Genomic DNA, 284694 nt, shown 5'->3' with positions numbered 1-284694 from the left:
TGATCCTGGTGTGATTCCTGCTGTGCCCTTGGTGGGCAGGCTGCAGGCAGGTGACCCTGGGGTCCCTGGCCTGGCCATGGCTCAGGTGGTCTTCATCCCAGAGGTTGTGTCCCTCCAGGATGATGCTCCAGCTCAGGCATTGCAGTGGCACAGCGTGAAGGTCCTCGCTGAGGCACCGCTGCTGCTCTGCTGAGGGACTGGGCAGATGTGAGCTGCAGCTGGCTCTGAGGGCTGTGCCAGAGGCTTCCGACAGGAGGGGACAGGACCCAGGAGGGGACAGGGATGCTTGAGCTGTGCGTGGCCCTGGGGCCGGGTGCCCCTTGCCCTGTCCCCACAGGCAGGGATGGACAGGAGGGCTGAGGGAGCTGTGGCACCTGGGGACAAGCGGTGTGGGAGGGACAGGATGCACCAGGGGCATCCTCCCGCCTCTGCTCTTCCTGCGCCCCAGATGATGCCGCTGCCCTGGGGGAGGTGGGATGAGTCTTCCTGGGATGAGTCTTCCTGGGATGAGTCTCCCTGGGATGAGTCTCTCTGGATGAGTCTTCTCTGGTAACGTTGCTGTCAGTTTCTGTCTCCCAGAGTTAATCTTTGGGGAGAGCATCTGCTCACCTGACCACAAACCATGCACGCAGGGCTTGAGCCCATGGCTCTGCTAGCGTTTGGTGATGCTCCAGTTTGTGCCACCATTCTGGGCTTGGACAAATCCTCTGGCTCTGTGTCTCTTGCTACAGTGTGGCCCTGTTCCCATGCCCATCCCTGTCCCTGCTAGGCAGGTGGCAGGAGTCCTGTGGAGCCCCTTTCCTAGGGCTCTTAGGGCCCTCACCGCCCTGCGAGCTCAGTGAGCTAAATCCTGTGTTGTGTTTGAGCTGTTATTTGCACTGCTGATGGTCGGGGCAGATTTCTTGCAGGCATTTCTCTCCCCGTTGCTGCGTCCCTGGCAGTGGTGGTCCCTCAGTGTCAGCTCTGTGGGGTGGCAGTGGGTGCTGGTGCTGGCCCCAGCCCTGTCTGTGCTGGCTGCAGCAGTGCCGCAGACGGGAGTTGGCCGAGAGCCGCAGGCACAGCGGCAGTGCTGCTGCTGCTGCTGCTGCTGCTGCTGCTGCTGCAGGCTGTGCAGCCCCGTGCCCGGCTGTGCTGAGCCTCAGCCTCTCTGCAGGTTCTGCTCATGGCATGGCCCTGCAGGGACAGGGACAGGGACAGGGGCATCAGCCTCTGCCTGTGCTGCTGCCACGGCCCCCGCGCCTTTCAGCAAACCCTGTCCGGCTCCCTGGGCACTGCTGCCAGCCTGGGGGTCCTGCCCGCTCCTCAGGAGATGCCTGGGTGTCTCCCCAGAGCCCAGCTGATGTGTGACGGGGATGTGTGACCTTTTCTGGGTGGTGCCTCAGTTTCCCCTGGCCGTGCTGTGCTCCCCTGGCTGGGGTTGGAGCGGGGAGCGGCGATCACCACGTGCCATTAGCTCCGTGTGCCTGCCCCTCGCCTGATACTGCTCAGCAAGTACCACTGTTTACATAGCACATTGTTCAAAGTAATTCAATTTACAGGAATGATCTTTATTTCTAAATAAAAAATTAATACAGTTCTTTTGTTTGTGCGTTTATATAAACGAGCTGGCACAAAGTCAGTTTACAATGTTCCCATCTGAAGTAAATTAGTGAAGTCTCTTAGCTAAGTCTCTGTATAATTTCAGCACAGAAATGTCCTCTTTTTTTTTTCTTCTTTTTGGTCAGCTATGGTCAGGCTGAAAAATTTAGACCCTTCTTTTCCTCCCAAATAGTTTTGCTATTAGTAATCCCAGCACAGGACAGTATTTCCACATCTTGCTGGGCCCATGGTGGGCAGCAGTTCCTCGGTGTGGGGTCGGGCAGGGGCAGCACACTGGCCCTGGTGGCCTGGGCTCTGTCTCTGCCTGTGTGCAGAGCTTGGGGCTGCTCTGGCCACTGAACTGAAGGGTTTGTGCTCTGAGGTCTCTCCTGTCGCTTGCTGTGGTCGTTCCTTGTCAGTGTTTTGTGCCTGCACTGAGAGATGCTGGAGCTGCCCGGGCAGGGCTGCCTGTGGCTCTGCTTCCCACTGTGGTGAGGGGCTGGCAGGAGCCCTCGGGAGCCTGAGGTGACAGTGGCAGTGCTGGAGCTGTGTGGGGAAGTGCATCGACTGTGTTGGAGCCAGTGCCACTTTGGGGTGGCAGAGGAGATTCTCCCTTCTCTCCTGATGCTCCTGCTGCTGTTCATTGCATTTATTATTTTAAGCAGCAGTAGAACTGAAAATGCAGATATCGAACCTGGCTGGCACCTCGTGTCAGACACTGTCTTGGGGGTTCAGGGCCATGGGGGCCACATCTGCTGCTCCCTGTGAATCACCTGCCCTCCTGTCAGCATCCTGACAGGAATGGGGGTTTTCACACAATCACCTGGTGAGAGGATCCTGGCTGTCTTGTTGCCTCTTGACTGTGCTGAGCTACCTTCCAGCATAGCTCACTCCAGCACAGTCATCATCCTCTCACAGTGAGGAGACCTCCTCCACGGGGGAAAAAGCAGATGTGTGCGCCTGTACGTGTGAGGAGAACACACATGGTTTGATTTATGGCAGCGGGAGAGAACCAGCTCTGACACAGTTTCCATCCCAGTGTCACACTGGCTGTTATCAAAATAAAAAACCCGCGGGCTGGGAAGCTGATTCACAGGGCTGCAGTGAGTTACACCCACTGCTGCCCACACTGCTGCCACTGCCAGGGCACGGGCACTGCTGGGGCGGCCCCACTGCATCTCTGCATGCACGGGTGCTGTGGGACTTGGGGTGTCGGGGTGAGCAATGGGGTCGGCAGCAGCACCTGCACCCTGGTCTGATGCTGCTGCCCTCACCTGCCTGCCCTCCCTTGCCTGCCTTCCCCTGCTTGTCCTCCCCTTCCTGCCCTCCCTGCCTTTCCTCCCCTGCCCTCACCCATCTCTTCTCCCCGCAGCCGGTTCGGTACCAAGTGTGCCCGCTGTGGCCGGCAGATCTACGCCAGCGACTGGGTGCGGCGGGCGCGGGGCAATGCCTACCACCTGGCCTGCTTCGCCTGCTTCTCCTGCAAGAGGCAGCTCTCCACGGGCGAGGAGTTCGGCCTGGTGGAGGAGAAGGTGCTGTGCCGGATCCACTACGACACCATGATCGAGAACCTGAAGCGCGCGGCGGAGAACGGTACGGAGCCTCGCCCGGGGAGCGCCACGGTGTCGCCGTGCCCCAGGCTCACCCTCAGCACAGGGGGTTGGGGAGGGTTCTAGCGTTCCAAAAAGGGTGAGGGGTGGTCCTGGGGGGCTTGAGCACAAAGGCCCTGTGCTGGCAGAGGGCTCGTGGGGTGGCCAATGTGCTGGCAGCACCTGCGGCTTGTGGCAGACCTGTGTGCCCTGGGCAATGCCAGGGACCAGTGCCTGGTCCTGCACAGCCTGGAGTGCAGAGTGTAAGGAACCCACTGGGATTTGAGGCTGTGAGTCATTAATGGAGAAGGTGGGATTGGTGGTTGGACAAAACCTTCCCATCATTTTCCACCCGCCCTGCCCATGTGGGGTTGTGCCACTCCCCTCTGGACAGCACTGTGCCACAGCCAGCTGAGCTGGGGACACTGGGTCACAGCACTGCAGCTCCTGTCCCTTCCCCAGCCTCCTGCATGGCAGTGCCCAGAGAGATGCTCAGAGGAACGGATTTGTGGGCTTAGTCCAGAGAGGTGCTCACGGAGGCCAGGCAGTGCCAGGGCCTGTGCTGTGGTGGGAAGTGCTTCAGCACATGGTGGGCACAGGGAGTGACACACCATGTCCCAGCCCATGCAGCATGTGGAAACCATTAACAACCTGACAGGAAAATAATATGGTTCAGTTTACTGTGTTTGAGAAAGAGAAAGAGGATGGAAACAGAGTGCCCAGTTGGGCTGGGAGGGTCCTGGCTCAGGATGTGGCTTGTGACGTGTTGGTCCATCTGGTCAGCTGCTGCGGGGCGTGAGGGAGGTGATGGGGAGCAAGGATGGAGGGGGAGAAGCCACGTGTCCTGGGGGAGCAGAATGCTGTGAGGACAGCAGGGCCTGGCACTGGGGAGTCCTGCAGAGCTGCTGCCCTGGCTGAGGGCTGGGATGGTGGGTTTGCTGCTGCTGCTGCTGCTCAGAACCACCTGCTGGTGTGGGCTGAGCACCAGTGTTGGGAAGTGCTGGGGCACCTGGTGAGTGTCAGGTGTCACTACCTGTGTCCAAGGGGTCTTGAGAAGGGGGTGGGATCACTTTGGAGAGCTGTAGTTGCTGTGGAGTTGCAGGGCCACACTCCCCCCTCCAGTAATTACCCAGCAATTTCTTCTGCACATGAGGTTTTACATACAAGAAAAATAAACAGATGTTGCTGAAGTCAGAGTCCCATTCATCATCCGAAAAGAACAAGTCAAACTATATGAGAAAGTCCTTCAACTCAAGCCAAGACAATCACAGCCTGGTCCAGCTCGTGCAGGCGCATCCTGGGAGTGGGGTGAGCCCAGCCCTGCTCGCTGCCCTCCCTCAGAGGGGCTTCACCCACCCTGCCCGAGCAGCCAGGCTGGCACGGGATGCAGCAGGGCCCCGGCAGGAGCCAGGCTCTGGGCTCCTCTCTGAGGCTGCACAGCAGCAAGAGCACGGCTGGGCTCACCCCAACACGGGGCTGGGCAAGCGGGAGGTCAGTGTCCCCTGGAGGGTCCCCTGGAGTGTCCCCCTTAGTGTGGCTGCTGCTCATGCATGGCCACCACAAGGCCCTGGGGATGGTGCTGCTCCTGCTGCTGCTCTGGGACCCAGGAGGAAGAGGAAGGCGAGGGTGCTGGGACAGTTTGGGGCTGGGGAAAGGAGCAAAGAGCCCGTTGAAATGCTCTGAGCAAATGAAAGGACTGATGGAGGCAGCGCCCACGAGGGAAAACGGCGTCACAGGGGGCAGCAAGGGGCAGCAGTGATGGATGTGGGTGAGCCTGGCAGAGACAGGGTCCCTTCCCAGCCACTCCTGGAGAATGTGGCCAAGTGGTGACCAGGAGTCAGGGCCAGAGGGACATCAGTGCTTCCCTCACACACCACCTTGACCTCTTCCTGCTGCTGTCTCCCCTTATTCCCTGTGGCTTCCAGCACTTGCTGCATTTTTCTTAATTCCACAGTAAACTCTTGGGGAATGGTTGTTTCTCCTTCCCTGTGTGTGGAGGGGCTCAGCAGCCCAGGGCAGCTCCTGGGTGGCCGTGCTGGCTCCACTCCTTCAGCTCCCACTGCAGCAGGAGGTGCTTTGGTTGTGCCAGGCTGTGATGCCAGGGCTGTTGTCCCCCTGTTGAGGGGATGCTCTGGGTGTCCCAGGCTGTGGTGCCAGGGCTGTTGTCCCCCTGTTGAGGGGATGCTCTGGGTGTCCCACGCTGTGGTGCCAGGGCTGTTGTCCCCCTGTTGAGGGGGTGCTCTGGGTGTTCCACGCTGTGGTGCCACCAGGTGTGGAGTCGCCCAGAGCAGCAGCTGCTGCACGTGGTGGGGCAGGCAGGCTTCTGCCCTGTGCCTCAGAGGGTTCTCTCCTGCAGGCAATGGGATCACGCTGGAGGGGGCTGTGCCCTCGGAGCAGGACAGCCAGCCCAAGCCAGCCAAGAGAGCCCGCACCTCCTTCACGGCCGAGCAGCTGCAGGTAGGGCGGGAGGGCCAGGGGGCTGCGGGGGCCGGGGCTCCCCAGCCTCACCCGAGCCCCTCTCTGCTCTGCTCTCCTCTCCTCTCCTCTCCCCACAGGTGATGCAGGCACAGTTTGCTCAGGACAACAACCCCGACGCACAAACGCTGCAGAAGCTGGCGGACATGACGGGGCTGAGCCGCAGAGTCATTCAGGTGAGGCAGGGACGGGCAGGGGTGGCCACCATGGGCCGAGCAGGGCAGGCAGGGGCACCTGGAGGCTGGCACCAGCCAGGGCTCACACTCACAGCCCGAGGCTCCTCAGCATCCATCCAGCAGCTCCGAGCTGCCTCCCTGGTGCCGGCTCCTCTGCCCCCGCAGCGAGGCCAGCGCCGGTTCCTTCTCTGTCTCGCTCGTGGGGTTTCTATTTGTTTTCCCCTCTTATGATGCAATGAATCAAAACCCCAAGAGCCCCAGCCATCCACAGTAAATCACTGGGTGGGAAAGCTGCTGTTAGCAGCAGGTCCTGGAGCTGTGCTCTGTCCCAGCCGCTGCCGGAGTGTGGGAGCTCCCCCTGCCACAGAGGCAGAGTCAGGAGACATTGGCATGGAGCAGTTTAAAGAAAAAGGGGTTTTGCAGCTCCAGGGGACACTGAGGCAGGGAAATCCCCACCCCTGGTGTGGGAGGGGAGGGCGGGTGGTGCCTGGGGACTGAGAAGTGTCCCCTCTGCAGCTCCCAGCTCCCACACAGCCCAGCTCTGCCTCTTGGTGACGTTGTACTCATCACTGTACCGTTCTGCTCACATACATTCTGCATACAATAAAAACACGAGTGGTTAAAATAAATTTGGAGCTTTCATCCGAGATGGTTTTGCCAATGACACTTTTAAATTTTGTATGTGAAAATCTGTCTTGAGCCTCTGTTATTGAGATTTTTCATTCAGCTAAAGATCAAGCAGGCTGCACACCGGGTGATTTTTTATGTGGATGTTTTTTAAAGGCACTTTGAACAGGAAACAATTTGTCAAATGCTTAGACTGTTTCCTTCTCTATGGTCCAGTGTGCTCTGCCTTGGAGACCTGATCTTCACTGAGTCTTGGAGAAGGTTTTTACTCACAGCTATCTTTAAGAAATTAAAGCATAAGAAACAGATCACCTCTTTAGCACAAAAAATCCCTTTCTATACATGTTTTAACTCTAGGATGGAATTCCTAAACTACTCCTTTAATTAGAAGCAGTGAGATATGATCAGAGATCTCATACCTGCTGCTTTTCATTCCTTTGGTAAAAACTTGGAGGAAACACCCATCCAAGGATCCTGGTGAAGGGACCACATTTTAACCCAATTGTCTCTCAGCTGTTACAGCGCTCGCTGCTTTCTTTTCAGGTTTGGTTTCAAAACTGCAGAGCTCGCCATAAAAAACACACCCCGCAGCACACGGTGCCGCCCTCGGGAGCGCCCCCGTCCCGCATCCCCTCCTCGCTGTCCGATGACATCCACTACTCGCCCTTCAGCAGCCCTGAGCGGGCCCGGATGGTGACGCTGCACGGATACATCGAAAGTAAGAGATGGCAGGGCTGGGGCAGGGCTGGGACAGGGCTGGGACACGGCTGGGACACGGCTGGGGCAGGGCTGGGACAGGGCTGGGGCAGGGGCAAAACCCTCCCGGTGCTGCGGGTGCGGGGATGGTGCCCCTGCTGCTGCTGCTCCTCCTCCTCGTGTCTGATCAGCTTTGCCCTTGGGATTAACTCGTCCCCAGCAAAGTCAGAGCCTGGGTTTCACTGCCTGCTCCTCGGCCCTCCTGTGCTCTGTGTCATGGAGAAGAGCTGTGAGTGTGCCCCATGGGGCTCGGTGGTCAGTGGTCTCCTTCCTGCTCAGAGTTGCTTTCTCTGTTCCCAGTGAATGATTTGTGAGTGATGGGCAGCTTTGGTCATGCCTGGACAGAGGTTTTGGCTCTGTGGCTCTTGAGAGGTTTCTCCCCCCGAGGTCAGGGCTGTGCCCCAGCCCTGCCTGCTCCCTGCTGGTCCTGCAGGAGGGCTGTGGTGCTGTGGTGCTGTGGGCTGTGGGCTGTGGTGCTGTGGGCTGTGTTGTTTGCAGTAACAGAGGCTGAAGCCCCTTCTCATCCACAGGTCAGGTACAGTGTGGACAAGTGCACTGTAGACTTCCCTACACTGCTCCACCAGTGCACCTCAAAGCAGACATGGAAGGACCACTGTCTAATAGGGGTGAGAAGGTAAATGTAGTCCCTGCTTCAGGCTCTGGGGCCAACCCTCACTGTAGCAAAGATTTGTGTGTAACATCATTGCCACCTCCTGTCAGCGTCACTGCTTCTCCATGACCTCCACAGCTGCCACCCACCCACGTGTCTTCCCTTAGTTTTGGGGGCCCTAAGGTTGATGTACCCACTGTTGGTCAAAATGGCATCACTGTGTTTTCCCTCACTGTTGTGACCTGCTGGGACTCTGTGCCTGCATCCACTGAGGGCTCTCACATCCTCCTGCCTGGATCCTCCCTGGTTTCCCCTGCTCTGTCTGTTCCATTCCTCAGGCACCTGCACATGTGGTCAGTGTGAGCAGCACCTGGCTGTGAACAACAGAGCAGGGAGGACCTCTGGCATGTGCTAAGTTCCCAGTTTTCCACGAGTTAACAAAAAAGATTCATTTCTTGTGGGTTGCAGTATTGCTTAAAAATAATAACAACTGGCTGTTACAATATCTGAAGTAGGAATGTTATTTCACAATGTCTGGCCAGGAGACAATATTGCTTGTTGATATTTTTCTGTTCAGCTCTTAGAGTATCTGTTCTAACACACAGCTTATTGGGGCAAGACTTCTCAGACATGCTTAGGTTTGGAAGATTTTATTTAGGACTCCAGTTTCAGTGAGTTCCTTCTGAGGGAACACTGAGCCTTTGGCAACTCAGAGTGGTTTTAGCTTTTGTCTTTACTGTTAGAAGTTCTCAGCACCTCTCTTTTCAGATCTCTCTCTTCTCAGTGCAGCAGCTTATTGAGCTCTGTTTCTGTGGGCAGAAGCAGGGACATAGCAAAGATACCTTTTCAGTCTAAATTCTACCATTTTGTCATATGTGCCCAGCAAGCTGCAGAGTTTTCAGACAATATTATACAGTCCTGGTGCTGTTGTTAGGGAGGCTTCACTGCAGCAAGCAGCTCCTGATTTAAATGCAATTACTGGCTCACAGCTGTTGCAGCACAGGGTTCTCAGGACACGGAGCTGCCCCCCAACCAGCTCCTTTTCTAAACAATCTCTTGCATGTTGAATTCCTGAAAACTGAAGTAGCTTTTTTTTTTTTTTTTTTTCCCCACATCCAAAAATTTTTAAAAGCAGAGATAGCTGAGATCCTGGGAAAACACATTTCAATGCTGAGTGTGTGTTTCCCTCTGCTTGTGGGGCAGCCCCCCCCTCCTCTGGCGGTGCCCAGAGCAGTGGCTGGTGAGAGGTGAGAGGTGAGCAGCCCAGCAGCTGCTTCCCCTGGACAGTGCAGTGTTTGAGGGCAGCCTGTGCTGGCCACTGAGTGAGGTGGGCACTCAGGATTGCTGGGCATGGCCTTTGTCCTTCTTGGTAGCTGCTGTATCAGGGAACAGATGAATGAAGTGCCGTTTTTGGGGTGCTGCCCGGTTGCGTTTGGTTCCACAGCCCAAGGTGTGGTGCATTTCTCCTGTCACCTCCCACCTGGGCTCCTCAGTGGTGGCTCCTTCCCTGGGCAGGGCTGGCAGCTCCTGGGCAGAGAACATTTCCAGAGAGGGTTTTCCTGCCAGGAGGTGGCTGCCCTGGCAGAGCCCGTTCTGCTGCTCCCTGCAGCACAGGGCCATGGCCAGGGCTGTGCCTCTGACGCTCCCCTTTCCCCCCCAGGTCATCCTCTTCCAGTACTGACTGCGAGGACTCTTCCTCAGCTGCCCGTGGCCCTGCCAGCCCCGCTGCCGCCCCTGAGCCGCTGACAGCGCCCGGCCCTGCGGGAGCAGCTCAGCCCCAGCACTCTCAGCTCCTCCCATTGAGCAGCACCTCACGCCCGCTCCGACTCCTCCAGCGACACTCTGTGTATGTGTGTGTTGAGTGCACAGTCACATTTTACACTTGTTTCTTGTGGACTTGTAGAATGACCGTGAGTCTCTCCAAGGCAGTGCCAGACACAGTCAAAACTGGTGACTCTGCTGTGCTTGCAAGTCTTGCTCCCAAACCCACGGGAATATGAACAGCCCAGAACACGCCGAGTCTCAGGGGGGTCGATGATCGCCTCTGGACACAAAGGAAGGAGGAATTTTCGTGGTTTGGCCTGATTCTCTTCTTGCACCAGTGAAGCAGTTCCTGGACATCCCTCCTTCTTTCCACTCGCTTGTGCGAAATCTGAAATTGGCTTTTTGGCTCAGCAACTCAATGTATAGACAGACCTTCCTGAGCCAAACTCACAGGTAGATGAGACTCCACTGAGTGGAAAACATGATGCCAGCTGGAAATAGGCAGTTTTTCTTCCTCCTCAAAGTGCTTTAGAATCACATGTCCTTTGATCACTCAAAGGTAAGTAAATCTTAGTGTTTTTCCCCCCGTTTTATAGGAGGGGAAGCAGAGATGTCCTAAACTGAGAGGAACCATGAGGGTTGGTGGCAGAGCCAGGTTTAGCACCCTGAAGTTTTTGATTGCTGACTTGTTCTTAGAACACTGAGTATCTCTCTCCTCTCACAGCCATCTGCCAAATCTTTTTTTTTTTTTTTAAAGTTTTTTACTCTCGTTCTTTATTAACAAGCTACTTTATTTCCTTGGAGTCATATTGGATCACAAATGGGTGATTTCAGAATGTACCTACAGAAAACTCTCAGACAATCCATACTCTGGGACTGGGAAATGCTCGATGGAAGGTGGCCATAAAGGTGTAGAAATGTTCTGCCCAGCTGTGGACTCAAGTTCAGTCAGTGGGAAGAGTTGGGTAGAAACTGGAGCCCAGTTAAAAAGGTGAAAGCCACAGTAAGGCCAGCAGAAACCATCACTAGCCAAATGGACAGCAAGGGGATAGCATCTTCCTTAGTCTGGCAGCCTGGCTCTGATCCCCTCTGCCCTCCTGGTCTCCTTTGCTGGGGTTGGGCTGTCCCAGGCCCTGGGTGCATCCCAGGAGAATGGCTGGGCTCACAGGAAGTGCTCAGCAGTCTGGCCCCAAGTCAGGAAAAGGACTCCAAAACCATCCCATCCTTCGATGATGGTAATAACGAAAAAAAACAAGAGACCTCTGCCAGCCCTTCTCAGTTTGCACCGAGCCAGGAGCAGGTCTGTGACAAAACCTCTCTCCACGCAAGCACATGGGTCTGTCCTGCTGTGAAGTGTCTGTGAGGCCGCTCTTCCAAGAATGTGAAAGCCTCCCCTGAGCCACAGCCAGTGAGGGATGTGACTGAGCCGTGCCCCAGGAGCAGGAGATGGGAATCCATCTGTTACATAACTTGTTTTTAATGGGAACTGTAGATCCACGTGTTCTCCTCTCCGGGGGATCCTGGATCAATCCAGGTGGGAACCATCCCACAGCTCTGGCCAGCCCACACTGCACACGTGGGGAGCCTTCTCCTGCCTGTGTCCCTGAACTCTGTGTGACACCAGCAGCCAGACACGGCTGCACTGAGCCATGAGGAACACCCTGAGAGCAGCGTGGGGAGATGGGGATGCCTGCTGAGGGGGCCACTGGCATCTCTTGGCTTGAGAAGCAGCTGAGTACAACACACTTTGATATTGGTTGGAGCAACTCCACACACACACAGAGCCACGCACACCCTCCTGTGTGTCTGTGTACTGAGAGTGATGGCACTACCTCGGACAGCTGGGCCAGTACCTGTCAAACTGCAGCCAGCAGCTCTAGTCCCAGTTCAAAGTAACATTAGAAAGGAGAGAGGGGAATTAAGTCCAAAAAATGTTATTGTCACCTCCAGATGCGTGAGTGACCATTTCCAGAGTGTGACCAGTGACAAGGTGCTGCCACATGCCTGACCTGACTGGAGCCACCTCTGCAGAGGTGTCCCCTGAGGAGGGGACAGTCAGCAGGTGCACCACGTGCATCCTTTTTGTCCTTTTCAGAGAATGAGGGAAGGATGAGTGCTCCCTTGGCTGGCTGTTGGTGAGTGTTTGTCATCAAGGGTTGAGGTGGTTGCTGTGTCAGCCTTGAGATGCTCGTGGGGGCCGGGGGGGGTCACCAGGGCCTGACTTTGTTCTCCATTTGTGCTTGCACATCCTAATGACCATTTAGTTGTGGAATTAGTGCCATAAAGGAATGGGTAGTTATTCCATTTGACACAGAAGGAGAGATTCAGGCTGTAACTTGCCCTGACATCCCACAGTCTCTGAGATTGCCACAACTGTTCTGTTGAGGGAGAAAAGGGTTTGATGTGTTTCTCCCTTCTGTCTTGGCAATGCAGTGAAAGGGAAACTATGAAATATGTATTTGCTAAATACCAACTCGATCAGAAAAACCCCACTTGGGAAATGTCCTGGGTATCCAAGGGTCTGTAAGCAATGCCATGGCAGGGCCGAGGGAATGTTGGTGTTTCTCTCCAGGGACGTGGGCTCACCACAGACTGTGCTTGGGGCACTTCCCCCCATAAGTAGCCAGGAGCAGCTTTGCTAATTCAGAAATCAGGCTCTGTTTATATTAAGCCCAAATTGTTTGCAAAAACTGGAAGCAATTCAGCTTGTGCAGTTTTAGAGCTAATTATGTGTATGGAAAATACTCAACTGTACCAAGAATGTAAGAAATCTTCTAATTTATTCAATACATTGTTTCACAACATATTTCACACTGACTGTTGCCACTGAACCAAACCTTATCTCAGGTCATTTGCATTCATCTCCTGTCTGTGGATTTAAAAAAAATAAAATTAAAGTCATTCTCATTTTCTTAGTTTATTCAGTAATTGCCAGATGGGTTCTGGTGCAGCAATGCAGACTCCACGCACTAAACTTTTCCAGTTGCTATTTACAAACCCTTTTGCAGACAGAATCCACTGAAGACAGCCAGTGAAAGGCTCTTCACTCCAGTTTAATAAGGTGACTAACAGAGCTTGGCTCTGGGAGTGGGATGGTTTCAGCTTTTATCACCAGTGGTTTTTCCTGGCTCATGCTGGTTAGCCCAATGCCCGAGCTAAAGGTGCTTACAGAACTCACTCGTTGGGACAGGGAGTGGGAACCAATCCTGCACTACTATCAGTGATTTATCTGTAGGATGCCAACTAAACACCAGTTTTATTTCATCTGCCAATCATTTTGTTGTAGCATGTTGCAATTCTGCATGTCTTGGCTACAATGGTTAAAAAATTTTTTCTCTGAATGAGTGGACAGTCAAGACTAATATTTATTTTAAAAAAGTAAAACAAAATTGTAAGCACTTTTTGTAAAACCAATGTCTGTTTTGTTACATACTTTTAATGTTGTGCTTTGTAAATGTCTTATTTGTGTAATAAATAAAGTTAATGCAAGTAGAAGTGCTGGCACTTACATCCAGAAAATGATGTAATTCCATTTTATTTTATTTTTAAATACTTTCTGGCTTACTAATCAAGCAGCAACCCACCCAGTTTTCCTCTTTTATTATTTTGTTAAACTCTGGCTTCAGGAGAGTTCAACAAACGTTCGTAGTAAATGGATATAATTTCCTAGTTAGCAAACCCGTCATTAAAGAATACCTCTGGTGTACATTATTACAATGATCAATCAATATCAAAGTACTGAGCAAAAAGAGAGGAAAGGAATTCACCAGGACAGCTAACTAAAATCTGGGAAAATAATGTTGATTAAGATGGATTTGAATGACTTCAACACCGAATCCGAGGCACTCTTTTTAACAAATTGTTTTCAGGCTTAATAATGTTTATACATACTACACTGCACACCTCTCAGGAATATTATTGTGAGTACAGTCGGCTTTTTTGCCGTGGCTTTTGCTCAGCATGACTGATTAAATGATTATTTCCATTTTTCTTTGAGCTGACAAAGATGACAGAAAGATTATATTCCTGTCGAGGGAAAGGGTGAGACAAATCCACGAGGACAAATTGCATTTATTGTGAATCAGATTACCTGCTTTGCTGGAATATTGTCTAGGAGAGGCTGTGTGATGGTTTTGGTTCCTCCTCAGCTGTTAAATCCCAGGCTTTCCGGCAGGTCCGAAGGATCCATTCATGCTCATCATCGTCTGAAAGGGAGAGAAAGGAACCTTAAATATCCCTGTGCCACACTGCTCCTTGCACCCCTGGGCTCCAGTCAAACAAGCCATTTTTCCTTGAAAAATAAATCCATTTTTTAGCCATGGGCGTATCTTAGAACACTTTTTTTTTTGGTGTTTGTTTGAAGGATCGTGTGCTGTTGTGTGGGAATTTGTCAAGGCAGGAGGTACTGGCTCTGTGGCAAGGACTGATTATTCATCTGTTTGATAAGCTTAGCTTGGGTGAGCCACGAGATTTACATGTATAGATTTTATATTTTGTCTTTTTGGGCAAAACACGCAGGAGAAATGTTGAAACTATCAGAAATGAAGACAGGCATTTTTAAAATACTCTGGCTGTGTTGCTTGTTGGTTTATAAAACGTGAAGGTAAAGAAAAATTGTCAGTAAAATCCCAGGTTCTTGTCTTGGAGCTTTTCTTTCCGTGCTGTGCCTGGGGTGTATGTTGTGGCAGGTATTGATAAGCTGATGTAGTGGCTGAGATATTTTAGACCAACTCCTGTGTCCCTTGTTAGTATTCATGTCTGTCGTATTTATTCTGAGAGCATAATGACAGTGTGGAAAGAAAATAAAAGCAAAGACAATGTAGGAAAAAACAACTGACCAGCAAAGTTTGAATAGTAATTTTCTGCGTGATTTACAAAAAAATAGCTTGGTGAATGTTAAGTTGTGGCTTCTTAATTTCAGGGATTTAAATTGTCTTGTCTCCAAAAACTGTTCTGCAGCCTTTTCCTTTGTGTTTGTGTAGGAGAAAAGAGATCTGTGTATTAAACCAGGAAAAACAAACTTCAAAAAGCCTTGGGAAAAAAAAAATCAAAGTATTACTTACAACAATACCTGTATTTATTTTTATACAAATGAAATATATTCGAGTTGCTTCTTGTGTTTACCACTGTCTTAACAAATTCATATTAGCTGCTTGTGATGTGTGTAAAAATCTGAATTTTGAGGGTTCGTGGCAGCCCTTGTTACGTACAGGAGCAGATGACTGGGAGGAGGATGGAGCCGAGGGGCTGTGACCCCTGGGACCATCACGGTCCCATTTTTTTCCCCCTGCTGAGCACCCTGCCTAGGCAGGTCAAACAAAATGGAGAAAGAAGCATGTTGCTTCTCTAGGAGTCAGATTTTCGTGGAGATTTTTGATTGTGGAGTTGTACCTTTATGCTGAAGTGACAGAGGAGCATTTGAAATGCAAAGGGTAGGAAGGTGCTGGGAATGAAGTGTTAGGTTAAGAAGTTTCCAGAGGGGTATGTGACAAATTCAGATGCACAAGTTTGGGGGTTAATCCTGACTGTGATGGCTTGTGAATCAAGCTTTGTCTTTTCTTTTTTATTCCCTTTTTTTTTTTTTTTTTTTTTCCATGCTGCTCTCCCTTTTCTCTCATTGCTGGCTGCGAGTTGGGTGCACACCTGAGGGGCTGCTCACACCCAGCTCTGCTGGCACCCTGGTGCAGGCAGGAATGGTGCCAAGGTGCTTGCTTTAATGACTGCAAAATAGTCATCATTTGGATGAAATAGCTAAGTTCAGCTCTTTCTGTGTTTCACTGATTTTTTCTTTTATTCCTTAGAGATCCACAGATCCATAACAAAATATCCTGTTAATGGCACATTTCTAATTTGGGTGTAAAGTAGGTGAAAATAGATGCTGAAAAAAATATGCTAAAAGGGAAATTAAAAACATGAGCACAGAATCTTGCTTAAAGACCATGCAATTCTCACAGGCAGATTCCACCGAGGGCTGCAACAGGAATGCAAATGTGGTCCTTCAGCTTTCTTAAAAACAACATCCAAGCCATAATCAATGTGCTGGCTTTTGTTCTATGCACGAGGTGGTTGAGATGTATCACGTGAGCCTTGCCTGTGACAGATATTGTCCACTCTGTGTGGCTCCCTGGTTTTAGCTGGAATTGCCTTAACTAAAAAAGAGATAGTTTAACTGAGCTTGTAATAATTGCATGTAAAGGAAACTTTTGTCTGTTTCTGTCATGGTGAAGGAATAAGAAAACTTAGAGATGCTGTGCATCACCATGTCTGGCTGGCAGCTGGGCACACCTGGCTCACCTGAGTGCTGGAAATAACCAGCCTGAGTCTGACTGAGCCCTTGGCAGTGCTCACTCAGCTGAGCATCAAGGGCTTAAGCACAAAGAATGGCAGACGCTAACTTGGCTTCACAGGTTTCCAGCATGCCCCTGGTTTGCCCAGATTGTCTCGTTCTGCACTCTGGGATTTCCTGGTTTCCTAGGAAAGCACCCAGGACAAGTCACTCCAAGGATCTTGGCCTGCCAGACTGATTCCAAAATGTCTTGGTTTGTGATCCAATCCTGTGCAAATTAAATACATGTTCATAAGCCCTGCTTAACCTGCATGGAGTTTAACCAGATGTAAAAACTGAACGAGAGATGTGAATTTCAACTTTGTGCATGAAAAGGAAAAATGGATGGGATGACTCAACATGAAGTAAATCCCTAGAACTGCCACCCAGCCCAGTGTGATGTACAGCTGCTCCTCAGTCTAGGTAAGGGGAAATGAAAGAATTGCTCCAGGCTAGGAAGAAGAACCACAGCCCAGGGATGAGAATGGCTCCAGGGCTGGCTATGGGAGAGGAGGCAGGGAAATATTAGAATGTAAAGAGTTAAGCTATGGTAAAACATACTTTTGCTACACTAAAGAAGACTGGTTGATAATTACTGTAGTTTTAGGGCTATTTGAATCAGTGCAGCTGCAACCTCTTCAGTAGTAACCCCTGAAACAAGACAAACTGGGTTTATTGTACTGAACAAGTCTTAAAGCTCCTCCCTGATTGTTAGTAATTGGCAGCAATGGACTTAACAGCCTCTTGACTACCCTTTTTACACTCTACCTGACTGTGCAGCTAACAATTTAAATCACAGATGCCGATCCTTCTTTGTGGCAGCTGCTTGTTAACTACACGTTCCTCTTTTTCTGCCACTGGCTGCTTCCATAACCCTGCAACACCAGGGTTAGATTGGAGAATCACATTTCATCAATATTTAAAATGGAATTAAACCTTGAAGTTTGATTAATGCTACCAGATAGTGAGTTGTAATTACTATTTTGCAAATTACAATTGTTTGAATATGTTAATATGATTGTCTAAGCACATCTTCACCTTCAGAAGTAATTTTCCTTTTAAAAAGATTTGAAAAAAATACAAACTCTTTAATCAGTGCTAAATTATCACCCTGTGCACAATTAGGTAGAATGGGGTTCTTCGTGTGGTGTGCTGAATTTTGTGTATTTATCTTTAAAGTTTATCCATTTTTTTAGATTTTCCTCAGTAGAATAAACACTGATGGAACAGACTTTGCTGAAAGAGGACTAACCATGCTGGTGTTTGAAGGTAAAGGGGAAAAGCTTTGTCTGAGCATTTCACTGCAATCTGGTGTATCCCTGTGCAGTTAGTAAATGTTACCCATTTTATTTCTTCCAAAGTCAGTGAATTATCATTATTATAATGACATATTATTGGAATCTTGAAACTGAAACAGCAAAAGATTGTAATGGATGAGCTCTTGAATTATTTCCTTGTGTCTCAATCAAAAATGAGATCAGTTTCTAGCACCCACTAAATATATCTTGAATATTGTGGGTGAGCTCCTCAGCCAGCCCACGCTGGGACAGCTCTCTGTCATTTTGGTGATTAATTCAGGCTGTTTTCATCGAGCAGGCAGAGGCACAGGGAGCCAGCCCTGGCAGCCACCTGCACCACTGGTGCCCAGAAACAGCATCAGCCCACAAAAGGTGATTAAGCAGGGGGGAAGTGTCCCGATCTCACTGTCCCCACACCCAACAGGTCACTCTGGGGAGCCTCTTTAGGTAAACAAGACCCAGCTAAAGCTGAGGCTGTAATGGGTTCCTCTAAGCAGCCCATTTCAAAATTTTATCTTCTCACCAAATACTGCCTGGCAAGTTTCTGCCTTGTTTTGGGGGGCTTGAGGGGAAGTTCCAAATGCTGGCAAAGTCCAAACAGGTGTCACAGCCACTGTTAGGTGTGTTCCACAGTGAGCTCAAAGCTCAGCCCATGTAAATCAGTGGATTTCTGCTCTCTGCAAAATGAAACCACTTGCCTCCTTTCCAACGTTCAGGCTAAAAGTAGTGGCAGAAGAGATTTCCCCAAATACCACACTCCAGATTTATCTCTCAGCTGGGATTAGAAACAGCTGAAAATTCAGGGTGGCCTTGCTTCAGGGTGCTTCCAAGGGATGACATGAGAACACACTGTAATTTAGGTGCGTTTAATCTTGCTATATTAAATGCATATTGCAAAGTTTAGAATTATTTGCTTTTAACTATCATGTTTCTGGGTTGCTTATGGAAACCTCAGCTGTGAGAGGCTTCTGAGGACTCTGCATGCTTAGGTGCCTGCCATGGCACAGAGCTGAGACTGACAGCACTGGCAGAATTGTCATGGAGGCTTCTCTTAACTATTGCTTTCCCAGGAAACCACCTAGAAGTTTGCTAAAATTAGAATCCCCAGTGGTTTGAACAGGGGAAAAAACGACATTGTTCACCTTAAAAACCTTGTCTGACTGTGTTAGGTCTTGGCAGTGGATGTGTTCCTCATGTCTCAGAGGCTGTGCACTCTGAAACTCAGATCCGTGGCTCCCTCCCCTGCCCAAGGGCAGGTTGGGACCTGACGTGAGTGGGGGTCACCCCTGTGTGAGCTCTCTGAGAGCCCAGGAGGGGAGGCAGAGAGTGAGATGAGAGTGGGGTCACCCCTGTGTGAGCTCTGTGAGAGCCCAGGAGGGGAGGCAGAGAGTGAGATGAGAGTGGGGTCACCCCTGTGTGAGCTCTCTGAGAGCCCAGGAGCGGAGCTGGTGTCCCTGGGATGTGCCACCAGCGGGACAGGGAGCACTGGGAGCCCTGGCACTGCTGAGCCCAGCCCTGCCCAGAGCTGCCCACGGCCTGAGGGGTGTGTTTGGATGGTCTGTGTTTACAGCACACCATCCTCCAGCAGCAGCTGAGCTTCCTCCCCGCTTTTCAGAGGGCTAAGCACACGCAGCCCATTGTAAACAACAATATCACGGAATTCTTTCACATCCCTGACTCCTCCCAGCACCCGCAGAGCAGTTCATCATGTTCTTCCACTGCACAATCACTGTGAGCTGTGATAGCATCTCAGCCATGGGCTCTGCCTGGCACAGCCCTCCCATTTCCACTGCCCCCTCCGGGTCCCTAGCACCCCTTTCCTTACTGCACCTGACCCCACCAACATCAAGGCTGGCAAGAAAATGGAAAATATGTTTTCAATTAACCTTTGCTTCCACCCACAAATTCTCACCCTTCCATTCTCTTTTAATTACTGTCATTCCAAAATGGCCCCCAAATGAACTTTCCATCTCTTGTAAAAGTTGTTTTCACATGAGCTGTATATTGAATGTAAGTGCCTATAAGGTTGTGTGTAACCTATTTAATGGATTCACAATAGGATGGTTAGCACCCAAACAAAGGTGTTATTCTTGGCATGCCACTCTTTGGAACTGAAACTTCCACAATTTTCAAAAAGATAAGGCCAGGAAACCAGAAGGAACAATATATCTGCAAAAGCTATAGCTACTGAAATTACTGTAGTAACTTCCACCATGATGCAAATGTTAATATTATCTCTGCTGGCTAGAACCTGGAATATAAATTATGTTGGTTCATAATCTATTTTGCTGAATGAAGGATGTTTCAGATTAAAACATGTAAGCCAAATTTAATCTAAGAATGTGCTTGATTGCTCAGATGAGAAGGTTCCAAGTGTCTCTGTCTGTCACCTGAGCAGATTTTGACACTGTGAAAGACATATATAGTAATTTTGCAATGGCATCCAAATGTGCTTGATCTTCACACATTTCTATATAAAAAGATACAAAAAGAGCATATGATAGGTAGGAAAATTGGCCTAACATTTTAAAAAGTGTTTAGGGTAGAGTAAGCTAAAAAAAAAGGGTAAGAAAACCCCCTCAACTTCTCGTAGGAGTCTGGGAGTGTCATTTGAAATGAAGTGGATTCGATTCCTCTCTGCCATCTTCACTGCCCAGCCATTTGCCTTGCCCACTCAGCAGTCCCACTGTGACACTTGCCAGGGTTGTGCCTCTCCTCCTGCTGAGATCTGGCTCCTCAATTAATTTATTTGTTAAGCTTTGGGGATTATTTAGATCCAGAGCTCTGACATTGGAACAAAAGCTATCTAACTAACAAAGTAGGAAGAGGTAGATAAGTGACACTTTGAAGATCCAGATCAAAGAGTTATAAAACAATTTCTGAACTGCTTCTGGATGTAATATTTTCCAAAGCTTTTGGGTACCACAGAGTCTGGAAAGCAAGTACCAAAAAACTGGAATTGTATAAATGTGGCTAAAAACCTATGTCCTGGAACTAGATCCAAGGGAAAAAAGGTATGTGGGAGATGGAGGAGACAAGACCAGAAGGTGAATTTGAGGGTGAATTTGTAGGTAGCTCTGTAGAGCCTTGTGGGCAAAGAGAAAAAGCTGAATGCCATGGCAGAGAGAAAAAATATTTTTTTGCAGTGGTATTTTGGAGGAATATGAATCAAAGAGGCCAGAAGGAGGAACTAGCAGTAAAAAGGACAAACACTGCAGCTGTTGCAAGAAAAGCAAAGGGCTACTCACATTCGTATGCTCTGCTTGTGTAAAGGGAGAGCAGCATTGGCTCTCTGCTTTACAACCCTGCTTTCAGAAATAAGTTTGTCAGCCAAAGTAAAGAGAAAAAGATCAATGGATTGCAATAAACGGCATTTAACATAAAAATGAGTAAAATTTACAATCCAGTTAACTTGTTAAATGTTACAAAATCAGCAAACAATAGACACAATTTGTTTTGTTCAGAGCCCAGAGGTAGAGACCAAATCCTCTAAATTAATTTCTGCAAAAGCTGGGGTTTTTTTCCAAACAGGTCTGGATCCTATTCGTTGTAGAATATACTGATTACCAACTATTTTTAAGAGCTTTACACAAACATTATTTCTTTTGTTGTGTGAAATGCAGAATCAGCCATCTGGCAAATGCCCCAGAGCTAAAATCTTTTACATGACATATAATTCAAAATGATTAAATATACAACAGAAAATAGCTATAGCATTGCACTTAAAATAGCATGAACTTTTACTGCCGATCAAAACTGATTTCTTTAGCCTAACAAGTATCCAAAGAACAATTATTTGAAGAGCTTTTAAGAGTTTCAATATGTAGGAACTAAAACCTCATCTAAATTCAGTATCTTAAGTCAAATAAAAAAGAAACAAATGTACAAAAGATTAAATGGTCTTGCCTTATAAGTAGACATTTAAATCTATGGGAAGCTAAATTCATTCGAACAAAAATACTATATTCCCTCTGTATGTGTATTGCTGGGGCTTTCCTCTCCCTGCACAGGGCATCTGCCAAAACAACTCTACATTCTTAGGCAATGACTGGGGGACTAGCCTGGGATCAGGCTGTTCATCCCCTCCCTCCATCATCAGAATGGGCAATTTCAAAGAAGAACAGGGAATAAAGCTCCGTGCATGATCCCTTAGTGCAGTCAATCTTTTTTCCTGCACTGCAGTTGACTCGAAGTTAAATTTGCTGTCTTTTTTCCAGAAATACTCCAGGCCTGAAAAATTGCCAGGTCCTCATCCCACACCCAATTCTCCAGTAGTTTCTGAGAAAGAGCACGCAAACATCTGCATGTATTTGGGGTACATGAGGGTAGGTATAGAAATATTACCCTGAGCGATTATTGAGTGGTTATGGCTGTTTCTCAACTGCATTTTTCAGACAAGTCAAAGTCTACATTTCCCAAAAAGCACTTGGTGCAAGTCAGATCTGAGTCGTGAGGGAAAAAAAGTCCAAATGTAGAGATTTCTCTCATGGATTTGTGTATTTGGATAAATCTGAAATGGTTGAACACATCATTGCCAACTGTCCAAAATATTTGTGCCTCTCAGATCTTTCAGACCAAGCATGAGTTCTCCATCCCAAGGTAACAACATAAGGAATCTGTAAGTCTGTGATTAATAAGGCTTAGAATTCAAATGGCTTTGTCCCCTTGCCTGGGGAGTTGGGCCAGCCTCACAACCTCAGACGTTCTAACCCCAGACTTCTCTAAACTACACGAAAATAATGTTCTTGAATCTTGACCTTTTCAGCTCATAATGATTCCTGGAGCAGCAGGATTTTTCCTGCTGCTTTTCACGAGACTTTCAGGCTTGTAGAAATGCTGATTGCTGGCTGGCTTGGGACTGCAGCAACACCAAGCCCCCTCCCAATAAGACACTTGTCCTGGTCTTCTAGGCCTAATCCTGCTCTTAATTCAGTTCCCTGCCTGAGCTCTGAGTGAAAAGGCAGATTTTGTGTCTTTCTGCTCTTGATTTATAGGAAGAGGTCCAAATATATTTCAGGTAATACTGACTGCACTACAGGAAGCTCCCCTATGCACCATACTAATTAAACCTCAAGAAGAAATATGAAAATAGTAGAATAAATATTCTCATATTAGAATGAAGAAAAGCATATTTTATATTATTTAACCCATCCCTGTGAAAACCACAGGAGAAACAAGGCAATTTTCATCAGAAATATCTTTGCTTTTCATCAAGACAGGTGACCTAGGCAATCTGCTGAGATCTTTTCCATCTCAGTATAAAAAAATTCCTTTTTTTGTTGGTATTTTCCGATATTTAGAGGGCCTAAAATCTGACTGTCACAGCTCTTCTTGTACCTCTCTGCTTTGCATTAAAAATAATGTCTTGTAGTTTCTACTTTTCACTGAAAAACTGGGAAATCTTCCGATCTTTCTATTGACTAAACTCTGTTACAAAGTGCCAGGAGTCCTATTTCTGGGGGAAAAAAAACCAAGAGGAATACTCCTGGTGAAACAGGAGCCTGGTCCCTGTATCTATTAAAAATAAACAAGGTATCTTCTTACAAATGAGCCTTCCCATTCTTATTTATGCGCTCAATTTCACGTACTTCGCAATACTGGCAAAAAGAAAAGCTTGAAGAACACATGGAGAACCAAGAGAAATTTGAGCATCCCCAAGGAAACAGAGGTTTAGGGACGGAGTAATAACTGCGAGGCTGTAATGAGAATTTGGAAAAGTTTGCTAGATAAAAACTATAACAAAGCTGCTGCTGTCATTTCATTCCCCGGGCCTGCTGATGTTTTCAGGAGGGGCCTTTGCTGCTCCAGCAGCGAGAGCTCTGCGAGCAAATGAGGATCAGACCTCGGAGCTGGGGAAAGCAGGGCTGGCCAGGCTCCTCAGGAGCCTCCCTGGGGCTCCCCATCCTCTCATCTCCCTGGAGCAGAGCTGCCAGCGAGCTCAGGAGTTTCCAGAGGAATGCTCTGCCCTGCTCTGGAGCTGTACCTGGCTGTGCCAGGCTGGGCCAAGGCCGTGCCAGGCTCAGGGATCCCTCAAACAGCCCAGGAACAATCAGCAATCACTTCAGAATAGGGCCGGGGTGAAAGGTGAGCACTGGAGTATTCTGAAGCCTGCTGCCAGGGCTGAGGCAGATAGTGTCATTTTGGTAAACCTGTCAAGCTGTTGTAAGAACTTCCTGAATGCTTCCTACCATCTGCTTTTGATGCTTTCAAGACTTGGCTGGAAGCCTGGAGGTTTTCCTGCTCTTTCCTGCCCAACCTATAATGGAGTAATTCTGGATCTGTTCCCTGTCATCTCAGCCTCTTCCTCAGTTTCTTCTGCTTACAGCTGGGGTTTTTTTTTTCATTTTTTTCATTTCTCTTTGCTTCAGTGGCCTTGTGCCCTGAATCATCTCTCCTGGGGCGGCAGGAGTTCCTCTGATGTTGAACAAGTGCCGGGCTTTTCAATTGTGTTCATGTTCTTGAGAGGAAGGGTCTGGCCTACATGACACATTCCTTCTTCACCCTCACATCAACAACTTGAACTTTGTGTGCAGGCCTGGCTGGAAGGGCCACACCAAGCCCATCTCCAGCGCTCTGGCAGGCCGCACGCTGCGCTGCTGGGCCAGTATTGATTGGTATAATTTGTAGGGCTTGAGATAAATGTCATAAAGGACAATGAGTTCAAAGAACAGATTAAAAAACAATAAATTGAATTCCAAGGCGTTCCCTCCTGTACTAATCTGTGTAGGTTCCTGTGTTTTTGGAAAGCATGTTGCTTATCTTCCTCATCAGTAGGCCCACTGCATTCCAGTATTTTGGATCAATGCCATTTGTAATAATCTAGATCAGTTTTTATTCAACGTTTATAAAACAGGCCATGTATCACAGGGTATATTTTATAGCAGATGGTATCTCCAATTCATTTAACCCCTCCCCACTTCCCTCCTCCAATATCACAGTGCACACTCACAAAAGCTCTTGAAAGTAGAGCGGAGCAGAATTCTTTTACAACAAATAGTAAATTTGCTGAAAAATGGAGTTTCCAAGCAACAAAACTGTTAAACTGTAGCACACTGAAAATGAAATGTTCTGGTTTTTAGAAAAAAAAAAAAAAGAGGTTTTGCAATTTGGACATTTGAGGAAAAAAAAAAGAAAAAGCGTGGTGGGTGGCTGTTTTCAGAAATCAGTTTCATTTTAAAACCCTCTGCACTGAAAAGGTGATAAAAACAAAGATTAAATAGCCAGAACACAAGGCAGGGTTTTTTTCAGGTCAGATTACATTTTTTCAGTTATCTCAGTGTCAACTGTTTGGGAATCTTCTGTGGCTTTTAATTTGAAAAGTTTCTCTTTTGGCTTGGTAAGAACTCATTTTCCCCAAGGTTTATTAATTTGAGGACCTATCTGTGTATTTGCCAGACTCTACTCCAAACACAGCTCTCCAAGGTGAAGGCTTCCTTTCAGGAAGGTAAGACCCAGACTCGTTTTAATAAACTGGACTATTCCAGCATGTAGAGATGAGCACATGCTTAGCACTTTGCTGCTTGACAACATGGAGCTTTTCAGCTTTCAGGATCAGCGATGTGCCCCTCACAACCACTCCCTTGCTTGAGATCATAACAGGAGAGACTGAAGATTTTTCTGAGATTAACATACCAAATGGTAATAAAACATATTTATTCATATATGCTTGGGAATACTTCATTGTAATTTTGCAAAATATGATTTGTACAGCTCTGGGGATACATAAATCACTGATAAAATAAATAAGTTAAAGATATTTTAGCTCAGTGATAATAGAACCAAGTCATAGAGTTGTTTATATTTTGGCTTTAATCAGGCAGCCTAGAAGATATAATAAACCCTTCTTAGTTTACCTGGCAGAAGAAGTTAAATCATACCTGCATTTCTCAGAAACTTGCGTTTGTAGTCAACAACTATTCTGGTTTTGGGGTTATAGAATCCATCACCACAGTCATAACAACCTTTTGGGATTATTTTGGGAGGATCCAGATTTGTAAGCTGAGCAATGCCTGAAGGGGAAAAACATGGTTTGATTTTTTTTTTTTTAATTTATGCCTTTGATCAAGATAACTAATATACATCTCCATGGTGTTTGCTATAAAAATAACAGAGTTACCTCACAATAAATTTTGTAAAACATTTCATCAATTTTGCAGATGGAGAAAATGAAAATGGAAAAATGCACACGCAAAGATTGTGTGATAAAAAACAATCACTTTGATTTCCTCATTCACAGCCCTGTGATTCAGCCCACCAAGTTAACATTACAAGTCCAACCCTAAAATCCAAAATGGGGCCAGGAGAGAATCGCTGGCTTCACAGAACTCTATGTCATCACTAAAATATTCTATGTATTGTGTGTATTAAATTACAGACTTTACTCACTTTTTTCCTTTATAAACCCACCTTTTGACTAAAATAAATAACATTATAAAAGTGTTTAGCAAAAATATAGACTGAACACAAACATCTGTTTTGGTGTCTTCTAAAAAGCTACGTGGGCCAGATGCTTGAAACTTCATTTGCCCTGGATGCAAACGAATTGCTTTTGCTGGACTTCTCTGTATCAAAAGCACCCTGCTGAGGCAGTGAGGGTGAATGGTATGAAGGGGTTAATCAGGATGTCAAAAGCTGCAGATGATAAAGGCCTGTCTTGCCCCAGGAGAGCGCGGTGGGTGCAGAGCTGCACCCCAGGCTGTGCTGGTGGAAGGTGCTGTCCACATTCTCCTGGCAGCATCTCAGGCTTGGATGAAATTAGCCAGAGCATTTCTGCTCCATGTTACTCATGTAGCTGAATTAATCTTTCTTAAGCAAAGTTGTTAGTTTAATTCCTTCCAGACTCTCAGGATCGCAAATGCAATTTAGTACCTGGTGGTTTAAAACCAGAGCTGATTTCTGTATAGAATCTTCTGTCGTAGCCGTCGCAGTAAAGCCATTTTTCCACCTCGAATTCGAGACCATCTGTAAAAGTGTATTTCCCCTGCAAAACACGTTTGAGTGCAGACTTAATAAACATGATGGATGGACGGAACCAAGGCCAGGTCGCACCGGCAGAGCCGCAGCAGGGCCAGCGCGGCTCCGCTCGCCCTTTGTCGGGAATCCCGTCTGCGGTGCCAGCAGCCTCTCCCCACCCACCCCGAGGGGTCAAACGCGGCCTTGGCTCGGAAATCCGCGGGTTTCACCCCCGGCCTGTGCCAGCGGAGGCCCCTCGGGGTGCAGGCCCCCGGCCGTACCTGCGTGGGCAGCCCGCGGTCCCAGAGCGCCCGGTACGCGCCGCCTGTGGGGCGCCGCAGCTCGCCCTGCCCGTGGAACATCCCGTCCCACAGCGAGCCCCGGTACTCGGTGCCCATCGGCAGCGTGTAGTAGCCGAATCCTTCCATCCTGGAAGAGATGGCGAGGGTGGACGGTGGCAATTCCAGGCGCCCGGGTCCCAGCAGCCCCCTGCGATCCTCCCTTGTCCCCATGGCCCATCTGCGATGCCCGCGACGCCCCTGCCTCCCTGTCGGACCCCCGATCCCACGTGTTCCCTGCGAACCCCGCTGTGCCCTCCATCTTCCCGTGCCCCCCCCCCCCGCCCCTTCCCGGATCCCCGCAGCCCCTGTGCCCCTTCCCGGTCCCCCGGTCCCCCCGGTGTCCCCCGTTGTGCCCGGCCCCACCTGCCGCGCATGACTCCCCCCAGGTACCGATGCCCCACCAGCTCCATGGCGGCCCCGACGGCGCGTCCCGGTCACCATGGCAACGGCCACGGCCCGCCCCCGGCCCTGCCCTGGCCCCGCCTCCGCGGCCGCGCGTGCGCGGTGCGGGGCGGGTGCTGAGGGCGCTCAAGGAGAGCCGCCATGCCCGGGGTGCTGCGGGTGCCCCCGCTCGAGGAGCTCGATGTGCAGGAGGTGAGTGCGTGAGGGCCGGCGGGACCTTCCCCGCCCTGCCCTGCCTTCCCCGCCCGCCCTCACGGCAGCTGTGCCCCGCCGCAGGTGGCGGTGAGCTCGGCCGTGCTGAAGGCCGCGGCGCACCACTACGGCTCGCAGTGCGACCGGCCCAACAAGGAGTTCATGCTGTGCCGCTGGGAGGAGAAGGACCCGCGCAAGTGCCTGAGGGAGGGCCGGCAGGTGAACCAGTGCGCCATCGACTTCTTCAGGTGAGCGGCCCCCGGCCGGGAGGCGCCGCCGCAGCCCCCCGGGCCTGGAGGTGACGGAGCTGCGGGGCCGTGCCCGGCAGTGTCATTCGAGCGCTGGCGGTCACTCGTTCCAGCGGAGCGCCCCTGCTGTGGGGACAGGCTGGGAGAGCTCTTCGGCCTGGGGAAGAGAAGGCTCCGGGGTGACCTCAGTGCAACTTTCAGTACGAGCAGGGGCTACAAGGGAGATGGAGAGGGACTTGTGACAGTGTCACAGAACAAGGGGGGATGGCTTCACACTGACAGAGGGCAGGTTTAGATCAGGTGTTAGGAAGGAATCTTGCCCTGTGAGGGTGGTGAGGCCCTGGTACATGTTGCGCAGAGAAGCTGTGGCTGCCCCATCCCTGGAAGTGTCCAAGGCCAGGTTGGATGGGGCTTGGAGCAGCCTGGCACAGTGGAAGGTGTCCCCTGCCCACGGCAGAGAGTGGAATGAGATGAACTTTAAGGTTCCTGCCAACCCAAACTATTTTGTAATTCCATTATTCTAATTAAAAATGCTGCTGCCATCACTGCCTTCAAAACTTTTCTACCTTCTTCTTTAACTTCTGGGAATAGAGGCCATGTGTTTTGTCTTGCTTATTTCTACATGGATTAATCCTGTTACTTGAAGATCTTGTGCCTTTGTTCCAGAGCAAGCGGCCTGGGTTTTTATTGGGAACTCAGGGCAGTGGTGTGAGGCTGCTGCACCTTGCAGCTGTGTGATGAACTCCAGGAAACCAACCTGAGCATTGCATTGTCTGTCCTCCCTGTCCCACACGTGAAGCACTGAGAAAGCTTGAGCAGGTGCAGCACCTGCCTCTCCTGACCAAACATGTAACTCCAAGGCACGTGCCAGTACTGTTTGTAAAGGATGTAATTTAATTACCTCCACCTCCAGTGCAGCAGCTGAAACCTCTGCTCTAAGCACGGCTTTTTGAGCTTTAGACACAAAATTATTTGGAAGCATTCGAGCGCCATGTAATGTAACTAAATTATTTGGCAAAACAAAGATGTCCCCTTGTGGTGTTCACCACATCCCATGGAGGAGCTGTGAACATCCACCCACAAAAATCTCCTCCATATACCAGTGAAGTCATTGCTGTCATTAATTGTAGCTGCAGCGATGGAAATTTCACAGGTTCCTGTACCAGATACTGACTTGAGCGAAGCTTTAGCTGTTCCTGAGAACTGAAAGCTGCAGAACCCACTTGACCCCTGAGCTGAGGTTGGGATGAGAGGAGCCCGAGTGGGGGTGCTGAGGGGTCTGTGTGTGGTGTCCCCAGGAGCATCCGGACGCACTGCGCCGAGCCCTTCACGGCCTACTGGACGTGCGTCGACTACAGCAGCCAGCAGGAGCTGCGCCGCTGCCGCAAGCAGCAGGCAGCCTTCGACTCCTGCGTGCTGGACAAGCTGGGCTGGGTCAGGCCCGACCTGGGAGACCTCTCCAAGGTAACTCCTTACCCCTCGGGGCGCACAGGCAGATCCTGCTCTCCTCCCTTTGTGAGTGTTTTGTCCAGAGCAGGTCTCCAGCATCTCTTGGCCCGATGGTGTTTTGTGAGCTCGGTGCTGGAATTTGTGGGATAGTAGAAGTCAAGACTGGCAGCATTTTTCATAGTTGCTTTTCCAGAAGATTTGTGCTTTTCTTAGTGAAATTCTTGCTTTTTGCTTTTCCTGTTAGAGGCTTTTCCTTTAGGAATGAAGCTCATGCTCACGTGGAGCTATTCTGTAGTTGTGATGAAACACCCCTCCCTTCCCTTTTCTTAGAAGTATTGAGGAGCTCTCATCAGCTGAACAATGTGTCCTTGCTATTGTTTGGTTCTTCTTGGTAGTTCTTCCTTGAAGTTCTGACTCAACCTGGCTATTAAATGCTGTGAGAAGCTGTATCACTTCTTTGCATTTCTTTCCAGGTTACGAAGGTGAAGACAGACCGTCCTCTGCCTGAGAATGCCTATCACTCTAGGCCCAGACCACAGCCAAACCCACCCATAGAAGGGGAACTGAAGCCCTCTCCCTTTGGCAGCAGGCTCTTTTTCTGGTCCTGGTGAAGTGGGCAGGCTGTGACTCAAGTGCAGAGATGTGGCACTTGCACATGTAAATTGTGTGGTGTGTGCTGGGTATTACTAATAATTAAAGAGCCCAAAACCATTACATGACTGAGCAGACTTCTTTAAACTCATAGCAACGAGAACAATGCATTTCCCTGTTTTGCTCAGAGCTCTCTGCAGTCACACAGCCCTGGGGACCCTCTGGGCACCAGTAACGTCAGCGGGTTATCATGACTACCAGGATTGTCTGGGATGTGTGCAAACGTAGTTCCAGTCTTTGACTGCTGGCCCATCAATCACAGACTGGCGTGAGACTTGATTTACGTACTGAGAACATTGCCTCATGGATCAAGGAAACTCTGGGAACAAACAAGTCATTAATGTCTTCCCTTAGTCTTGCAACTGATAATTGTGCATTCTTTCCAAGGGACTCCTGTAGAGGTTTAACCTAAAATCTGTCTTGGAGCAAGAGGTTAGTGGAATCTGGTATTTGCTAGGTATGGAGGCAATGCTTTTTCTGCCATGAAGATCTCTGTTGTGCTTCCCAGCTGCTCATACAACATTGGTTAGGGACTTCCACTTTTTGGACTGTTCTACTGGGAGAACACAAGCTACATTATCAGAAAAATCATATGACATTTTCAACACCTTTCAGGAAAAAATTTATCCTAAAGGATCTTGTGCCCCATTAAGCAGGGTAGGAAAGGAGATTCTGTTCTGTCTCAAGGCCCTGAGTTAAAGGGTTTGGGGCAAATCCTTCCCAATTTTTCACTGTGGTGGTCTTTTTGATGGAGGAGTTAGTGAGCTTTTTAAAATTTGTCTTTTCTACAGTATCTGAAAGTCAAGTTTTTCACAGGAGTTGGATCTAGTCTTTCATCACCTCCATCTAATAGCAAGGTCAAAAAAAGCCAATGAATTTGTTTTTCCAAAGCAATATGCAGTTTAACTTGCTCTGGGTGAGATTGTCTCACTTGAACCATGGCAAAGTGGAACTATGCTCCTTGAGTAGCCTGCTGGTAGTAGGATCTGAAGATTTACCATCTCCTTGTTTGAGGTGGGATTAAACTGTAATGGTTCTATAGCTGCAGCATGTGTTTCTGATCCATGGAGCTAGAGGGAAAATTGTATAACATTTATCTAAAAACAGCTTGTGCACTGTGAGGCTTCTGGGTTCTTGCCACTTTCTGCTGGGGTGCATTGACTGAAACTCAAGGCAGGTGCTGTGTTCTTATTTTAATGCACATACCAGGCTGTCTTAGCTGTCCTTGCCTAAATCTGTGAGCTGGTGCTGCACCTATGCAGTTCCTCATTGGCCATCACTGCCACCATCTCAGAGCAGCCTTGCTGAAGAGAACCTTTCTCTGCAGAGACTGAAATTGGGACCAGCTTGGGGTCTAATTGCATTCAGCTGAGTGAGTGCAGTGAGGTTTGGCTGAGGGGAGGATGAATTGTTCTGGGATGTTAACATGTATCACATCAGATCTTTGCTGACCACTCCCAACAGTTATCAGGAGTTTTTAGATCTTACCATGTTCTGATAATAACTTACTATTGTCAGCATATTGCACTGCTGAACATCTGCTTTGGAATTAACAGCCATGGGCATTCCAGTAGTCAGTCCCTAATCACAATTAAAGACTATTTTTTCCTATTAGATTGCTTCTGAAAAGAGGCATTCATAAGTAGGAGGGCAGGTTTTTTCAACAGCCTGATAAGAACCCCACCCTTAAGTTGGCCAGTACTGTAAGCAAAAAAAAAAAAAAAAAGTTATTTTGATTTATGCTGAACCTCAAAGGTTTAAGATTATCTTCTGTTTCTTGACAGCTGAATCTACAGCCTCTTGGGTCAGAGCTGTGGGATCCACTAATGATACACTGATCATGGTTTAAAATGTCAGAATTAACTGTCTGCTGGCCTAGATTGCCTCTTCAGTTTCAAGAAGGAGTGGGCAGGTGAAAGTACAAAAGAGATCAGCAGAGGAGGACAATGAAATGATAAAGTCAAGTAGAATTCAGCTGTACCCTGAGCATTTCCTTCATTAACCTCTCTGAGATAATTGTTTCTTGTCTTTATCTCTTGGCTAAACCTCTGGAAAAGTGTTACCAGAGGCTTTTCATGGTGCTTTGGGCAGTGCCTGAAGGCAGCTATTTCTGCTCAAAATCCTGTGGCTTTTCTTAAACCTGGGTGCCCCTTTGGAGCTCTAATGGAAACTAGAACAAGTGGATGTCGAGATTCAGTAAAGACCATAAAAGTATTTTTGAGGAATGTGTCTTGACAATTTTTTGGCAGATGGAGAGCAGACACAGATTCAACACAGATATTTCCCTGGCCCTGTGAGAAGTGTTATTTGTTGTGCTGTGGGATCTCAGCTTTGCCAGAGTTTCTAATCACATGTTAAAATAACAGAATGTTAAGCCAGTGTTGTAGCTTGTTGCACTGTGGGTCAGATTCGGCAGAACCTGCTCCATTCTTTCAGACTGTGGGTGGGAAGAGTAAAATCTGAGCGTAATTTCAAATCTCAGCAAGGTGGAACTGTGCGTTTCTGGTGCAGCAGACTTGCATGGCAGTAGCACAACAGCACACTTCTGAGAATGTCTCTCTCCAACACATCTGGCAGTTGGAGATGCCCTGGTTTCAAATGGTTCTGCTCAATTCAGGACTGTACAATCCTTTTGGAGCTCTCTGTGTGCTCTTGTACTGAAGAGTTGAGACGCCAGAATCCATCTGGGCAGTAACAGATTTCAGACTCCCTCTTGTGGCTGCATTAAGCTGATTTTGGGCATCTCTGTGAAGATTCTGCCATTGTGAAAATCCAAAGGCTACTTAAATACAGAAACTTGATTAGATCTTTTATCTTTGCTATAAAATTTGCATTGTCTCAATTTTTCCTACATATAAAAACTCTTGAGTATGAAGGGAGAAGAGGAGGAAAAATGATTTGAAAACTATTGCCTCAGTCAGATTTGGTGTGGTCTAAGGAAGCTAAGGTAGAGTTGAAGTAAATGGAGGTAGCTGGGAAGTCGCAGTGTACATTGTAATTCCGTCTCTGAATCCAGAAAGGAGATGACCCTGGTGCTGCAGAAAGCATGGTGGTTCTGCACCTGGAGCTGGTGTGAAATGAGTGGGACAGGCAAGGATGGGAGCAGGTTAATTGCAATATTTACCTTTGTATGAAAGCACATTATTTCTCTTTGTTAGGAACAGACATGGCCTCACCAAATGGTCTTACTAATGTTAATAACTCTGTTAATAATTTTCTGGTTTTTCGTATGAGCCCTCCTACCTGGGGACTTGATCTGAATCCAAGGCGCCTTCTGCGTGGCTGAGTGTGGTGCAAAGAGTGCTCTGGCAAAGGGAGGAGCTCTGAGAAAACACAGCACAGCAAACTAGAAGCAAGTAGTCTGTGGTGTGAATTTGGCTTTAAAGCAGTAAATCAGCACTGCAAGCAGAAGCAGATGCTGGAGGACAGGTGGCTCCCAGACCCCCAAGGCAGGTTAGCAACAGCTCACTCACTGGTGCAGGAGTTATTCCTGGGCTTGGTTTCTGCTTCAACAAATTTCTCCACTCCCACGTGCTGCCAGAGCCTTGGCAAGCCCCACACAGGCACGGTGCAGGTTCCTCTGGGCCTGGCAAGGGCAGGCAGTGAGGGAGGAGAGCCCCATGGCCCTGTGCCCAGGCTGTGCCTGCCTGTGAGAGCTGCTCCAGGCTGTCCCAGGCTGGGACACAAGCAGAAGCTGCTGGGACATGAAGAGTTTTGCTATACCTCATACATCCAGGAATAGGGGTTCAAAGAAGAGAGTGTTTAATGGGGTAAAAGCTCTTATTTTGTATCCCAAGCATATCCCCATTGCTGCTGCCTGAGAAATATCTTAGATCACATTTGTCTGTTGCTGGTGCCTGAACAAAAGGATTCCAATCTGCAAGTTCCTGTGCTCTTGGCTGGGCTTGGCAAGTGCAGGTGGTTCAAGGGAGTGTTTGGTTCACACTGTGTTCTGCAGCGCAAAATGGCAAACAGCTTTTGCACTTTTGATAGGGTTTAAATTAATTTTTCCCTTCCCACCAGGGTAAATGAGGGCTGGGAAGAATGGCCATGCCTGTTGCTTTGTTAAGCTCGGCTTTGGCTCCAATTCTGGCACCCAGAAAGGAAATAAAATACAGGGAAAGGGAGCTCTATAAAAGAGCTATGGGTCTGCTCCCGAGGTGATAGGTTAAACCACACAAAACCCTGAATCTGAGGCATTGCTCTAATATTTGTAAAATCAGCATGGCAGCTCTGTTAAGGGCTATGAGTCAGCCTGAGGGTGGTTCAGCTCTTTATAAGTAGTAGCACAGCCTTCTGCTTCCATGCAAACAGGAGTGAGGATTTTAATGGAGCCAGAATTACCCCTTTGGTTAGAGCACTGTCTGACCTCTGCTTTGTTCTCACTGCCTCCCGTGTGCAGCTGTGCCGCGACAGAACCTGACCCAGCTTCGGGAGAAAAGGGCTGGATGGAGCCCCTGAATGTGGGATCAGTACAGCCCTCCCTCAGCTTTGGGAGAAAAGGGCTGGATGGAGCCCCTGCATGTGGGATCAGTGCAGCCCTCCCTCGGCTGTGGGAGAAAAGGGCTGGATGGAGCCCCTGAATGTGGGATCAGTGCAGCCCTCCCTCGGCTTTGGGAGAAAAGGGCTGGATGGAGCCCCTGAATGTGGGATCAGTGCAGCCCTCCCTCGGCTTTGGGAGAAAAGGGCTGGAGGGAGCCCCTGCATGTGGGATCAGTGCAGCCCTCCCTCGGCTGTGGGAGAAAAGGGCTGGATGGAGCCCCTGAATGTGGGATCAGTGCAGCCCTCCCTCGGCTGTGGGAGAAAAGGGCTGGATGGAGCCCCTGCATGTGGGATCAGTGCAGCCCTCCCTCCCTGCCGCCCTCCCTGCCCAGCCCGGGCTCTGTCTGGGCTCTGCCTCTCGGCTCCCTGCGCTGCCCCTCGGGCCCAGCGTGTGCCTGAGTGCTCAGGTGTGGCCGCCCGGGCTGTGGCTCTCGGGAAGCAGCAGCAGCAGCAGCGGGGCTGACCCGGCCTGTGCGCACAGGGGAGGCTCTGCCCGGCCCCTGGCGCGGCCCCAGGCGCTCGTGGCCAGCCTGAGCTCCAGGCTAAACAGAGGAAGGTGAGGGTCAGCTGCCGAGAGCTCTGCCCAAGGCTCAAGAAGCACATTTTGGCAGAGGAAAGAAATACAATACAAGCAGGGAGGGAAACTCGACTTCCATCCAATCCCCTCCAAGAAGCTCTTGGCTCCCTACAGCTGCTGGAGTCTTTACTACCAGTTACTGGGCTCTTTATTTTTACAGGCTTTCATGTGTTTGTTTTCTGTCTCTTAGACCAGTGTTTCAGAGGGGACAGAGCAGGGCAGGAGCAGTGGGGACTGGAGGGTACAGCCCTGCACAGGGGGACAGGCAACCCAGCTTCCCTTTCCTGCCTGTCACTATCTCATTGTGTGGCCTTGGGGCACTGTCACTTCCCTCTCTGCCCTGGCTCCTCTGCGATGGGGTGGTTCCACCCAACACAGCTTTCTGCTTGTTTACTGTCTTTGTCCTTGTGAAGTGCCTTAGAGGAGTCTTGGGGGAAACTGCCTGGGCAGGGCAGGCACAGCCACGGCCCAGTGCTGTTCTCCTTGCCCAGAGCAGCAGGAGCCAGGTCACAGGGCGTGGGTGGGCAGAGAAGTGGCTGTCACCTGCCCTGAGCCTCTGCCCTCTGTGGCTCTGTGATCAGAGAGGCAGCTGGAGACCTCACTGCAGGGGTGAGGAAGAGGAGAAATGTCTCTCTCAGCACTCTTGGAGGGGTATTTCCCAGTTCTGAATTGCTCCTGCCTGTCAGAGATGACAGTGGCAGCACCCTGCCTTCTCCTGGGAATGGCTGTGTGCAGGGAGCAGGGGAGGAGGTTACAGCAGAGACAGTCCCCAGAACATGGGTAGCATCCAGCCCTTGCACACCCCTCTCTGCTCTCCATCACTGCGTGCTCAGAGCCTTTGTTTCTGTAACCATGAGTGAAACCAGTTGTGGGAGGTTGTGCTCAGCCATGACATAATCTGAGTCTGGGACTCCACTGGAGGAATCCTTTTGAAGATTTACTAGTCTGGCTAATTACAATAAAACTATGAAGGTGCTGTGCTCTAAATCATCAGAAATTAATAACTGGAGGTCTCTGCTTTCTTGTGCTTTTTGCTAGGACACAAACCAGAGCAATTCTGGCTACATCAGCAGTGTTTTTCTTTCAGGAAGATTTGTCAGAGGCACATTAATGTGTTCACAGAGCCATTGTCCATCTTTGGTTTTGGTAGCAGATAATTTGATTAAAAAGATGTCACTTCCCTGCTCCTTTCTCTGCGTTGCCTTTCTGTGTTTGTTTCAGCTTGAGCAGCAACAAAGGCCTGCAGGATTTATCTGCTGTTTATTGACATTTTCCCTTTCTGAAGCGCATCCTTACGTTACCCCACAGAGTTCAGCTTGTGTCAACCACAGATGGGTGATTTGAGGAAAGGCAGCAGTAGCTGGAAATGCCCCTTCCGTTCTCATTCCATCACAAAATACCCCCATTAGCAATGCACTTAAAAACTCTCAGTTTGAATACCTACTTCCCTTTTAGCTGTTGTTGACCTTAAAATACGTATTTGCTATTTTCATCTGTATTTTACATTTTCATTTGTATCCTACTTTTGAGAGGGTGTGTAATTCCTTGTCATCTGCAGTAAGCCTGTGGTGTCTCATTCTCTGCTGGGACTGAGTCTGCTCCCTCTCGGTGTCCCTGCCAGGCTGTTCCTGCCTGGTCACTGCTATTTCCTCTCCTTTTTTGCCCTGGGGTTGTAGCTGGGCTCACACAGGTTGGTGTCTCACCTGCAGCTTTCATATCCACGTTCACAGGTGAAATCCTGTGTTAAACCAGGACGCTGGAGCTGTGGAGAACCTCAGGGACTTCAAGCCCCATTTGGTGTTTCTTTCTGCCACCACAGGTCACCTGCCCCATGGATCTGGGGGAAGAGAGGCTGAGCCCCACAAGCCCTGCTGGAGCTCTGTGTCCACCTGTCTGCAGTGTTTCCAGAGCACCTGGAGCAGCCCAAGCTCCTGGGTCCTGGCTCTGGGCCTCGCTGGGCTGTGGGTGGCTGGGCCCTGGTGGGCAGGCAAAGTGCTGTCGGAACAAAACTGAATTGAAGTGATTCTTTTCCTCTCCCCTTGGCCTGCGAGGAAATCTTTTTCCATTTACTATAAAACATGGTCCTTAATAGTGCTGAAGTGTTCTACATATTTTAAATAAACATGAGTGGATTTGAGCCCAGGAGGACATGAAAGAATGCAGCATTTGCGGGGTACCGGCCCGGCACACATGTCAGCAATTTGGCTGCCTTGTGTACTTTGGCTTTTAAAAAAGCATTTAAAAGTAAACAAATGAAGGAAAATCTGGCAGCTGGATTTCAAAGTAAATTGCTTTCAGCTGATATACCCTGTTTCCAGCTTGCTTGGGTAGTATCAAGCCATACACATCCAGCAAGAAGAGCGAGCGGCCAAGGAGAAGAGCGGGGGCGGGAGAGAGAACAAAAGCAGGGAAGTTCTGTGGATTTAATTCTTCCATTTCCTTCCTTTGCACCAAACCCTCCCTGCCTGTCAGTGCCCTCTCATCAGCAAGGCAGGTTCATGCTGTTCAGACAGCAAACTGTGCTCCATCTTCCCCTGGGCCCTGTTCTGCCAGGTTCTACCTCCCTTCCATCACATCTGGAGCAGGAATGGGATGGGAGTAGCATCCATAGGATGCTGCTCAGCTGTGGCCTGTAGTGCTGCTTGAGCTGCTCTATCAAACCTTCATCCCAGCCACTGCCCCACCAAGCTTGGGGTCAGCCCCATCCCACAGCCCAGACCAGCGGGATGAATCCATCCATGAGGGGTTTGGGAAGTGTGGGCTGGGATGCTGCTCCTTTGGGACTGCCAGGCTGGGGGGGCATCACCGCTCTGACAGTGGAGGGAAGCAGAGGTGGAAGTGACAGAGATAACAAGAGATAACAGAGTCATTAGAGGAGCAGGGCTGTGGGGAGGCCCCGCTCCTGCGGAAGGGCCTGGAGTGTCCCCGAAGGAGGAGACTCAGCAGATGCTGACAGATGACAGTGAGGTCCCGGGCTGGACAAAGGGGAGGTCGCTGAGGTCACACTTCAGCTCAGCTTTGGGCTCCTTCTGCTTTGACTTTCGTTTCCTCAAGTTTATAAAACTTTCCACGGGTTGGTTCAGTGGAAAGGGCAGAGGAAACTGGTGGGTCTGGAATCCCGGTGGTGCGGGGCCAGGGCAGGGCTGCTCCAAGCCCTCCAGCAGCCCCGTATGCACAGCACTCATTGCTGGGGCTGTGAGCTGGGCAAGCCAGCAAGTGTCCCCAGGGGCTCCCAGAGGTGACACAAGGAGGGTGCAATGCTGTGGGCAGGTGTCCTGGCTCAGCACCCCTGCAGAGCCCCACAGGCCCAAGCAGAGCACAGACACCTCGGGTGACTGTGGTGCAGGTGTGGTGGCCCTATGGACAGTGTGGGACCTGCTGTGCCTGCACAAGGAGCTGTGGCATTTGTCCAGTCCCTTGGGGACTGCAGCCATGCCACAGGCGATGCCAGGCTGGCAGGTGACGCCAGGGTCACAGGTGATGCCACGCTGGCAGTGTGCCCCTGGTGCTGCAGTTCCCCTGGAGCACCCAGGAGCCTGTATGATGCTCTGTGCAAGCAGTGATTATTTAGTGTGTGCCTCTCTAATGGTTTTTCTCCTCCCTGGAGCTCAGCACATGGGCTCCCTTTCCCAGTCTAGGACTAACTCCAGGCTCCTGGCAGTGCAGAGGTGCTGCCAGCTGGAACCTGCAGGGCAGAGCCCCGGGGTGGGCAGTGTGGGAGCTGGAGGCAGCCGGGGCTCAGCCTCTGTCCTTGGCCTGTGCTGCCAGCAGGGCTGACAGTGCCTGTGTTCCAGCATGGCTCCCATTATCCCTTGGCACCTCTGCTGGGAGCTGGCAGTGCCCACATGCACCTGCCAGCACCAATGAGCTCACCGGCATTTTCTTGTCCCTCATTAACATGATGGAAAGGCATTTTTTAGGTCCTCTCCCCACTGCCACCCCCTGGATGAGGATGGGCATGGGAATCCCCAGTGTGCCCATGACCCTCCCACCCCAGGTGCACAAACCCCCAGCCCACCTCCCACCAGGCCAAGGAGAAGGAGGCCCTTCCCAGCACCTCGTTTATGGCTGATTCCATTAAGCTGGGAGGGAAAAGGGCCTTCCCCTGTGTGGAGCACGTGGAGCCTCCCTGCCTGCAGCTCTGGTGAGTGCTGTGGGTACTGGGTTTTGGTGGGATAGGTTGTGCTGTGGGTCAGGCTGTGTCACACAACAGTGTGGCTGTCACAAGTCCTGCCAGGAGCCCTTGCTGGGCATCTCAGGTGCTGTTGGGAAGTGCTTGTGCCTGTGCATGAGCTCTGTCCCGGGGATGTGCCAGGTTTCTGCAGCTGGAGTGGGAGGGTGAAACCTACTGGTGTCCAAGTGCTCATAACCCAGAATTTCCTGGTGAGCCGTCGTGTGCCCATCTCCTCCCCTGCGGGATGGGCAAAGAGCTTTAAGGCTCTGTGGAAGAGACAAGTTGCTCCTATAAACCAAGCAATGAGGGAAGGAGAACTGAGCCTGCTGCTGGTGTCCCTGGCTGTGGACAGCACTGCCAGACCCTGCCCTTCTGGGTCCCCAAGCTCTGGGGCACAGGGACCCCTGGTCCCACAGCCTCTCCCTGCCCATTCCTGGGTCTCTCCACAGGCCACGGGCTCGGCGTGCGAGGCCAGGCTCTGTCTGCTGTTTCCTTATAATTTAAAAGCCTTCCTCACATTAATCTTTTTATTTTTATTTTGACAAATGTATGTTTCCAGGAAGTTGCTGAGGTCAAAGCAGCATCTGTTGCTCGTTATTTTGGGGGATGCAGAGGGTCTTTGTGAGGGTTTCCAAAGCAACAAGGAATTAAGTGGTTTGTAAAGTGGAGAGGAGGAATGAGGAGCAGGCTGGGGCTTCCCGAAAGGCGGCTGAAGATGCTGATGAAAATCAGATCAACTCGGCTCTATTTTCTTGGAAACTTGATCTATTTTTCTTGTACAACTGTCAGCCTGACTCCCGTATTCCAAGTGCTTGGCCACTGCCAGCTCCATGTTTCAGCACTGGGATTAGCGTGGCCCCGGTCAGACTCACTTTCCCCGGCTCGTGCCGGGTGCTGTGGGAAGGGAGTGGAGCTTTTGGGAGTGGCAGTGCGTGTCCCCTGGGGTGGCCCTGACTGGGGACACAGGGCAGAGACCTCTGGGATGGGCACCAGGCCACTGTCCCCTGCCCCAGGGCTGTCCCTCAACCCCCAAACTCACACCATGAATTGCCCAGTGCACCCCACAGGGGGCCTGTAGCCAAAAGTGCTTTTTCTTTCAAAACAAGCTGAGGAGAGTCTGGTGCCAAGGCGAGGGCTGCAAGGAGCCCAGGAGATTTATCGCTGAGGAAATACTTTCTCCAGCGAGGGCTGACGGCCGCAGCAGGAACAATGGGAGATTCGCAACGTGAACAAAGCTGATTTCGTTCTTCTTTTTATCAATGCTTTTTCCTTGCGGATCCTCCCTTCCTGGAAGTGGGAGATGCAGCTTCCCCCGCGCGCCGGCCGTGTAATCAGCAGAAATGGCCATATCCTGGCTGGGAAGCGAGCTGTGAAACGCTGTCGCCCGCAGTGATTTATGAGCCCGTGGCAGCGGCCAGCGGCGGGGCTGGCCCGGGGACAAGGTGCCAGGGCGCGTGCAATATCCACGTATTCTTTCTGCTCCTCGCCGCGTCCCCGGGGAGCCGCCGGAGGAAGTTAATGGATTAGACACACACGTTCCACTTGATTTTTATTTTTTATTGCCGTGTCTTTCCAAATGCCTTTAGCAGATGTACGAGCACAATGGAGTCGGGCGATGAGCATCCCGGCCGGGCGGGCAGCGGGGCAGCAGCCAGGCTGGAAAGGTCAATGGGGAGAGTGCTTGCGTGGGGACACCGGGACAACCTGTCCTGCCGGGTACCGTCCTGCCCCAGCGGGGCCTTGCTGCTGCTGCGGAGAGCAGGGATGAGGGGATTGCAGCTCCTCTGCAGCCGGTGCTGACCAAGCCTGAGGCCGCACAGCCCCTTGCCCACAGGGCCATGGCCACAGCGGAGGCAGCCGGAGCCTGGAGCCGGGATGCCCTTCCCTGGGGGCTCACGTCTGTGGAAGTGGATCATTCCACCGCCAGGCTCACACTTCTGCCACATTATGCAATCTTCACCCGATACTGGGAATATGAAATAATTATTCCAAGTGATCAGATTTTAATTATGCAACACAGAGGATGATTATTGTACACCAAATTGGTGCTGAGTGCTTAGTTATGTATATGCCAAATTTAGTCTATACTATTATACCCAGTGGGTGGCCGTAGACAATCAGGAAGTAATTAGTTTTGCTGGAGGTTGTTCGCCTGCCTGGTTCGCTGTGCTGTCTGGGGAGCGTCTTGCTGCGCTCCGTGAATACCGTGGGCTCCGGGTTCAATACCGTCTTTTTGTGACAAGCTAATAAGCTGTCTGCATGGCGGCCTGTAATTAGCGCTGTCGATATTCATTTGGAAACCGAGACCGCGCTGAGCGGCTCCGCCGACGGCGCTTCCCTTTGTCGTGGCTCTGGGCTGGTCCCCCCGCACCGCCTGGGAGGGGATGGGGATGGGGATGGGGACAGGGATGGGGATGGGGATGGGGATGCAGGCAGGGGCCGGAGGTGCTCGTGTGTGCGTGGCACCCTCGTGTCCCCGCTGAGGAGAGCACCGGCCATGAGGGTGCTGAGCCCCAGAGATCAACACCTGCCCCTCACCCACTCCTGTGTCACCTCAGCCCTGTCCTCCCATGAGGGAGCTGCCACTGGCCCCAGGTGTGGGATGTCCCCAGGGCTCTGTCCTGGAAGGCTGAGCTGGTGTGCAGTGTCAGGGGGATGGGGACATGGAGGGGGCTTGGCCACCCCCTCCCCAGAGCCGTGGGCACTCAGGGAGCCCTGAGCATCACTAGGGTGTGCTGAGGTGCTGCATGTTTGCACCTTTCCAGGAAGCCTGGTCCTGTGGATCTGGGCTCTTCCGCCAAGGTCTCACATGCAGAATTCCTGAAGGGCCTGGGGCTACATGAGCTGGGAGATGACTGGAGCATCACTCCCCTGAGTAGGGTTTGCAGCTGGTCAGTGTTGTTGGGGCACGAAGAACCGTCCACTTCTGTTGGAATGGTCTGGATCTGCTGGGTGGGAATTGTCTGAAGTATGGAGCAACTTTTACCTCTGTTACACAAAGGAAACTTTCCTCCTCTTTCTGTCGGAGATGCTCACTCCATTGAGATGATTGGCATACTGGAGAGCTGAGAAACTAAATTGTTTATACACTAATGAATAGAAGCTTGATTGCAAGATCCTGTTTGGAAAATTATAGTGCTGAATTGAAGCTGTACAATTACATCCAAAATGCTGCATATTCATTTCATCTGCTTTGCATAGAGATTAACAAGCGAGCCCTAAAGCAGACTCTGAAATTAAAGCTAACACCAGATTTAGTCACAGGTTACAAACTAAATGGCATTGTTTGATGGATATGAATCTTTACCACCTGCCTGCCTGATGATTGCTAGCAGCTTAGCAGACAGCAAAGGAAAAAGTTTCTTCCCATGAAGGAAGCATAATAAGGCTCTGGGCTGGAAGTGCCCCCTCCCCACGCAGGCAGCCCCCCGGCAGATGTCTGCAGTGGGCCTGGGGAAGGGGCTCCCTGCTCCCCACTCTGCCATGCTGGAGGCTGCACCCACTCCATGGAGGGATGGAGAGGTGGCCCTGAGACCCCACAGAGGTCCTGGGTGCTGGGTCCCTCTGTTTGGGCCTCCTGTCCTGCACAGAGGAACAATCTCACAGGGTCCTTGTCCTTTCTGGAGTCTCTGTGCTGAATTGCACCTGGATTTCCTTCCTCACCTTGCAAGGGTCAGGGGTCTGCAGAGGGCAGGGGTCTCTTGCCCATTCTGGCTGCAGGCATCCCTTGGGATCCCAGTGCTCTGGCAAGCCACTGATCCCATCCCATCCAGCTTTGCCATCTGCATTCTACCGCCCTCCATCCTCTGTGCTGTGGCCAGGATTTATTTCAGCAGTAGAAATGGAACCAGAAAAGAGCAAAAGGAGTGTATGGGAAGCAGGGCCCTGCCTGGTGGTGCCCATCCTGGCAGGGACTGCTCAGGGAGAAGCTCAGGGGCTCAGCAGTCATTTCCAGCAGGAATCTTTCCTCTTTGGGAATACCTGGGAGTTCCCAGTCCACCCCACAGGCTCAGGACCCCTTTGCACGGGCCCCACGGGGCAGAGACACAGCACTGGCTCTGTAAATCCGTTTATTTTTTTCTTTAAAAGTCCATTACCAAACCGCAGTGTCCTATGGAGGGGCTGGGCTGTCACTACTGCACTACAGGACAGCCCAGCTAAGCTTTACAACCCCCAGCCCAGTCCCCAGCCCCGTCCTGGCTCTGTCACTGCCATGGCTGGCTCTGGGTGCATGTCCTGTCACCCTCCTCTCCCTGTAGGAGCAGCACCATGCCAGGGACAGGCAGCATGGCTGCTCCAAGTCTCCATTTCTGCTTGACACTTCCCAACGCGACTCTCTGACACTTTCCCAACACCCTCTGACAAACAACCAAGGTGGATGAGCATCACTCCACTTCTTCCTTAAACCTTAACTCCTCCCAGGACACTCACATTTCTGAGACCAAACCAAACCCACACCATAACACCCTAAAATCAGCACAAGGAGCAGCCTCCTGCCTGCAGCCACCAGCAGCTCGGGGGGCACGGGAGGGCTCTCTGCCCTGACCCCAAGACATGGGGTGCACCCTTCCTTAGGGGGTCACCCCCCCTGCTGCAGGTTCCCATGGCCAGCCCTGCACCCATCCGTGGCCTCAGAGGGGTGGCCCAGCCTGTGTGGGCAGTGGGTGCTGGGGAGTGGGAAAAGGCACCTATGGAGGCAGTGGTGGCTTCACTGCATGGGGACACAGTGGTGGGGCTGCTGTCCCCAAAGCAGGGCTGGGCACAGTGTGGGGCTGGTGGACACTGGCAGCTCTGGAGAGACGCAGCGTGGTGGCAGTCTGGGACACGCCCTGGGGAGCTGGGCAGGGCAGTGACACCAGGGCTGTGCTGCGTGGCCCTGCTCAGGCTGCCACGGGTGGCAATGATGAACAGAACAGTCTCTTGTCCCACAGCCCTGCCCAGGGCTTCCAGCCTGCAGCTCCCTGGGGATTCTCTGCTGTGAGCATCCCTGGCTGTGAGCAGGGACAGGATGGCAGTGTGACAGCAGTGTGAGCTGGTGCCAACTGAGGCAGGGCTGGCCAGTCCCATCCTGTGGGGTGGCCTCTAGGTGATGAGGGAAGTCATCCACTGGGACCCCCAGTCCCATCCACTGGGACCCCCAGTCCCAGCTCAGGGTTGTGGATGGAGCTGCTGGGGCTGCCAGCCACCAGCTACCACCTACTGTAGCCCCATTAAGAGGGGACTCTGCTGGGCCCCACAGCAGTGTCCAGCTCATCTTCAGAGAAGCTGATGTGCAAGCAGGTGTCATCTGCAGGGGAGAAGGGCAGTGAGCTGTCCGTGGGGCTGCCCAGGGCCACTAACTCCTTGGCCAGAGTCTCGCTGGCTGCTGGGTCATGGATGCTGGCCAAGGGGGACATTGGCCCACTCTCTCCAGTCCTGTCCTTGCCCAGAGTGCGCTGGCAGGTCCCGGCAGGGCCGAGCTCCGTGCTGGAGGCACCACTCCGTGCAGGAGTCCTTGCCTCAGGGTCCAAGAGGGTGAGGGAGCTGGCAGTGATGCTGGTGAGGCTGGAGATGCTGGCACTGGGTAGGCTCAGGTGGGCAGTGCTCTCGGGCTTCACCTCCACTTCCAGGCTTGGGGAGGTCTTGCTGGACCTTTTGCGTAGGATGGGGGGTGGCGGGTTGAGCTTGGGAATGGGCGGCTGCCGCCTGTGGGGGGAAAGCAGAGAGAGGAGGTGATGGGCAAGGACCTCCCTGCAGCACTCAGGGTGTTCCTGCTGCAGCTGGCAGGAGACACAGGTGGCAGAGGTGGCACACTCTACCTGTCCTCGTCCCCTCTGGCCGTGTCGTCTGCCTTCTGCCGGCTGCCCCCGTTGGGCAGAGCGAAGTCGCCGACCTCGGAGCCCTCCACGCGCCGGCTGAGCCCCTCCTGCCCCTCCAGGCACTCGTCCCCCTCCTTGCTGCCATAGCCGTGGCTGCCCCTGTCCAGGCTGACGAGGTTGAGGTAGGAGTCCCTGGGGCCCAGGGAAGGCAGCGAGCCGGGGGCCACCGGGCTGCCCAGGATGCTGGCAGGGGTGGAGGTGGATGGCAGGTGGACATCCAGGCTGTAGTGGTTCTTCAGGTTCAGGGAGAGAGACTGGGCCAGGGACAGGTTTTGCAAGGAGTGGTCAACTGTGAGAGATGGACAAGGGGCATGTGAAAAACTGTGCATCTCCAAAGCAGATGCTCTCCTGCACGGTGAGGGGTGCAGAAATGCCCCAGACCCCCAGAGCCTGCTGGGATGGTACTGGGAGCACTCCAGTTGTTTCCTGTGACTTCAAGGAATGCAGTGATTGTCCACAGGGATGGAGCTGGGTGCGTGCCAGCACCCAAACAACCCCAGTGAGTGTGTCACTATCCTCACCCGGCTGCCGATGCTCCTCCCGGTGCTCCTCCCGGGCCCCCAGCACTGTGAGCTGCCGCACCAGCAGCGAGACGTGCTGCAGCAGGTCGCGGTTGGTCAGCAGGAGCTGCCGCACCCGGGCCTGCGCCTCGATCCGCGCCGCTGTCTCGGCAGCCAGTTGGTCCTTCAGCAGCTGCACCTGCGAGACGGGACGGGGAGATGCGAACGGGGTCGTGCGGCCGGGATGATTCGGACCGGGCGAAGCGGGACGGGAGCAGCAGCCCCGGGAGCGCCCGGTACCGGCGGCGCCACAGCGCCCCCTGCCGGCCCCGCCGCGCCACCCCCGAACGGTCCCCCCGAGCCGGTCCAGCCGCGGGCGGGGACGCGGCAGCATCCCGGGGCTGTGTGGGGTGTCCTGCTGTCCCCCCGGTAACGAGAAACGCGGAGGGGATGTGCCCAGACGGGAGGCACCGGGCTCCCCGCTCTGATGCTGGATTGGGGGTGGGATGGTTTCCAAAAACGGGATGAGATGGGGTGAAACGGGAGTTGGGGGCTCTACCGGGCCCTGCAACACTCCCAGAGCAGCCCGGGGCAGTGTGAGCAGCCAGCTCCGTGTCTGGGGGAGCTCAGCTGTGCTGCAAGCGATGCTGCACACGGCGCTAAAAGCAATGCTGCGAGCTGGGCTGCAAGCGATGCTGCTGAGAGCTGCGCGACCGGGAACGCTGCCAGCACTGCTGCGAGGGCCCAGCCCGCTCCCACCTGCCCCACCAGCCTGGCCCAGGGGGAGGAGAAGGGCTGGTGCCGCCTGAGGGGAGGGCAGGACGTGTACCTGGGCCACAGCCACCTGCGTCTGCTGCTGCTGCTGGAGGAGCTGCTGCTGGAGCAGCTGGAGGCAGTGCTGGGAGGCCAGCGGGGTGATGGAGGCCGAGGAGCAGGGGCTGCCCGGACTGAGCAGCTGCTGGGAGCTGGCCAGGTGGAGGGAGCAGTTTTCGGCATCCTGGGCACAAAGAAATGGGCAGGTGAGCGGATTGATTGGCTCAGGCTGGCATTTGGATTTTGGTTCCCCATGGCACTGACCCAGTGCAGCAGAGGAGCCCCTGTGCTCGGGACAGCCAGGGGGTGTTGAGGGGCAGCCCTGGGCTGTCAGCTCTGCACATCTGTGGGATCCCCAGTGTTCCAGAGAGGCTCCTTCCTGAAAGCTGGCAGAGCTGCCTTGGCTGTGTCTGGGGAGGGCGTGTCCCCAGGGCTCCCAGGAAGGAGACAGCAGGGAGTGACCCAAACACTCCACACCTTTCCGTGCTGTGGCTGCCCAGGCTGGGTGGTGTCCTGGTGCCTGGAGCATTTGGCAGTGCCAGCAGCCACTGCCCTTCCTGCTGCTGCCCTCCCCTGCTTGGGCAGTGCCAGAAGGAATGCACAGGAAAGCCCAGCCTTTCCAGGCACGCAGACGAATCCCATGGATTCGGGGAGTGCCTGTCACTGCAGCTGTTTCCAGGCAGCCCTGTGAGTGTTACTGTTGTGTGAGCTGAAGCAATGCCATTCAGGCCCCCGGGAAGGGCTCCCAGAGCTCTGTGGAGCACCCATTCATTAAGGTGGAACTGCTGCTGGAGCTGAATGTGCCGCGGGTGCCTGCACTGCCAGGGCTGGGCCTCCTGGGGACGTTGCTCCCTGGGCCTGGAGCACGAGGGCAGCCAGGGATCGCTGCCAGGGCAGTCGAACGAGCAACTGCTGCAGAGCAGCACTGAGAGCACAGAAATCCAGCCTGGGTGGGGTGAGAAGCCTGCTCAGCCATGCACTGCAGCCCCCACCCTGCCTCTCAACCCCCAGCCCAGCCCTGGACACGGCCTGGCTGCAGGGGAACTGGGAGCTGAACAGCCTGTCCTGAGCAGGGAGCCAGGAGGGAGGGCTGCAATGGGGTCTCCATGAAAGCACCTCCAAATGAAGCCATGATACAGTGACCCGGAGCAGAGGGCCCTCAGCAGCAGCAGAGCACATGAACCGTTCTCCAGCCCACCCCCATTACCTGGCCGTTCTTTTCCTTTGAGGCTTGCCCAGGTTTCAGCATGCCAAGCTCCCCCCTGGCACCTGGCAGCTCTCTGGGTCCCCTCTCGGACACACAGATGCCCCCAGCATCGATGCCAACCTCGTCCACATCCGTGATCTTGGAGCCCTTTATCTGGTGAACTTCAAACAAGATGGACACGTGAATGTGAGCCTCCCTTCCCTGCCAGGGCTGGAGGAAGAGCCGGGGCCCCACGCAGGGCTGGGATTTGGGGGAAGCTCAGGGACAAGGGCCAGGACCTGCTCCAAGTCTCAGCATGCTGTGAAGGGGCAGGAGGGAGGGATGGGTTGGCAGAGGGGCTGCAGACCCTCAGCTTGCTGAATCAGGGGGCCCAGCCTTCCCCTCCCCAGCTCTCAGTAGGAGTGGGCAGGCAGGGCAGATTCCCCGGGCTCCCCATCCCAAGGGGCCCAAAGCTCTCGCCCATGAAGGAGGTGCCACCTGCCCACCTGCGTGTCCCCACCCCAAAGCATCCCCGCACCGCTGCTTTAGGGAGGGGCATGCCCAGTCCCCTCGGGAGCCGTGAGTCACCTTCCAGCGGCTGCTCCTCGGCCGATTTGTCGCTGGCGCCATCGGCCTGCCCGTCGGCGTTCTGCAGGGCGTGCTGCAGGCTCAGCTTGTGGCACACCTCGAAGGCCTGTCCCACGGTGCGCACCACGCGCATGGCCTGGCTCTGCGGACAGCCCGGAGCCGTGCGCTGCCACCGCCGCCCCACGAGAACCGCCAGCCTCCCCTGCCTCCCACCCGTGCTTTCCTCCCGGGCTGGGTGCTCCAGCAGCGCCCCCGTTCCCCATTCTGGGGCTGGGGGCTCCTGTCCCTGTGTGGGATGTGCCGCTGGCCGGGCTGGGCAGGAGGGGACAAGCACCAGGCACCGGCACTGCCTCGGTCACTCCCCAGGGCCCTGCACCCTGTGAGATGTGGGTGCAGAGATGTGGGTGCATCCCCAGGAGAGGGAAGGTGCATCCCCAGGAGAGGGAGGGTGCATCCCCTGCAGCATCCTTACCTTCTTCTTGGATTTGAAGACGTTGCACCTGAAGGAGTTGTTGGCGCCGTCCCGTGCGATGTAACTGAATATTTTCAGGTCCTGCGAGTCATGAGAGACGTAGAAAATTCTGGGTGGGAGAGAGACAAAGGGGATTAATTGAACACCACAGGGAGTCTCTGCCCTCCAGACCACCTCTGCTCCCATGAGTCCCAAGGATGGGCTGGTTTGCAGCCCCCAGGGCTGGAGGAACAAGGCAGTGCTGGTGCACGGCCCCTCCTGCAATTCTCAAGGCAGGAGGCGATGGATTTAGAGAGTTTCAGGCTTGATGGAAAACCTTCTGGTTTCTGAAGCAGGCAAAAGCTTTTTAAAGATCCTGTGGGAAAGCGAAAAATCCATAGTCTTGGAAAGCGAGTGGCTATTTTTAGCCTCAGCAATTAACCCCTGCCCAGGCTGCAGCGAGGCAGAACTGCCTGCAGGGTGGTGGCTGTCCTGCCCCTGGGGACACAGACGGTCCCTCCTCGGCAGTGGGCAGGTGGCACAGCACAAAAGCCTCTCCCAGGGATGCTGAGTGCACTCTCAGGATTTCTCTCTCTGCTGCTCAGGCTGACTCTCCTCCTTGTACTGCAAAACATTTTGAAGATTTTTATATATGTTTGATTTAATTAGGTGAAAATGTGACAAGTGAGCTCAGCTCTGAATAGAGAAGAAACCAAAGGGATTCTTGAAATGTTTTTTTTCTTCTGCTCTTTCTGTCACTGGAATTTTTTGGGTGTTGAACTTGCAGTTAGAGCAATTACTGCCAATGTACCACATCTCTGTAGTAATCTTTAAAGAAAGCCAGAGGTGAGAAGTGGGCACAGATGATGCATCAGCATATCCTCTGTTCCTTATCTCCTCACTAAGAGCTCTGATCCCAAAAACCAGCGTTGAGGATCCCAGTTCTTGGGGCTGTGGGCTCAGTGCTTGTGTACAAGAATTCACTTTGCAGATGCCACAGCCTGGAGCACCCTGTGCTCTAAGCCCATCCTCAGGCCATGCACCATCACTGGGCTCACCTCCCATCCCCAGGGGCTCCTGAGGCACCAGGTTTATGTTCAGGGTAAACCTCTGGGTGGGGCTTGTGGCCTGTGGAATACCTCTGTATCCCATGGAAAGTCAGTGCTTTCTTGCCATGTCTGTAAGGGTTAATTCCCAGTGAGCACTTACACCTTAGAGTAAGGCCCTGCTTCAGAAGCACAGGGAGAGCCATGCTCTGAAGGAAAACCATGGGAAGCCTGTCTTCAGAGGCAGAATCAGAGAGAAATGCAGGTTGGAGCATCTCCAGGGTCACCCAGTCTAACCCTGCTCAAAGCAGAGCCAGCTTCAAAGCCAGATCAGCCCATCTCACTCTCCAAAATGTATGAAAAGGATTCTCCAGCAGCAGTAACTCTGTACCCTGGTTAATTTTAGATGCTCCTTTGGAAAGCCTTGGTGGAGGGGTCTCAGCAGGTGGGAGGAGGGCACAGATCCCCCAGGGCACAGTGGCCCTCCCTGGTTGAATCCCCTGCCATGTACCTGTACACGGGATCATGCATCACCACCATCTTACTCTCGTCCCAGGTCCACTCCTTTCTCTGTAAGCAGAGACAAAATTACAGTAAATCAGGTGAAACTCCACCGCACTGAAGGGCAGGAAAACTGGGGAACAGTGCTTTTGTCCCAAGCCACAATCCAGGCTGCAGTGTGATTAGATGAGCCACGGCTGTTTCAACAATATCTCAGATAAAAATAGATTTTTTTTGGATCGTTTATCATATCTGATCACAGCCTTCAGGGCTGAAAATGGTCCCTAAGATTAATTTATAGCATCAAATATGCAGAAGAACTACATGCTTTGGGGAAGAAGGCTTGGAGCTGGGGCTGAGGAGATCTGGATTCAGTGACTTGGTGGAAAGGGCAAAGAGCTGAGGGGGGCTCAGACCAGGCAGCCTGGAAAAAGCTTCCTGGTATTAGCAAGAGAAAGAAAAAATGTATCCCATGAGAGATACATTTTTTGGATAGAAAAAAAAAATCCTCTTCCGCAGAGAATTTCCATTCTCTCTCCAGCAAGGTGTTGTTATTAGTAGGATGGAAACTGGAGTGTTCTCTTGTGCAAATCCTGGGTGTTTTTAGGAGAAGGCCAGTTTGGGTGAGCAGTGTGAGTACCCTGGGCTGGAGCAGCCTCACCTTCTGCTTCTTGCGCAGGATCACCTTCACCCCGTCCACGGACACGATGATGCTCACCTTCTTCTTCTTAATGTTCTTGGCCTTGAATTCGTACTGGGGGAACAGAAACCTGAGTTTGAGAGAGTCCTGGGGGTACCTGGCACAGTGTGTGGTGGTCAGTGTCTGACAGGAAAGTGTCAGGTGTTGGTTTCATCCCAGCTGCTGAGGGAGGTGGGAATTTGTTTTATTCTGCTGAGAAAAAGTTTTGGGAAGGACTTGGTGGAGTAGCTGGGATGCCAGGCAGGATCCTGGCTCTGTCAGGAGCATCCCTTTGGAGAGGACAAGTGGAGTTCAATCCTCTGGACCACACCCAGGCTGTTAATTTGGATCTAGGAAGAGTTTTCCTGGTGCATTGGCCATGCCTGGTCCAGCAGGACTCTGCTCCAGAGGTCTGATGGGGAGGTGGCACCTGCAGCAAACCCCAAGCAGTGACAGTGACATCTCTGATGCCCTTGTGTGTCAGCCCTGCGCTGCACAGGGAATACAAAATCACTCAGGAGCTGCAGGGAGGGCCAGATGGGCGGCAGTAACGCAATTATACCTCAGTCATTTGCATAATCACATTAACCTCTGTGGGATCAGGATCTCTGGAGAAAAACTCTGCAGGTGTCTGCAGCCTGAGCTCACCTCCATTTGTGTTAAAAATTAAACACTGACTTTTAAAGGTTGCTTTAGCTGATAGTTAGAAGCATGGCAGAGCCCTTGTACTCTGGAGACCTTTGTTTACAGCACTCATCCTTCCTGCCCCCATTTTAAGCACCATTTTTAGCTTCCAAACACAGCATTTTGATACTCCATATTTCTTGCAGTCCCTGTTTGAAATCCACCACTTTGTCACGTTGCTTTGGCAAATCAATGCAGATTCTGATTCGTGGATGTGGAGGAAAAGGCAATGCCAAGCAGCCTGAAATCTACCTAGGCCTTGTAATTAGACATTTAATTAGAACTCTGATTTCTTTATACAGCTGGGGATATACAGGGAGCAAGTGAGATGTTAATGGAGTCCAGGCTCCTCTTTTGGGATGCTGAAGTTGGAGGAATGTGTGTGGCTCTGTCACCCAAGCTCTGCAGAGAAGATAAACATCTTCCCCACTCCTCAGCACCCATTGTGAGCCACGCCAGCTTTACAGACAGAAAATTGGGTGGCTTTCATGTTGATCAGGCTTTTGATGCTGCTCATTGAATTCTTAGCACTCTGCAAGGTTTATGGTATCAGACAGACCCCGGATTAAACCACAGCCTTTTGATCTCCCCATGAATTATTACTTTCAGACAAGCTCTTTAAAAATCTATCTCTGGCGCTCTTGCGTGTGAAGCTGGAACTAAATTAGCTGTACCCGTTTTTTATTTATGGGGAGGAGTGAGAGGAAGGGTGAGGTGCTGAGTGCATCCTGCAGGCTGCCGGGGGCCCAGGGGATGCAGCAGGGTCTGGGCTCAGGCAGATGGACTCGCCAGGCTCAGCACCTGAGAGGGCTTCCCCACCCTCTGCCCCTCTGCCCAGGCCCCCCAGCCCAGCTGCTCCCCCTCCCCTGTGCTCACCAAACTGTTTGTCCTTGTCTGCTCCATGAATGTCAATAAACCCGGGATAGACTGTTCTGCCCGCTAAAGAGCTGTTTATCTTTCTTTATACACAAATGGCTGGGAAAATACTAGCTGTGCTTTCCAAGAAAGAGCAATACAGTGTATTTTCCCATTGTAGCAACAGGGGTGCAATTACATTCAAACAAGGCTCTTTACTCAAAGGCTTTAAGCAAAGTCCAAGCCTGGATTTTGCAGAGATGCTTTTTCTTTCTCTCTTGGACAGAAAGGAACAATTGGGAGCAGCAGCAGTGAATCTGTGGGTGCTGCCAGGAGTGATGGCAAGACTCTAAACCCAGGGAACTCCAGCCAGCTCCCACCCCAGCCTGGCTCTGTGCAGGGCCTCAGCCCCAGCCAGAGCTGTGCAGCACCCCAGGCTGGATGTGGCCTCCGTGAGGAAGGAGTTTGTTGGCCCTTCTCTCCATGGAGCCAGTGCCACTGCTGCATCCCTGCTGGAGCACACAGCCAAGGCGCAGCCCAGCCATGGCCAGACCCAGCTTGGCCTGAAAATAGTTAAAACTCATTAGTGCCTCTAATCTCTTCTGAAGGGTGAAACCCCTCAAGCAGCAGAAGCTGCAGGATGTCCCATGTCCCAGCAGAGGAGGCAGGAGCACAACTGGGTGAGAGCACCCAGAGGAGGGCAGAGCCCCATGCTCACAGCACACCAGCTCACCTTGGACTCTCTCTGCATTTCTCCACAGAAGAGGCAGGTGGAACACAGCTTCAGTCATTTAATTGCTTCCTATCAAGCAGGAATCAGTATTTTAATGAACTGATTTATATAAGGACAGGAAAGCACATGGGAAAAGGCACTCTGAGACAGCTGACTTTCTCCTGTAGAATGCTCAGGCATAACCCAACCTTTATCCTGGCACAAGGCTCCAGGCTGACCTGTCGCTGCTGTCACAGCACAGACTAGTCACTGATTTTCTTCTTACTATTGAATTGATGGGATTTTCCCCCCAGATTCATCAAGGTCACTGACAAATCCAAACCCACACAGCAACATTTCTCTCTGCTGCCTTCCACAATTCAATCTTTATTCTCCTGTTGTTTGTGCTGTCCTGTGGGGCAAAGCTTTCTGGATGCTAAAGGATCTGGAGATGCCCCTACAAGTGGCAATACAGCAGCCTGGCAGCTTTCTTAACTATGGAGACAAGATGGGACATTTTATAAAAAAAATGCAGGTCAAACAAGGGTAATTAATTTCATTTATTTTAGCAGTGTCATTAATTCTATATCTGCTGTGTTTGACCTGGAATACTTTCCTCTTCTGCTCTTAAATACCTGTGTTCAAGACTTTGCCTTTCCTACAGTCCCACACACTGCTGGCATGAAATATTAACTTACCCATGAGCTAAAGACTGTATGACTAGAAATGTTAATGGCACCGTGTGATGCATATTTCATTGGATAATTCCACCCAAGCAGATATAAATTACACATGCAGTTACCAGCTTCCATCTGCTGATGAAACTTGGGCTAATGCACATTGGAAATCATGTGCAGTTTCCAGCACTAGGAACAACCTGCATGAATACAGTTATTCAAGGAAGCAATTCTTAATGTGATTAATTACTGAAGGTATCAGGGCCTTCATTATGCAAATGAAAACTGTCATAAAATAGAGAGTTTGCAGGTCTTGGAGGCAGTCTCTGCTTCCAAAAAATGCATCTTCTTCATTAACAAGGAGCAGCAAGGCTAGAACATGCTCCTGGCCATGGCTCAAATGGTGTTTTAAGCTGTATTAAGGGAAGTCAAAGCAGAGGCTCTGCAGGTTTTTGAAGATGGAGAATGTCAATGCCCCCAGTCACAGCTGGGTATGGACTTATTTGCATGCCCACAGGAAGATGCCTCAGGCTTGGAAACCAGCGACTTCTCCCTGTGGCTGTAAATTCCCCAGCCAGCCCTCAGGCTGCTGTCCTGCCCTGGCCTCCCTCAGCCCATGCCGGCCTGGCAGGCTGCAGGATCGATGTGTCCATAAACAACCCCAACAATAGCCTGTCCCAGCCCCTTCCCCAGGCTTCCCTTCCAGACAGACACAGGGAGCATGGCAATGAGGAGCGGGAATGAGCTCAGCTCTGCCCCCCGACTGACCGGCTCCAGGCAGGGACCCCCAGCCCCTGCTCCCTTCCCTTCCCTTCCCTTCCCTTCCCTTCCCTTCCCTTCCCTTCCCTTCCCTTCCCTTCCCTTCCCTTCCCTTCCCTTCCCTTCCCTTCCCTTCCCTTCCCTTCCCTTCCCTTCCCTTCCCTTCCCTTCCCTTCCCTTCCCTTCCCTTCCCTTCCCTTCCCTTCCCTTCCCTTCCCTTCCCTTCCCTTCCCTTCCTTCCCCTGGTTCTATACGAGTCCCATTTCAGGATTTAAAGCCATGATGAATCCAAGTATTTCCAGCTCAGGAATGTAATTAATTTCAAACCAGCTGACCTACACGGGGTGAGGACAGGGTGTTATCTGGGCTGCTGTTTAAAGTACCCATGCTTGGAGAGCTGCCCTCGGAGCTGATGCTCCGGAGCTCTCCGAGCCAGCGGGGCTGCCCTGGAGCTGCCAGACCGGCGGTGTCCATCCCCACAGCTCACAGGCTGCCGTCTGTCCATGCCGATCCCCCCTCAGCATCGCATCCCACCTTCCCGAGGTCACTGCCGGCCCGGGCAGCGCCGCCCTCCCCGTGGCTCTGTCTGGAAGCCTTTCCCCGTGTGTCCCTCGGGAATCAGGGGCCGGTGGAGCGCTGCGAGCCCCCGTGGCCCGGGGCTGCTCTGAATGGGCCGGGCATAGCCCGGGCTGTGCTGCAGTAGCTCGGCAACACGGACACAAAAGCCACGCAGGAAGCAGCGGAGACCAGGAGTGCACCTCCTGCCCAGTGGAAAAATGAGAATTTATGATCCTTGGAAACATAAAACTGCTCACTGGAAAGCAGAAACCGAAAGGGGAGTAAAATAGGCAAGGAGAATGCTGGCAATGTACTCAAGTCTTTTTTTCTCATTTAAATGAGCTCCTTCCACCATCCAGCAAGCTCTCTGTAGATGCTGCAGACTGCTCCCCAAGCTATCACGGGCCTGCTGGGTTTCTGGGAGTCCCTGGGAGGGCAGCAAGGAAATGTGGCCCCAGTCCATCCCAAAGGATCCCTGGCTGACCTAGGGCAGGGGCAGTGAGGATGCTGCCCTGGCTGCAGCAGTGGAGGCTGATCACATCAGGGGGAGAAGGAGAAGAGCTGCATTTTGTCCAGGTCTCCTTTGACACCTGAGGAATCCAGAGCATTCTGATGGACATGGCAATACAGCCCTTCCTCTTCATCCCCCTTCTCCTCATTTCCAACAGATCTTATCCTTGGGAAGCCCCAGAGTGCTGAAGTCTCAGACAGCCCTAAAGGATAACTCAATCTTTCCACCCTAAGGTGACACAGCAAAGGACCTGGCTGGAGTTCAGACATTTCTCTGTGCCAGTCAAAAGGATGTGGAGGAAAAAGCAGAGTTACACCCACGGGTTGAGTGGGGCTCCTGCAGGTCCTGGGAGCTGGTGGGAGCCCTGGGCTAGCAGTGGCTCTTTAATTAGTCTTTTCCACCTCTGAAAAACCACAAACTGTCCCAGAACAAAGCTTCTTCGCCTGCTTTTAAGAAAGGGTGAGACAAAAGCAGCCTTTTCATTGCCTCCTCCCAGTGGAAGAGATAGTGCAATACTGCTGAGCTCCATCCTGAGAGGCGCAAGCAGCCTCACAGCCCAGCACAAGGTGACATCATCTGGCCTTTGGTGCCTCTCTGACAAAAGCACCATTGTGTGTCTGTCACTTCCAGGAGCTCCCTGCTGTCCCCAGGTTTAATAGGGAGCTTTCCCACACACGGCCCTTCAGTTCTTGTCTTGCCAGGGCAGGCCAAGCCCAGCCCATGGGGAAGCTGGGTTTTATTTTGCTCGCTACCTCTATTCACTTTGCAGGAGGAAACAAATTACCTTTTCCATCTGCAGTGCCTTGGATGATTAATTAGCAGCAGTAATGAGGTAGTGTCTTGGGACCCCACCCCAACAGGAGCATGAAAATGTCCCTACCTGAAAAAGCTGCTAGGTTACTGCAGATAAAAAGTGCTAATTTCATTAGAAGCAGGTCAGATTTACCTGAAATAACCCTGAGAAGTGAAACTGCAATTAAACACTGCAATATCTTCAAGTATTTCCATATTCCCTGACAAACATCTGTGTCACCCTGCAGAGAAGGGCCTGGTTTAGTGCATGTTTCATACCCTACTTGCCCTCCAGTCTGGTATGTAGGACAAGAGGCAAGTTAGGAGATTGGATTGCTTTAAACCTTGTCCATCAAGGTTCACACAACAAAGCTCTGAAGAGCAGGAGCCAGGACTCTGCAGCAAGCTCAGAGCTCCATGAAAGAGCCCCTGACCCCCTGCATGGCTGTGGGAAGGTAACAGAGTATTTTCTATGTCTGTTTCTCCCTCACAAAGCATGGATATTCATTTTCTACTCCATTCCTTCAGTTGTTCTGGTTACAGCCAGCCCCTGCCAAGTGACAGCCACCCAGCACCTCGCTGGCAGGGCCAGGCCAGCAGACAGGAGCAGGAGGCAACTGAGGATTTCTGCTGCCTGCTCCAGAATTCCTGTTGTACTTTCAGTCCCTGCCCAGTCCTCTCCATGAGCCTGACAGGCCACGGCAGGGGAGATGCTCCTGGCTCACTTCCTGCTCCTTAGGCTGTGCAGAGAGGGAAAAGAGGAGCTGGTGTCCTCAGAGGCAGGAGGGGGAGATGGGGCAGGGGTGATTAACAGGGCTGCTCCACTCTGTCTCTGCAAGCTGGTGTTTATTGCCTGTTTGGAGAGAGAATAAAAGGCCAATTTTGTTTTTCTGTGGCTTTTCAGAGGTGTGTTTGTGATGCTGCTCTTCAGCAGAGCAGAGCATTGCTCAGAGCAGTTTGTGGCCATGGGAGCCAGGCAGGCCTGCAGAGTGTGGGGCAGGGGCTCCATGAGGGTCATGAGGGACTCACTGGCACTGGCAGAGATGGGGAGAAAACCTAATCCCACTGCCAGGTACAGACTCTGACTAAGGCAGGTACTGGGATTTTGGGCCTCGAAATAATGCAAGACTTAGTGTTTATGTAAGGATGCTATTTTAGTGCAGGTAGTCCAAGGGAAGGGGGATGGCAGTCCAGAGGGAAAGGCAGCCAGAGCAGGCTGGGAGCCACTCTGAGTGCAGGGATGGAGAGGGAATGTCAGTGCTCCTGAGACCTGGGGCAGGCAGGGGGGTTCAGAGGAGGAGGCAGAGAAGTGCCCACGTGTTCAGCCTGATAACCAAACCAACCCTGGCTCCCAACAGGGCCAGGTGTGACCTGCTGGGGTTCTCCATTTCCAGCCCTCTGCTGCTCTGCAGCCTCCTCCTGAAAGCCTTGGTGACTTCAGGGAGCTCAGCATGTCCTCCCAGGGTGGATACCTATCCAAAGGAGAAGGAGCAATCTAGTTTGCTGTTGAGAATCTGGAGGAGCTGCATCTGCATGACTAACACCTGCTCTGTGTAAATGCTGCAGGGAGGGAACATCTCCTGGCTTCCACACTTGCCATCACACCTCATATGCATCTTGGGTGCTATCCTCCAGCTCTGTGTCTTGCCACTTCTCCTAGCCACCTACTAGGGAAATTAGCATTTCCTTTGCATATCCACAGCAGAGTCAGGAAGCTGGACTTGGCACCTTTATCTTTGAGCAAGCAGAATCCAAGCTAGAAGGAGGACTTGATCTCCATTTGCATTCAGAAGCAGCACTTGATCACAAACTGGAGCAGAATGACAATGGGGGGATGCTGAGTGTGCTGCTGGGTGCAGAGCAGGCTTCAGGACTCCTCTGCTAGGTGCAATCCATCTCTGTTCTCCTGCAGGGCTAAGAACTCTTGGTTAGCTCAAGCCCTGGGTGCAGCTGAACCTTTCTACACCTCAATGCCATGAACAGCCTTGCTATGTGCTGGTTTGAGACACTCAGGGACAGAAACAATCTGCTTTATTGCCAGGCAAGGAGACCTTTTCTCTGTAGCTGTTAATACTATCGATCTCCAGCAGTTCCACTTGAGCAAACATTTCTTACAGAAGTCCAGTGACTTAGAGCTGACCTCCAGGTGTGCACTGAAAGGATGAGCATTACCCAGATGTGCAGCCCTGAGCAGAGCCAGGCACAGCTCCCACACTGCTTCTCTCCAAGTGGGCCTTGCTTAGAAATTACTGAGTGCTAATAAAACTGCAGCTCCTAAATTTAAAGGGAAGTCTCTGGGTTCTCCTCAAATTGTCCATGAAATTTCACTCCAATTTGGAAACAAGACTGCTACTGTAAGAGAAAGAAAATTCAAGTCTAATTGTGTCATTTCCAAAACTCCAGAATATTAAGCAGTTCAAGGACTCTATTAGCCTCAGGGGAGCTACTGAGATTAGTGAATCACGATGAGGGAAAAGCCTGGGTTTAGATATGGAAATTATGGAAAAAGAGGGTTTTATGCTCTCAGTATTTATTGTCACTGAGGTCTTGTCACCAAAGCTGTACCAGAACATCACAGGCTTGTCTCTCCCTGCAGTGCTGTTCCCTGTGCCCCTGGGCTTGCAGTGGTGTCAGCAGGAGGTGTGAAGTGTGGACATCAATGCATCCTGCACTGCTCACACACAGGTCAGTGATTTACCCAGACAGAGCCCCCAGCCCACAGCCACCAGCTGGGATTCCAGGAACTGAGACAAGCAGGAGACCAGCACTGCCCTGGGGGGCAACAACATGACAATGGGAAATGTGCCTGGGATGGAAGTTTGTGCCCTGTAATCATTAACAGAGCAGCACAGGCTGCAGCAGGACTGAGCAGGTCCATGGAGCTGGGGGATCACTGACCCTTGAGTGCTCCATGAGCCCTGTGTGGCTCTGCAGCAGGGAAAGGACACTCAACAGGAGGCAGGTGATGTTTGAACCTGAAGGGTACCCGTGTGCCTTGCACTCTCCTGAGGCAGCTGTGACTGCCTCATCCTCACCACACTGCACCTGGCCTGAACACGTCCCTCTGCTCTTCTTCATCTGACAAAAATAATCTGATTTTTAGGAAGAAAAGCCTGGAGCTCAGAGGGTTTGGTGGGATTCCAGGGAGTACGTTGGACCTGGCTGTGCAGGGAACAGGGTGATTTGGGGCCCTGGCCTGGGGTGCTCCTTCAATGCACAGGGCCACATCCTGCCCTCCAGCACAGCTACCCAGGCAGGATCTCTGCAGCAGCAGGGACAGAAGGATGGAGGAAGTGGGAAGTGACTCAGGTGTCCTGAAAGCTGTCAGGCAGCTGCCAATTAGTCCAAACAACCCATCTGGTCCAGGGAAAAGACATTTAAATAATGTCTAATCACTGCTGCAGGAAAGAAAGAAAACCATTCCATAATGCCTTTAAAAAATCCCTGCTCGCTCATCAAAGCATCCTTCCTTCCAGGGAGCCATTCAAGACGTTTATGCTTTAGATTTATCACACTGTTATTTGGTCAAAACATGAAGTAGCTTGTCAAAGTACTATGTAAAGTAGCACAGATTCTTTCTGTCCTCAGGCCTCATTCATACAGAGCAAAAGCAGATTGAAGAAAGCGAGTGTAGAACCAAGCTATTGTTAGCAAATCTTATTTTCCTGGGCTGGATTTGCCTTTGTGGTCCCAGTCCCTCAGGGTCCCTCTGCTCAGAACACTGATCAGGGAAGTACAAAGGGCCCTGCATGTGACAAAATCAAGGCAGCACCCACAGGAGCACCCACTGCTGTGCCCTGGCTGCCTCCTGTGTCCAGCACAGCCTCCGCCTGAGAACAGAGCTCAGGCAAAGCATCAGGATCACGCTGTAGCCACAGGATGACTGTTTTCAGACTTTTCTCTGCACAGAGAGAGACTCATGGGACAGATTTAAGTGTTAGCATCTTCATGGGTTATTCTGTTTTGTTCCTGAAACACATCAGCCTGCTCTGGTGGACTTGTATTGGCTGGACAGGGAGGGTCTCTGCCCCAGCTCTGTGCCCCTGCAGCTGCCACTCAGATTTAGGCAGCTCCTTGTTACCAAGCCAATCCAATGTGCTCTCTGCACTCTGGTTACCTTCTCAATTACATTTTTACAGGCACCAACAAAGAAGCAGCTTTGAGTCGTGGCTGAGTGTTCTTCACCAGAATGTAATTTGAAAGCCATTATATTTCATCCCTGTAATACTCTACAACCAGTAACATAATTGGTGAAAAAGTCTCTTTATTTCAAACTAGATAAAAGCTTTGCAGAGATCTCATACTGTGATATTTTAGCTAGGGAAATTAAATGCTTCAGTAATATAATGATAATACTGTTAAAGCCACTTTATTTTACAATTAAAAGGTACCTGCTTCATTGCCAAGATTCAGCATCAGACAAAAAGATCTGTCTTGTTCTATTTAGCACTAACATTTTAATTTAGCTTTTAATTTAGCTTTTATCCATTTAAATGCTGCTTTTATTAGCCTTCAACTAAACTCCAATCCACCATGACTCTTATGCAAAACAGAATTAATGTGCCTGACTGGTTCCACCCCCTTGCTGGAGAAGCCAGGGGGTTCTGAGGGCTCTGAGGAAGGCAGAAAGGTCACTGTTGCCTGGAGATGACACATTTCACTGCCTGATCCCTCCACCCATCTGTTATCAACCCTGCACTGTGCACTCTGAACAGGGAGGAGGAACTGAAGCATCTCAGTCACCAGCCACTCCTCAAAAACTGGGTCATGAAATGTGGCTACCAAAAATGCCCTCAGCTGTCTTCTGGCACAGTGGCCTGTGTTCACAGCTTGACCAGTCCCACTCGTTTCAGCTCAGAGGTCAAGTGACAGAAGGTAACTCGTTATTCTGTGGCAGGAAGTCCAGAGGTGATTCAGGGTTGGAGATGAGCAGGGTGGAAATCTGCAGGAGTTTCTAAGTCAGTGGTGGGCAGCTCCATTGTACGGTGAGACCCCCCAAGCAGTGAGCAGAAGGTTGGATTCTTGTGTAATCTCAGAGGTGTTTTTTCCTCTCCTCCCACTCAAGACACACAGAGCATAGTCAGTTCTCCAGCACATCACACAATGCTGCCTAGAAACACTGTGCACCATGCCACTGCAGAAACAGCTCATTAAGAGCTTCTTCCCTTTGTTTTAAGATAATACAAACAGCAGAAAATGGGTAAAACAAGCTTGGGTTTGTCTGAGACAAGGCAGACTCAATTTTTCTAGAAAGCCAGCTTCCACATTTTAATGAGTCTTTTGTAAGGCTAGGAAAGCATGGAGCACACCAGAGCCTGTCAAGGTGACCAGGGAACACCTGCAGAGAGGCCCAAGGGGCTGCACCTGCAGGGCCCACCCTGCCTGGGGCTCATGGCAAGGGAGCTCAGGGAGAGCTTGTCCCAGCTGGTGTTTGGGCTAACCGGGGCTGCAGGGCAGCCTGGGAGGGACAGAGGCTGCAGAGCTCAGAGCAGGATGGGAGCAGGGTCGGGAGCAGTGCCTGGGAGGCTGCAGGACTCAGAGCAGGATGGGAGCAGGGTCAGGAGCAGTGCCTGGGAGGCTGCAGGGCTCAGAGCAGGATGGGAGCAGGGTGAGGAGCAGTGCCTGGGAGGCTGCAGAGCTCAGAGCAGGATGGGAGCAGGGTGAGGAGCAGTGCCTGGGAGGCTGCAGGACTCAGAGCAGGATGGGAGCAGGGTCGGGAGCAGTGCCTGGGAGGCTGCAGGACTCAGAGCAGGATGGGAGCAGGGTCAGGAGCAGTGCCTGGGAGGCTGCAGTCACCTTCTTTGCCTGGAGAAATGGATTCCTGCCAGACGTTCTGCCAGAGGGCTCAGCTCCCTCAGCATCCTGTGCTGCTGCTGCAGGTAAGACCCATCACGTGTCTGCCATCCCTCAGGGTGGGGTGGCATCCCTGTCATGCTTTATCTTCCTAAAGAGCAGAACACAGACTGGGGGAGCCAAACCTGGGGGCCATTTGCAGTGTGGAGCAGCAGAATGCTTGGCAGCAGAGCTGTGCAGTGACTGTGCTGGTTTCAGTGCTGCCTGCCCTGGGCTTCCTGGCAAGGCTCAGAGACCCTCAGAGCTCGTGGTGGGACTCCTGCCTCCTGGGAAGCCCAGCCTGATCCCAGCCCTGTGCAGGAGACTCTGCTAGAGATGCAACAAACAGAAAAACAAACTAATGAGGCATTAGGGCTAAACTTAGCTGCAATTAACATTTAATTACTATCCTGAAAACACTTGCTGTATTTTGCCAGGGCCTGGAAAGGTAAACCCAATTAGCTTAATCTTGTGTGGTAGGAACCTTAAAGTGGTTGAGATGCCTGGTCTCATGGATGGGACCCTGAGAGTAACTGGTGTTTCTGGAGCTGAGCAGCCCTGTGGGCTGATCATGTACTGCCTGTGGAAAGCTGCAGAGCCCTTCTTAGACCTCTGCTTTGGAGAGGAGTCAGAACTGACACCAGACATGCTGCAGAAGGTGCCAGAGCAAGTTTGTACATGCTTGTGTATATTGGTTTGGCTGCCACAGCCCTCTCCTGGAGGCCATGGGCTGTGTGTAACACTCAGCAGGGTAAACAACCCTTGCAGGGTTCTCCAGAGAGGCAAGGAAGGTATGTCTTAGTGTGGGGGAGAAGGAGGAAGAGATGCCTGTGTTTCACACTCTAACCTTGTCAGAACTGTCACTGTTTATCCTCCTGTAAATGCAAGGAAGGTGCATGGAGTTCTGAGAACTAAAGAAAGGTCCACCCCAGCAGTCTGAGGCTGCTGAAGTATTTTAGGATACTAGGCTTGTTGTCCGCCACAGCCCAGGGCTATCATTAGCTGAGCTCTGGATGCTCTTCCAAAGAGGCTGAAAGGGAAAACCCTCCAGGAACTGCAGCAGAACAAACTCCCACCCAACAACAACAGCTCCTGGTGGCAGCTACACAGCTCTGTACCCCAGGGCAAGTGCTCCAACTGCTCCAGCAGTTTGCACTTCCATGTTTGAGGCTGTGCCTCAGCTACAGCTGACCAAATACCTTCATTACAGAGGGAGAGGCTGCAGAGACTGACCAAGAAACCCAGCTGAGAGTTCAGCTTCTCTCTTTTTTTAGTTCTGATCACAGCTCCAGCTCAGATTAACATGAAACTGGCAGGAAAACATAGAGCATAGCTCTGAGCACAATAACCCAGGAAGGGCTTATAGGCAGAGTATGTCAGAGGAATCCATGCAGCAGTTTCTAGGTGAACTTTTGCCTGCCTGGGAAAACTGAGGGAGCTGTGTTCTAGAACAATCTCATGGACAAGCCCATGAAACATCTCTATCTCTGAAACCTGTCACACAGTATTAAATTAAACTGAGGGCTGAAGGCAGTCTTCCTGCCCTCTGCCATCTGTCCACCTGGTTCCTCTCCTTCTGTAGGAAGAGCAGATAAATCCCACTCATATTTGCTCCTGGACTGTTGGAATTTACAGCCTGGCAGGGCTTTAAGTGAGAGGTGCTGTGTGAGCCAGCCCAGCTCTGGGGCTGGGAGCTCTGGAGTGCACAGACAGGTTCCCTGCAGCTTCCCTGCTGCCTCTGCTTCACAAGTTTGTGCAGCAGGACTGTAACTTACTCATCCTGATTTAAATTGCTGTCATGTCACACTTCAACACCACCAGTTGATGCTTGGCAGTCAGTCTGACTTACAGTGTGGCTGGATTGCACCTCCTCACTCAAGTGCTGTGTGGAGAAACTGCAAAGAGCTGAGGCTCTGCTCAAAGATGGATGCAGCAAGAATGATCAGGATAAGAGGGAGGCTGAAGTGAGAACCCAGTTCTCATTCCAAGGAGAGCTCAGGCATTTCTCATGTATCCTGCACTAAGATTTATAAATGCTTCTGTTTCTCTGGCACACTGGCCTCTGGGGAAAATGGCTTCTCAATTAAATTAAGCCCAAGAAAAGTGGAGGTAACAGAAGACACATTACTCTGGATGCCTGCCTGTTTGCTCATCCTGGTGTTTGGATAGGCACAGCACCAGTTGGCTGTTCCCTTATAGAATGATTAAATAATCCAACATCTGGCTCCTTTCTCAGTGTCAATACCTGCACAGGTCCAAGCTAAACCTTCCAAACAGAATGGAATTTGTAGGCTTCAGAGATCCTTACGAGCAGACTCCACGGAAACTGATTCTGTGCCTTGAAGGTAGACAAAGAGAGTATCTTGGGGAATTGCTGGCAGCAGGCTGTCTGTGGGGGTGACAGGCTTTGTCACTCACTCCTACTGTGTCCTGGTACAGCTCAGCACTCAAAATAGCAGCACTAGGCCTGCTCAGCTGGCTGTGAAATGCTGGACTGAGGGTGACCTTCTCCTCTGGTCAGTGCTGGCTCTGGGGAATGCATGCAGGACGTGTGGTGATGTTAACCCTGAACTTGAAGCCATCCATTCCCTGGCTAAGATTTTCCTAACAACCTCAGCAGCTTCAAGGAAGTGGTTTGTGTTTTACAAAACCCATCTTCACATTAACTACCGCTTGAATTGTGAGGAGGAAAGATCTTGATTTGTACATAAACTCCCTGGAGTGCTGAGGAGGCTCCAGTACCTGCAGAGGGATCCACTCCAGCAGAAGGCAGCTCCACCAGAGCGCTGACAGAGCACTGGAGCTGCCAGACACCCAGGCCTGGATGGCCTGGGGCAGCTGCAGGCAGCAGATGCTGCTCCCTGGGAGGTGGGGGAACACCTGCCCGGGGTGCTTGGAGCTCTGAGATGAATTGGAGTCTCCTGAGCAGGCCCTCGCTGTGCCTGTCAGGGTCCAGTGTATTTATCCAAGCTGCAAACCCATTTCATCACCTCCCCTGCCAGGGCAAGAGGTAGAGGGATTAGCGTGAACTCTGATCATATAATAACAACATGGCAGCTGTAGGCAGCTAATAATCCACTGGGAGGATTAGCAAACTTAAAGTTGTCTAGCTCTGCATAATGGAAAGCTAAGAACAGCAGCTTCCCTGTTCTACCTACTGCATTTGCATTCTCTCCAGTGGAAGCATAGAACATGATGAGACAAGGCTTTCCAGTCTGTTATGAAATGGGATCTAATGTGTGACTAATGGAGTATTGCTGGCAATTCTACAAGCATCCATTCAGCCCAGAATATGGGTTTAAGCTTTACTAAGAGACTGCACCTCAAATACCTACTGCCAAAGAGCAGGTCACGATTTCAGCAGGCTGATGCTAAAACTTGTTATTTGAGGCTGTCTGGGAGTAATGTCCTGAAGTCTGCAGGCACAGTGCTCTGCTCGCACATGGAGAATCCCACTGATCCAAAATCCTGGTATCATTCACGTGTGACTGGCAAAAGAGCCCAGTACAAAATGCAGAACAGGGGTTTTGGAGCAGACTCATCACCTGGTGCTGCTCTCCTTAGGACCCTCTCAGGACATCTGGAGTCCTCAGCAGCTGGAAGCTTTTCCCCCAAGGCAGTTTTGGCACTTGTGTCAATTTACTGACGAGTAACCAGAGCAAGCAGCTCTGACACAGCCTGGGAAAGAGAGCTGTGACTCCTCATCCTCCTCCCTGCTCGCTCTGGAGCAGCACAAGCAGTGAGTAAGAGCCCTCCTGAGCCGTGGGCTGGCTCCAACAGCACCAGGATGGCTCCCACTCCTCCCATGGCACAGGGAGAACAGGGAATGCTCTGCTGGGGCTTGTACTGCACAACTTTTCTCTTCTGCTCCAGTGGAGAATTCCAGTGGAACACTGGAGTGCACAAAGGATGAAAGCTTCACCACGACATGCCCCTGCCAACACTTGGCAGGGCTGTGGGACCTTACTCACTCTTGCACTGCAAACAGGCACTGCCACTCACAATAACATAGGAACAAAATACTCATTTCCCCCAAGAGCTTCTTCCACTATTTCCTCCCAGTTGTAACTGGTGCTGCTGAGAGTCCATGGGAAAAAACTCTGGTACAGACAAGGCCTCTGCATGCAAATGAATGCTACATAAATAACCCCCATCTTCCCTCAGTTCCTAGGTTGGGTACTCTGTGCACCAGAATTCTCTTCAAAGACCTCCCAGTTCATTCTTTATGCTCTAATTAAGGATCAGTGCCAATTAACTATCTTCAATAGAGGAGCATCTTCCGCTCAGCAGCCAGGAAGTGTCTGAATAAGATCCTGCTGTACAATGTGCACATGAAAAGGGAAGCCCTCCCTTTTTGGAATAGGCTTCCAAGATTAAAAACTCAGTATAGATTACTGCATGCCTACTTTAAAAATCCTGTGTGACAAGATTAAGTGACGGCACCCAGGAATGCAGAATGGGTTTTTCACATGTTTCTTGTGGTACTCAAGGATGCTATTGCACTGCCAAGGCTCTGAGCTAGGTACCACTGTGGCAATAGCAGGTGTGAAAACAGAATGTGACACTTTATTTTGAGTGATATTAAAATACTGTTTGCTTTTTCTTACAAGGGTGTCATAGATCAGCAGAAGTGCAGTGTCAAATCTGATGATAAATATTGATTGAGATGAAAAATTGCCAATAATTATCCCAGCACCTGAACTGCCCAGGTAGTCCTCACCTATTGCTTTTACTTCCTACAGATATTCACCTGTTCCATAAATAACCAGGCAATTTAGACTGCTGCTGAACTGTGTTCTGAGCAAGAGCTGTGCTAATAGTCTGAGCAGGCAAAGGGAGGGGAATGTCATTTCTAAGCTTGGCTGGAGATGAATACATCAGCTCCCCAGCCAGTTACAGGCTAAGTTTAAAAAACACTATTCTAAAGGAAAATTAGATGGTTAAACAGTGTGGGGGAAGGGGGGGAAATAGGATAATCCCTTCAAAGCTTTAAATGGAAGATTCTCAAACTTGCTTCAGCTGATGTGAGACATATGAACAGCCTCAGAATTAAGACCCCTGCAAAATTTCAGCCAGACACAACAGCTGCACTGCCTTTTGGGGGAGATGCACTTGAACTGGTTATACACGAAGCAGATGTAAGCCACCCAACCCTGCTAATCACAGCTAAATCTGGGGACCATTCACAGGCTGCTCTGCAGAATAAAGGGGCAGAGCAGGAAGAGAGCAGCCTTGGTGATGAGAAACAGGAACTGTAAAACTGTACTGGAGCATGGGGAAAGCAGCAAATTATTCTAGGAGCAGCAGAATCCACAGTCTAGTCAGATGGGATTTACATCAATCACACCTGTCAGGGCACTGATATTTCAATATATAACACAATATATTTGGAACTGTCAAGGAACTCAAGTGCTTTGGTGAAGCACATTGTGTCCAGCTTATTCTTCACGCACACAAAATTCCAAACAGGCTAAATAAATCTCTTTGGTTCAAGGAGAAGCCCCATGGCTGCTCAGCACAGGAGAGGGGGTTACACTTGAGTTTTGATAACAGATCTCTTTACAGAGAGCACAGGATGGGCCTATGCTAAGATGCCTTGAGAATTTCTGGGGAAGCTTGTTGTAAACCTGACTGGGCTGAGATTTGAGCTCCAGATAGGAAGGGCTGGAGGGGATGTGGAGCAGTAGATTGCAACCAAGTCACTCTGGGGAGTGCAAGCTTTAACCCTGTGTGGGCTCAGCTGCTCTGAACTCACCCGGATCCTCCTCATGGCTGCCACGATCTCCACGCGGCTGTTGGGCCTGGGCACGTCCAAGCTCCCGATGTACTGAAAGACACAACGTGAGATGGCTGGGCTGTAATGCACACCTTCATGGGGGGCTTCTTCAAAACAGACAGCATTCCTCCTGTATTTACTCCCTCCTTGCCTGGACTCCTTTGAGCCACGACAGGATAGGAATATCTGCTGTAGATAATGTTATCAAGTTGGGGATTTCTGAGATTGGGGGATTTCTGAGGCTCTGACCTCATTCAGGTTCTGGATGTGCCTTTACCAGTGCTCTGCAGGATGATGTCTGCTGCTAATTGAGTCATGATCCTGTGAGTCTGAAAATGGGACTGTCTATCCTTTGTTCCTCCTTACTACACCTGCTCAAAACTGAAAGCACACAAGAGCTGTAAAGCTTCCAGGATGTGCAGCAAACACCTTTCCTGGGACAGCCTTGTGATTCTAGCTTAAGTTTTCAGTCTGGACCATGTTAACTCTTGATACTGCTGTCCCTGCTTGGTTGGACCAGCTCAGCTGTCTGCAGAATCCTGGCAAACCCACCCAAATCTGTATCCTACAACCCTGCTTAGGGGAGCTGCAGCCCTAACCAAACTGCTTGGGGTTGGGTGTCTGCATTCCAGTGTCTGCACCAGTCCTAGCAGGGTCCCTTACTGGGGTCTGAGACATGGCAGATGGCAGGATCCCATCACCTCCAGCTCCAGCCCTGCACCACAGCTCCAGCTCCTCGAGCTGGCTGCCCGTTCTCCTGACAAGGAATGGCAGCACACTGCCCGTGCTCCACGGGGTATCACGGAACACCCAGGGGCAGCTTCCTGCTGCTGCATTTGTCCCTCCTGTGCTGCTGTTCTCTCCCCTCGTGTGCCAAAGCAGAACCTGCTGGTGCAGCCGTTGGCAGGAGGCAGCAGCTGCTGCCCGGTGGCACCGGGGGTGGCACACGGTGACAGCACATGGTGGTGGCACACATGGCACAGCACGGCTGCACAGGAGTGCCCTGTGCTGCCAAGGGGAGGAGGTGCAGAGCTGCCAGCTCAGCCTTGGCAATGAGGAAATGTGTGGTGTCCTGCACAGTCATGGGGAGCAAAGGCTGCTGATGCTGTGGAGTGCTGCGGCTCAGCTCTGAGGGAAGCCCTGCACGCCCAGGGCACGTTGGGGAGGACAGGGAGAATGTCACAGAGTGAGAGGGTGATGACAGCATGTGCTGGGAGTGGCCCTGGCAGCTGAGGGCAGCTGCTGGATTTGGTGCTGCTGGGGCCCAGTGGGGTCCATCAGCTCCCCCAGGGAAACACAGCCCATCTCTGCTGTCAGTGGTGGGGACTGAGGGCAGTTCACAGAGTTTAGTGACCCTCCCAGGAGCATTGGTTCATGAACTTGTCTGGTTTTTAGTGTGTGGTTACAAACTGTTGGTTTTTTGGAAGTTGTTCCCTTGTGGAGAGGAAAAGGAGCAGCTAATCAGGAGGCCCCTGCAAACATTCAGAGTGATATTATATATGTGAACAGGAACAAAATAATTCCCCAGAACAGCCCCATAGGTTTGCTGTTACTGACAGTTCTGGATTTATTTCTCCACTGTACCGCTTGCAGATTGCAATGGGTTTTATCTTGTAAAATGTCTGCTTAAAAGGGCTTTCAGAGATGAGCTCTCCTGGCTCAGTCTTTAGTGCTCTTTCTCCTGCTTTGAAATAAACACCACAAGCAATCTGAAAGGTCATCTGGCTTTGCTGCTGCTTCTGTAAATGCCTTTGCAAATGGCACTTTTAAGAGCAGTTAAGTTCATCTATAGCATTTGGTAAACCACCGGAGAACCAAGCTCAGAGCACGAGAGCTTGAGGGCAGCGGGGAGGGGAGCAGCAGAGCCAGGGCTTCCCTCTGGGCTGGTGGGGAGGGCAGAGCTGTGTTGCTGTGATCTGTGGCCTCTTTGGTGTGCAGATCTCCCTCCCTGCTCTGCTGGCTGTCAGGACAGTCACTGGTAATCCAGATGAGCTCCTTGCAGCTGGCTGGCCTTTTGTCTGCCAGCAGCAGAGCTGCAGTGAGGAACAGGCCATGCTCCTAATGACAAATTAATTGGGGCAAGAGGACAGATGGGACTGCTGAGCTGGAGGAGATTCTTTCAAACTCCCTGCTCTGGTCTGGCTGCAGAGTTTGGGTACCTGTGCTCCCACACAGAGCCATGAAACTCATGAAACAGCACACAAAGCTCTGCCCAAACAAGCAGCTCCCAGAGCTGACCTCCTGAAGATTACAGGGGGAGGAAGGCAGTTTGGCATGTGGAGATTAGAGAGGGAGTGTGGTCAGTAAGATTGCCTGGTGCCAGACACCTGCAGCCAGCTGCAGCCTTGTCATTGTCAGCGTGGCAACTGACTGATGTGCCCACAATGAGCAGCATAATTGGAAGAGACAGACTGTAAAGCAGAACTGAGCAAGCATGTTACTAAGGTAATGCAAACCCCATCCCAGACCCACACATCCTAACAGGGTGTTATCCACTCGCCAGCTCTGGATGCCTGGAGCTGTCAATCTGAAAAGCCAGTTTCACTCAGTTAAAGGTACAGTTGCTACCCATCTTTTAAAAATCAAATTAAGAATTTTTCTTCTCCTCAGCACAGTCTGCAGCACAGAAAATGCTAATTTAAATAGAGAAATCACAGATTAAATGTTTTCTTCCCTAAGGAAGATAAATTTTTTAAAATACATGATTAGCTGTCTATTCAGATTCATCCTGTATCCTGCTTAAATCTTACAGCTCTTTCAGCAGGAAAACCAAGAGGCACAAAATCCGTATTTCAAAGCTTTATTGGAATGTATATGCCCCTTCTTTCCAGCTCAGGAGACAGCAGGCGTGAATTCAATTTCTAATCTGTGTTAGGCCACCTGCAAAGAGGGGAAGGGAGCCTGTGAGTTGCTCCAGCAAAATGCAATTCTTCTTGTCAGCTGAATTATAAACCCGTTCCCCATGCTGTCTACAGAATGCCAATTCCAATGGAGTCACTTTCTGAGAGTGCTGCTGTGCTGCCAGGCTGCTCTTCACGATCAATACGGAATTTCTGATAATATCAGTATTTCTTTCTGATGCCTGAAGGCCGCAGACCTTGTCTGGTCCAGCTTTTCATGCAGGGAAGGGGTCAGCTGTAGTAAGGCACTATTATCTGAGCGGCCCAAAGCAGTCTGCTGGTTTCCAAGGGAATAGGGAGCTGTCCCCCCGCCGTGGCAGGACAGGACAGGAATTGGATCGGGCAGGGATGAGCACCTGGGACAGCATCCACGGTGCTGTCAAGAGGGGTCATTCCAGAGCAGTTCCCAAATGCAGGACCAAGGCAGCGTCTAAGGATTACACAGCTGCAAAAACACTAGGAAAAGAGCAAGAACCTGTTTGATTGCGCTCATTAAATGTAAGGCTCTCATAGCCGATTGCTGTTTTCTTTAGACTCCCCCAGCGTGGCCCAGGGGCACTTGCAGAGCTGAAGAGCAGCCGCGGCAGGGCTGGGGGGGCACGGCTGGACAGCAGCGGAGCGCAGCCCGCGGGGACCCCGCGCCCGCAGAGACCCGCAGCGCCCCCTCTGCAGCGGCCGGAGCGGGGGAGCCTCCCGGGCTCGGCTGCCAGGGCCCCGGGGCTCGGGGCTGCGGCCGGCGGGGCCCGCTGTGCTCCCCGGCCCGGGGGCTGCGGGGGGAGCGCGCCCGGGGCTCACCTTGGCCTGGAAGTGGATGCCGTGCTGGAAGGCCTCCTCGTTGTGCAGCGGGACGCGGGAGTCGCAGCCATCGTCCACCAGGTTGTACCGGTTCTTCACCGGCATGGCGGCGGGCGGGCGGCCGCCTCAGCCCGCGGCCCCGCCGGGCATCGCGGCCGGCAGCGCCCGCCCCGCCGAGCCCCGGGCGCCGTGCGGGGCTGCGGGCGCCAGAGCCCGGCCGCGTTTTGAATGAGCGTCCGCGGGAGCGAGCGGGGCCCCGGCCCCGGCGCGGCGCCATTGGCCCGAAGTTCCCTCATGTGATGCGGGGGGCGGTGGAGCCGCCCGGCCCTGCCCGGCCGCCCCGCCCCGGCCCCGCCGCCGGTACCGGCTGCAGCGCTCGGGATGCTCCGCTGGACGGACGCGAGGGTGATGAGGGGTCTGGGGCATCTCCGTTATGGGGGGACGCTGCGGGAGCTGGGCCTGGTTAGTCTGGAGAAGACTGAGAGGGGATCCCATCAAATCTCCTTACAAATATCTCCAAGGGCTGTTCTGAATGAGTGGTCACCTACGTTATGTGTGTCTCATATCAATATCACAGCTCTGTTGGAAATTAGCACAGGCTCTCTCTCAGAATCCTGACGCACAGTCGGTACTCACTGTGTCCCTCAGGATCCTGTGATACTCTCAGGATTTGTGGCACCCCGTGTGCTCACGGTGTTCTTTCCTCCCAGCTTTGTCTTGGTGACAAGGCGCTGCCAGGCCCAGGTGAGCCCTGCAGATGCCCCTCTGGGACACCTGGCACACCTGAGCATTACATTCCTCAGTAGGTACCAGCACAGGGAAGGGATGAGGTGTGCACAGCTGTGATGGCAAGGCCTAAGGTTTGTCTTCCTGACTCTTAGTACAGCCACACTCCATTTACAGGGATGATCAGAAATGTGAATTGTGTAGAATCCAACGGGTGGAGGGTTACCACCCATGTGCACCAATGGATCTCATCTGTGTTCCCTCAAATTAATTTTTGAGTCTTAAAAGTAACTCCCGGCCAGGTGTTTGAATGTTTTTGGACACCACCTTTTATATGGCTTTTGCATTAGCAAAAAAGAAAAGTTTAACCACAGGCAGACAGTGCACAGTTCCCAGTATCCATCTCAGGAGCGTGATCACCCTGAGCTTCTTGGCATTTCTGAGTACTTGCAGGTCAGCGGGAGATGGGCAAGAGCCAAGAATCCTGAAACTTATAATTAAGAGAGGGAGAAAAAACCCAAGGAATTAATATTGGTTCACAGACTATGACCCTACATGTTCAAATATTTTGAGGTATTAGCAGCTCTTTCTCGGGAGGGTTCTGTGGTCAGCCTTCTGTTTTTGTGAAGTTTTTCTGTTTCCAGACAGACTTCTTTTCTTCCAATCTATAGCACTGCATTATCTTCTCATTTAAATATTCACAAGTTTATGCTCATCCCACTTTCATACAGCATAACTCAATATGGGTTTTGTCAGTTGGTTTCTGTCCAAGATGCTCCTCTAGATACACATATCGCCTGCAGATGCATTGGTTTAGTTCTTTGTTGGGGATTTTTTGTGTGGTCTGTGCTGATGTTTAATGTGTACTTACATGTACTAACATTTCATGGCACTTTTCTTATCTTGTGCATATCTTGATCAAAAAAATATTTGTTGACCTGAATGAATAACCTAGATTTTGTGTGCAAATGTCCTTGGACTGATTGAGCAATGTTCAGGTCTTTGGTTCTCCTAAGCCCAAGGAGGAGGAGATGCCACCCAGTCAGGCTATGTTCATGCTTCCTTTGATGCTAACGCCAGCAAAGCTCAACTCATATGGGGAAAAACCTAACACAGCCACTGGTGAGTGTCTGCATTGATTCTGCAATACTGCATTTCAGCTGAGGCGTGCAGGAACCTGCCATCGTGCTGAGCTGCTCAAAGCTTCTCCTCATTACCCTCCCATTGCCACAAGAGCATTCCTATGTACGTGGGAGCATATGGACTTCACTTGGGATGGTTAAATTTTTAAATCTCATAGAAAGACCAGGATGAAATAACAAGAATGGTCTTTTTAATTCCATTCTGGTGCTCTCCAGTATCCCGCAGATTATAAAATCCTTTGGGTAGGAGGAAAGAAATATCTCATGGGAATCCTGAGAAAAAGAAGGCAACTGTTATTTAATAAAGCTTGCAGTGCCAGTTTCTGTTAGATCACAATTGAATGGAGGTGTTTAATACTCCCTGTTCATGAACTTCTGTGAACTTTTCATAGGGCTTAAATCTCCTGATGTTAATGGTTTGGATCTGTGTTTGAGAATTGAGTTTGAAGGCTGCTAAACTTAAAAAGCCATTAATTTTCTAGTTTGTTTGTTGGGCAAAGAAAATTCTTTGACTCCACTGGAAGTAAGAAAGCTGTATGCCTTTTCTTCTGGACAATGAAACTGGGCAAATATGTGGAATGAAGCCTTTACACGGGACATCGTCATGGATTTAGTATAAACAAACCCTGAGTAGCACTGAACAGTTGGCCAAACCTCATGGTGGGTGTTTGCATCACATGGAGGTACTGAGAGAGTTATTCCTTTGATGTGCAAAGCACTCACAGAAAGTCCTGATTCTCTGAACACAGTAGGAGTGAAGCCCCAAGACAGCTTCTTGGCTCGGATCCGCAACTGTTTTTGCAGGGACCAGGTTTGTATCAGCTTTCTTTCTCGGGCACAGGCTCCCAAGATTTCCTTCCTTCTCTTTCTCTCACATGGGTGCACATTCTTGCCTGCCCCAGGACTCTGCATGAAGTCCCTCTTCTGACATAGCTTCATCTTTTGAGGAGACCTCGAAGGTGGTGTAAATGGGTGGTGGGTGTTACATGCAGGGTGTTCTTTAATCAGTCCTTGGTTGGTTTGTAGGGAAGGGAGCTTTTGCTCCTCTCTGATCCTGTCAGATTTTTCCAAAGCCACCTTCACAGATAGAGGATGGAGGAGACCTGGTCTTGATGCCATGGAATTTTCCTCCTTTCTGCTAACCCTTTTAAGCACTTATTTCTGCACAGCAGAGGTGCAGATATTTTGAATGACAAATAAGATGTGACATAGGAAGAGCAACCAGACAAACATCCAGTAATGGCAGACAAAACCTCTTTTACAGGAGAGCCCTTCCATATCACACATAAGAGCTGTGAGGTCTGTGCATGCTTACTGTCCTAGGAGATCTGGGTTTGTCATGCCACTTTATCAACATTATTAATATGTACTTGTGCTGGTGCAATTTTTGGAGTAAAGCTCTAAAGTGTACTAACACACTAGCAGACTTGCTAGAAATGCTGCTGTGGGATGAAATGTGGGGGCAAGGACAGATAGACCAGCTGCTGTTGACTAAGCTGTGTGATGTTACCCCCGATGCATTGGGGATTTCAAGAATACTGAGAAAACTCCTAAACAAAATCTTTGAGTCTGCTGAGCTGCCCCATGAAGGGAACTCAGAGGTGACATGTGGAACTGATGGTTTCAGCCCCCTCAGCGAGTGTCACACGTGTCTCTGCGAGCACAGGGGCTGCTTGGTGGGATGATTACAGCAGGTTTGTGTTGCTCAAGAAGAAGCAGAAGCTCCATGTCAGGGCGGTTCAGCTCTGCGGCGTGGCCAGGCAATGTGCCCGTCAGGACTGCAAGCCTCTTTCATGCATGGCCAGCTCCAAAGGGCTGTGCAGCAGGACTTGGCAACCAAAAATGTCATCTACAATTATGCATATTTTCATCATCTTCTATCATGCAAATCCCCCCACCCCAAATATGCAGCAAATGTTTTGTTTGCATATGTAGGTCAACCACAAATCTTCTGTGGTTGAACATAAACATGGGCAGCACGGAGTGATGTATGTGGATTTAAATCCAGGCTGAAGCATAAGCCCACCACAGACGTTTTCCAAGTGGAGTCTGCTTGCTAGATTTGTTTTCTTCTGACTTTTCATTTTATAGAGCATTGCTTTCTCATGGATTTGTGAAAGAACAACTGACAGGAGATAGCATCGTTGCAAAAGGAATTATTAACTTCAGACACAGATGGATAGTTCTTCATGAGTAACTTTTTTTTTAACAATAGCTTAAGGAATGTGTTCTTTTTCAAAAGGGTACACTGAAGTATTTATGCAAATTTGCATTTGGCAGGAGGCCAGTTTAATATGATATTTTAAAAAGATGGTATGTTCTTTTTGCAAATTACATGCTACTTTGTTTTTCTTATCTTGGCTGTCTTTAAAAAAGAAAAGCATAGAAAAGAATACAGTTATTGACCTTATGATGCTACATAAAAGCTAAAAATGTTGATCCCAACTTGGAAACAAAAATGCTTACTAGAGGAAGGGAAATATATTAGTAAAGAAAAATGTTACTTGTTAACCTCATAAGCTTGACATGTTCACATGCCCAACTCACGAATTCCATATACCACAGGTTGCAGTACAGTCCCTCAGTGTGAGCTGCTGGGATCTGCATGGTGGCATGATGGAAAACTGTTCAGGTTGCTGCATCTGTAAAACTGCTTTATTCCTGGATTCCTCCTTGGACCTGGCACTTACCTGTGCACACACAGGCATCAGGGAAGTGGTGATTTTGGGTAAATGAGAGTGAAGTTGTTAGTCTGAGAGATGAGTGTCCAATCAAACAGGATCCTTCCCCACTCCCATTAAATTAGGCCAGTGCCTCTGCTGTCTTTGATATCCTGAATTTAATTAATGAAAGCATAGGGAGATTATAGTTCTCCTGGATGGAATCCACATTCTTGTTCACTTATTATCACAAGATAGTAACAGTCTGTTCTTATCAACAACTCCCTCTGAGCAAGGGTCTCAGGAAACAGCCTTGTGTTTAAGAGTGCCCTGTAACTAAATTTCCCCTCTCCTCACAGGGGACAGATGATCTCAAGTTCCCCATTTCTCTCCTGCTGCTGGACCCAGCTTGCTGTACTCAGCAGGATTCTCCTCCTGCATTACCCTGTGCCTCATTGCTGCCCACCTTGCTGTACCTGACTGCCACGTGCAGCCTGACCCCACGCTGCACACTGCAGCCCATCCCTGTTTATCCCAGCAGGAAATGAGGGTTTTATTCACACCACACAGGCAAACCAGGTATGGGATCTATTACAGCTTCTCTGGTAGAGGAGCAACTAGTCTGTTATTAGCCTGTAAGAAATGTGGATATATGATAATTAGATATAAAAATATTTCCCCTTTGCAATAATTTTGTTTGGTATTTCCCATGCTCCAATGTCTCTTAATGCTTTCTTAATGCTTTGGCCCATCTTAACTCTCTCCCTGGCTTTCTTTCAGCATTGCTGACATTGGTGAGGATAAATTTCTGGGTTAAAAATATTCATCTAGGAGCCTGGCAGTAAAATAAGAGACAGTCAGAGTCAGGTCACTGCTTTAAATCACACTCCAACATCTCTGTATTGCTTTTCTTACAACTGAATTTTTATGCCAGTGTTGAACATAAGCAAAATATTAATTTTTCTTTCCAATTTGTACCTGCCCATGGAAGAGGTTTGGAATGAGATCATCTATAAGGTTCCTCCCAGCCCAAACCTTTCTGTGATCTGGTGGTGATGGTGAAACCAAGGATGTGCCTTCACTGATGGACATGGAAAAGACACCACCCAGACAGCTCATCCTGCCAACATTACCAGCCCCCCTGAGCTCCTGCTGGAACATGGAAACATTCCCAAGATTTTAATTAAACACTGCCACAGCTATAAAAAAGGAATGTACATCTTTTAATAGCAACATGAGAGCACCCAAGAGCGAGCTACCTGACCTCGGCCTTCCTGGTCCCTTCACGTTGCAAGACACCACTCTATTTAATTAATTAATTTGTTTATCGTTGCCTGCAAGGGTAAATGATGGAAGATTGGTGAGGCACTAAAAAAATAAGCATCTTGACACGACCTTGTTCTATTATCTCGCAGCTAACTGGCAGTGCCAACTTTTTCTGCATTTACTTAAATTTTGCTGTAGTCTAAATAATTTCTGCTGCGATCCTGTTTCAGTCCTGTTCCAGATCAAGACTCTGGTGATCGCTCCTTGACACAGAACCCCGATTATTCCCGTTTTTCCCCCGATCCCGGCTCCCGGCCGGATTTCCCAGGGCGCAGCGCCACCGCCTGCCCGCAGCCCCACGTTCATAAACCCGGGTTGTGCTCCGCAGCCGCTTCACCGACACGTTCTGCATTTCACCGCCTCACAACCGTACCGTGAGGGATTAATGTGCTATAGAGTCACGGTTCTGGAGTGCTTTGGGTGGGAAGGGACGTTAAAGTTTATATAGTTCCAACCCCCTGCCCTAGGCAGGGAACCTTCCAGCTTGCTCAGGTTGGTCACGGAGCTGCTGTTAAGGTTATTAATTCCATTGCTGTGATCCAGAAACCGGTTTCCTATTTTCCTGCCGTGCCTGAGAGAGTTCAAACTCCGCAGATGGGCTCTCCCAGCACCGAAGCAGCTGAACCTGAAGGGTCCATGGCAACACCCTTTGTGAGAGGCAGCGCTTTGTAACGGCGGCCCGAGCCCCGTCTGACATGAGAAGCTCTCGGGCGCACGGTAAGGAGCGGACCGAGCGCCGGAGCCGCCCGGGCGGTTCGGTGGCGAAGGGCACGGCGGACACCGCGCCCGCCCCACAGCCCGGCCTGAGGCAGTGCCTCGCCCGCTTCCAACATGGCGGCCCCGCCCGCCCCGGAGGCCATTTCGGGCTGCGCGGGGCGGGGCCTGTGCCCGGTCCCAAAATGGCGGCGGCGGCGTCAGTGCCTCACGGCGGCGGGGCGGGGCTAGCGGGTCACCGGCCGCGCCGCTGCCATGGCAACGGGCGGGGAGCGGGGGCGGGATGGAGCCGGCGGGGATGGAGCCGGCCGGGCTGGGGACGGGGACAGAGGGGACAGAACCGGCGGGGACAGGGACAGGGACGGGGACAGAGGAGATACAACCGGCGGGGATGGGGACAGAGACAATGGAGCCGGTCGGGCTGGGGACAGGGACAGAGGGGACAGAACCGGCGGGGACAGAACTGACGGGGACAGAGGGGATAGAACCGGCGGGGATGGGGACGGAGGGGATAGAACAGGCGGGGATGGGGACAGAGGCAGTGGAGCCGGCCGGGCTGGAACCGGCCGGGCTGCGGACGGCGGGGACGGGGACAGAGGGGATAGAACCGGCGGGGAAGGGGACGGAGGGAATAGAGCTGGCCGGGCTGGAACCGGCCGGGTTGGGGATAGCGGAAATGGAGCCGGCCGGGCTGGAACCGGCGGAGATGGAGCCGGCCCGCGAGGCGGAGGAGCCCCCGGGGTCCCCGGCCCTGCCCGCTGAGGCCCCGCAGGGCGGCCCGCCCGCCGCGGCGCTCTCGAGGGAAGGGGCGCTGCCCGGCCGGGAACGGGACCGGGAGCAGGAGCGGGGCCGGCGCGGGGCCGGAGCGCCGGGCTCGGCCGGGCGGGCGGCGCGGGGCAGGGCCCGGCGGGCCCCGGGCCGCCGCAGCGGGGCCGAGAGCGCCCGGCGGCCCGGGGTCACGGTGGACAGCTCCAAGGCCAAGACCTCCCTGGAGGCGCTGAAAATCAGCCTGCGGCAGCTCCGCTGGAAGGAGGTGAGCGCTCGCCAGCGGGACCGTGCGGGGCCGCGTCCCCATCCCTGCCCCTGCTCCGGCCTAGCGCCGGTCCTGCCCACACTGGCCTCCCTTGTCTCGGGTCTGCCCCCGGCAAAGCCTTCCTCCATTCTCCTCCTCCTCCTCCTCCGTGCCTCCTGAGGGCCGCTGCAGCCGGGGGTCTCCCGGCTGTGCCCCCCGACCCTCGGGCTCTTTCTACCCAGATGCCGGGTCCGGAACTGATTGGGTTCATGATCACGACTGGCACGGCCAGTTATGCAAGCCAGAACAGGGGTAATCGGGTATTGCGCTTCCCAGGTTAAACTGATCGGGGAAAGGGCAAGACAGAGCCCCGCTCCCCCGGGAAGCGATTGACGCGTTGTGTGGATTTGCATTTCTTCCCTCCCACCTCCCTCAGGGCAGCGCAGGAAGCTCTGGCCCGGCAGAGCCGCTGCCCTTGTGAACGAGGCGTGTCGGACCGCACGATGTATGAATGCTGATAATGCACACATAACGGGCTTTAGCCTGCTAATTTACTTTATGTAGAGCAGCTATAGCTGTTTTTTTCTCCTGCTGCTCGAGTCATGTGTTTTCTCATGGCTTTGTGAGGATTTCTGTGACTGCCAGTATGTGCTGAACTGGAATCAGGACAGTAGGGGAACTGGCATAGAACTGATGCTTTGCAACTCCTTGTTTAAATCCTGGAGAGATTTCTTAGATATATCTTACTATAGATGGTGAATTGTTCTGCAACTGTAAAGATTTTCTTTACCTAACAACTTTATAAATGGCTTTATAGAAGTTGAGATGGCTTCTAGGAGCTTTGTGTAAGAAAAAGGGTACTTGTAGTCCATTTGTAAGAGGGAAGTTGGAGGGAAAGGAGGAATAAAACCCGAGGATGAGCTGTTTCTCACGTGCAGAGCTAGGACAGAGCTGTGTGATCTCTGACCTGCAGCTACTCCACTTTACAAAGCTGCCTGTGGGATTCCCACTTACAAGATTATATTTTTGTCCACCTGATGCCTATTAAGCAAAATCTGTACAGACTTGGGGTAGACAGTATATTCTCTGCTGTTCCTAACCTCAGAGTTAAATACTGCAAATTTATTTTCTGGAGGACTGAGTGGCAGTAAATGTTTTCCATGTTTATTCATAATGTCCTGCATACCTAATCCCACAAGGATACGTATGCTCCGTGTCAGGAAGAGTGGTGCTTTCTCCTTCTCTGACTTCATAAAATTCTATTTCAGTATTTTTGTTATTTAAATCCAGTGGCAGGATTTCAAAACCGCTTTGCACCAGCGCCCCAGTTCTCAACTCCTGCTTGTACAGCAAAATAGTAACAACATACCAGAGCCCTGAAATTCAAACCTGCTACAATTACCTCTCTTAGCCCTCAGTGCACCTGTGGGGTGTCTGTCAGCAGCCTTGCTCCATGTTTTATGCAGTGACATGCAGAGCAGGGGCACTTCATACTTAATTTCTTTGTTTTTTAGGGTTGAGTTTTATGTTCTGAGGGCGGGGAGCCATTCCAGAGAGGGTTTCTGGATCACTAATATCAGTTAGCCTTGCAGATTGTGCTGGGAATGAGCCACACTTAGTGGAAATTTTGTCTTTATAGTTTCCTGAGACTTCACTGTTTTGCATTTGTCTTGCACTTGATAGCCTTTCCTACTAATTGACTTGTTTCACAAGCTCCTGCTCCTCTCATGAATCTCTGTGCTGCATTAATCAGCTTTTTCCTTCCTGCTTTGCATCTCCCAACAGCAATTGCTGCTGCCTTTACTTCATCTCTCTTTGTTCCCTGTCTCCCTCGATATCCTCTCTCCTCCATCTCTTTCTTGGGTCAATATTTTTCATTTAGTTTGTTGCTTCCTTCTCTGGCCACTTTGTCTCTTAATAAAGAAGAGGCCTAATATGGAATTTTGTGCTGCTTGACTGCACCATCTGGGTGGCTGATAACTAAACAACTCACTGTCATGTATTGCTGTGTATCTTCAGCTTATAAATAAGATCTGGGTAAGGTTTGAAGAGAAAAATTAACAAAATTGAGAAGATAAATCCAAGGTAAACTCTTTATTCAAGCCTCATGTAATTCTGGAAGCTCTCCCTTTCAGACATTTAGAGAAATAGCAGTAAAATACTTTTTCAGACCTCAGTCAGGGATGACCAGAGCCTTGGAGCTGGTTGCACTGTTACAGCAGGACCAGCAGAGGGAACACGGGTGTTGTTGGATCCATGAAAATAATGCAAAAAAAAGTCCTGGAAGTAGTAATGAAATGCACGTATTTTAAATAGTGATGTGTCGGGGACTGCTGTTCTACTGTTATCCCTTGTATAATACTTTTGATCCTTTTTCCTCTCTACTTTTACATTTTCCCATTGCTTTTGTTTCATTTCTGCTGTTTGCTGCTGGGTGTGTTGGCTGGAATATTTTGTTGGGAGGAGACAATATAATGTGCTTTTTCAAGTAGGCATCTTTTGATCCATAGCTTTTTCTATCTAATGTATAGCATTCTTACAGTGCCACATATCCCTTTTTATTATTTTATTATTCATTAGGGAACTGACATATGGTAAATGTCATTATAAGACACACAAAAAAGGGAAGAAGAAACATTGGTGACATGTTCTGTGGTACTGATATGTGGGGAAGAGGCGAAGGAGTGCAAGACAGCAAACTGACCATTGAGATTCTGTTCTCAGAAGCAAAAGACAGAAAAAAACCCCAATTTTTAATTTTTTTTCAGCTGGGGGAATTTTGAGTAAATGAAGCACTGAGGTTTGACAGGGCTGTGTGGGTGGACCTTCCAAGAAGCATTGCAGAGTTGCCCTGCGCTAGGCTGGACCATCTGATGCAGCGTGTCACGTTCTTTAAATGAACATGATATGCCAAATGAAATAATGGGCACAAATTGAGCTTGCATCCCGAGTTTATTCATCTCTTAATAAATTATTTCTTCAGCAAGCTTTCAATTACCAGGAAAATGGAAGAAGCAGATGTCCCAGGCATCAAATATCCCAGCGCCGAGCGTTTCATTTGTCTCGCTCTTCCGGAGAGTTTCAGGTTTTATGCTGGGAAAAGCTGAGGGGAAAATGAGTCATTTAACTTGTCATTAAACATGATGGAACAGACTGATGGGACCTGTGAGACAATTTAAATTATTGGCTTCTAATCCAAAGGTAGAAATGACCTGTCAGACAGATTTGAATGGGATGGATTATTAATCATGTCAAAGCCGTGGAAACAACTCTATTCTCTTTATGGCTCCTTGTTTATTCTTTTCTGACAAATGTTACCCAAATCTGTCTAAAAAAAGATTTAAAAGATTTTAAAAAAGGATGGCTCCAGCCACCTTCCTTTTTCAGCCTCTGTCGCACACCAGGAGCTGGAAATGTGGTGCAAAGGCCTCTCCCCCCATTATAAGATTAATTAATATCTGCCTGGCACTGCTAGAGGCACCAAATAATCGAACTTGTTGTCTCCTCTCCAAACACCACTCTTATGTAAAGTGTAGTGCAGAGGTTACGGAATCCAGCCCAGCTCATTCAGGAGGTGAGTTTGATCCCATTGTTGGATAAATCCAGATAATCTTGATTTCTCAGGAGCAGGGCCCTTGCTGTGCTGTCCCAAATTTCCAACAAGGGGGTGCAGTGCTTCCATCTTCCTGTCCAGAGCTGCTCACTCCTCATATGTTGTGAAATGATTTCTGTGCAGTGTTTGTAGAGAGCTTTGATATCCTCTGATGAAAGGTGTTATATAAATGCAAATTTTGTTCCTTTCATTTCAATTTCTTTTAATAAATAAATAAATTGTTCAGGTGTTAGTGGGAAGGGCGCTCTGAGACCGAATGCTGCATCTGTATTCTGGATATACCTGTGGAGAGAGGTTAAGGCCACTGATTGTCTTTCAGAGCCCAACAGAATTAATTTTCACTTGTACAAAACCAGATTTTGCAGGCTGAATAATAATGAAATAAGTGCAGAATCCACTGGTTCTTGTTAAATTGGGTTTCTCATCCCTGCAAGTAAGGAAACAGAAAGGATGCATTGCTCAATTAACATTTTAAATTAATTTTTCAAGGCTATTTACTGAGGAAACTGAAATTTTAATTAAAGTAGCAAATAAAGTAATGCACTCAAAAGGTTTATGCAATTCTTTTTTCTGTCATGCTCAAAGAAAAATGATCCACTGCATAGAGAAATATTTTAAAATAAGAAAAATTACATATCAAGTAAAGAACAAGAAGTTTCTGCAAAATACTGTGGTTCCTTCAATAAGTAAATGGCACTGGGTGATGAGGGTGGTAGATATTTAATGCAAATGTGTCCTAAAATGCTAAATATAGCAGATTTATTTGAAAAAGATGTAGCCTAGTAATAGAAGCTATTCCTGTGACTGTATTCCATATGGTAGTTAAATGGCATCTTCATGGAGCTGCAGATAAAATGGGGATTTTTGGATTGATAAATGGGGCTGTGTCAAAGAGAATGAGGGTGAAAAAGAAGAGCACCTTCTTTACACAAAACTAATTGGCTTTTTTATAAACCACTTTACTACTATTAGAAACTTGCTCTCAGTAATTGGCAGTGCTGCTTCTGAGCTCTTCAGACTGCTTAAAAAAGGTGATCTTTTTGATAATAGAAAACAAACTGCAGTTCGACAATTTACGGTGAAATCTTGCCTGAATGGGAAGAGAACCTGGAATGTTTAATATTGTTGAAATAATCACCTTAGTTCTTGATAGTGGGAATATATATGCTCAACAAATGATTAATTGAATTACAAGCTTTCATTTTAATTACAGGCTATTAGTACCAGAAAGGAATTAATGCTGTAGAAATTAATACTTATAACTGGATATATATGAATGAATAATGCACTTAAATGTCCTGTTTTGAGTGTCCACTTTATAACTTGACTGTGGTTGATCAGAAGCTCAGGGGTTCTCACTACAGCCATGCCTCAGTCGTTTGGGTTTGGTTTTTAAAATCCTCTCTTGGTTTGTTCACTTTGAAGTCTTTGAGACGATCCAAATATTCTCAGTTTTGCAACCAGTATACAGAGTTTCTTTTGACAGTCAGAAGACTGTTCTTGAGTGGTTTGTGGTGAAGATGAGTGTTTAAACCAGACAGGAATGAGGAGGTATTCCCAGATTGCTCCAAACTTGTCTGCTCTCTTCTGCAGTTTCCGTTTGGCCGCCGCCTTCCGTGTGACATCTACTGGCACGGGGTGTCCTTCCACGACAGCAACATCTTCTCAGGGCAGGTCAACAAGTTCCCAGGTACCTCACTTCTCTTTCTAGTTTAAACAAATGCTTTAAAAACAGTGTTATGGAACCTAGTTCTGCGTTTTACTGGTTTTTCATGTGAATTATCTGCCTAATCAGCTGATAGTATATTTGGCATATTACTGGGTTTGGTGAGGGGGTGAGAATATCACAGTGGGTGTCTTAAACAGTTTCTGAACTGAAATTTGCTTTGGAGAGAAAGTGGTTTTGTTGAGAAGAACACTTCATACACGTGAAGTTAGGAAAAAGCAGAGTGTTAGGCTCTAATTTAAGTGAAGTATGCAATTACTGACTGTTATCAGGCACTGATAACAGTGCTGTATCTTTGGATTTGGTTTTGATTCAAAGTGGAAAGAATCTGTTTTGTTTCATACTCTGGCTTATCTCAGGGAGAAGCTCGAAGCAGAATTCCTTAAATGGATTTTTTAATATTGAAGAGTTCATGTCAGCCCTCATCTTATGATGACTCTTCTATTTTTTTAAGCTCCTTTTTTTCTCATTTAATCCCTGTTGAGATCTCTCTAAATAAGAGCTAAGAGCTTAGGTATTGACTTATCTAAGCCCTTTACTTCAGATTTATGGCTGCTGTTAGTGTGCTGTGAGCATAAGAACCTCAGCTATTGAACTCCAGGCTTTATTTACCCTGACTTTCTCTGCCTGAGGGAAGTTCCCACTCAGGTGTAGGATGGTGTTGTTGTTTTCTGATGGTTTAAATCCGTGTTAGATGAATGTTACCTGTCTGTGTTTTGGCTTCTACCTGGTGAACAAGTGGCTGCACAGAATCAAACCAGAGCCCTTCTGAGCTAGACCTGATTTCCAGCAATGTTGTGCTAATTTGATGCAGGGTTTTACCAGAAACTTTTCCATAAAAATAACTTTTTAGCTGTGTTCCCAATGGGCATAACACTTCAGCAAATGTGTGGTTGGTTGGTTTATTTCACAAAATAACCTGTTCTTTGTGATGCAGATACTTAAATAACAGCGAAATAAACCAAAGTGGTTGATTACATTTAAGTTACATTTGTACGTATTCCTGGAATGATAGATTAGAAAAATAATTTTGGATTATGGCAAAGGCACTAGTAAGTATTTGACTAAAGCTGTCTTTTTATTCTGAGCTGTATTTTTGAGAATTAATTTTTTTCTAATATTATACAGAAACACTTGCAATAGTAAATATGGCAGGGCAATGGCACAATTATTGTGTCAGATTTGAAATCTCAAAAGATGTTCAGCTTGATGGACAGCAATGCCCAGAGTTCCTTCCCAGCAGGTGAGTGGTGACACTCTGCAATGATACATTTGCTGTTAGGAGGAGGCTGCAGTGTGGGGTTTCTGTAACTTTGTTCCCTTCCCAGGCATGACGGAGGCGGTTCGGAAAATCACCCTGAGCCGGGCCATGAGAACCATGCGGGATCTGTTTCCCCTGGAGTACAACTTCTACCCCCGCTCCTGGATCCTGCCAGAGGAGCTGCCTCTCTTTGTGGCTGAGGTACACAACTGACTCTCAGAATACTGCCATTGGTGGATATTGGATCCATGTCATTCTTTAGTCTTCTATACCTACCAGATTATTTAAAATCACACCTGGGGATGTGGATGACATCTTTTCCAGTTTGCCTGGGATCAGTCGTGGTTTGGATGTTAGCTTTGTTTGTTATGTTCTGGATTAAACTTCAAATCTCTTGCTCTGTTGTGCCAGGAGAGGCATCTGAAAATTGAACCTTGAAGCATCAGCCCTTTCCCTGTATTTTCTGCTGGCCTAAGGAGGTTCCAGTACAGTGTGGGTTGTGTGGTGCTTCACCAGGTTCATTGTCACTGAAATAATTTTAATCCACTTGGCCTGTTGTACCCAAACCCTGCTGAAGAGCATTTTGCTTTGTTAATTATTGTTAAATACACTCACACTATCTCATGTCAAATTGCTCTTTTGTTTAAATATTCAGAATGTAATAAAATGCCATTATTTTTCAGCTTTTTTTTTTTTTAAGAGTGATGCTGTGTGTTGCTGTTTGGTTCTGTTATTACAAATATTTTAAAATATGATATGTTTTTGTTTAACCCTGTCTGAATTGCCCAGGGTGTTCTTGCATCCTAGAGTATGCTGTGCTTGGAAATATGAGAGAAGAGAGATCTGGGCTTTAACAGACTTTTGCACTGGGTGCAACTTTTTAGCTAATTACTATATCCATAATCCAATCGAATTCATTAACATATTTTAATAGCTACTCTTCAGGTAGGCTGGGTCACTGCTGTGGCACTGCTGTAAGACCAGGCTGTAAAAGGAGTGTAAACAACCCAAGCAGTTTAACAAGGGCAGGGAGATGAGTGCACAGGACTGGGAGGCAGAGGATGAGGAGGGTGCAGTGGGGCTGGGATGAGGCAGAGGGTGAGGAGGGTGCAGTGGGGCTGGGATGAAGCAGAGGGTGGGGAGGGTGCAGTGGGGCTGGGATGAAGCAGAGGCTGAGGAGGGTGCAGTGATGGTGGGATGAAGCAGAGGGTGAGGAGGGTGCAGTGGGGCTGGGATGAAGCAGAGGGTGAGGAGGGTGCAGTGGGGCTGGGATGAAGCAGAGGGTGAGGAGGGTGCAGTGGGGCTGGGATGAGCCTTTTGGGAGCACAGGCAGTGCGGGCCGGGCCGGGCTGCCGGTGACACTACCGCAGGTGACACCGAGCTGCCGGTGACACTACCGCAGGTGACACTACCGCAGGTGACACCGAGCTGCCGGTGACAGTACCGCAGGTGACACTACCGCAGGTGACACCGAGCTGCCGGTGACACTATCGCAGGTGACACTACCGCAGGTGACACCGAGCTGCCGGGGACACGCTCAGCTGTGAGCTGGCACCAGGTGGCACTGCGAGTTAACGCTGCTCCGCTCCCGCTCTGCAAACGCTGCCGCTTGTGTTCCAAGAGGAACAGATGTCCACTAACACACTCCTAGGAGTTTCCTTTGCATATGTTCTTCCATCTGTGTTGGAGAAAAGCATAGTTCTTGTTATCAAACATTATATTTTATGTTGTAAGAGTTTATGTTCTACTTAACACAAGTTTGGAGTGTAACCCCTCCAGAACAAGAAAAAATACAACCCAAAACATTCCAAACCCCCTGTGAACCATAAAAGGTTCAGAGCACTTTTCACTTGCAGTTTGGTGAGTTCTCAGCAGGAGTTCTCAAGTCTTTTCTGTTGTTTATTTGTTCATATGTGGTTTTGTTTGCTTTGCCACCCTAATGCTGCCAAAAACTGTCAGCTCTCTGAGCCTGCATTTCAGCTTGTTCACAGCAGACAAGTGGGGAGAGCTTTGGTGGGGCTGCATGTCAGACATGTCCCTGAGGAGCTGGAACACTCTGGAATATGTTAATTATCAAAAGTCAGATTGTGTCAGTGCAGGTGTAGGTTAGACACGAGAAGATGGTTTGGTGCTGTTTGTAGTGTAGGATTTTGTTGCAAAGGGCTGGATGAGAAATGAACACCTGTGAGATTTTGCCTGTAACAGAAATGATTATTGAAAGAAGAAACTCCATGAGAATTTAAACCATGAGAATTTAAAGCGTTTCAAAACAATTTATCTCTCAAATGTCCTTATTGTGCCTCACTTCTGTAGTCATGATAGTGAACTTCTTCATACAAATCTATCAATAATGAAATCAAATGCTGCCAGCTCTCCCCTATACCTAGATTCAGGTAGAAAACACTACAGGTAATCTAATATTAATCTTCTGTGCTTTGAAAGCCAGTAATTGAGAAAACTGCACTGGAGTTGTGGATGGGCTTCATACTGGAAATACCAACAAAAAGGAGTTCCCTTAGTGTCATTTGTATTGAAATGAGATGGTGATAGGTGTTTTCATCAAGGGCTTAAAATTTCACTTTACTAAATAAATATCTATTTAGGTATTCTCAATATTCACCAATTTCTTATTTTCTAAAGGTTTTGTACTAACATGTCACTTTAACAAAAGATGAATTACAGATAAGCAAATCTCTCAGGTGCTGCAGTCTTTGGGTGTGCTAAGGACTTCTAACATGAAATCCCAATTTCTGAAGAGTAATTAGCTTGGGATTCAAACCAGGACTGTGATTGTTCTCATACTTCCTTCTTTGTGTTGTCTGTGAGGATGATGAATAGGCCAGTGTGATTAATTTTTAATAAGAATCTAATTTGGATGGTCTCATTTCCAGCACAGCATATTTTTGGTGGTTTAATCAGGTTTTCAGCTTTTAGATACCTCTTAGGCATAGGCATGAATATTCCAGTCTTTGTGCTGCCAGATCTTCTAGCCCATTATATGCATTTTTTCCAGAATACTATATTCATTCAGCCTGTGTTTCCTTGTGAAAGCCAAACCTGCAGATTTTCACCAACTCTTCTCTTGCGGTTGACTGTAAATAGTTAACATGTTTTTTAAAGATAATTTCCTTCTGTCAAGCAAAGGACACAGAAATATCTCATTTCATATAAACTCATTTTCCTACATGACTGAATTTTCTAAGTCTGGACAAGCCCTCTCATAATGAGAATTTGAAAGAATATAGTTGAGGGGATTGCAGAGAATTTGAAGACGACTGTTGGGAATTTCCTTGAAGATCAAGAAACCATCTGTTTTCTTCAAGACAGTAAATCTGCTGAAAAACAGACTGAGACTGACTCTGGATTACTACTCCCCCTTTCCCTACCAGCCTATCTTTATCTGCCATGTGTAGGTTTTGATGGACTAGAAAGCCTGAATAATATCCTGGCCTTTTAGTCCATTTAAAAAATGGAATAGAATATGATGGAGAAAATTATTTGCTTCTTATTTTAAGAGAAGAGCGATCTCAGAAACCAGTTAGAATGCAGTATTTTGAAAGGCAGGTTCTTTCTCATCTTCACAATAGTCTCTGGGAAGCATCATCTCCTTTGGAAAGCATCATCTCCTTTGGAAAGCATCATCTCTTTTGGAAAGCATCATCTCCTTTGGAAAGCATCAGCTCCTTTGGAAAGCATCAGCTCCTTTGGAAAGGTGCTGCTGGAGCAGAGCAGACGCAGCCTGAGGGGTGAGCTGCAGATGTGGGGCTGGGGGAAGATTCTTCCTCCTGGTTCCACTGAGGTTCTTCACTATTTTCTGCCCTAGGAGGGCACAATTGGCTCTTTGTGTGTTCAGCAGGAGTCCCAGAGGCTGTGTTTGGTCACAGAGGGTTAATCTGAAGGTGTCTCTCCGTGGTGCTGACTTTAACAACAGTGAACCAGAGAACTCCTCTGCTCTGCAGGGTAATGTCACATCAGAGGAAGATTATTCTATAGTGCTAAAAAGACTAGGACATAAATCCTGCTTTCCTTCTTTGCTCATCTAGGCCTGCTGATCTGCTTGGACCTATTTATCCACATGCCATTTATGTAAGCCTGACCTCCACTGAGGCATTTATCCCTCACAGTGACCTATTTTGCAGAAGGATCTTTTACTGAGTCAGTGTGACACCTGTCCCTGAGAAAAATCCTACTCTGGATAATGGATCTTGAATTCCTGCTGCAGCTGGTAGGAAGGCTTTTAGCAGTGTGACTCTGAGTGAAATAAATAACTGGGTGGGGTGGAGCCAGAAGTCCTTGAGGCCTTGGGAATGTCACTGCTGACAGAGCTGTCCTGAGGCTTGTCCTGGGGGTCAGCAGCCTGATGGTACAGCAGAGGTTGCTGTTCTCTCAATGATCTGACCATGCTCAGCCTTTTCCTGTGGGCTGTTTTTTTCCTCTTTCATTCTCCAGGGCTGATGGTGGCACCTGATTTGTTCTTTCTTTGTTAGCTTTTGTCCTCAGGCTTCTAAAAGTCAATCTCCAGTTGTTGCTGGTGAGCCACAGGGTAAAACCAGATCTCCAATTGGGCTCAGCATGGGCCTGGCTGCAGGGAGAGGGAGGGCAGCTGCAGGTGGGGCCCTAAAATGTGGGAGTGCAAGAAAGGAGTGGTCAGTGCTGGGACATCCCTCTGTTTTGGGAGGAAGAGGTTTGAGTGCTTTATTTGAGTGCTATATAGTCCTGAATCCCATGAGTAGCTGATAAACCTGCTGGTCTGCATCCTGCATTTCTCCAGCTGCTTTCTTTGTTAGGGCTCCCCTTTCTTTCTCAATTTCATTTCTGATTGAGGCATCCCCATGTGTGCAGTTCTGACTTTTGCTGTACAACTAATAAATAACCTAGAATTTATTTAGGTAGTGGGAAATACACATGTAACACAAAAGCTCTGATGTTCAGCAGAAGTGTCAGTGACATAGTTATACCTGTGCATGGTTCAGCATTCCCCAGTTTTATTAACACTGAGTATCTGATGGTGGAAAAAGGTATTGTTAGTGACAAATTTTACTTCAGTTTTCCTTCGGGTAGTATTTGCATTCATACCTCAATACTAAGGCACCTTTCGTTAAGTTAATGATTGTCTTTGTCAGTAGTTGTTCAAAATGCAGCATGAAATTTTAACTTTGCAGTTTCATATACATTAGTGACTACTAAAATGGATCTCATGAGATATACTCCATTTCCTTCTGTAAATTGGAACAGAACGTTAAAAAAAAGTTCCTGAAATGATTTATACAGTGGCTTGTTAAATAAAATGACCTTTTATCTGTACTAGTAATTCCCTACTCGTGCTTTTTTGTTTCTCCTTGTGCTTGTCAGCACTGTTCATCTTCTGCCTTTTTTTGCATGCTGTTTACTACTCTGGTGATGTATCCATGCTATTTTTATTTATTTTTGTTGCCTGGCTTTCCCAGGACCAGCCCTTTTTGCCTTCCCCAGTTAGTGCCTCTGACTGTAATGCTTTTCCTTCTAGGTTCGTACGATGAAAGACAGCAATCCCTCCTGGAAGCCCACTTTCATTGTAAAGCCTGATGGAGGCTGCCAGGGCGATGGAATCTACCTCATCAAAGACCCAAGTGACATCAGGCTGACAGGGAGCATCCAGAGCCGGCCAGCTGTGGTGCAGGAGTACATCTGCAAACCGCTGCTCGTGGACAAACTGAAATTTGATATTCGCCTCTATGTCCTGCTGAAGTCCTTAGAGCCCTTAGAGATTTATATAGCCAAAGATGGACTTTCTAGATTTTGTACAGAGCCCTATCAAGAACCCACTCTCAAAAATTTGCACCAGGTTTTTATGCACTTAACCAACTATTCACTAAATATCCATAGTGGGAATTTCATCCATTCTGCCAGTGCAAACACTGGCAGCAAGAGGACTTTTTCAAGCATTCTCTGCAGACTGTCTTCCAGAGGAGCTGATGTCAAAAAGCTCTGGTCAGATATAATTTCATTGGTGATTAAAACAATTATTGCACTGACACCAGAACTGAAAGTTTACTATCAGTCTGACATACCAGCAGGAAAGCCTGGGCCAACTTGCTTCCAGGTAAGTTGGAATTTCTGCCAGGAATGCAGTTGCTTCTGTGCATAGATTAATTTTCTGGGTGGTTAATGACTTTTCTGAAAGGTTTCTCTAGTTATGGTGCTGCTCACTGGTGGGAGCTCAGAGCTCCTCACCCAAGTCAAACCTCAATCTCCTGACCTGTGTTACTGCCAGCCCTAAGCAGATACAGAGAATTTTCAATGGGTGTAGGTTGTTAGTGACAGTTTTCACTCCAGATTCCATCTTCTACATGTTAGAAGTGAAGCTTTGCAGGTTCCTAACACTGTTTTGATCCTGGCAATTTCCAGATCCCCTCATCATGGGTGCCAAGGTTCCATGTTGGTAGATGCAGTGTTCAGGGATGGGGGTGCTGTGGAAGGAGCCACTGCCATGGGAGCCAAGTGGCTTCTGGAGTTATTCAGCACTCTGGAGAGTTTCTCAGTTACTTCTTTTCTGCCCCTCCAATGTTTATTCCTCCTCAGTGCTGCCATATGGACAAACAGTGCATTCTGCAGAACACCCTGAGTAGAACTGAAGTGACATATTGCTTGTTATGCACAGATTTTAGGGTTTGACATTCTCCTGATGAAAGACTTGAAGCCTGTGTTACTGGAAGTAAATGCAAACCCCAGCATGAGAATAGAACATGAGCAAGAGGTAAGAGTTCTCAATGTGATACTGGAATGAAATTGCTTAGGTTGGGTTTTCTGGGCTTTTTTCCTTCTTTGAAAGATGAAAGCTGTCTGCTAATGTGAAACCTCCAAGGTTCTCTGTAATTTTCTGCTTTGAAATCATTGCTAATCTTATACATAGGAAATATGACTTATTGGAATTGTGAAAGCTCTCCATCATCTCTGTCATAAATGCATTTATTCATCATCTCCTGCAGTCGTTAATTGTGTTTAGGGGATTGTTAATAATCTTTTTCATGTTTGTATACATAATATAAATGACAACATCAGCAACAATCTTTTTTATAATATTTCAGTTTACTAGAGGAATTTGTTGTAACATCATACTGAAAATGTGCAGGTATTTGTGCATCCTTGAAGAAGTATTTTGTAATCCATCATGGTGTATTTAAAATATAGATGAAGCACATGAAGTTTGAGCAAATGTGGAATAAATCCCCCTTAGTTCTGTAGTGAATAACTGTATCCCTCTGTGATGTAAAGCTTTCTCCTGGAGTATTTGAAAATGTCCCAAGCCCTGTTGATGAAAAAGTGAAAGTTGCTGTCATCAGAGACACCCTGCGGCTGATGGACCCTCAGAAAAAGAAGAGGAAGGATACTCAGTAAGTCTGCTGATTTTCCCTGGTTTTGCATCAGTGCCTTGCAATAAATAGAAAAATGAGATTGTTTTTCCCTGAGAAGGTCCACAAGCTGATTGTAAATGAGGATATACCAGTTTCCCTGGAATATCTTACTCTTAACTGGTGCAAACAGTTTAGAAAGTCAAATTTATTTATTTACGCTTCCACTTGAGGCCTCCTTCTTTTTTTATTCAAAACAGTAATGAGACATAAATTTGTGTATTAATTTGCTTGAAAGTCACAAATTACTCTGAATGAATTGCCCCATTGGAGCTGAAAAGTATGAATATTGTATTTAAAAATTGCTTCCTTAATCTGTGATAATAAACAGAGTTAAATCTATGATCTAGAAATGAGAAGAGCTGCCTGCAGCAGCTTGCACAGGAATGCCTGTGGTGGGATCAGGCTGAGAGAAATCATATCTTTTCTTGATGAAACACTTCATTTTAAGCAGTTCTTGAAGACATGAAAGGGTGATTTTTTTTTTCTCTTATTTTTCCCCTAGAAATTCTTGCTCATAGGTCTGCCTCCATGCTAAAGTATCCATTTTGCTCTTCTCTTGGCACTTAGTGGTAACCTGAAATGTTCTTCACATTCTATGATGATTTCAAGTGCAAATTTGCTGTCCTTTTGTAGACAGAGGCCCATGAACAAGACATGACTGATAATACTAACAAGTTCTGTATTACTGCAATATTATTATGAGATCAAACTCTTCCTTCAAAGCCTGTGCCACACAGAGAAGTTGCTGTGGTCAGTGTACAGAACATTTTGCAAAGCAATTTATACTCTGTGTTGCCTGTACTTAACCTCTACCCTTAAAGATTACTTCAGTGCATGGAGCTGAAAAAGATCATTTTTTAACCTGTAATTATGTAACTAGTCGTGGTGGTTTTTTCTGCTGAAGTTATGTCAGGCATTCATTAACTTCATATTAGATATGGAAAAAAGGCAAGTGATAATTACAAATAAATTGCTAGAGGACGCCAGTGTGCGGGGAAGGCTCATTCAGCAGAGGATTCTTCTCTGATACATTTAGAGTGTTAAATAATTCCTAACAGGATTAGTTGGTGATGAGATAAACCACTGGCTCTTCACAGCACGAATTCATCAGTGGTGCAGCTTTTCTTCCAGGGTGATCTGGTTAACAGAGCACCTTGGAGATGAATATTGGTGTGTGCACCAAAAGTCACTGCCCAGGGCAGTGCCCTGGCCCCTGCTGGGGGGGATGTGCAGGAGCTCTGGCACAGCTGCCCCTCCTTCCCCTGGCATCCCCCCCTTCTGCCTCCACGTGCTTTTTACTGAACTGGAAACAGTGTCTGGAACTTCTTGACCAAAACTTGGCCAAGTATTGACAGAAAAGAAATCTGGAAGAATTGCTGTTCTGACAGCAAACCAGCAGCAAGCCTCACAGACTCAAATTTGGATGCTAATTAAGTAAGGGGCATTAATCTCAGTAAGGTTTTAGCAATATATATAACATAGACTTTGAACACACAGGGGAAATACTGAGAAGTCTGAGCTGCATCTCAGGTAAATATTCTGCTGTGGAGAATTTGATTTCCTTCTAATTATCTCCCAGATTAAAATAAATGAGGCATCTAAATGAAAGTGAGTTTTAGAAGTCATCCTGAAGTACTTCATTATCAGAAGGATTAATAGCTCAGAATTTTTTTAGTTTAATTTTCCCTCATCTTCATGGTGTTTTGATATTGGTTTCCTCCTTCCTATCATATGATGTACAATATTGGAAAAAAAACTAAGCTGAATAAGATCAGCTTCTCATTCCATACATATCTCTTAATTTTTCCAACACAGCTCCAGTCTTTACATGCAGGGATTGGTAGTAACTGTCTTGGCACTGCCAGCAATTAGTGATTGAAAATCTGCATTGATACATGTTCAAATCAAAGGAATTAAATATACATGGTGGCTTTTCTTCCACAGCAGAAATTACCTTTTCCTCGTTTTAAGTCACTTATGTGGAACTCAAGTTTCGCTCATCATTAAGAAATAAAAACATTCATAAAATCTCATGGCAGGTACTGATGTTTGCTCTGTCTGTGTGGCAGTGCTGTCCTCATGGATTTTAAGGCTTGAGCAGGTGATGGCAAACATCCAGGCCATTGAGATGCTGAGCTAACCCAGTGATTTGTGTGACTGAAACTTGTCTGAAGCTTGTGTAGTAATTATTAAACTTGCTCTGGATTCACTCCTTACACCAGAGGTGCTGTTCACAGCCTGCTGAAGGTGGGAGAAGGCTTCAGCTAAAGGAAATTTGCACAATTAAGTGAATGGTCTAATGACACTGAACAACATGTAAAGTAAATCAACGTTACTTATGTAAACAGCAGTTTAATTAAGATAATCACTGATGCAAATCATTGTGTATGTTGTGCCTCCAACAGAAAATCCATTTCAAAAGGCTTTGCAAACTTCTATTTTTCTGTGCCTAATTTGGAATCTTGATAGTAGTAAAAAGGTTTTAGTTTCACTGTTTGTTTAATTATTAGCAATTTATTCTTCCTCAAATAGCATTAGATTGGAGGAGCAAAAAGGAGTCTCAGTCTCATGTAAATGCTGTGTATTCTGCACTGGATGTCAGATGTTTGGAGGTATAAAGGCAAGCTGGCAGGATCATTTGGAGCAGGAGTGCTCAGCATGTTGTAGGAGGAACATTTATATCATCCCAAAAGTGCTAATGACCTGCTTTCCTGTCCTGTCAAAAATATTTATGCCCTGGTTTATTAATGCTAATTAATCCAGCAATAAGGACTCCTTTGTATTTCGGTTGCTGTTGTTTACTCTGTGTCCTGCTGTGATCTCTTGCATTTCCATGCCTAGTTTCTTACATATTTCAAGACAGAATAGAACCATTTTATTCTCTTGATAAAGAAATCATAGCGCTATGGCATGTGTGTCATTAGAAATATGAGTTTATTTCTCATGGAATAAAATCTGCTTTTTCCCTGCTCGAGATGATGAAGGTGCAGCCCCTAAGTAATATAATGACTTTTATTCAGCTCTGAAATAGCCATTGACAGAAGAAAGAATTGAAACACTTTGGAAATGAAATGTAATTTAATCTATGGCTGTTACAAAAACAATCAATTCCTTGTGCCCTCCAAATGGAATGCTTTTGGTTTATTTCCTAGCACGCCCTTGTGTTTCATTGCTAGTTTATCTTTTCTTGGGTGCTTTCTCTGTACATGCCACTGCAGTGCTTTTTTTCCATTTGAAACCAGCCTTGAAATTTATTTGTGATGTTCTGATTTTTTTTCCCCTTCTTTTTAAAAGATGTCAGGTACAATTCTCTTCTCTGGGTCCTGTGGCTCTAGAAAATGTCAAATATGATTAACTAATTTCCTGAGCAGGAAGAACCCCAATGTGGTTGCTCTCACATTTTTGCAAGATCAGCATGCAAACACTGGCTAATGTCACTCTCTTCTGTGAGCACCCTGTAAATATTAATGTCTGTCAGACTGACTTTTTTATTTTATTCTTTTGGTGTTAGGAAGAAATTCAGTCAAAACAAGGTTTTGTAGAAATTGCCACACAAAAGATCTTCCTCTTTTCTTGCACGAAACAGGGTGGCTCATTTTTTCCACTGTGTTGATTACACAACTTGAGCTCTTGAAATGATTCCTTTCCCTGAGAGAGGAAAAAGTGAATAGTTTCTAGGAGGAGAATGGGATCTGTATTTAATGAAAACATGAATTTATTTCTGGTCATCCTTTCGTATGTTCCAAAGACGTTTTCCAAATCCTAATGCTGTTTTTAATTTCTTGATATTTAGGAGCAATTTTGTACTTTCTTAAGGAAAGTCAGGAAATCACCTGTTCAGATCTATTCCATTTATTGTCCAGATATTTTTCTTCAGTTTCATAACCTCCCCTGATGTTAGAGTCATGTTTAATGGAAAAATGAAAATACACTGTAGAGATGTCTCGAGAGTGTGATTAGCCTAGATTGTGTTGGTGATAAAGTCATTCTTGCCATTTATTACTGTGTTTATCTCACTATCTGCATTGCAGGGTTGTGATTGGGTGACAGGGGTGGCTGAAGAGGGTCAGAAACTCAGAGCACAGACATGTGGAGAGGCTGGATGGGGGCTGCTGGTGCTGCAGCTATCACTGATCAGGAAATAATGGCTGTTCTTCAGGCTGCCTGTAATGCATCTTCCTTTCTGCTGCTGTGAGCAGCTGCGTTCTGTTCTGTTCCTCAGGGATTCATTACTCAGGGCTGTCAGTGCCTTTTGCATTATATGGAGTGAGTTTAGTGCCTATCAAAATAAGCATGTAATAAACCCAGCTATGGAAATATCAGTGTTTGGGTTTCCATTTGCTAATTGACTTTATGGGCTGACTGCCAGAGCTTTTGGTTGATTCCTGCATCCTGCAAGTCTGCTCAGGTTTGCAGCTGTTCAAATGCCTCTCAAGCACCACCTCTTCACTCCAAGCCTTCTTTCTGCCTGAGACTGTATAAACTCATATGTGTGGCTTTCCTGAGATTGATCTTTCTCCTCTGGTTCATTTTGGAGGCTGACACAATTCTTTTCTCCATCAGTCAAGATGACCCAGCGTTCATACTGAGGCTCATTCTGCCAAAGCCCTTTGGAAGCACATTGAATTAGCCCCTTTCTCTTTCCTACAGGGCTTTCTGGTTCAGTCCTTCATCAGGCAATCTGCCAGCTCCACTATCAATTCGTGTCTGTTACATTAGCCCAGGCAGCTTTTCATGAGTTAGACATGTGAGGGAGACTTTTAAATGTGATGTTTGTCAATGTTCCTTCAGTTCAGATTACTGAAACGTTAACTTGGTTTTTCTGTAGTTGAGAGTATTTATTTCTACTGCTATTTCTCATCCTGCTCAAGGAACTTGCCTCAATGACTCTCTTCAGTTTTGTGAAGCAGATGTTGTGGTATCTTGATCCTTGCTCTCTGTTCTTGCTTTTCCAATTATTTATCTGCTACATCCTTAAGAGCATTTAACCTTTCTCCTATTGATTAGGACAGGCCCTATTGGAAATTCTATGAACTACAGTGTGAGATGTCCCTCCATAAAGGGAAGGATCTGGTAGTGCTTGACTGACAGAACAGTTCTACATTGCTTTTAAGAGCCACTTATGTTGTACTGCAACAACAAAAAATACACTACTGAGTGCAGAACATTGGCAAATAATTTGAATGTGCTGTGGCAGAAATCCCAGCACAGAAAAGATAATTAAATGTGATGATAGATCTTTTAATTTCTGAGTGGCTATAATCTGAAATATAATCTGAAATGTTTTAATTGACTAAAAATGGGTAATAATGGGTGATAATATTTCTTTTAAAATAGCTAAAACCACCTCCCTTGCATAGATACAGATTAATTTATGATTATTCCTATTTTAGCCTTCACCACTGCAAAAAGTGCTGTTGTTCACAGTCCAGTTTTGCAAGCAGGGCTGTGTTTGCTCACACACTGTATTCCAAGCACTCACATCTTGACTGGACAGGCTGTACTTTAGCTTGCACATAAAGAGTGAGTTCAGTCTTATCCTGAATCTCTTGCAATGACCCCGTATTGAAGGACAGCTGGAAGTGCTTCCAATGTACTCAGCAAGTGAGAGGATGACAGGCCCAGCTCATTTGGAAATTTTAATAGACAAGAACTGATATGGGCTGCAGGACTTGAAAAGGTTTCATTTTCAGCACTGTGGAATTAATTGGCCCAAGCCCATGGTGTGCTTTAGCAGTAATTGGTGTGTGCAGTGCCCCTGGCTCTGGGGTGAGCCCAGCTCTGGGTCTGTGCTATCAAATTGGGACTGGAGACTACTTTGGCCAATTAGACTTGAATCACAGTGTTTTGAGATGCAGCTAATCTAATTAGCTTTTTATTGACATCTCTTTTCTTTCTTTTTTCTCTCTTGTGAGCAGTAGAGGAAGGAATGGAGATAAGCTAAGGAATGTGACCTGTGTCTCCATAAAACCTGAACTTTCCCAACATTTGAATGTATCAAAACATGCTCTAGCAATTACATCTCTTAGATATTCACACCATATTACATTTTGAGTTGATCATTAAGAAGGGTTGGGTTTTTTTTTTTTGCTTTTTCCTCTCTTACAATGATTCTTACATAAAAAGAAAGCCTTTGTGATAAAGTACAGAGAAAAGGAAAACTGTCACTTTCCTCAAGTTTTAGTAGAGCAGCCACAGGACTGCTGAAATGTCCAAGGTTTGCCCAGAAAGAAGGGAGGTCAGGAGTAAAGGAGTGGCTGCTTCGTCTCCTTCCACATGGCTTCAAAATGAACATGGAGCCAGCAGCTCTAAATGCATCTTTGGATTCAGTAATTTGATTAGAGATTGTCAGTGAGTCTTGGTGGTGGGAGAGCCTGGGTTCACACAGGTTGAGATGCACTTTGTGTCCCTGTCCCAGCAGCTCTGGCTGGGGCTCAGCTCTGCTCTCTGAGCCTCCTTCCCAAACTGCCACGTGGATCTTGGAGCTCCTCTGCTGCCTGCTCCTGCTTTGGCTAAATTCTGACAAATTAGGCTGCTTTGTGTTGCTTTGCTTTGTGTTTTAAACCATGAATTCAGCAGGACTTCAGAGCATCCCTGGGAGCTGTGTTGCATGCAGATGTTTGCTGTATCCAGGCGTTGCTGAGGGGCAGCTTCAGCTGGAACCAGTGAAAATTCAGGTTAAATATGGTCAGAGATGTGCTCCAGTTACATTGGGGAGGGTATAAAACAAAAGCAATTCTGACCTTATTCATCAAGTACTGAAGTGTTTACTGGAGTGTTTGGTGGAGCCAGCCTTCTGCTGGAAGGCACCTTAGAGATCATCCCTATAATTTCCTCTTTAGTTTTCAGCACAAGAAAGCTGTTGTAGTTTGAAGCTAAAACCACATTTTTTCCCCTCTCTTAAAGCTAAAGGCAACATCTGGGGGTGCCTTCCCTGTCCAGGGGGGTTCACTGAATTTTGTGTTCACACAGGGAAGGGCATTAACAGGTAGGTTTGAGTACAAAGTGTTTTTTCCTGACACTTCAATATGTTAATCATTTGAGCTGAGTTTCTGCTATCAGCAAAATCATCTTCACCTCTAGGTAGCCTGTAGCTTGCTAACATAATCTAGTTTTTGGGTGGTATCTTACTGCAGGAGCAGTGATTCAGCTGCACTCTAGACTGTAGAGGTTTTTCCTGGCTTTTGTATATGCACAATTTCCATCACTAATCTTCAGTTAAATGCTTCTTGAATGAAATTTGATTTTCAGAATATTAGCTTAATTGCCTTGTGTAAAATGAAAGAAATATGTGTATTTAATTTGACTTTTTTTTCCCTTTTACCTTCTGGAGTGTTTGTCCTGCACAGAAGCAACTCTGCCTTTAAATCAATTTTCCCAGTTGCTCTGTAATGTAAACTCCAATAACTTCTAATTTTCTGTAATCTCTCTTATACTGAATTGCTTCCCACCAGATAGTTTACAGAGCATAAGTGTACAGGTATATACCACAAACAGAAATTGTAGTTACAGTGTGTGTTTATGTCTGTATGTACAGCAGGGCTATGTGTGTATGCTATAAAAATGTCTTATTTCTTACCTGTCTCCTTGACATCTTTACAATCTCTGTGTTAGGTGTAACTAAAACTGCATCCAGCTGTGAGAGTTTTGTATAAAATATCTGGGGGAGCCTTGAATGCTTTATCCTGGTTTGCAGTTCCTCATGTGACTCCTGAGTTGTGGTGTGTACTCTGTGTTCTCTCAGGAATGGCACAAGCCATGAACAAATTGATTTCAAAAATCAGATTTCATGCAGCCTAGAAGATGTTAGAACCAATTGATCAGGCAAGGTCAGGCTGAGGTGCATCACCTCACCAGGAAGGAAACAAATCCCTCCTTGGACTGGGGCTCCTGGGCCCCAGCACAGGCTCAGAGAGGGAACAGTGAATGGAATAAATGGATGTGCACACACAGATTATATCCCTGAACACCAGTGCAAAGTCCTTACATGCAGGTGCCTTGTAAGAATTAGAATTTAAAATAACATGGATATAAATGACAGCTGAAATGCCTGTCTTTTTTCCTTTGAAAGTACTGTGATTTCTTGGGACAAAGTTGAAAATTTTACCTTTTTCTGGCAAGGTGTTTACATTTCAAGACTTTTTTTCCCTGTTATAATTATGTGATAAATGCAACCATTTATTTTTGCTAACATTTGGTTTTAAATAGACATGGAAAGAGAAGTGAAGGAAAAATGGAGACCATTTCACAGATTTTTTTGCAGGAGGTTTATTATTCTCATTAGCTTCAGGCCATCAGAAAGTTCCATGTCTCAGGCACTGCACATGATGAGTGAATATTGGATCATAAACATATTTGAGAACTGTTTGCTTATTGCCCTGTTCATACTCAAATAATGGTGAGGGAGTGCAAAGCAGGTTTTTAAGGGACAGCAATATTAAGTGCTTGGATTTTGGTTTGACTTAAGCAGAGGCATTGAGCAGAAAAATAACATTTTCCCTCTTACAGATATCCTTCAGGTGTCAGTTCTGCAGGATCTGGTTTTATTACATCAATCACAAGCAGCTTAAGGCTTCCAAAAACATAGTCACAGACAGATGTTGAGCCTGTCTGGGGATTAGAAATATCCTCTTCCATTAAGTATAAATTAACTTAATCACCAGGTATGAAAGATAAGCAGCATAAACATCATTCCCTGAAGCTTTCATTAAAATTAAAATTCTATTTAAAACTAGGCTTGTACTTTCTTTGACTTGATCCCCCTTCAAAGAGATTATATCTGCTGTAAATTTTTACAGTGACAGAGTGACAGAAATTAATGTATTGGGGGCAGTGATGTTCTCTATAATTTAGCTTCTGCTGCAAGTCATCTTTCAGCAAGAGAGACGATTGGCTTATTTTTAAGTAATAATTGGTCTCTAGTCTCTGAAACACTGAGAAAGCAATAAAACTGCCTAGCACCCAGTGGCCACAAAATGAAAGCATGAAGTCACATGACTTAATAGCAGTGTAATCATCAGGAGTGTTATTTTGTGTATGAGAATTCACCTGCTTTAATAGGAGGATTAAGGCTGATAAAATGCAATTGCAGTGCTGCTTTCTGCTCCCTTGGCTGACAGGGTAAAGCTCCTTTTCTGTCCAGCATAAGCACAACTGCTTTCTAAGAATAATTTCCACATGGGAAGAAATATCCTGGGGTTTTATTTTTTTTTCTGTTCTAATGTAAGACACTTGGTGGTCTAATTTCAGTGTATTCCCAGGCTTTACAGCTGCTTTGCCTTTGCACTATCCTGCATTATTATTTTTCAGGCACACTTTTCTAAAGAAACAAAAGAAACTCTGGAGAAATAATGAGGCACATAAGTACCTTGAAAGCAAATAGTGAACACAAATAAATCTACTAGGAATAATAACAGCTACCTCCACAGAAAATAAAGTATTGGGGACTATATTTAATGATCTTTGTTCTGTAATAATTTTTGCTACAGTGGAACAAAGTCTTTGGATGCAGGATTTGCATTGCCTATCCATTATTTCATTACAGTAATGCCATATTTTCTGCTGCACTCATAGCTGACAGGTAATAACATAAGCATTCACTGCTTGTGTTACATTAAGAGTAATAAATCTGTAGTGAATACAGAATGATAGCACCATTATTTTTAAGAGGAGAAAGTTGGAAGTAAAGAATCTCGATTAATAATTAGGAAATAGCTGGGTTTTTTCAGCACCTGAGACTCCTCAGATGCATTTCTCCTTTAATTATTTAAACTATGAATTAGGGAGGGCTATAGAGATCAAACCACAGCTCTAGACTTCTCTGCATATGAAATGAAAATGTCAGTAATGTTCTCATCCCTGGCTTTGTGTCCCTGGCGTGGAGCAGAGCGGGATCCCTGCCAAGTTTCTACATCTTGGAAACACTCATTAACACTGTGTGAAGGCAGCAAACTTTCCAGTCTTCTGTTTTCTGCCAAAAGCTATTTAATCTTTAATGAGAAGTGTTTATTTTTATAATAAATCCATCAGTCTGAAGAGGCAGTGAACCATCCTTCTCAGAAAGGGGGCTGATGGCTGTGGCAGACAAGCAGCACTCGAGGGACAGAGCAGAGAGCCCAGAGCTGCTGGGATGGCTGCTGGCAGGCTGCAGGGGCTTGGCCTTCTCTTTTCCAACAGTCTCATCAATTATTTTGGGTTTCTTACTCCAGTGGCAAAGCTATGGAGTACATTTTACCCATGGATTCACCTAAAATGTGTTTGCCAGCTCTCCAAAGCAAGCAGTGTGCTCTGTGCCTCTCACCCTTCTGCAGGGACACCACTGTCAGGCCTGGAAGCTGCAGGTGAGCTTCAAAATCTAACTGAGGTGATTTACCCAATTTATTTCTTTAACTGAGATACTGGGGTTTTTTCTCTCAGAGAGAGATGGAAATTCTGCTTTCAGCATTTTCTGCTTCCCAGAGACAGGACAGCTGCTGTGTTTTCCAAATGTATTTGGTGTGATCAGAAGTTCATTGTCTGCCAACACCATGGTGATTATCAATCCTTCTGTTTGATTGATTCTGCTCTTTGAAATATGGACTCTTTACTGGGGCTGCTCTGCCTGCCTCAAAGCATTCTCCAAAGTGTTGAATAAACTCTATGTAAGAGCCATAATTATTCCAACATAATGTCAAAAATCTCTTACTTTGTAGGTTTAACATTCTTTTGATATTTCTATCTTTGTGGAACTATATTATTATTTTGAAAGGTGGAAATTCTTGTGCTATTGATGCTTTTTTACTTTGCCAGAGGGTGGAAGAGGGGATGAATATTAATTTTCTACAAATGGCACTCAGAGTGGCCAGAACGAAACAAAAGCTGATTACTGACACAACATGCAGGCAAACCATGAAACTGCTTGCTATGACATCCTGGGAGTGCTGAAAGTCTCTGTGTTAATAAAATAATGGGATTAGTCCATAAAAGCAAATTCATGAATGGTTGATAATGCAGAGACAGTGCTCTGGCTTGGCCTTAGTTTCCTAAATGATTTATTTCTGTGAATGAGCACACACATAGATTCCCTTCCTACATGCTCCAGGTACAACACTTACCTGTTCTTTGGGAGGTCCATATTCTGTGGTGATAAATGGGTGGATAGATACATTTGTCATGCAAAATATTCTCTGCTTTTAACTATGTTAACATAGTCCTTGCTTGGAGAATAGAGGCTCAGCTGAGGGAATAATTATAGCTTCAGAATCCAGAACATAGTATTTTCTTTTATTAGGTAAGCAGTTGTAAGCTGATACTGAAATTGCTTAATTTATACTTCTAGCAATGCCCTAAATGTAAAATACATCAAGTAAGCATTCTTAGAAATATTAATATTGTGATTCTTACCTCATTTTACTCTGAATTTTGACAGCTAAATTTTATATACAAGTGTACAAAATGCTGCAAATTTTGAAGCCTTTAATTAGTAGTTGCAAATTTGTTTGTCCCTTAGCAACTTGTATTTGCATAAAGATTAAGGCTGGTCAGAAATAAAGGAATAAAACATAGATGGAGGAAACATTAATAAATGAGTAATCATGTATAAAAGATAAGTAGTCTTAGATATCATTTCCATAAGCTTTATTAAAATTTAAATTTTTTTAAGGCTGCACTACAGTTGATCTTTTCTAAAGAGTGATCTTTCATAAGCTGCAGAATTAGAGAAACGAATGTATTGAGGTCAGACATTAGTATGTAAATGAAGCTTTGCTTTTTTTCTGTGTGGCAACAGAAGCATTACCTTATATTTGACCTTTCATTCATTTGCCTGACTCAGCTGTGTCAGTCAAAACAATTAATTCTAACGAGCAGCTTTAGAGAGTGGGGCTCAGCTCTCTTCTCCTTCCCTGGCCTGTTGGAAATCCCACAGCAGAGGAGAAAATGGAGGGAAGCTGGGCAGGGTTCTCTGGAGATGGGGAGTCCCTGGTCCCTTCCCCAGAGCCCCAGTGCAGCCCTCAGTGAGTCCCTGAGGTTGGCACACCCAGCCCTGGCACAGGCTGAGGTGGCCCCATGGCAGGGGCAGGATGAGCTCTGAGCTCCCTCCCAGGCTGAGGTGTCCCCATGGCAGGGGCAGGATGAGCTCTGAGCTCCCTCCCAGGCTGAGGTGTCTCCATGGCAGGGGCAGGATGAGCTCTGAGCTCCCTCCCAGGCTGAGGTGTCCCCATGGCAGGGGCAGGATGAGCTCTGAGCTCCCTCCCAGGCTGAGGTGGCCCCATGGCAGGGGCAGGATGAGCTCTGAGCTCCCTCCCAGGCTGAGGTGTCCCCATGGCAGGGGCAGGATGAGCTCTGAGCTCCCTCCCAGGCTGAGGTGTCTCCATGGCAGGGGCAGGATGAGCTCTGAGCTCCCTCCCAGGCTGAGGTGGCCCCATGGCAGGGGCAGGATGAGCTCTGAGCTCCCTCCCAGGCTGAGGTGTCCCCATGGCGGGGGCAGGATGAGCTCTGAGCTCCCTCCCAGGCTGAGGTGTCCCCATGGCAGGGGCAGGATGAGCTCTGAGCTCCCTCCCAGGCTGAGGTGTCCCCATGGCGGGGGCAGGATGAGCTCTGAGCTCCCTCCCAGGCTGAGGTGTCTCCATGGCAGGGGCAGGATGAGCTCTGAGCTCCCTCCCAGGCTGAGGTGTCCCCATGGCAGGGGCAGGATGAGCTCTGAGCTCCCTCCCAGGCTGAGGTGTCCCCATGGCGGGGGCAGGATGAGCTCTGAGCTCCCTCCCAGGCTGAGGTGTCCCCATGGCGGGGGCAGGATGAGCTCTGAGCTCCCTCCCAGGCTGAGGTGTCCCCATGGCAGGGGCAGGATGAGCTCTGAGCTCCCTCCCAGGCTGAGGTGTCCCCATGGCAGGGGCAGGATGAGCTCTGAGCTCCCTCCCAGGCTGAGGTGTCCCCATGGCAGGGGCAGGATGAGCTCTGAGCTCCCTCCCAGGCTGAGGTGTCCCCATGGCGGGGGCAGGATGAGCTCTGAGCTCCCTCCCAGGCTGAGGTGTCCCCATGGCAGGGGCAGGATGAGCTCTGAGCTCCCTCCCAGGCTGAGGTGTCCCCATGGCAGGGGCAGGATGAGCTCTGAGCTCCCTCCCAGGCTGAGGTGGCCCCATGGCAGGGGCAGGATGAGCTCTGAGCTCCCTCCCAGGCTGACCCCTGTGTGTTCTGTGCTGCAGGTGCCAGAGTCCGGAGCGGGCGCCGGCAGCGAGCGAGGAGCCGCCGGACGCCGCCCCCGGCCCCGAGGCCTGCGCTGCCCTCGCTGTGCCTCAAGCAGGTGTTCCCCAAGTACGCCAGGCACTTCAGCTACCTGCGCCTCGTGGACAGGGTGGCTGCACTCTTCATCCGCTTCCTCGGCGTCAAAGGGACGACCAAGCTGGGCCCAACGGGCTTCCGCACCTTCATAAGGTCAGTGGGGAAAGGGGTCCCTGTCAGTTGTACCCCTCAGCTTGCAGGCTGTGTGATGCTTTCCAGCGAGGAGCCTGTTCTGTTCTCAAATACATCGCATCAATCCGAGCTCCTGGAGTACCTGACCTATGAGTGTGTGTCTGGGAGGAAGCTGGGTCTTTATTTGACAGCAGATCAGCGATACTTTGGCAGATACAATTTGCCGTCTTCGTCAACATGTCATGTTCCCAGTAAATGGTGGAAATATCATTGTGAGGAAGTGACAACTGAAATTAGGTCACTTGATGTGATTCTGTTGGCTGTGGGGGCACTGCTGGCCGCCCCAGGCTGCAGGAAGGATTCCCAAATGCCAGTTCCTGATGCACCGTGCAGGGAGGATTTGCATTGTGAAATTGCACCTCGCAATGTCAAGGAACTCAATTTATTTTTTCACATACTTTTTATTTAGGAGGGTTTTTTCATTGTTTTTTATGGCCATATCTGTTCTAGTCATGGTACAAATACCTCATTTTCTGTCTTTCATTGACTATGACAAAAGAAATGAGCAGCAGCAGCAGATGTACTCCTAAAGCACAGATCCTGTTTCTATGCAGATGCATTTAGCATTCAGGAATGAATATAAAACAACTTGGTTTATACAAATGATGATATATAGAAAATGTCTGAAGGCATCTGCTCTATCCACAGACCAGCACAGGATTGCATCCAGTTCTGTATTTTTTGTAGTTTTATCCAGCCTTATTTTGGCACTTGTCAGAGGAACACAGAATAAATGCCAACATTTTCTTTCAAGAATATTCAGATAAATTGCTGTAGCTCAATGAAATAGCATTTGCAGTTTCTTAATGCATGTTAAATTAAACTTTTTAATACTGGCAGTTATTTTTGTTTATTTTCTCCCAGTGCATCTATTCCAGCTATAAGGCCCTTTTTTGAAGAGCTGTCATTGCTGTTCATTTCAGAAGGGAGGTCAGGTTTCCATGTGTTGTATCACTTTTCAGGGAAAAAATGGTACACGAGTGGGATTTCGTGTGTGGGCAGGTGCTTGCAAAGAATGTCCACCCAAATTCTGGCTCATCAAAATCTGTTTTCCTTTTATGTTTTCTTCATTCTAAAAAAGTAGCTAAAAGGGAAACACTGACTGTCTCTAGTCCTTGCTTGGATGCTGCCTGGGACGTTCTGGGCTATCCAGGCAAGGCCTTACTCTATTTTAAGGGAGCTCTGTTGAGGTTACTGAAGAGTGAGATTTGCTTCAATTGGCTGAGTTTGGGGTGGATTTAAAAATTTTTTTTGTTTCTTTTCTGGCAAGAAATTTTGGCCAGCTCTTTGGCATGGACAGTGGTGGGAGCCAGGCTGCCAGACATCTGGAAATGCTGGAAATGGGGCTGTTCCCAGGGCTGATCAGCACCACACTGCACACTCAGACACACAAAGTGCCAGCTCTGCACCAGAGCTGCACCCAAGGCTGCTCTCCACACAGGTTCATTCCACCAGGGGAAATCCTGTCAGTGTTAAGGCATGGAGGAGCAAGGCTGTGCCTGAAAGCTTCCTCCAGCCCTTTCCAAACAGGATCAGGCAGACAAATAAAAGGATATTTCTCTGTGCAAACCCTGCCTCGTGCAGATAGTCTGTGCAGATTTGTGGTGGGTTTTGCACTGTACCAATTAATTCCATCTCTTACAGCCTCGGAGTACTAGCAATACCCTGGAAGAAAGCTCTGTGTAACAGTCAGGTCATATTTTTAATTGAAATATTCCATGTTTGGGCCTGTTCCATTCAGATAGGAGCATTTAATGGATGCTGGTTTGTTTGCTCTCTGCTGTGTGTGTTTTATTAGACTGAGCACGTTACAGTAGGTCTGTACACATGACATGGGTAAACTTTTCTCCTGCAAGTTGCCCTTGCAGAATTTTTCCTAACTTGGGAGTTTGGATGTAATGAGAATCTCATCTTTATTTTGTTTCTTTTTAACAGAAACTGCAAACTGAGTAACAGCAATTTTTCAATGGCTGCTGTAGATATCCTGTATATTGATATCACAAGGAGGTGGAACAGCATGGGCATTGACCACAAGGACTCAGGTAACCCAGGTTTGTATTCAAAAACTATGAAATCTGACTTTTGGGGTTATTTTTTTCAATTTTAGTTGCTCAGGTACACCTCAAGCATAGATAGAAATGGGAAGAAGCCATGTACACCTGAGGCATGCTCATACACAACCAATTCTCCTGGTTAGTGCTGTGGCAGTTACCCTTCAGGGCAGTATTACTCTGGGTACATGAGGGTCACCTCAATTTCACAGCTATATAAAATCTGAGTATTTGCATTTCAGAATGGATATAAATCACTTACATGGTTGGATGGTAGAATTTCATCAGGAAAAATAACAGATTTGCAACTGAATCTTCAGGCTTTCAAAAATGAAGAGATTGTGTATGATGTCAATGAACCAGATGCTTTTGAGGTGTTCAAATGCAAACTGCCCACCTGTTTTGCTGGCTTAGCCCACTCCCAGCTGTAACCAAGACAAGCATGATTCTGTTGTTCTAGAACAGCTTCTAACTTTTTCCATAATATGCTTCAATGAGTGTCACTTCTGGGGAGAAAGTGTGTGTGTTACCAGAGGTGCTTTCCCTGCCTGCAGCTCACCGTGACTGATAAAATAATTTACTGAGCTGGCAGCTGCTGCTTTCAGATAACTCAACAATTCCTTTGCAAGCTGTTCTACAGCCAAGATCGTAAACGACCCCAGCTGCAGCCTTGGTTGAGAGAAATTATACTTCAGAATGTAATTGTTGTATTTTGAAAAGGTGCCTTTCCTACAACATCAATAAGCCAACACAGTTAAAAACTCCAAACCTTTCAATATCTCGTCCTAAAATAATCTTCTTAAGTGTATGTTCAAACTGGGAGAGCTTGTGGCATTCTGCACAACCAATTGGGGTCTGGCTTCTTAATTAAGAATTTGAGTAGGTATTACATCAAGGTTTTAAATACAATAATTAGTGTTAATACTCAGCTCCTCTTCCCCTTGGCTCTGGTAATGTGCTATTAGCGAGATGTGATCGAACAGCAGCTGAAGAGTCTCCCCTGCAGCACGGGGCTTCTGCAGGGGACTTTTGTGTGGGAAGGGATAGAGCAGTTGTATTATAGCAGAGACATTTTTTGGCACTGCTGTCTTCAGCTGTTTGTTTTTCATTCAGCTGAAACAACTATTGTGGAGTTGCTGGGTATGACTGAAAAAATGGCCTGTTCACCTTCAAAAGGGTTTGTACCTGGTACAGGCTGTGTAGGAAGGAAGTAGTGCTTCAAACAAACTCATATCTTGCTAAGGTGATACTTGGTAATGGGGTTACCTTCATAGTGCTACAGACTGAAATAACACACTGGTGTGAACTTTTGGGTCAGATCCATCTCTAAAAGACTCCATTCAGCTGCCGACAAAAACTTGTTTTTCTCTCCAGCTGGATTGTTTTCCTTGATGCTCAGTATGTGTGTGTTTTCCTTGATGCTCAGTGTGTCTCATTTGGTTTCAACTTAATAATTTTGGCAGGAGAAATCAAGGCTAATACTACATCAGTTTAAGGGTGCGATATCCTAAAATGGGTTCTTGCTGTACCACTTTGCCTCTGGATTGCAGGCTGAGGTCTGCAAAGCCAGAATCTGCCTCAGTGATAGGGAATGTCACCCATCTGTAACCCAGCCTGGGGCTTAGCCTGCCCTGAAACACCCAATGAGTGTGACACAAATAAAACCTTGGCTTTTGGTCTTTGAAGGACAATTTCTTTGCTTTCTGAGCATTCCAGATTGCTGCCATTTAAATGAAAAGATGTGAACGAGCAGGATTGTTTGCGTTCACACCCATCACACACTCATTTGGCCCTGCTGCCACAACAAACAAGAGATAGTATTGTCCCTGAGGAATGCAGGCTGCTGGAAATGCCACGCTCCAGTCTCCGGTGAGCTCCTTTTCCTTGCAGGAATGTGTCTGCAAGCCTTTGTGGAAGCTTTCTTCTGCCTGGCCCAGAAGAAGTACAAGGCGCTGCCGCTGCACAAGCAGGTGCTGTCGCTGCTCGAGCTCTGCGAGTGCCGCCTGGCCGCGCTGCACGGGAAGCGCCTGGTGTGGGGCTGCGGGCTCGCCCAGCCCCGCGGGGCTCTGCGGGCCACGGGCACCGCGCCCGGCCCCGGCCCCGCCCGGCCCCACGGCCACCAGGTGCTCCGGCTGCAGAAATCATCGCATCAGCTACGGGCGCTCATGTGCCGGGACAGAACGGGGAGTTAATCCCCAGCCAGGCACGGGTACTGCTGGAGGAGAGACTGGCGATGGAATCCCTTCATTTCAGAGTGACTACTATTTATTTTCAGCTGTATTTTTTATTTATGCTTTTCAAAAAGTCTACTGCAACCTCCCGTTTTCAAATAATGACTCTGGCAATGGCTATTTCTTCACCTCTCTGTGCGATTTACTGTGCACATCCCGTGACAAACTGTGCATTCATCCTGAGTGTGTGGAAAAGAAGGACCAACCCACAGGGGATGATAACCAGCATCATGGGATTGGCTGCACTGACTGAGGAATTACACTGCTTTGTGTGCACAGGACATGTCACAGCAGCCAAGGAAGGAACTGCAGTCACAAATACCAGACTGGAGAACTGAAATCTGAAATTGCACTTGTGGTCAGACTTTCAGGCCTTGACTCTCTTCTTTCCGTGGCTTGGACTGTAGGTGTTGGAATCGATACAGATCTGGTCAATATCTATGTACTTATTTTTTAAAGTCAGTCTTAAAGCACTGAAATAATATTTTGGCTTCTACTTCTTTGTACATGTCTTTGCCATGACAAGTACTGTTAGTTTTTTAAAGAAGAACTAAAACTGTTTATCCTTTTGCTTCCACAGAACCAATAAGCTCACACTTATTCACAGAAAAAGATTTACTTTCTCAAGTCAAATTTGGTGAATCAAGTGGTGGTTTTGTCTTCAGGGATTCAGCACTGCTTCTGCAGAAAGCTGTACAGTGTAAAGGCCTAAGAGGTCATCTAAATTCCAGTGGAACCAACCCTGTCACTGACTTTAGCCTAAACTAACTGTATTCTAGGTTTGCTCATTTTTTGTCTTTTGCATGCTTCTTACCCTCTTGAGACTTGCAGTAACATCTAGAGCAGATCTTCTTTGAGTCTTTGCTCATATTCTTAATTTTTTCCTTAAATAACCGTGTAACTCTGTACGAATTAGATCTAAGGATGTTGTGTCAGAACTGCTGGGCTGTACTGCTGGAATTGGACAGAGGGGTTTTATTATCCAGGAAATGAACCATGACTTCCATGATCTCACACTTCTTGTGAGGGCTAAGCACAACATGAGACTGGCTGGAAGGACAGGAATAACTTGGAACTTCAGGGGTGTTGAGTGAAATTCTTTGTGGTCTCCCATTTATTACAATAATGAATGGCTACATCTGAGCTTGATTTTCCTCCTTTGTTCTACTCTTTAATGTTAATGACTTGGCTTATGTTTTAGTGTCCTCCATGCTATCAGAAATGGCAAAGCTGTAACATGGGCACTGAGCTTTGGGCTGGAGAACATTCCCTGGGCTCCATGTCAAAATGTTCCAGTGGCTGGTGCCCCCCACACATGCTGTGTCACTGAGGGGGAGTCCACCTGTTTCAAGTCAGGGACTAAATGCACACATGGTGCATCAAGTGAGTTTTAAGTTCAGGGAAACTGAAGAGTTTTGTAGAGTTTTTTTCCTGATTTCAGTTTTAAGCAGCATGTGTTTTTCCCAACTGGCAATAGCAGCATGGCAATGCAATGCAGGAGTCAGGCTGAGCCCACACAGAACTAGTCCCCAGCATGTGTTAATCTCAGATGTGGGCATCCCTTCTCTTTACCTTTTTCTGTAACACAAATAAAATAGTAGTAGATCATCTTTTTTAGTTCAACAGCCAGACTTTGAAATTTTATGTATTGTACATAAGAGGACAATTGTAGACTAACTAATGCCACTGCCCTCAGCCCTGTTCAAATGTCATAAAGATTATTGCAGTATGAAGATAAAATGCAGAACTCCAAAGTCTGGCACCTGTCAGAACAAATGAAGCTGAAAGGATCATTTTTTTCACACTTCCATTGTAATATATTTGAAGACATTCACAGGTTGAAAAATGGTTACTTCTCCTTTTGTGACATCTGACATTTGTCTTGCGATTGGCAGTGTGTTACTGGAAAATAGCTTACAGTTCCTCTCATCTCATGATTGATGTCCTGTAAAGACAGAGTTACAGAGGAGTCGGATTTGAAATGCTATGACTGCGAATGCCTTTCCCTGCACCTTTGAAGTACTACGATGTGTGGCCTGAAATATCCCAGTTTTGCAATTGTAGAACTCACCCTGATATCAGTGGAATAAATTAACTATTGTATATTGAACACTGATAAGATCCCTCTCTCTATGGGAGACCTTTATACTCTCTGGATCTAATAGAGGTTTTTATAGCTCGTGCATCCACAGGCTGATGCTGCATGCTCTATTCATCTCCCACTTCAAATATGAAAGGTCCCTTGTAGAATAGTCAAAATATTCAATTATCTGCCTCTAGTAATCCACTGTTCATGTATTTATATAATTGGAAAATTGAATGCTATATTATTCTCGGGGGGGAGGGAATAAACCAGGAATGTACTTTAGAGATTTAATGGCAGTCACATTTCTCTTCCCTCCTGTCTAATTCAATTTCCTCTGAATATTATTTAGCATCCAATTGCATAGAGCCTTTAAGTTACCAGTCTGTGCCCATGCAAATGACCAGAGACACTTTATCCAGGATATGAATGCTAATGCACTGATAATCTGTTAATCCTGAGGTACCTCTCTAGCTACAGAAACAATACAGGAAAGGCATTGGATTTTTAACAGCACTTTTGTATATATTCTCTTCAGAGAATACCACAGCACTGCACTCATCATTCTATTTATGACATATATGATATGAATATTGTATACCAGTGAAATCTTTCTTGTTATCAGACACACCGGGTCTGATATCCTTGAGTAGAAATCAGAATAAAACAACATCTAACAAAAATTTGAGGCAAGTGAGTCCAGAATTTCAACCCTCTTCCCTGCAGGCTTGTGTGCAGCCTGACTGTGCCCAGACCCGCTCAGTGATTCCTTGTTGCATTTGTGTTTTTTCTCTGCATCGGGCTGTTGCAGGTAAGGCACGGACAATCTGCCCTGGGCTCTGGGCACTCCTTGTCCCCTGTCCCACACCCCCGTCCCTGCCGAGCGTTCTGGAGCTCTGCACCGACCCCACACCGACCCCGCCGCCTGCCGCGCTCCTGTGGCCGCTTCCTTGGAAGGAAGGGCGGGGCAGGTGCTCGCTAATTACAGAGTTAATGACCAGCTGGGAGAGCCCAGAGTTAATGACCAGCTGGGAGAGCCCAGCGCAGCTGTGCCCGGCTGGTGCCCTCAGCGCGGGCAGGGTCTGCTGGGTACGGGCTGTGCCCTCAGGGCCCTCAGGAGGGCACGGGACGGCGTTCGGAGCCGCGGCGATGAGGAGGGGATCTCGTCCCGCTCCGGCCCCAGCCTGGCGGGGTAGGTGCACTCTTCCTTGGGCTGGGTGCTCGGTCAGGCGGGGATTTTGGGGTGACCGGAGCCTGGTTCCTGCGCTACTTTTATGTGGGAGTCCCCGAAGGCTGTGCTGGGATTGTCGGAAAATGAAGGCCGGCCAGCCGCGCTCTGCTCAGCCCTTCTGCAGGGACGGGAGGGGGTCCGGTGCCTGGGATGCCCTTCGGTTTCCCGGAGCAGAACCATGGAGTGACTCCTCGGTCAGATCCTCCCGATGGATCCTTCCGGGAGAGCCCAGCTTAGGAAAATGTCCCCGGGAGGATCCAGGGCGCGGGCACAGCCCGGTGCTTCCAGAACCTTCCTGGCGGCGGGGCCGTGAGGGCGGGACGGGGCCGTGAGGGAAGGGGCGGCCGGGGTCGCGGAGCCCTGGCGGTTGTTGGTGCACACCCAGGGTGAAGGGGGGGCATTTCCATAGCAATGTCCAGGGTTTCCCCTCATTGTGCTGGACTGAGGCCTGTCAGTGGCCCGTGGTGATGAGGGTGAACATGCTTTGCTTTGTGCTTTGTTCCACCTCCCGTTTCTGTCGTTGTGGAGGTTGATTGGAACCTTCTGGAGCAAGGAGCACTACATGGCATAGCTCGGTGTGGGGGAATCTCATCACACTCTGTGCCATGGGCAAGGACACTCCCCTATCCCAGGTTTCTCCAAGCCCTTGTCCAGCCTGGCCTTGGACGCTGCCAAGGATCCAGGGATAACCCCAGCTGCTCTGGGCATCCTGTGCCAGGGCCTGCCTACCCTCACAGGGAGGGATTTCCTCTGCTGTCTCAGAGGTCCTGCTGCCTCTGCAGACACCTGGCTGTGCCTTGCAGGGGTCCCACAGCTCCTTGCGGCCTGCCTGAGCAAGAATAACCTGCTCCAAGCAAAAGCTGAGCACTTGATTTTCTTAGGTACTGACTCTGCTCATGGAGCTGCCCCTCCTTTGCCGCACTGACGGGCACTGCAGCCACACCTCAGCCTGAGAGAGCACACTGGCTCTGTCCCTTTGCCTGCTGCAGATGTCCTGGTGGATGAGAGATGGTGTTTGGGCTCCAAATTCCTGCTGAAATAGCAGTGAGGTGTCTACATCTGCCCAGCTACGCTCCACTTGTCTCGTTCTGCCCTCTGGTTGTTCCTCCATAAGGGGAAATTGATAAAGTATTTATTTCTCTCTGGCTGTTTCCATCTGTACTGCCTTGAGAGCATCCTCCGGCTCGCTTGGTTTGTTCCAGCAGGATGAGGTCCCGAGCTCCCGCTATCCCTTCCCCAACCACACACAGCCCAGCTCGTGCTTTTCTCTCCGATTATTTCTGCCTTGCTTACCTTCACTTCATCTTAAGCACACACACAAAAAATCATCAGCGCTACCCAGATAAATCCATCTGGTCTCTGTCTCAGCCTCATTTAACCTCCCATTGAAGAGATTGTATCACATGGTATTCAGCTGGAACCTATTACCTTGCATGCCCAAGCATATCACATTGAATTACCCTGGCCCACAGGCCTGCGGTGTTTGCTAATAGCTAATGGCTGCTTTTAACTTAGAGGTGATTTATTGGAGCGCGTTTCTATTCGCAGTGCAGCGGGGGGGGTGTGGCAGTGCGTTAAGCAGAGCTCAGCGAGGGAGCCCGGCGGGCTCCGCGGCACGGCTGAAGGCAGCCTGGCTTCGCACCTCCGCCAGCTGCTGACGCTTCCCGGTACTCCCGTTCCTCAGCGCTGTCCCAGATGCAGCAAGCGTCAGGGAGCGGGAGTGAGTGCCCCTGGCAGCAAGGGATGCGGGAGGGCGCAGTGCTCTGCCTGCCTGTTGTCGCCAGCCTGAGTGCCAGGGGGCATGTGGCACATCCGTGCGCTCAGGAACGGCCCGGGAAGGGGGCAGTGTCCCCTGCCCTCTGCCTCAACTGCCTCTGTGGCAGACGAATGGTTTTTTTGCAGTTCTGATGGCAGAATTAAGTTCACTTGTGTCATGGCTGAATTTACTGCAGGTGTAGTGTGAAAGTGGTATGAATTTGCAGTAAAAGACAAATTTGAAAGCCTGTTATGGTCATGTGATGCAATTTTCCCTCTTCCTTTGCCTCATCAGCGGAAATACAAAAGCCCTTCTACAGGTCAGGTTCAGATCCATTGGTGAACAAGCTGGAGAGAGGGAGAATGAGAGTTTTGGAGGCAAACCAGCTCCCTGATGTGTGGTTTGCTGAGCCTCATGTTTGTCCTCCCATCAGCCCTGGTCCCCCAGCACACAGCTCTTCTCACTCAGGGGGTGAGGAGGCACTGTGGCTTTCAGGAGGAAGAATAGTTAGTGACTGTAATAAATCAAAGTCAGTCAACTTGGGAGCTCTGTTATTCAGGCTTCACTCCTTGATGATATAGCACAAAAATCAAATGGTTGAGGTTATTCAATTATGGCTCATACCACCAATGGGGAAATCTGATCATGTACAGGGCCTGCATCAATATTATTTATGTGCTGAGGGGCTGTGCTGGCTGTTGGGTTGGAAATGGCAGAAATCCTACAGGTGTCCAAGTCCTTCTCTCTCTTCCTCTCACTTAATAATGAAGTAACACGATCCACTGTCTGACTAAGATCAATAATAGCACAGGGCACATTGTGACAAGCTGGGAAACATTTTTCCTGAGTGTATCAGGACCCTGCAGGTGCTGAGGTGGGGAAGGAGGTGCTGCCTGGCACGGGACACAAACCATCTCCATCCTGGCCTGGCTGTGGGCGGCACTGCCGGCCCTTTCTGGAGGATGTGGATGAGCGTGGGCAGTCAACAGACATGGGTAAAATAAAGTTGTGAACAGCAGCAGGAGCTAAAATAGCAACATCAATAGCAGTTTCCAGATAATGATCTAATTAGCACAAACAACAAGTTTCCACTAATGACTCTTGTTCTTCCAGCTCCTTCCTTTCTGCTCTCCTGTTGTTATTGACTCTCCAGCAGGGAGCGGCTGCGCTCCCGTCTCTGGGGCCAAGGCTTTGGAGGTTTGTTTACTGCCTGGCTTTGAATTACTTCTCCAGAGGATGTTTGCTCAGGAGCCTGGGCTGCTGTGTGTGGGATGGCTGCACGCAGAAGGTGGTGGGGGCGGAAGGAAAATCAGCTGTTTGGCTTTAGTAGCTTTTGGGAGGCCTTGGGAAAGTTGTGCTCCTCACTGCACGTCCCTGTTGTGAAAATAGGGATGCTGACGTTCACCCACTGCAGTGGAGTGGGAGCTGACTGCTTGTGAAGGGCTTGGGAAGCTGTGAGGGAAAGATGCTTGTCAGGAGCAGAGCAGAGACTGTTACTGGAGGAGCAAGCACAAGCTGTTCCTGTTCCTTCCCTCACTAGGTATGAGCCTCATCTCTGCACCTCCCTGCCTTCCTCCCACTGAAAAAACAAACAGGCTCTTCTGTGCTCTTACAGCCCCAGCTTGGCAAGTATTGGCTTAATGCTGTCCCTTCCTCAGCTGTCAGTGGCCACTGTTGTCACTGTCCTCAGTTGTGGTGGGCAGGATTCTTGTGTTTTGAAGATGCCCAGTTCTGACATCTCCCAGCTGCCAGTTGCTGCTGGGCTTAGCTGGGACAATGCAGTGGGACCACCTCAGCCTTGCCTGAGATGCTGCCTGGCACCAGGAGCAGCTCACGGGCTGGTGACTCTCACTTACTGAACTGAACAAACCCTGTACTTGTACGGGTGCAATTACTGGAACATCATTATTGCTGATGAGTCTTGTGCTAAAATGACTCTCCAGATTAAAAAGCTCAAGCAAACACATCTGCACTCCCCAGCCTCCCAGCCCCGTATTCCCGTGGCTGTTCTGGCTGCTGATCTGCAATTCCAGTCTCACTCCTCCCAGCCCTGCCCGTCTGCCGGGGCCCATGGGAGCGGCTGCAGCCGGGCTGCGGAGCCGCAGGTGCTGAGAGCTGTCAAGAGCACAGAGACGTTCTGGGTGTTTTCGGCTGAGAATTCAGCTCTGCTCTAATGAAGCCGAACAGCCGCTAAGGAGGTTTTATTCAAGTCAAGGTGGTTTTGACTAATCCTTCCTTGCAGCATTCTCGGAGCTTCTGTGTTTCCAGGGCTCCATTTTTCTTTCTCTCAGCCTTCAAAATCAACAGTGTTGAGAGGAATGGCAGAGCCCTGAGAGAGGATTTTGGCCTGGGTGGGTTTTGGCTTCCCTCCCTGGGCAGGGGCCGGTTCCAGACAGGAACGGGAGGAGCCCAGTGCCCAGCCCGGCTCCAGCCCTGCTGAGCACAGGAATAGCCACAGGTACTCTCCACATCCCCACTCATTTCGATGAAGCCAGCCTGACTTCCACCTCTCCCGGAGGAGCTAATTAAGATTATGTTAATGAGGCAGAGGTGCTGATGCTGCCCAGGGTTTTAATGACTTTCCTCCAAGTTTTCTTTTACTGAAGGCAGAAGGGTGGTTTGTAAGGACTGGTGGGGACAGGAGCAGGCCTGGCTGTCACACCCCCCAAACAAGTGAAGGCAAAGTGGTGGAGTTAGGGCTAAAATTCTACTGGGAGCAAATTTCAGTGATCTCTTTGGGAAGGCAAATAAGACAGGTTTGTGTGTGCATGTGGCATGTACCAGGATGCTCTAAAAGCTGGAAATGACTGAGTAGAGGTGCTGGAGCACTTATGTAAAATATCTAAATAAATCTTTAATATTTCTAATTGCAAATGTACATAAATTGCACAGCCACATCATTTCTTTGAACACCAACAACTTTCTCTGTACATTATTACATAGTTTAAAAGGAGCTGAAGGAGATTCAGCAAACACTTCCACTTTGCATTTTTGTTTTTTAAACATACTTACAAAAGAAGATTTGTTTTTCTTTATAAGAGGATATAAAACATAGCGACTGCTTATCAGGAACAAGTATCAGCCTAAGCAGATATACAGAGAGAGGTATATCTTAAGACACAGTGATGTATGATAAAGGAATATGTGAACATGGAGGCTGCACTCTGGGGTACTGGTAGCTGATGCAGAGCCACATGGCATTTACAGCAATGTCACAGCTCAGGTGATCTGTGAAAGTCAATGCTTGAACGTGACACCCTTTTCAGAAGCATGGTTGTTTCTGGATGTTGTGCAACGCCCTCAGGATTGGATTTGGTTTGGACAGCCCATGAGCTGCATGTTCTCATGCTGCTGTTGTCCTCCCTCTCTCCCACGGGTGATTTTCCCCAAGGGAGAAGGAAAAGGCAGAAGTTTGTCTGTGTGGGGTCAGAGCAGGGCAGGCGCCACTGTCTGTGCCTTCTGGCTGAGCAGTCTCCTCTGAACGGCCCTGAGGCTCAGAGGCTGCCTGGGGATGGGCGGGGACTGTCCCTTCCTGTGGCCACTGAAGGGAGCTCCTGGTGGCCCTGAGGCCGTGGCCCACACCAGCTCCCAGTCCTGGCCAGCCTGGATTGCTTTGAACACAAAGCTTGGGGAGGAAGTGACCCCAGCAGTCACTGCAGGTGGGAAGGACAGAGTGTCCACCTAGGAACAGTGCCACAGGTGTTTCCTTTGGACTTTTGCTTTGTACTGTCCAGGCAGAGCTGTGTGAGGGACAGGGCAGGGACTGTGGTGGAGCTGCTGGACCCACTGGTCACAGGCTGCTGTCAGAACGGCCTCGGCCCAAGGCTGCTCCCCCTGCCCTGGGATTGCTGGGCAAATGAGCCCCTTTCAGATCAGACCCCTGGGCCACAGCCTGTGGCTGTCCTGGCTGAACACATCAATGCATCTGCCATCTGTGACTGGAAATCCTCTTTCTCCTTGTCCATCACAGAACAGACCTCAGCACATTTTCTGTTACATCTGGGTGTGGACATCAGGAACAGGAAAAAGCTTATGAGCTATCTAAACTTTGGGAATGATTGATTCCTTGCTGATTGCTTTCCTAAGAGAGCCTGTGACACCTCACTGAGGTCCAGCAAGTCCCTTTGCCCTTTAGGAGTATTCATAGTAGCAGAACTTGTGTCCTGCAACCTTGCAGCAACCTCTGGGACTGGCTCCCAGACCAGAGGGTTCCACATGTTCTCACAGTGCAATCAGTGCTTTACAGCTGCAAAAGCAGAAAACAAAACCAACCAGACTCAAATGACAATGCAAAGTGACACTGGACTCTTTGGATGGCGGCAGGATTTGCTTAAACTGGTGCAGAAGGGGCTGGTGACTACAGTGTAGTATTAGTGGGCATGGGGAAGGACTGCGGTCCCTCCCATCTTTTGGCACTGAAGCCATAATCCCTGTCCCAAATGATGATACTTACAGTCCACAGAGACCTTGGGATACCGCTCAGTCTCTTTCATCCCCCTTCACACAAACCCGCTCATTTTTTCAGGAGCGTTCACTACAGTTTAACAAAACCCCCAATCAAAACTCTAAAAACAGAATCTTTGAGGTGGGCCCACCACAAATCTGGATCCATGGCTTTGCTGCCTTCCCTCAGATCCCCAAGGGAGGAGGCTGGAATCAGAACATGGGTCTGGATCTGGATTTGGCAGCCCGAGCCCACCTCTCCAACACAGCAGTGAGATACAGCCAAATGCCGACCGAATAAGCAGCACCAGGAGTAAGTTACTATATACAACTGTTAGTGAGATAGATACGGTACAGTAAACACTGAGAACATTTACAAAAAAATATTAAGACTTGTATTAAGATAAAAATTGGTGTGTTTTTGCTTTGTTTACACTTTGACGAGTTTGCACTAGAACAGCCTCTCACTGTAGAAAGCGCAAGAACCAGGAAGGAAATGGAGCCAATCACAAAACCTTGGGGACAGTGGTGGTTTGCTCTGGTGCTGCAGCACCTCTCAGGATCCAGGTATTGCTATGCCAGGTACCAGCTCCGAGGCCATGGCAGGGAACACGCGGGCTCCTGCACTCACTCACACGCACACACACGGAGAAATGTACAGCTTATAAATAACAAAAACACAAACTGAAGAACAGAACTGAGCCTGGGCCTGAACACCTGCCCCCAAACCTTTTTAGGGGAGAGTCATGGTTAGGTCCAGTTGTTGACAGTTGCAGGAAAAGGAAACAGGAAAAAACAGGGGGGAATCTCTACTGTAACGAGACTTCATCCTGATTTAAATTTCTTTTTGTACTGGCTTGGGAAACTAAGCATCAACTCCAGAAGGTGTTGGCACTGGAACTTTTAAGATTTTAATAACTGGCAGTGGAAGGATTTAAGCATTCCTGCTATTTCAGCAGAACAATGTGTTCAGAAATTTGCAAGTTTGAGGGGAACCAGGAGTTTGTGACAGATCAGGGTGGGGAGGGAGCAGTGCCTTGGCTTGTGGTTGAGAAGATTAAGATGTACTGTGCTTAGCTTCAGCACTAAACAATTGGCTTGTGGGTGTTTCTTTTTCCAGCTCCCGAAATTACTTCCATGTATGAATGGAAACGTCGCTGGTGGGGCGCCCGCCCCATGCCCTGTTAGCGTTTCCATTCCTCTATGTCACTTCTGTCTTGAAAAACTCCAGTCTCTCGCAACACAAATACTTAGAATTCAAAACAATCAGCTCTAAACAGGCATCTTAGGGCAAAAGCATTTAAAATAGTCTTTTTTTTCAGGGTTCTTAGGTATTTGACTCTGAGACAGTGGCAGGTGTAAATCTACATTACCCAATGGTTCACAGTACCCTGTATATTCCTAACCTGTCTGGGTCTTTCTCCAGTTGTAACCTTGTCAGATTTGTGAGATTCTTCAAAGCCATCTGTGCTAGTCTCCAAAATTCAAAGGTGACTGTACTTGCCATAAGTACTGAGTTATGACATTGCTCTGAGGAGCTCCGTTTGGGGTCTGCTGTGTGCTGCACCCCTCGGCAGGTGTTGGCGGGGTGTGGAGACCTCAGTGCAACACGTTCGCTCCTCCTGGGCTTGGCCCAGGGCTTCCAGGGACCAGAAAAACGTGTAGGAAAAAGAGCATCTTAAATTTTGCAAACGATTGCATGAGGAAGAATGCTGTTAAGGAGCCTTACGGCTGCGGGGCAGCACGGCAATGCAGAGCTTACTGGCAAAGTGTCCTGCTCAGGCAGCCTGGGAAGTGTGAGGCTGGAGACGGTACCTAAGCAGAGCAGAGCTCAGGGAACGTCCTATTCCCTTGGGCTGTACATTTACACATGGCAGCAGGAGCTAGGACAGGCGTTGAGCAGTGTGTTAACCTTTAGAGGGAGCATAGGCAGATGTCCTGTACACTGTACACTGTCCGTGTCTCAGAGAAACCTCTGGCTCTCGGTACGAGGGACCTGCTCTGAGAGTGGGACTTGTGAAGGGCTAACTGCAAGAAGCACAAACCCACGAGCACACCGTGGCGGCAGGTCAGCGGCACAGCCCCCGTGAAGGGGCGCCCAGCTGAGCTCAACGTGTCTGTGCCGAAGCTGGGAAAGTCTAATCCTGGCTTATGCCTGCACAGTGCTCCTGACAAGGGGCCTTTCGGTGGTGGCTGCTGTTCTTGGTGGTTACTCCCTTATGACCATGTTTTACATTCTTCAAGCCGGTTAATTTCCATGCAGTGCTCATTCCCAATTTAAAGAGGACAGTATTCCAGAAAATGGGATCTTTTTTTTTCTAATGCATACTGTGAAAGAAAAGAAATACAATTACCGATCTTCATGGTTCTTCAGGGCTTTTTCTTGTTTCTTTGTCTGTTTTTCTCCCCAGAAATAGTAAAACTCTCAGCACAGAGCATTCCATCCCCACAATGAACCCTTGATCAAGCAGGAAGCTGCCACTCCACGTAGCCCCCTCGCTCCCCTCTACCACAACAGGCACCAGCAAATCCAGCCCCTGTCCCTCAATCACAGCTAAGGGACCAAGCTCAGGCAACATTCACTTTATTCTGTGGCAGGAAGTGTGCGTGGGACAATGCCTGGGGCTATTGCTTACAAAACTCTTCCCCTTTATTTGTGAGAGAGCAGAAGCTGTCCAAAGGAATCGAGTTGCCGTTCACCAGGTGCCAGCTCCTCCCTCCACTCCTGTGCCACAGCCTTGGCCTTGCTCTATGCCCCTGGGCTGCCCAGGGACCCCCAGCAGCACCAGTCCAGCCCCCCTGCCACCGAGGCTCCCCACACAGCACCCCTTTGGCCGCCACACCGCCCTGACCTTCCATCTGCACTGTGCTCCCTGCATGGGCGGAGTTAATTAAACACTAATTAGCTGCATGAAAGCCCTGTGGATGCTGTGAAAGTCAGCGGCCTCACAAAAGCTCCCAGGAAGGATGCTGGGCTCGGCTGGGGTTCACTTTGGGAGGGCTGTGCTCCAGGGGGAGTCACAGGAGGAGCGGGCCAGGCTTTGCTGCCGTCCCTCGGACGCTACATCCAGCAGCACACTTGAACTGGACTTACTGGGCCCCTGCCTGCTGCAGGCTCTGCCCAGCTCCCTTTATTTCGCTTACTGCATGACAAGGATGTTACTCCTTGCTGGGAGGGGTGAGGCATATCCTTTGGGCAGTTTAGAAGGAAAAGGTTACTTTTGTTTGAACATTAAACACTGACTCAAATCCAACAGTGACAGCGATTCTCAAATATATGTTATTTCCTTATGCCACTCATCTCACACTCGACATTCCCGTCCCTCAAAGTGCTGGCAGGACATCTCCCAGCAGGGTCAGTCGGCGCCGTCCGCAGTAAGGAGCTGGTGCTCGGGGAGCAGCCGTTCTCTGAAGCCGCGGCTCACGCCTGCTGCGCACGGTCCCTCCGGCCAGGCCTCTCCTGCGGCAGCGCCCTCCGCGCGTTAACAATTACTGCTGTTTCTGAATTCTCCATTCTCTGTAATCTGCAATTTAGTTGGGTTTGTGGGGGAGATCCCATTACGTGTCTGCATGCTGTACCTCTCTTTCAGCTGAGTAAGGGCACTCATTAGCCGTGCGTTGGCAGCATCCAGGGAAGCAATGCGTTTCTCCTGCAAGCAAACAGCAGAGGGCATGATCAGTGGAGAGGAACGAGCCCTGTCCCTCTGGGACGTCAGCCCAAGACAGTGACCCAGAGGCCTTTTGGACCAGGACCTTTCTCTTTGGCATTCCTGGGCGGGGGATTTTAAATGCTACACAGCACTTTTTGAAATCTGCAGGCTACAAATATCCCCCGCCTGTGCAATGTGAGCTACATTTATTTTAGGATCCTGATGAAAATGGAGGTAACACAGTTGCTCTAATTATTCAGTTATACATTGTACTGTTTGTTCTAACTCAGTTGTTACAAAAGATGGTAGGATTCCATTTCTAAACCCAAACTCTCCCAAGATAGTTATTCCTGTCAGTATTTAATTAGTATAAATTAATAGTTTAAATGACTTGTAGCCTGCCAGGCTGTCTTTAATGGCAGCTCTCACTGATTACAGCATTGTAAGCATGGAGCAAGAGCTTGCATGTTGCAGCCTGATTCTGCCACTCCTGTTCTTTGTGACACTGAACAAATGTCATCTTCCTGTGACTGCCACAAGCAGAGGAACAGAACCAGCTCAGGGACAGAGCAGTTGCTTGTGTGTAACTCTGAAAGTCCAGCAATGAACACGTCCAACACGTGTACAGCCTGAGGTGACCGAAAGAGAGGAGCAGAGAGCGTGCAGGGGCAGGGTCAGAACCTCACATGTACCCCCCCGAGGTGCAGGGGACAGGAGGAAGTCCCAGAGCTGCTGGGAGGCTGCAGGTACTACCACTGACACCTGAGGGACAACCCTGGGTATGCATGGTTCTTCTGGAGCGAGGAACAGAATAGGATGGATGATTTAGCAGCTTTGAACAAATCGCTCCCCAGAAAAGCTGGGGTTTGTTTTACAAAGTTACTACTGTCTCCTTTTAAATTAGCTATGCAGTGAATTAGTCCTGCGTAGTGATCAATAGGGTTGTTAAGTGTAAGGCCAGAATATACTATCACTTCTAAGCCACAAGCTGTAGGGAGGCCTGGTTGGTGAGGACATGGTGGTCTCTGTTGGACAACCTAGAAGTTTATGGGCTGTATTTTTATATTCTCTTTTCCAAGCACAGTGTTTTGCATCCATCATGTGATGCTCCTCTTCCACTGTAACTGATTGCAGTAACTCAGCTTCCCAATCCAGCCCAATCCGGCTGTGTGTTCCTTGTGTCCAGGTTCTGATGATCCGGGCATTACTGGGACATGAAGCACCAAGCAATGCTTCAGGGGATGTGATCCTTTCACTGACTAAGTTGTGGGCACGATCCCTCCCCAGTCTACCACCCCACACCCTCTGTGCCATGCTCCAAGGCTGCACACAGCTGTGACAGTCACTGTGTCCTGCTGCAGCTGCCCTGGCCCTGCCTGCAGCTTGGTGCTGACTCACCCACACAGTCTCACCATGGGCTGGCACTGCTGCAGGGGGGGCACTGTGTGCTGGCAAACCCACCCTGCAAACTGCAGCAGCCTTTGGCACGGGGCACTCACCTGTGCATCAATAATCTTCTGCTTGGAATCCACAGCAGCCTGCATTTCAGCGTGGTCCTTCTTTAACTCCTCCTCAACCGACATCAGTCTGGGAGCCGAGCACACAAGAAAAAATTACATTGGCTGAGCTCTGCTAAACCCAGGTATTACACTCACACTCTGCCTCCTCTTACCCACAAACCAAGCTTTTTTTCTTGGCTCTTACTCTTCCCTGGAGCTCTGTCTAGCAGGGTGCCCCAAAGCTGAACTGACAGCACAGCAAAGGCTGACCCAGTGGTGAGGGCTGACTGAAAGCACTAAGTGGGCTTGGCTCAGGTAAAGGTGAAACCTGCTGCACTGAAACAGCCCTGGACCACTGTAAACCACTTCCCACTGGGTGGGAGAAAGGAATTTAGAGTTACAGGTAAGAGATGGTGGTGAGAGCCATAGCTATATGAACAGAACAAGCCTGCCAGAGCCTCCAAACTCTCCCCTCCTGAATTTCTGCCCTTGCGCAACAGGAGAACATCAGGGTTTTCCTTGTCCCAGGTAACACTGAGGGGAAAACCCATATGTGAAACCTGCCTGCAACTCCAAAGAATCCTTTTTCTCCTGAGAAGGGGTGAGCTCTAATGCCAGGCAGGCTGCCCTGCCTTACTGCCATCCCCAGCACTCCCATCTCCCTGTACCTGCTGATGATGCCCTTCATCTGGATCTCCTTATCCTCCTGCTGCCTCCGGAGCCGCTCCTCGCTCTCCTCCAGCCTGGCCTGGTACTCCAGCACCAGCTTCTGCGTGGTCTCCTCCTGGCATTTGAAGCGAGTCTCATATTCCTCCAGCTTCTTGTTGGAGATGCGGAGCTTGTCCTGCAGCACCACCAGGTCCTGCTGGTACTGAGCGCGCAGGGACAGACACAGGAGGAGAAAACACACGTGGCACGTTACCTCGTAGGGTTTGCCCTCGCCAGGCTTTCCCCCAAGCCCGCTCAGCCCCTCTCCTTGTATCAGACTATAGCTGCAAACCCGGATCAGACAACCCCGCTGCCGACACCTCCTCTTCCGTCTCCTCCGCGGCGCCAGGGGCGATGCCGGGTCCGCGGGGCGGGCAGGTCGCTGGCAGGTGCACAGAGTGGGCTGTTAGCAGAGTCTGGCATTTCACAGGGGAAATGCAGGTTAGAGCGGGCCTGGCAAAGGCGGCGGGCAGCTTCTCACACTGACAGCGCGGGGCTCGCACAGGCAGGGAGGCTGCAGCGTGGGATTTGGGGTTCGTGCAGGAGCTCTTCAGTCTGCAGCAGTAAATGGGGGGGCTTTGGGCACGCTGGGCGCCACACACGAGGGCAGTGACAAATGCAGGACACTGCTGTCTCAGCACCCTTCATCGAGCCGAGGGCACCGCGCCGGCTGAGCAGGGCACAGAGCACTGCTGCCTTTTGGGACCCAGCATTTAACTCAGATATCAAACCAGGGTTCAGTCCAAGAAGAGCCGCTGCATGAAGCCAAGACCCCACAGTTGTACTGTTCATTTGGGTGAAGCTATAAATCAGCAGCAGAATTACATAAAGCAATTTAAAAAATTAAGAGCTTTTGAACTCGGTAAAACTGGGTTCAGCTATTGCAGCAGCACAGCATTCAGTAAACTTGCTTTGCTAAAGGAAAATCCAGTGAGTGTGTGCACAAGAAAACTGCTTTAATTTCCAAAAATTATATTTGGACATAGCCTTTTAAAAAAGCATCTCAACTGGAATAACTTCAGAATAATTAACATGCAGCTGATAATGTGGCATGCTGCTTTTAAAGTCAGATACAGGAAAAAGGCTTCCATCTGAGTCATGAAGGCTGTTAAAGCTACAAGTGTTATTAATGAACTGAGAGAAGTGCACTCTGTTGTGTCTTGACTTGGCCTTTCCCCTTTGGCCATCATACCTGGGTAGGCACTGCAATGATGGGCTGGGTCATGTCCCACGTCTGAGTCCTCCTGGCCTCCAGACCAGCCCTAGGGAGAGGGGAGGGCAGCCAGGCTGCTGCTGGGGACTGACCAGCACTCCACTCAAAAATAACTGCAGCTCCCAAGGACTGAAAACTTAGGAAGCTGATGGTTTCCTGAACTGCAAAAGTACTGGAGCGAGGCGGTTTTCCTTTAGCAAAGCTCTTACTGCAGCACAGGAATGGCGGGGTTTGCACACGGAACCTGAAGCAATGAGGGAACAAAGCTGCACAGTAGCACTAAAGTCAGACAGCAGGGAGTAGCTTGAACAGGAAAGATTAAATACCTACCCTAGCCTTAAAATAGGAGCAGCGTAAGTGAGCTCAGAGGAGAGCAGGAGAGGCCTCAGAGCCCGAAGGAGTCGCTCCTGTCTCTAGAACACTTGTCTCATTCTCAGTTACCATTCAGGTCTTACAGTAATGGGGAGAGAGGTTATGCTAATGGTGATCTTGAATGTCAGTGACTGATGGGACAGCAGAGTAAGGAAAGATGCTGCATGGCAATGAGACAGCCTGGGCTGGGGCTCCTGCTGGGCTTGGGGCAGGCACTGGGATGTTGCAGTGCCATCAGAGTTTGGAACCCCACCACTGTGCCCAGCCAGGATGGGCTGAACCCACAAAACTGCCCTGATCTTCCTGGGGCAGCTGGGAGCTGCTGCCTTGGACCTCCTGGCTCCTACAACATCTGCCCTCAGCATTTTCCTTGGGTTTAAGAGGTGACAGCCCCCAAATGACACAGCACAGCAGAATGAGCACGGGAAGGCTATTGGAACAAAGCCAGATATGTGTCTGTGCTGGGAAACAGGACAGGGGCTGAGGGAAGGATGAAGTCTGCAGTGCTGCTGTGATACAAGAGAAGCATATTGAGGAAACATCCCAAATGCTACTGATGCTCAACTGCCACAATCCTGGCAGAGCCAGGCTGCTGAGAAAGACCCTTGCAGAAGCGGCAATCAGCAAAGATGGGATTTTCCAAGGTTGTGACTGTTGGATCCTCATTTTTATCCTTCTTTTTCATCCTAGCCAGGCCTACTTTGTCTCTTCCCAGCTTCTCCCACCCCAGACTTGCCCAGGAAGGAGGGGAAGGGAGCAGCACCCCTCTGCTTCAGAGGCACAGAGCCTCTGTGGGCCCAGGGGCTGAGACTGGATACTCTGCACACAGCTTCCTGGCAGACCTGACTGGCCAGGTCCTGATGTGTGCGACACTGCCATAAGCCTGTGGAAGTGCCACAAAGTCACCCCAGGCACCTGTGCTGTCTCTGAGACCAAAATTTGGACTTAATTTTTAGGTCTGTGAACAGCTTTTTGACATGGAAGCTGCTTCCTGCTCCATGTCCCTGTTGTGAGGCAGGAGGCTGCCTGTGCCTTGCTCCACCTCTGTTACAGGGGTGCTTAATCCCCTTTTTAAGCTTTCTTCCCAGAAGCTGGGTGAGTTGGAATGGGGAGAGTAAGAGGCAGTGGCTGGCTGCAGAGTTTGTTTCAGGGCAGCATCAGCATTTGATTCCTGGCTCCTGTGTTTCTTACTTGCTTTCATCAGAAGGTGATTCCAGTCACTGAGTGTGTGAAAGCCTCCCAAACGTTCCCCACAAGTTCCCTGGGAGGCCGAGTAGGACAGGGAGCAACCTGGCCCCTCTCTGCTGTGCAGGGACCTGCACACAGCCCACCTTCTCCCCAGGGTGCTCAGGGGATAACATTCAAGGAAATCCTCTCTCTATTCAGAAACTTGTTTCAATCCAATCAGGTTTTACCTTTTCTGCTTGGCTGAGCTCGTCCTTATTCCTGAGCTTATCCCTGTGCTTGGAATCTGGGTCAATGCTTTCATCTTCTAAAAACTGCATGTTCATATTCAAAAGCCAAGCAGCAGTGCGGTCCAGGGCATTGGGGTTCACAGGAGAAGGGGCCTACAATGAAACAATGATACAACCATGACAAAAGAAAAACCTGTAACACAAATGGTCATGAAGCTGGAGAGAGAGAGTTTCCTTCCAAGCAGACCCTCTCCCATGCTGCTCAGACAGCAACGAGCCAGGCTGAGCTACCAGAGCAGCTGGAGCTGGAGCAGGAACAACTCCTGTTCTGCAGGTGGACATTATTTTGGGTCAAGCAGTGGAACCTGCTCCAAGTCATGGCCCTGGTGTCTGAGCAGATCCTGCAGGTGAGCAGAGTGACTGGATGTGGTTTTTTCACTCCACGAGCAGAGTTCTCTCAAGTCTTCATCTTGTTATGAGCCATCTTTGCTTCCATGGATTGCATAAAACAAGATCTGAAAACTGAAGCTCTCCTTATGACCGTGCAGGTGCCTTCTTGGAGAAGTAAAGTTTCTTTTCAGCTGAGGCTACACTAAGGATGCTGAAGAGGTCTAAATGCTCAGTATCACTTACTAGTGATGTTCCATGGTCAGTGAGCTACAGTCACATCTGCTGCCTTTCAGTCCTGGCCTGCCTGGGCAGGGACTGCCAGTGGCACTGCCTAAATATTTTCCAAGCACAATACAAGGAAGTCACTCTTCAGCTATTTCCCTTCCATCCTGCCTTGTTATAAGCTGCAGTAAACAGTGAGATGAACACATGGGATCTGCATGACTTGGTCATTCAAGTTAATGACTTGAGAATTCAAGTTAACAAATCAGAAATGTCAGAAACTTTCTCCTTCATTCCAGCCTCTGGATAGAGAAACCCAGTCACTGTCAGGCAGCAGAACAGGAGGTTCTGTGTCAGAAGGAGTGGGCACTGGTTTCATTTCCTCATTGGGGTCAGGGGCTTTCCCATGCCATCTTCCAGTCTGGTCTTCTACCTCCAGAATTATGAATCAGAAGCATCAGACTTGGCTCATGAGCATTGCTGGCTACAAATCCTCATGCTGCTGACATGTAAATAAAACGTGCAGAGTGAGGGTGGGAGAGGCATTCTGAGACTTCAGGTCTGAAGAGAAACTTCGAGAGGACCACAGGCGTGGGTGGAGGAATCTTCTGTGAAGAGAACCTGGCCAGAGCTTTCTGATGGCCACCTGGAGAATCCTTGTGTTTCTGGAAGAAAGCCTGCTACACCCAGGCCTCTGCTCCTTGCACAGCTCTGTGCCCTCTGTCCCTAACGAGCATTGATTGTGTTACACAAAGGCTGCTGCACAGCGCTGCTAATGCCAGCGCTTACAGATCGATTCCGGAATCACGGAGTGGCCCTGGATGGGAGCACGAACAGCTTCTGTGGGCAGCACTGACCAGGCTCCACAGCTGCTCTGTGGGAGAGGCACACACAGCAACACTGAGGGCTGGAGAAGGGCCTGAGCTAACTCAGGGTCTGCGTGCAGTGGGCTCTTGCTGCTTGTCCAGTCTCCGTGTTTGCTTTTCTTTTACAACTCTTCTTTAGGCACAGAGGTCTTACTGTGATAATGTTCTGTAGGGCTGGTTTTGAAATGCAGAGTGAATAAATGAGCACTATAAAAACCATTTGTCCATGGCAGGACATCCAGAGGGCCTTAGGCCTGTGACCTACTGCCTTCCATTTTACCTCCAGGGACAGTGGGATGGAATTCTGTGCAGCCCAGCACATGGTTTGGGACTAGGATCACTGCAGAGCTCTGCACAGCAGGAATGTCGCTCTGGGCTCCTTCCTCCCCGCTCCTATGGGAGGCTCTCAGTTACAGGAGATCAAGGTCTGTTCCAAGCCTGGGGGATGGCGCGGGGTTGGCTATGGCATGGGATGAGAGCCTGGGCATGGACAGGCAAAGCAGTGACAAGATGGTAGCACAGGACAGCGGCGTGGCTGCCACTGCCCTCGAGCCTCTGCCACCTACCACCATCACGCTCCAGTGTGACAGAGGGACACTGGGAGTGGACGCTGCTCTGTGTTCCTGTCCCTGGAGGGCCTCTGTCTCAGGCCAGAGGTGCCAGAGCTGAGGTACATCCCCACATGTGATGCCACTATGGGGTTGGCACTGATGTGGCAGTTCAGAGCCACATCCCCTCCCATGGCAGCAATCTCCACGGGCTAACCCCACCTGGCCCCTTCAGTGCCAGGGCCCAGACAGCCCGAACTCACCTGTTTGTGCATCGTGCGCTGCTTCATCTCGGGGCTGTCACCTTTGGAGGAGGAGGACTGCTGCCGGAGCCGCGCCCCGCTGCCGGGCCAGTCGGGCGATGAGGACATCATGCTGCCGCTGGAAGGTCGCTGGTACTGCACCGTGTTCAGCAGGGAGGGCGGCGTGCGGCCGCGGGTGACGGGCGGGGGCGGCGGGGGCGGCTGGTCGATGCGGCGCTGCGGCCCCGCGCTGTTCTGCCGCGGCATCGTGGGCTGGCCGCCCTTCTCGGTCAGCGACAGCTGCCGCCGGGCCAGCTCCCCCGGCCGGCGCGAGAAGTCCTCGCCGGCGGCGGGGCCGGCGAAGCCGTGCTTGTTGGCCGTCAGCTCCTCGCTGTTGCTGTGGGAGCTGAGCGAGCTGTGGCACTCGGAGCCGGAGTCGCCCAGGCCGCGGGGGGACAGCGGCAGCCCGGCGGCCATCTGGTACACGGGGTTCTGGAAGGACAGCGGCGCCAGCAGCTGCGGCCGGCCGGGCGCGCTCTCGCCGCTCGGCGTGGTGGGGGTCTGGCCCACCCGGCGCACGGTGGCCATGCCCGTCACACTGTTCTGCTGAGTCCGTGTGCTCCAAACGCCCTGCAACTGCCCCAGCGACGACTGACTGTCATTGAGCGAGTCGGCTGTGCCGGGCGCGTTGGCCCCACTGTCCAAGAGCCGATTGTCCTGCAAGTCCACCATGGACAAACTCTTGCTGCCATTAGACATCTGCACGTCGGGCTCATTGGCCTCTGAGTAACTGGAGCTTCGGGCAGGCGAGGGCTGGGCCCCAGCAGACCTTGTGACAAAAAACAAGTCCTTGTTTTCAGGGGTTGGAGATGGTAACCGTGTGAAATCTATCAGACTGCGGGGAAGTCAGTGCGTAAGAAGAGGAGAGGAAAACAAAACAAAAAAGAAGAGTTGTGAATGCTCCACCGGAGCAGGAAAACGAAATCACTCAGAAATCAGGGTGGCGCAGCTGTGTGGGACAGGAATGGGGACAGGGACAGGACCCAGCCCTGACAGGAGCAGGAACAGGGCTGGCTCAGCCAGGGACAGCGTGAGGAGTGGGGAGGGTGCTGTGGAGCCCCGGGCTGGCCTGGGAACGGGCAGGTGAGTGAGGGCAGTGTGTGCACACAGGGCACTGCACTGTCATGAGGCTCAGGGACACACTCCTGGGGGCTGCTCTGCTCTGGGTCAGTGCATGTCACCCTTCCTGCTCCCAAAGGCTGTCTCCATGCCAGTCCCATGTGCCTGCTCTGTACCTGGGCAGCAAGCTCTGTGGGCACACTGGCAAGGATTTGGACAGCACAGAACACTGTGGGGGCCGGGTCCACACCAGGCCTCCCAGGTCAGTGAGTGCTCACACAGCAGAGCTCAAGCCTGGCAGCTGAAGGTTATTCCCCCACTCCTGCTGCAATGCACATTCATGCAATATTGATTTCTTGGGGATAGGAAGAAAGAGCTTTGCAGTAGCTTCATGTGAATATTCTGCTGATCAAAGATGGTGCATTGTAAGCAAGTATTGGGGGGGAAGCGTATTGTCAGAGATCCTCCATAGCATTGGATTTAAATAATTGCACCTCATGCTGGGAGGCACTAGAGATGAAAGCTCTGATTAGAGCAAGTCCAGTGCCATTGCTGCCTTTCATTCCTAATTAAACTGTTAAATATTATGCAGTTTCCACTTACAAACTATTTTACTAGCACAGGCTTTCCGTTTGTGTGGGCTCCGTTTCATTTTCCACAAACAGAAATATTAGAGGTCTGCAAAAGCCTCATCCTCTGCATGAATGAAGCTCCTTACTTAATCAGGCCAAAAAGTATGTAGGTGACAGTGTCTGTGAATCACTGCTCAGCAGTGAACTACATGCAGCACCACTTCTGCAATGGGAGAGCCTGGTCAGTGGATCAGCTGCACCCTGTCCTGCCTGTCCCTGCCTGACTGTTCCGTGTGTCCCTGGTGTGTGGCCAGGCCCCGCTGGTCTCTTACCCAGATAAGTCATTCTCTATGACCATTTTCTGCAGCCCTGCAGAGATGCTGTTGCCAGCACTGGGCGTGGAGGCGGCGTGCTCGGCCGTGACCGACACCTGCACGCAGGCCGGGTTACTGAGAGCGGCGTTGACGTCGCGCAGGATCCGGGGCAGAGGCCCCAGTTTGGTGGCAGTGCCCTGGGCAGGAAAGAGAGAACAATTACCACCACCATCTTGTGCTTTTTGCTAGAGAACTATGAGCTTTGCCAGTTGCTGGAGAGTCTCTTCAGAGAATCACATGAACAACATTTTCTCCATCGTTTCCCGCCCCCAAAGCTGTCCCTGCCATCCCCTGGATACCTGCTCCAGTTGGGAAATGACTTCCCAGAGTAGTGAGTGCAACGTGGACAGTTCCCGGCCCAGGTCAATGTAGCCCTCAAAGCCAGCTGTGTTTGAGATGGTTTCAGGATTGGAAATCTCCAGGAGAAATCTCTGCATGTTAGTCCATTCATGTTCCAGGAACTGATTCATAAAGGACATGTATTCCTCTTTGCTGCCAAACCTATTGAGAGAGCAACACAGATTTCAGCTAAATCAGGAAAAAAACTGCAGTCCATGGAAAGGGGAGGTACAATGCAGCTAAGAACTCTCCTCTGGCATCTCAACCCTTCCAAGCCTTTGGGATCCCTGGGCTGTGAGCAGGCACCTGGGACACCTCACTGACCGTGGAACCAAAATTAACCCCCACCTGATCCAGCTAAGCCCTCATCAGGTCTGGGATCTGCACATCAGGAACAAAGGTGAAAGCAGGAGAAACAAAGGAGTTCTTGGTGACCCAGTGTCTGGCTGCTGGGTCAGGGCACAGCCTCCAGAAACAGGACCTGTCACTGGAAATCAAGATGCTGTCACAGCAATCACCCTCAGCTGACTGGAGCCCAGTGACAGACGGGGGCAGGAACCCTGCACTCTCCAGCAATGCCAGCACAACTGCTCTGGGATCACCCTGTAGAGCCCCCCCTGCAGCTGGGTCAGCCCCATTGTCCCCTCAGGCTTCCTGCCACCTCCTTCTGTCCTCCAAGCTCTTCACCCTCAGTATTTTGTCTGATTTAGAGCACAACAGGGAGGGCCTCATGGTTGGACTGTCCTGGCAGCAGCTGGTGCTGTGCCAGCGGTTCCATGGGACAGGCTTGGCCCAGTGCCATGCACAGGACAGCTTGGCTTGATCACTTCAGCTTGACTAGTGTCAGCTTAGTTAAAGAGCCTTTCCTGCAAAGTGCTGGAAATATGAAAACCCTTTAGTTAGGGATTGGTCAGGAATACAGAGAATTTCTGTCATCTAGTGTAACACACTTGTACATCTCCTGCCGGTGTCTGCAGGCGCATCTGTGCGTTGCTGACTCTGAGTGTGAGCACTAAGCCAGTTTCCAGATCTAAGGAGCTTTAGATAGAAACTGTCCATTCATGTTTCAGAAAGCTCATCATTTTGTTATCAGAGCTCAGGATAAGTAGCTCAGAGCTACAGCCAGTGGAAAGATTTTCAGAAATCTCTCGCTTTGTTTCCATCAAACCAATGGGCTTAGTTAGAAATTGATGGTGTCTGTGTTCTCAGGCCTTCCCAGTTCAATCAGCTGCATTTTAATAGCAGGGAAGGTCCCAGAGCTCAAAGGAGGGAGGGAACAGTTCCTGAGCCGAGCACATCACTACTGCTGATCAGGTTCTGGTCCTGCATCTGCAGGACATCACAGGACAAAGTCCCCAGTGCCACCCGCTGCTTGTCCATGTGGTCAAAACAGCCTGTTTTCCTGCTCATAAAACATGTCCTGTTTTGGAAACTTGAATGATCTCCCTGACCTGACAGCGAGGGAACAAGTCCCAGAGAGATGTGGGGAAAAAGCCAACAGGAAGCAAACAGGCCCTTTCCAGCGAGGAAAGGAGTGGCCAAGTGTGGGACTCTGTGCTGGCGCCGTGCTCTGCCCACGCACCCGGAGGTTCTGTCCCTGCCCAGCCCTGCCCTGCCCACAGCCTGGCTTACTTGGCAAAGTTGGCGAGGTTCTGGGTGACCTTGGCGATGAGGGTCAAAGTGCGCGCGGTGCGGTCATCGGGGTACTCCTGCAGCAGGCTGAACAGGGACGGGGACATGATGGCCGGGCACAGGAAGCGCAGGAACAGGGAGGCGCTGATCAGCCGCTCGCTGATGTCGGGGCGGCCTCGGTTGCTGCACTCCTGTCTCCACGAGGCAAAAACTTCTTTGAGCTCTCTCGGGAAGACGCTGAAATGACACAAGGACAGGCAGTGTCTGTCAGGGTTGGAGCATCAGGAGTCTCAAACCACCTAGGGGAGAAAGCAAAGCTGCTTTGTGAAGTTGTGAGAGAAGCAGCTTCTATTGGACCTTATGCTGGATGCCAAGATCCCAGAAAACTGGGAAGACTGGGATATGAAACAAACTGTGCACAGAAGCTCTTCAGCACTCAGTGGCTGTGCCATGGGGGTACTCTGAGCTGGAGGAAGCTTAGCCAGCAAGGAGAGCATCTCCTAAAGAATCACCAGCAGCACTGTAATCTCTGGCACAGCTGGAGCTTGCAGGGGGGGCTGTGCAAACTGTAATACTCCTGTTCAAGCACCTGGATCAAATCCCACTGTGCCTAGTACAAACACAGAGCCCCGCCGGAGTTACTCCAGCCTTGTAGCTGCACAGACCTCAGCCTGCCTTTCCCGGATGCCAGAATTCCCTGGGGGCCAGCAGACGCTCACTGCAGCAGCCCTTATCTCTGGAGAGCTGCTGCCTGTTCCTGCTCGGCCCTTCCCAGCTCCCTGCTCCCACCTCATCCTGTTCCCAGCATGTGTTATTTATTCAGCTGCAGACTCCCACCCAGAAGCAGGCTGGCACTGGGCTGGCCACTGGTCCCAGTGTCCCTGGCACACAGATCCCAGTGCCCTGGCCAGGAACCACCGTCCTTGTGTCACACCCAGAGCTGTTCCCTGACAGTGGGGGTACCACAGCAACTGAGGGGGGCTGTGCTCCATTCCAGGCCATCTGACCTTCTGACACAGCGATGGCACTCCATGGATGTGCCTGGAAAATGCTGCCATCCTGTTCAGCTTCTGCTCTGTGCTGCCTTCACACTTCCACCCCCATGAGCTTTTTTACCCCGAGCTCTACAAATAACATTAGCCAATGTCTTTGGCTGGATAAATTCTCCTCTATCTTTGGCTTGATCCACACAATTGGACAAAACCCTTTCACTTCATGGTATTTGCCCAGAAACAGGAGAATCCTTTAAGCAATTTGAGGCTTGAATGATCAGGACAGGTTGTGCAGTGACTGGAGAGCAACCCTTGAAATGCAGCACCCGCACGTTCCCGTCACAGGCTGGAGCCCTGGAAGTTTAATTGTGTCACAGCGGATGGAATCCGGATCGTTGGCTTTATGTGACAAACGGGCCCGTAATTCATTACCCAACTTCCCAGTAACGAGCTTCCACATGCTGAAATTCTGCTTACACTGAAACTTTCCAGATGTCCAAATTATGTCATAATTATAACAATTTTCGGTTATTGTGAACCTCTTTCCTCTGCCTGACTCTCTGCACAGATGAGCACACACACTCCAGTGCTCTATTTAAAGCGGGATCGTTGGCTCTTGGGATACCTTGGCCAATCCCAACACTCATCAGCCCAATTAATCCCCAAGAACTGCTGAGCTCAAAGGACTCAGGGGGAACCACTCAGAGCAGCAGCTCAGCTGCTCCAGCCTTCCTTGGAAAGGCAGGATGGGAGGAACAAACTTCCCGTGCATTCCTGACTTTCCCTGGGTCACTTTACAAGCCTATTTTTAGAGTGACCTTTGAGTGCTGCTTTGGATATTTTTAGGAAGACATTAATGCAAACCATTATGATCCACTGCTGACTAGAAGTGGTGAATCCCTCCTTGGAGAGCAGGTAAACGCCATTCCTCAGTCAGAGTTATTAACTGGCCAAGGATAAGGAATGGGATACCTGTAAAGAACCTGCCCATTGTGTACCTGTGGTACATAATGGCAGCCTGAGCAAGCCTCTTGCTCCTTGCTCTCCCCCTGAGCAGGATCAGTTCCCTTCCTGGCTTCCAGGAGAGTACACTCAATATCTTGGGAGATTATTTATAATAAGTTTTCTGACCTCAACACAATGGCTAGGAGAGGAGAGAAAACAAGAAATCCTTGTTATCAAAGACCTCCTTCCTCCAATATTATCCCTTGTTGATGCTTTGCAACAACAGTGCTGCTACTAAATACATTAATAAAAACTAAGCCCAGATTTTAAGCAGAAAGGCTGGAAATCCAGCAGTGAGACTCCTTCTCTCATGATAAGGACCAAAAACTCTGGGTATGCTAGCAAAAAGCAGAAAGAAAATATTTCTATTTCTCCAAGTAAAGAGAGTCCCAAGTCCATCTTTTTGCCCTTTGAGGTCACCTCTGCAGGCAGCAGCTGTCACACACTCAGGGACTCTTGGCTCCCAGCACAGCTGTGCCAAACAACCACCTCCTCCAGCAGGATCCAGTGCCTCACACCAGCCCATGTGGGATATTCGGGCCTGTCCCAACCGGTTGCAAGAACCTTCACCCTGAGAACAAACAACTGGGAAATGCCTCCAGCTGCATACCAGGCCTTGGGCCAAGGAGGCAAAGGGCTCCCATCACCCAGCAGCCGCCCAGGGCTGGGAGAGACAGGGGTTAACCCAGAGGAATGTGGGATGCTGAGCCAAGCAGGGAGAACAGCATCCTCCTCGCAGCTCCAGCACTCTGCAACCAGAGAACATCTGCCCAAACAAAAGCTGCCTGTGCTGGGGCAGCTCCTCACAGGTGCCACAGCCCCCGCCTGCTGCAGGATTTCTGAGCTTTGCTGGATGCTCCTGGAGGTGTAGCTCTGTCAGTCCCATCCAGACTGATTGTTCGATGGGTGGAAGATCCAGGACATGCATCTCTGCCTTTTATTTCAGAATTTCATACTCATTTGGCATCATTACCTCTGAATCAATCTCACTTGGTGTTCCTCGCCTCCACTGCCCTGTCCCTGTGCCCCAGTGACACTGGCACCTCTGAAGACAAGGGTGGCAGAGAATCTGGGAGGGTGCCACATCCCCAGAGCAGATACTCCAAACTCTGGCAGCTCCCCCTCCACAGCTCTGCCAGAGCCACAGACAGGTCCCAGCTCCTGCAGACACAGCACTCCAGAGGAGGGAGTGCCACCCCTGGGGTACCCACCAGTAGGAGTTGATGATCTTGCAGAAGGCCAGCTCACAGCACATCTTCAGGTTGCCCTGATGTTCGGGGAGGTCTGAAGATGAGCATTTGCTGGGATCCACCTCACAATTTTCATCTGATTCATACAACGCCTTGATGAACTCCCCTGTAAAACAGAGTTGGTGATGGGTTTGGAGACATGAGAAGTGCAGCCTTCAAGCAGCTCCATTCCTAAGCGCCAGTGCCCGAGCAGCCCCTGGCTCCCCGTCACCCTGGGGGAAGATGAGAGGGATACAAGAGCACGTGGTGCCCCTGGGGCAGCTCTCTGGCTCTCCATGTCTCCCAAAGGACCCAGGAGTGCCGGGCAGTTCCTTGGGAGCTCATGCCCAGCACAGCACACCAGCACATCCCATCCCTGTTCCCAGCTGGCAGAGCTGTCCCTGTGGCCCTGGGGTATTGCATCAGGGCTGTGCTGCCCAGCACCTGCCTGGCCCCCTTGCACCAGCTCCAGAGATGCTCCCTTGGGCTAATCCAGGAGGAAGGATGCTGGCAGGCCCTGTAATTATTGGTAGCAGGGCCTGCTACTGCAGCCTGTGCCCTGGTGCTGACAAACCACTGTGATTCACAGGAAAAATAGGTAATTAAAGGAAAGAAACAAATTACTTGGCTTATTTTGAGCTGAACACCACATAAAATGAAATTAAAATATTTCCTTGAGTCTTCCTGTGCTCCTCTTTGCTGCCTGACTGCTCCTCCTCACCCTTGCAGAGGCTCACACTGAGCTGCTCCACCAGCTTCTGCTCTTGTGCCACCTTTCACCACAGGGTACCTGGGCACAGCCCCTGCACTCAGGGTTGGGGGCTCAGTCCTTCATCCCAGCAGTGACTGGGGAGATTGGGGACAGGGTGACAGGGATGAGGAGGCAGCATTTAGCTTGGGTGACGTTCTGGGAGAATGGTTTGCTTTGGTTTTCTTCTCATTCCAGTTGGTTTGCTCCTAATTCCCAACTGTCTTGGATTTTCCCATTCTGTTTTTTCCCCTCTCCAATCTGCATTCCTTCCCTATTGCCAAAACAAATTTTAATTACATACTGGAGAGCCTCTCCAGAGTATTTTCAGCTCTGCCAGGGAGCTCTGGAGCTGCTCTGCTCGCCTGCAGGTGATGCCTGCTGTTCTTCCCTGGTCCCATCACCTGCTCCATGGTTCCAAGGACAGTGCCATGCTGCCCTGGGGCACCTTGTGACATGCAGGTGACTCATCTCCCTGGGAAAAGGTCACTCAGAACCTGCACCCCACAGTGAGCAGGAACCCCAGGCTCCTCCTGCACGAGATGGAACTGGCCTGGCAGCACTGAGCCCCCAAAAGGGAATATTTCAAAATTCTCTGATATCATTAATCTCCTGGCTTTTGAGAATTTTTATGAGTAATCTACTTACAGACTTGCCTTCAACCAGAAAGCATTACAAGACAGAAATCTAAGTAGTATTTCTTTTGCTATTCTTGTGGGCTCTCTGCCTGAATTTGCTCAATTATTTCCCTTTCCTCAAGGTTTTCATTATTATTATTATTATTATTCTCTTAATAAAGTATTTATGCTTCTCTGCTCCTTGCTAAAATTATACAAATCCACTAGCAGGAACCTAACATGCTGAAAAATTAACACCTCAATAGAGACTCTGCTCATCCAGCCCTGGGATGTGGATCCAATGGGAGATCACAGAGCTTCCAAGGCAGCCTCTCCCCATCCTCGTGCTGTGTTCCCTGCATGCAGCAATTCCTTCCTGACCTGCCCAGAAGCAGAAGCTTCTAATTATTTTCATTTGCATCAAGAGAAGTATTTTTGGAGCCATAAACAGAGGCAGCACATGGAGAAAGAACCACCAGGAGGGTTCCCAGTGCTGGATGCTCCGGGAGGCAGCGCATCACTGCGGCCGGGGAGATCTCATCTGACTCGGGAGCGCTGCAGGAGCCGGGCACGTCTCTGCTGGGGCTGCAAGGGGGGAGATCCAATCAGCCCCTGACAGCCAGGCCTGAGACAGGAGCCTGGCAGGCAGCAGAATGCCTCCCAACATCCACTGCTGATCTGCTCTGAAAGCAGATGAAGGTGCCAGCTCTGCAGTCACCTTCACCTGGCACAGGGAGCTGCCCACTGCGGCCACGGCCGTGTCCAGGCTCGGACCTGCTGCCAGGGAAACGCTCCAGCAGGAAAATGCTGAGGGCTCTGATGCCATCAGGGCTCAGCTGACATTCCCACCCTGCAGCCTGGAGAACTTCTCTGGGCGAGACCTGCCAACGCTCTGTACGTACCTAAGGCATCTTGTAAGTATTTCTGCCCCACCAGCTTCAGGTATTCTTCGATTGCTTTGGTGGCCAGTGTGTTCTCCCTGAAAATGAGATGCTCATTCTCACCACAGCGATCAACTTCAGACATCATCAGGTCAGTCAAGAAATCCTGGAAAGCAAAGCCCATGGTGGGTGACCATGCACTGACATTGGTTCCACAGAGCTGCAGCTGCCCAGCCCTGACAGGTCCCACCTTTGTGAGCCACCCGAGGGACTGGAGGTGCTGCAGGTGGTCCTGTGTGAACACTGCCTCACCACCTGCCCAAACTTCCTCAGAGATGAGGAGAAATAAACCTCTGGAGAGCCTCAACTCTTGCACCCCAACAATGACTCATCCCAGACCCGCAGCTGCCTCTCCATCAGTGCTGCTCTTTGGCTGCTCTCGTGTCAGCCTCACATTCTGTGGGCAAAACCTCTTCTCCCTCTTAAACATGGCTGTGTTTGGTGTCCAAATGCACTGGCTGCAAACCAGGGCCATGCTCCAATGTCATGAGTTGTGCCCAGTTAATGGCTGAGACACAAGCCTTAGATATGCACTGAGATACTCAAATTTCCCATTTCCTCCCTATTCATGGAGATAAACAGCATTGATAGTGCCCATTTTGGGCACGTTCTTGGTCTGGTGTGCACACAACCAAATCCATGGGAGGTGATAATCCCCCGTGCTGCAGAGCAATGGAAGGGGTGAGCAGGAGCAGCCCCTGACAACTGCCCCTGCATCAGTCTGGCCTCAACTGCAAATTCCAGAGGAAAATCAGCATTTTAGAGTGAGCTCCAGATCTGCTTCAGCCACAGCATTTACTGAGCGGGGGGTCAGGAGCTCCTGGGCATGCACTGATCTGAGTGTGCTGCAGCCAGGCCTGATGCAGGAGGAATGCCAGGCACATGCTAATGCTGACACCTGTTCTCTGCACTGCTCATGGACACAGCAGCTCTGCCCAGCCCCTGCTCCTTCTCGATGCACCAGGTGCTGAGGTGTCCCCACTCACCTGAGTGACAATGGGCAGAGGCCACTGCTACTGTGCAGATCACCCATGTTAAACATCTGACTGCCTCCCATGTAGGAGACAGAGAAATGATCACACACATTCATTCACTTCCACAACCAAGGGCACCTTCTTCAACTCCTTTCCATTAAAACAACATCACCTGCTCAGTAATAACCTTCCCTAAGAAATTCTTCGCTTCCCCTGTGGGTCACAGCCCGTTCCTGGCAGGGGCAGCAGGAGCACCCCAGGCTGCCACACAGTGTCCCAGGTCCTGTTCTTGATGTCCCCAGGCACAGCAGAGCTGCCATGTCCAGCCTGTTCCAACCCACACTGGGGACAGGGGACATCAGATCCTACTCCCTGCCAGTGGCTGGATGGGAGCTCTGCACCAGATGCAACTTGCTCCGTTTCATTTTTCACACGGACATCTCTGCATTGAAAGTTTAATCAAGGTTCAACAAACAGCTTTCCCTGAACCCAGGAGGCCCAAATAATTTAATCCACAGACCCTCCATCACTGTGCTCCTGTCCCAGGCAAAGGCAAACCCTGGGGCAGGCAGGTAAACCCTGTGTAAGAGCAGACGAGGAGGGGAGGAACATCCCTGCAGTACCCAGGGACCCACTGCTCCCACCTTCCACAACACTGTGCCTGGGACCAACACACTGCCTTGACCTTCCCCAAGACCCTCCAAAAAAGCCAGAGGAGGAGCTTTGGGCTAAAAAAAAAACCCCACTTCCATTATTTCTTTAGCCAGAAGATGCCCTTCCTCAAATCCTGCTACGTCTGCAGCGCTCCGGCAGCTGCAGAGGCAAAAATCCCTCCTGGAAGCAAAGCACGTGCCTCCCTCTGCTATTTTCTCTCATTTTGCCCTTTTTATCAGCCAAGTTGGAATGAAACTTTAAACCCTGCTCAAATCCCGTTAGCTGCTATCTGGGTAACTCTATCACCTTTATCTTCCCGGGGCTCTCCCAGGGTACGTTTCAATTCCAAGCCACCGCTCAGGCTGACACAAGGTGCTGATTCTTAATTAGCAGCCGCTGACCTTGGCTTTGCTTGATTCTCTTTCCTGTCACTTTCCCAACATACTAATTATCTCAGGAACACTGAGTTTTACAGCGTCTCTTAGCCAAGTGTTTGCTTTTCCTCCTCTTGTCAGCTGAGCACTGGCTGCTGAGTCCTGCAAACCCAGGGCCAAGTGGGAGCCAGAGTTAATGTGAATTTGGGTGACTTGGGCTGATCTACAGAATTCACTAGAATATAAAACAAGGCAAGATTCCATGGCAGGACTCAACACAAAGCCAGAAAAAATCCCCTGGAAATCTCTGCTGCTGTTTTTATTCCCTATGGAGCATCTGCAGCTCAGCAGCTGGGAAAAGGACCCCTTGTCTCCAAAGTGGAAAGGAAAGCTGCTAAAGTCCCAGAGAATTCCATGATGGCACAGCAGCCAAAGCTGAGCAGTAACACTGCAGAATGTGGCCTTGCAACTGAGCAGGGAAGGAGGGGGGAGCCAGGACACCCAGCAGCATCCCAGGGGTCAGGATCCTCCCTGTCCCTGCAGGTCTGGGCTGCAGAGCCATCCAGCCGGGCTGCAGGAGCTGCCCTGGGATGTGCCAGGGGTCAAAACTGCCCCAGGCAGCATCCCTGGGTGAGTTCCTCTGCAGGGACTGCCCTGGGCAGCTCCAGGAGCCCTGGCAAGGGTCACTTCCCAGGACATCCTGGTGTCCCTGGCCCTGCCACTGGCCAGACCTTCACTTCCCCCCTCCATGGAAAAGCCACATCGGCTCTGGATCACACTTCTGCTATCTCTGCCCTAAGTACTCCAGCAGCCAGCACTCAGAAGACACAAATGGAATGCAAATACTTGTGGAATCCCTCCAGGGGCCTCACTCACCCACATACAAGGTCCTGAATAAAATGCAATAACTAAAGCCAATAAAACTCCCTGTTTCTGAGCAGCAGAGATCAGCAGGGGGTTGTTTTCAGTTAGGGCCCCTGGCAATGGAAGAAAATAAGATGCTTTATTTCATTACATCAGAGTCGAGAGGGGAAGGAAGAGGTCTACAGTCAAAATTAAGGGCTGTGGCAGTGTTCTTCAGGCTTGTTCCCATGCTTATTTTAAGGCTTTTTGCTTCAGACTGGACAGATCTGAACCTGTGCGACCCCAGTCGCTGCACATATGCTGATAAAGAAGAGCAATTCATAAATAAATAACTTCAGAGCATGACAGCACAAGGCTGCACTGGTCTCCACTTTGCACATAAAGCACCCTGTGCTATTCCAAGGCAGCTACTCCCTGGCAGGGCTGTGGTGGGAGCAGGAGCACTGCCAAGGGAGCCAACAAGGAACACAAGTCTTGTAGGACGTGTCCTCTCCAAACCCAGGAAGGATTCTGCACTTGGCCAGCCCAGCCTCTCTGGGATGCGTCCAGAGCTGGAGCACGGGGGGTGCCCAGAGCTGAGGAGCCCCATGGCCCTGCACTGCCCGGGGTGGTCACACAGCCCCTGGGCTGGAGCTGATCACTCCTGCTATTGGAACCGACTGATGGGCAGATTGACTTGGAAATAATAAGGTTCTCCAAATCACAAGCCTGATTAATAGGATTGACTTAACCTTAAGAGGATTGAATTGATAAAGGTAATAAGATTATTGCTTATTTCAAAGACTAGCTCAGAGTCCAGCTGGGCCCTTACGCAAAGGTGAAAACCACCAGTGGCCGGTAGGGCTGTAGGTTTCAGGTGCAGGAGCACTGGGACACACCCACGGGGGAGGGAACGGCGGCCCAGGAGGCTGAGGAGGAGGGACAGGAGAGCGGCAGAGGGGCAGCAGCTGGGTCCTGGACAGATGGGGTGAAACTGAGGAGCCCAGCCCCAAGTCCTCGACTCTTCCATCACACAGCTCCTCTGAGGATCTGCTCCAGACACTTCTCTGCCAGGAAACAGAGCAACGTTCCCTCCTTCGAACCCTGGAGCTCATCCCATGGCACTTTGGGCCTTTTCTAATTCTCCTTGGGCAAAGGTGAATGGCAATGTGAGGGTTAACTCCCAGCGATCTGTGTCCATCCCCTTGCTCAGGGAAATGAGCAAACCTGAGGGATACAACACCAACACACTGAGTGACCTCTCCTGTCCCTGCCTGAGCCCTGACCCGGCCCTGGCTCTGCCACTGGAACGTGGGGTTCCAGCAGATCCACACGGGGGGAGCAGCTACATCTGCTCAGCTGAGGCCCATCCTCGCAGCACAAACAAACAGGGACACATGTTTATTCCTCACTCCATTCCCAGCACCATAAATATTTATTTCCAGTGAGCAGCTGGTTAGTTAGAGCTTTGTCTAATGCTGGGTTTGATCTACCAGTGCTCTGGACAGGAGAAGTTTTTTGTATATTTATGGTCATGAACTGAGCTCTGAGAGCTCTAAGACAGCCCTGAAACAAATCTAAGCATGGAAATATTCCGGAAGCATCAAAAGTCCTTTGGGAAGGATGCAGCCACCTACCCACAACCACATCACAGGGGCCACACCAAGCCCTGTAAGGCAGAACTGAGCACTCCTGGTAACTCCAACCCTGGCAGCAGAACTGCTTTATGACTTTGTGTCTTTTGTCTGTGGGTTGCAAAATACATGAATACCACTGGGCATCTCAACATCCTTACAGGGAACAAACACTGCATCAGTGCTCTCACCAGCAAGGTGAAAACAGGTAACAAGTGACTGAGCTGAGAGGCCACATCTCTGCTTCAACCACCAAATATCCCTCTTTCATATCCCTCTTTCAGCCTTTCTTGCCATAAGAGACAAGGGACATCTTGTGTGTGCCAAGAGCTGATAATGTCTGTCAGATTTTCCAGCGGGCTGGGGCAGCTCCCTCCCCCCTGAGTGGCTGCACTCAGAACCTTATCAAAACCTCTTCCCCTCCCCTCCACCCACTGCCCTGGCAGCTGCTCAGGGCTTTCCAGGTGTGCCCCGTGCACACCAACCCAGCGCTGCAGGGATGAAGTTCTGCCCTTTCCCACACAGAGATCAAGGGAAGCACGGACTTTGACTCCAGAGGGGACTCTCCTTTCATGCTCCACTTTTTAACCTATTGTGATACAGCTACAGCCCAGGAAGAAGCAGAGATTTAGGGAAAAAAAAAATTCAGCTCCAGCCCTTGTCCCTCTTCCACCTGCAGCCCCAGGTGTTCCTGTCCCCCCGGCAGGAGGGACTCTGGGTTCAGCAGCTCCAGGTAACCACACCTGGCTGGCAGGGTGTCCCTCGGTGGCCGTGGGTAGGGGTGGCCGTGCCTCTCCAGGGACACTGGGACCTGGCTGTGTCTGGCACGTGGCACCATCACCCCCCCTCTCCTGCCCCAGCTCCGGGCAGACACGGCCCCATCCCGGCCTCATTAAGGGATTACCCCGTATTTACAGCAAATCGCTGCAGGAAAACACGGCCCGAAACAGCCCAACAGCAATTAGCTGCTAACGAGTCTTCCAAGATAATCTACTGGACACTTGTGTCACAGTCCGGCCGTAATTGCTGCTTTAGCCCAGCTACAGCAGCCAAGAGCCACAAAACCCCTTTATCAGAGAAATCAATCAGTGGCTGCCGATGGCCACGGCCGCAGGGCAGGGGGGATTTTGCAGGGCTCACTGGGAAGGCTCCTGGTGATGCACAAGGATGAGGAACCCACCTCTAGCCCGGGCAAGCTTCTGAGAGTCACCAGGGGACCGAGGCCTGGAGAAGGGGGGGTCCCTGCCCTGCTGTCCCTCACTCAGGGGTCAGGGTGCTGGGGCAGCCAGGGGAGCTCTCCTGAGGGGTACTGGGGTGCACTCACATCCCCCAGGCAGGGCTTTCTTCTCTCATTCATTATTTTTCTACCTTTCTGCTGCTCTTCCCTCTCCCTACTTGTCCAGCCCAGGATGCAGCACCTGGTTCCCATGCTCCAATAACTCCTGTTGCTCTGACAGCTCCCCAAACCCCGCGCTAATGCTGATGGCAGATGACAGGCAGCGAGAGCAGAAGCTCCATTTTAGGGGAAAAGTCATCAAGTCTGTTTACTGTTTGCTGTGTCCCCTGTATAAAGCCTCTGGGATCTCAAGCACTGATGCAGACACATGTCTGGAAACACACTTGCTCCCTCTGGAGCCTCTCCAGTACCGAGAGGCAGAGGAAAAAGGTTGGAGCAGTGACAACCACTCTCAGCCATGCCCACACATGATCCATGGTGATTAAGACTGGGATGACACTTGAAGCCTTTTGCACCAGAACCATGTAAACTGTGGACAGGGTCTTGCATGGCCATGTTATTCCCACAAAGCTCTGGCATTAGAGCTGCAGGAGCCACAGTGAGGGGAAGCAGAGCTCCTGGTGCCAGCACGAGGCAGGGCTGTGCCCAGGAACCATGGGCTGACAGCTCTGGAGCCCTGGACAAGGAGTGGGCAGAGACACCAAGCACAGCTCCTGTGGAGCCACAGCCTTACTCCCCACAGGTCCCTCCCTGCACTCCTGGGATCAGGAGGCTTTAGCAGGGCTATTTTCTCTGCTGCTGCTGCAGGCCCCCAGCTCCCAATCCTCTCAGCGAGCTTTGCCTGCCTTGAACCAGATGAGGAAGCCAAGGCACTTCTCTGTCTGACAGATGGCAACTCACCCTAATCCACGAGCCCAGCCACGGGCCCGGCAGCAGCAGCAGCTGCCAAGGAAGCAGAGCCTTGTGACTGCCCCTCAGGTGAGGAGCTCACCACGTCTCCTCTGCACTGAGAAAGCTCTGGACATCTTGCCCTTCCCCAGCTCTCCCCTGCAGAGTGCAGGGAGATGGTGACACAAAACCAGCGATGCTTTAACTCCTGCAGCCCTGACATGGGCACTGCCCGCTGTGTCTGAGCCAGGCCACAGGGATGGAGGATGCTCTGCAGTGGGGTCACTCCCTGCCCTGTGTGCTGGGCATCCCAGCTCTGCCCACCCTGCCTGCTCCCTCATGGATCACAACCAGGAGTAACTCCCACTCTCTGCCTCCTCCTGGCCTGCTTCTCCCCCAGACCTGGCAGTGCATTCCCAACCATGAAGGAAGCTCAAAGTGATCCACAAAGGCTGAACTTCCAACCATGTGCAAGTTGGTGGCATGAACCTCCAATGAGCACTGCCATGGGAGCACCCCTGGACCCCCTTCCAAAAGCAATAGGGTGGACCCTGAAGACCAAGAGCTGGTTCAGAGACGAGCATGCCTGCAGGCACTTTGGTCTGGAATTCTGGAGAGGCTGCTCCCTCCGTTCAGCTGCACTGTGCAGAGTGCTCAGCACAGAGGGAGCACCAGAACACCCAGCACACACAGGCTGCACAGCTCAGGCCAGCACTGCTTACATTCCATCCTGGAAAATTGCCTTCTTGCTTACTTTCACAACTGTGCCTGTTTATACAGAAAGAGCCTGGCCCCTGAGCCTCCAGAAGGAGAAGAGTGAAGCAAAGTGGCTCAGTTGGTGTCTCGTGGTCCCACCAACCTCTCTGCTAATTAAGCAACTTGTGCTGTGTGTGCTACCAACTGGTTTGCAATCAAAAGGAAAACAGAGCACATTAATGATGGCCCGAAGCCCAGCTGATGAGTTTTCCCAACCCAACCCCAGAGTCTGCTCTGACAGTGCCAGAGGGGACACCACAGGTGGCAGAGGGGACACCACAGGTGGCAGGGGTCCTACCTTGGCCTTGCCCGTGCTCTGCAGGATGTGCACCAGCGCTGACGCCATCTCCTCCTTGTTCTTGACGCTCAGCGAGGGCTCCAGCACCGAGCACAGCACCATGTAGTTGTTGGTGATGTACTCAGCAAACTCCTTGTACATCTCCATGGGGAGGATGCTCATGCTCTGGTAGCGGGATTTGATGCGGATCATGGGCCCTGGGGACTTGCCCTTGCCAGGGTTGGGGCTCACCACTGGGTACCATTTCTCCACGAACTGCCGGCCCGTCACCGAGCTCACCGGGATGTTCACCTGCCCAATGAAGTTGGTCTTGTCCTTCTTCTTCTTCTTGTCAGTCTCTTTGTATAAGTGCACAGTAATGTTTTTGAGCGATGGGAGGTTATTAAATTCAAAGTGCTCCCCCCAAAAGACATTATCAGTTTTCAATTTACACGTAGTTCGTGCATAAAGAACGTCATCCAGGCATAATTCACACAAGTACTTTTTCTTAGCTGGCAGGTCCTTGGCTTCGATAATCCATAACTTTAACATATTCTCTACCCTTCTGCTGTTGTCCTGTAAAAAAGAGGTGGAAAAAAAAAGGTCAATAAAAAACCTCACAAAGCCAAGAACAACAAAACTGGAGATATGAATTAATTATTTCGGATGTGCTAAATGAGCGGAGGCTTAATTACACTTTATTTTAAGGAAATACTGGCTCTCAAGAATTTGCATAATAACACTACTTATGTTAATTTTCCAAAATATCATCGTGCTCTCCATGTCTGTTGGTGCCAATTAATATAAGGAACAAGGAAGATAAAACCCCTCCAAATCATAAATGTACCATTTCCCATTCCCTGCCAAGAGGGCCTCTGAAGAATCTGAAAGAACCTCACTGGTCCTGAATGGTTTGTGCAAAGCAGAAGCTGTTACAGGTATTTCACAGCCTCCTCTCCTTTCAGCAGAGCTGCCTTACAGCAGCACTGAGTTCATGATATTTCCTGTAACACAGCAACACAAGGGGACCTGAATGCACACCCAGGGATCACCTCATCCACCAAAGGCAGGGAAAAACCTGCTTGTAAAACCTCACCATATTTTAGGGCAGAAGTCCAGAGCACCCAAGTTAAACACTGAGAGGAATCATGGGAGAGGGCATCCCATGGGAGAATCAAGACAATTCGGAGACAGAAATCTGCCTTGGATATCTTTTAAACAATACCAGAGCCAAGAATACCGTGGATCTTTCAGAGCTCCCTCGTGATGCTGACCTCATCCTGGAAGAACATCCAGGGGTATTTGCTGCAGGAGTGACTCCACAGATAAAGCACTGGCAGCTGCACCACTGCTGGGATTCTGCAAACCCTGTTTTGTTTGGAAACCCCTCACTGAAACAGCAGCCACGGCTTTCTCTGCTCAGCCCAGGAGTCTGGGCAGGAACATTTCTGCTGCAAGTCCACAATGGGGTACTGTAGGTTCAGGAAGTACACACAGGAACTGCACAAGAACACTGAATTCCTGACAGAAATTCAAGCTGGACACTGAGAGTGTATTGTCTGTGAACTCAAACAAAGATGGAAAGTCAGCCATCAGTTACTGCAGGTTTTGAGATGATGGAAACACTTCCAAATGGATTTCCACTCAACACTGCACCTTGAAGCCATAGTGACAGCCCAGCCCAGCTTGCATTCCCAGAGTTCTCTCATGCTAAGTGTGACCACACAAACCTTACAGAGCCCTCTCAGGTCAGATCACCAGGAAAAGCCCTGGGAAAGTACTGGAGCAACTGAACTTCACTGGAGCAACATGCTGCCAGAGGCAGAAGGCCACTTCTCCCCTCCACTGCTCACACTCTGATATTACAGGAAATCTTTTATTCTGACATTTGGCACTGTGCTGGGAACAACAAACCCTGAGACTGAGGGCCCCTTCAGAACCCAGCAGGCCTGGACTGAATTAGTGTGCACAGCCAGGAGTTCACAGGATCCCATCATTTCTGTCTTCTCTGACCAGCAGAAGAAGACTTGGTTGAACTCATCAGCTGTGGAATCCTGCATTAATCCTGACCAATATTTGCAGCCAACTCCAGCACAGCAGGGAAGAAACAGCTGTACATTTTATTTTAGGATGTACTTAGTCTTAGTGGGCCATAAAAATGCATATTGGGTGTCCCTGTGCTCTGGTGAAGAGAAGGATTTGTTCCTGTAAATCCCAGGGGAAGACTTTGCACCTCGACTGGCTGGAGAAGGGAAAGCTGCATTCCACTGTCACCTCTGGAAATGGACATCTGAGCTCCCCCATGACTAAAGCAGGAGCTGTGTCCGGAGCTGACACGTGAACTCCTCAGGCTGTTCAGCCTGGTGCCTTTGCTGGCAGCTACCTGACATCTGTCCCAAGGCTTCTGGAGGTGACAGCCCCATGGAAGTGGCAAGGACCATCAGTAACAGCAGCACTGAGGATTCATCTGATCAATTCTTAGCAAGAGCTGAAGCAGCATGTGCTGAGAAGAGAGGGGAAGGAATAATTGGTGCTTGTCTGTAAATATAATTGTGGAAGAAAGCAATATGGAAAAAGGCTGACCCCGAGCTCCACTTACTCACTCCAATGACAATACACCCCCTGCTGCTCCCTGCACTGGGCTATAGGATGTAATAACTGGGGACTGAACTAGAGCAGAGGCAGCTCCTCCCGGCCCTACCTTGTTGGGGTGCACGGCACGCCGCAGGTTCTCCATCCATTTATCTCGCTCTGCTGCCGAACGACACGAGAAGCATTTACTTCCTGATGAAGTCGTCACCTACAGGGAAAGGAACAGGATTATGTCCTGACCAGCACACTGCAGAGTGTGGCTGGGGAGAGAGGGGGGCTTAGGGAAGATGCTACTGGATTTTATTTATTTTTTTTTTAAGTGAACAGCTTTACCCAAGCATGAAGCAACAGCCCCTAAGGCTGGTGGAAAAACAGGACAACTCTGTATGTCACAGAAATAATCATAGAAGCAAACTCCAATTACTTCTCCCCTTCCACACCAGAAAACACTAGATAATGGGCCCCATGCATGTGATGCTTTAAACCACCAAGTTCCACAACTGAGGGAGTGCAAATCCTCAGATGAACTAAAGATAAATTGGAACTCTGAGTGGTTACTTGGCATTCCTCCAGGCTCAGCCCAAAGCCTGTGACAGTAACAACCCATTCCTTGTTCCCAGCAGAACACTGCCTCAAAAAGCCTGCTTTCCCACCTTCCCCCTTGGTGTCCTGTGGCTCCTGGAGCCCTTGCTGTGAAGACCATGGGGACAGGTGTGTCCAGCCCCTCCTGGCCATGGCCCAGCTGGGGCACTCAGAGCTCACAGCACCCATCCCCAGCTGGGGAGAACCAGGGGGCCCTCCCAACCTGGACATGGCTGGAAGTGCTGCTGAGCCCTCCTCTCACCTCTCATGCTTCCAGGTCAAGGGATTTTCTGCAGTATTTCTGTGACTTTCTCTGGCCATTGGGAGTTCATAGCCAGGGTTTGAGAAACACACTCACAGCAGTGACATTTCCAGTGGTGCAAGTGCCCCTTATTCCTCATCACACTCCTGCTATCCCAAGGACAGCCAATCCTGCTGAGCCCATGGAAGCACCACTGTCTGGCAGCCCAGAATGACAGGCACCAAATTTCCTTCCTATGCCCCCATGTCAAACTTCCTTGGCATCAAAGCCAACAGCTCCCTGCACCTGCTCCTCACACACAGATATTCCCCAAGCTGCCACCTCCTCCACTCGTGCTGGTCCTGGCCACCAGGAACGTGGCTCCAGCTCTCTGCCCTTTGCATTTCTTTTGCCCAGCAATATTCAGCATGTACAGCTCTGCTGGGAGGCTGAATGGACCTGGCTGGTACTTTAAATAACTCCCCTCTGAGCTTCATTTCCGCCAGTCTCAACCTGCAGAGTTATTTGTGAGTGCTTTATCATCTCCCAGTGTTTGTGTTTACACACTGTGCACTGGGTTATCAGCTTCTGGGAGACACAATCTCCTTTAATTTCATGTATCTCCCAGAAGCCCAACCTGTTCTTACAGCAGAGCTGGCACTTGCTAAGATTTGTCATTAGCAAACCTCCATGATAAGTTGAGCACATCCCCTCCTTTGAACACAGAGCAGGGCAGAATGAGGAGAGGCTGTTCTGTCTTTACACAAAAACGCAAAGAATCTTCCAACCCTTGGTATTCCAGAGGCTTTCTCCTTCCTTTTCAGAGAGGAATTCTTCCAGTCCTTGCACCCTTTTCTATTCTGCCTGTAAAATACATTCAGCTGAGCACTCCAGCTCTCCTGGAGTTCCAAGAACAGACTCCATACCAGCAGGCCCAGCAGTGTCACCTTTCCAGCCTCCTTTCACACTCCAGAGCATTTCCAGCTTATCCAGAATCTCCCATGACAAACCCCCCTGCCCCATCTCCTCTCCACTGCTGCTGATGCTCCTTTCACCTCCATCCTTGAGCCTTCCCAACAGAGCTCTGCTGGCACACAGGACTGTCACTGTGTTTTCTTGCCACACTTAGGTAAACACATGCATTATCATGGCCAAATTCCTTATTCTATTTTAAATCAATTATAAATTAATCTTTCAAAACCTAAAAAAACTGTAACTGTCATACTGAGGTGAGAGAAGAGGAAAATTGTGTGTCAGATACGAAATGTGTCTTGGTCTGATGGGAGCTGAAGATCACATCTACCATGTGTGACCAAAAATCTAATTTCCCCCAGATTTGTAATCAGATCCCAGCTTTGAGTTCTGACTTAAATATCATATGGCATTAATGATCTTTATGAGATATTAATTAACTTTATAAAGAGAGTATTCTGGTCTCATCAAGATTTTGGATATACTGGAATGCTGTTAATGTACAGGACAAACTCAATTAATAAAACTCATTAGTTCCTGAAATGTTACTTTTCCTAGTCATTATCCCCAGTCCTTGGATGGACAATCTGTCCAGATAAAATCTTGTCTTTTCAAGACAATCCTGAGGTACAGGGTGGCTTCACTTGAGGGGCCATGCATGGAGTACCAGGGGATGCTAACTGAGCACTGAGGGTGCTTCACTCCTGTCCAGGGGATTTTCCAAGGCTCACTCAGGGCTCAGCTGCACCCCTGGCCCTGCAGCTGCTCCAGGCATGAAGGGCCACACGAGCAATGGCCAACGTTTGCACAGCTGGATCCAATTTACTGCTGCTAAATTTAGCTCCACTAAATTCTCCCTTGCTGAGCAAGGCCAGGATGAGGCAACAAGCTCAGCTGTATTGGAGCAATCAGAGTTTGTCTTTCACTCAGCTGTGTCCTGGGACAGTTCATGCACGACTGTGCAAGGGGACAAGGCTTTGGTCTGCCAAGACCTAAGAGAGCCCCTCAGCCCTAATGGCCCTGCCTGGCCCAGGGCCTCCAAAATCCAGGGCCAGGAACAGGCTCTGGGAGCCTGGGCTCTGAGCCTCTGCTCCTGGCTGAGATGCCCAGTGTATATTTAGCACACGCAGCACGTGCAGTGGCACGGGATGATTTGCTGACTGAGGAGTCTTGCAAGGAGAAAGAAGATGATGCTGAGTAATTTAAAAAAAAAAATCAATGAAGGAAACAAGTAAATACCGACTGCCAAGTACTCAGCAAGTGAGAAAAAAGCAAGTTTCACAAAACTAAGTAAGCAGAAAAAGCCAAATGCAGCCTGTGGAAAAGCCCTGCCCTGGTACTGATTGTGCTCCCTGGCAGAGCTGAGGGGAGCAGGGCTGAGCACGTCTGAATGCAGGGTGGTGGGGACAGAAGGGAGGAACAATTCCCTGCACCTTCATCCACCAGCTGCCTCCCAAGGAGCCACTTGGTTGTTTTCCACTGCAGATGGCTCTGGCACCTCTCGCTTTTGTCTCCGTCTGGGTGTGCTGCCAGTTCCTCTCCAAGCTGCTCTGCTCCATCTGCAGCTGTGTCAGATCCTCCTGGCCCGGTCCCCGGGGGAGGAGCTGTGTCAGGTGAGCACTGATGGCCCCAGGCCAGCTGGGGATGGAACAGCTCCGGGCACTGTCCCTGCCTGGCCACCAGAAGGTGAAGGATTGAGCAAGGCTGGCAGTGCCCAGCAGGAGCCTCAGTGCCCGGCTGGGGACACCAGCCCTGCCTGGCCCCAGCACTTCTCCCGAGGGAGCAGCTCCACAACAGCCTCAAGGGGCAGGGATGAGGCACCACCACCAACTGCAGCACCTTCCCCACCCACTGCACAGAAAACACCTCAGCTCCCCTCATCCCTGATCCTTCTCACCTGGCATTTCTTGGCCAGGGCTGCTTCTCCAGGACATCCCCTGAGCTCCTGGTGTCCCTCAGTGGTACCCCAGAGCTGTGGGCCGTAGTCACTGCCTGGCCCCCAGCTGGGACCCCAGACTGCAAACTCACTCCAGTGCTGACCTCACTGCCACTTCCAGAGGCTCTCAGGAGCCACCAGACCAGGGCATTGACACAAAGTGCCATTTGGCTCTCACCTCGGTGCCTCCTGCTGGAGCTTGCTGGTGAGCAGCCACCAGTGACAAATCAATGTCCCTGTTGGTTCCTGGCATTCTTCCTCTCCTCTGCAGGGTTTGCAGAACAGCAATTAACACGTTCTTTTTTTACAGCGTGACTTCTCTTTATCCAACTCATTTAACCCCAAAATTTTCTTCCTCCTTCCAAGTGCTTGGCTTGTATAACTTTCCTCTCACTCAACTTTCTACAAGTTCTGTTCATATCCCTTCCTCTCCTCTTGTGGGCTGAACAGAATTGGTAAACAACTCTTATATTATGGATGTCACATCTATTTTCCATCTAGCTTCATTTTATCTTTCTTGAGTGGAATGTAATAGAGGACACATAATTTACAAAACTGTTCCCCTCCTGACCCATTGCACTTGCTCAATTCCACAAAGAATGAACAGCAATGCAAAATTTATACTTCAGCCAACAGAGTTTATGTTTGAGGCTATTCTTTTGTAAGACTGTTTTCATGTTATATTTTAAGAAATAGATCTTTTAACTCACTCATTTCAAAATGTGCTGATTTCAGTAAAGAAAAATGTCTTTATCTTTCCAGTCTGATTCCTCTGAACACTGGCATGTATTCTCATCCAGCACTGCCCATCCAAGGACAGCCTGCAGCCCCATCACCCCTACAGCACAATCCAAATACAGCTACACCATTTATCTGCTTCTCTGTGTCCAAGCACAAACAGGTGTTACCTGCTCTTCACAGGAACACAAATATCCAGGGCCTTATTACTGTAAGAAAACCATTTCCCAGTTCTGTACCCAGCCACTGCCATAAGCAATAATACTTTGCCATCCACAATTCAGGACAAATGATTCCCAAGATATCCTGTACTGAATTATCCAGCTACAGCCTGGGTTGTACGTGTCCTCCTCCCTCCTGCTAGCACAGACCTTACCACATGCCATAACAGATGTCAAAGGAATCTGAAATGCTCACAGATTTTTCTATTTACCCAAACAAGGGAAGCTTCAGTTTTCTAGACAAAGTCCTCCACACTCCCACTGACAGCAGCAGGCTGGCTCTGTGACCACATGCAATGTCTCTGGGAACCCTGAGTAGGGATTAGCACTTCCCAGTATCTGTATGAACATAAACTGTAGGGGCATAAACAAATTCATGCTCTGCTGATACACAGCCCTAAGCAGTGCAGCACCTGTGCCAGCAGCTCTGCTTTACAAGGAGCTCACTGCTCTGATTGTGTGGATATGATCCTCCTTGGAAAGATGGGAGCAATTTTCTGCCTATGAAATGGTCTCTGTGCAGCAATTCTGAGCAGCAATGTTTGGAAACAGCCAGGCCCCAGATGCCAGCCCACACCTGGCTCCCCAGAACAGCCCCAGCACGGCTCCTTACCTCAAAGCAGTAGTCCTGTCCCAGGATGCTACTGTGGACTGGCTTGATGACCACCTCCTCCTCCATGCTGAGATCCAGAGCCTCAACAGCACTACTGGGACTGAGCAGGGACTCGTGGGAGCGCGACTCCTTCAGCCTCGGCATTAGATGGGATCTGGAGGAACACAGAACAGCGTCAGAGGATGCTCTCCTTCCCAGAGAACCCTGCCAGCAACATCTGCTAGCAACAACTGCACAATATTCCTGGGAATGTTCTGCCATGAAATAACTGAGGGCCCTGAAGAACAAGGCTTGTTACACTGTCCCATTTGTAATTTCTGCTCTAAAGGTTCTGTAACTGGCAGTATGAGCAGTAAAACAATTTTTCCCAACTCCAATGCAGTCAGGAGTCAATTCTTTAGAGCTTTGCACACTGTGGGGTCTCTGAACAACTGAATCAAACTCTGAATAGCCACCACACCTGCTGAAGGAGGCTTCCCAGGTGTGGGGTGCTCCTAAAGGAGCCTTCCCAGGTGTGGGGTGCAGCAGTGGGGATGCATTGGAGGGCAGCTGCACCACCAGGTCTACAGCTCAGGTGCTGAGCTCTGGTGGTGCCAGAACCTCACCAGAACAGCCACATCTGGACGTGCACTCTGTCACCAACAACCCTTGGGCTTGTGAGCTCTCTCTGATTGTCACACACACCCCTGGGATGGGGACAGTGTGGAAAATGAGGCTGTGATAGCCCTATGGATTGATCTAAATGCTCTGGAGTCCCACTGGCAGCATTTAGCAGCGGGGAGCCCACAGACAGTGAGCAGAGCACCATTTTTGAGACAGCCAATACAATCAATGGTGCTGTAACTCTTAAAGCAAAACCAGAGAGCTCAAGGGGAAGAAAAAAAAAAAAGAAAGATAGTTACGTACTCCCAGGGAAAACACAGCAAACCCATGAAGTGGCAAGGGAAAAAATAACTTGGGTGCAAAGGGAGCAGCTGCCTTCTCTATAGCCTGCACCACATCAGATGTTCCTAGGCCAGAGCTCTGATCCTGGTAACTCTGACCTTTAAAACCTCTGGCAAGCACTTGGGGGCTCCCAAAGAGACCAAATGTCCCTGCCACAAAGGGGCTGTGACGCCTTCTCCAAAGGCATGGAAGGACAGCAAGAAGGGGAGTTTGTGATATTCTCAGCATGGTCTTTCATGAGTCAAACAACAATGCTCCCAGTATGCTCCCAGCTTGCTCTGGTGTGTGCGCTGGGTTCTGTTGTTCTCCAGAATGAAGCTGACCAAAACAGAGAGAAATGTCAACAGTGCATGCAAAATTCATCGCTTGCAGTGAATCACACACCAGGCTGGATGCAGAAAACAGCCCAAGGAGATCCTCAGATGAACAGCAGCAGCAGATAAACAGGTGCTTCTCTAGATTTGCCATTAAGATTCAGGCCATGCACAAGCCCCAGGTGATAATGGAACTGCCTGTGGCTGTTCCCTGCCTGAGCTGCTCCATGGACAGCTCTGAGTGCCAGGGCCACCTCCTCCCCAGGGACACCAGCCTGGGGACACGCTGCCCGAGGGCTCTGGGACACCCGGGGTGCTCCCTGCACCTGCCAGGGCACCAGCCAGGACAGCTGTGGTGACACCACTGAAACATCTGCACAGCAGCCACCAGCACAGCCTTTCTGAGGGGACAGCCTGCAGCCCCCCGTGCTGAAAGCCCTGCTGGGGTCGGCCCAGTCCTGGGCTGCATCAGAAGCCCTAAGGCTCCCCATGCCATTAGCCATTCTCTCAGCTGCCCACTCACCCCACAGCTCTGTGGTGAGTAAATTGATCTTTAGGAACCCAGCACAGTCATTTCCCAGTACTTTGTGGCAATTTTACACTACCTTCAGAGAAAAGGGTCCCTATCCTTTTCCTCTGAATGATACTGTAAATGAACTCTAATACAGGCAGACAGATCAAGTTACCTCTGGATGCTGAGTGCAGAACTAATATCTAGGAGCTCAAGAACTGACAGTACAGACTTCTCACCCAGCCCAGATAAGCCCAGAAAAGCCCAGAATCAAGGCATTTCTGGTAAATCTTATTTCCATATTTTACAGATGAAATTAGAAAAGGTAAATAACCAAGTTGAGACTTGCATTCTTGTGTACACAAATATAAATACTGACAAAATAAACCACAACTCAGTACATCACTGAGTTGCATCGCCTCATGCTGGCCTAAGAATTTTTGTAAAAAATGAAAACAAAATAAGTCTACTTTTCATTTAAAATGACTGCAGCTGGATGGCCCCGGGTGGGAGTGCAGATGTGCTGTTTGAAGGATTAGCAAGGGGGAGTTTCTCAGGACACACTATGCTCCCACCAGATTCAGCAAATGTGTGTTTATATCCCTCCACACTCTGCCAAATGCCTCTGGGAATCCTAAAATGAAGGGGACTTTTTCAGGGAGTTATTTGTCAGGTCCTCTCCTCAGCAGGACCTGCTCCCACGATGTCAGTCCCCCCCCCTGGCCGCTGGGATCCAGCCCAGGTCAGCAGCAGACACATTTCTCACCAGATGCTGCTCTGTGCAGGGGAGTGCTGCAGGTCTCCAACCAGCCCTAAAACCCAGCATCTGTCTGTGTACCAAGGGCTAAGTGGGGAGATGTCATTAATTAGAGCTGTGGCAATCTCAGCAGCAGGGATGAGGATCTCTCTGCCAGAGCAGTCCTGGCAGGGCAGGACGAGCAGAGCCCCCCTCCCAGGGCTCTGTCCCATCTCTGTTCCACCCCTGCCTTCCAAGGGCACATGGTCCTTTCACTTTAATCCCTGTTCCAGGGCAGAGAGCACTTGTGTCCCTCGGTGACATGGCACTGTGGCAGGAGCCCCTTTACTGGAGAACATTTGCCAGTCAACATTTGCCAGTCCCCATCGCTGCTCCCACAGACTTCCCCTGGTACCAGCAGTAGAGAAAGGCCACAGGCTGCTCTCCTGAGCCTGAGAGCAGCACCCACAGCGACAGGGACACCTGAGTCCTGCAGACCTGTGCTGGCCATCGGCCCCCCCAAACAGGCCAACACACCTGAACACCATCTGCTGACAGTGAACACACCTCCAGGGGTCAGAGGGACCTTGCTCACATCCATCCCCCTACCACCCCTGTGCAGATGCTGCCTGTGGGGCTGTCCTATCTCCTGCTCCAGTAACTCGCTGTGTACTCCAGGTCCTGTCCTGGTTTACGTCAGCTGATCCAATTCCAATCCTACACCTTTGTTTTAATAGCTGGGAACGGCCAGCTGCCCAGAGCCATCTCACAACAGGAACCCTCTTTCCAAACAGCACATTCAGTTCTTTTTGCCAAGGGCCTTTTTAAAATCCCTTTTTACTTGCCTAGAGTTCAGTTGAAATGAAGGGGGGAGGAAAAAAATCTCATAAAAGACCACATTAGTTCTAAAGAGAAATAACATTAGTGCTACCGGCACTGACCTGGCGAGTCCTGCGGAGCAGCACCAGTCTCTGGTTATTAAAGAAAGAGCTCTGCTGCCCGAGAGCAACCAGAGAGGACTGTTGTGCTAAATAATAAAAGTCATAAGACATTACCATGTGAAGGATGTATCCCCTCTGCCTGTGCCCTCCACAGCCACTTGAGTGTCACCAAATCCAACCAGGACCACACGGACTGCAGGGAAGACTCGTGAAAACAAGGATGGAGAGGTAATCCATCCTCTCCTCACCCAACTCCAGGGCTGGGTTTTGAGCAATGGAGGCAGCAAACAGTGCTGCAAAGAGGCAACTCTGTCAGTCCTCATTTCAGAGCCTCACCTGCCTGAAACCACCCGGCTGCTGCTCCTGTGGTTTTATGATGAAAACGTTCCTGATTATTTCTGAGAGACAGAAACAAACAGAGAACCTGGTGGGTGGCTGCACAGGGATGGAGCAGACACAAAACACTGAAGCAAAGAGGGGGAAAAATGAAGAACCTTTCTTAAATCTCCTACTGTTCTGCTCTGAGAATATGAGCAGATTGGGGAATTCTGAAGGAAGTCCGGGCCCTCAGCTGAAGAAGCCCCATTGGCACCAGCTGCAGAGCGGGCAGTGCATGCTTCCCCATGTCAGAAGGATTTGATCTCCCAAATTATGTTTGACTCTGTGGCACTTCTCCTGGCCAGGGAAGATTCTCTGAGTGCAGCTTTTGGAGGCTGACAGTTCTTTTGTGTGCCCAGCTGGGTGCAGGTTCTCTAGGGCAGCCCTGGTCCCCTCCCCTGCACTCGCCCGCTGCAGGGGTCCCAAGCACAGCAGAACAGATCCACACCCAGCACAGACAGAATCTAAATCTGTCTCCAGCCCGGGGATTAGGGGTTTGTTATGACTGAGAACAAAGTGCACAACTCCAGTAAATTGATTTGCAACATCAGATGGGAGAAGGATTTTAGCAGTCGCAGATGGGAGTAAATCACCCGCCATGCCCTGCCCTGTGCCACGGCCTCTCTGCTGCCGGCTCACTCCGGGGCTACGCTCTGCAGGGCCCCCGCTGCTCTCCTCTGCTTCCCACTCTCTCTGCACAGCAGCTCTGCTCTCCCCAGGGCTCAGCAGCGCCTGTGTGACCGCCCTGCCGGGGCCAGCTTCCCACTGACCTCCCACCACCGCTGGGCGTTCTCATCCCTTCCTCCCCTGCGCCTCATCCTGCTTCAATGTACCAAATAAATATGAAAGCGCTGTTATGGGAATAACCAGCACCAACAGCACACAAGAGAACTCGCAGGCTTCCAGAAGATGAAGAATGTTATGTTTTCCTGCAGAAGAGGACGTGGGGATGAAGTCTCAGCATGCAGCAGCACACCCTTCTCCATGTTCTGCTGCCCTGAACTTTCTCCTGCCGTTCCCAGAACCCCAGCTGCTGATCTCGGCCTGGGAAACTCTGCTCAGCATACTCAGGATGGGAACCTGGCGTTACAGGTTGCCCTCACTAGTGCAACACCTTCCCTGAGCAACACAAAGGACATGTAATTAAACTTATTAATGCCTGCCCTTGTTTTCAGACTGTTCTCAGTTTCAACTGGCAGCAGGATTAATTACATTCAGAAGGACTCTGTCAGCTCGTACCAGATTCCAAACGTTGTTTTTGCCAGAGCAAACCTGAAGGATGATTTTAACCTGTGACATTCACCTGAGCATGGATATTTGTTTAACAACGTGCCACTGCAAAGTTTGTCGGGGCAGCCTGCAAGCCCAGCACAGGACACCAATGGCATTTGTGATGTGCAAGAGGAGAGGGCATCGGGAGGAAAAGGGCATCAGAAGCAGGATGCAAAAGGTGACCTGAATTTCAATCATCAAAAATATTTCCAAGGAGCCTCTTTCCCATAAGCAGAATGACATCAACATGACACTTTCAACAGAAATCAATGCTTATATTAAAAAACACTTTTACCACATCAGCCTAAACCAGCCAAAATAGTGCCAGATCTGGGGACATCAGATGTAACCAGCAGTGACAGATCCACCACTCCAATCTGGAGCCCGAGTCACAGCACAGCCCCGGAACAAGTCATTTCCACAGCCTCTGGAGCGAGCAGGGACCGCAGGGCCCTAACAAACACCGGGGGCACGTCCATGGCAGCAGAAGCAAAACCGGGACGCAGGGACCGAGCCGGAGCCCCCTGCTCCCTGCCAGCACCCACGGCAGAACCCCGGGGTGCTGCCAGCTGCACCCCACAATCACCACCTTCCACGGGGGGAGCAGGGCGGGGATAAGGGGCTTGATTTTTATCACCTAAATTTTGCGTAACGTCAGTCTGGAGGCGGAATCTGGACAAGGCGGCAAAGGCGAGGCAGGATGTGTCCTCCTGGACCAAGCAGACGGAAATGGAGCCGCAAGGCCCTTCTCCAGAGCGCGGCTGCCGAGCCCGGGCGCGGATGATGAAACGCCGCCCAGGATGGAAACAAACCGCGAACGCGGGGAACGAGGGACGGAGCGCGGCCGCACATCCCCGGGCCGGGCCGGGAGCGGCTGTCAGCGCCGGTCCCTCCAGCGCGGCGGCCTCCGCGCCCCGGCCCCGCTGCGCTGCTGCCGCCGCCCCCGGCCCGCCCCGGCCCCGGCCCGCCCGGCCCCGCCGCGGCCGCTCCGCTCCGGGCGCGGTGCGGGAGCCGCCGGTCGGGGCGGGCCGGCGCGGAGTTGGCGCTGCCCGCGCAGCCCGGGCACGGCCGCCAGCCCCGCACTCACCCGCAGGGCCCGGCCCCCGCCGCGCCGCCGCCGCCGCGCCGCCGCCCCGCTCGGGCTGGGCCATGCCGCGCTCCCGCCGCCGCCACCGCGGGCGGGGACCCCCGGCCCCGCCGCCCCCGGCCCCCGCCCCGGGCCGGCCCCGCCGCCGCTCCGCCCCGCCGCGGCCCATTGGCTGCGCTGTAGCTGGGCAGAGCGCCCCGGGCCCGCCGCCCCCGGAGCGCGGGCTCACCATGGGGGGCAGCGGGTGCGTTTCGCTCTCCGCCGCGGCCCGGAGCACCGAGCACCCCCTCGGCTCCCGCCGCCGCCGCCCAGCAGCGCCCGTGCCCCGCGGTCCCCGAGCCGCTCACCCTTCGCCTCATGCCGCCTCTCCCGCCCGTCGCCCTCATTCTGTTGTGATAAACCGGGGTGCAGCGCAGCTCTTCGGGAGCCCGAGTCGTGCGGCGGCTGCCGCCGGCCCCGCCGCGTCCCCCGGCCCGGCACCGGGAGGGGAGGGACGGCGCCGCCCGCCTGTCCCTGCCCTCGGCCGCGCACCGCATTCCTTTCCCGTTTGGGAGAGCCGAGTCACTGACCTTTGCAGCAGCGCGATCCACAGCAGGGAGTAGCGCCTGCAGCAGCAGCCGGCGGCCCCTGCGTGAGCCATGGTCCGCACCCCGCACGGAGCGCGCCCGCATCGGCGCCGAGTTCACCGGGGCGCTCCGGGCCGGGCTCCCCGGCGGGGGCCGGGGGCGCGGGGCTCAGGCCCGGGCGGCCTCACGGAACGCGGGGCCCGGGCAGCAGGTGAGCGGCAAAGGAGATGTGAGGCAGCGGAGAGGAGACGGAAAGGCTGCGCGGCATGGTCCCACTGTCCCGACTGCCACCATCCTCAGCCAGCCCACGCCGACACGTTCCCAGAGCCAGACTGCTGCTGTCATCCTGGCGTATTCAAATGCCTCCATTACTCATCAAGAACAAAGTAGGACTATCTAGTAAATGAAAAACCACCACATGGCACTGTCCTCTGCCTCTTATTGATGGCTGCTTCCTCTTCCACTTTTCAAAGGCTACTGTCCATGTCTGCAGCAAAGCACAAATCCTGCAGCTCATGCAAGGCAGCTCCGGATCAGCAGAGAAAGCCGACACCTGGGCTGCAAACGCTCGTCAGCTTTGGAGGGGCAAACACCAACAGCGATAAACATCCCCAGGTGACAGGAATAGTCGAGGTTCCTCCAGAGCACAGGAGAAGGAAGCAGGTCTCAGGGTAGGAGGTCACAGGAGCAGGTCCTGCCCGAGGCAGCAGGCACAAGTCTCGCCTCCTCCTGGGACACACAAGCCGGATTCCCAGACAGACCATTCCTCCAGCCAGCGCCACCGTGCACGGCACTGACAAACCAGTCAAAATTCGCAGATTCTCTGCCCAGCTCCAACACTAACTCTCTGCACAGCCTCCCCTACGTGCCTCTCCTCCTCAGCCAGAGGTGGCCATGACCCTCTCACTGCCAAAGCATCCAGAAAACATGAAGCAGCATTATTACTGGGCTTGGCTAACAAGGAGTGCGGTCACCTAAGGCCAGTGGGGTCCCTTCTTCCTTCCAGAGCAAACTGGTCCCCAGTGTGTGCCGGGGACAATGGCACCAGCTCATCAGCCACGCTGGCAGGACAACACCCCAGTCTCTGCCTGTCCCACCTTCCCTCCTTAGTGGAGGACATGCAGACCCCCTTCCCTTGAAGTCTGCAAACAGCGCTCTGGATTTAGCACATTTTGCCTCATTTTTGCCTCCCTCATTCCCCCCACCAGAAGTTTGAAGTTTTCTCACCGTTTGCTGGCAGATGCCATGCAGAGAGACAAGCTCGCTGTCCTTGATCTGCTTTTCAGGGCTTCTATAAAGTAGGGCACCAGCATCAACCCAGCCTCAGGTTTTTGACACATTGCTGGAGTAGCCAAAAATAATAACAGGCAGCTTCAGTCAATCTTCTCCTTCTCAAACCTGCAGCAGCAGCAGCACGGGGGTCCTTTGTGTGGCAGAGCAGAACTACAGTGCCCAGCAGGCTGTGATGCCAGTCAGCAATGCAGGGCCATGCCCCCCTGGCAGCCAGGCTGCCCCCAGTCCCGCTCAGGGCTCCTCACACGGAGCTCCTGCCTTGTGGGGTCCCCTTCCCCAGAGCCATCCGTGTTTTGCTCTCTGTATTTGCTTCAGCAGCTTATCTCTGTGGCTGCTGTGAAATGCTAAGGTCAAGTTACACTTTTACCAAGCCTTTTATCTTCTGGCAAGGCACGAGAATGCAGAACCTGAACTTTGGAACGAGCCTTCGCACCTGCGCTGGGTGGAGAGCAGAGCAGACCCAAGGCAGTGGCAGAGGGAGAATTCAGGTTCTCTCTGCAGCCCAGCACTGGGACAGTCTCTGTTGCACATTCAGACACCTTACTGGGACACTCTGCAAGGAAGTACTGAACCCACCAAGCCTGCACTGGCTCTGCTGGCAGCTGGCAGCTCCAGCTGACATAAGGACCCAGCACAGCTCTGCTACAGCTTCCACATGACAGCAAAGACCAGCAGAGAGCTCTGTCTGCTGGGAACTGCCCAGTTGAATTCCCCCTGTCCCAAACCTGAAATTCCAGATGGTTGGTCTGTGCAGGACTGGGAAGTGAGCCAGGCATCAGGGGATGAGGTAACGTTTGACCTTGTAGCCTGTGGGACTGTTGTGCTGCACATTGATTCTCCACGCTCACCTCAGTAAATGCCAACTGTGTTTTCCCAAAGTGACGTGGGGAGTGTCACTGTGCCCCTGTCCCACTGATGGCTCTGGGGTTGGGCTGGTGTCTCAAACACACAAACCTGTTGGGACACAGATCTGGTACAGGCCATTCCTTGCCCTCTCCCTCTGCGTGGTCTCTGGACTGAACACTTGTGTTGCTCAGGAGATACAGAAAGAAACTGAAACTCTGCAGGAGCCGGGCCTTGGGAACTGCTCTGTCCCTGTCCCTGCCCCCAGGGAGTGCCAGGCAGTGAAGGAGCCACATTCCACTGACTCAGTGTTCAAATACTGCTGCAGGGAGCATTTACTGCCACCAAGAAGAACTTGTACATCGACATCTCAGCTCATTTAGTCCAAGCCCGGGTTTCTCCAGCTTCCTTCCAGCGAGCTCGTAGCTCACTCCTTGTGTGCACAAGGTGTTGTTTCCCTGCAGACAGCTGTTCCTCTGTGCAGCAGGTGATACAGAGGTGCATGGCACAGCCAGAGCTGTGACTGCCCCTGCAGTGCTGGCGTTGTCCCCAGGCACTGTGTGTGACCTCCACCCCACCCCACCCCACCCCTTCTCCACATTTACAGCTCCTGTTCCTGACAGGATCCCGGCACCACCCACCCTGCTCACTGCTCAACAAATGGCATTTGTGAGAGGAAAGCCACTGTGCCCAGTCAGGGCAGGTAAAGAGTATTTTTCCATGGGTTATTAGAGGAAGTTTTCCATTCCCAGTTATTATTTGTATTATTTATAGTCCCCTTCGCTTGGGTCATGTTTTCTCCTCTGCTCTCAGCCAGGCCTGGCTGACTCTGTTTCCTTGGCTGGGCAGAGGAGGATGAGGATGGTCACAGCTTTGCCTCCAGCAGCCTTTGCACACTCCAGCCATGTTTGCCTTTCAGAGCTATTAAACCCAGCTATCTCTCACTTTTTATTGACTGTGAAGCCAGTGCTTTGTGCTTTATGACCACACTGTCTATCACTGGGAAACACACAATTTCCTAATAACCTCAGGGAGTCAGCAGTGGAAGGGATTGTGATTATCCACATCTACTCCAAATTTACACTTAAACTCCAATAGCCTTTGATGTCATAAATGCACTTGTTTTATAAAGTTGGAACAATCCCATATTCCAGCACAATTAGCAGTATGATACATGGCTTTGCACAGCTGTTACTGATTGCTGCTTCTCCACCTGCTGCACTGACCCCAAAGCTGAGCTGCAGTGATGGGGCAGAGTTGACTGGAGCATCCCTGAAAAATGGGGCACTGTTTCAATAGTGTTTATACTGAAAGAATATTTCACTCTGCCTCCATCCCCCTTTCACAGCACCCACACAGTGCATCTGACTGGCCAATTTCTCTTTCTGCTTATAATTAGCTTCACTTTTCTGCTCTCCTGGATAAGCATTAGACTTTCCTCTAGGAATGTAATCCAAATCCACAGGAAACCTGTCTTTACTGAGATGCCACTCATCTTTTCTGAAGGTTTTATTTAAAACAGAACATTGTTATTAGCAGCAGATTTTTCTAAACCTTTTTGTGAGGTCCCATTCCTGCAAACATCCAATATCATTCTGTGTGATTAGTCTCGCTTCAGAGACACCACTTAACATTCAACCACAATTTGAGCCAAGGCGTTTGCAGGAGTCAAGTTTTGAATTTCAAATCAAAACTACAGAGGGGTACCAGTGGCGAATGACTTTGAGCCTGACAAACACAAATAGGTGTTTTAGCATCTAAACTACATTTTCCTGTGATTTGTCCTTCTGTCTAACCACACTGGCCAGTATAATGGCTTCGGTTTAATAGGGAAGAGCTGACTTTGGAGGCTGAATGATGTTCAACAAAATGCTGTTCTTAAAAAGCAATATCCAAAGAATGCAAAATTTATAATCAGAATAAAGTTGGGGAAATATTCTTTTGCTGCTGCTTAACTTCCCTTAAAGAAAAAAAAAGAAGAAAAGCTCAAAGCATTTTAAAGTTTGTTTGTGGTTTTTTATCCATAGCTGGCACCAGGATATAAAGCTAATTTCTTCCAATTGCTATCTGCCTTTTAGCCAGATAGGTTTTAGTGTCTTCTAGGGATGGATATAAAGCACATCACTCTCATGGGAGCCTTCTTTTCAGATGGGATGAGAGGTTCTTCTATGGCCTTTTCTGGGAATGACTCCTTTGTTTCCCCCAGAGCAGAGTGAGGCACAGCTCTGCACCAAACCCAGGTCAGCCCCAGGGCCCATCCTGACTCTCCTGGACCATTCCAGACTCCACGAGCAGGGATGTGAACCTGGCAGAACTGGGGTGCACTGCATCACTTCTCCAGCTCATTTTTTTAAGTGCAAGTATCATTACTGCATTCTCCATGCAATGCCAAGGGCTGCTACTTCCAGAGCTGATGTAAAAATTGTTATTAAAACTTACAAACTGTGAAAAACTCTTAAAAAAAAGTCCAAATCCTGGCACTGCCCTAAATTAAATTACAGCCAGGAGCTGCCAGGGGTACCTGGATAAGCACAGAGCCAAGCGTGCGTGCAGTCCTTATCCACAGTCCACACCTGCTGCTCCCTCCTGCAAGTTTCACTAATGAACACAGTGTACAGCCCAGAGGATTTCAGATAAGGGAGAGGTCAGGGTGAAGACTCAGGAGTGAAGAACAGATTGAGCGGGGTTCATAAATGAAAACCCCATTTTAAATCTAAAATTAATTTTTTCAATAAATTAGGGCAAGTGAGCTTTCCTCCAGCTCAGACAATGCAGCTTTCCCTGGATATGGACCACTGGCAGGAGGAGGAAGCACATGTGCTCAGGAATCAATGCTAATACCCTCAAAAATTAATCTCTGAAAATTGCTTCAATGGAATAGAAACGATTTCATATAAATCTCTGTGCAAGAGCTGACAGAATATCACAGTGATACCTGGAGTAGGTACAGACTGAAAAAAGCAGGCTTTGTCTTTTCTCACATAAGGTTGGTGTGGTTGCTCTGCCTTTGTGTGCCTCAGTTTCCCCACTGCAGACACAGGGAGTCTGTGAGAGCTGCTGGGGTCTGCTAAGAGCCAGCTGGGGTTACCCAGGGTGGATGTGGCTTCTCCAAGATGGAAACACTGCCCATCCCACTGGAGATGAGTCATGGCTTGGCTTCCAGCACACGGCCAGGACTGCTCTCCCCAGGGAAGGGAGGCCATGGGAGTCTGGGAATGCCAATGTCTGTGCACTCTGTGCACTCTGCTACCTGCAGGACCGAGCAGCCACGGTGCAACAAGCTCTGCAGATGTACCCCAGCCCTCAGAAGAGCAGAGTCTCTCAGCCTGGCTGAGTAATGCATTAATTAAAAGAAGACAATGAGCAGAGTGTCAGCTTTGCTGCTGACAATTCACCTGGGGAGCTGAGCCCCCCCTTGGCTCCACCTGAGCCAGGCCCTGCTGAGCTTCCAGGGGCTCCTGCTGCTCCTGCCCCGAGCACCCAGCCCACAGCTCAGCACAAATCCTGGGAAAGGGACCCAGAGCCTGGCTGCCAGCAAAAGGAGAAGGAGCTGCAGAGCCATTCCTGTAAATGCCAGGCAGTCAGACCCAGTAAATCATCCTGACCTGAAACATTTTTTATGTTTTTTCATGTCTTCTGGAGGGGATGTGGAGATTGCTGAATGAGTTCTCCCCATGAATGTCTCCACCCTCATCTTCTAAACAAGGGAGCCAGGGGGGAGCTTGACCTAAAGCTTCACTGTGGAAAGGAATGGAGGCAGGAGCAGGGGCAGGTGTGAGCCCCAGTTCAGGAGCTGTACAGTAGAAGCAACTTTCTTTTCTAGCCAAGCTATTTTAAATCAATCTAGTTAGACACATGCAAAGCACTGACACAGATGCACTGAAACTGGTTTGATCCTTGCCTGAACAGGATTAACTTGCCTCAGTTATTAACCAAATTAAACCCAGCTCATCATCATTGCAAAAATGACTTTATTTTACACTCACAGTTGTGCGGAACTTTTGTAGACAGAACCTGGAAGGATTTTCCTTTGTGACGGGTGTTCAGGGTCACACAGAGCTCCCCACACCCAGCCCGGTCTCAGTTAACTCCCTCAGGGAACCTGTGCCTGTCTCACCTACAATTTTTCTGTATTCTTAATGCCTAAGTCTACATTTTAGGCCATTAGCCTGTACTGATGACAGGAAGAGTTAAAACTACTCAGACACACTAAGAGCCTGAGTTGATGTAAAGTAGATTGAGTTAAAATAAACAGAGTTGCACAGACACCTTCCTTTCTGCTGGGGTTCACTCCTTGCTCCCAGTCCAGGCTCTGCCTTTTCCACTCACCACTACTGGCAGTGCTTTGCAGTTCCCAACTCTGCAGGGTTAGATCTGCAGGACAGAGCCCAAAAATTCTTATTTTACTTTCTTATGAGAAAATGCAAAATGTTTGGATCTGGTTTACATTGTGTTCTTGTATTTAATTTCTCAAAACATCGATTTCCACAAATACTTTCTCTTCCTCTGATGGAATATAAAACCGTCATCCAAGTGGGAAGAGCCAACAACCCCCTCTGCCCTGCTGCCCATCCAGTGAACTCCTCTAAACCACTGTGGCACTGCACTAAAGCACTTGTTCTTATCCTGACAGATGCTAAGCTTAGGTCAAATCCCTGGGAATACACGGGGCCAGCGTATGTTCCCAGAAACAAAACTGCAATCTGCTCCTGAGCTGATGAGGCTGTCCTGGATTTACACCCTGCCTGGAGCTCCATGCTGGAGCTGCACAGAACTTCCAGGTGCTGTGGCCAGCAAGGAAGGCAGAGAGGGGAGTAGGGGATGCTGGCCTGGGTGGGCACAGCCCGGGAATGTCCCATCCCAGAGCTGGGGATGAGCTTGGCTCACCTCCCTCCAGTGACAGGGGCTGCTCCTCGTGTCCCTGCCTGGCTCCAGGAGAGGCCCTGGCTGCCTTTATCTTCCATTCCAGTGCACCAGAACTGAAAGCACCAGGTGAGTTTCCAAAAGAGCAACTGTGCTCTAAAGACAGAGCAAAAGCAAAGCCCATCCTGATCGGAGCAGCCCCAGCTGCTCCATCACAAACAGCAGCCCCGAGCCTCTGATGTCACCATCCTGCACCAGCAGCATTAAAGCCTAAAATGGCTCCATAAATCAACTGGAGCTGTTTGAAAAGGACATCCTGTGTGGCTCTGGATTGCACTGTCCTCTCCAGGACAGGATTCTCAGCCATGTCCTGATGTCCCTGTCACAGGGTGGGAGGCAGAGCAGGATTCATCTGGGAGGACACGGACACAGCTGAACTCCAGGGATTCAGCTGAAGCTCTGAAACAACATAGGTGAAACGGGAGCTCATTTCAGCAAGAGCTGTGCCATGTCCCCAGCCAGGAGCTGTCACTGCTCACAGACAGGTGTCCCCTGCCCAGGCTGACACACAGAGCCACAGCCACACAGGGGGTTGGGAATGGGCTCCTGGAGCTGGGCACGTGGCTGTGATTGACTCCGTAGCTGTGCCTGCCCTGCCAGGGCTGGCTGTCCCCAGCATTCCACCAGCCTGTCCTGGCTGTCCCCAGCAAAGCTCCAGCCTGTCCTGGCTGTCCCCAAAGCTCCAGCCTGTCCTGGCTGTCCCCAAAGCTCCAGCCTGTCCTGGCTGTCCCCAAAGCTCCAGCCTGTCACCAGCGATCACAGGGACAGAGCCAGCCCCAGGGAGGGACCGAGCACGGGCTGGCACTGAGTCACTGCACAACCTCCACTCCTGTCTCACTCACAGGGCACGAGGGGGACAGCTCAGACTGCTGGGCTCAGAGGTGGCACAGGGACAGGGACAGGCCTGGCACAGGGCACGCTGCTGAGAGATTAAAACAACTGCCAAGTGAGAAAAATGTTCCATGATTTCTTCACTTCTTTGGACACTTGAGAAAAGCACAAGTGATGAGGATCAGGCTGGCTGGTGTGAGGATAGAGCAGGAATCTTCCCTGGGATGAGGGATGGGTTAAAAGCTCTGTGCTCTCCAACCTACAGCTCTTGCAAAACCCAGATGCACCAGCAGCTGCCACACAGAATACAGAGAATTTGGGAAAAGCTGCCAAGTGCCTTGTCTGTTAAGTGCCTACAACACTCACATCCATGTTACAAATGATAGGATAATAACTTAAGATTTTTTGCTTACGGATTTTTTTCCTTAGCTTTGTTTTTTTTAAAGTGATTAGAGCTGAAGGAATGTGTTAGCCCAGTCCCTGGGCAAAAACCAGTTTCAGTTCTGGGAGCTGCAAGGATGCAGCAAAGGACTGAATATTATACCCAAGTCTGAACATTGTGGTTTGGGAGAAGCCAATAAAAACCTCCCTGCATTAGGTTGATGTGCAGCTCCTGAGTACAGTCTTGGCCTGCCTTTGACATGTGGCTTCCCTTATTCCATCCCTTAAACACTTTATTACTTTATACGCTTCAAGAAACAAAACAACTTTTTAATTCCTTTGCCTCTAGAAGTGTGAAAGCAACTTCTTCCTAAATGCAGTGAGATCCCAAGTGGAGCCAGGAAGCCACTTGAGTTGTGCACCATAAACACTTCCACAATGTGAATTAATAAGTCTCTCTGAGGATTGGGAAGTGTGCCACATGCAGCATTTCTGAGTCCACAGCCCTTTTATCTAAGTTGTTTTTTCCTTTATCCTTGTCTCCCTCCATGACAGTTTGGAGATTTTTGGCATCTAAACTGCAGCCTGGCTTGTCAAGCTAAACATCAACTGAGCCTTTATATGTACGTGAGAAATGAGAATAGAGACAAAAATAGTTATTAACTGTGCTTTTAGAATACTGAACAAGCAGAATGGCTGTGTGCCAGTAAAGGCAGGGTTTGGAGCAGTTCTGATCCACATCTGTGACAGTGGCCAGCACTGCCGGCTCCAGTGGAGCCTCTCCTGGGGCTGGATGGGGGAATTGTCCCCTCTGCACGGCTCTGTCACCCTGAGGATGCCATGCAGGGGCAGTGACCACATCAGCAGGTGGCAAGGAGCAATTTTCCATTGCAGACTTGGTGCTGCTGCACTGTCTGCACCCTGAGAGGAGAGGAGGCTGCTCCTGGAGCACTCCAGGCGCTGGGATGGCTCCGTGCAGACCCAAGCATGGCACACAGGGACAGCGGGGACAGTCCCCTCCCAATCCACCTCGTGACACTGGCAGGGGTCCTCTCGGAGCCCTCAGCATTCTAAGGAAGAGCCAAGTCCATCCCTTGGCTCTCAGAGGGTCCCTGCTTCCAGCACAGTGACGTTCCTTCCCTCAATCACATCCACACAAACTGTTTCTCAGAGATGATCCCAGCTTGCTGCAAACACTAAAACAAGTTTGGAAACACTGGGAACACTGGACTCCATTAAAAAGAAGTGATCCATGCCAAGGCTGAGAGAACAGGAATGTGACCCAGCGGGACAGCCTTGGCTTGCACATGGCTCGTGGACAAAGCTCGCTCTCTCCCTTGCTTTTCACCACTGCCAAGCAGTGCCTCACTCCCTTTATTCTGGCAAGTGCCTTTGGTAAAGTGTACAAGAATTTCTCTCCATGGAGGGAATTTTAGAGGAGAAAATGGAAAACTGGGTGCTGGGTGACCAGCTGGAGTTCAGCAAGGTGCTGGAACAGTCCTGCAAGGCTGTTATGGATGGCAGAACACCCAGCCCAGGACTGCAGGATGCTGCAATACCTGTGCCACACTTCGAATGGAATTTTAATTATAAATAGGAACAACAGACATGGCCCAGATCCTCACTCACTGCCTGGTGTCCTCCCCACGCTTTGAAAAAAAGCCACTAAAATCAGAGATGTTCAGCTCCCCATTACAAGACTGCTAAAAACTCCAGCTCCTTTAGTAATTACTATAAAATACTTTCAGGCAGTTTTTAAAGGCATTAGTGAGATAAAATGAAGAAAAGAAATACTGCTGTTAAAGGTATGTTAACCATTCCCCTTATCATCCAGCCACTTTATTTTAATGAGGTTTGTTTTACTTCTGCTATTTGCTTTGTCACACGGTGCAAGTCTCTGAGTATTTCTGGGTGAGATAAATGACTTTGGAGCAGGTGGGGCTGGCAGAGCTGTGGGCTGGTGCATGCCAGCCAGGCTGGGCACGCTGGAAATGCAGTTGTCACTCATGCCCTGTGTCACAGTGGGCAGGCAAAGCCTCTGCTTCCATCCCAGCTCTGAGGGCTGCAGATCACAGGGCTCAGAGAGAGCCTCACGCCGATCCCACGAGTGGGAACACAGCTACAGGAGCTTTATTTATGGTGATATTAAATATGCAACAATCATTCCCCAACATCAGAGTAATAAACATCACTGCTCCATCTGATCTGGAATCAGCAAGCATGCTTCTCACATTCACAGGGAGAGACAAAATGCTGAATTATTTATGCTTTGACTATGAACAAATATAGAGAAAATAAGTGAGTTTGGTACAATGCAGCAGAGCAGATTCAGGGCAGATTATTGTACATCTTTCAATCAAAATAGACTCTCTCATTACTCTAAACAATTGTTTTTCCTCCAAAAGAAGTGAGTTAAGGAAGTGTAATTAAGGGATACAGCACCAGCCACAGCAGTTCCATAGGAAGCCAGGGGCTGACGGACTTGCCAGGACATGGGAAGATCCATTCAGCTGGTAGGAGCAAACCTATTTCCAGCTATGTTCTACAAACTCCTTCTAAACCAAAAGAATTCTATGTGGTCACCAAGTACCAAAGCAGCAAACACAAAATTGGGCCATTCTGCCTCATATTTGCACTTCTCATTATGAACCATACTGTGCCAGGCTTCTGTGGGCAGCAGAGGAGCTCTCTGAACGTGGAGTGTGTGCCTGTGCTGAGCCTCAGCCCTGCCACAGACGGATTTTAAGTGTCCCAGGAAGCTCTGTCATTAAATGAATGAAAGGAGGATACTCCAGAGCTGCACAGACACCTTCCTACTTTCCATATAAATGCAGGATCACTGTTACACCTTCCACTGCCCTGAGACCTGCAGCCAGAATTAGCTGATGTTTGCCATGCCCCGCTGACATTTCAAGCTTGGCAGGAATAAAAATCCAGTGGAAGTGGTGCAAGTGCAGGAGGAATGACAAGAATTCTGGGACAGGAATGCTCTCAGAGCCTGATTTTCAGCAGCCACATCAAGCCCTTTGCTACCCACATGTGTGTGCATGTGATAGGGAAGGGGATGAGATGGGAAAGAGGGAATGAGAGCTGTCCTTCAATTTCTCAACAGTTTCTTAACTTAAATCCTTCATTCTGAGCATAAGTACTAAATCAGGCTCAAGGAAGGAAAAACTTAATTAATCAGAGGTAGCCAAGTTCAAAGTGCGCCTGGGGTCGGCTTTATTACTCTCCTTCACTTTGGAGGTACAGGGTTTATGGATAATCCCTGTCTGCTGCAGAATGACAGCTATGTGCTGCCGAGTATTATTTCCTGGCAGTAACTAAATTTGAAGGTCTCCTTTCCTTCCACTCATCTTTTTAAAGTTTAATATTGTCACTGAAATATAACCAAGGGCCATATATAGCACAGGGGTTTCAAATGCTGTGCCCAGCCTGGTGACGCCTGGTTCAGCTCCACTTGTGCCCTGCAGACTCCCCTCACCAAGGCTTTTGATCCCAGTGAAACTGGGAATTACTGGAGATGAAAAAGGGCTGGTGGTGCCCTGAGGTAACAGGCCAAGCAAGCCCTCCATTATCTGCTTGCTGAGTACCTCCACATCCAGAACTCTGCTGCTCAGTCCAGGGAACTGTACCATCAGAAAAACCACTTGATTATCTCCATAACAAACACTTGATTTTCTCCATGCATGGAATCACTCCGGAATTTAACCAACAGCCATCCATTATCTGATTAAACAGCAGCAGTGATAGCACCATCAAGAGCAGAATCAGGTGTTTGTGGAGCACCCCCTTGGCAGAACCAGTCTGCAGAGCTGCCCACACGCTCTGCACCAGCCCACGGGCTCAGGGATCTGATCCCTGCCCTGAACTGGGTGTTCCCTGCCCCAGTGCTGCAGTGAGCAGCCAGGCATTTCCCTTGGAATGGAACAGCCCCAGTTCCTGTAAGTGGGGCAGGGGGGCACAGGGGTTCTGTGCCCAGCAGCCCATTGCCCCAGCAGGGAAGGAGGATTCTCCCACAACACACTCAGAACTGGTTTTTACCTTATTCCCAACCAGCTGGCAGCAGGCTGGGGGAGTTACTTCTTCAGACCTGGACATGTTTGGTTATGGATCATCATGTTCACTCTGGACAGAGAGCCCTGAGTTCCAGCAGCCCCACCAGGAGCAGAGGATGGAAGGAGCTGCCTGGGCCCTGGCCAGGGCTGGGCAGGTGCAGGAGCTCCCCAAGGGCTCCCTCAGTGCCCTGAGGTGGGATCTGTGCCAGAGACCAGCAACTTCCAGCAACTTTGTTGAGCCTGGGATGGGCAGTTCTACCCCATGCCTAAATAGTAAAGCCAGCATTTAGTTCCTTCATCTCCACACGAAGTATCTCATTTCAATTTAATTTCACAGTTGTAATGGATTTTTCAAAAATATTCAAGAACATATTTACTTTCCAACATCTTATTTCCTTTCACATTTGAAAAAACTTTCTATCTAATCCCTCAAGTCATCCTACAGTCTGAATAATTTCAGGTTTTTAATCAATACCTGTCAGACTTGTCAAATTACTTTAGGGACCACAAAGCAATTTTTAAACATTCATAAACCCTCGTAGAACAGTTAAGTGCACTGAATTTTAAAAGAAAGAGGAACTGAATAACACTGATCAAATAGGATTATATTCTGGCAAATTATAAATTAGTTTTTTTATGAATCTTCTCACAGCTACTTATCTAGTGTCAGGATTCTTCTGCTGCAGGAAGAAGTGACTGTTCACCTCTAGAGCAAGAAGCCTTTTCTCTCCTGTCTCCAAGCCTCCTTAGCAGGAGGAGGGTGCAACGCCTTTTTTGTTGTCTTTTTAAAAAGCAACATCATTACCCAGACACTGCCCGGGGGTTCTCTCCATCATCCTGCTGCCTGGGCCAGAGATGGCCAAGCTGCTGCTCCAGAGCTCTGCAAATGCATCTTGGCTCCTGGCATACCTCCCAACACAGTCTTTGCTTCCCAGTGTGCTTCTGGCATGTGCATCTGTCTGACACGTCAGTCTAGAAATGAGGGTCGCCAAAAGTTCTCAATTTATTGGACATCTGCACCAAACCACAGCTTGAGCCTTTTATGGGGCTGATTTTGCACATTGCATTAAGTCAAACTCTGAGGTGACTGTGGGAGCCTGTGCTGCTGTTGCCTGTTCTGTGTTTGTTCTGGGAGGAGAGATCAGGAACATCTGAAGAAGTCAAACATGTTCCTCCAGAAATGACTTTACACACCACAGTCCCACGTCACCACTGCAGCGTCTTTCCTAAATTTGAGGGATGTGGCCTGAATAGGGAGGAAAAAAGGGAACTTCATAGCTGTACTGAGAATGCTGGAAGTCTTCCAGGAAAAAGCGCAGTTCAGATCAAAGAGGAGCTGAAGGATGGTGAGAAGAAAGGAATGTTTGCTGAGAAGAAAGGAACGCTTGGCTGGCCACGTTTGGCTGGCCACATGCAAACAAACAAACCCAAACCCTCCATCCTCCTCCTTCCAGCTGAAGTGGCTCCTCTGCTGCCTCAGCGCCTCCCCAGACACACCTGCCCTGCTCCTGTCCCCGTGGGAGGCTGTGTCCCTCCTGGCAGCACCCCTGCTCAATGGGGAGAGCTGGACACCAGGCTCAGAGCTCAGAGCCCTGTCTGTGGCACTGGACCCACCAGGACAGCAGGGACATTGCTGTCCCCTGGCTGCTGAACCCAGCATGGGCAGCACAGGGCTTTCCAGAGCTGTTGCCAGGAGGGATCACTGCTCAGGCAGGGCTGAGGGAGCAGGACACAGGCAGGACAAGGGGGTGCTGAGGTGCTGGGACTTGCACCCTCTGCTGCTGCTTCATGTTCAGTGGGGACAGAGCCAAGAGCCAGGGCCCAGGCCCTCTGGAATGCTTCACCTTTTCCTGTGCCTTGTTTCAGCCCTGTCTGTCTCTCTGCCCTTTCCCAGTGCTCCTCACACACAGGTTTGTGGCTGGTCAGCTCTGTCAGCCCTGCTCCCACCCCCTGCATGAAACACACGCCCAGCTCCCTGCATCTGCTGGAGATGTCCTTTGCCAGAGATGTGCAATTTTGTCTGCAAAGCCCCTTCATAGCAAACAATGGCTGCTTTTAACCTCTGCACTGGTTTCTGGTTTCCAGAAGGACTCTTGCTGTTGCCATCCCCATCAGCTCACACTGACAGCAACAGGGGAGTCCCATCCTTCCATGGTGCAGCTGCTGCCGCCTGCCCAGGCACAACTGCCCTGGAGCTGGAGCTCAGCACACACAGATTTCTGATATCCAGCTGACCTACTTCTGACAGTGGTTCCATGTCTAAAGCATTGCTGTGGGAGCTGAAGCTGTCCCAGCTTTGGGAAGCCTCATTCCTGGAGCCCAGGTGTCCAACATCTGCCCCAGCTGCTGCTCAGCCTCCAGCCAGGCCTGGGGCTCATCAACACCCAGGGCTTGAGGAGCTGGGGAAGGGCACTGCAGGAACTGCTTGTAGCTCAATCCAGCCAGAAATGTGGGATGTCTGCCTGATTCACAGTTGCTCTTTTTTGTAGTTCGTGTTGAAGACACAGAATTTTTTCTCAATGAGAAAATCTCAGCAAGTTCTGAGGTTTTTGAGGCTTGCTTTGCTTTTCTTAGCGAGGTGCTTAGTGGGTTTGTCATGCTTGACATCACACACATCAAAAATGTGATATTCTCATTCAGTTTTCTCTATATTTAGCTTGTTTTCCTGTATTTAGTTGATTGCTGTTTGCCCAGTGAAGCAGAAACCCAAACCTCAGAGCATTGTGATCAACAATTTGATCTCAAGACCTAAAAAACCAGTAATAATAATCTAAATAAACAGGAGCAGGACATGGAGCAGATGAGTTCAGTAAATGATGGAGCAAACTTTTCCTTTCAACTGAAATGACTAATCCCCCTGAATTACACTTGATAAGGATTCAGGCATGTCATTACTTTGTATTAGTAATAATAACAATAATAAAATCCAAGTACCTTTTGTTGTGAGATACCCTGATCAGGGATTTATTAAAGAACATTTAATTTCAGAGCTATTTCATTAAATGTAAAAATTAAACTGAAGACAAGAGGCTGTGATTTGTGGGGGGAAAAGTAACTGGAAAAAAGAGGCACTTGCAGGATCTAAAAAGAGATAAACACCCTAAAAGAAGCACTAAAGAACAAATTGTCATGTTCAGAGAGAGAAACCTGCCTGGAACCCCCAGCATAAAAAACTGAGAGAAGCCAACTGAATAAAATACAACCAGGCAAGGGGGAAAGCTCCATTGAGTAAGAAAGTTGAAACAACTACTCCAAAGATGAATTTTAAGTTGTGGTCAGTGTCCTCAATCTGTTTCCTCTGGGCGCATTCCCTGCCCCAGAGGGCAATCCAGAGGCAGCAGGGAGGGGAGGCAGGAGCTGGCCTTGTCCCCATGCTGGTGTCCCTGTTCCCCACCACTCCTGGGTCTGCCCTCCTGCCCCTTCACTGCAGCTCCTGCAGAACGTTGGTTTTGTCCTTATCTGCATTTGTGAAGCATTCACAAACTCCAGCAGTGCCTCAGGGAGCTGTGCCTTGGTCTACATGGACTGGGAGCTGGAAAGGCTCAGGAACTGGCTGGAATGGTTCAGATCCTGCATGTGGACGGGTGGGAGCTGATCCAAGGTGGGTGGGAAGAGGAAGATGATCAAAGGGAAAAGCTTGGATCTCTCTGAATACATCGGGTTTCTCTTAAGCCAGGCTGTATCTTCCCTTTCCAGAACATCTCCCTCACACCTGCCAATGCGGTTTTTAACTTTTAAAATAGTTGGTGCTGCTTCCAAAATGTGTCTGCAACACTTCCAGAAGTGATAGTTTCCCTAATAAGAAAAATAAAGCCCTTCCTGACCTGAATGCTATCATTAATAACCCTTCAGTGTCGTGCTGGCCTCCTGTTATCTCCAAACCCCATTCCATGCGTACCTGCTGGCTGGAGGCGCCTCTCGGAGCCCAGCTGTGAGACTGGCACTAAATGGATCCCACCCAGCTGGGCTGCTGTGGGCACTGGTGCTAATGGACAGGAACAGCCCCAGCTTTCAGATCCCTGAGTGCTTTTCACAGCTGAGTGACTCAGTCCCAGCCAGGCCGCAGCTGCGGCGAGAGAAGGGAAAACGCCGGGAACTCTCGTGCCTGTCATTGGTAACAGCAAGCTCTGAACTGCCAACACAGACAAATTAACACCCATTTTAAACTGCACTGAAACACTCAGTGCTGCAGGAAGATTTCTAGGCAGAAAAGTGGAGGAAATGCCACATGACGTGGTAAACCATGTGGACAGTCCTGCTGAGGAGAGCATTCCAACACGGCCTGTGACTGGTACTGGGACAGGGCCTGGAACCCCAACACCACGGGAGTTATCCTGTATTGCACCTCATTCCTCTCATCAAAACAATAAACCTGCTTTAGGAACGCAGTTCCATAGAAATATTGGCAGATCTGGCCTTAATACACAGGTTTCTAATTAACACTAACTTTAGTGTCTATGTGAGCAAAGAGGTCTCTGGGGTCTGTGATCAGGGAACAATTCTGTTTAAGGCCTGGACTGATGGTGTGGTGCAGCTGTGCAGAGGGGGCTCAGGGATCCAAGAGTTTGGTTCCAAAGCACTTTTAGGAGATCTTCCCACGGTACAGAGGGCACTCACAGGGCTCCTGATGATCCATGAGGCTGCCAGGACAGGGTAGGGACTGGAACATCTTTTCCAACCAGCTCTTGACAAAGCAGGAGGAAGAAGCAGAGATGGAAAATACCCTGAGGTTGTAAGATGGTTGGTTTTTTTTTTTAAAGTTCCATTGAGAAATTATTCCTGGGATTTGATTTGTTGCCATTCCCATTGGCATTTCTGGGAAATTTTCTTTTAATAAATAAAATATATTTTAAAGTAAAATGTCTCGCTTCTAGGTTTTCTGGTGCAACCCAGTGAAGAACACTGCATAATATCTTTGTAGAAAATAAAGCTCAATTATCTAATAGGCCTTGGATCTGTGCTGCAATTGTAGCAATGGGATGGGTGCCCCGAGCAACAGGAACTGTGCAAATATAGAAAGTGAACAAAGCCACAGAGATTCACCATTTCAAACAAAAACTGCTGCAGTCATCCAGTCACTCAGCTCTGCATCTGTGGAATGCAATATGGTCTGGAGCTGCTGCCTGCTGGAGAGCCTAGAATCAGACAATCCAGAATGGTTGGGGTTGGAAGGGCCATTAAAGCTCAATCCATCCCACCCCTGCCATGGGCAGGGACACCTTCCACTGTCCCAGGCTGCTCCAACCTGGCCTTGGACACTCCCAGGGATCCAGGGGCAGTCACAGCTGCTCTGGGCACCTGTGCCAGGGCCTGCCCAGCTTCACAGGGAGAAATTTCTGTGCTGCTGTGTTTCTGCTTTCACTTTGAGCCAATTACTCCTTATCCTGTGACTACACTTCCTGATACAGAGTCACTCTTTGATGCTAGGAGGACTTATACAAGAGTAATTAGAAAATATTATCTATATATGTTAGATGTTACTGTTTCAAGAGCCTTTCCTGTAAGCTGCTGGGAGGCCTGGCTGGCTTTGTGGCCTTTGGCAAGGTTCTCCTCTGTCCTTTCACTCCTGTTCCCAGCTCAGTATCCCAGAACAAGCTCCATCTAACATGGGATCCTGCCTCCAGCAGGAAGGCAATCTTGTTAACAGAGGGAGAACACAGCTCCTGGCCCTTGAAGGCAGGCAGGCCAAGCCCTGAAACTTTGGATTTATTCTTCTTGCTGATGTTGGTTGCTTAGCTACAAATATTCTCAATGCTCATAAAAGCCTCTCTCCATTAGTCCTCACCACAAGGTTTTAAGTCCAGCCACAGTTTATTTTTCTTGAAACCTAGGTGATGAAATTTCTCCATGTGAGCTGGAGAATGCCCTGTTCCCTGTGCAGAGCCTGACAAGTGCTGTGAGCATGAGCAGGAGCAGAGGAGATGTCACCCTCCAGCACCCAAGATGGGCAACAGAGCCTGGCTCTGATGTAAGAGCACACTTAAAAAAGGAAACAGAAAGGGAAGAAAAAAGTAAGAGCCAAGACTGATGAACCAAACTGAGCCTGCAGCTCAGGCAGAGCTGCTGGCAGCTCGTCCTGTGGAGCTCTTGGAGGCAATGCCTTGAAAAGTGACGGCTCTGCTCAGCATCTGCTCCCAGCAGCCCAAGCTCCCGGGCTAAACCAGCCGTGGGCAAATCAGGCTGGATGGGATCAGCTGGTACAAGTCTGGCACAACATCCCCAACACACGATGCTGTCCCCACAGAGCTCCCTCTCCCCAGCCCCTGGCACGTGTCCCTCACTGCCTGTGGCTGCTGGAAGGTGGGAGCATTCCTTAACCTGAGGAGCACCAGCTCCTTCCCACCCTGCACTGCCTCTGTGTGAGGGACAGGGAAAGGCCACCAACAGGTGACATGAGTCACTGAGAAATGATGGCCTGGTCTCAGGCAGGGTAAATAAAATTACTGTGGAAACAATCACCTTGTGGAGCTGCCCAGTGGAGAACAAAGGAAGTTGGTCTGGGTAGGAACCCAGGGACAATGGTGGCACCAGCTGTGGGGACAGGGCAGCCAAGAGAACTCCAAACTGGGCTTTTTCCTGCCTGCTGAAATTAGAGAACAATGAGCAAAAGCTCTGTGGTAGGAAAGGGAAGCAGCTCAGTAGGAACACACAGCTCTGGCACCCAAGTGCTTCCAGCAGCACCCAGCTCCTCCCAGCCCAAACTGGAATTCTGTAATCCCAAAATTACTGGAGAGGAAGGAACAGACATGCACGTAGAACTGTGAGTGCTGTCACATTCTGATGACTAAAAGCTGGAACACTGGAACAGTGAAAAGCACCTTTTGGGCTCACAGTGCCTCGTGTTTGGTGAGCAGGTAACAGAGGAACACACTGGGAGTCAAGGGTCTCTTTATCAAACTAATTTTTTAACAAACAACCTTGCAATGATGCCAAGAGAGAGCAGAAAGCTCCCAGTCAGCACTGCTCTGCAATCAGAGATTAATTTGTTGCCCAATGCTTTGCTTGCTGCCCATGACAGAGCTCATAAATCCTCATTTTTATTGATGTCCTGGCCGAGGGGCCATGCTGCAAAGGGCTGGCTTGTGCTGCAGGTGTCCTGGGCAATCACCTTGCAGGATATGACAAACTGCTTAGAGGCTTTTGTAAAGCCTTTTAATCATTTTATCAGTCTAATTCTTGTTTTTATTGTCTTTGCTGTAAATCCATGGCAGCAGCTCAATTTGCATCCTGCTCTTTCTGGGAAATGGAGTGTGAGACCCTCCCACAGCAGCAGCAGGGCAGAGGCTGTCACCTCTCAGTGCCACAGCCCCAGCAGCACACAGAGCATCTCCAGTGCCACCAGCAAGGTCCCAGTCAGGCCCAGTGGAACTGGGGCCATTCTCCCCCCCCATTCCTGGCTGCTGCTGTTACCACAGTGGAGGGGATGACATGAAGAAAAATGGTGCCTGTTTAAAAAAAGACAGAAATTTCCTATATGGTGAAGAGGTGGAAGAAGGAACCAGTGCTGGGGGAAGGGAGACTCTCTTGGAAAAAGTTTCCATCTATGTCTACTGGACAAGTCTTTAGAAGTGTTAAAGTGTGGGTCTTAACAAGTCTTAAAATCTGGGTCTCCAGCACCTAGAATTGTGACTGAACAGAGCAGTGCCTTTACATGTTGGTATCCCAGGTGATACAACTCCAAGTTCTGTGAATGTCTCCTCTCAACACAAGTGACAATTGTATCTTATTAAATCTGTCATCAAATTGCAGCTCTCTGAAATGGTGCAAGTCAGAGAGAAGCAAAGCAGGGGGGTGTTTCTGTACAATACCCAGTGGAGCTGAAGGAGCCTTTTACATAAGAAAGGTGTTATTTCTGCCACTTTGAGCAGAAGGAAACTCAGGGAATTACTGAGAGCTTTCTCGTCCCACTCACGATCTTCCCAGCTTCCCCAGTGCACCCCAGGACAGCCTGGTGAGTGGCTGGGACAGCAGCAGGCACGGGGCTGTGGCCCAGGGAGGTGGAGCTCCATGCACTGGGGTCACTGCAGGGAACAGAGGCTCCCCTGAGGAACTGGGGTTCCCCTTTGTCTCCAGCTCTGCCGTTCTACTCCCATCTCCCTGTGCCAATATTGGCACTAACGAGGCCACAGGAGGTGGCTCAGCCTCACCAGAGGCTCTGTTATCTTCTCAAGCCCCACAGCAGCTCCAGTCCTGCCCAGGGACACTTCCCACTAATTGCTGTGCAGTGGGAAGGAGGACGGGGCCAGGAGGTGCAAACAGCCTGCAAGGTCACACGTGCTGCTGGCTGGGCCTCTCCAAAGATCAGCCAGACCCAACCCTGCTTCATCAGGGCTGCTCAAGTCCTGAAGTCATGGCTGGGAATCAAGAGGAAGCAAGGAGAGTCCTATCAGCTTACCTCTGAGCATTAACACAACCATTAATTACCACTTGCTCATCAAGCTAGAGCTTAATGAGGACCAATAGAGATGGGGCCATGACCTTTCCTCCCTCCCTTCACACTCCTTTCCTTACACCCATGCTCTGAGCCATGATCCCTGGTCCTGCCTGGGGTAGATGCTCAGTGTCACTGCTGGGACAACTCATCAGCTGTGACCAGCTCACAAATCTGAATGAGGCTTAAAGCAAGCATTCCCTGCTTTCATTACATTTAGGTGTTCCTAGTTGTAGGGTATCACAGAATCCCAGAACAGTTTGGGATTAAAATTCATGTTGTTCCAAACCCTTGTCACAGGCAGGGAACCTTTCACTAGACCAGGCTGCTCATATTATTATAAATATGCTTTGTTTTTAAGCTTTGCTGGGATTATTATTTGCTGCATTTATTGGCCAGGGCATAGCTAAGAGGGATTCCGCTGCTGTTTAAGGTACTGCAAGTGATATTGGCCACCCTGCAACTTTTGGGAAAAAGGAGATGGGAGGGAAGAAATGTGTCTGAAGCCTAATGAGGACACAAGCACTTGCCAGATTTTAATTTGAAATACTTTCTTTCTTTTCAACCATATCCTTTTCCGCTGGGCTCTGCAAAGAGCAGAGCTGGACAATCGGACGGGAAGCTGGGGGAGCCTAACAATAGAGGAGGAGTGGAGAGGGGAGTGGAACCAGCCTGTCTCCTTGTACTCAAAATGAAACATGATAAAGAAACAAATTGCATAAAGGATGACTAACAAAGACAGCTTTAAAAATCGTTTCAGGGTTAGCCTTCTCAGGATGACAGCAGGGACAGCAGGAAAGGACATTCGGTTTCACACATTACGTAAGTTTTAGTCCATCTCCCTTTCAAGTTCTGTCTGCTCCTACCAGGAATCCAGCCACCCACACACCCCAGCACTCCCTGCAGACCCCCAGGCACGGCCACTTCTTTCTTTACAATCACACAGATCTTTTACAACAGCTTTGGAAAATCTGTGAATTCTGCCTGGCCCCTCCTCTCCGCTCCCCACGGATGTGAGGGAATTCTTGCCTGGCGTCCGTGCTCCCAATCCACTGAATCCCTTCTGCAGGAGCGTCAGGGCCCAGAGCAAGCCCCTTCCCAGCAAAGCCTGTCACCACCTGATTCCTGCACGCTCCTGTGTCCCGTGCTGCTGGAGGGAGCACTGGGCACTGTGTTGGTGATGGAATACAGAGGTTGGCTCCAGGCACAGCTGCCCCGACCCCCACAGGAAACAGCAGAAACATCTGCAGCCCCGAGCTGCCGGACAGAGCTCGGCAGAGCACTCCAGCCTTGGGAAATCCGCCTCACTGCAAGCTGCTGCAGCCCCAGCAGTCCCCAGCAGCTGAAACAGCGGGCTGCAAAGTCTGTTTGCTCCAGATCTGCTCCCTGTCCCTTTTGAAAATGCAGTGTATCAATTCAAACGATTGTAAAGGTCCAGCTTTTCCAATCTGGATCATCCACTTCCAGAGCAAGCTCCCAGATGTGCAGGTAACACTGCCATTGCAGTGCCATTGCACTTCGGCCGATCCCGGTGAACCACGGAAGAGAAAGGTAAGTGGAAAACTACCAGGCACTTACCCAAGCCGCCACGGGACAGGGAAATAAGATCAGGACAGAAGAGTAAGATCAGGACAGAAAAGCAATGCTGAGGTCCCCAGTAAATCAGCTGCTCCGGGAGCAGAGCGAGTCCATCCCCGGCTCCCTCCCTCGGCCGGCTCTGCCCGCTTTGGATCCAGCTGCTCTGGAACCGCTCGCAGACTCCGGGACTGCGAGACTTCCTCTGCAGCTGATAGCGGGGTTATGGAAGTAAACTGACTGCTGCCCTTTGTGAGGGGAGGAGGGGGCTGGGAAGCTCAGCCCCTTCCCTTCCTTTGTAATTCAAACCCTTCCTCGAGGCTCAGTGTTTTGGAGGAGAGGCATCTGCTCCAGCCCCGTCCCTGCTGCCGCGGAGCTCACACCGGTGCTGGCGGCGGGCCAGGCTTGCAGAACGGAGTTTACATGACAAAGCAGCTCCTTCCTAATTAAACTTCATCCAGCACTTTTCTGTCTCATACATAATTAGCGCAGAACAACAAACACAGAGGTAGGAAGGGAGAGTTTGAGCGCGGGTTGCTCTGTCTGCACCTCTGATTAATTTTAAGTTTTCCTCTTTATTTATGCAGTAACTATCTCCCATCACTTTAAAACATTCCGTATCCACCATCCCTGCTGGGGACACTTGGCCTGACGCCACTGCCAAGGACTGGGAAGGGCTGGGAGGAGGGATGGGAGGATGGATTCGAGCAGGGATGGAGCAGGGATGGAGCAGGGATGGAGGGATGGAGCAGGGATGGAGCAGGGATGGAGGAGGAGGGATGGAGGAGGGATGGAGCAGGGATGGAGCAGGGATGGAGGAGGGATGCTGGTTGTGTCAGAGCAGTGCACATTCCCAAACCCTCCCTGACACGGGTGCTGCTCCCAAAGCCTGTCAGTGCAGTGTCAACATCTTTCCATAGGCAGCTGCACCAGGATGGGCAGCTCTGATCTTTATTACCTCCTGAAGGCAGTTAATCTGTAAAGCTCAAACCATAACTGCTGTCAGCTTAGCTTGCAGCCTCCTTCTATTGGTATTTACAAGTTACATTTTAAATTGTAAAGAAGTCCAGGCACACGGGAGTTTGTCCACAAACCAGACAGAGGGAAACTAAAGCCCATTCTCCTCAAATCTGCCTGAAATCTAAACTTTTATTATTAGCCATCCCCAGTGTGATAATAAACTCTAGTCCCTGACAGCAACATATGGATCTCATCTCCACTGTAGCCCAATATTACAATAATCCACAGTGACCTGGTAAACAGGCTCAATCCAACAGATTTTACTTCACCCTGTCAATGAGAAAGTTCTGGTATATGACAGAAATAAAAGAAAAAAACCTGGAATATTTTGTTTCATTTCCTACAACCCCCTATGACTCCCAAGTGTGTGTGTCTGTATTGTTCTAAGACACAAGGAGCTTGCTTTTCTTCTAATTATACTTGTTTGAAGTAATTATTCTCATTTATTCTCCACGTACATGAGCATGTCAAAATAGGAATTGACCCAGTATCAAATATTCCCTGTTTTAGGAATTATTCCAGCTGCTCATAACACTGAAGGTCCATGAGAGCCTGGGAGAATGTATCCACATGCAGGCTTATCTCTTCATTTCAGACCATTCATCACTCCTTGCCTGGAAGCAACAGTTAATTTCCAACAACTCAATGTCAAGATGGCAGTTTAAATCCTCTTGAGGATTGCCCCAGGAGAAGATATTGTCCCAGTTCTTTTGCAGCCACTGTAGAGTCAGCCTCTTTTGATGTCACTCAGTTTTAGAGTGTGATGGAAATAAAGCAAGAGTGAAGATCTGCTGGTGACCATCCCAGCCCAAGGAAGGATCATCTCTCCAGAGCCTTTTCTTGCGATTTCAATAGGGACAGAAATTAGGAGTCAGAATGGTTTGGGTTGGAAGGGACCTTAAAGATCACCCATCTCCATCCCTCCTGCCTTGCTCAGGGACGCCTCCCACTAACCAGAAAGGAAAAGCATGGCCTGCCAGAAAATGCTGCATGTCATGGAGAGGATTCCTAGGGTTACCATTTTCTCTGGATATAGATTAGTACAACTCTTGCACAGAGTAGGAGACACTTCCAACTTAGAGTGGAGGAGAAGGACCTGAGCCAACACCAACAGAGTGGACGTTTCTGAAAAGGCCACATCACAACCAGATCTGTCCCCCCAGACCTCCCAAACAGCAACCCTGATAAAATCCCCAGGAAGAACCCTCAGAGCAAAGCAGAGCAGAGTCCTGACATCCCCTTCTCCCCTTTTCTGTCTCTTACATTTATTTGGATTCAGCTTTATCGCTTCATTTTAAGGACTCTCTCAGCACAATTTATTGGTATCAGTGGCCCTTTTACCAAGGACAATCTGCATTGAACATTTTGGAAAGCAATGATTTAAGAAGCTGCAGGTAGCATGGCAGAGTGGCTGTCAAGCCATCTCTGGAAATCAGAAGGTGTCTAAAGAGGGTGTTTACAAGCAGAACGCTGCTAAAAGTCTGCCTTGGTTGCAGATAACAAGGCTGAGACAATGACAGATTTCCTTCCCCTGGCAGCCAAGAGCAGCTCCCCGTGATTGCCTTGCCGTGTTTATCCAGGATGCTGGGAGAGAGCAGGCACCAAATCTGCAATTAATTGGCAGTTTGCAAGAGCATATTGCCTAAAGATAAACAGAGTGGGTGATCGTGTCGTATGGCAAACGGCTGAGTGCTGCAGATGTAGTGTTGACCCAGTTTAAAAAAAAAGAAGTTTTTTTTGTTCTCTTGGAAAATAAATGTACTGAAATGAATACTTTTTTTCTTTCTGCACGGTCCCTCTGGCCTTTGAATATTTTGTGTACGTAAGCCATTCCGGGTTCTTTCTTAATCTGGAAGGATATAGTAAATTATGAATTAGCTGAAAAGTTTTCCTGCTGACATCAGAGGAGCAGGAGGTACACTGTGACACAGAGTTAATGGCCTTCACTCTTCACAGAGGGAGCTTTGTGAGCAGGAGAAGACACGACTGGATCTAAGTGGGAATCAGGTGATGTGGAAAGGAACAGAACTGCCCAGGTCAGGGGATGTGGAGATCAGGTCCAGAGGGAGGAATGGTTTTTCACAGAATCACAGAATGGTTTGGGGTGGAAGGGACACCTCCCACTATCCCAGGTTGCTCCAAGCCCTGTCCAGCCTGGCCTTGGACACTTCCAAGGCTGGGGCAGCCACGGCTTCAGGGAGGATCTGGACCAGGATCAGGGCCTGGCAAATGGAGAGTGCTGTGAGTGGGAGGGACAGGCTCTGCTTTCCAAATACAGACACTGTCAGACAAAAAGGCACAAAGATGACGTGAAACCGAGAGTCAGGGAAGGAAGAGGATACAAGAGAAGACTGCTGAGGAGCTCAGGATAGGATTCACACTGTGGAAAATGTGCTGAGGCTGGGAAGGGAAGGGGAAAAGCAACCTGAACGTGATGCTGCTGGAGCTGGGAAGCTGGAGAGCCAGAGGAAGGGATATCTGTGACACCATCAGGGCAGCAGCACAAAAGCTGTGGATCAAGTGCGAGGCACAAATGCTAAAGAGAGAAGCTCTCATTTCAGGAGATGGAATTCATTAGGAGCAAAGTCCTCGATGTAGAATTTCAGCCTGAATGTTCTGCAGCTCCCGTGCACAGCAGTAGCAGGCAACGAAAATCAGTGCCCTCACAAGACAAAAGGACACTCTCCCCTCTCCTTTTTTATATTCAGTGCTATAAAACTCAAGCTCAAAGCATGTGACAGATCTCTCACTTCATTTTACTGCCACCACACTGACCTTAGCAGCACTGGTCAGATCCAACAGGAAAACAAGTCACAACCTGGCAACTTCTGTGCAGGGATAATGCACTGAGATTGTATCTGGCCTGACCAACGTGATGACACCAAAAATGCCTTTACAGGAATTCCTGATCCCATGGGGAGATTGTTACAGCAGGCTTGGACTTGTTGTGCTGCTGGATCCTCTCCCTGTGTCCAGGCTCTGAACAGAGTGGATGGGGTGCACTGCACACTCCACAGGTGAGGACCTTCCTTCTTCTACAGAGAGGTGATTCCAGGTGAATTCTTCATGCAGGACTCAATCCAGATTTCCTTTGCATTCCCCCAAAGGCCAGGCCTCAAGGAGGAATTGGAACACCAACACAGGAGCTTGGTGTTTCAGAAGCATGGCAAAAATTCAGCAGCTTTTTAAAAAATCTTTTTCTTTTAGATCAAAGTTTCTGTATTTGGGTACCTAAAATTAGCTAGCAAAATAAGTGACATTTTATTCGGAGATGCAAAATTTCCATTGATTTTAATGGATTCAGCATCCCAGAAAACTAGGCCACTTATTTATGTACCTACATAAGCATTTGAATCCCTAACTTGAAGGAGCCAAGTTTGTAAATGATGACCTTATGTTTTAAAAATCATGAGACAACTCTGCATGCATCAGTCTGTTATTCCCTTTATTTCTGTCAGCAAGGCTCATTCAGAGGTAGATTTAAGCTGTAAAATGTGCCTTTAAAGTTTCCTGCAATAAGGTCTCCTCTATTTAGCAAAACACTTAGGCACAGCTTAATGTCTTCCTGAAGAGAAGCACTTGAGTGAATCAAGGCTAACAGCTTCCTCACAGCCCTCCTTGAGATGAGGAACCAATCTCTGTCTCCCCACAGAAAATTGCTGATCCTGATGGGAATGGCTCAGCAGCCTTGAAGACTCTTTCTGCCTCATCACTTTACCCTAGGAACAGCCTAACATTGCACAGTTCTTGGGTCTACAGAGCACAGCAAGGTAACAACACTGAAAAAACCCTCCAGAGGTGTTCCAGGCCAGGTTGGATGGGGCTTGGAGCAACCTGGGACCATGGAAGGTTCCCTGCCCAGGGACTGGGTGAGCTTTAAGGTTCCTTCCAGCCCAAAGCATTGTGTGGCTCCAGGACTGTGCAGGGCTGGGTGTTTTGGGCAGGGCTGGGGTGGAGGGAGGGAAGGGGCAGCAAAAGAAGAAGCAGCCAAACCCCAAGCAGGAGGTGTCCCTGGGGAGGGCAGGTGTAAAGCAGTGAGGCACCATCCCTTTGCTGATGCAAAACCTCAACCTGTTCCTTACCCTGGAACTTCTCTGTGTTAATCAGTGCCCCTCAGTAAAGCGCCATGTGGCTGCTTAAGGAAAGAGCTGTATAATTTACCTCTGATTGTTTCAAACACTTGGCAGGCAACAATAGATAAAAAGTGACAGGACCTTCACAGTTAACAATGCAACCTAATGAAGTGAAATACTGCTCATAGAAATATTGTGACAGGTATCCATGGATTCAAAGAAAGGAAAAGACGTGGTGGGGTAGATTGGGCTCTGCAGTCCTTCAGCCCTGACTGTGAACAGAAATCACCAGATCTTCCTTCCCTCTGCCTCAATTGTGTCAGGCTGGTTTGGTTACACAGCACTGAATGCAAGTTTGTGAAAGCACAGAAGTTAAAGAATTTCCCAGAGAGGAGCTAAAATGAGTTGAGCTCCATTCTGCCACATTTTCACATTTCTGCAGCTGCTTCCAGCAGGAGTTCACCACTGGAATGACACAGTCCATGGGAGGGGGGAAACCCAGAACGTGGGCAAAGGCAGGAGCAGGAGGGAGCTGCCAGCAGGAGCATTTGTGTGCAGGTGCTCACAGGGACAGCGCTGCAGGGCTGGGCTGGGGGCTCCGCTCCTGCTCACTCCTGAGGGCTCTGCCAGGACATGGAACCCCGGGAGGAAGAGTTACTGCCACTGCACACAGCCACAGGCACTTTCTATTTCCCTTTATGCTACAAATTGCAGCTCAGAGCCTGAATTATTCAGAGCAGACTCCAGTGACAGCTCCTTGGAGCACGGGGACACGGGCACAGGTGGCGGCTGCGGTTCCCCTGCGCCGGCGCACCCCGGCTCCCGGGGCTCTGCTGGACAATTAGCACCATTTGTTAAGTGGGCAGGAGGCAGCCAGGTGGAGCACACCGTGCTGGGAACCAGCCCCTCTCCTCACAACAGAGGATTCTGGGATGAGCTGCACCCCTGCCCTGGCAGGGGACAGACCCCAGGATGGACTGGGCTGGTTATTTGTGGTGTCACCCACTGGTAGGGCTAAAATGACATTAGAGACTCCAAGGTTAATGACCAAAAGCATTGCCAGGGAGCTGCTCCCTGCTGTGATTTCCTGTAGGCAGGTATGAGTGTCTTGGTGTGCTGTGAGGAGGCTCTGTGCACAGAGCAGGATCAATAACCTGATGATAAATCTATCTATATCTATATCTATATCTATATCTATATCTATATCTATATCTACACACTGCTGACTGTGGCACAGCCCTGGTCACCCCTCACAACAATGTTTCTGCCTGCTTGGTCCCCCTCCATGCTGCCAGCCTCCTTCTACTTTGGCCACAATGGAGAGACACATTAGGCTGCAGCCTTCCCAAAAAATCACAGGCAAACAGAGCACCTGGACTTTGAGGCAAGTTAAACACTGGGAACTAATTTGGTTTCCATAGTGAAGGACTGTGAAGTTTCACTTACCCTAGGAAGAACTGGAGGTTTCCATTTTCTGGCCTCAGGTAAAAGTATAAAGAAAATTACATCTGGATGGGAGGGGAGACAACTGACTGGGAGAAAACTACAGGAGAAAACGAAGGGGGAAAATGGTGCAGCTCCAGCAGCACTGCCTGAGTAACACCAGTGATGCACCCTGGCCAAATTTTTGTTATTACCTGTCCAACTCTTTTACACAACTCTGTAAAGGACACCCTGACCTATTGTGGGAATGTGCTCCAGCAGCTCTGAGGAAACAAAGAGGCAAATCCCTGGAAAGGCAGGAGAATGGGAATTGTGCTGTGTGGAGCCACACAGGCCCAGGCAGGGCTCAGAGCCCACAGTGACCCCCCTGTCCCAGCCCCTCGGGCCCAGGGGGCAGATCCTCTGCTTCCATGGGGGGCAGATCCTCTGCTTCCATGGGGGGCAGATTCTGTGCTTCCATGGGGGGCAGATCCTCTCCTTCCATGGGGGGCAGATTCTGTGGTTCCATGTGGGGCAGATTCTCTGCTTCCATGGCCACACTCTCCCTCTGCACACAGTGAGTTTATCTGCTCTGGACAAACCCAGAAAGGGAGCATTTTAAAAAGCATCTGGTCTGCTCTCAGCAGTCCCTCCCAGCACCAGGATGCAGCATTCCCCAAAAATTTAAGCTAAAGCTGTTCAAGGGAATGTGAGACGTGCCAGGCTCTGTATTTCTAATGGGAGCTGACACTGGAAATCAGATGGGAAGAAGTCCTCAGACAAGGAGACTGATTAAAAAACATAACTGACAATGGCAAATAGCTTAAAGGATTTAAACCCCCCAAAATGAAATCCATCCTCAACCCCAAAATAAAACATATAGAAAATCTTTACTTTTATGCAAGTCAAAGTTAATTTAAAGGCAAGGCAATACTCTAAAGGTCACATGGATCTTTCATGTATCCATATACCTGAGAGTCACAGCTCTGTTTTCAAACTTCACTTGAAATTAATTTAAAATTTACTGATGTTTCTGAACTCATTAAACTAGAACGTCACAGGACAAGGCAAATAGAGGCAACTGGATCAGATCAAACATCATTTTCTTGGGGGCAAGAGGGAGGAATCCTCCTGCCTGGAGCACTGAAAAGATACCAGGAAGTGTTTGGAGCAGCTGCCCCTCTGCCCTGCCCCAGGGACCTGCACCCAGGCACCAAAGGCTCAGATGTGTCTCCACTGCCAGGTCCAGCCCCCACTGCCCCCCAGTTCCCTGCCTGGCACAAACGCTCCCAGCAGGAATGGCAGCAGTTTTGTCTTTCAGCATGTTGTTCTCTCTGGGTTAAGCAGAACTTATGTTCCATTCACACAAGAAAATCACTGTCTGTGTGAGAAAACACACAGCAGGCTCGAGTGTGACACTGCTGTTACCACACCCCAGCAAAGATGAAAGAAACAATAATAATAGTAACCTAAAGTTTAAAAACATCTCTATGCATATTTCACTATGACAGAGATTTGCATGTTCATCTCCAAAACTGGGTGAAAAGAGTCTTAAAATATTGGTTTTGCTATTTTAACTGTAAATACAGGAAGCTTTTTCTGTCTCTACCTACTCAATGACACCATTTCAAGACTTTTTTTCTACATTTTTGCTACACAGAAAGGGGAAAAATAGAAGTAAGAAAAGAAATAAAGTCCTGGCTTTTAAGTAGTGAAAACTCAAAGTAGTCAAAGTTATATAATAATCCTATGAAAGTGGGGGAAGTTATTAGCATGGAGTGAATCAGAGGAGGTTCTGGAAAAGCTGCACAGGGCAAGTGCCCCAAGCTGTGGCTGGAGCCAGGGACAGCATTGAGGGGGATTTCTCTGAACCAACGTGTTTGAAGGCTGCAAACAACCTGGATGTTCAGTTTGGTGACTCACAGCTTGTGGCAGCCCATAAAGACCTTTGTGTGATTAATCTCTCAGATACAGCCCCAAAATCCAAGTTTCAAAGGCCCCTGGGGAATGAAGGCCCCGAAGCTGCCCCTCGTGCAGCTGTGCCAGAGCTGCCTGGTGTCACCCAGGGCACTGTCCCCGAGCAGGAGTGGCAGGGGCTGCTCCCAGGCAGGAGCTGGGCAGCTGGGAGGGACCAGGGGTGCAGCTCCTGCACTCATTCCCTGCCCTGTACCCAGCCCTGGAGTTTGCTGCAGCCACCACAACACAATCCACCAGTCCTCCGGATGTCATTAATAAATACTAAATGTCATTAATAGATACTAAACGAAGCCACTTGGAAAGAGGGAGAAAAATCCCATCTCCAATGTTTTGGAGCACATTAAGAAGCCAATAGCAGCTGCAGGACTGAAAGGAAAAGTCTGAGGGGCTGAGCTCTGGGGAACAGCAGCTTTGCAGTGTCACACAGAGGGGTTTGCTGGCACTCCTGCTTCACTAACAGGCCTTGTTTCACTGGGATGAGGGTGGAAGAAATCTGCTTCCCATCAGTTTTCCTGTGTTTGGGCTGTGGGAAGTGTTATTTCTTAGAGGATGAGGCAGTTTATTGGCCAGGGATATTTCCAGCGCATTTATTTTGCTGTTGTTGTGAATTTGGATTAGAGGCATCTCCTTCCTCCCCACAATTGCTGGCAGCATGCTGTAAAGATATGATTAATTAAAGTGTGACTATGAATCCACTCAGAGGCTTAGAGTTTTCCTCCTCTTAAGACTAAATAGAGAAAGGGCCACTTAACCAAGTTCAGACCTTGAAGCAGATTTCAAAGTACACTCAGTTTAGCTCAGCAGTTTAGCTCAGCACAACGAGGAGGTTCAACCTTCAATATTTAAAAGCTATGAGCCCTCGGAGAGAAGAGACTTCTTCTTCTGGTCCAATTCCAAACACAGAAATAAATAAATAAGAGATAAATAACCAAGCCCTGCTCAGCAAGGACTCCAGCAGCACAGCAGAAATTCCCTGCTCACCTGGGGGACTCCTCCTCAGCCTGTGTGACATTTTTACCTTTGTAGGCAGCTCAGCCATGGAACACAGGCAGTCCTGAGGTTTGAGATTAAAACAACACATTCTGGCTCTTGCTCTGCAAGAAGCCACTGGAAATCCTGGAAGACCTTCAAAACTGAGCAGTGTTGTACTTGAAAAGGAGACACAGCTTGACTAAATTGAAAAATCTGAATTTCCTAACATGGACTTAAAAGGTGCTACTGAATTTTTAATGACTGCAAGACAGAGTTGGCTCAATCTGAGCAGGGCTCAAGGTCTTCTTTTGAAGAAGTCAAACTTGAAAAAAAAATAAAATAAGAAAAATGTCTGCTACATTCTAAGGTCACAAAGGGTTCCATGAAACTCTGCATCTCTCCCAACTCTGACTTCCTAAATGACAGTCACTGGTGGATCAGGAGCACCCACTTCAACCGAGCATAACTAGTTGGGGAAGGAAAACACACCAGCCTGAAAGAGTCCTTCTCTAACAAGAGGTTGTGAGGGGCAGTGTGCTGCAGAAACAGATGGAAAATGGGGCTATTTATTTATTTCAAGAGCACAGAATTCCTATTCATTAAATGTTACTTTTGAGCTGTTTGGCACCCACAGTTTCTGATGGCTCCAGGGACGGCTCGAGAGGGGGATGCACAGGTTTTGTTGCTTTCTGGTATCCATGGGGTCATTCCCAGCCCCCTTTTTCCAAGCTCTCACACTGATTTCCCACCACCAGTATTATCTTCAACAGTCAGTTCCTCTGCATCACTAATTCTGTTTCAGACAAGAACTCTGGCTCTTCTGTTTTAGACAAGACAAGGCTACAGTGAAGCACCTCAACAGATGAGCTGTTAGGCAGAGCTGTAAATTTAGATGGTGCAAGACCAAAAATATAAATTTAAAATTAAATATTTAAAGTTTGGATGATGGCAAAAAATAGATAAACTCTTTGAAAGAATAGCCATTATTAGAAATTATAAATCTGCATGCTAATTTATGTGGTTACTATTGACATTTTCTTTCTAATTCAGCTTTTAGCCCTTTTCTTGCATGCAGATAAATTCTAGTTAAGAGCATTGTGATGTGCAGAAGGCTTAATCCAACAGAAACCCACTAATATGCAATTTAAGGATCTCAGGTTCATTAATAGTCCCAGGAGCAGCTTGTTTAACAGATATTTAATGGGTCTCAGTCCATCTGAGACACTGGGGACAGGAATTGCCTTCCCACAGCCACCCTTTGGAATGTCCAGGCTCCTGTGGGGATGGGGCTCCTTTGAGGGGCATTCTCCACCCTCAGTCCATTTACTGGACAGGTAAAAACTGCAGAACCCTGGAGAGGTCTGTTTCCAGAGATCCCAGCATGATCTGTCCTCTCTGCAGGCATTTTGATAAGAAAATGAAATGAATACCCAAACACTCTGCTCCTCATCAACCATCGATTCACCTACTGGCAGTTTCAGTAATAAATTAGATCAATGTAATTATTGTGTGTGCACACAGATGTCAAATCACAATCACTATGATCAGATCAGTTGGGTGTTTCCTAGAAAAAACAGTATTTATCCATATTTGGTAGAGGAGAGAAGGTTCATCTGCCCATCCAGAAAGAGGCTTCAACCCTGTGTTTCATGGACTAAATCCTGAAAACAATTTACTCTGGGAAACCAATGCATTATTTTTCCAGTTCTGTGCTCTGTCCAACCACTTCCTCTTCAACAGATCCAACTATGAGAAAGGCCAAAAATCCCCCAAACTCTGTAGCTTTCAATGTCCTGGAACAAGTCAATATTTTGCAGGCACAATGCCCATCTCCGGTGCTGACAGGCAGCAGCTGAGCTGACACACACACCCCAAAGGAAAGCACCAAAAACCCCAGAGAACAAACCCTGTCCCCATGCCAGGACACCCCCAGACATCCTCCCCTGCTCCCCATGACCGCCCTGGGATCCTCTGGTGCCCTGGGAAGCACAAGAGACCTGTTGGCTGCTTGGCTCCTCCAGCACATCCTCCAGGCAGGGCAGGGCCAGGGCTGGGCAGCTGTCCCTGCTTCTCCAGGCAGCCTGCTCCAACTGACAGTGGGTGCAGGCAGGTGCATTCCCAGGGCCTGCATGCTGCAGCTCCCCACCTTGTCTCCTGTTTACCTGTCAATTATCCACCTTAAATTCTTCCACCTCCCCCTGTTGACACCTCGGAAGCACAGGTTATGAAATGCACGCTCTGTTATCTGCCAGCGACCCAGATAACAGCCCTGCCTGTGCTCCACATCCTGCAGCAGCTCAGGAGCTCATCCTACCCAGGCAGAGCTGCTCCCTGAGCTCTGAGTCCTGCTGCCAGGGCTGTGCTCAGATCACACACCAGGGCCTCGTCAGGCACCGTCCCGAGGAGCAGCCACCAGGGCCCAGCCGACTTTGCTGCCTCCAATTTAGCTTGTTAACCGTTCCCAAAAATGAGTATATTTTAATTACTGTTTTCTGAGAATTGGGATTATTTTCCTTCTAAATATATTCGTCTGATTATCTCCAGGATGAAATTCATTTGGTTAATTACCATCTTTTTAATTTGTTTAAGACTGTGTTTCAGTTTCCTGTGCTGTAACACCTCCCTGCCAGCTCTGCCTGCATTTATTCAGTGTCTGACAGATTCCCATCTCAGGGAACAAACAGAAGGTTTCCATAAAAAACATGCAGTGCCCCAAGCCTTGCAGGCAGCCTGTGATCCCACCTGAAATCCAGGGGAAGGAGGAGCAGAATGCAAACGTGGGACCCTCTCAGCCTCCAGTTCCACTTCTAATCCATGCACTTGCTCCAAGCCCTCCTGGCAGACACTCCCTCATGTAACAGCATCAGCCAAACCACAGCAGTTTGTACCTGGGTCATTCTATTACTACCCCAAAACAGCAATAGACAAATTTCAATTTCATTACCAAGATCTTGATTCCAGTCACTGATGCATTTACTGGAAGAACCCAAACATAATTTTATTTCCAGTTTCCTAGACTGTTCCAATAAAAATAAATAAAACCTTCCATGGGTAATGCAAACAAGACCAACGGAGACATAGGAGAAATTTCAGATATTCTTAAGCCAATAGAAACCCCACCCAAAGGGAAAGGTCATGGCACCTAGTTAAATTACAGACATGGCCTTGAAGAGCAGGAACACCAGGAGAGCATCCAAAAGCTTGGGAAAAGATGTTTACATGGAGGACAGTGACTGTCCCAGCTGGGTGGACACGGATGGACCTCGCTCTCCCCAGGCTGATCCCACCTCAGTTTGCAGGGATTTTGCACAGCAGCTCAGGAGGCTCTCCCAGGGCTGCCCGGAGTCCCTGGCTGTGCCCCAGCACAGCCCTGGCTGCCCCAGCCTCAGCTGCACCCACGTTTCTTTTCCATGCCAACACATTTCCATCTTGCTCAGAAAGCTGTTTGTCCCTTAATAGGGCACATTTTCCAACCAGCTTTGTTGTTCTGCAAATTATGGGCTTTAAAGAATTAATGGTGGAATATAAATCAATTTAGTTCACTGAGAGTGTGTGTGTTTTATGTGGTAGAGGTTTTCAGAGAAAAGTAATTAGTTGATTTGGCATTTTAATCTTCAGAAAAATAAAGAAGCTATTTTTCTCCTAAGAGGATGTGTTTGAACACATAAACATATGCTGCATTTTCTGAAACTATATTAAGAAATATTATTTATTGGTTAGATGTGGCTGATAAGTGTTTCTATTGTCTCAGGAAGATTCTTTGTGATAAAGATTTCACTACAGGGACTGCATTTCACTTTCCAAAATGCCTGACCAGAGGCTTTAAAAAAAAAAAAGCCAGAGAGGTCCAGTTTGTTTCTCTGCCAGGTATGTCCCTTTCCCAGGGAAGTTCTTTTCTCCAGGTGGCCCCTCCTGTGTTTAGTGGAGATTCCATGGCCACAGGGCTGACCTCTCCCAGCAGCTCAGCCCTCCACAGCTGTACCAGGCACATCTGGCCACATCCATAAGCAGCAGACAGGCACCAGGGAGGCTCAGATGCTGCTCTGGAGCCTGTGTGTGTGTGAGGAGCAGCTCAGGCAGAGCTGGGCTGATGGAGAGCAGCAGCCCCCTCCTGGGGACCGTTGCATAAGATGCCTCTGCTTTGCATTTTGTTCTGTCCCTGGCTGCAGCCGGGGTGTCTGAAGCCAAAGGGCTGCTTGTGCTTTGTGAGAGAATCAGCCTGTCCCACTGGTGAGTGTCATTTGCCCTCTTGATGTCTGTGCCACACAAAAAAAGGATTCCACCTTCCTCCCTTTGCTGAATTTCCCACATTAACACCCTGGGTGTGTTCAGCAGAGCCAAAGCAAAGGCAGCCAGCCACGCATCTGAGTTTGCTTTCCCCCTGCTCCCCCAGAACAACTCATTTAACAGCAGCAAAGCAATTAGAAAATCGATATTCCATTCAGACATGACTGTTTGGGCTGCAGCATTGCTTAAGGAACTTCTCTGGCAGCCTCATCTTTGCCTGGACAAAGGATAAGGCAGGAAGGACACTGCTGTTGGGAGATCTGATTGATTTAGGATGATTTCTCTTAAAGCCCACACGGTATTTGCAGACTGTTTCAGGTACAGGCAGTGTGGAGATGACATTCTCCTAATAAGCAGCTCTGTGCCAGGAGTGTGCATATAAATACAGCTGCAGAGAAATGCAAGCTTGCTTTCTTGTTTAATATCACACCACCCACCTGAATAAAACAGAACCTGACACATGTCATAAGGAATTACTGGAAGAATGCAAGGCCCTTAGGCACCAGAGCCCCATTTGTATTCCAGTCGTATTAACCAAAAATAAAATAAATAAGTAACAATCACATCCTTGCCATGAAAGGATTTTCCAGCCATTCAAGCACTTACTACGATGCTGCTACACATTCCTGTGCTGGAAGTGCAAAGGCAGCAAAGGGGAGGGAAACAGAGACAAAGCAAAGAGAAGAAATCACAGTGGAGAAATGAGTGGGATTTGCTGCTTTGGAGTTCATGCTGGAAGGCTCAGCCCGGCCCAGCCCAGCCCAGCTCAGCCTGGCCCAGCCCAGCCCAGCTCAGCCCAGCCCAGCCTGGTCCAGCCCTGCTGTCTTCCCTGAATTCTATAATTAGTATCAGTGATTATTCCAGCAGGATTCAGAACCCTGGCCATCTGCAGAGTGCAGGGTGGGAGCAGCCTGCTTTGTTTTCATGTTATTTAAAATAAGAACCGTAATTGCCAATTGTTGTGGTGGAAAACCACTCCCTCATGGAGCCAGGCACGATGGAAAGCACCGTGTGGGCTCCACCTTTCCCAGCCACTAGGGAGAGTGGGAAAGCAAAAATTCCCCAAACTCTGAGCAAACCCACCCACCTTCCCCAGAAAAGTGAAAATCAGATCTATGGTTACTAAATTAAGGAGCAGGAACTCCTTCTGCAGGGAACACGAGCGCTGAAAGCCGTCCAACACAGGCTCCATCCCACATAGCAGTCCCTGGTTTGTTTGCCTGTGTGTGCTGTTGTGTAAGCCATAATTATGCAATCTCACAGTTTAGCACTGAGGACATTCCCAGCTTGTTCCAGCTCGGCAGCAGCAGCTCATGGCCATAAATGAAAAAGGCAGACTTTTCCCACAAATCTACTGACATGGAATAATGTGACCTCTGGTAGCATGGAAAAGGGCAGTGCAAAGATGAGCTCTGGGAAAAGGGGGCACTGCTGGCCAAAATTACCAGCAGTGGACTTCCAGTTAATGCAAAATGAAGCCAGCCATGGCAGGGACATGTGGAACCTTTAAACTGGTTCTGATGAGGTTTCTCTAAATTGGATGCCCTGACACAGCAAAGTGGGAGATCTGTGACCTCAGGAGCAGCACAACAAACAGCAACACAGAGAGACACTGCACTGAGAGAAAACATTTCCCAGTGCACTTTCTGATGGAAATGGTAGATAAAATCCCTGGACAAAACAGCCCATCCTCAGTCATCACCACAAACTGCTGCATTTCATGACTTTTTCTGGGTCATTAGTCACCCAAGTAATTTTTCAACAAAAAATGAAGATTTCTCAGTTGACTTTTTCAGGCAAAATGAGTCTGATTTTGAAGATTCACAAATAGCTGTAAATAATGGTCAGATGCCAGGAACAGCTGTAATTACTGTTTCAAACTATTTTATCTCCAGAGGCATCCAATGAGTTTTGAAGATCTCTTTATGCTATCTCAATTTTAGAGTTGAACACAGTTAGGGGGAGTCACTTCCTCCAATGTATGGTACTGACACCCAAGTGTTGTTCTCTATGTCCCAAACACCAGGAGCACAAATCGAATTGAATCCTGTGCTCTTTATGCACTGACATTTACAGAAAGAAAAACGTGTCAGAGGAAGAAAAGTGTCCACAGAAGCACTCAGGGCTGAGTGATGCCTCCTCAGCTTATCAGGGACAGGGTGGTGGTTTCACCACATCACAGGCAGGAAATCCAAGTGCCAAGATGCAGGTGATAGAGCCCAGGAGCTCTGGGAGCTCTGACTCTGCTCCAGCCTGGGGCTCACTGCAGCACTGACAATGCCCAAGTAGGGTAATGGGCTGGGAGACATCAGGGGCTGTGGAATTATCACAGAATCCCAGGCTGGGGTGGGGTGGGAGGGACCTGAAAGCCCATCCAGTGCCACCCCTGCCATGGCAGGGACACCTTCCACTGTCCCTCCAGCCTGGCCTTGGGCACTGCCAGGGGTCCAGGGGCACCCCACCCTGACAGGGAAGGATTCCCTCCCGGTATCCCATCTGACCCTGTGCTCTGTCAGCCATTCCCCCTTGTTCTATCACTTGTAAAAATCCCTCTCTTAAATGTTTAAGGGAACTTGATATTTCCAAAACCTTCAGACTTACAATTGGACTGGTGGAATTATTTAGGTCAAGTCATGCTTTGCATGTTAATTTGAAAAAATAATCAAATCTAACGTGAGTTTCAGAACACCAATGCCAGGACAGCCAGCCCAGGAAATTATTGATGAGCTTTCAGAGAGGACTGAAGCAATTAAGAGTCACTTCTGGTTGCCTGAAAGCAGCTTGGTGACCTAGAGGAGATCCCTGAGCTGTCCTTCAGGGCCACATTCACACACAGGATGTTTTTTTTCCCATTTCTAGAAGTTGTTCTTGGAAAATGTCACCATTCATTGCTGAGGTTCCCAGGATGCAGCAGCTCTCATTACACCTAAGCCCTCTCAGCACAAAGTAGCCACAGATAACCTGGATGTCTTTGCTGCAGCTGCTGTTCCAGAGGCTGCACTCCCATTCCGTGGGGGGATTCCCATCATTACTGGCTCTGTTATTTTATATCTCATTGCTCTGTGTATGCTGACTCTGATCCCTTCATTTGAACAAAAGGATGTGTTCCTCTGACACCAGCAGGGATGAGGAGTCTCAGGGATGGGAAGGGATGCTGGAGGAAAGGCAGCAGCTCATGATGTGCCTGGGCTGAGGGCATGGAGCCCTGGAGCCTCTGTCCCCACGGGAGCCCTGGAGCCTCTGTCCCCATGGGAGCCCTGGAGCCTCTGTCCCAAAGGAAGCCCTGGAGCCTCTGTCCCCATGGGAGCCCTGGAGCCTCTGTCCCAAAGGAAGCCCTGGAGCCTCTGTCCCCATGGAGCCCTGGAGCCTCTGTCCCCATGGGAGCCCTGGAGCCTCTGTCCCACAGGAGCCCTGGAGCCTCTGTCCCCAAGGAAGCCCTGGAGCCTCTGTCCCCATGGGAGCCCTGGAGCCTCTGTCCCCATGGGAGCCCTGGAGCTCTGTCCCCATGGGAGCCCTGGAGCCTCTGTCCCCACGGGAGCCCTGGAGCCTCTGTCCCCATGGCAGCCCTGGAGCCTCTGTCCCCATGGGAGCCCTGGAGCCTCTGGCCCAAAGGAAGCCCTGGAGCCTCTGTCCCCATGGCAGCCCTGGAGCCTCTGTCCCCATGGCAGCCCTGGAGCCTCTGTCCCCATGGGAGCCCTGGAGCCTCTGTCCCCATGGCAGCCCTGGAGCTCTGGCCCTGTTGCTCACAGTTGCTCAGAACACACCTGCCAGTGCTTTCAAGGTGTAGTAAAGATGTTTCTTCCAACAACATAATGCTGTACATGAGCAAACACACTGAGCAGGGAATGGGTCAAAGTGATAAAAACCATGGAAAACAGTTCAAGTTTAGCTGGAAAAGACAAGGAGACACAAATAACACATGGTAGAATCAGGAATGAATTGCCTGCTTCTATTTACTGTCTTTTCTAAAATGGCCAATGAATAGGTAAGAAAGATGAAAGGTAATGGACATTATTAGATTAAAAACTCTCAGTGCTATAAATTATGTATCAGATACTGTCTGTGGCACTCATTGATACAAGATGTAATTGAGACCAAAAACTTCACACCAATCAAACAGGATTATTGTTATTTTTTGAGACAAAATAACTTGTTCTACCATTCAGAAGACAGAACAAAGCTTCCAATGCAGGGAATAACAGGGAGCTGGCCCTGGCTCAGGGGCCACCCCTTGGACACGCTGGAGTCCCTGTGTTCCTCCCTCCCTGCTGTCAGGGTGCACCTGAGGGTGTGTGGAGGCTCTGCTGCTGTGTGAGAGGTTGGGACTGTGATTAACAACGTGAGGGAGAGCCTCAGCATGAGTGACTTTATCTAATGAGGGTGAGACACCCTGTACAGAGAGAGCTGCAGCTATAAAGGCATCAAGGCAAACTTCTCTCAAGTGTGTGTCAGAGCAGGTACAAGAGGGCCGTGATAATGAAAAAAAAGACAAATAATTCTCTGCCCTTTTCTTGCAGGCTTCACTCAAGGACTGGAATTGCTCTATCAGTACATATCACAGAGCTGCCAACAGACTTGCGAGGCAGCAGGGTTATACAAAGATCATAAGCCACGCTTAAGAGATGAGAGTTTAAAAAGAATCCAATGCTGCAGTCAGCTGATGATTTTTCCTATCTTATATCTTCTGTTAGAACATGTTTCAACAGAATCCAAATTATTACCTGCTCTGTAGGGCTCAAATGCCCGTGTAAATGAAGCTGGGAGTAACTAGTTAGAGGGAGAAGGATTGAGGAGATTAATGTGAGCTACACTCACTTCCCTAGATGGCTCAGAGAGCTTATAACAGAACTGGGATGCTGGAAAGCAATTAAAAGAACTAACTTAAATAAATCTCTAGTGCTGAAGGTTTGCCAGCATATACCTCTAAATTCTCCTCTGATGCAACCAGGCCCCTTCCTCCAGGGATGTTCTAACAAGCTCTCAGACATCAGGATAATTATTGCAAAGTGTGACCCAGACTGTGGTTACTGGTATAATCAAAAAAACCCTCGAGGTTTCTAAATTAGACACAGTCTCCCTGGTGGAGCAGAGCTCCCAACTCTTGGTAACTCTTGTAATGACAAAACTTCCAATGCCACTGGCTGTGAGTGGGACAGCCCTGGTGGGCTGGGGGTGACCTTGGGGCTGCTCATCCTGATGGGTTTCCCTTCTCCCAGAGAGGATTCCTGGCAAGGAGCACACTCCAGGAGTGGCAAGGGGAGAGATAAGGGCTCACAGAAGCACAGAATGTCCTGAGCTGGAAGGGACCCACAAGGATCATCCAGTCCAACCCCAGCCCTGCACAGACACCCCAGCAATCCCACCCTGTGTGTGAGAGCAGTGTCCAAACACTGCTGGAGCTCTGGCAGCCCTGGCAGCTGTCCCCAGGGGCTGTGCCCATTCCCTGGGGAGCCTGTTCAGTGCCCCACCACCCTCTGGGGGAAGAACCTTTCCTGAAATCCAGCCTAAATCTTCCCTGGCAGAGCTTTGTGCCATTCCCTCGAGGATGGAGAGGGACAACATCTAAATGCTGTTATTGTGAGGGGAGGATATGGCTGGTGAAGTCCCTGCTGCAGCAGATCAGGCACTGCTGCTCCCTCACACCATTTCCTAAGCAAAACATGTTCCCCTGATATTTCAACTTCTCAAACTGAGTATTTGATCCCTTGGGGAAGCTTAAGGACTGCAGTGGATTTGCTGGTTTCTGGTGCACGGGGAACTTCCACTGCTGGGCTGTAAATCCTTGCTTGGTGCTAACACACAATCTTCAATTTAAGCAAACAGGGAGCAAGGGAAGGAATGAAACACTAATTGCAATCCAAATTGCTCCATCTTCCATCCACCCCCTGCCAGCCCTGCTCCCTAATCCATAAGGTCTGAGTGATGATCAGTGAATAATTAATTCAGAGGAGCTGGAGAGGTTCCTGCAGGGCCTCTGTGGATGAATATCCTGCTCAGGGACAGCGCTGGGAGCCCCGGGGTGCCCTGCAAGGCACCCCCTGCACGTGGCCCTGGGTCACTCACTGATTGCACCTCCTGGCTCACCCACATGGCCACTGCACAAACAGCTCCCACTGCCACCTTCCCTGGGAGCACTGGGGAAGGCAGGACATGCCACAATCCAAGGGAATCACAGACACTGCCGTGCCATGAGAGAAACCATCCACATCCTGGTGGCACTTGGCCTTGCTTGGTGCCCAGGCAGAGGATAAACACCAGACTAAAGATGAGCAACAACAGCCCTGGGCCTTTCATTCCAACCCTCAGAGCCAGGCATTGGTAAAAACTCTGCTCTCACCAAACGAATTTAACATACAAATCCCTCTCTCTCTCTCTCTCTCTCTCTCCCTGGGTTCCCATCATCTAAAGTGCTACTATATAGCAACAAACACATCCCTAATGGAACAAATCTCCCCACACAGCCAGGACAGCAAAACATTAATAATTCAAGGTACATAGAGCTGAGTTATGGAAATCATTTGGGAACTGCTGCAGGCCTGCTCTGCTCAGGGATTCCTGCAGAGAGGCAGCACTGGGGGCCGGGATGGGCACGTGGGAACTCCCCCCTGGACTGGGGGCAGCTTAATCCCAGAGACATCTGTGAAAAACGTGAGCAAGGGGCACAGCCTGATGGAACAGCTCTGGCTTTCTAATTCCTACTGCATTTCCACCCTTTGGAATGAGGGAATGACACCCTCCTGCACACTATCAATCACACACAAGGCATGCCACAGCCCTTTCTCATATAATTACTTATATAACACACGTGGATTAAAGCTAAATTCATATTTCTGGCTTTAGTTCAAATCAGTTCAGTATTTTAAAACAAATTACATTTTAATTCTAGCTAAAATGCATTGGTTTAATTCAATTAAAATCAGGTTTTTTTCTTTTTTTTTCATCACACCAGATCTGAACTGTGTGGAAGAGAGCCTAAGTGAGACATTCTGCAGTTGTACTGGAGATTTGGATTGTAAACACTGCCAACCAGATAAGCATCATGATATCACTATCATAAGATATCCATAGGTGAACAAACTACTTGAAATCTCACTAATAACCATTTCAGAGGCACTGTAGCCTAAGGTTTTATCAAAGAACATGGTAAGGAAGAAGCATATTTTTTCCTCAATCTGGTTTTTCCTTCCCTCTGAGCTGATGGATGAATTTGACAGAGTTATTTGGTATTCACAAGTCCTGAGCATCATTACAGGCAGTGCTCTGTGCAAGTCAGAGCCAGCAGAGAGCTCCAGCTCCAGCTGCTGCCTCCAGCTACAATCAGTGGATTTCAGGGCCCGAGCACTGCAATAGGAGCTGGGATAACAAGGAACACACGTCAGACATCGGCGTCTCCCAGCTCTGAGCAAAGCCTTGGAACCCTTCCCCACCTCACTTCCATGCTCACTTGCAACTTTTTATCCCTCACACAGATTTTCCAGTGGAGGTCTTGCAAGGTTTCAATAAAGAACAGAGCGGAAGTTGGTTTGAGAAGTTTTTTAAAAACATTCCTTCCTTCCAAGAGAGAAAACCATTTATTGCTAAAACTAATTGCCACTACAAATGACAGAGTAGAGTGGGAGCCAACATGCAATGGATCTCTCCTAGGAGATGGGAAATTCCAAGGAAGATGGAAACTGGAGGCAGATGCCAACTGGACATCCCTCCCCCAGGCCCACACAGCACCAGGGACAGAACTGAGAGTACAGTTACATCCCATTAAACACAGCTGCACATGCCAGAAACAGGGAAAGTCCCTGCTCTGCCATCTTCCCACTTCTCTGCAGCTACTGGAGCTGGTTCAGTGCCCCAACCAAACAGAAAATCACCCCTTAAATAATAATCTCCCATTGAATCCACTTGCTGCCCTTCCCAAGATTGTGTGATGGGAAGGGGCACATGTGGGGAGGGGCAATGGGCTGGGGAGAGCAGGACTGCTCCTCTCAGTGTAAGAGTGAGGGTTTCATCAGGAGCAGGAGCATCATGCATCACTGCATGCCAGAATCACAGAACCCCAGACTGGTTTGTGTTGGAAGGGACCCTAAAGCTCATCTCACTCCACCCCCTTCCACAGACCAGGTTGCTCAGGGCTGTGGGAGGTGTCCCTGCCCACGGCAGGGGGATGTTTTAAGCCTGGGATAGAAGTATCTCAGTATCTATTGTAAACAGATGATAATTAGAAAAGCAGAGAAGAGTCTAGAAGGAATAGAAAGCATCCTCTAGTAGAAAAGCTGCAGTGATGGCATTTTCTTTCTCTTTTTTTTTCCTTTGAGGTTATTGACATGAAGAGTAATGCTAATGTAATTGCACTGAAATTCATGCACATGAAAACCTCACCAGGGCAAAGTCAGAATAAATGGTCTGTTTGGAAACAAAACGTTGATGCAATGGAGTAGCAGTATCTGTCTTCCACCTGAAGAGTATCGCGACACCACGGGCCACAGCTCAGTGCAGCTGTCACCCTGGCTCAGTCTGTGCTCCAGGGACACGAGCAGAGCTCTCTGCCTGTACCCCTGAGGTGTGCACTGCTGCAGCAGCACATCCCAGCTGCCAGGCAGTGGCCACACGAGTCAATAAAGTGCATTCAGGCTGGGAGAGCAGCAAAATGAGAGCGAGCATCCTTGTATCCATTAATCAACCTGATCCTCGGCCGCGCAGACAATGGCTGGCGATTGTCGGCATTTCCCAAACATCCCTCATGTGCTAACCATCTGCAGCTGGAATACAATGCTTTGATTACAAATGTCAAAAAGATAGAGCAGAAAATTAACTTCTCCTTATTTAGTAGGTTTGCAGAAATGTGGCTTCACGCTACACTAATTCAGTGCCCTCGGTATGAAAACTCCCCATTATGATGTCTCGTCAAATTAGAGCCGACGATCCAACGATGTCATCTCCCTCCTCACACAAGGCTCTATTTTGTAATTAAGCAGGACAGGGAAACATTGGCCTTGCGTATAGAGAAAAGGTCAGGGATGCAAAACATATTTTTGCAAGCTAATTGTAAGATGCATGAAGCCAATTATCCCAGCAGTGCTGCATATGCCCGAGCAGGAAGGATTTTCTAATTCTGCTCCGTGACTCTGAGTTGAGTCAACGCGCCGGCTGCACCCCGTGGGGCACGGGGCTGGCAGGAAGCTGCCAGTGCAGAACTGGGAAAAAGGCTGTGAAAATTCTGCCATGACTCTATGAAAATCATTCCAGCCTCTTAGCCCTCCCCCTGACGTTTATTATGACTTGAAGAATTACCAGGAGATAATGCAGTCTTTACTGAAAGCTTTAGGTATGACCCCCTGTTCAATTAGTAAGCTGGTTTGGATGTGTAGGATAAAGGAAAGTGTTTCTGTATCCCTCGAGAATGGGAATGCATCTACCTCAGGCAGCTTCTGATACAATTTCACAGGTATCTGCAAAAGTCAAATGAACAGGAGGAACAGTTGGGACCTTGCTGCTGCCTTGGGAGAAGCTGAGAGGCCCCACATTGCTTTCAATCCATCTCTGTCCCCCTTGGAGTTATTATGATTCTTTCAATGCCTTCCAGAAAAGTCCTTTCAAAACGCCCTCTTTCCATTAACAACATTCTCCTTTTAAAATGCCTAAACTTCCTGATACCATGAGAAGAAGATGAGGAACATCCCAGTTTATGGAGAGAAATGGTAATTTCTTCCTGCATCTCTCCTTCAAAGCAGCTCTCTCTGATTTTACTCCAGCCTCTTAACACAGCCACTAATTAGAGATCAGTAATAACTTTCTGGTTCAAGAAATATTTTGCAAAGGAACCCCATTAAAAGGCTGATTTGCTTATTCCAGGACAAAGCAGCCTTGATATAAATGCAGGTACTGCATGAGGGCAGTCTGAATTCTGAGACTGTCCTTGAATCTTGATTTTTCTGCTGAAATCTGTTCCCTGATGTGGGGGGAGTGGGGACAGGCACCACCTCTGGCATGAATGACATGGGGTGTCACACTGCTGGATGTGCCTGGCTGTGCAAGATGTTTTATTCTGCATTTCAGTCACTGCTGCTGGGGCTGGATGGTTCCCCCACACAAACTGCACAGTGTTCCCTCAATATCTTCATCACACTCAAAACCAGAGCCCGGCTCTCTGAAGTTGTCAGTGCCACCCTGCTGGGGGTTCCCTCTGCTGTGGATTTCCCTACTCAGCCAGCTTCCCTGGATAATACCATTTAAGCAGGAGCCAGAAGAGGCAGCAGCTCTCCAGCATTGTTCACCCAGATCTGAAAGCCCTCCGTGGTTCTGGGGTCTGCCAGTGTCCTACTTCTGCAGGGTGAGTCATTTCTCTTTCCAGTTCCAGAGGAAATAGAGCAACTTCATCCTTCACCATGCAGCACTCACCAGATTCTCAGCAAACTTAACCAATTTCATCCTGCCTAAAAATATTTGGCATATCAGGTTTGTTGGGAATAAACAAATCAGATCTCCAAGAACACCAAAACTAAGTTTGCTGCAGGAGCACCATCAGTTCCTGGTGCACCAAAATAAGCTCTGTGCACATGGAAAGCTCCCACAACAGACAGCATGGGCACTAGAGTAGAAACTGAATGAGTTGCAGTATGACTTGTATAATTCCTCTTCTCTCTGGGGGTTAGAAGTCAAAATTTTGGATGGGCTAAAGACAAAAAGGAGTTTAAAGAGGAAGTCTCAGTAGTGCAACTTGCTGCTGTTATTAATGCAGGGCTGTACCCCTTCCAAGGCTGAGGCTCATTTAACAATCAACCATATGCTCAGGCTTTTGTAGTGCCAATAAAAGCTTAAATAGAATGTTATCTCCTGGAATTATAAAAAACAAAAACAAAAACCTTGCAAAATAATCACAAATGTTGGTACTCCAGAGTAGCATTAAATGGATTCTAGGTGCACTGAGGAAATGTGTCTCCAGCAATGATCAGTTCAGGGATTCCATCAGAACATAGAATTACCCAGAGTACCCATTTTTCACCAAATCAAGACAATCTGAATGCACTTGTCCACACGGTGTTACTGTGGCCCTGCCCTCTCAGTGCTGGTATAAAATCACCTTTGCCACTACCAGAAAACCATCAGCAATACATCCCCACCAATAATGAACAACTGCAGCAGAACAACCTTCTCTCCCTTCTCTGGCTGTATGCCCTGTGCTCCATGGCCAACCCAGAAATTTTCTCCATCACAAATTTTGTAGGAGAAATGTGGGTCCAATTAAGAAAAATTCATCTGCCAAATGCTTGATTTGTGGCTGATTCCAGAGGCCACTACAAAGCCAAGCATTCAGTGCTCCACGATAAAAACTTAGTGAGCTGCTGTAATAAATCAGGAGGCAGGAGACATTGTTAGCAAAAAGCCACTTCTTGGAACCCTTTTTAGCTCTAACAAGCAAGATAACCAGCCAGGAAATTGAAAGAACACTCATTCCACAATCCTCCTTTAAATCCCATATTTACATACTCTGATTGTACCATATTAGTGCACCTCTCATACAGAAGGTGAGTTACACTTGCTGTGAATTTGCTCCTTTTACTATCAGTAATGGTATTACTGTGACTGTAACAGGAAAAAAAACAGTGTGCACAAGACTGGCAAAATTTGTCCAAATGCATCCCTGTGAACCCCACAGTAATTTAGTGAAATAGATTTGTTTACATCCTCTGCTCCACACACAAACCACATCCGTGTCATTATCTGCCTGAACATGCATGTGCACAGTTCATGTATTTCAAATATTCATCTGCAGGATAAACAGGACATGTAAGGAAGGGGAAAAAAGAACTAAGAGGCAGGAACACTCCCTATTTAGATACAAAGAAGCCAAGTACCAGAAGCATTTAGGATCTACTGTAGCACAATATTTCAACCTGGAGTGTTTTGACTGAATTTACTGCACTATTCATTTTGCTGTGGCATTCCCACAAAAATTGGCCCACGCTCCAGAACAGAGCACTGTTATAATGGTGACTTCCAGAGCAGAGGAGTGGTTCCTGAACAATCAGCTTCCATACAAGATGGAGTCAAGAATCAAATATTTAAGAGGCGAATATTCCAATACCAAATGCTTCTCTGGAGCAGTTCTTGGATTACAAGCAAGAAAAGCACAGCAGCAAATGCATGAGAATGATCTGAGAGACCTGAGCTCTTTCATATACATTGTGCACATACAATGGGATGGGAATGTTCAGAAAGATAAAATTATCTTCTGTAACCAAAGCCTCACTGCATGACTGAGAGGCCCAGCTGCTGCTTTGCTTTCACCTCTCTGAGAGCAACAGTCCCTAAGGCCAAGCTCTCCTGCAGAGGACTCCTGCTCACCTGACAGATCTGACACTGCCATGGCAGCGAGGGACTAAGAGCCTGCTGGCAGAGCCTCTGAGTCCCAGTGTCCTGCAGCTCAGGGATGTCTGTGAATCACAGAGGAAATGCACTTTTGAGAGATGCCTGCCTAACAGAAGGTCTAGTCTCGGGCATCAGAGGCATAATTCATTTTCAGATCCTCATACTCATATAAGCAAATCCTTGGTTATTCGAGGCTGCCAAGTGCCACCTCTGCTCTAATCCACCCTTTAAGCTCTACACTGCAAATGCACTCCAGGATTCCCCGAGTCTCTTTAAGGAGAACTTGCAGTACATCTGGGTCTCGGGCAGCCCAGCCAGCCCCCGGGCTGCTGTGCTGGGAGGGCAGGGAAATTACAAGGCTTAATTTGGGAAAATGACTCTGGCTGCAGGGCTGGCCAGAACAGTTAAATCCCGTGTCCTATCCTGCCAAGTCACAAACGAAACAAAACTCATCCAGGTAGAAGGGAAACCTCGCCTAATCTGCCCGTTCCTGGAGCAGCCAGCAGCACCGTGGGCACATTCCCGGCACCCGGCTCCTCTCGCTTCCCTCTGGAACACAGTGCCCTACCTCGAGCGTTTGGGAAAACTGCAGCTCAGGAATCAAACCAACTCTGTCTGCCCAGCCAGCAATCCCTGAAATCTTACTCGGCACTAACCAGCACAATCATTTCACCTGCAGAATCTAGAAGGGAAAAGCTTAGGAGGCTGCAATAGGTCAGGTAAGGAAAAATCCAGATTGACAATTGTTGTTTGCGAGCTTCAACAGCTCATGGCCCCTGCACTGAATAAGTACAGCTAAAACAAAGTAAGTTGTCATTGCTTTTCAAAGTGAAGCATTTACTCAATGGGTTCTCAAGTACCATCCTGGTACATTAAATTGCTCTGCTCTCAACTGGTTACATCAGGGTATGTCCAGCCCGGAGGAATTTTCAGACAGACTTTTCCTAGCACTTCAATATTTCTGTCAGTCCCCAAAATAATTTGTGTAAGGTTGAAAGATCTTCCTTTTGGAAGCAAACCACTGGTTTGTGGTTGGTAAAGGAATCTATCTTCCCCAACCATGACCTTGATCTGCATGTGAATTTGCACATGAATTTACCTTGAACGGAGCCTGTCTCATGCTCACACTAACATAATCTACACAGACATAAATACACACAAATCCACCAAAGAGCTGTCTACTTTCTAACCAGCTGAAGAACCTCAAAGATCTCATTTCTCGTCTATTTTACTCACAATTTGCTCCAATATTGCCCATCCGACATGAAATGCTTTATCAGATCCATCTGCACATTCCCTGCAACACATCCCTCCTGGGCTGAGCTCCTGCCATGGCTCGGGCAGGAGCAGCAGCTCCGGCCACAGCCGAGGCTCCATCTCCGCGTAATGACGGCAGCCAAGGCGGGATGGAGACGGATGTGTGTGAGGGGGAGACAGGGATTTGGGGAGATTATGGCTGTTATTGTTCCACGGTATTGTTCCTACCGTGTGTAACCCAGTTGTGATCGGTGCAGTCCAGTGCGGGAGCATCCCTCCCCTCCCTCCCTCACCTGCATCAGTCGGCTCTGGCTGCTGCATCTCGGTGCTATTTATACGCTGGTGCCTCAATTTAGGATTTATTGGAGAAAAGAAAGCAGAGCAATCAGGCTTCTCTGCACCTGGAATTTACCCTGAAAAGGGAGGGCTTGTACCGTTCCCTCAACAACAAATTAAAACTACCCCTCTTGCAATTAACCAAGTCTACTTCTATCAGAGACGCAGCCCTTGCTCTGAATAAGATAAGCAAGATCTTAACAAGAGCTGGAAAAATCAATATCCTCCTCTCTCCCACACCCTCCGCGAAACGTCCCCTTACCTTTCATGGTCCACGCTCCTGAAGCCAGGTAAAATGTGCCGGAAGCTGCTGTTCCTATCGAGCTTCGGTTGGCTCTTTGTCCTTTTGATGGAGCCTTTAAGCCGACGGCTGAGGAACCCCTGTGGGGTGAGACAAGAATACTAAATTACAAGGCAAGGGCAGCGGGAAGCGGGAGCGGAGCCGCCCGTGCAGCCGGGCACAGCGTCCTGGGCAGCTCCCGCATGAGCGGCGCTGGCAGCGCCTGGCGTCAGCCAACATCTGCTCCCGGCGCTCCCGGCCGGGGCTGCGGCGCGCCAGACTCCCCGAAGCCTCCGTTGCCCTGGCAACCATCAGCTCCCATAAAATCCCGTCTGAAAGACAAGACTGGCACATGGCGGCTCTGACGGGAGCGGGGGCCGCCCGCGGCTCCGGCCGCCCCGGCCCAGACGCCACCCACGGCGGGCACACGGGCAGGGCGAGCTCCGGTACCTGCTCCGAGCCCCCCGGATCCGCGGCCATGGCCGGCACAGCCGGGCTCAGCTGCTGCGGCTACACGGATGGAGCTCCATAAAGCCCGTCCGAACCGCGCCTGTGGGCTCGGGGTACCGGCAGCACCTTCCAGGAGAGGCCCCGGCTCGTTCCTTCTCCTCCGCCGAGCCTCCTCCCTCACGGAACATAAGTCACGGCTCCTGGAGAGCTGCACGGCAGAGCCAGCACCGAACGTTTTAATAGCAAAGCTTCTAATGTGTTATTTGCTTATTGTTAGGAGTTAATGTTCTACATAATCTGAACATTACATTTAATCTCTCCGCTAAATAAGGCAATAAAAGCGTTATACTACTGTGCTGGCCGGCATCTGCAGTGTATGAGAATGGTGCGAGAGGGTCAAGCACTTTGGCCAGGGAAAGTGGGGGGCATTTTAAAGAGAAAGCAGGATTTGGGGGTGAAGCCTGAAGGCGTGCTCCTTCTATGGACCATCACACTAAAGAAACAGATCAGCTCCACATGAACAGCTCAGCAAATCCCCGCAGAACTGAGGCTCTGCACACACTGCTTCCCTTCCCCAGCCCCAGGAACGGGGGAAGACACCCACGGATCAAGCCCAGATCCTGACACGTGTGAGGAAGGAAGAGTGAGAGTACCAGAGCAGCATCCCAGCCATGCCCACAGCGCACCCTCTGCTCCAGGCAGGAGCCTCAGGAGTTTCTCCACTCAGCATACAGGAATGGATCCTTAGCAGCTCACTTTTACAAATGAATACCTTTAATACGTCTTGCAGGGCGATAATCACAGTCTAACTTCTATGGAGCCTGTCATTTGTTCATGCCATTTAAACACTACTTCCCCACCTCGGATATTCACGGCTCACATTATGTCTTTCTCAAGCTGCAAAATCTCCCTGGGCACTCTGTGTGGCTCTTATTATGGAAGTGACTTCCCTGTTCGTAAGTGCACCAAGAATTTCAAACATCTAGATAACCAAAGGTGTTTCACATTTATCAAGTGCCACTTTACTTACAAACGAGCTATGTAACATGCATCTGTGTGGACTGAATATTTCTCCCGGAGCTATTTGCATGACTGAAATAGCAGGAGGTATAACACACAGGCCATCACATAGTACACTCTGTCATACTGCACAAAGCCAACGTGGCAGATAACAAAGGCCTTTTCAAAAGGGTTCTGTCCCTGAGAAATACCTTTAGAGAATTTTATAGTACAGAGAAACATGGCTGTGAAAAGCAAATTTGAGGATTTGCATTATCTAGAGCATTGTTAAGATATTTCCCTCAGTACTCAGACCTTAGCCAGCCTCCTGCTCATGGTATCAGTGTGGTATCAGCCCCATACTCATGGTATCAGTGCAGTATCAGCCCCACACTGTTTGTATCAGCGTGGTATCAGCCCCACACTGTTTGTATCAGCGTGGTATCAGCCCCACACTCACCCTATCAACTCCCCATGTTCTTGTTCCTCTGACCGGACCAGGCCCTGTCTGCCTGCTATGGACACTGGCCAATATTTGCTGTGAAGGGAAAATTCAAAGTATACAACTGGCCAAACACCTGATACTGCCCTAAACTCTGCTGCTGAGAAGGTTCTGGCCCAGGAATGAGAGGCTGGAGTTCCTTAACCACTGCCAGCCCACCCACAAATATGTCCTCATTTTATCAAGCCCCTTCTTCAATCCAAGAGTAGATTTGAGCTCTGGGGAAAAACCCAAATGCCTTCTACAACCAATGGTGACATTTTCCCCCTCAGTTGTGTATTCCACATCTCCACAACTGTTCCATGATTCGTGTAGGATTTGGAAATTAGAATTTAGGGTTGTAGCAAGACATTACTTCTGTTTGCCATTGTTTTTACATTTGTTGCCACCAGAAGGAGATCACACGGAGCCATTTTCCATTTTCATTGCCAGCTTCCTTGGGAGAATGAGATGTCAGAGATTTTAATGCTGATAAATGATGCTGCTATAGTGATACTTTGCACCTCATAGTGCACACCAGAGATCAGAAAGCCTAATGTGTGAATGAATACCTTCTGTAATTTTTAGGTGGGGTAAGAAAAAAAGACAGAAGTTTGTCTGTGAAAATACAAGAGAGATATTCTGACCTGGGGTGTGACCGCCGAGCTTTCCTAGTGAGATCATAAGGACATGATCCATTTCTTCTTCATTTATGACTTTAAACAACATTTGATTCTGATCTCCAGACAAACAAGGCTAATCCCACCCTCTGAGCATTGCCTGCTCCTCTAGCTGAGCTGCATTCTTGGCAGTTCCAGTAATTAAAGTGCTGCCCTTTGCATGCATGTTCTTTATACACTTTCAAGTTTATATTGAGAGCTGTCTAGGGCAGAATTGTGTCTTCCTGTGTGTGGGCAGCATTCACCACCAGTAAAAATATCGTAGCAAAGATTAAACTAGTAACTGAGAAAGGTTTCATTCAGAAGTTAATAATCTCGATGAAATGACAAAAAATAGAAATCTGCAGAGCCCAAGAATCCCTTCAGCTAGAATAAATCTTGAAACATCTATAACAATGGAAGCAGAGGTACCAGCTATATAAATTCATCCCTGCACAGCCTAAGGTCTGAGCAAGAGGAAATCTTTTAGGCTCTTTAGAGACAATCACTGTGGTCAGAGTACGGCCCCATGCAATCCCTGAAATCCCACAGAGCAAAGTGGCACAGAACTCATCAGGCCTGGCAAGGAAAAGGGGTGAACCATGGAATCACAGTGGTTTGGCTTGGGAGGACCTTCAACAGCATCCAGTGCCACGCCTGCCATGGCAGGGACACCTCCCAGACCCCAGGGTGCTCCAGGCCCCGTCCTGGGGGTGTCCCTGGGACACTGCCAGGGATCCAGGGGCAGCCACAGCTTCTCTGGAACACCCAGTGAGCACTGATTTCACTTTTCAAGGGCAAGGGCGTTGCTTTTCTTGCTTTGTTTCTGCTGTTTTGCCTCTGACATCTCAGAGCCCGGAGTACAATCGCTCTAATCACAAGAGCTGACTGAAGTCATAATAAGACACAAAGAATGAAGACAGAAGAAAACAAAACAAATCCTTTTGAGGAATGGCTTAATCACAACCACAGCAACTTCAGCTAAAACAGGATGGCACAATTCAAAACAGCACAACTAAATCTGCTCTGATTTGGGTCTTTTCTTACATATTTGACAAACCCAAAATCCAATGCCATCATCTCACTGCAGACTGAGGAAGGTGGGACTCTCATTTAAATTTTTCTTCCTTATCAAATTTGGTATTTTCAATTACTCTAGAACCTGGAAATAATCTTATATTCTATTATAGTGTTTGAATATTTTTGGTATTATAATACTTTTAAAGCATATGTGCAAACCCATCAGCACCATATGCCTTTGAGATGCAGGAACTGTAGAATTCTACACGCCCTGGGGCAACACAAAAAAAAACTAGAAAGGAGAGAGAAAAAGGGAGGGGGACAAAACTGAGCAGAGTGTTAATGACAGCAAAATCTGGAGCTCCTGTTTTATTAAACATAAAGTAATGATGCAAGTCTTGTGTCTGGAGCTGACTCCCACACCAATAATGTTCACTCGCAGAGAACCCACAGGATAAAGTTATAAAGGTAAAAATTCAGCACCATGGAAACACAATAGAGATGAAATTTTAAGAATGATATATCAATAAATCAGGCTGGATGCCTCATGAGCAGCTTTCTTTGGAAGAGTCCTGGCAGCTCCCCATGTCCTCTAAGCCAGGAAAACAGGGAGAGGCTGGGGCAGAGTGAGGGTCTGGCCTGGGGCACTGGGAGGGCACTGGGAGGGCTCTGGGAGGGCTCTGGGATGGTCAGACAGGAGCACAGACACAGACCTGGCTTCTGCTCTCACCCCAAACCCACGCAGAACAGCCCCCACAAAGGCAGATCACAGGAACTACTGAACAGATGGGGTTATTTTTCTAGTTCTTCCATATCTTTTGTTTTAGTTCAAGCAAATCTCAACTCTGGGGGACATGAGAGGGCATCAGGAATTTTTTCACTACTCATCATAAGGAAACTGCTATAAATAAGTGTCTGCTGAGAGTACAAGTGTGCAATGCAGCCTTTCTTCCCAGGTCTCCATGTGTTCTGCTATGTCAGGGATAAGGTATAAAACTGGGAGTAAATCTTTCCCACCAGACCCATCCTCATTCTGGGATTTACAATTTTTATTTTTTATATTAAACTTAATTTAATTCTGGAATTAGTTTGGGGTATTTTTCTGTTCCTCCACAGCACATGGAAATACCCTCTTATTGAGGCTCCACTGAATGGATAATTAATATTTGTATTTGGGAAACAAGTGAGCTGTGCCAACACTAAGCATCCTTTTATAGCCATAAATGTTCCAAACAAGTGAGTTTACCCATTTCTACAATTACCAATGTTAGTCCCAGCTTTCAATATAAAAGAGAAACGTTTTTAGGGGAACATTTGATGCCATTTGTTACAAGGTAAAGACATCTAAGTGCACATTGTTACCCTTCTCTCTGTAGAACACAACTGCATTGAGCTACCCCAGGAATGCAGAGCCCAAACCAACCCCGAGGCTGAGTTTAGGCACCATTTGTGCCTCTCGGAAGCCCAAGAATAGAAATAATCCCCTGAGTGGTCCCTGGACTGAAGCAGAGCAGGAAGGGAATTTCTCTACAGCACTGACCTTTATGGATCAAATATTTTTCATTTGTTCAGTGTTAGAGGCACAGGGCTGGAAGTGTCTGTAGCCCCTCAAACACTTCATATATCATTTATTTCTGCCAGCTCTTTTTGATTTGAACTTTGGTGCTGTAAGCTGCTTTGCCACCCTGCAGCTCTGCTCCTGTCAGGGCTGATGGAGGGCTCTGTGCAGGTGACCGAGCACACGGCCCCTGTGGGATTCCCTTCCCCAAAAAGGGCATTTCCAGGATACCTGAGGGCTGCACAGGGGCTGGTTTGAACTTGGGTCATGGGAGGCAAGAGAGTGCCAGCCCTGAGGCTGAAGACACCCCCAAACTTATGAGAAACCTGCAGAAACCTTAGGAAACGACACTTCTGCAAGTTTAGCAACCAACACCTCCACATTCTGTTTACATGGCAAACCCCTGGGCAGCTGTTTCAGCACTGGACAATCTTTTCCATGAAGAAATTTCTCCTAATATTTCATCTAAACCTCCCCTGATGTCTCAGGAGCAAGGAACCACCACTTGCTCTGACTGATGTCACCCTAAAACTTTATTCTAAAGGGATAAGGAAAGCCCCTCTGAGACAGAAGTGTCTTGGAATTAGGCTAAACCCCAAAGGAATGACAAAACAGCTGCAAAGCCATTGCCTGGCCAGAGGTAACTGGCAGTAAAAACTTCAGTCCTGCTGCTCCACACTCTGTGGTCAGACCCATGCTCTTGCTGGAGGATAAGCATGGAGATCCAGCAGTGAGGATCATGAGAGGGGCTGTGTGGAGCCAGGCCATGGAGCAGCCCCAGAGGGGGAGAAGCAGCTCGTGCTGGAAGTGCTGCTTAGCAACACTGCCCTGCCACGGCCAGAGATGAGCCAGATCTGCAGTGTCATTGCAAACACCCAGCTCAGCCCAGCTGGAAAATCAGATGAAGATGCACCGATGTCCCCCAGGTCACCCAGGGGACAGTGTGGGGTCAGGAAAGCTGGAATTACATCAAATGAGAGGCACTGGGGGTTAATTATGAATGTGGCAAATCTCACACATGTGAGTATCAGCAAATCACAGAGAAGCAGCAGTAGCAGAACACATTACCACACATCTCATCCCTTTCCCACCTCTGGCCAATAAAGGATTGCTGCTTGAGCTCTATTTTCATAAAGATTTTACCTATCTTGTGGAAACTGCCTTGGTCAGGGGGTCTTCTCCCACTGCCCTGGAGAAAGAATTCTCAGTTCTGCACATTCTCCCTGGTATTTTCAGCTATCTGCTTCTTTGCAGAATTTCACTCTCTTCCTTCTCTGTTCTGGGAAGATTCCCTTCCCAGCCTTTGGTAAAGTAACAGAAACCTTGGGAAGTCTGGGTCTGGATTGTCCCATTAGCACTGATGACTTCCATGGAACATGGACAGGGAACAGGTGAGACATTAATAAAGGATAAAGGAATTCAAGAGTCAGGAGGAGCCCAGATGACAACCACACTTTGACAGTTGTTGTTATTCAGGGATCACTTGGTTCTTCAATTTGGATTCTTTTGTTCTCCTATTAAAACAAACCCACACTACTCTGGATTATTTGTTCCCAGCTCTGTAATTATCACACTGTCAACATTTCACATCCCAACAAGACAGATAAACATTCCTTGGGAAGGTAGGAGAAGGGTAATTGAGCAATCAGGGATGAAAGATGCAGAAACAGAGACAGGAGAATGCAAGCAACCTTGAAGAGCAAACCCAGTGATGCACCCAAAGACAGCAGACCTGGGGACAGCCTGACCCAGGGACACCAAGCCAGGCTGGCACCTGCAGGAGGATTCCAGGGGGAGGGAGCAGTTTCCTTGTTTAACAGCACAAGGGAGTCCCCAGCCCAGAGCACAGTCTGCTGTATCCAAAACTCTGAAACAACCTGAGCCAGGTCCCTTGGGCTTTTGCCAAGGGCTAAGGAGCCCAGGAGCTTTCAAGAGCTGCACTTTGGAGCTGTTTCTGTGGGGCAGCTCCAGTGGGTCACTGGGCTCAGCACAATTACACCAGGCACAAAACCTGTCTAGGAATAGTTGGCATCAACCATTGTGCCCTTCTATTTCAGGAAAAAGGTACTTTTTCATATAAAGGAGATTAATTTAATTCTTTCCAATCTCAGAAATGAGAATATGCCTTTTAAAAGCCAGTCCCCAGGCAGATCCATGCTTCAGGCTTGCTGTCCAAGGATGGAGAAAGGAGGGCAGGCTGGTGGAGGTGGGAGAGCAGGTGGGAGCTGCTGTCAGAATGGAGGGGCTTGGCAGGCACAGAGGGAGGGTGTGAAGGCACAGCTGTCCAAGTGATTTGCTACACTGACTATGCCCAGATAAGCTGCAAAGCCAGGATTACTTACTGCTCAAGGGCTCACCCCTCTGCCAGCCCTCCAATCCTGGTAAAACAGGTACCAGAGCTCACCAGGATGAGCAATAAACACCCAGGGGAGAGGGGAAAACCATCTCCATCAATCTCTTTGCATTATTGCTCCCTTTTAAAGTCCACCCTTGGGGATGATGCAGAGTAAACTGGTTCATGAGTGTGTTTTAGCCCTGCTTTCCCTACTCTGATGTATGGTCTTGGAGCAGCACATGGATGTCCTGCTGTGTCAGGCACCTCCCTGCTCCCTTCCACCTGAAACCTCTGGGGCAGAGCAAACCCTGGAAGGGACAACCCCATTCTCCACAAAATTGATGGCCAGCTCTGAGTCTGCAGGAAGGTACCAACACCAACTGCCTCATTTGCACTGACAAACCTTGTGTGCTTTTAGTGACACATTTTCTACAAAACCAGCTGCCAAGCCAATAAATTTTAAAAAGCAGTTGGTAGATGATGTGTTTAGAGTAAAAAAAAAATATTATTATCTTTTGAATGTAGGGATTCATTGTGTAATTTTGCAGTAAAAGTTACTCATTCAAATATGAAACTCATGTTCCAGGCAGATGCTCTTGGCTTCAAAGACTTTCCCCACATTTCTGCAGCTTAAATTGGAACATTTGTATTCAGCAATAATTACAGCTGCAATCAAACAAAAATGCTCACTTTTGTGAAGGTGTGGGGAATACCAACTGGAACTCAGATGATACATCAGCCCTGCATTTCCCCTATCTACCTCCCTAGACAACTCACTTCCCAGACATTGTGCAAATACTGAAGATGAAGTTCATTTATCCTCATCTCAGAATTTATGAAAACGATTATTTCAGTTTGATTCAGCTCCTACTTACAGCTTTGGAAAAAGGGAGAAAAATTACAATGGGAGGATAAATATAACACACATATGATATTTCCAGGAGTACCAGCCTGGCTTTCATGCTTTCTCCATCCTTCAGAACACACAGATCAGAGAGCTTTTTGATTAAGAAAGCTCAGAGAGAAATGAAAACCAAGGCAAGACTACTCCCTGCTCTTTTTCTCCACCTTTACTCCTCTTCTTTCCCTCCTCAGCTCGTACTTTGTGTCTGATTTTGGGCTGAGGTGCTGAGGAAGGTGATGTGAGGCAGCACAACTGACAATTCTCTTAAAACACTCACATTGAAAGATGTAAACCAAAAAGAATATCCTTCAGGAACTGGAGGCAAAAATTAAGTTCACTGCTGGTTTATCCCTCAAAATAATAAGGCAGACATTGCAAGTGACAGAACCTATTTTTGGGTTTTAGCAGTCACTATTTCTTGCCTAATTATTAGCAGTGGATTTACTATCTTTAAAGCAGAACTTTGTCACCCTGCAGGAAATTTCAATTCTATCAGGCAGATTTAAGTGTCATTCACTTCTTCCTTAACTATTTTTGACTTGGTTGCTAATTATCAAGGAAGGCTTCGTTCCTGGAGGGCCCAAGGGCAGGGCCAGCCCGTGTCCCTCAGTCCCAGCCAGTGCCACACCAGCTGGGACACTCCCTTGTTTCCCAGGAAGGGATATGAAAATCTCCTCCTTCACCCCTTAAGAACAGCAAAAACTTTTTTCTTCTTGTGTCTAAATGGCCTCTGTCCAGGAGCAACCTGTACCCATCACTCCTCACCTTTTGCATGGGATCCTTGGGAAATGCAGAGTAAATTTCTGTACTCAGCCAGGCCAGGCTGTGCCATCATGGGAATGCCATGGAGGTGACCTGGCAAGAGGCAGGAATGAAGGGAGGGACAAGGGCAGGGACAGGGAGGGACAGGGACAGGGACAGGTTACACTGCTCAGGGTGAATCCCATTCTGCAGAGCCATGTAGGGAACTGCACAGAGCCATTCAGGAAATAAAGACATGATTAGTTCTGGAGCTAATTTCCTTGGTGCTTTGAAAAACGTTGCAGGGAAGATATGATCCACTGTAATTATGGAGGAAGATAAAGACAAGAAAGTTTCTGGCAGAGTGCCAGCCCTGGGAACACCTGAATACCTCAGGAAAAGCAGCAGAGCTTCCCCACTCTCTGAAATTATCCTTGATGCCTGAGCCATGAATATCACTGGGAAAAGAGAGTGGGGAGGACAAACACAGCCTATTGCTTATCAGAGTGCAGTGCTGAGGAAAAGTGACAGCATGGAGGAGAAAGGGAATCTTGTTTCCATGGCAACTAAAGTTTGAAAAAAAGTATCTAGAAATCAATGTCATCTTCCCAAGCGTGCTCCACCCAGAGCCACGAATCCAAGTTCTGCAGCTGTCCTGGGTCGGTGCAGCCACCAGGAGAGCAGGGAGCAGACCTGCTGTGCCTGCAGCTGGGTCTGGAACAACAGTGGCACCACCTGGACAAACTGCCTCACACGAGGCTGCAATGCAGGGGAAAAGAAACCTCCAAAACAACTTCCAGACAATCCAGTCAAAGGCCATGAGCTCCTCCATGTCTGTTAAAGCTCAGCCACTGCCACGGGGTGAGAACACAGACAGGATCACTGGGATCTGATCCCAGCTGGGATGGGGCATCTCTCCCATGGCTCCCTCTCACAGCACCCTCATTATTACCAAAGTCCACAGGTGCCATGTGAACCATCTGCAGTGAAAGAACAAGGAATTATCGCTCAAAATATATTCTGGCAATCGGGGAGAAGTGTCTAGTCTAAACTAGAGAATAAAATCTGTCTCAGAAACAAAACTTGGTAGAAATGTATTGAAAACTGTTCAGGGTGACTGTGGCAATGACACAGATTTCTATGAATTCCAGTGCAATGAATTCAGCATTTAAGCAAATACTGAACATCCCTGAGCTAAAGCAGTACAAATCCCCAATAGAAGTTCAGAGATGAAGGTCCTGATGCAATGGGCACTCATCTTCCAGTCTCCAGGAGATTCAGATAATGCCTTCCACTCTGGCTTGTTTTCTGAAAGCACAATGCCAGTGCTACTGAAAGGGAGAATGGAATGTGTTTATTATCCTACCTTTCATATCTGCAGGACAATGCTTTATCTGTGACCCAGAAACAAATTAAAGGAACACTGTCATGTTGGATATTCTAATGGCCCTCTTTTCTCTGTGCTACCAGCAATGTGAGAGCTTTCAGTGCCCAGAGGTTTAAACAAATTGAAGCTTTTGTTTGTTTACCTTCTGCCTCTCATTCACTCCACAGAAATGAAACCAGTCAGGTCCATTTGCCTCCCTACAGCCTATCAATTAGTCCAGGCTGTTTGCACTTGGGCTTCCTGGGAAGAGACTGAAACAGTATCAAATGTTTTCCTGTAGTAGCTTTGAAAAGAACATTTCTGTTCAAATCATCCTTAGGAGATGTCTCTAAAGAATGGATCCAAGTACGTTGCTGAAAAATGCAGGGAGAATCTGAGATGGTTGCTCTGTCTTTGTGGGGGGAATTGAAACAAAAATACACCAGAGCACCCAAGTGTATATTGAATTGTTAAAACACCACAAAAATGCCAAACAAACATGTTTTAGAGAGTAAAGGCCAGTCACCTGGCTGGTTTAAACCACTTTCCCCATTTATAGTGATGCCTTGAGTTGGTTTTGTTTCTTATGAGACAACCAGCAGCAGAACTACACAGCCCCAACTGTTTCACACGGATTTTGAATGATGTGGAAAGTGGAATCATCCTCCCAGGCCTTAGTTTCCCATTTATTTTGAGGCATTATGGAAAACTGCAACCCCCCAGTGCCTGCAAGCCTGAATTCATTCAGATTGGCAGAACACTTTAACAGCTCCAGATGAAAGGTGCTACAGAAGTGCCAAGTACTATCACTGTAATTATCATTCAATATACACTGATCAAAAGAATGAAATGTGAATTAGCATTTCCTATTAGCCCTACTTACTGCCTAAATGTTAAATATTCCTCCCATGGGCTCTCTCCATGAAAACACATAGGAGCTGTTGGTATTTCTCATCTGGCTTCACCACTGCTTCCCCAGGAGTGGAGGAATGGAGGGATCTGAGGAGAGTCATGAAATCAGGAGAACAACACAGGTTTATCCCACAAAAACTCACTCAGGCTTTCTGGGAGAGGGAGTTTGGAGCTGCTTTTTCTCCCTCCTTCCCTTCTCATTCCTGGCACAAGGAATCTGTCCCACTCCGAGGATTTTCTGCTGTTCCCCTGGGGCCCTGAGCCCTGCCTGGAGTCATGGGTTTCACACAGCCCAGAGGGATCAGTGCAGCATCCTCAGAGGCTGAGAAAGTGTCAACATCTGGGGGAGCTGAACAAAATCAATGGAATTGTGCCAGTCTGGACCCTCTGCAGAGGCAGGCAGCTTCCTGAAACATTTGTTTTCCCCTTTCCCACTCAGTATTTGACTTTATCTTCCCCAGAAGCAGAAATTTCCTTGTTTATCCACTGCCCAAGCTTCACACAGGAAGCAACAACGTGAGCTCCTGCCCTAGTCCAGAACACATTCCAGTGGTGTTGGGGCACAGAAATGGGGTGATGTGTGGCATTTCCCTCTCAGTGGAAGCTGCAGGTTAACCCAGGGATCCTCACAAGGCTCCTCCTGCAGCAGCACCAGGTCAGTCCCATCCCCTGCTCACTGCCCCACAGCAGAGCCAGCCCTGCCCTGGGTACCACCCTCTGCTGCCCCAGCCCCCCAGAGGGACAGCAACCAAAAGCAGGCAGAACCCCACAAAAACTACAGCAGGATCACTCATAACTCTGCAGAGAAACGGCCTCAGTGTGTGAATTAAGCTGTTGATGAGCCTTATGCTCTTCTTTGCTCTAAAACTGTCCTTCAGACAGCTGCAGGCTCTGACAAAGAGACCTCCCTGGAACATACTCAGCTCAAAAAGGGAAAAAATCCATACCCTGCCTTGCTGAGCCCCTTTCAGTGAAGCAGGTCATAGCCCCATGTCTTTTATCCTGTCATCCTTGTCTCCTGCTTGATGCACATCATAAATCCTCAGTGGTTTGGACTGCAGCTCTGTGCTGAAATCTGACAGTCCCTCCTATCTCTGACCATGCTGCCTTCCAGTACTCCCCAACTGGAAATTCCAGGCTTACTTAAAAAAAAAATTCAAGATACAAGGTCAGACTCAAAGAATTAAAAATATATTTACAGTCAGGTTCACTTTCCAATCCCTGTGCTAGGGAGTATTGAGTAGGGAAAAAGATTCTCTTTTCAAAATGAAATTTATCCTTCATACCTTAACTAGAATTTATCTCATGTCTCATAAAGGACAGCAAAAATTAAAGATCAAAAATATTCACAGATTTATGTTAATAAGATGACTTAGAAAAATAAGGCAGAGGGCTCTAATTTAAATAACAAGCAATTAGAAATTTGACAACATGAGGTGCTGGCAGACATAGTAAGAAAGTCAAGGCATTTCTGCCCTAGGAACACAGACTTGGGAGTCCAGGAACCCACTTACACATTTTCTCATTACAGCATCAATTTGGAGAATATTTAATTCTCTTGAAACTGAGGAGGATTTCAGAGAGGTAATTAGGAATAGCTTAGCTAGTGGTTAACACCAGGATTGGGAATTAGAAATGAAGAAATTCAGCTCAGGATGTATTTTTGGGCTTTGGAGAATGATCAAATTTAAGTTAGCTGAGTTTTCCCTCCCTCAGTTTTCCCAGCTGGAAAATGAGGGTGGTAAGAACCAACCTGGAAATGCCTCCCCAAAGGGTGCTCAGGGTGCCAGGTCTGGTGCTGGGGTACCTGGCAAACCCCCCTGAGGGCAGATGGGCCCTCCTGATTTCTGCCAAGCAGTACCAGGGAGACTGGGAATAACTGCAAAGGCTGAAAATGACCTCATTTTTCTTCCAATCCCTAAAATGCTCACAACCCTAAAGCTTCCAAGCATGTCCTGTTGCAGAAGTGGTGACTGAACTGACAAATACATTCTCCAAGTAATTTCCATATTTCTTGCTGCCACTAGCACTGGTTACCCAAAGTCAGTTGCAGCTGCCAATTTAATGATAATGGCTTTATGTTTATATATCATCTGTGATAATGTTCCTATTCTCCTAAAATTCAATCCCTGCAAAAGGGGCACTTTAATGTATGCAGCCACAGACCAAAATGACAGTAATTTTCCCTTTGAGCTGCAATGGTTTAGTAAACAATTACATTTCAATTAAAGAGGGGTGATCATGCCGAGGGAAGTGCCATTCCATTCTCCACATAATACAGGAACATAAATTCTCCAAAGAATCTCTCAAATCATTATAATATATATTACATGATTGCTTAAAAAAAAAAAAAAAGGAAGAAAATAAAGTGTATTATGCACAGGCAAAAACTTGGGGAAAAAATCCTTCAGTATCTTGTCCACAGCAGCTTGAACTGGGATCCCATTATTTAGGATTATGTTCAGTGAAGAGGAATGGCAGAAGGGCTCTTCACTTTCATCTCTCCAGGAGTTTCCATTTACTGCCATTAGTATTTAATACTTCATTTATCAAGGATTAAAACCAGGATAGATGGAGGAATGCTGTAAGAGTAGCTTATGATGGATCACTGCAAATTCAGCTGTGTACCTGAGCCCAACCAGGCAGGAAAACTGCAGGAAAACAAGTTCATGTTACAGGGAGAAGAAAAACTGTTTTGGTGTGGTTTTGGGGGATTTTTGAGGCCAATGTGGCTTCAACCAGAAGAAGCACTGAGGTGTTTTTGGTGCTCCTGGAAAGCAAATTATTAATGCTAGAATTGAGGATTAAAGGGCTGGAGAAAGAAATCCTAAATTCTGTCTAGTAAAAGACAGAATACAGATGCTTCCTCATGTTTTTTGGCAGTTTGGACTTTGCTGGCCTGGGTTGTTCTCCCAGAAATCGAAGGAAATTGGGCTCTAACAGAAGGAGTCAATAGATGGCAGTGCTTGATGGGATGGGAGTGATTCCTCCCCAGTGAGCCTCAGCAAATCCTCCCCTGCAGCACTTCCCTGCAAGGGGGGCACAGGGAGGGGTTTTACTGGCACTCAGCAGACTTGCCCAGCTTCTGGCCCCTGAGTCTGACAAAATTCCCCACAACCTTCAGGTTTAACCCATCTCACAGCTTGAGCTATTGGGATTCAATGCAGAGAGGCAAAATACTTCTCTGCCTTCTCCTACAAGCAAGGCTTTAACCAGGGCCATGGAGAAAGCCACGTTGGTGTCTCCAGCCCTGCAGCATCAGCAGCTGCTGCCAGATGCCCACAGCAAGTGGGGACTGAAATCTGAACTTGGCTCTGAGAGCAGGCTCAGGACAAGGAGCTCAGCTCAGGTCCAGCCTCACTGGGGCTGGAGCCTCAAATTTCTCATTCTGCATCAGCTCACACAGAGCTCTGAGAGCATGGAAGTGAAGGGAGGGATTTACATGGAAAACAATTCTTGTACAGCACGAGATAACCAGGACTAGATGAGATTTTTCCATGTTTAAGAAGCTTCATTAAAAATTTCTTTCAGGAGAAGGGGTAAGAACAGGACTTGATTTTCAAGGTTTATATTCTGTAATTCAAAAACTACCAGGAGCTCTTGTTTTCAAAAACCACAATGCCCAATTATCTGTAACCTGCCTGGCAGACTTCTGTATGGGAAGGGAAGTTCCCAAATTTCCACCCTAGTTTGCTCTAGTTTTGAAATGAAAGAAAGCATCTGGGAATGTAACACTGCCAAAATAGCTGAAACCAATGGCTCCTGAGCTTCACAGGCCCTTGGAGACTCAACAGCAGAATGATGGAGATGTCAGGGAAGAACAATCAGCTGTAAAATATGAAAAGCTTACAATTTCCAAACCAACAACAGCAGGCTCAAAAGTAATAATCCCATTACCACTAAACTAAGGCACTAATTACTATTCCCAGTGGCTGGAGTGGACTGACTGCTGATGTTCCTCTGGTTAATGAAGGAAGGTGAGGGAGAATATATTTCTAAAGTCAGACATCTGCTGAAGGCTGGGCAGCAGCAGCAACTGTACCTAATGAAGCCATTCATATTAATGCAGTGACACTCGGAGGGGGCGCAGGGGAGAAATGAGATGAGGCTGGGTTTGAACTCAGAGAAGACAAATGTCATGTATTACCCATGTGATGGCTGCCCTTATTTAATCCACACTGAGTAACAGAGCTGCTTAAAGCAAAGAACTGCATCCCACATCAGCTGTTCCACCACCAGCTGCTCAAAGCTGGAATAGCTCCTCTAAAAACCCAAAAAGCAGGATATATGCCATTGGAAAGGAATAAACTGCTTTTTCTTTTCTTTGACTACAGGGACACTAAGAAAAATATTCCCAAATCCTCTGTCCTGTGAAGAATCCAGATTTTCCCATCATGTTTTGCTGTTTTCACCAACCAGCAGTAGTTGTTTAGGGTTCAAGGATACTCATTCACTGAGATCAATAGGTTCTGATGGCTGGAAGAACAATTTCTAGAACTAAAATAAACTACTTGTCCAAACTGCTAATCATGACTCATTCACCAATGCAAATGTTCCCAGGTGAACTGGGTGTGCTCAGATTATTTTTTTTCAGATTGCACCATTGTCTTTGCTTTGAAATTCTGGTTCTGCCTCCCTGAGTTTGGTAAGCAGCAGCTGAGTCTGTAAAGAAGGTGTGGCCTGCAGAGAAAACCTGCATGGAGCAAACCTGCTTCAGGACCACTTGTGTCTTCTCTGAATAAAAATATCTGTGTGTACTAAGAGCCAGCCCCTGATGTGAGCAAGGAGTGGGGAGGGGACTCTGTGCTCACACTCCTCACATTGTGCTGACATCAGGCAGTGCCAGCCAGGGCTCAGCACTGACAGATCCCATTCCTGGGGTCCCTGCTCCTGACTGTCAATGACAGCAGTGCCTTCCATGGAGCACCAAGACCACAGGTAGTCATGGTACAGAACAACCAGTGACACCTCAAAGCACAGGGATTGAAGCCATGGAAAAAGTGGATGGCTCCTCCAGGCTCCTGCTGGGAGAGGATCCCAGGCTCTGGGCAATGCCAGCTTGGCAGGTGTCCTGTGAGTTAATGACAGGTTCCTCCAGAGGAGATTTTCTCTCTGTAGGAGTGTGAGCACACACTGCACAGCTGCAGACAGGTAAATGCACCCAGGAATACACTGCACCAGGACTCACCAAGGAAACCTCTCCAGGAAAGTTTCCCAGGTGAAGCTCCAGCCCCCATTCAAACCCTGCTGCTCTACCAGGATCCATCAGCCAGCTGCCTGTTGCTAAGAGTGTCTGACAGAACCCATCCCCGACAAACGAGTGAGCAGGCAGTCCCACACTCAGCAGTTCACACACAGCATCTCTTGTCCCAGGGGGAGCAGGTCCCCTTGGCCCGGCCGAGGGCAGACACTGACCGTGACGCGGAAGGGCGCGGTGCCCGCGGGCTCCATGCTGGGGCTCTTCTCCGCGATGCCGCTGGGCATGCTGCGCCTCTGCCCGCAGCGCTCCGGGGGCGACTCTGGGGACAGAGCACAAGGGACAGTCACAAACCCGGCAGCACAGGGACAGCCCAGCAGTGCCAGCAGCCCCTGCACAATGCGGGGTCTCCCTCCCACTGAGGCAGCGCGACCACCCCACGGATTCCGCTCGCATTTCCCCTGCCTGGAGCAACGTTCCACCAGCAGGACTTTCACCTTCAACAATTAGCATTTTTATACAACTGTAAGCTTCAGATAATGCCTGACAGGTTGGCATTATCATTATTTCCAGTCTGCAGATGAGTAAACAGAAACTGCATTGAGATGAGTGAGAATTATATGCAAAGTACAGACCCGTGCACTCGTGGATTTGATCCTCCTCAGGGAAACTGCTAATGGGGTTAGAGGCACAGGATGCTTAAGTTACCTCTCTAATTCCTCTAGCAATTTGCTTTGGAGCCAGGAAAAAAAATAATTAAATCCTGCTTTTGATAAAGTATAAAATGAGGATAGGAATACTTACCTCCTTCCCCACTGGCAAGGAAGGGAGGGGGCTGAAAAGGTAAAATTAACACTTATGCTCAACACTGAGGAGATTTAGAAAGATGCTAGGACAGGTCAGCTACAGCATTGTAAGGTGGTGTTCCCTCAGTTCAAAAACCCTCTCTGAAAGCACCATGGAACTCAGAGAAACAGATTTATTTCCAAGCTGCCATTCAGTGATGCCCAGACCTTGTAACAAGCTCCCCTTCCCAAAACCATTCCAGAGTCCTCCTTAGCCAAGCATTTCCATGGTCGTTGTCTCCTCAGCAAGGTTCTGCCCTTGCCAAAGCCCGACTGTAAGAAACAAGGAACACCAGCAATTCCACCCAACTATTCCTGAGATGTGTCTTAAGCCACTCCAAAAGAACAGATTGAGATTCCAGCCATGGATGGGCTGAGGTGCTGGCTCAGTGACATCTTCCTTCGTTGCCACGTAACCTGTGTGAAGCTCAGCCAGCCCAAAGCAGCAGCTCTGCCTTCCCAGCTTCCAGCCAGCCTTCAAATGGCTGGGGCACTTTCTCTGCAGAAAGCTGCACTTTGAATCTCAAGCAGTAAAATCCTTTGGTGTCATCTCCTCTCAGAAGATTCAGGCTCCCACCCCATTCCTTTGAACCTTCTTTTGTTTTTGGACTGTCATAAAGAAACTACTTGGTTTCAGCATTTTGAAAGTGAGCTCGAGATGACAACTGAAGAAACTGCTTTGCATTTTCTTAATGACCGGAAAAATGAACCTTGTTTAAAGCATTTCTCACACACCTGGCTGGAAAACAGGAACGATGGCACTATGTGAAAGGCAGCTACAAGAAATTACTTTCCCCATGTGCTCCCAGCCCCAAACACTGCTCAGCACCGAGGGAAAGCCCCTGTATGGGGGTAAGAGCCCCCCAGCTTAGCTTCTTATTTCATCATTAAAATATACCCCAAGCAGAACCAGCAAACACATCACTGACCCAAGACCAGACACAGAGCTGGCTTAGCACCTAAACCCTCCTATAATTATTAAACTTATGGTTCATGAAATGGTTGGAGTAAAATCTCCATTTTAGCTCTGTTTAAGCACTGTGGGTTTCATGCAGGAGAGATGTTACAAAACCCTCTGTAAGAAACCAGAAATAACCAGAAGGAGGGGTGGGTGTGGGTGTTGGAGGGGATGGGGGGGAGCTGTTTGTTTTAAAGGTTAATAAAAATAGCTTACAGGTAAATTAGTAACTCCAGGAATGTACAGCATTTACTTGGTGAGCAGTAGGAATATATAAAGCTTTAAGTGCCCTTTTTACTTTTTCAGGGCTGGAGGCACCATCTCAGGCTGGGTCACTCTGCCCAGGGCCTAGCATCAGCCACGCTGCCATAGCAAGCCCAGGGCCATGGAAAAGGGCACTGTAAGGCAGTAATTAAAAATCTCCACAATCACTGGAGGTTGAGAAAGAAATGTCTTCATTTGCAGCAGAAGATATTTGGGTTAGGCACTGGAAGCAGTCCCATCTTGCCATGGACAGTCACAGAGAGAGGGAGAGCTCTCCCTGCCAGCGAGGTTCAGGGACAATGGGCTGCCTTTCCTCCCCTCTCCTGGGGCAGACAGATACCACACACCTCCTGAAATCCCTTCCAGCCCCATTTTCTGTGATTTCTGTCAAATTTGCCCACTTGTGCATAAAATAAGCAAGCTTCAAGGGATCAGATTCAGTGTCTGATTTTGGCCTTTTCTTCCCAACTTCTCCTGAACTTCCATCTCTGGACAGACACCGTGGCAGTTCTGTGTCACCTTTCAATAGCACAGAGGGCCCAGGGCTCAGCCACGTTATACAACACAGGAGAGAGAGAAATAAACAGGGCCTCCTGCTTTCCCAAATATTTACAGAAGACTGCAATGTTTTGGGTCTCCCCCTGTGCAGAGTAAGATCTTCAAAGAGAAACTTCCTTGAAATTATCAAGCCCCTGAAAGCTCTCCCAGGTTATCCCCACACAGCTGGGCCAACACGCTGTTGGCTGTGGAAGGCACCAGGAGGTTTTTAAGTTGAACATATCCCACTGCCAAGAGGACACACAGCACTGCAAACACTGCACATTAATTTAGGACCTCGGGCTTATGAGTATTTCTGAAACTCTTTCTGTACAGTAATAAACACTTTTGGTTTGTTAACTTATTCAAGGCACTGGAACTGACAGAATAATTAATCCTCACTCCACTCTTCCATGCCTGTTTCTCATGCTGTGGAATCGTTATGGAGCAGCACAGCAATCTCCCCAGGGCTCCAGGGCAGCAGCAGAACAGGCTGTGAGCAGCTCCCGGCACCCAAACTCTTGTTTAACCCACCCAACATCACCGCCTCCTTTGACTCCACTTCTCAGACACTGCTCCAAGCAGGTTGTTATGTGTAACAAACACACAAACAGCTGTTACTACTGTTTACTTTTCACTTAGCAAGTGAGGTGTTCTTCCATTTGCATTACCTGCTCCTGAGAATCACAACTAGTCCAAGAGATCACCAGGATTACGCTCTCATTATGGAGAATAAAATACTTCAACTGCTGTTTGTTCATCTCTCTTCACACTCCCCCCCCTCGCACAATTCCAGGGATCAGCCAGTGGAAGAGACAGCGGGAACAAAAGCAAAGCGAGGCTGCTGGATGGAATAACAACAAGCAGGCACTTCCCAGCAAGTTGATCTCCTGATAAGAACCTGCTCCAGCTCCAGACAACAAAGGGAGGTCCAACCTGAGTGCTGGGAGAGAAGTCAGCAAGGAGAAATGGTCTCCCTGAACTCACCAGAAGGAAGCCGGGCTGGTGAGCAGCGCTCATGCCATGGCACTCGGAAGGAGCCGGGAAGGAGAGGAGGAGAGGTGATGACTTCATCAGAGGCAGCGAGAAGGGGAGGAATGCCTGGAATGCCAGAGCAGGCAGCAGCACCGGGACACGGCAGGAGCGCAGGTTCCTGCTCCCGCCGCGGGATGGGCTATGGAAGGGAGACTTTGGAGCACAACAAAACTTCCAGATCCTCTGCAGGTGATGCAGGAAACTCCGAGTAGCCCGGAGCGCAGAGGCGGTGGAAAGGTGCCGCGGGCAGCCCTGCAGAGGTCAGGCTGCTCCCGAGCCGGGCACGGAGCCGCCGCTGGCGCTGAGCTCCGCCCGGCCCTGCCCCACCGGGCACTGCCCGGCACCGCCGCTGCCCCAGCGCTGCCAGGGTGGAGTTTCTGTGAAACCAGAGCGAACAGGAATTACCGGTCTCCTGCTCGTACAATTACAGGCCGCGAATTAATTTTATTGCTTAATGAATTTAGGTGTTATTCCTCTAATTTCTGCATTATCTAATAAGTCCTTATTACAAACCCGAGAGAGAGGAGAGGAGGAGGAAGGGTGACAGTGATTTAACGTGGCTCACGGTAGCATTTACGAATTAAGAACAATCCCTGGAGAACAGGTATCTGTAGTGTCTGTGTGATTCCACATACTCAGGAGAGGCTGCAGAAAAATCTACATTTCAGACAGCTTTGGGTGGCCACAGGAGCCCAGAAGAAAAGATGGATCTTTAGTCTGAATCCAAATGGGGATTTAGAAGGGAATAGAGGCACTTTAAAAAGCGGAATAGACAGCGACAGAAAATAATAAACACTGAGCTGAGCCAACTTTCCTCTTCACAAGGCATGAAGAACATTGAGTGGGAAACAGAGGTGCCAAAATGTCTGATTTCCAGTGACAGAGGCTGTGAGAGGTTATGAAAGCCCTTCCTGCTCCCATCAGCTGGCCCAGGAGTGCAGCTGCAGGGCCACCTTTGGGGCTCAGGTACCTGCAGTATTTATTGGAATGTATCACCCACAGCCCTGCTGACCCTGTGAATTCCAGCCGATTCCTTACAGCAATGTCAGAACCACACAAAATTAATTAAAAACCAAACCTCTATTAGGCAATAAAGTAGACTTTTAAATGAAAATGGTCATGAAGCAGAAGTTGAGGGCAGGTGCTGGTGCCCTCTGAACAAGCAGATTCCTCTGAAAGCAAAGCTAATGAACACAGAGAGGGCGTTTCTCCAGGCTAGGGGAAGCCATGCCACCCCTGCTTCTTATCTTAGAATAAAATTGTTTCTTTTTGCATCTTAGAATCTCTGGCTTAAACATTCATAAACTTCCATAAAGCCCAGCAGTCCCCTTGTCTGTACCCACAACTCTTCCACATCAGAATCACCGATTTACTCCCCAGTCATTTCATGCTCCAAGCAAAAATAGTTTCACATTTTCTCATGCTCTCATGACCTTTCCAGACAATTAAGGACACTGTTCACAGAACTACAGCTTGTAAAAACCCCGCTCCCTTATCTAACTGTTTACATACAGAACAAAAAAATAAATTGGGATCATTACTTGCCTTCTGGGCCACACTCTGGCACCAAATACTTCAAATTAAACAACTGAGTCTATGCCTACAGTTAATGCTCCCCACTGCAATGACACCAAACTGAGCCAGCTTCTTACCAGTGCCTTTGCTTCCCCCATAGGTGACTTCAGTGGTACAAAAGCACCACATTCACTGTGTCTCTGATGACTGTGCCCCTGCCTAAAAGCAGCAAAGCTCACCTGAAGCACCACTTAGAGCCACACAATTCTCTGCAGCTCCAAGTACGGTGGCTGGGACAGTTGTGTGAACTGAAGAGCCTTGTTAGAAGTGGCTGGAATACAGAAAACAAATCCCAGAAAACATCAGAACACACTGATGGTTTCACATCAGTGAAAACTGGTCCCCTCAGCTAAAATCTGTTCCCATCTTCTCTCAAAGTGGGACTAAGAACTCCTGAAAGAAGAGCTTTTTCTTTGTTAAATAACGATTTGGAGTGGCACTGACCTTTGCCATGGCACACTGTGCACTTTAATGGCTCTCCCCTCATCTCTGTGTCAGGTTCCTGGATATCATGGATTTAATATTCCTCATCCTGCTCCTGAGCCAGTGCTATTAATGGCTCTTGAATCTAGTACTGAAAAAAGCTCTGCTATTTTTCTGAGTACTTGATATGTATCTATTCCTCTATTTTCTCTATTACCCAGTAAGAGAACTCCTCTCCCAGCAGCTGCCACGATGCTTTTTGATGCGTGCAAGCAGCAAAGGCTCCTCTCTTGACTTTCTGCGGGCTCTGGCTGCCGGGTGCCTCAGCCCCCTGGCTGGGCTGGGATTTCCATGTCCCAGCCCGGGAGGAGCCGCCGGGAGTGCCCGCCCCAGCAGCGGGATGCGGGATGCGGGATGTGGGATGTGGGATGCGGGATGCGGGATGCGGGATGCGGGATGCGGGATGCGGGATGTGGGATGCAGGATGCGGGATGCGGGATGCGGGATGCAGGATGCGGGATGCGGGATGCGTGCGCCAGCCGCGGGCCCGGTGCCTCACTAGATGGAGCTGGAGGCCCTTGGCCGGCCCCGCTGCAGCGCGGGGAATCCTCCAGCAGCGCTTCGGCTCTGGGGCACCCGATGGTCAGCGGAGCTCAGAGCGCTTTCCCTGCACTTTCCCTGCTGTGGAGCCATCCCAGCACAGCCGGGCACTCTGACAGGGCAAGTCCTGCCCTCCAGAAATCCAAGTGAACACATCCTTTACCTGAGGAGACAGATTAAACCCATTTGTCAAGGGAAAATCCCTCTCCAAGGGAAAAAGGGAAAGAAAACAGCACTAATGGGAAAGGAAAGCTGAGGTAACTCTCATTGTGAGAGGTCTGAAAATACAGCAGCTTCTGAGAGCTACAGGAGGCACAGCTACAGGTCCCCACACCTGGTGGCAGGGACAGAACAGAAGGCATCCAGAAAATGGCCCTCCCTTTCTAAAGATAAACAGCAAATCATGCTGATTGAGCAGCCTGTAGTACAAACTCTGTTTTGCTGTCTGGTATTTTTTAACTAGATATGTGTATATATATATCTGGTATTTTTATTCTTTCATTATTAGTCTCTAAAATAAAATATGTATGATATTTATCTTCCTCTGCTATGATATCCACAGAACAAATTCCTCCTCTGCTAACGGCATATCATTAGGAGCCTTTTCTCCAGGGTGAAATTGAAATCAAGCTCAGACTTAAAAAATACATCAGAAAAAGCTGAAATTCTGTCCTGGTTGGGGTCCAGACTGTGGTGACTGCCAATACCCTGGTTAAAGTGGAAAGGATGATAAAGTGAAGTGGAACATCAGCTTCCTCCCATGTGATGATAAAGACAAGCAACACAGAGTGTGGAGAACAAGGAGTCAGCTCTGGGGAGATTTAAATTAGGCTCATCCATCATGCTGAACCTTCCTGCAAAGATTCTGCTCTGTCACCACGAGCTTTCCTGCAGCACTTTATCCACAGAGGCAATCTGAGGGCAAGGAGAAACTTCCATGCTCTGCAATTCCTGTCCCTGTCTCTGGAGGTGTCACCTGGACACAGCACCCAGGACAGGGCTGGCTCTGTCCCCTGCCTGTGAGGGTTGGCTGGGCCTTTCCCCAGAAGTGACCTGGACAGCTGAGCGGAGCAGGCCAGAACAGCTCCCTTCACCTGAAGCACCCTCAGGAGAAATGGAAACTTCCCACAGCTCATTCCCAGGCCATTCTTCCAGCCGTGCACAGTGGCTGCTGGAACAGGTCTGTACTGGTAAAATGCAAATTAAATAAATAAATACTTAATTTATAAGCATGATTCATCAGAGGTTTCATCTTCTACAGCAAAGAAACAGATGTTCTATTGATGGCACTTCATTAGAGAGATAAATGGGGTCACACACATATCTCTGTTCACATCCATCTGCATAATAGACCAAACATTAAGATTTGAATTTTGCATGGTGCATGTGGCTCTCAGAGCAGCCTCAGAGAGTCTCAATGCCCAGAGCCTGCTCACCCACCTCAGATTGCCTCAACAGCCAAGGAACTTTAACTCTGCTCAGAAAAGCAGGAGGTTGGGATCTAACACTGGCTATTTAGGAGACAGTTTCACTGGAAACACAGAAGAATACTGGATTTTAAGTAATGGATGGCAGTGATTTTTGGTACCCCCCAAAATGCAGTAACTGTCATGAGGAAGCAACTCAAAGCAGCAGTGACAGCCAAGTCTGGAACCACTGTTCTTCCTCCAGTTCAAGTCAGGGAGGGTTAGGACTGGGGACAGGGTTAGGGAGAGCTGAGAGGGATTTTCTGGTTTTCCGAACATTAATGCAGGAGGCCTCAGAGTTCCCCTGGCAAACAGAAACAAGTCTGCTGCACTTCAATAGGCATTACAGAAGATAATGCTTATAGAATGAGTGGTATCCCTTCCACAGATGTGCCTTTGCTGTGTGTGGCTGTGAGTGTGTGCACAGCTGTGCCAGGCACAGCAGCTCTGCACACCTGGGCAATGCCCCCTGTGCCAAAGCGCTGCCGAGAACCCACCCTGCTCCCTGCTGTTCCCCATCCATCTCTCCCCTGGCTGCTCAGACTCTCTTAGCAATTGTTTCACTATTAGAAATTGTGGAATGTAAATCCTAATTTATTGTGACTGATCCTTTTATTTCCTCTGGGGGTGGGTGGGTATTTCTGCTCCTCTCCCACAAACCTGCTCTGCAAACACTCGCAGGTGGCAGCTGCACACTCACTCTGCAGTTTTCAAGCAAACAGCACCAGTGCCAAGGAGAGACAAGGAACATTAAAAACCAGTCGTGTTTTCACTTCCCAACCTATTTTTGAAACAGGAGGGAGCAGGAGAATGTTCTTACCTACACCAACACTGACATTTGCATTTTCCATCCTAAAAAATATGCCAGATCTGTGTTGGAATTTCTCCCTCCAGAACTGCCCTGCAGTCACTCCAAGGAGCAAGTGGGCACTTGAACAGCAACACTGCAACCCTGCAGAGCAATTCAGCAATTTAGTGACCAACAGTCACCCTCCTGGGGGGGTTAATGCATCCCACCCCACTCCCTGAAATTTCATTTTGGTGTTCACCCGACTTTTAGCTGATCCTAGAAGCAGAGTTATGTAAATGAACACCAAATGTTCTCACTTCAAACACACCAGCCCCATCAAAATGTGTTCTTGTCTAAGGGTATAAAGGTAATAATTGGTAACCTTTGACTGCTAAAAATGTAAAGGGAAAAGATCTTTCATTTAAAACTTGCTCGTTTGGTTACCATGGACACTGCTTAATCATGAAGGATGACTATTACTTGTTCCTATAGAAACCAAGAAGCTCAAGAAGCATCCTGTAATTTAACTCCAGATGCCAAATTTTACACCAGTCCCCCTATTAGCACATTTGGGTACTTCAGAACAAGCCCAGGCTTGATCTCTGACTCTAAAAGAAATTTAGTGATGCAGAAATGCTGTAAGAAACCAAAAATATGAGCATGTAAGGTACAAAAGAAACTTGCACTTCACATAAATTGGTTTCTTCAAAAGGAAACATTAAGTGCTCAGCATCTGAGGATTCCTCTTTCAGTGCAAATGTTAATGAAGCAAAACTTTGGTTGTCTTTATTCCTGTCAGTGTTCCCCAAGTCCATACAATTGCAGGGCATGTTTTTCATCCAATTGAATGCTTCAATGCTCAACTTAAGACGAACTTCTGCAGCAGTGTGAGAGCCTGGGATTCCTAATGAGCCTCTGGGAGCTGCTCCTGGTCCCAGCCTGGCTCTCTAAACCAGACCTACAATAAGAACATGCCCCTCATGCAAGGAAAAAACCAATGGGCAGCACAAACCTGCAAAATTCAGGCCATGTGTTGCTCTAACAAGTGTTTTAGAGTTTATGCTTATTAGTAAAACCACAACACTTGTCTGGCATTGCTCATCACCTCAGAGCTTCACCTTCAGCACCAAAGAAATATTAGTCAGAATCTCTCTCTTGTGTAGGCCTGGGGGAAAAAAGCTTCCAGAAATGACCTGTGGCTGCCACTGCTCCTTGACCCTCAGCAGCTCTAGATGGGGAATGGTTCACAGTTCTCAAAGAGCCATCCATTTTTCCATTCTCTGATTCCCAAAGGGGCCTGAGGGAACTCAGTGTAAAAGCCTGACCCCGAGGCTGCACAAACCAGTGACAGGAGTCAGGAGTTCTGAGCACCTTCTTTCACAAGCATACACACAAACACACAAACTATTTGTGTCTGACTCTAAAATATTCTCTGCAGTGTTGCAAAGGAGAGCAAACCACGCTCAGTAGTGTCTGAGCTGAAAAAAGCAAAACTGATAAAGCCCAAATGAGAACATTCCCTGACCCAGCTCGTTCCCATCTCTATTGAGAGCAGAGTGAATTAAAGGATTAGAGAGTGCCTTCGGTGCAATAACTTAGGGGATTAGTGGCACACTCGAAGACCTTCAAGGGAAATACAGGTTTAAAAGCTTTAAAAGGCAGCTCTGTGTCTAAATTGTTTGGACTGCCACAGCTGTAAGGAGACAAACTTACTCTAATACATGAGTGATCATGAAAAGTCTGCTGAAACCCCTCGAAGCATGTTTTTGGAAGCAGTTCTAGTTTGGACTCAGACCAGGGTTTTTAACCTCTTTCTCATTTAGTACCCACAGCTTGTAGATAAAAACTCATTCTGCATTACTCGAGAGCAAATCTGCTACTTCATTCCTTGCAGAGCAGTCAGCCCCTCTCAGGAACTCTGTCAGGGGAAAAGGATGGGACTGCCAGGAGGAGAGGGCTGGAAACAGAGATAAAGGGAGAGATGAGCAAAAAGTGACAGTGCTCCTGAGAGATTCCCCTGGGAACTTTTACAACTGGATTCATTTTTGATCTCGTAGGGATTTCTCAGAGAGAACACTCACTGAGTGTGGATGTTCCTGTGTTTCTGGAGCAGGTGGGGCAGGTCAGGGTTTGCTCTAGGAGCAAAGGGAGTCAAGGCACTGCTGCCACCTCCTTCCTGCTGAAGGGTCAGTCCAATAAATTTGCCTGCAATAAATTCACTCTAAATTTTTGCTTATTAAAGGGATTCTGAGATTAATGTATTGTTTAATATAAAAACAATTCCAGAATTCCTCCACACACCACTTCCCAAGTCATTAAATTTAGTCTTGATTTTTACTAGACAATGAAGCATTGAACAAACACAGCAAAGTCTCAGCTGGAGCACTGGTGCTAAAAATAGCACAGCTGTCAGTGAATATTTCCTATAAACAGCACAGCTTTAAACATTTTGCATATCTTTTCTATGGGCATCTGTCAGCCATGCTGTTAAAATTTCAATGAAAGACTGCAAGACTTCTGTGGTGAAACAGAAAATGCCACAAAAGAGACTTGAAAAACAAAGCAATGATCATTAAAAAGTGTAAAGCAGGAAGGTCTCCTTTTCCTGGCATTTAAAAGACACCACCCTTGGAAAAAAAAAAAAAAAAACAACCAAACAAACCCAAGCCTATTGCTAACATTTAGTACTGGGCTCCTCACTTGCCTGCTCCCAGACCTTAAAAGAAAAACAAAGTCCTGCAGAGGTGGAAAGGGAGAAATTCCACCTGGCATTCCTTGTCCAACATCACTTTTTGCTAACGTGCTGCAGAACAGATTTTCAGCTAGGAAAGATTAGTGGGAGGCGAGTGCAATATCAGTTGGCTTTAAATATAATAAAACCTCCTTAGTTGTTATGGCACTCTGGGACATGCTGGGACAATTTTCCAATCGCTGCTTCCCTTGTCCCAAGCGAGTGCCTCAAGCTCCAAGGTATTGATTATTTGGGTATAAGCTGATCTCTCATTTATCACTTAAAAGGTTTTGATTTCATCAAACAGAGAGACAAAGACTAAATTCCAGCTGTTTTCAACAGATGTGTATCTGAATAGCCTGTGCTGAGAAAAAAAGCCAGCCTGACCTTGGCCTCCCAGCTCAGTGTTCAGTGCACTGAAATTCTGGGTTTTGCTGAAGATCAGTCGGTTTCCTCTTCACAGCTGCCATCAAAGGAAAGGAAGAAGAAAGTCTGTTTAATAAAAATCCTTTTCATAAAACACCTTGAAAAGCATCTGTGATAAACAGAACACAGAGCAAGACATTTCTGTCTGAGGCTGACAGAGGCAGAAGGATCAGGAACACTAAACCTTCAAGATCAGGAACTCCAATGTTCTCTAATTCTCAGGGCTTTGATGCCAGCTGATTGCCTGCTGAGTTTTACACAAGAAAGCCCTGAAGCCAAAGCTGCATTTGGCTCAGAGATGGCCCTGGGAATGGAGCATCGCGAGCGGTTTCTGTGGCAAAGGGAATTTTCAGACCACTTCCCACTGACCCCCATTCCTTCATTGTGTCCATGAGCAAGGAGAAGCAGGGAGGGATCCTGAAGAAAGCCACAGACCCAAGTGCAGCCACAAGCAGGTGCTGCTGTCCCTGCAAATTCTCCTTCTCCCCTCTCTGCCTCCCAAGTACCTTCCACTGCATCAGATGGGTCACCTGGGAGTAATTCTAATTACTGCCATGATTCCTCCTGCAGTCCCACACATCTCTGAGCTGAACAGATGGCCCAGGGGTTCTGCAGGTAGAGTTTTATCTAACTGATGTTTACCTGCAGCACGTCCTGACTCTCTGTGAGAGCAGAGCTGGGCGTTTCAGGCACTGTCCTCCTTCCAGCAGAGATTTCCAGTGCAGTGAAGCCTGTCTGCTTTGCCCACTCCCAAACAGGCACAGTCTAAAGGTGCTGGAGGCAGGATCTCTATCCTCATCAGCCTCCTCAGAGCAGCCTTTCCCTCCTGCTTGGCTTTGCCCTCCCCAGCAGTGCCCCTGGTCAGATATTGCAGCCTGGGCCCCCAGAGGGGCAGAGTGACAAACACACTGAGATGTGATGGATGTGTTAAAGGCACCAGGGCTGACCAGAGAGCTCCAGAACAGAGGGTGCCATCACATGAACCATTGAACAAGCTGCTGTCACTGCCAACAGCTCCAAGTCCTGGACATTTTTCTGCACACTGAAGCAGGCTGGCTCCATCTGGAGTCCCAACACAAAGCTCTCCCCTCCCTCCCTCCCTCAGATCCTTGCACAGAAAATGCAAACTCTGCTCACTTTGCCCAGCTGGAAGCACCAGAGCAGCTCTTTCCTGAGGGAGTGGCTCTCTCTGTACCTCAGGAAGCAAAACCCATTTCCCAAACTGGGTCTCATCCCTCCCAGAGCTGTGCAACCCCAGCCTGAGTTTTCCTGCTGTTCCTGGAGCCCCCAGATCCCTGCAGTTCATCAGTTTTCCAGTGGGAACAAAACTGGTAAGGAAAGTATTCCTGCTGCATGGTTCCAGCCCTTCCATCACCCTGCCCAGCCTGGACAAGCTCCCCCTGACCTACTCTGTGACACCACCACTGCACAACAGAAACAGATCAGAAATAAAGAGAAAATTCTCATCCAGCTTTGCAAATCCCTTTCAGATGTACAGATAAGAGGAGCTCAGCCACTGCTGAGAGGCAGGGATCCCACAGATAACACAAAATACTCCAGGAGAGATGAACAGCAACAAGATTTCAGCTGGTTCAAATCCAATTTCTTACAAACTTTCGGGCTGATTCCCATTTCCATCAAATCTGCCTGAATATTCCTCGTGTTCTTGACAAATGATGCCATTAAGTTCACTTTGGGTTACCTAAACAAAACTGAACACATTTAGTTTGTCACAGTAACTGAGATGGCAGTAAAATATTTTGGTTTTGCACAGCACACAAATAAAGAGGGAAAGGGAAGTGGAACGTGGTTGGGAGTTTACAAACACTCCTCCCTGACAGGCAAAACAACACAAAATCATGCAAAGAAAACCACTGTCTGAAGGAAAAGCTGAAGCTCAGGGACTGATTTAGCTTCCTATTGTTTTCTCAGCAATGATTCAAAATCCTTAAAATCGTCCTGAGTGCCAGGAAAAGAGGAAAGAGGACATTGCACTGAGCTAGATCTTACAGTGCTAGAGTAAAGTTTAAAATCTGCTTCATAAATCAGAATTAACTGCATTGAGACAAGTCCAAGCCTGGATTTGCACAGACACCTGATGTAAAGTTGCAGTTGTGCTTTTTATTCACACAGTAACAAGAAAAAGGGAAATCTTTTCAGTTAATGGCTTTGATTAGGCTCACAGCACGATAAATACACCAGGACTGCCAGACAGCAGGGCAAACACAACCCTCTCCTCTCCTTTCTGAAAAAATTCAACAGGAAAACCCTCTCATACTCCCACTTTTTGGCTGCTTTAACGACAGGGAAAAGAACCAATAAACAGTTATTTCACAGCAGAAGAAAGAGAAAGGCAGAATAGCTGGTTTTAAAAATGCAACTGGGTCAGTTGCTGCCTCCAGTAGAAGGAATGGGCTGCCTGTGCCCTACAGAAACATCCCTCTGTGGACCTCCCTCCTGCTGCTGAGGACAAATAAGCCCTTTTAGAGCAGGATTTTTAAAAGTGCAAAGTGATTTGGGGCTTCGAGTCCCACAGGTTTCTGCAATGCCTCGGGAGCCCAGTCTTTAGGCTCTTTGGAAAATCCTACCCCTAAACTGTTCTCAGCTTTGTCATCTCAAGCCCCTGGAGACACTCGGCTCACGAAGAACAAGAAGTTCCAGCCATACATCTCTGCAGAGAGACCCCATCTCCTCAGCACGGCTTTCCAAAGCTCTGCAAGCATCAGTGAGGCCTCCAAACACCTCGGAGAAGCTCAGAGAGTTCCCTCAATGGCACTGAGCGCAGAGCTGAGCCTGGTTAGCTGGAAAGCCGGGCTTAGAGGCAGCACACGGGGTTAGAGCAGCCACGCTGGCCCCAGTCCCTCGCACACTGACCTTGTGCAGAGCCCGGGCCGCTCCCGGGGCGCGGGGCCAGCGCCCCTCCTCATCCTCACCTACCTACGGCAGCGGGCAGAGCACGGCAAGGAAAGAGCTCGCAATTACCCCTGCTAAGCCTGTTCCGGCTGCGGGATCTGCTGCGCTGTCTCTGCAGTCGGGACCTCCGGAGCAGTCGGTAGTAGTAGGACGGTCTCCCAGAACTTTTCCTGCTGTTCATGGACATTTTTGGATCTATTTTACACACACACACATGCAGGCACGGGTTCGCTCTCCCCTCTGGTACAGGAGCAAAACAGTCCCGGCGTTTTAATGAACTGGAGGGTGGTTCTTTGGAGGGGAAAGGGAGAGGGGGGAAGAGGAACTCTTCACTTGACACATTTAAAAAGAAAAACAACAAGAAGAAAACATAAAAGGGAGAGAGAGAGGGAAAAAAAAGCAGGCGGCACCGGAGTGCATGTCTCAGCCGAGGGAGGACTCCAAGCGAGCAAGATAAACTGTGCTAACAACTCCTGTCCCCAAAAAGATAAGGCTGCGGGAGAAGGAATAGGAAGCCAGAGCTGGCCTGGGCTCCTGAAACGTGAAGCATAGGCTGGAAGAAATCCTGGACTGGATCCTGTCCGCCAGACATCTGATCAAAGTGTCCTGCAAGGATTCCCCGCTCCCGGCCCCGGCTCCGGCCGCTCTGCCTGCCCCGAGCAGCGGCCCCGAGCCGCGCTCATCTGCTGAGGAGCGATCGGGAAAGGCTGCGCTGGGGAAGGGGATAATGATTTCCTGGCCATGGGACACATGTTAATAATCATCATGGAGCAAAAGCCCCGGAAAATAAAGTGAAATTTGAGAGGGGAAAACTTTAATTAGAAGTTGAATGAACAAAGCTCCAGACTCCCCTGGAGGCCCATTTCCTTTCAACATTCAAACTGAGTTATAGCACATCCCACAAATTAGAGAAAGGGCCTATTTACCATTTGGGTCCTGATGGCAGCGAAGATTCTGCCTCCGGCTCATATTGCTCCATAAAATTACATTTCAATGGGCAGAATTAACACTTTAAGCCATGGAAGAAAATGAAACTATATATATATATTAAACAGATAAAAAATTTCACTCCACCTTGACTGTTTCAAAAGGTCAGAAGTGAATTGTCCAGAATCCTGCACCTAAGCTCCTTCCCTTGATGGCACAAAAATGACTCTGAAGGAAGTGACAGAAAACATTTCAGAGACCCAGAATGGTGGCCAAGAACTGAATGCATGGCTGCTGCTTCCCCCAGGCTGGCAGGTAACAGAGAAACCTCATCCGAGTGGGATGAGCTGCAAAACAACATCTGCACAATAACTCTCGGTGTTGTGTCCTCAGTTGTCATTTTTCCCAGACTTCTGTGCAAATTTATCTTTGTGGTGTCTTATGACCAGCCATGGGCTTGGCTGTGGATGAGCCCCGTTCCCCCGGAGCAGGGGCTGCAAAGCTTCCCTGGGTTATCCTGTCTTGTACCTCCAGTAACAAGAGGCAGAATCTGCTCCAATTCAGCAACTGCACCGGGACAGGAGTCCCTTCCCCAGCACCAAGCATCCTCCCTGATGTTAGGGTTTCACACATTTCCACAGCCATGGAAAACATCAGAATTCCACCCAAGCCGCGCTTTCCTATTCCCATCGAGAAGAAAACCCGCGCTGTGTGTGTGAGCCGAGAAAGGCCCTTCCAGGAGGAAACCCAAGCCTCGCTCTTCCCTGAAGTCCATGCCTGGTTTTGAGGCCACACGTGAGGAATTCGGCGCCAGCTTTCAGGCAGTGCAGGAATGAGCGCTCGGGAGGGCAGCGACAAGTTCAGGTCAGGGAGGCAGGGCCCAGCTGGACAGCGGGGGCTCCCCGGCCCGGCAGGGGGACGCTGGCCCGGGACATCGCCCTGCGCACCCCGCACCAAGGAAAAGCCTTCACTGCTGCTCATCTGCCCTCCCCTTCTCAGCCAGAATCATCTTCCTTTGCATATTGGGTACATAAAAAAATAAAAATACAGGGACAACTCTAACTGTTTTCCAGATGAGCAGAGACTCGTCCTGTGCAGCTGATTCAATTCTCAAAAGGAGCTGAGAACATCCAGAACACAGTGATGGGAAAGGCTGAAAACACTGAGGTTTGGTTAAAGATTTGCTGTAGACGAGAACCCAAATATTCAGGTGTCTCTCTGCAATTCTGTGTCATAATAACTGGGATGAAAGCTCTGAAAAGAGTCTTTCACAATTATGCTTTTATCATTAGAAATATCTTTAAAACGGCCTATCCAATTTACTTTTGTCATTCCCAATGGAAAAAAAAAAAAAAGGTACTGATGGAAATGAAAGTTTAAAGAAAACCATTTTAAAAGCTCACCCAAATTTAGATGATGTGAAAGGGGAAGGTTTGATTTTGTTTAACTGGAGCCAGGTGACTCATGCTCAGAGCTCTGGGGATGCAGCAGAGGCGGCTGCTGGGGATCTCCTCGAGCTCTGAGGGAATGTGGGGTGGGAACGCCAGGGGATTTTTAGTTTCAATCAGCCAGGTACCTTCAGAAACACTCATACAGGTGACCACGAAGCAGGAGAGGATAATGAGGGACCATAAACTACATGACAAGAGAAAGCAGCCCTATATAAAAGCATAAATAAATATTTGGGAGTTGTGTTCCAGTTTCACCAGCTTGGCTCTGTCTCTCTCACTAAACAATGTTTCTGAAGGATTTAACTTCAGATGCTACAGGATGAAGAAGTATTAAACATAATTATCTTTTTATCCTACAGCATCTTTTGTCCACCAGAGCACAGACACTTCTGCATATTTGCTTCTGCAAATACTTGCTCAGTTGAATGTACTTAAAACACATAAACTTCCTCTTTTTCACTCAGGTAAAAAAAGAATCCAAGGAATGTGCCCAATATCAAGTAGGGAAGTCAGTTATTTGCTTCAAATAAATAATGTCTTGACTTTCTTTAAGAAAGAGCCATAATGTATTTTTTAAATGTGAATGAAATAATTTCTCAGATATCACTATCCAAAAAGGAAGTACGGGAATGACACCTCCAATTCCCAGCAAGCTGAGTTTTGGATCACATTTAAATTTCTGCAGCTCCTTGGTGGTGGGGATTCCCAACAGGCTGGCTCTGAAGAGGCCAGCAGGAGGAGGCCAGAGCGTACCTGGTACCTTCTGTGTGTGTTACACGGGCGGGCAGAGGGGAAGGCTCTCAGAGCCGGCGAGTCTGAGAGCCTGGAGACGTTTCCTGCACCCACCGTGAACTCGGAGCGGGGCAGAAACACCGAGGCTGACTCAGAGCACGGCACATTTCACATTTCCTGCCCACTTCCCAGCAGAACAATAGAGCTAAAGAACATCAGCTTCTCACATCAGCTTTCAGCAGCTGCGGGAGACCACAACAAAATCACTTCACTTGCTCTGCTGACACAGAACACCCCACTCAGGTAGGCTGGTTTTTGACCTGACTGCTAATGATGCCAACAAAGCCAAAATCCATCTAAAGACTTGTGCTAAATTTCCACAGACCTAACGAAGCAATTAAAACACATGGAGTCCAATGCAATGGAAGAAGAAACTTCTACCAGAATCAAACATCCAATGCCTCAGAGCAGCCTGCTCCTTTCAACAGGAGGAAAATCCCAGGAGTGTGAAGTCTCCACTGTACAGCAAAAATACCAAACTGAAAAGAAAAATTCTTGCACAAATCCCTAAATCAAACAAAGGCCCTCAGACATAACTGGGAGCTGCACAACACTTCCCAGCACTGTGTCTTCCACACTGAGCTGCTGGCAGGAAATATTTGTTTAAGCAGGACTATTCTTCCCAAATATCCCTCATTACTAAAATAAAATGTTAGCAGTGATTCATTGAGTGATTAACAGAGTAACTTCAACTCTGGGTTTCCCAGGATCCCCCATTTCCCTCTCCAAGACAAAACTGTGGCAGTTCTCTGCTGTGATCCTGGAGGGGCTCAAAAGCAACCTCAAAATCTCACCTGGTCCAACCTTCAGTGGCAAGAGAGCCCAAATGATGATCTTGACGTTCCTATCTGCACAGTTAAATAAACAAACCACCTCTAGGTTAGGAATCCAATTATTAGATGTAATAAAAAATTTCTGTAATAAACTACAAAATCCGCATTGACCTTGATCAAAATATTCATATAACAAAAGAAATTAACTCCTAAAGAATATTTTTACTTTGTATTTCAGCAGTAAACTTGCTGTTGTGTTGCTGCAGGGAAGGAGTTGATAAAAGTCTGGCATCACTGCCTTTCTGTGCCAGATTTATGGGTTATTATTAGCAGAAGGCTCAGCTATTTATCCTGAGTTCTGTTACAGTGGCTTTCCAGTGTGGTGTGCTAAGAGGTCAGGGAAGAAGCCATGAACCCTTCAGGAGGCTCCTGCAGGGCGTCACTGTCCTTGCCTGCCTGGAAGCTGAGCCTGTTCTAACCCAGGGAGGGGAGAAGAGGTTTTGCAGGAACTCCAGTGCACACAGAGAACTTCTCCCCTGTCAGCAGTGCCCTGGGCTCCAGGGAAGCAGCGCTCCCCTCCCGATGCCATCTGGACACCTGAGGCTCCCCCTCAGCAAGAATCAGCTCTTGGGGTGTTTAATCTCATCACAACATCCACTGACAGCAGCATCTCTGCTGGCAAGTGAAATGAAAGATTAACTTGATTACACATGCTATGTAAAACTTATTTCCTGATTAATTAATAGATTAGGCACTTCCAATTCATGTTTAAATGCCTGATAATGATCTCACGCTCATAGAACAAATCACTGATTTATATACACACAATCTAAACTTCATTTTTCATGTGACAGATTATTTTCTTCCTTTCCTTGCCACATAATTTGCAAACTCCACTACAAATATAGTTGCTCGTTTCACTTGCTTTTTGGCATCAGATGACTCATCCAAGGAATATTTTGGCAAGAATGATCTTTAGCCATCTTCCTTATCAGGCTGACATGACAGAGTAGCACAGAAAACACTCTCTGTTTTAAAAGAATTCCCTGTTAACAGGTTGAAAAATGAAAATGTAGCTATTGTTTTTAAAGAGGGCTTTACAAAAGCGACTGGAAATCCTGCAATCAGTTTTTAAATACCATTGTGAGGGTGGTTTATTTAAATTTACGTTTTTCCTTCTGGCACAACAACACAGGGCTGCCCTCAGAGATGTTATTGTCCAAGAGCAGCTGATTGCAAAATGTGGAGAGCCTCCTTCAAACAACAGAAGTATGAAAAACACTCCAAGAGCAAAGCAAGGGCTGGGATGTTGTGAAATGTGGAAGCTCAGAGCACCAACACCTCCAGTGCCTGAGCTCTCATGAGCCAGGATCCAATGCTGGGAATTCTCACCCTGCTGGGTCCTCACCAGCCCTGAGCAGGGAACTGGGTGATGATCTGATAAAGGACACTGCAGTAAAAATAGCAGAAAATATCTAGCAAGGCACACAGTGACCAATAGTGCTCCTCTATTGCAGCATGAGCTCAAATTGGTTTTTTCTGCTTCTCTTCCTGCTTTTTTGTACAGATCTTCACCGACAAGTGTATGGAGTCTGTATGTTCCCATTCCACTAATACCCCTGCTAAATTTTTAGAGAAAAAGCTACCAAAGCTCCCTCTTCCAACTGAATTTAGATCCTTTATTCTTCTAATATACTCATTTTTCCTGGATTACCAAGTCTACCATCACATCCACATGCAGCAGCCTTGTATGAGCTGGCCCAGAGGGTTTGTACAATTCATTGGTCAAAATGCCACACCGATCAAAGAAGGCAAAGTTTGTTTGGTGCTGTATCTAAGACAGCTGGGTGGCCTCAGAGCGATTTTGGGAGGAGACACAAAGAGCAGCTTCTCACTGATACAGCTCATGCCTGGAGATGAATGGCAGTGCAGGAATCATCCTCCCATGTCCTTCTTCCTGCCCTAAACCAGACCTTGGTTGCTGACCCTCCCACGGGGACATCTGAGGTGAACTCTGTGAGAAGAGAACACCACCTGGCAGAGCAGAGCACTCCCAGCACTGGGGATGGGGCACCACAAGCACTGGGCAGACACACCTGGGGTTTTCTTTGGAGAAGAAAATGCAAACACCTGCTGGAACTCCGAATGAGGATTTCAAAACAAGTGCTACAAAGAATGAGGAGTTCAGTGGGACTTTGATACAGAACACCAGTGAGTGTGCAGCCCCTAAACAATGCACAGATATCCATACATAGATCTAGATCTATTTCTAGAGCTATTTATCCCAGGGCAGCAACAGCCCCTCTGCACTGCACAGCTCCCACCAGGATGCAGCCTCCCAGCTCAAACTACACAGTCAGTCTTTGCTAATCTTGGCCTAACTCAAAACTCTACTTATCTTTTCCTTTTTAAATCATCCCCAGGACAAGACTAGAATCTCTTTTGAAATGTAAAGGTTCTATAATAAAATTTAGAAAGCACATATGGTACAAATATCAAGCGTGAACATCTCTTCCCATCTTGTACGTTTCAAAGCCTGTGCAAACAGCACTTTTCCCTGGTTTTGATCATGCAGCCAAAATGAGTCATCTGTGAACAATTATGGCTCTGGCAGGGGCCTGACTGTTGGAGAATGAAAGGAAACACTTTATTATTGAAATGATCAGTATGCCAAGCTGAGAGGCGACTGCAGAGAATGTTAAGAGTCCTTTATGCTCCTTCAGCCAGCAAAATTGAAAGCAGAGGATGCAGCACTCCCCTCTTGGACACCTGAGAACACCCGAGTTGAGAATGGGCAATGCAAAGCACGAGAAAGTGGGAGCTGTGGAGATGAGCAAGGGAATATATGGCAGGAAAAGCAACACAACCCTAAAGCAGGAGGCCTGGCTTAAAAAAGTGTTGGTTTTTCCTGGCTTAGTTCTCCCAGGGGAGTTGTGAACGTATTAAAGGAACACACAGTCAGAGGCCTCTGTGATGAAATCCAAAACTATTAAAGGACATTTGTTGGGAGTTGGGGACTGGCTGAGTTTAACAGGCTCTTCTGAAAGGGGATGAATGGAATTCCCCTCGAGGAGAAAAAATAGCAACCAAACAATTTAGTAGGAACACGGATCTCCCTATGTGCAGCCCGTTTCAGCAGTGATGCTGCTGTGTCTGGGTTTGCTGCCAGCAGGGACCAGGTGGGATCCCCCTGGAATCCCAAGGGTAATTGGGGATCTAAGCTGCTCACTGAGGGCTCGGCAGGGCAGGGAGCTGGGCAGGATATTGGTTTGATGGACTTGGCAAATGAGACAAGCAGGAGATGATTTTAAAATTGGACTATGAACAAGCAGCGTATGAGAGAGTAATTCCTGTCCTCTTTTCCAGGAGCAGCTTGCAGAGGGAGGGGGAACAATGTGGTGATCACCACCCAGAGCCTACAGACTATTTAAAGACCATGAGGGTTGACAGGATGACAAGGGAGACTCATGTACACAGAACTGCTAATGGAAGGTGTAGGGGGGAGATCAGGGAACAATCTGGGAAAAGCACATTTTGCACTCTGAAATTCAGGTCCAACTCCCAACAGAAGAGATGCTGGAGGAATTTGAGATCAATATTCTGACAGCAGGACCTCTCAAGTCTGAACATTAGCTGACAAATTCTTCTTGCTATTTCTGAAACCCTGATGTCTGACAACCTTTGGAACAGATTATCCCTCCATCACCACAGTTTGGGCAGCCTGGATCCAAAACAAAGCACCCTGGCAGGCCTGGAGCCCGGGCTGAGCTCACCAGTGCAGGGAATTCGTGCAGGTCAGGGCTAAAATGTAACTTCCTGTGATCCTGAGCAGGGCAGGGAATGTTCACAGGTGTGGTGTTTGTCTTTGCAGGAATCAGCCTTGGAAAAGGTCAGATTCTGTCTTCTTCAGTCTCACAGGGACCAGGAGCCCCACACTCACTGTGTCAGGGCAAACACAAGATTTGTTCAGATTCCTGTTACTAAGGGCGTTTTGGAGGGTCCTGTTCAGCTCTTTATACAAAGGCACTTTTGCTTCTAACAGAACTCATCAAGGCAGGGCTGCAAACTTCCTCCAGGATCTCCCCCAAACAAGCCTGGCAAGCAGGGACACACCCGAAGCATAACCCTAACCCTAGGCAGAGCAGTAAAAGCAGCCTTGGGTGATGTCTGTTTCCAAGTGAGGTGGTAAAACACTTAGCAACAATGCTGAAAACAGACACCAGGAACTGGAATTTCCCAAAATGCTCATTCTTTGCAATTCCAGGAAGTAGCCCATGGTTACCTTCACACAGTAAGTGGCAATCCTACATGGAGGGCATCTTGTTTCTGCCAGGAGCAGCCTGGAATGCCATCTTGGCAGCCACTGGAGTGTTCTTTTTGTTTGGGTCATGTCACTCATAAACTTCCTTCCATAACACACTGAGCTGGGTATAAACCCACGTAATACAGGATATTGTGGAGCTTTTCCCAGCTGTGACCAGGCTGTGCTTTGCACACATACACTGTACACCTCTCTGCAATTTGGTTTGACTTTTCTGAGCAGTCCTAGGTCACAAACAACTCCTCAGCGTCCATCACTGCGTTACTATTGCAACAGAAATGAGATAGTTTCAATTTAAACCATAGAAAACCGACACAATGTCAGTGGTCTCAGAAAAACATTTGTTAAACGCACTGAACATGGAAGAGCCTGGGAGAAGGGAGGGAGCTTTTCCAGCTGAAAACGCCAGAAACGCCAGTGCTGTGTCAGCACGTTAAAGCCTAAGGAAAACTGCTCTGCTCTGGACACGGCCCTGCTGCAAATCCAGCTGCTCCCAGGGAATTCCCTCTCAAGGCAGCACCCGGGAAGTGCCCAAGGTGCGAACTCTGCTGAGGTTCCCCCATTTGAGCACCGGCCGGGGCTGTTCCATGGCAGGGCTGTCCCCTGGTAGGGCTGTCCCCCAGGGCTGTTCCATGGCAGGGCTGTCCCCCAGCAGGGCTGTCCCGGGCAGGGCTGTCCCCAGCAGCGCTGTCCCTGCTGTCCCCGGGGCAGGGCTGTCCCCCAGCAGCGCTGTCCCTGCTGTCCCGGGCAGGGCTGTCCCCCAGCAGCGCTGTCCCTGCTGTCCCGGGCAGGGCTGTCCCCCAGCAGCGCTGTCCCTGCTGTCCCGGGGCAGGGCTGTCCCCCAGCAGCGCTGTCCCTGCTGTCCCGGGGCAGGGCTGTCCCCCAGGAGCGCTGTCCCTGCTGTCCCCGGGCAGGGCTGTCCCCGGGCAGGGCTGTCCCTGCTGTCCCTGGGCAGGGCTGTCCCCCAGCAGCGCTGTCCCTGCTGTCCCGGGGCAGGGCTGTCCCCCAGCAGCGCTGTCCCTGCTGTCCCGGGGCAGGGCTGTCCCCCAGGAGCGCTGCCCCGGGCAGGGCTGTCCCGGGGCAGGGCTGTCCCCCAGCAGCGCTGTCCCTGCTGTCCCGGGGCAGGGCTGTCCCCCAGCAGCGCTGTCCCTGCTGTCCCTGGGCAGGGCTGTCCCCCAGCAGCGCTGTCCCTGCTGTCCCGGGGCAGGGCTGTCCCCCAGCAGCGCTGTCCCTGCTGTCCCTGGGCAGGGCTGTCCCCCAGCAGCGCTGTCCCTGCTGTCCCGGGGCAGGGCTGTTCCCCAGCAGCGCTGTCCCTGCTGTCCCGGGGCAGGCGGGGATGCGCTGCAGCCGCTCCGCTCCGCACGGCTCTGCTGCCGCCCGCAGGCCGGAGGACGCCGGCTCCGCCTGGGATCGCTGCCACATCCCCGGGACGGGATTGCCGCTCCCTCCCAAGAGCGGGCTTCCTCTTAGAAATCCCTTTCTACGGGGATTAGAAAACATGTTCCTTGCTTTTTTCCCTGCCCAAATGCGAAAGAACATCAAAAAGTTAACATCGCTTTTAGTGAAGTTTGTTACTCTAAGCTTCATTACTTCCAGCCTAAAAAAAACCCAAAAACCCACAAATCCTTGTGTTTTGAAATAATAATCGAATAAGGAACAGTCCAGGTGAGACGATGACAAGTCAGCTGAGGAGTGAAGTCAGTGGCAGTGCAGCAGAGTTAAACGGGTGTAGGTTTTATTTCTAGTGACACATTGAGGAACAGTTCCAAACTCATGGTGCTCAACAGGTAAGTTCACCCAGATTTCACATACAAAGAGGTCAAGTGGGTTTTTTGGACTTGCACTGCCTTTTCTATTTTATTCATGAAAAAAGAGTCAAGTATATAAGATACTGACCGGTCTGAGGGCAAATTAGCAAAACTCTTACACCCATGCTTAATTCCAAGAATATGACTGAAGGAAATCTGAAGAGCCCAGGTTTCATTGCTTCCATCTGTAACAGCACTCAGGCCTGGGTACGCTCCCAAGCTTTCACCCAAATCACTTCCCGACCATCACAAAGGTTTTACAGCCCTGCCTGGGAACCTGCCCAGCTTTCCCAACCTGCTTTTTTCCATGTCATACTAAAAAGCATATGTGGATTTAATAATTACTAATCCAATGACTGCATTACTTTACTGCGTACAACTGAGCTAAACGTGCCAGCATCAAATGATCCCAGAGCCCTGGACAAAACTGCACATCTGGAATAGGCCCCTGCTTTCAGAAACACGGGGGACAGCAGCCAACAACCACCACGGAACACAGCCTGTGCCCAGGGAGAACCCTGACAAGGAATGTGACTCCAGGTGGGAGCTGTGGATCACAGAGCTGAGGTATGGTGTCTAGCCAGCCTGAGGCACAGCAGCACCTGGAGCAGACTTTAGGGGATCTTTTCCCTGTGTAAAGGGATCAGAGAAGCATTGAAGAACAGGAGTTATTGCTGCAGTGCATTCCCTGACCTTGCTTTGGACACAAGAAGAATCAAGGACTTGCCTGTTGATTTGTGACCATCAGGTGAAGCAGCTTCCCTCCCTCTCAAGCCCACTGTGATGTGAGGAGCATTCCCAGTGAATTTCCCCTGTCCCATCGAAGAGGCCCCAAGCTGAAGCCCACAGAGGATGTCGGTACAGCTGCCTCAGCCCAAGCAGTGCTGTCACTCGCTGTCCCCTGTGAGGTGCTCTGACCCACGGGCCCAGCTTCGCTCTCCAAATGCCCAGAGCGCCTCCAGCTCGTGGGAGGATGACAAAGAACATCCCACCAGGAGCACGGGAGAGGAGGTGGAGGCAGCTCCTGGCTATCTGCCAAGCCTCACCACTCTGCTTTTTCATTTTTAGTTTCTGCTCTTTGCTGCAAAGTTTCTACTTATGCTCCAGTTTCCACGGCAACTGCATTTCTTGCCTTTCTTCTCTAGCATTAAATTTTTATTTGATTTCCCTTCTTCCCAAGACATGACTCTCTTTTCCTTTTGTAAAAAGGAATTAAGTGTTGTCTTCTCTTTGGTTGTTGATATTTTTAAAGGAGGTAGGAGACACTTTCACTCAGGCGCAGAATCTGTCTAGAGCAGCAGCAGAGATTTAATCTCCCAAGGAAGAATGTCAGGGGATTCCCTTGCAGAAAAGCCATCTACTGTAATTATCTTAACAAGATTATCACATGCAAGAGTTCCAGGTACTGTGGAACCCAGCATTTTTTTAAAATTGCAGGCTCATTTGAGACTAGACCTGGCCATTTTTTCTCTACAACTAAACATTTTAAAGCATTGCTTGTGACTCTTGAGCAGTCTCAGGAGAGTAGTTTAATATTGGAAGTGCATTAGAAATGTGGTCTTCAGTTCCAGACTGTAGGAGAATTCAAACTTTTCACTGACAGTGTTGTCACCTGGCTGGGAGAGAGGTGCTGGGGTGAAGCTGCAGGACCCCTCTTTCCCCTGCCATGGTCAATCACCCCAGCAGTGCCCTGCACACCCTCACACAAAGCACCCAGAGACAAAACCCTCACAACTCACGGAGCTTAAGCTAATTAATTTGTCTTGCCCTTGTCATGTTGGGACTGAATAATCTGACAACCTGAATTCATTTGAGAAGGAAAAAATTCATCAGAATAGCAAATCTGGATTAGATCTATTTGGTTTTTCCAAGCTTTAGCTTCATCGTAAACACAATTTACATGCTGCAAAGCCCTGAAATAATACAGGTTTTCATGTCAGTTCACTATGAAAGAGTCTCTCCACATCTAAATTCTCCAGCACATTCAGGCCATAAACTGACCCTCCTGTACAGTTGTAGATTACCAGGTTTCCAGTCTTTATCTCTGCCTGGTGGGATTTCACAGTAAATTCTTTCAGGACTGAATAAATAAAAGAAGCAAAACCACAGCATTTGGCTCATAAGGCAACACAAACAAATCTGTCCATGGGTGCTATCTTGTTTGCAGCACATGTGCACAGATTTACATGTAGGATTGAGGCTTAGTGCTCTGTTTGTTTAGATTTTCATTATTCTGTACCCCAAGCATAAGGTAAATTGTATAAAGACTGAACTTGGAACAATTTTAAGAGTAAGCTGATCTTCTTAAATCATTTTATTAACCCAGTTTTGCAGTTTTTAAAGACTCTTACTACTCAGAAGAAATAAGGGAAATGGGTCAGGAGTGAGGAGCTCGGTCTACTAAACTCGGTTCATGTCTCTCTCCTGCTCTTGAATTCCCTCCTCTAAAGAATATCTAGGTCAGGAATTCACAGGATCTTATAGAAATCTGGCAATGTTCAGTGTGTTTGCCAGCCAAGCTATTTGAATTGTCAGATATTAAATATATGTGCTAGGATCTGTACTGTAAAATCCCATTACAACTTACACTGTACATGAACTCCCCATGGATTGGCTTCACTGCAGGCCAGGTCTCCCACTTTGAGTCAGGGTCAGGAGGAAAGTTTTAGACATCTGAGCACAGCCTCCCTGCTTTCTTCCCTCAGAGATCCCAGGATTAGGGATTCAAAGAGCTGCTTTAGGCGTAGTCCCCTAAATCGCAGCCATAATGCAGCTTTTATGTGGCCACGGACAGGCTTCATGTCTGCACTGTTTCAATTCCCAGCGTGGGGATTGATTCAGGCAGACAGCAGCTTACTCAGCTCTCTCAGCTGCTGTGCTGAGGCGAGAACATCCAGCAGCCCCTTGCTCATCCTTGCTTGATTTAATGATTTGCTGGCCAGACTACAGAGAGCGGCTCAGGAACTCCTACCCAGCGCGCCATGATTTGTGGGTTGCTGTTGCTCATCTGTAATTGCAAGGAGAAATGCTCATCAATCATTCCAGCTCTCCAGCAGAACGTTGGGAGATACAGCAATGGAGAGCTTTCAACCTGGCCTATCTTTTAGAAACATTCTAATCCTGCAAATAAAGATCTGGACTCTGTCCCGGTGCCAGGAGAAGAGCAGCTCCTTCCTGATCCCAAGGGGCACAACCATCCCTCAGTGAAAAGAAGCAATATTCCTCCCCTGAGAGCAGGGACAAGAGGAGGCTGGGAATAAAATCTGCTGATCTTCATTGCTGCTCTCATTAACACCAAACTCTCAAGTCACAGCATCAAAACATTTTTCTTCAGTTCTCTTGGAGCCCCTTAAGGCACTGGAAGGGGCTCCAAGATCTCCCTGGAGCCTTTTGTCCAGGCTGAAGAGCCCCAACCCTGTCAGCCTGTCTCCAGAGCAGAGGTTCAGCATGGTCCAGAACTACAGTCTGACACGAGTGCCCCTCTCACATTCCCTGGGCCAGAGCTATCTGAGCACCATTGCAAATGTTTCCTCTCCTCTGTGAAGGAAAGCTGGAAATCATCATCACTTAGTCCCCAGTGGGACAAGAGAATCCCTGTAGGTAAACCCAAGACTGAGTGGGGATTCCTGGGAAGCTGCACTCCAGATCTCTACAATCCTTATCACCCTCGTTACTGCTCAGTCAGATTTGAACTCTTTTTCCAGCAGCCCTGTGAGCAGCACACCTTCCCAGTAAGGTCCAGATCCGAACCGCTCGCCTTCATTTCCTGCAGTCTGATAGAACACAATCCTAACACGATTTATTGAGACAATTAAAATTCAGAAAACAAGCTTCTCCTTGCTCCATAAAGCACAGCAAATTTATTTGCTGCAGTCAGTAAAAGTCTGCTGCCTAAAGCCGTGCAGGAACTCAGCAGGGCCTGGCCAGGGACTGCAGGACCCTCAGAGCTGGGCTGGGCTAATCCATCAGAGCTGGGTCTGCACCAGGGCTGCTGCAGGGACCCTGCAGCTCCCAGGCCCTTCCACATCTGGAGAAGCAGAAAAAAGGTTCAGGAAAGAAAAGTTGGTTGGTCTGTGCTCAGCTGCCATGCCCAGCAGTCCTACCAACAACTGTGACCAGTTTTGAAGCTGCACATTTGTACTACTCAGTATTTCAAGTTCCCTTAACCAAAGACAAAACAGAATGGATTTTTCATCCACCAAATAAAAAACCTCCCTAATTTGGAATTATTGGAATCATTACAAATGTGTAAGAAGGCTGCAAGCATTTGGATACACCACACTCAAGCCCCAGTACATACATTTATGCAATGAAATCACTTAATTTGAAACAGATCACCAAAAAGCCAGCTTGCATTAAGGATGCCTCAAAGAAGAGATGTCACGCTAGAGATTTTCCCAGTTACCTATAAAAGAATCAGTTTTTTAAAGTTATTCTGGTTTGAGAGGTAATTAGTAAGTGAATTTAGAATATAATTGCTCTGAACAATGATAAACTTGTATTATACCCTGAGTAAGCACTACAGGCAGGTGATAAATTGCAAAAGTAATGCTACATCAGTTTAACTTCCTGCCGAGTCACCCTGAACTGCTCCAGCCTTGCACAAAATAGCCCCTGCTTTCATTACTAATAAAACACAGAATTAATTACTCAAAATAAAAGAGGCCTTGAAAATGTGCCCAGACACTGAACCATGCTGGCTTTTGCATTCTTTTTCCCTTTCTTTTTTCTCCTATAAATGAACCTCAAACCCATTCCCATGATTTCTTCAAAGCCAGCTGCACCACACGAGGTTGTGTTCAGGTCTCAACCATTCCCAAGTGGATGCCCAGGACCTGCACACACAGCAGACTCTCCAGTCACCATACTCCTCTCAAAATACTTCAACTGATGGCTGACTGCACCACAAATTTCATTTCTCTGTCTGGATTATGATAAAAAAAGAGCTCAGTTTGGAAATCCGCTCAAGCAGTAGAAATATTTTAGACCGGGATCCAAATCTTTCAAATGTCTAGTGCTGGACTGGAATTCTCCAGGGACTTCCAGGCAATTCTGCTCCAGCTTGAACAAGAAGTATCCCTGGCTTGTTATTATTAACAGCTGGGAATCTTTATTTCCCTGCTCTCCTGTAAGAAGCATTCCAGCTTCTCCCAGAATCTCATCATTATAAAACATGCAGGTTTAGAGCTGTGCCTGTTTTCACCTCAGCTGTTCTCCAGGAATTTGCTTCAAGATGAAATGTCACCCAAAGTTTCCAGGAGATTGTAGCTCCTGTCCCCTTTGTGTCACCCCCACACGCTGACAGGGGGCTCTGGCAGTGGGTGACCTGCATCCTCCTCCCTCAAAGCAACCTTGTCACGAGCAGCACCAGGAAAAAGCCATAAAACTTCTTTAGAGAAACACAAACACAAGGTTCCCACCAATTCCTAACCAGAGCATTTAAAAGCTCTTGGGCAGCCGTCCAGCCCTTCTGGCAGCTCTGTGTTCATGGAGGAAGAGAACGTGGGAGAAAGAATCCAACGGCACAAGGAGCCTGAGCAGCCAAACAGCTGCACGAGGAGCCCAGTAGGGCTCATTCTGCAACCCAGGCTCTGCAGGGCTCATTCTGTAACCCAGCACAGGCTTTGCAGGGCTCATTCTGCAACCCAGGCTCTGCAGGGCTCACTCTGTAACCCAGGCTCTGCAGGACTCATTCTGCAACCCAGGTTCTGCAGGGCTCACTCTGTAACCCAGCACAGGCTCTGCAGGGCTCATTCTGTAACCCAGGCTCTGCAGGACTCATTCTGTAACCCAGGCTCTGCAGGGCTCACTCTGTAACCCAGGCTCTGCAGGGCTCACTCTGTAACCCAGGCTCTGCAGGGCTCACTCTGTAACCCAGGCTCTGCAGGGCTCACTCTGTAACCCAGCACAGGCTCTGCAGGGCTCATTCTATAACCCAGCACAGGCTCTGCCGGGCTCACTCTGTAACCCAGGCTCTGCAGGGCTCACTCTGTAACCCAGGCTCTGCAGGGCTCACTCTGTAACCCAGGCTCTGCAGGGCTCATTCTGCAGCCCAGCACAAGGCTGAGCCCAGCCCAACCCTCACTGTCTGTGTCCAAGTCCCTGCTCAGCCTTGGGCACCTCCTCTCACCTGGCTGACCGTGAGTTCCAGCTTTGCCTGCAGAGACAAAGCTCTTCCTCCCTTCCCAAAGCGCCCAGCTGGGGCTGGACCCTGCACAGGAGAGGCCTTGGAGTTTTTCTGATTGTCAGAGACAGTGTGGAAGGTGCTTCATGGGCCTCCCAGGGCTCCCCTGCAACACCTCCTGGTGTAAGAACATCTCTGCTGAGCGACTGCAAAGTCACTTTTCCAGTTCTCTGAGGCAAAGAGTGACACATAAGGAAGGCAGGATTTAGAGCGTGGGCTGAATCTCATGTGAGAAGATTCTGACTGCAGAGGTAAAGTATTGGCTAAATTTTATAATGATGGAGTTAATTTTGTTGCTAAGAAAAGCAAAGGCATGATGAGGACTGGCTCCAGAGATTACACAGTGTGTGGTCTCTGCACTTGAAGAGCTCTGCACAGCACTGATTCATGTTACATCAATTACTTTAACAAAGTCAGATTCAGAATAATATTTATAAAGCTGAGATCCACAGACCTTTTTGCAATCACCTGGGTACAATCACCTTATTCACAAAACTGGCTATAAATTATGCTAATCAGTGAAACACTCAGAAGATGAAGAGAGGTTTCTTGTGTAATTTTAAATGGATTCCTATAAAAAATTTGGAATATATAAAATTACAGTGTTTCAGTGTGCATTTCTATTTGAATCTTAGGTGTCAGTGATATAAAGGTCAAAGCACTATGATCAGGAAATTTAAAATATATCATTTTTATTGTGGGGCCCCTTCTATGTCTCCACAATGGTTAAATATAATACTGGAAGGTTTTGGTGAACACAGATGACATCTTAAACACCAATCCTGACCACTCCAGTGAAGCCTAAATGAAATGGTAACTTTTCACTCAAGGCAGTCCTATCTCTGACTCAGTCCCTCTGTTGTATTTTATCATTACTTTAATAATAAACCCTTTCCTTTGTGGTTTTCATAACATAAAAAGTTAAACAACACAATGAGATACAGCTTTCTCTTCATGCTCTTTGGGGGGGTAATTTAAAAAAAAAATTAACTTTAGCCTACTCTAACGTATATATTTCAATGAAGGGCAAATTCCTGTGCATTATTCAGGTGAGACAGCACCTGCAGAGCAGTTGGCACTCCCTGAAGGTCAGCAGCAGCAGAATGACCTTTGTCGAGTGTGTGGTTCTCCTGGAATGCCTGGGATGTCAGAGCAGAGGGACTGCCACTCCCCAGGGAGGGCCCTGCCAGGACCAGGAGTGTTCCCTGGCCATGCAGAGCTGCCAGGTGCCTGCAGAGCTGCATCTCCACCTGTCCAACACCACGGCACCTCCTCTGGCTCCTGAGCAGCCCAGGAAGCTGGGAAAGCACAGCCTGGGAGGTCACTGCCTGACAAGTGATTCCCATCTTTCAGCTCAGGCACAAGAAAGGTAATACTGCACATGGTTTGAAACAAATCCCAGGATTTGAGGTGAAGCACAGGAAATCCTGTATGAGGTGTGACATCTGGCAGCCCTTCCTTAGGGCTGGATGCTGGGAGGGGAGGAGGATAAATGGCTCCCTAAAGCCAGGACTGGGCTGTGGGCACGGGCTGCCCTGGTAGCTGGGCCACTGCTCTTCTCCAGCTGCCTCTGCCTTTTCCAGGATCAAAGGGAAGGATCCCAGGCTGGATCCCAGGCTGGATCCATGCTGCCTGCCTGTTCACAGAGCACAGCTCCTCCACACATTTTGCCCAGGTTTCTCTTTACTCAAGTGAGATTTTTCCCCTTTCCCTGCTCTGCTCTCTCGTTACTGCTCACAGCTCATCACCAGGCACAGACACAGGTGACTCTCCACCTGACCTTGTTTGAAGATGTCTCAAAAGTTCACATTCCATGGAATTAAAATCCTCAAACAGAGGTTAAAACTTACAGAAGTTATAACTCAAACAAACAGGTCCTTTTGTAGGACTCAAAGCCTTTGCAGGCCACTCCTGCTCCCTGCAGCACAGCCCTAAGGGCTGGAAAGCATTGAGGAATGTCCTTGTGTGTGGATTCTTCCTCCTCTCCATGAGGTTGTTTGCAGACACATTAAACAGTGCTGCTACTTGGGACACAAAACCCATTAAGAGGAGTGATGTGCTAAAATTAACTATGTATTTGTTTTCTCCTCAGTTTCTATAGAACACGAGGAGAGATGCAGATGGCTAACAGCACTGAGATTATAGTGAGAGCTGTAAAATTTGATGACTGTTATCAAAAGCATCGTATGGCTTATGAGAGCAAGTAGCAATAAAAAAAAAGTACAACCCCAAAAAAACCAACTTCCAAGCTTACCCTGGACAGGGAACAGGAATAGCAAAGGGGGATTAAAGCCAGTTTCATGCTAAAGGATTTATTAGAAATAAGAAGATCACTACTTCAAACCTTGACAGACACAGGTTATCTTGAGCAGTTTGGATGTGAATGAAACAGAGGTGCTGGGAACAAACCTGAATCACTGACAAAGGGAGATTTAAATCTGGGGTGGGGATTTTACTGCTCAGGAAAGCAAGGCAGGGATCAGCTGCACAGATCTGAGACAAAGGCCAAGCAACTGCTCCAGGATCTCCAAGTGGCACTCCAGACAGAGCACTCCTTCTCCATGGCTAGAAAAATGCTGTACTGCACCTTGCCACAGGCAGGGAGATGCCTGACAAAATAAGCTGAATCACTCACTTCCTCCTTTTTCAACCAGCACAAGATTTTGTTCCACCTCTCTGGATGAAATATTAATCCAGCCTGTAAGAGAATGATACCCACAGCCTTCCATCAGAGACCTCTCTGTTCAGACTCCTCTGTGGAGAATTACCTTTGTGCTCTTTCCCCAGCTGCAAAAGCTCTTGTATTCCTGTTTCCCCCTCCCTCTTCTGAGCTGCCATGACTGGAACTCCAGACTTTCCAAAGTTACAATGATTTATTGAAACCAGTTCTACTTAGTGAGAGCCCTGGCAAGCAGAAGCTGTGCTAATGCACCCAGCAATCCACAGAGCAAGATAAAATCTCCCAAGAACATTTTCAAGTGGTAAAAGAAGAAACAACGAGGGAAGGGTTGGAAGTTTTCAGTGCTCCCTCAAACATGGAAGATCATGAACAGAGAAATGAGTATCTTTTCTCTTAAGGTGTGTATCTGCCCATTCACTGGAGGAGAATCAGGGACTGACTCATTAGAAATCAGGACAGACAAAAGGACAGGACACACTGTTCCTTGGCTGGGCCTCTAGAGAACACATCCAGAGCATCTGTAAGAGCCATCTCTTAACCCTTAAACATTACAGTGCTCTCAAAATATCCATGTAACATCTACTGGGACACAAGTATTTTACAGTGGGAGAAAGTTTCTTACAATCCATTGGGGAATATGTTTCTCTGTGTTGGTTTTTAATTTATATTTAATCTCTACCCAACACCAAAATATGTACATATATAATTAGCTTAAAATATTCAAGAACATTTCTTGATGAGGGATCCATTTGCAAGGAAAATGATAGTAAGAACCAGAACTGAACGGATTTACTGACAAAGCACTAACATTTTCAAAAGAGAACTTTAAAAAAATCCATCAAGTTGCTCTTAGATGGCTCAAATGCCTGAGATGAAGAAGTCAGGCAGCACTTTCCAAAGGCACATAAAACAACAGCAATCTCAAAAGGTCTTTAGTATTTTTTTTACCAAAAATACTAAAAAAAGACACCAATTCTCAAAACTTGACTTACTCCAGAGGTTCAGTTCTTCCACACTGTCCTTAAGCCATTTAATTTCAGCACTGTTAGATGGGGCTGCAGAAGGAAGTTGAGTAAAAGCCTCATCCCCACTGACATTATTCTTTGCCTTCAGTTCTCTGCTCCTAAATTAAAAATTACAATCTCAGAACAAGGGAGTAGGAAATCACGGTTTGAGCATTCAAAAGCCCCTCACAAAATTGCCATGAAGCTCTGGCTACACTTCTTCCAAGACTAAATTCCCAAGATTTGTTGGAGTCCCTGCTCCAGTCGCTCTGTACCGTTCCCAAAATGACATTCTGGGTCAGGGATCTCAGGACAGGCACCCCAGGGCAGGCTGTTGGCAGTTTCCTGTGACAAAAGAGAAGATGTGGCCTGAAATTCCTTGAGAGAAAGAAGGACTTCCAACATTTCCATGAGGAAATTCTAAATCAACGCTCATTTTGCTGATTTTCACTTCCACAGCTGCTCTGCAAAATGGTTTCACATAGTCTGAACCAGAAACCAGGAACTCTCTGGTCTCCTGTGCTTGCCACTGGATTGTCCCAGTTTTTCTGAAGTCCTTCTCTCCCCATCAATGCTCCTCTTCTGTTAAAAAACTGGTTTCTGTGCTTCATCTGACCTACATGGAGGCAAAATATCAATTTTTTATCTTGATTTTCTTATCTTGATTTTGAAAATGTTGATAGTCTACTGGCAAGCACCAGGAGCAATGACATCATAACAGGAGGCGGCATCTATTCCAGGGAGCTCAGAGCCAGCAAAAATACTCCCAAGATCACAAAAATAGCTCCTATTACATTTTACTCCTTGGCAAAGGACTATTAGATTATATAAAAGGCAAGGCTAGCACAGATACAGGCACAGAACTTCATGGTAATGGCAGAGCCTCATCACTCTGGGTCTGCAAACTGGAAACCTCAATTCTAGGTAGGTCAGACTTATCTTAAGCTGAAGTTCACTAGAAATGTCCTGATTTTGACTCCAGGCACTGAGTAAGGCAGAAGGAGCCACATTCTTTGTGAATTAAGTGAGACTGAACTCCCAGAGAAAGTCTGGCAACCAAGTCAGACAAGAGAGTTGTGGAGGAGAAGAGGAAAGGAATTTGAGTGGATTTCTGAAATTAAGCTGTAAATATACAATGATGTTGTATTGCCCCTTTATCAAAATAATGTACTTTCTTGTAGTGAAATTGAGAATTCTTCATCTTCAAGGAAACAAAAATCCTGGTCTGCTGAAAAACCTGTGCTGAGATTTTCCAGACTCCAAAGACATGCCGGGTGGAATGTGCTCTCCACAGCAAAATGACAAATGTCCTCCAGCAATTTCTAACTGGGAAGAAGAGCAAAGAAAGGGAAATGGGCAAGGGGGAAGACTGTGGAGCAAGAAGAATGGCAAAGGACTAATGGGGAACACAGGAGATGCTGTGCCACTGCAACACCATGAGAAAAACTCCCTGTGTGTGACCCTGGACAAGGCACTTCTAACTCAGCTCCCCTTTGGAAGAAGAGGATAAAAGCAGCACATTTAAGCTGGCATGAAGTTATCTGGATTAGAGAGGGAAAAACACTGGAGCATTTCAGTGCTGATGATGAGAGCAGCACATCAGCCATAGGCAAGCAAACAAAAAGTGCTTTGCAGCTACACTGGATGCCATTAAAAGGAAATATTGACCAGTGCTAAGTTGTGGAGGGGTTTGGGAGGGATCCAGCAGGAACCCTCTGCAGAAGGGTTACAACCAGGAAACTCTACCCTTGCAAAAATATTTATCACAGTCAGGCCAGTGAACCAAGGAACTGCTGTTGGATGAAGCATGAAAAGCAAAAAATAAACACATTTTTCCAACCAGCTGGTGTTTGATCTGAGCATGCATATGGACATCCCACGGAACTGCAGATCTCTGTTTCCACACCCCATATTCTACTGGTCACCCCTGCCAGTGGCTGAGAAACCTTCTGGAGCCAGGTCTGGAATGGAAGAGATCCTCTGGACTTCAGAGGTCAGGATTCCATTCCTCATTATAATCATCACCCAATGGCTCAGTGACAAGCTGGGAAATCTATGACTGACAATACAATTCCAGCAAAACAGAACTAAGTGAGCCTTTATTGTTGTTGTTATTATTATTATCAATTAATAATTGATAAAGGATTATGGATGCTCAAAGGTTTCTGAGCATCCATAAGGAGTGGCACACGTGGCACTGTGAGACCTGAGCCCACATATCCCATGTCCCCAGCAAGCACAGGGCCCTGCAGCTGATGGACTGTCCTGGTGCTGCAGCTTGGTGGGATCCAGGCATTCCTTCCCAGAACCATGGAATATCCTCAGCTGCAAGGGACCCACAGGGATCATCAAAGCCAGCTCCTAATTCCTTCCGTGACTTGCCACACTTTTCCTAATTACAGCAAAGTAAGTTTTTCTTCATTAAAGGAGCTGCTTTTGATGATCTGGCAGTGGGCCAGGAAAATGACTAAGTGAAAAGATGCCTCCCTGTCAATGCAACAGCTCTTGCTGTACTCTGGAACATTTGCTCTGCACTGGTGCCTGGGTGTAAGGAAGCACAGTGAGAGCACAACCCTCTCCTGTTTTTCTGAACTTGAGTAGATATGAAAAGCTCAGGTCAGATCAAGCATCAGTTACATAAATCTACTGTTCCCTTAATTACAGGCACTGAACATTTGCCTTGTAGTACATACCAGAAAACAAGTCACACACTTGCTGCACAGTTACCATTAACACACCAACACAAAAAAGCTGAAAATCAGGTACTTGTCAAAAATAAATTACAATGAGTCTTCAGCAAAGTCTTAGAACTATTTTTTTGCAGATTTCGCCCTTGAACAGACCACAGTAAAATGAATAACGTGGCTCACTGGAAGGAGGGACAGGATTCTACAAACCATTAATATTTCTTGCCCTCCCTTTGCTAACTTTGTTTTGTGTAGATAGAAGAGTCTGACTGGAACACAACCTGCAGAAAAAGAACTCATACCCGTATTTTAGAGGTCACATGCAAGAGTTCAGGATGTGCTAACAGGGGCAGAGTGGTGGCCCCAGGCTGTGGTGTCAGATCTGCTGTCCTGAGGTGAAGGAATGGCCCCAGCTCTCTCAGCAGGTCATTAGTGGGCAGGATTTAACAGGCTCACGAACTACATCTTGTCCTCTGCAAGAGGAAATACTGACTGCTGCAAACTAACTGTGCTTGGTCTGAGATAACAGAAAAAGAGATTCCATAAGCAGGAAAACGAGACCTGAGAGTTCTCTGCACAAAGATACGAACCCAAAAAGAGCTGCTGGTCTGAATTACAATGACACTCACACTGCAGAAAGTTTGGGTTAAGACTTATTGTAAAACAATTGCTACACAAAAGAGAAAGAGACAATCATTGTTCCAACTCTGCTCATTAAAGAAATTCAGAGACAAACCCCAGTCTTTGATCCCAGGCATTGCTAGGAGGCAACTGTACACTGCAAATGATTCACATTCATTCCTAAAAAAACAAACCCCTCCTGCAAGTAGAAAGTCAGTCTCGAAATTCCAAAGTCTTTCCCTGCTTACCTTTTTACAAGCAGGTCAAATTTTTGGAAGTAGTTTCTCAAAGCAACTCAGACATTCCACGTTAACTCTCGTGCTGCAATAAACAGCTGCAAAACTCCCTGATTTACTTCCCGGCTTGGTGTGCATGCTGAACCCCAGAGGAATCCCACACAGGGAAAAAAAATAAAGGAAAAACACCTCCAAAACCCACAGGAGAGGAGACTCAGCCTTCGGGCAAAGCACAAAAAAAGTTCCACAGGGAAACAGAAAGGAAATCCAGTGACAAGTAAAAGTTTGGGTAAGAAAGAGGGAAGGCAGGCGTGCTCCCCTTGCCTGGAGTCCTGGCTGAAGGTGCCTCTCCAGCAGAATCCACGGAGGCTCCCGGCTCCTCGGAGCAGATGGTATTCACACATTATTCCCGAACAGCAGCATTCCCCAGCCCAATCAGGAGGCAGCACTCAAAAGCCAAGTGCTTCCCAGACTCTGTTACAGTTTTCAATAGCTATAGCACAAGATGAATGACTCAGAAAATGAATAAGCAGGGAAAATAAAACCTGCCTCTCTCCTCGGCAGAGGCACAGGCAGGCGGGTCAGAGCCCTCAGTGTGCTCAGCACTGGGTTCAGCTGGAATGCACCTGCTTTTTTCCCGAAATCCTAAATGCTGATCACTTTTTCTGTGCCTTGAGTTTGTGTGATCAGCTTCATCTTGGGTTTAAAGTCGCAATAGTTAAACCTTCTTTTTCTTTTCCAGTCTTAAAAACAACAATCACTTGTAAGAGTCAAAACAAAGGATGATCTGTGCGTGTGCGCTCTTCCAGACAACTCAGACAAGCCCCTCGTGCCATCATCTCCTGCTGAATGCATCAATATACATTTCTAAGATTAAGGCCTGACTTCACAGACCCTGTTGCAAATGACATGAAATAGATTAATACATCCTCTGCTTTTGCCTGAAGTTTACCAGGAAACTTTAAATGACAATAAAACAAATATCTCTACGAACATATGAAATAAAAACGACTACCAACTTTCAGGGAAAGTAAAACCATTATCCAAAACCTGGCCAAACTGAACTGGAAACTACTTCCAACTGCTCTGTGCAGCTTCCAAACCATCCCATCCAGAGGGCACTTTTAATCCAACCCCTGAGCTCAATGCCTGGTTTTTCTGACAGCTGCAACCCAATAATAAAGGATGATCAGCTGAACAAAGCCAGCTCCTGATGGAAACAGGCACGGCACCAGGGCTCTCCCTGAAATACCGTGGTGCACTCCTGAGCTCTCCTCAACACTCTGGAATTCTCTGCAGCTCTGTACAGAAGTGTTTGTGAGGAGGTTGTGCTGTGCTTGGGGCTCCTGCCCCAGCTCTGCTGCAGCACAGACTCTGCTTTTACTGCTGCTGCTCAGGGCTGAACCCAGCAAAGCTGGGCTGCAGCCGGGCAAGTGGGATCACTTCCACCACTGCAACTATCTGGGGTGAGAAACATTCCCCCAGGTCCCCCCGGACATTTTCAGATCTTTGTCTCTGGCTGTAAATTGATCCTTTGCATTCCTGTCTGACACATGGACTGTGAAAAACTCTTCAGGGATATTCTCCCTGCCAGGAGAAAGGCTCTAACAGCACTTCTGCAAACACAGGGCCGGTCAGAGAGACAATAAAATTTTGTGAACTCTGGACTAACTTTTACTATTATTATTTTGTCTTTTTTTTTCTTTTTCTTCATTCTGGACCAAATAAGAGAATTCTATTTGCATTTTACTTTCCTATTTTCAAAACACCAAGTATCAGGGTTTCTCCCTAGGACTCAGAGCAGGACCCACATCCAGAGGCATCGTTTTGCTCCATCAGCCAGGCCCTGCCCACCCAACGCTAAGCAAACAAACCCACACAAGCAGCTCCAGCACAAAGAACAAGGGCTGGTGTTGTAACATCTGCCACAGCTGCCCACCAACCTCCAGCTGCAGCTAGAGAAGTGTTTAAAGGTGTAAAACAAAACTAGAGGTGTATCCAGATCTGCTAGAAAACAAACATTTTCTGAAGCCTCATCTTGGCAGGTATTTTCTGATCCCTGCACTAAGCTCCGTAGCAGCCAAAATCATTTTGACAACTGACTCACTGAGCAAGGCATATGCTGGGCCTCTGAGCCTCTACCAGCAGGAGCAATGCTCTGCAATTACAGCTTTTCCATGTGCTGGTTCCTTGGAGATGCACAGAGAGGAAGCACATCTGAATCCAAACAGGATCCCCACAATGCTCCAAGTGCTGGGATAACCCCGTGTATGCCCCGAGGAACCTCCTGGGCAAACGTCCCATTTGGATGTGACAAAGAACACTGGCTCAGGGTAAGCAGCTCTTCATTCTGTACATCCCTGCCTAGGGTGGATTTGTTAGCCAGGGATGGGAGGCATCAGCACCCATCCATCTCTCTGGGCAGCAGCAGAAGAGGAGGCTCTTGGCCAACAGCTGACTTTCACCCATGGCGTTCCAACAATCCTTGGCTGAAGGGCTCAGGAACCCCAGGGGTCTCAGATCTCATTAACAAGGGACACTTCCCTCTGGGCTCCTCCAGCTCCTTTCAGCTGCTACCAGAGTCTCATTAATGTAAAAGCTTCTCACGTATGAGCACCTCAATATATCAAATGTATGCTTGGAGCTCCTCCTCATCTCTGCTCCAGGAAATCCCTTGCCTGTGCACTCTTCCATCCCATCCAGTTATGCTGAATTCACCTTCCAGCTATGGCTGATGTAGAAAGTTCTGAGGGAGACTGGCAGTGCTGTGTGGAAGAGATGGATCTGGGAGGTTCCCTCACAATGCTCTGAAGTTCTTCTCTTTTAGGAGAAATATAAAGAGGCCTTGAATTTGCCTGATTATGAAACTATCCTTTTCTTTAGTTCCAAAGAACCAAGAGATGACTGTGACTATTTCCAGCACCTCCAAGTATGGATGGTTACATTCCATTTGTTGGATGCTCTCTCAGGATTCCATCTGGGTGGTTCTCCCTTGTTAAATGCCCATAATCCAGTGGGATGCTCATTTATTGACTGCTCTGTGCCCTTCTACTGATTTCAGCTCCCATTCCTCTGGAGCTTTCCCACTCAGCTCTGCTATCACACATAACCTACAAAAAGTTCTGTGTTCCCAGACCTTGCTTCTGCTTTCCTCTCTACCAGGTGTGATTTCTAATGCAGGCCAAGGTGTCATTGAGGCCAGGATGTCATTACTGCCCTCAAACAGTGCCTGAAGAATCTCAATTACCAACAGCAAAGTTCAAGCCTGGCTGCCATCCAAGTCATTCACCTGGTTCAATGTCTACGTCAGAGACTGAAAAAAATGTGCTGTAATTATTGTATTATTAAAGCACAATGGTTTTATTTTATTTCTTTGTGGCACAAAATCTGCATCTGTGATTCACACCTACTGTGTAGGGAATATGATTCCACTAAAACCAGTAGCTGGGATCGGGTCTACAAGGTTGTTCAAAAGGTCTAATAAAAATCTTGTGTTCTTTAAGGATTAACAACCGAATCACAAAGAAATATTGTCAGGACACAGAAAAGAATAAACTCAGAGGTGGTTCCAGTGCTGACAAGAGCTGTACAAACTGAGATCTGAGCAATTAGAAGACACAAAGAATACATAATTCATAGATATTTTGTACTCAAGAGTTTGCACACAAATAAAACATCTTATAAATCTTCAGCAGCTTGCAGAAAGCTGCTGAGCTGTCTTTTATTTGTGGAGCAGCAAGTGGCAATAGTACAAAAGAGAAATCCATAGCTCTGATATGTCATCCCTCCAAAATGGGTAATTTAGGGTTATGGTTTCGGAATCAGCACATTCTTCAGCAAGTTTCTTCCAAGATTTTTTTCTTTCTTTCTTTTTTTTTTTTTTTTTTTGGTGAAAAGAAGTAAATCCATGTCACTACATTAAAAAAAAAAAAAACAACACTTCAAAAACTCAGAGCTGTGAGCCACCACAAAATGAATGACATTAATGTTTCTCTACGTGCCTGCATTCCAGAGAATGGAAAGAAAATAATGGGTGGGAGAGAAGGAGAAAATAACGTGGAGGTTGCTTTAATGATTTTTAAAACCCGTATGAGAACCTGTAAGTTTGTGTGAGCCTTTATCCCATGTGGAGGAGAAAAGTTACAGAACTCCCTGCACAAATCTCCAAATGAAGAGCGCTTGTCAGGCTGTGTTCAAGGCAGTCAAGCACTGCAGCTCCCTGGAGAATCACAGAGAAAAATCCAGTAACCACTGCACCCACAGGTGATGAAAAACCCACAGGTTTTATTCCAGGGGCTGTTACGTCAAGGCAACCAACACAGCTTAAATCTCATGTCAGGCCCCCACATAAATGAGTGGTGATTCCCTGCTCCAGCTACAAGCAATAATAAATCTATGAGGCATCTCCATGAAAAGCTGGCAACTTAATTTGATTAAGAAAAAAAACCCCTGTGCTAAGAAATGAGACACAGCTCCCCAGTCTTGAATATTCCACCACCGTCCTGTGAGCTGAATTCATGCACGTTAGTAAGCAAATGGAAGGGCTGCAGCAGGCAAAAAAAGCAACCCTCAAGTACATTATTGCCACAAATTCTTCAGAACAGCTTTTCCTGTCATTAATCATCTCTTGATTGTGCTAGCAATAAGCAACACAGAAGGAACCAGGGCTGTATTTTAAGGTGGATGGTTAACCCGCAGGTAGAGCAAAAATTAAAGAATGGACTTCATTCGGCTGGCAGAAAAGGGGATTTGATTTGGCATTCTTGGAGGTAAAAAGGCACTTTTACAGCAAGCACAAGAGTTCTAAGTCATGGTCACTCCCCAAGGCATTAAGACTTGTCACATGAGCAGCCCACTTGGATAAACACAACAGTTCCCAGCATGTCCAGAGCTGCTGGATATCCAAGGGACTGAGAAGCAGCTTCCAGAACAAGGGAACGTTCTCAAGGGGCAAATCTTCCTGAACAGCACTCTGCTGGCTGATTCTGAGAACTTTCTGTTTACTGAATTCATGCAAAACAATGCCTGGGATCTCAGAGCAGCAGCTGAGTCCCTCAGTCCTGCAGTTCCAGCAGCAGCACAGGGAAGGAATTGACCTTGTGATCAATAAATGGTTCAACCCATTTGTTTACAATGAGATAGTTTAAATCAAAGTAATTTAAACACAACTAAAAGGAAGATGGGGATTTACATAGGAAGGGGAAGCAATGAAGTTTGTTCCCAGATCCTTGGTACCAGCAGTGCTTGCTTATCTCTCATTTCCCAGCTTATGAACCTTCCCAGTGTTTGCCGACTTATTCAAATATTTTGTAGGAAAAGTAAGTTTCTACACAAAGTGACAGAATATGCTTTAGATGTCTGTAAGAAAAGAATGAGAACTATGTATCTTAAATTATGCATTCTAAATTCAATGAGGAATTTAACATATTAGAGAAAATGAAGTTAAACTTGTATTTCCCTCAGAACCCAGACACTCCCTGTGACTCCTAAAGGCCAGATTCTAACACTGGGATGGACAAGAACACCTGCTTACATGTTTGTTAATATCAGCTCAACTATGTATGCACTTCTCTGAAAATCCTAAAACTTCCTGCTGTAAAGAAAATGGATTTAATTCTGTGTCTCAGTGGTCTAACAGGAGGTAATAGATATGAGAGGTAGATGCTGTTCTTCTAGAGAGGAATTAATATAACTACATATGAAATAGAATAGAAAGAGAAATGAGAAGTGTGAGACTCCCCTCTTAATATTTTCATGCAAATATCATCATTTGAAACACCACTGAAATCTGTCCTTGATTAAGTTCTATTTTAGCAAGGCACAGAGCCCCAAGTAAAGCAGTTCTGCCTACTTATATGTGCCCAGTCAACTGTTCACATAGTTTAAATGTTACTTCATTCCCTTAACCACATTCTTTCCACACAGTTTTATGTCTCTGTGATATTAAAACTGCAGTTGTGTCGGACTTGAAGCTCTGTTTACCAGCAGAGAATATGCTGTGGGAAATCCATAACTACTTCCTGAACAATATTTATGTGGGAAGTGGAATATTTAGTGGATTTCAAGCTGTATTCAGAATATACTGAATGCATATTAAGCAGTTGAGAATCAATTTATTCCAAAAATCACCATCTGAAATTGTTTTCATAAACATGAATACTTTGTTGTCCTCATTGCAGCCAATTCTCTTCACTAACAGAGAAATGAGACTTGCAAACAACTTTTCCCCTCAATTTATGCTTTTTTGTGTGCTTTCCAATAGACTGGATAGCAGAACATCAGCATGTGGAATGCTATAAATCCATGGAATAGCTGCATTTTTAACCATGGACTTCAATTCCAGGGCGAATTTATGTGGTCCTTGGCTAAATATATCCTCCTAAGTAAATTACTCATGCATCTGCCTGTAGGAAAGCTTTCTGCAGATAAAGAATCTGTTCCCAAATGTTACATCTGACAGCACATACGGCACAAAGTTCCATTCTCTCCTCAGTGGCAAAAAGCCCCCCAAGCTGAATAAGGTGGAATGCACAGGTCCCTGCTCCCTCTGCACAGACTGCTCAGGAGACAGCTTCATGCTGCCTGCTTCCTGCTCCTTCCAGTAGAATAAATATCTCAATGTATCAGTCTACTACATGTTTGTCTCCAGACCCTGTAAACAGAGGGATTTCTAAGCTCTTGTGAAGCACATTCCCACATTCATTTCCACTTATCCATGCAGAAGACAGCACAAACACATGCCTACCCCTGTGCCTTTAGCAGGATGGGGAACTCAGACACTCTCATTATCCTTTTTTTCCCCTCTCTCTTCTATGTTTCCTACTTCTTACCATTGGAGTTGTCCTGGTCCAAAGGATTATCTGGTTCCATTACTTCAAATAAAAGCATCCAACATGCAGTTCTCCATGCAGCAGAGGCATAAAAACACAGCAGTTGCCTAAGCTGATTCACCTGATTTATGAATTAGTGCAGCATCCATAAGAGGCTGTGTTTCTTCTTTTGTATTACATCTGGCTCCTTTTCCAACTCGATGGCTGGGTATTACAGCATGCAGGCCTTTTTCCAGCATCCTCTTAATGCATTATATTTAAAGTAGCAGCAACCTTTTTCTCCCATCCCCCAGACTAAGTTACAGCAGTAACTAGGCTGAGCTGGCAGCAAGCGCAGCTCATTCAGAACAGGACCTGCAAGCGTTCTCCGAGTCGTGGTGCTGCATAAAGAGCATGATTGATACAATAAAAAGTAAGCAGGCTTTGACACAGCACGGGATGCACTGCACAAAATCCCACCAAAACCAGGCAGAGGTCCTGAGGGTTTGGGGAATGCCTCGCTGAAACCAACAGTCTGCACCCCCTCACGCACAAACACAAATTATGTCCTGTTCCCTCCTCCTCCCCCTCCCCGCTCCAATCTTTTATAACCCTGGATCTCCTCCAGCAATAGTCTGTTCCTCCACTCAGTTTATAATAAACTCTGCCATTCCCCGTGTCCCTCGGGCTGGCATGGAGGGGAAGGAGGCTGTTTGCACAATGAATAGCCCAGCCCGTGCCTGACTGGGAGGCAGCTCCGGGACTCTGTGCCGGGCGCTGGGAACTTGCTGCAGCAGCAGCCTTTGGCTGGGGACCTCGTCCTGCATTTCCCTGCTCTGCCAAGCCAGGGCTGCTGCTAGGCTGGCGTTGGAAAAGCTCCTGCAAAGGAGCTGAAGGACGAGCCCCAGCTTGGCTGGACTCGGAGGGTAAATGACACCAGAGCCTCTGCACAGAGCCCGTATCAGGTGACAGCCGGATCGCAGCACTGCAAGGCAGGTCACCTTCACTCTGCTCCTTGGGTCTGCCGCTGCCTCCTCGAGACCTCTTGTCATTCACAACTGCTCCCTGTGCCTCAATCTTCTGTGATAGGGACATTGAAATATATCTGAGCTCACAGGAAAGGAGCTGAAACCTCCCAGCTTTGCAGGTTTTGAACTTCTCAGATAAATGATACAGTACAAGGGCTGAGGAAGAAGACTCCACCACCTGGCTGAGAATAAAAATTTCCTTTTCTCCGAAGACAAGTCCACAAAATAACAGAAAAATATATCAAAGTGCAACTCTAAACCAAGCTGTGCCTCCAAAAGGTAAATTCATATTGCTGTTACAACAATCCTGAAATAATTCCTCAAATCTAGCTTTCAGGATCAATTTTACCTTGAACCCACAATTCAAACTCTTTCCTCCACACTCCAGCGAAGGCATTAAGACATACCTCGTTTCAAAAGACTGTTTTTCACAGAATCCAAGGCAAGAATCGCTCTAAGCACCTAGAGCAGCCTGAGCGCATTTTGGGGTTGCCGTGGCTGGTGCCAGAGCCCCGAGGCAGGCAGGGGCTGCTATTCCGGGCCCTGGGTAACGCTCCTGCCTCAGCAGCTCCCCCTTCCCAGCGCCAGGGAAGCGGCTCTGGCGCTCCCCGCTGCCGCCGGGGGCTCTGGGCTGTGGGCGGACAAATGAATGGCTGGCTGAAGGCAGCAAAACACAGAGCTCTGCCTGGAGGAATTAACAGCAGCCTGACAGGACTCTGCGGTAATTGTGCCTTGCAAACCCATTTTAGCACTGTTCCTGAGGGCTAGGCCATATTAATAGAAGAAAGACTCATTTCCATCTATTTGTTTTAAGTATTGCACAGTCTATAGCCTGTTAAATACTGTTCTGAGATCTCTGCCCTGGGGGAAATTACAGTGCTGCAAACCCTCTATTCTCCCCCCTCGCACCCTACGCTCCTGATGTTCTTTACAACTTCAATACTTCTCCCACTCGCTGACAAAACAAAAAAAACCTCCCTCTTTCCACCTTCCCCACAAAAACACCTACTCGGGACTGCAGGCACACGGCACAGCCTGTCAGCAGTGCTCCACCTGCTCTGGGTCATGTCCATGGGCCAGGAGCAGTGCCTGATGCAAGAAGGTGTCTTAACTCCTGACTGACACATTGAATCCCTCCAGGATGTCAAAAATGGGTATGGAAGGGATTTGGAGACCTTTGGGAGTGAGGAGGCCTGAGCAGGTATCATGTGCCTGTTCTGTACCCCAGGATGTGGGGATACACAAACACAGGCTGTGACTCACTGACTCCTCGATCACAAGGGACTAAAAATGCCAGGAGAATCAGGACTGTCGACGTAAAGGAGCCCATAGTTCTGCAAGGAACATCTGAGTCAAGACAAATTATATACAGAGAAACAATTTGTATTCTGCCATGAAACAGATGCTGCTTATACATAATAGAGACAATTTTGAGCCAGAAAAGAATAAACACCTGTGAAGTCTTTCCTTGTGGAGAGTCAGAAATAATCCAGGAATAGTACAGAATAGCTAAGATCAAGAAATCAAGATAGGAAAGTGAAAAGCAATAGTTGTTTAGACCTCAATGATTTTTTGTGACAACCAATTTGATTTTAATGACATCCAAATGATTTGCTAATCTCTAGTTACAGACCTAGTAAAAATTAATTCTTAATGTGTAAGTCAGAATGATGTCAATATTTTGGCTAAGACTCTTCACAATTCCTAACAATTGAGCAATTGTCATACCTTCTTTGTTTGAGCTCAGCTCATGCAGAGAGGCAAAGGAGCTCATGCCATGATTGTGAAAAACAAGGGACAGTTGGAAGACCAGGGCTTTGATCACTCGGGATTTTAATTGCTCAGGCACTGAAAGGAAAACTGCAGAAGTGAAGAGGGAAATGATTTTCAGACAAATGCCTGGATGGTCAGAGGCTGTGCTAGACCAAATCCTCGGAAATGAGCCAAGCGCACTGAACTAATGAGCGTGGAAAGAGAAGTCCAGCGAGCACGCTCTCCGCAATGCCCACAAGGTCAATGGAACACAAAATGGAGAGTTTTGGAAAGCTGACTCTTCAAGGAAGGAATTTAGAAATTGTTAGATGGAAAGGGAAATTAAATGTCTTCTGTTAATGTCTAATCAGAGCATCTCTGCATTCTCCTCAATAGCTGGTTTGGAGACAGAAAAAGAACTTCTATCTAATTGCCTAATGGCTGCATGATGTTTGCTTCAGCATCTTTTATGTCCCAGGCTCCAGTCGTGCTCAATATGTCAGACTACACTGGAGGAATTGGGAGCTGCTACTTCCTAACTCCTATGTCTTTTGCTAACAGATGGAATCATCACTCACATTGGCATTTATTTTACACCATAACATGAAATTGTAAAGAAGAAAGATGACCCTTGCTTCTGGTTTGCTGTAAAGCTTGGGGCAAATCACCTCATCTCTCTTTTATCAGCCACACAGATCAGCACTGAATCTTTATTATGAAGTAATTGTTTATTTGTAGATTAAGCAATAGCCTAAGTTTGCAGTGTAATGTGGTGATATAACTGGTCTTGAATTTATTTCAGGGGAAAGGGTTTCCTTTGCAGGTCTGTTTGGACCAGGTTTCCCTACTTCATGTGTAGCAGCAATAGAACACAGCCAGCAGAGTCTATAAAAAGCCTGTTTTCTGTTCTACCAGGTGCCTAAAGATCTACAGGAAAAAGTAAGTCGAAATATTGTATAAACAAGTGCAGCCAAGAGACATTGTGAAAACAACACTCCATTCTTCAAAATAATATTCCATTCATCCAGAAGATAACTCATCATCCTCAGTAGTGTCCCACTGTGGGAGAAACCCAAGTTGGACTTGCTGATCTTAAAGGTCTTTTCCGGCCTCAATGACTCAGGAACTCTGTGACCCTCCAAGGAGCCATGAGAGCCCCTGATGAGGCTGCAGGGAGGAGCGAGGGCAGTTCCAGCTGCTTTTCCGGGGAGCAGAGCGGGCTCCGCTCCCTGGCGGCGGCTGGAGGCGGCTCTTGGGAGCGGAGCAAAGGCGCAGCGTGGTGCCCCAGCTGCTGCCACCGCCCGGCCCCTCCCGGAACACAAATTCCCATGTAGGAGGGAGCAATCAATGCCTGCGGGTTGAAAAGCCAGCGAGGCACAGACCTGCTTAACAAAACCCTTTGCCAAGGTTACCGGGGGTGTTGTCAAAGCCTCCTCTTTTGTGAGGGCTGAATAACAATTCATACCCAGTAACCAGCTTCAGTTTCTTTGGCTTTACCTGGCACATTTTCAAAGTCACTGCTCATGGCTGGGGCTGTTCCCATTGAGATTCAGCTTATCTTGCCCTGGACAGCAAGTGCAGGGATCATCCGACTCCAGAAGTTCATGCCAAAGCCCTTTTGTGCTGCTCTGCTGCTTGAGCTGAACTACAGCTCTTAGAAATGTGCTTGAATATGTCACAGGCACAAATGGAACTGATGCAGCCTTGGTTACTTCATACTGGGGGGGAAGAATTTCATTTAGAGAAGTTAAATATTAGTGGGATCTTCAGGAGGCCCCAGCTGCAGAGCAGCCCCAGCTATGAAGATTCTATCTGTGGAAATGCACCTGCTATGAAGTCAGCAGGCTTTTATCTTAATTTTCAGAAGAAGGTGATGCTCTAATCACACATCTGAGGTGGTAACTTTTCATCCAGAACTCAGCAAAGCTCCACCACAGAGAAAAAACATGTGCAAAAAAAGGTGTAATGATTAAATGGAGTGTGAAAAGCTCCAAGATGAGTGCTGGAGAAAGAGGCAATGTGAAAGACATTCCCCAGGAAATCAGTGCAAGGACTGGCTCCTGTCACACCTTCCCTCAGTGCTCTCAGTGCTGTGAAGCATTAGAAGTTTGGTGGATCAGCATGGTCTCTGGTGGAAGAGCAGCTCTGTGTCTGGTACATGCCCAAAGCACGGCACTTCCTGAACCCCCTTTGCCTTCAGAAGCCATTTGCTGAACAGACTGAGCCTTTTACCTCTATTTAAATCTCTGCCACAAGCTACTAAATCTTGTAATCATTAACAAACAAAATTCTAAAGAAAAGAAAACAACAAATGCTTCAGAGTTACAGGCTCCATAGTAATTATAGAAAATACAACTATTGCTATGAAAGGAGCACACATTAAAAATTCTACTGTGAAAAATGCCAACAATCAAATGTAGTCAATATTTTAAAGACCCCCAAAATTGATAATAACATCAGGACATTGTTTCAGGGTCACTAGAACATAACATCACCTCCTGCTACTGTAAACCTCAGACTGAGGAAAGTGTCTCTGGGCTTCTTTAGTAAAACCCTACTGGCAGTTTAATGGAGGAAAATAAAACTAAACTGACTCCTGGGCAGAAATAACAAAAGGTCTGCAACACCCAGAGCTCTGTGCCCAATTTACCAAGCTGTCTGCTGAGATTCCATCTGAGCTGACTCTACAGATTCCTCACTGTGTTCCTGCAGTTGTCTCCTAGAAACAGGAACAAGAAGCATTTGCTGTTTTCTCAGCTCTTTTGTGAAACTCTGCAAAGCTTTGCTCACGTTCCGGATGCCCTGGGATCAGTGTGTGGATGGACAGCCTGGGACAGGGCATTTCTCCTCACTGCTGTGCTATGGAAATGAGATCCAGCAGCAACAGGTGTAACACCAATGTATCATTAATAAAAACACTGAAAGTACCCACAGAATGTGCAATTCAGAGAAATACTCACAGAAACATCTGGACACTTAACCAGGATCCTGGGGATACCCAAACATTGGGTCAGTAGCTACAAGTGTAGACTACATTGAAATTTACTCACCCTTCCTTCTTGCACCAAGCTGAATTCATAGTGACTGGAGCTCTGAAGGGATCTTACTGCACAGCACCTTGGGGAAATCACATGCAGACTCTTGAAACATGGGCAGAAATTCTACCTGATGTTTCTGTGAAGATTCAGGCTAAAAGAAATAAAATGCAGATAAACTACAAAATCCTCAATAATGTCTGCTGGAAAAGTGGTCCTGATGTAGCATTACTACATCTTTTTGCATATTGAATATCATCTTTTCTTCCCTCTTCCAGGTATGGCCAGTGTCATACTCAGTGTAAATGAGGTAAAAAACTGACACCCAGGTCCCCTGAAATCTTGATGTCCACAGAGCAATAGATGATTCCCATACACCCATAGTTACAGTATAGAAATGCTGGACTCCTTTCCATTTGCAAGTTCTCTCCAGAAATACAGGGAACTTAGAAAGAAGAAAAGATTCCAGAGAGTGTTTGGGCAAGTGAACAAAGCTGCTGCTTTAGAATGTAGTGTGAGCCCCCAAAGGCCGTCAGTCTGGCTGCTCTGAGCCTGCTCCTTCTTTGCCTTCATTTAGTGCTTCCTGTCTTTCCCTGCTTCTCTCCCTTTCAGTTGAGAGATTCAGCCAATTGTTGTCCTCCTAGATCAAGCAGCTCCTTCATTTCAGTGGCTTTTTGAGGCTAAATTACTCCATATGGGCTCCTGCATTATGTGAAGCTCCCATAACAAAATGCAAAGGTTTTGAGATAACTTTTGTTTGTTGCTGTCACTTGGAAAGTGAAACACAAGATAAATGATGGCTTATTCTTTCTTAGGGTTTCTAATCTGTTTCTGGTTTAAAAAAAAAGCTTATAATGTCTCTTTTTGGGATATTACTGTCAGTCTTCCTTTTTGTTGTCCAGTAACTTCTGGTTTCACATTCACTTTTCAATATTCTCCCTTGCTTTAGGCAGAATAAGAGTATGAGAACACAGTCTCTGTTCTTACTCAATTAGCTCAGCCTGAGCCAAGCCCTCAGAAACAGATCGAAATACCTGACAGAGAAACCAGTTTTAACCCAGTTTCCATAGAATTATTGAGATATTGGTGTGGGTGTGAAGTACTTCCAGCAAATCTCATTTCAGACTTGGCTAGAAAATGCGAAACCTCGCTGAAATCAACAGGAAGAGGAAACATAAGGTGAAAAAACAGAAAAGAAATGCTCATCTTGGCATCCTTGGGAGGTTCAGACCTGCTATTCATTATGTTGATGAACAAAAAATCCTGACCAATCAATCACCTACCCTGCACTTCCTTTCCTGACTCCTATGATACTTCTCCAATTAGTCCATGTGAACTCATCCTTTGTCTTTCATCTTTTGTCTTTCATATAGAGTATTTTGGGAATCTGAAACAGTTATTTGGGAATCCCACCCTCTTGATTCATGCTTCTACCACAGATCAGCCCTCAGGTGAAGGATGCTTCACCCATTTACCCTGAAATACTTAGCTCAGCATAGATGAAGGTCAAATCGAATTAACATTTACTTACAGTATTTTAGGCAAAGACAAGAAATGAAAGAAAACCATTTTAGTCTACTTTAATCCAAATTAAATAAACAAGTTCCTCTTTCTGTGTATGTGGGTGATTGATACAGTTGGATTTCCACATTCTGTCATTCTGTCTCTGCTTACTTTACCCACTCATTCTAGATGCCCTTTCCTGGTGGAACAGGCTGGGTTTTGTGACTGATCTTCCTGTATATCTCATCTCCTCTAGAAACTCCAGTAAGGTGTTTCAGCTTCTTCATCTTTTCATGAAGTTCTTCGTTTTCTGTCTCCAGTCTGACTTGGGGCAGTGTGTAGCTGCTTTAGACTCAGCTGCTGATGCTGCTTGTTCAGACGTGTGTGTCCACCTCTCCCTAGGCAAGATGAGCATCTCCAGACTCTCCAGTCTTCCAGCCTTGTTCTAACTGAAATTATTAGAATGGTTGGAAGAATTAAAAGTACTTTTTTTCCTTCTCCTTTCTAGCAGCCTACTTTTATCTGATTTAGCTGTGTCCTCGTTTGCCTTCTTATTCTGACAAGGAGATACAACAAATTTCTATAATCAGTTCCCATCACTTGATAGAATAATTTTAGTGTCAGATGAAACTGGCTTTGCCTGATGCTCAGAAATGCCTTTCAGGCTGCACAGACTATGAGATCCCCTCTTGGGCTTCTCTTCTGCTGCAGGTTTTTCTCATCAGCACAAAATCCTCCCCGTGTCCAATTCTGCAGCCACAAGGGGCATGTCAGTAAAACACACCTGTCCCAGGATCCTGTGGAGCCCTCCTCAGACACTGGAGCCGGGGCTTCAAAGCTCTGCGAGTTCCTGTATCAAGCACCAATTTAATTTCCCTTTCTTCATCAATTCTTCATTCTCTCGGGATGTCTTGGCAACATTTTGTTCCCGTTCAACATTCATCATTAGCTTCTCTTTTTCTCTTACTTCCTTTTATATTCCTTTCCCTCCCATCTGCTAATTTAAAAGGAAATTGCCTGGTATTCAGCATTATCAGCCAATCTGTTTGCTGTGCTCTGTTCCAGTGAAGACCATTTCTCACACACTGAGCTGCTCTGCCTCACCCCCTACCCACTGTTATTATCCTCAAAGCCTGCATTTTCTTCCATATGCCACCTGGAGAGCTAAGTGCCCCTCCAGAGGTACTCAGCTCCCCAAAATTCAGTCTGTCTTTTCAGAGTTAGGATGTGGAAATGAAGATCCATGTGGAAGAAGTGAGTTTCTCATGCACAGGCCTTGCCTCCCTCCCAGGCAGTCCCAGCACAGTGGGCACGTTGGCACCCACAGAAAGGAGAGGGCCTGGCACCGTTCTGGCTGTTGGAGGAGCAGCACTCCCACCCACACATCCCACACCCAGCCAGGGATGGAGACCACCTCCATGGGATCAAGCTTTCTCTTGTGAAACAGCTTCTCACAGTCCCAAATACTCCCCTCCCACCACATCAGCCCAGCTGTTGCCAGCAGTCCCTCCTGGAAGCACCTAAATCATTTCTGTTCCACATCGTTGGTTTTGCTGATCCTGCCTTGCTCGATATTGCACAGTTTGTGATTTCATTACTGACAGTAACTCTGATTTTGACCTCATGCTCAAAGCCTTTAAGATAAAAGATGAATAATACAAAGTCTCCTTTGATCCCTATCACAGTGGCTAATGCTGAGAGTAAAATGTTGAAACAATCCTTGATAGCAACGACATGAGAGTTTTGCTTAGCCAGGGCCAGCAAGTGGAACTGGTGCTAATGTTTCCCACTGGAAACAACTCACAGCAAAGGCTTCATTAAACCTCCAAATGCTACAATTCTCCTTTCAGGGTCTACTGAAACACTTTAGAGAGACCCCTTCAAAGGAGGGGGTACATTGTGAGTGATGGTCCTATTGAATTATTTAAAATATCAATATAAACAAAAATATGCATCTGTTTCTCTAGAGAGGAGATCAGCTGACAAAAACGATCTCCACTATGAAATGTCAGATGTGAATTTACAAAGTGATCAGATCTTTTCAAATTCATCATTACCTTGGCTTTAAACAGAGGAGTTTGGAATACATGAGAGAAGTGAGATTCCACCTTATCAAATACCATAGTCTGTATTCAGGCAGATGTTATAAAATATCTGTGTTGATCTGAACAGAGATTTGACATCTCTCTGCTCTCAAGCTGCTCCATTCTGAGTGAGGTGTTCCAGCACATCTGTAATTTTAAGCAGGTAAGCAAACAAACCTGCTTCAAAGCTGAAGCATTTTTTACTTAACTGGTACTTTGATAAAAGCAAATCTTGACAAAGTCAGTGAAAGCCACACAACCTCAAAATAGCTAAGACCACGTTCTCTGGGGGAAATTAGGAAAAAATATTTATATATATATTTAACTCTTTTAAAAAACCCACAAAAATGTCTAACTTTTCTATGATTTTGTTACTAATTATACAAATCTTTATGTGCTGAAATGAGTGAATTCTTGTGTAACAGAAAAGTAGATCAGAATAATTTTACTGAATATTGGAGCTTGACTCCTTACCAAGTGCAGAAGGTATCATGCTGCTG

General features: G+C 48.7%; 6 protein-coding genes across 16 annotated transcripts in view; 3 read left to right on the top strand and 3 right to left on the bottom strand.

Annotated features, from left to right (window-relative positions):
* Positions 1 to 13085, top strand: part of LHX6 (LIM homeobox 6) — a 16972-nt gene extending 3887 nt beyond the window's left edge. For all 3 annotated transcript variants that reach the window (XM_036393767.2, XM_036393769.2, XM_036393770.2), the window contains exons 5-10: positions 2951 to 3171; positions 5524 to 5624; positions 5723 to 5818; positions 6989 to 7163; positions 7732 to 7835; positions 9472 to 13085. In XM_036393767.2, the coding sequence (XP_036249660.1) occupies positions 2951 to 3171; positions 5524 to 5624; positions 5723 to 5818; positions 6989 to 7163; positions 7732 to 7835; positions 9472 to 9492 (718 nt within the window). In that variant the 3' untranslated portion in view covers positions 9493 to 13085. The remainder of the gene's footprint in view (positions 1 to 2950; positions 3172 to 5523; positions 5625 to 5722; positions 5819 to 6988; positions 7164 to 7731; positions 7836 to 9471) is intronic.
* On the bottom strand, positions 12339 to 26947 carry MORN5 (MORN repeat containing 5). Its single transcript, XM_036393772.2, has 6 exons — positions 26855 to 26947; positions 26432 to 26579; positions 26067 to 26178; positions 25076 to 25207; positions 13666 to 13780; positions 12339 to 12444 (listed from the first exon to the last, which is right to left on the bottom strand). Exons 1-5 carry the CDS (start codon positions 26899 to 26901, stop codon positions 13686 to 13688), a joined length of 534 nt encoding a protein of 177 aa, XP_036249665.1. The 5' UTR covers positions 26902 to 26947; the 3' UTR covers positions 12339 to 12444; positions 13666 to 13685.
* A 30-nt stretch (positions 26948 to 26977) lies between these two features.
* NDUFA8 (NADH:ubiquinone oxidoreductase subunit A8) lies at positions 26978 to 29496 on the top strand. Its single transcript, XM_036394140.2, has 4 exons — positions 26978 to 27085; positions 27170 to 27333; positions 28632 to 28797; positions 29256 to 29496. The coding sequence occupies exons 1-4, from the start codon at positions 27035 to 27037 to the stop codon at positions 29391 to 29393; spliced, it is 519 nt and encodes a 172-aa protein (XP_036250033.1). The 5' UTR covers positions 26978 to 27034; the 3' UTR covers positions 29394 to 29496.
* A 13283-nt stretch (positions 29497 to 42779) lies between these two features.
* LOC118693471 (carboxyl-terminal PDZ ligand of neuronal nitric oxide synthase protein-like) lies at positions 42780 to 71379 on the bottom strand. Its single transcript, XM_036394108.2, has 11 exons — positions 71200 to 71379; positions 67484 to 67555; positions 50331 to 50423; positions 49680 to 49738; positions 48144 to 48252; positions 47672 to 47813; positions 47105 to 47265; positions 45914 to 46081; positions 45106 to 45283; positions 44525 to 44873; positions 42780 to 44411 (listed from the first exon to the last, which is right to left on the bottom strand). Exons 1-11 carry the CDS (start codon positions 71302 to 71304, stop codon positions 43937 to 43939), a joined length of 1911 nt encoding a protein of 636 aa, XP_036250001.1. The 5' UTR covers positions 71305 to 71379; the 3' UTR covers positions 42780 to 43936.
* Positions 71380 to 78381: 7002 nt separating this feature from the next.
* TTLL11 (tubulin tyrosine ligase like 11) lies at positions 78382 to 113270 on the top strand. The gene is given in 10 exon segments (XM_036393893.2): positions 78382 to 78800; positions 83986 to 84082; positions 85447 to 85580; positions 90886 to 91461; positions 92020 to 92115; positions 92634 to 92752; positions 105955 to 106024; positions 106026 to 106183; positions 108158 to 108273; positions 110164 to 113270. Coding segments are annotated over 10 exon segments (2025 nt in total). The 5' UTR covers positions 78382 to 78443; the 3' UTR covers positions 110466 to 113270.
* Positions 113271 to 118403: 5133 nt separating this feature from the next.
* DAB2IP (DAB2 interacting protein) lies at positions 118404 to 275314 on the bottom strand. Of its 9 annotated transcripts, XM_036393691.1 has the most exons (17): positions 274935 to 275314; positions 230155 to 230258; positions 213297 to 213415; positions 156243 to 156396; positions 151049 to 151147; positions 148369 to 148923; positions 140672 to 140816; positions 138387 to 138531; positions 135179 to 135415; positions 133507 to 133708; positions 133166 to 133344; positions 131164 to 132037; positions 128875 to 129027; positions 125835 to 126037; positions 125167 to 125254; positions 123597 to 123667; positions 118404 to 122345 (listed from the first exon to the last, which is right to left on the bottom strand). In XM_036393691.1, exons 1-17 carry the CDS (start codon positions 275050 to 275052, stop codon positions 122336 to 122338), a joined length of 3456 nt encoding a protein of 1151 aa, XP_036249584.1. In that variant the 5' UTR covers positions 275053 to 275314; the 3' UTR covers positions 118404 to 122335. The 9 variants fall into 9 exon arrangements, with proteins under 9 accessions (XP_036249584.1, XP_036249580.1, XP_036249583.1 ...); XM_036393687.2 differs by having other exon boundaries at positions 118404 to 123667; XM_036393690.1 differs by having other exon boundaries at positions 118404 to 123667; positions 131164 to 131971.
* Between the last annotated feature and the right edge of the window lie 9380 nt (positions 275315 to 284694).

Source organism: Molothrus ater, chromosome 20, assembly GCF_012460135.2.
Source record: "Molothrus ater isolate BHLD 08-10-18 breed brown headed cowbird chromosome 20, BPBGC_Mater_1.1, whole genome shotgun sequence".
NCBI lineage: Eukaryota > Metazoa > Chordata > Aves > Passeriformes > Icteridae > Molothrus > Molothrus ater.
The sequence above is the reverse complement of the archived record's forward strand: the minus strand, read 5'-3'. Positions and strand labels throughout refer to the sequence as shown.

Excerpts from the sequence above, each read along its gene's own strand:
- MORN5 (XM_036393772.2), bottom strand. The coding sequence starts at position 26,901 with ATGGAGCTGGTGGGGCATCGGTACCTGGGGGGAGTCATGCGCGGCAG. Across the intron at positions 25,208-26,066 it reads CTCTGGTTTTAAACCACCAG|GCATTGCTCAGCTTACAAAT; the intron begins GTACTAAATTGC and ends TTTCCCCTTCAG. Across the intron at positions 13,781-25,075 it reads CAAGTTTCTGAGAAATGCAG|ACGATGATGAGCATGAATGG; the intron begins GTATGATTTAAC and ends TCTCCCTTTCAG.
- NDUFA8 (XM_036394140.2), top strand. The coding sequence starts at position 27,035 with ATGCCCGGGGTGCTGCGGGTGCCCCCGCTCGAGGAGCTCGATGTGCAG. Across the intron at positions 27,086-27,169 it reads AGGAGCTCGATGTGCAGGAG|GTGGCGGTGAGCTCGGCCGT; the intron begins GTGAGTGCGTGA and ends GCCCCGCCGCAG. Across the intron at positions 27,334-28,631 it reads TGCGCCATCGACTTCTTCAG|GAGCATCCGGACGCACTGCG; the intron begins GTGAGCGGCCCC and ends TGGTGTCCCCAG.
- LOC118693471 (XM_036394108.2), bottom strand. The coding sequence starts at position 71,304 with ATGCCGGTGAAGAACCGGTACAACCTGGTGGACGATGGCTGCGACTCC. Across the intron at positions 46,082-47,104 it reads CAAAGGAAAAGAACGGCCAG|GATGCCGAAAACTGCTCCCT; the intron begins GTAATGGGGGTG and ends CTTTGTGCCCAG. Across the intron at positions 44,874-45,105 it reads GGAGGAGCATCGGCAGCCGG|TTGACCACTCCTTGCAAAAC; the intron begins GTGAGGATAGTG and ends CATCTCTCACAG.
- DAB2IP (XM_036393687.2), bottom strand. The coding sequence starts at position 275,052 with ATGCTGGAAAAAGGCCTGCATGCTGTAATACCCAGCCATCGAGTTGGA. Across the intron at positions 230,259-274,934 it reads TGCACTAATTCATAAATCAG|AGTCGCCCCCGGAGCGCTGC; the intron begins GTGAATCAGCTT and ends CTCTGTCCCCAG. Across the intron at positions 125,255-125,834 it reads ATGAAGGGCATCATCAGCAG|ACTGATGTCGGTTGAGGAGG; the intron begins GTACAGGGAGAT and ends CTCGGCTCCCAG.